The 230,564-nt window shown below is 40.2% G+C and overlaps 7 protein-coding genes across 31 annotated transcripts in view; 3 read left to right on the top strand and 4 right to left on the bottom strand.

Moving 5' to 3' along the window:
- The first annotated feature begins 23,169 nt into the window (after window positions 1-23,169).
- On the top strand, window positions 23,170-29,080 carry zgc:63972 (protein CutA homolog). Of its 2 annotated transcripts, XM_067485069.1 has the most exons (6): window positions 23,176-23,645; window positions 25,132-25,280; window positions 25,939-25,998; window positions 26,781-26,826; window positions 26,919-26,968; window positions 27,612-29,080. In XM_067485069.1, the coding sequence occupies exons 1-6, from the start codon at window positions 23,604-23,606 to the stop codon at window positions 27,712-27,714; spliced, it is 450 nt and encodes a 149-aa protein (XP_067341170.1). In that variant the 5' UTR covers window positions 23,176-23,603; the 3' UTR covers window positions 27,715-29,080. The 2 variants fall into 2 exon arrangements, with proteins under 2 accessions (XP_067341171.1, XP_067341170.1); XM_067485070.1 differs by lacking the exon at window positions 25,132-25,280 and having other exon boundaries at window positions 23,170-23,645.
- A 3,476-nt stretch (window positions 29,081-32,556) lies between these two features.
- dab2ipb (DAB2 interacting protein b) lies at window positions 32,557-159,978 on the top strand. Of its 17 annotated transcripts, none has more exons than XM_067483611.1 (18): window positions 32,557-32,684; window positions 42,426-42,550; window positions 46,368-46,473; window positions 88,070-88,182; window positions 94,733-94,851; window positions 122,886-123,039; window positions 124,389-124,487; window positions 126,590-127,144; window positions 139,439-139,583; window positions 140,988-141,132; window positions 142,356-142,592; window positions 142,714-142,915; window positions 144,064-144,251; window positions 146,257-147,139; window positions 148,227-148,364; window positions 152,099-152,301; window positions 152,409-152,496; window positions 156,246-159,978. In XM_067483611.1, the coding sequence occupies exons 1-18, from the start codon at window positions 32,645-32,647 to the stop codon at window positions 156,411-156,413; spliced, it is 3,708 nt and encodes a 1,235-aa protein (XP_067339712.1). In that variant the 5' UTR covers window positions 32,557-32,644; the 3' UTR covers window positions 156,414-159,978. The 17 variants fall into 17 exon arrangements, with proteins under 17 accessions (XP_067339712.1, XP_067339711.1, XP_067339713.1 ...); XM_067483610.1 differs by having other exon boundaries at window positions 88,070-88,191; XM_067483612.1 differs by lacking the exon at window positions 148,227-148,364 and having other exon boundaries at window positions 32,562-32,684; window positions 88,070-88,191.
- A 2,823-nt stretch (window positions 159,979-162,801) lies between these two features.
- ttll11 (tubulin tyrosine ligase-like family, member 11) lies at window positions 162,802-181,000 on the bottom strand. 3 transcript variants are annotated; one of them, XM_067483627.1, is made up of 10 exons: window positions 179,520-181,000; window positions 176,034-176,133; window positions 175,460-175,593; window positions 172,656-172,946; window positions 172,233-172,517; window positions 171,722-171,817; window positions 171,521-171,633; window positions 166,535-166,780; window positions 166,010-166,116; window positions 162,802-164,288 (listed from the first exon to the last, which is right to left on the bottom strand). In XM_067483627.1, the coding sequence occupies exons 1-10, from the start codon at window positions 180,054-180,056 to the stop codon at window positions 163,975-163,977; spliced, it is 2,223 nt and encodes a 740-aa protein (XP_067339728.1). In that variant the 5' UTR covers window positions 180,057-181,000; the 3' UTR covers window positions 162,802-163,974. The 3 variants fall into 3 exon arrangements, with proteins under 3 accessions (XP_067339728.1, XP_067339730.1, XP_067339729.1); XM_067483629.1 differs by lacking the exon at window positions 176,034-176,133 and having other exon boundaries at window positions 179,520-179,635; XM_067483628.1 differs by lacking the exon at window positions 166,010-166,116 and having other exon boundaries at window positions 164,025-164,288.
- A 2,630-nt stretch (window positions 181,001-183,630) lies between these two features.
- On the bottom strand, window positions 183,631-188,873 carry dipk1b (divergent protein kinase domain 1B). 2 transcript variants are annotated; one of them, XM_067483630.1, is made up of 5 exons: window positions 188,259-188,873; window positions 187,444-187,578; window positions 185,478-185,585; window positions 185,179-185,355; window positions 183,631-184,906 (listed from the first exon to the last, which is right to left on the bottom strand). In XM_067483630.1, exons 1-5 carry the CDS (start codon window positions 188,322-188,324, stop codon window positions 184,094-184,096), a joined length of 1,299 nt encoding a protein of 432 aa, XP_067339731.1. In that variant the 5' UTR covers window positions 188,325-188,873; the 3' UTR covers window positions 183,631-184,093. The 2 variants fall into 2 exon arrangements, with proteins under 2 accessions (XP_067339731.1, XP_067339732.1); XM_067483631.1 differs by lacking the exon at window positions 188,259-188,873 and adding an exon at window positions 187,722-188,249.
- A 3,105-nt stretch (window positions 188,874-191,978) lies between these two features.
- On the bottom strand, window positions 191,979-194,378 carry mrps2 (mitochondrial ribosomal protein S2). Of its 2 annotated transcripts, none has more exons than XM_067483633.1 (4): window positions 194,242-194,378; window positions 193,885-194,001; window positions 193,665-193,785; window positions 191,979-193,187 (listed from the first exon to the last, which is right to left on the bottom strand). In XM_067483633.1, exons 1-4 carry the CDS (start codon window positions 194,264-194,266, stop codon window positions 192,641-192,643), a joined length of 810 nt encoding a protein of 269 aa, XP_067339734.1. In that variant the 5' UTR covers window positions 194,267-194,378; the 3' UTR covers window positions 191,979-192,640. The 2 variants fall into 2 exon arrangements, with proteins under 2 accessions (XP_067339734.1, XP_067339733.1); XM_067483632.1 differs by having other exon boundaries at window positions 194,228-194,354.
- A 15,261-nt stretch (window positions 194,379-209,639) lies between these two features.
- On the top strand, window positions 209,640-219,223 carry egfl7 (EGF-like-domain, multiple 7). 2 transcript variants are annotated; one of them, XM_067483634.1, is made up of 9 exons: window positions 209,640-209,814; window positions 212,662-212,848; window positions 213,377-213,499; window positions 214,346-214,458; window positions 215,053-215,148; window positions 215,240-215,422; window positions 217,209-217,285; window positions 217,595-217,757; window positions 218,723-219,223. In XM_067483634.1, the coding sequence occupies exons 2-9, from the start codon at window positions 212,751-212,753 to the stop codon at window positions 218,740-218,742; spliced, it is 873 nt and encodes a 290-aa protein (XP_067339735.1). In that variant the 5' UTR covers window positions 209,640-209,814; window positions 212,662-212,750; the 3' UTR covers window positions 218,743-219,223. The 2 variants fall into 2 exon arrangements, with proteins under 2 accessions (XP_067339735.1, XP_067339736.1); XM_067483635.1 differs by lacking the exon at window positions 209,640-209,814 and adding an exon at window positions 210,382-210,873.
- A 591-nt stretch (window positions 219,224-219,814) lies between these two features.
- Window positions 219,815-230,564, bottom strand: part of agpat2 (1-acylglycerol-3-phosphate O-acyltransferase 2 (lysophosphatidic acid acyltransferase, beta)) — a 13,487-nt gene continuing 2,737 nt past the window's right edge. The window contains exons 2-6 of one of the 3 annotated variants that reach the window (XM_067483636.1): window positions 227,570-227,703; window positions 224,355-224,530; window positions 224,093-224,188; window positions 222,646-222,718; window positions 219,815-222,529 (exon numbers count right to left, since the gene is read on the bottom strand). In XM_067483636.1, the coding sequence (XP_067339737.1) occupies window positions 222,372-222,529; window positions 222,646-222,718; window positions 224,093-224,188; window positions 224,355-224,530; window positions 227,570-227,703 (637 nt within the window). In that variant the 3' untranslated portion in view covers window positions 219,815-222,371. Of the gene's footprint in view, window positions 222,530-222,639; window positions 222,719-222,825; window positions 224,189-224,354; window positions 224,531-227,569; window positions 227,704-230,564 lie in introns of those variants that run through there. The other 2 variants (XR_010911475.1, XM_067483637.1) reach the window with 2 other exon arrangements.

Genomic DNA, 230,564 nt, shown 5'->3' with positions numbered 1-230,564 from the left:
CCTATTGTGTTCCCATGACGGGATGTTTCCGTGAGAGATTTAGATGCAGCACTATAAGATATACTTTCCTATTCTGAGACCAATTTGTCATTTTTATCTACAACTTTTATCTAGTAGAAAAGCTGTGAAGAGTATCGGTGTTTGTGTCGCCGTGTTTAGGCATGTCGTGTTTATATTTGTAGGTGGGTGTGCGTCTAGATGAATTACATGTCATTAATCATTCAGGGTTAGGCAGAGAGAGGGAGCAAAGGTAAAATAGAGACAAACTGATTCCTTTGAGGAAAATGTTGCTCCTGATCTGTGCTCCTGATGTTTTTTTTTTTACTCGATTTTTGCTCCACCGAGATCTTAGTCTCAGTTGAAAGTTCGAGCTTCCCCCCCCCCTCATCATTTGCTTAGCCCCTGTCTACCCCATGACCAAAGAACAGAGGGTGAAGGAAGCTTCGCTGGCAAGACACTGCATATCAATTATTTAATAAATGACCACGGATGTGGCTGCTGATGAGATGAGCCCTCCCCGCCTCACAGGACTGGTTATACGCACATGCACTTCTGAGGATAACACCTTCAAAATTGACATGTTTGCTGTGACTGTTGTTAGAATTAGATTATCTCGGGTTGGATCTTAAGACGTTAGCCCGCTAATATTAAAGCCTTGGCCCTGATTCAACATACTTGGGAGGTTTCGAGAGATCGAAGCAATGTGTATCCCCTTTGTACAGGAAAGTGACCCGAGGCGAGAGTGTGGCTGAGGCAGTAAGGCAGAAAATCTAATATGTTGGCATGGACTGTCCCACATGGCCCAGCTCTCTCAAACAGTGAAGGTAGGTGTCTGACTATGTGTGTGTCTTCTCTTCCCCCTCCCACTCTCATACTGTGCTTCCTTCTTATCATACATCAGACACACACACACACACACACACACACGCACGCTAATGCATGCTCATGCACACAGTAAAGCGATAAGCTGTGAGCCCTCTCTTGCTATGACCCTAACCTCATTGCAGAGTTTATTGGGCAGCTTTACAGGAGAAGTAACCTCATTTTGCCTGCAGGAATACAGAGTCAGCTATTTGTTTGGCTGCTCGCACACTTCTAAAACCCTTCTACCCTTTTGCCTTTTTCCCACTGTCCGCCCCCACCCTTGCCCACCCGTTTGTTTTCCCAATATATCAACCTACACTCAAGTATACACACACACTAACAGATGGTTTAGTGGCTTGCTGTGCACAGGCGAATGTGGTTCAATGGCTTTAGGCAAAGGAATAACATTGTCAACTTTCTGCTGAATCGCAGACGTGATGTCCACACACAGCACGGCCGTCGCCACTGATGTTGTGGAATTGGCTGCGGTCGTGAACAGGTAGAGGGTAATTGCAGTAAATCCTCAGAAGGGGATGTGACTATAAGAACAAAAAAGGAGAGGGGGAAAAAAGTAAAAAGCTTCATCATCATCATCATTCTTAAAGAGTGAAAGTAATGAAGGAAGAAAATAACTTTGTCCCTTCCTCCTTATTTCCATTCCTCTGTCCATTTCCATATCACCACAGAGTGTCTGAGGTCTCATCATATATTATTCATGTCCAGTCGTGAGCAGACTTCGCTACAGATGGAGAATTACATGATTATTTCCATCCTTCTTTACATCAGTCCCCCTCTCTCCACAGACTTCCTCATCCGGCACAGCTGACTGCACAGTGAACCCTCTGTCCTCTGGGGGCACATGTCCACCACCTCAGCCTGTCCACTCTGGTACTGAGCTGCCCTGCCCACACTGTAATAACGTGACCTCCGCTGTAATATATAGTTCAAAAGAAGCCGCCGTACATACATGCATTATACATCAGCTGCTGCCAGTGATTTGTTTGATTTGTTCCTCATCTCTGTCTCTGCATTTGTCTGCTTTTGTTTGTGGCTGTGTCTTTGTCTGCCTGACAAAACTATTCTCTTCCAGTTGGTCATTTGGAAGCCCTTTTGTTTCGAAGGGTGTTTGAACACTTGAAATTGTGTCGGTGATGAATAACTTAGTTTGTTAAGCTTGGAGGATTTGCTGGCTCATCAGTCACATCCTTTGTTTTCCTGTTTTCGTCTCCTTTCATTTGCGTGGCCTTAACTGCTCTTGGAAGAACGGTCATTCTTTTTAAATGGAACCATCAATTCAGGGATTAAACTTGTTTGTGCTTTGCTTTTATTTTTACCAACAGTTCAAGCAGGTGATTTAAAATAAAAAAAATAGTTGAAACAACAATTTTAGTTGCACTAAATTACTCATTATATTATGATCTAGATTTTTGGCAGTGTGGGATATGGTATGAGAGGGACTTTATAAAGTACCTATTGAGGCACACAATGGCATCATCCATCTTCTTTGCTTTCCTTTCAGCTCTGATTAAATGAGTGTGATGGATCTTGCCATCATTAGGGAGACTGAGGGCTGGCGGATTGGAGCCATCACAAATCAGCTTTATGTGGGAAGAGCATGGAGTGGCAGTGACAGTTTTACAGCTCCTGTGATATTAATGGAGTGGACCATTTTACATTGCATGGCCCTGCAGCCCTTTTCACATCAGATGTATGGTAACCAAGGGTCATTATAGATCTCTAGGCTCCACGTTATGACTATTTCCATTGGTGTTCTGTATCTTAGTCAGCACATTATTGGTTGTCCACACGGGTGTTAAAGTTACTATTCAGTATTCTCATCCTGAAGTCACTATGTTAATTCTGACCTAGTGCCTCAAGATGGAAATTATATCTAGTAGTAGTGTGCATAACAAATCTGTGCCCATAATTTGAAAAAGAAATTTACCTACTGTGTGTTTCTTGGAGTTCAAGTTTCCTGCTGCTGAAAGGCACTAATGAGAATATACTGTAGTTCGCTGCTAGTGTGAAATTGCGAGCTGGGGTAAACAGCACAAGAGGAGTCCATGTTTTCTGAAAATACAGTCAACTTACCACAGATGGTGTTCCCTCTATGGGTCTTCCTCACCCCAGTTTGGCACAGTTGGTGTGCGCCTCTTTTCATCATCCAAATTTAGAGGTTGTCTTGTGCTTAACTCGCAGTGGGAAACGTCGTCGTTCCAAAGCACAGGAACGAGGTCAGTCAAGTCGCATTCCTGACAATCACGTATCATCTAATTCAAACATCATTCTCTCTGTGTTTAACTAATGCAGCAGGCAGAGCAGGATGCGACGGCTGTGACAAATGTAAAGTGTACGTTCGCAGTGATGTGGTTTGCTGTAGGGGGAAGAAATATTTACAAAACACTTGTACTCAGCATAAAAAATTACATTTCCAAATGTGTTGTCAGGATCGTTTATTTCCCGGCTTTGTCATGACTCCACAGCGTTTGATCTGTAGTGTTATACACACTTCCAGCTATTATCTTGTCTAATTTTGGTAACTGTCGCATTAAAAGTGCAGGTTTATTTTTATTCTACTGTCTACTTCATATTGCTCCTGTGCGCGATGTACACTTTTTGTTTGTGCCATCAACGTTTTTCCCTGTGATCAAAAGAACACACAGTCAGCTTAAATTGTTCCTTTGGTCAAAAAGCGTGAAGATTCACAACAGCAAACAACACAGTCGTCATTAGCAGCAGGGACGGTAACGGCAGCAAAGGTATGACAGATTCACCACACCTGAGGTGGAGGTCACCTTTTCTGAGGAAAATGGCACTGGAGCAGCAGTAAATTCAGGCAGATTGTTCTCAAGTGAGCGAGCAGGGAAAGCAATATTAGAACAGGAGAAAAACAAAAGTATAAGCCAATAGGAGACACAGTGGGGTGTCAGGCTTTTGCTATCAGAAATGAGTTATAGCCAAAACCATAGGCAGCCCCTGAATACAGAGCAGCAGGCACACAGTGCCCCATGTCTGCAGTACGCAACTTCCAGCTATATGAAGTGTTCTCCAAATCTGGGTTTATTTCTCTGTGTGTGTGTGTGTTTCTTTTGGTATGTGTGAATCATAAAACAATGTCTCTGTGTGAAACCTCTCTCTAGCAGAATTTGCCTAGTGTGAAAATCCATCCACCCAACATGAGCTAACATTTTACTCATTAATGTCTTGAGAGGTTTGCACCAATACCAAAGAGCCTGCACGATCTGCCTTTGTATGAAGACGCCAGCTTTTGCAGTGTTGTCTGTGTGCGTGTTTGTTTGTGTGTTTGGTTTTTCCATGTGTTTTTTTTTTTCCATCCTTTTGTGTGTTTTGACATTCCTGCTGCACACACTAAGTTAAGGAACTGACTGTAATCTACAGTGTACTGTCAGTGAGTCATTCTCTTCAGTGCAGCTCCTCATACATATTCAATGGTTTTTCACCAGTCAAATGGTGATTTTAGAAATAGTGAAGCAAGGTCCATGACTGTGTTAGGGTTTGTTAATTGTTTCCAACATTAAATGTAATGTTTGCCTGTGTGTGTAATGTATGTTTGTGATGTGTCTATGTACTGATGATGTCATTAGTGACACCATATAGCTTCGATAGTTTACCTTTAAAGTCTGTTGACAGTGGTCAAGGGAACAATGCAACACTATATTATCATTATGTGATGAATTGCATTTTTCATTGGCCTATTATTCATAAGGAGTTGTTTTTCAGCATTGAACTCTCTATCTGCTTTGATCTCTGTTTTCCAATAAATAGTGTGGACAAGGAAGAGCCCGGTGGAGTTGGCTGAGTTCGGGTGAAGTGTTAAGTCACTAAGACCCCGCCGGGCTCCCCTTGTGCAAGTAAAAGACAAAAGTCGACTACCGTATTTCCAGGTGTAATCAGCGCTGTTGTGGTTGTCAGAACCCAACACATGGTAATGTCCCAGAATGTAATATCCTCTAATAAACACAGCCACACAACACTTGAAATAATCCATGTGTACTCTACTAATTAAACTAAATGGTTTTATACCTAGCAAAGAGGCAAGCATGTGTAGGAGTGCACAAAGAGGCAGGGTTCACCCTGGACAGGTCGCCAGTCCATCTCAGGGCCAACACACAGAGACATACACAGACAGACAACCATTCACACCTACGGGCAATTTAGAGCCACCGATTAAGCTAACATGCATGTCTTTGGACTGTGGGAGGACACCAGAGTACCTGGAGGACGCCAACACAAGCACGGAGAGTGTGTGCAAACTCCACACAGAAAGCTTGGAGCTGGCAGGTGGATTTAAACCGAGGACCTTCGAGCTGTGAGGCAGCAGCACTAACCACTCCATCACAGCGCTGCCCTATAAAATCCCCAACAAATGCAATATATCACCTTCTGACAACCAAAACAAGTCAGGGGGTTTTTCATCTAAATTTTTGGAAAACAACGAGATCTTTAAATCACTAGACACAGGCCAAGTGGAATAAAAAGTGAAGCTCATCCTCGACCACATTACGATTACAAACACACACAGAATAACTTTATATCTGCCCACTGCTTTGGAAATGTGATTAGTTTGTAGGTGTTTGGTCAGAATGAACAAAATAAAATCTTGGCTGAAGATGGCACTAGATGCAATATAAGGGCATAAGACGAGTTATTAAAATAATCGGGGATGAAAATGTCTAAATCGAGTGTCATAGCGACACATTTTTTGATTAAAAATCCCCCTTATGAAAAATAACCCAGCCTAGCTACTTACTAAAGAGAAGGTGAGAGACAGCACAGCCAAACACATGCAGGTCCTGAAGCGTGAGCTCTGTCTGCATCTTATATATCTCCCACGCCCACTGCTCTCTGCTGAGTCCTAATAGAACCTGGAGAAAGACCTGAGCATAAGAGCAGGCAGTCAGGGGTAAATTTCCATTCCCCGCTCATCCCTCCTACGAAGCAGAATGTGGGAGGACAGTAACAGAGCAAAGGCATGTCTAATCATGGCTGCACATATGTCCTCCTCATGTTCCACTAATGTGGCCTGTTGAAACCAACAGAGAAGCTCCTTGTCTGCCAAAATATAAGCTTGACATGCTATTGCAAAGACACCAGGCAGGGCTATGTTTAGACGCACGCTGTCCTCCCCCTGTCCACTGCGGTATTACTGAAGTCAGATGATGGTATGCATTTGAAAGTGCTTAAACCATCAGTGTCTTTGATTGTGTTTTCTTCTCAGAAAACTCTTGAAGGGACCCAAGGACCCAAAGTACTGATACTACTACTAAGGATACTACTACGCTATACTGGCTCTCAATCTGCCAGCCAACGATCTTTCCACTACGAAGCCGAGGCCAACCAGCATTGTCTTTGTTGTCCTCCAGATGGCGGAGTTGGACCGGTGGGACCTTCGCCGGGGCAGAGGGGCAGCACTTGGTGGAGTTGCTATCATGCGGCCTCACTGTCATCAGAGCACAGTACACGACACGAGGTTGCTGGACGTCATCCCACCACTGCTGGAATCCTGCCACGTCCAGACGGCCGGTGCTGTTGTTGATGAGCGAGAAGAAACACTGTCAGTGTGGGTCAACCTTGATGCCGGAGCTTTGACAGGAGGAGCACAAAATGATCCCCACTGGCTCAGCGTGCAAAGAGGAAATTAGCAGCTCATAGATATACAGGGATAATAGGAGCAAATTGGTTGAGCCTTTAGCATTGCATGCCCATCTATTTCCACTACTTTGCCCCTCTGTGTCACAAAAAGGATTTGTATTCACTCCAGCTACAGAGACACTTGGTGGACATTTTACTTACATGCACAGACTACCTCCACCGTAAAGGCACTGTAGCTGTACCTAGAAGCTGTCTCTGCATATCAAAGGTATTCACCCACAGATTTACACGAAAGCAAATCATCAGCTGCTGCTTTGAACGGACTGTCACTTCTTATACGAACCTCTGGCATCTCATTTCAGCTCCGATGCTTTCTTCTGCACTTTGTATGTTCACCTCAATGCAAAACCCGACAAAACGTTTTTTTTCCAATGCACTTGCAGAGCCGCTGTGGCGGGACAACCCTTAGTATTTTGTACTGTTGTGGATTTTGAAGCGAACTAAGATGGAGGCCGTCACCACTAAGGGTATTAGCTGAATGTGATTTGGTATTTTCCGCTTTATGGGCCCCCTGGACTGTGATGTGGGAGTGGAACAGAGGACTTGGGGCTGTCATTTTGCATGGCATCAGCAGAGACACTGAGCCGATAGTGTCAGCGTTTTGAGATCACAGGTAGAAAGAGGCCTTTTCCTCTGGGATTGGGAGCTGGTAATAAGACAGCATTAGAGAAGCAAGAGGAACGCAGGCCGACAGCTCGAACTTATCTGCTCTGTCACCAGCTCGTGGTGCAGCCTGTATGACGTTTAAAAAAGGAGAGGTGTTGTGTAACAGAACTATTTTTCTGTTGCCGAAGCTGCAGCCCATCCTCAAGCAAGTTTCGGCCATGATTTGCACCCATTACACAATGTTCCTAGATCTCATCGAGCTATTATCCTTTCCCGTGAATTACACAACACCTCGACCTTGAATTGCACGAGTGTGAAAGCCATGAGTGTAATTATATTACTCACAAGTGCACAAGACGTTTGAATGGAAAGCAGAGCGAATGCAGCAAAGTAGTAAATATACAAGATCGGATGATGAAACTAAAAGGAACATGAACGTGTAAATAAACATCAGGAGCGAATAAAAAAAACTTCGATCTGCCCCTGGGAATGCGTGTAATACTTCTGATGAAATATTCACTGACACGATCTACCTAAACTTTTTTAATGTACCGTAAATGTTTTAAGTCTGGATTATATTAAGTTCTATTTTCTTGTTTTTTATCCAATCAGATATCTCCACTCGCTGCTCAGTTGCTCTTGACAGACTAGACCTTGTATGTTTGACTGCAGAAATGTCAGACAGAAAACAGCCAAATGTCAATGCCAGACTTTCAGCTAGCAATCTATCTTTCTCTGTCTGTCTGTCTCTGTCATACACACACACACACACACATGCGTATTTCATATTTACACTGAAGTCATCCCAAGACCACTCTCTTGAGAAAAGCAAGCGTGTTTCTTAATCCACCTGCAGAGGCGAAATCAATAGTGTTTTGCTCACCCACGCCGAAAAAGATTGTGAACACGGTCTCATCTGTCCAGTTTACAAAACTAAAACGCTCCATGGTATTAATCCAAATATCACGGCTGATGGCAGACAAGAACCATGGGCTTGGTGGAATAAAGTGGAGCTTAACAAAATTCTAAAGTACTGCAATTACGTATAGATGATTCTCCAGTATTACTGTTTATTTACTATAAAAATGGTTTAGAGTTTAACAAGTCATAAGTAGTACTACACATCCAGTGAAAATGGAAATAATTTTGTATCTTAGATGAAAATATAAATAAACGTATGAATAAAAGATCTGTAAAGCCAAAGGGAAACTTGGTGATAATCATATTTAGGTTCATTACTACAAGATACCGCATTCAGTGTTGTGATGTTCATTTCATAAACAGTAATTGTTGCTGATTACAAACAACCATTGTAGCTATAAGAATTTATTTTTAATTTTTTTATCTGTCTCTCACAGATCCTGCAGTTTAATGGAAGTTTAGTACTAAATTTGGTGTGACCCTTTAAACCAAATGTCATGCTTGACGGCGGACGTTTATCGAGGAATTGATGAAACTATGTGTTAAAGGTTGGATTTGCGCTTCCACAATGAATCTCTCGCTTCTTCATCTCTTTGTTGGAAAAAAAAAAAACACTGTATAATCCCATACATTACTGTGGGGAGCACAGAGGAATTATGAATGTGCTCACGGCAAAATAACTCTGCAAGTACAATATACTGTATCTTTATATCAATGTCAGGAACATGTAGAGATTCATTTTGCCTTTTGGCTCCACGCAGTAACTGTACTTTATTATCCAAGCCACAGTACTCGATCCAGTTTAGTTGCATGATCTCTGCGATTAACTCAGTATTTATTTCACATTACGTCTTTGTCCTGGAGAATATGTTAAATGTGAGCACCATCGTTTCCTTTTTTGTGTCACCGATTGTGTGCATGTTTGTAGATACGTTACACAACTTTAACTTTAAATTCAGTGTCACTGTCCTTCAGAGTCAGCTCCACATACTGTCTGTTACATTGGCTGGCTTTGTAATTAACCGGCCCAACAGGTAACGTAGGGACGTGTGCTGTCATTCTGTGGTGCATTTAGCCCGACAGCTGAGCCACAATGCACATGGTCACACAGATCCCGCATGGTTATAATGTTTTATTTTCTTGTTATTCTGCTCCCCTCCCCATCTTTGAGGCTGCTTGCAGTCTGCACTAGAAACCGTGGCACAAAAACAAGATGAGAACCGTTTTCGAGAGTCTTTCATGATAGTACCACAGTGTTCATTTTCAGCTCATTTTGGCACCGCTCGATTCCCCGCCGTATTGCAACAGAGTCGGGACGTGCTGTTGGCGTGTAGTTGCCTGGTCTCCTCTTCACTAACAGACGCACAAATCCGCTGCCACGGGAGTAGCCCAGCCTCCCAGGGAGTAATATTCATAATGGGCAATTCTGCAGTAAATGACTTTGATCCAGCAACAGCATTCAGTGCCAAAGCTGGGAGTAGTGTGATGTTCTTGGATGAACACAGGTTACTTCCCATTTAGTTTTGATGAACAAGATTTTCTCCTAGAAAGTGGGGGAAGAAAAGATACTGTGCCAAGCAGCACTGCGTGTTTCTACAATATGCAGTGAAAAAGCCATTTCCACAAAAACAGACAGAGTTTTGTGACAGCCCCAACGTAGTTCCTCCTATAGAAACTGACTATCAAATGGTGAGCTTAAATCTGAAATGAACAGAGTAAATTCGACAAGTCACCAGCCTCAAACCCAGAACTACAGTTCTGGCAATAAACGAAAAGTGGTCATAAAAAGGGGGCAGCGTGGTGGTGGAGCGGTTATCACTGATGCCTCACAGCCAGAAGGTTTAGAATCTGGTCGCAGCCGTTCTCTGTGGAATTTGCATGTTCTCCCACTGCTTGAGTGGGTTTCCTCCCACAGTCCCACAGTTAATTGATGCCCCTAAGGTGTGAATGTGAGTGGGAATGCTTGTCTGTCCGTGTATGTCTCTCTGTGTTGGCCCTGAGATGGACTGGTGACCTTTCCAGGATGTACTCCGCCTCTCGCCAATGACAGCTGGGATAAGCTCCAGCCCCCCTGCGATGCTAGAGAGAATAAGTGGGTAACGGATGGACGGTCGTTAAAAGAGGTGACAAAATCCGAAACCTGATCATTTAAAGCAAATAGATAAGAGCGGTTTCAACACAGTGAAAGGTTTAGAATTCAAAAACAGCTTGAAGAAACTTTTCCGAGATGGCTGATGCAACTGTCTCCTTAAACTTCAAAGATGGAGATTTATTAGTATGCTGGTATTTTAAATGTTTGAGTCGTGCTCTGTCTTTTGGAATGAAGGTGAACTTTTGGTAAAGTTGACTTATCTTCCTTAGCTTCGTAGCAGTTGGTGCGGCGCCTTTTTGTCAAACCTGTTTCACCAAACACAGGCATTTGCTGCAGCTGAGGGGGGAAACGTTTATGTGGGGTGGGGGCAGAAGCTGCTACAATGCTCTGTAAAGGGCGAGGGACATAGCTAAATGACTACATGCCATCGCTTTCATAATGTATGATCATGTGACAGTTTAGTGTAGAAGGAACTTAAAACGAATTGATGGATTGGTTCAAAATGGCAAAAGTAAAGTGGATAAATAGCAAGGAAATAGAGAAGACAGTGAATTAACGTTTAGCTATTCACTAGTCTCTTGATACTACAGATACAACATCAGTTGTATTCTTAACGAAACTGATTTCTGCAAGCCTACAAAAAAAAAAAAAATGAGTCAGAGTTTGAAGTGGATGATTGCAGCCTGGACTTAGTTGTAGGGAGAGAACCACAGGGTCTAGAAAGCCATGGATTTATGATCAGACACTCAGACATCAGTTGTTCTAAGTACAGCTGGAGTTACAGGGTGTCAAAAAAAGCTTCTGGTTTTTGTTTTCTGAAAATGTGAACACTGAATTAGAATGATGAGCAAAAGTGAGAGGCAGCTGTCTGCAGACTGTCTGAGACAATCACACTGTAGAAATACAGTAAGAGTTAAGTAATTCATTCAATGCTTATGTATTGCTTGAAACAAAATGTAATAGTCAATCATATAGTTAAGTTCTCTCCATATTCCGCTCTCTAGGACTATGTACTGTGTGAACAGTGATGATGCTTCTAGCATATGGGCCACAACTGACCAAGACTCCCCCAGGATGCCTCATGGAACCACTTTCTGTGTCCTTCTTGTCTTGTTTGATCCATATACAACACCACCACCTGTCCACAAAAGCAGAAGCTCGATGACTATAGCTTGTGTTTCAAGCGTTTCTGAATCGCTGAAATGATCTTTCTCTGCTTCTAACAGGACAGCTAGCTTCACTTGACAACATGTGAGTACAGCAGGACATTAGAAAAAGCCTTTAGCATCCGAAGCTGAACCGAGAATCTTTATTTGCTCAGGAGAACTACTTGTTTCACCCTTGTCTATGTTTTGTGGACATTACTTCTCCAGCAGCTGTCAGAATACTTTGATTTGATTTGACTTTACATTATAATATCCTTTACATTAAAAGACACTCTCGATGTGTGTAATAAATAATAATAAAACAAACTATTTTGTCTTTGTTTTAAAAATGAACTTGCAAATTCAACCCAAACAACCAATTAATTTCTGTATTGCTTTGACTTTCGCTTCTGTTCTGCATTACCAGTTCAAAGATAAACCATGGCGTGAAAGTGGGTGTTAGAATGCAAACTTCTCATCAACTTAAAATTGATTCTCACAATTATTTCTGCCATGGATAAGTGGTATTTTTAATCCTGTGTCCAATTTACATCTATTTTTTATTTATTTTTTGCTTTAAATGACTGACAGTTGACACTTAGTACCACCCACTCTGTCATGTTTTAACACATCATGACGTGATTGGCACGTATAGACAAGCAGAGCTTTGCTGTCAGTCTTGCACAGTTAACTTAGAAGGAGTTGACATGTCTTTACCTTTTATGTTTGTCTGATATTCTTGTGAAACAATACACGCATACAAAGTTGACCACTCAGCATGCAGGCAGAGCTCTCGCCGCTGCAGGGAGCTCCGCATAACAACCTATCTGGGAACTGTGTAACTGAAACTGTGGATTGTGTGCTGTTTGACTTAATACACTGGATATTACATGTGTTCATTTCTTTTCGTGAATAGTAATAAATCAATAATGCAAGTCGATAATTTGCTAAATGAATATGCGTTTGGTTCCGAATACTGCATACTAAGGCAAGCTCTGCTGAAACAGTTGACCTTAACCCGTAACAAATCGTGTCTAAGTTATTTCTGGCTAAAGTTTTTCTCTGCTTCGAAAAATCCAACTACTGAGCCCGTTTTCTCTCTCTCTTCCCCTTTTTTCTGCACCCGCCGGCCATTCTCCTTCTTCTTTACCTGTCCTCCTCATCCCAGGTAGAGCTTACTGACGTAACCGCCGTATCCACAGACTCTGGCAAAGTATGTCTTCAGGCAAGATATCACAAGCCTTCATCATCTCTTAATGCTATACAGTTCAGGGCTGCAAACTTTAACTGTAAACTTTCAAATGCATTTTGAACTTTAGGAAAGTCAAAGAAATCCAATATGCGGCTTACTGTATATGGGACATTTCTGAGCGAGGATGTGCTCCTGAGTATAGATTTTGAGGGTGTGCCTCAGTCTGAACTGAAATTTGATTTTATTTATGTATTTATATATTTAAAGCATTTATAGTAAAGCAGGGATCAATATAGTTGCAGTAGAAGCTGTAGCCATAAGCCAGGTAACAACAAAATGGAAGCACTGATTTTGGAGACCTTGTGGTCATTGGGTCAGTCTGTTGCGTGTCTCAGATAATGTTGCCATGATCGCTAACGTCTCCTTCTTCTTCGTTGAGCTTAGTGTTGCTACGTTTTCCTGCTGCACTCCCAATCCGCCACCCCTTCAAATGTCAGAGAACGCCTGCCGCATGCCGCTGCCTCTTGGGTAGCGTTTGTGTTTTTCATCTAAAACTAATAATAACGAGACAGGCCCTTGGAGGCGCTTTGTAATTTTTCTTCCCTTTTTCACAGATCACTACGTTTCTTTTTTACAGCGCTGCACATAAAAACCCTATTATAGGCCAGTCAGGGAGTACTGCCATCTCTAATTTTCACTTGGATAGTGATTTTATTCCAGTTTTATGTTATGATATTTGCTACAAAGATTTTTCTGTTCAAGAGCCTGTGAAACTTGCTGCTTCACTTGACATGGAAGTTCAAATCTTCAACACTCTTGTTAAGTAGCGAATGTTCCTAGAGCCTTTTTTTTGTTTTTTTTTTAATGAGACCTCACCTAAACTTGGAAAAAAAAAAGCTTCTTAGTTTATTTTTGGAAGCTAATAATTTAGCAAATTGTTTTCATTTAGTTGTTAGTAAATTTGTGTCATTGCCAGTATGTTTCAGTGCTTCAGTGAACAGTGAGGCAGTGGGTTCATCAGTGAGGCAGGTGTCTTGCTCCAATCTAATATACGGTATTTGACGCTGGGCCGGTTGATTTGGTCAGTTCTATACAGAACCCACCAAGGGTGGCAATAGGTTTTCATTATTATAGACATTGATTTTCTATACGTATAAGGAGGGGGTGGCAGGAATTCTCAAGTCCACTTGATATTATTAAGTGCATCACCCCACAGTAGTTATTACCTGGACCACTGCAGTCAGCAAAATGTTTTGACAGAGTGATGAGACTGAGTGGGTGGAATGAGCCAACGATGGACAGACGTGAAAGCTGTGAGGGAAAATGAAACACTGTTGTCCTTACCAGTAATGTTTTACTGATATTTTTCAGGTTTGAATGAAAATCAATTAACCCATTGTATATCAGGAGTCCATATATCTAAAAGGGAGTGAAAATGGAAAAGCAATGTTCGCACTATGTAACAAAGTCTCCTGTGTGATGCAGTTAGCAATGACAACAGAACTAATGGTCCTCTCTAGTCATTCCCAGTGGGTTTGGAGTAGGCCAAACACATGAATCAAATCCTATACTTGGTGCTCAGCTACTTCCTTGGAGTGTGAAGTGCATCCTTACTTCATTAGTCAAAGCCAATGACTTACACTCATTCATTATGTAGCCTACATTACAGGTTGATTATCGGAGGCATTAATAACACATGGACTTTGATCTAGCCATATTATTTTCGACATAAATGCATGTATTAAAATGACAGTTGCTCCTGATTGGACACGTCCTGGCGGCACTGGATAAATGTTTCTACGCAGACCATGTGAGGCTGTTCAGAGGGTACAGAACGTAACACATTTCTTTAATGTAGTCCACGCAGGTGTGCGACAGAAGAAACCCCTGGAGAGAAAAATCGGACGAAACGGAGCACAGAGAGCACATCTAAGAGCAGCTCATCTGTCTTCATTGTGTCGGATCGGGGAAGCAGGCCACCAGGCCAGCAAACAGGGGTCATGTGGACAATGATGGAAAAATGTACAGAACATGATTTACCCAGCCTGGATTTTGCCTACAGTATAACTTACTGCGCTCTTGTTTGTTCGTGCTGCTGTCGTGTCTCTCTCTTGCCTCTGACAAATAAGCCAACTGATGCAATAGGAAAACCTTTTAAGCTTTTTTTCCCCTCTCTGCCGTCCATGCAGTTATACGCTAATGGATCTATTTTCCAGCTAAGAGCATGTATTACCTAATGTCCTATACAGGATTAATAAACAATTTATAGCTATCAGTCTTCAAAAAGACCAGTAGGCCATTTTTTTATTCCGCGGGATGCGAGTCCTGAAATGTCTTTTGAAATGAAATATTAAAAGTCTATCAATGCATATTACTAAAACAAATAAACCTAGTCATGAATAGTAATGCGTACAGTCTCAGCTGTATACGTGTATACTGTATATCTTGTCATGTGGAGGTAAATCACCAGTTGGTGTCAGGTTTACCGATATTTGACCAATTAGCTAAGCAAAAGCTTTCTATTAGAGGATAAGTGTCCTGAAATTGGAGGTGGAATTCCTCCAGAGTGGGAAGAGTTAGCTGTGTTTGCAAATTATAATCAAATGTTCGGTAGCTGCAAAGCAAACAATTCATTAGTGTTAAGGAAAAAAAAAAAGCATATCATTGATGCTCGTTATTGATACACTGAGACCTTGAGTTAACCAAGACCCATCAGGGAAGTCCTGGAAAGGGAGCAGAGATTAAATCTCTGCTGGCAGTCCCTGTGCAACTTTTACACACAATCGGCCGACTGGATCATTGCCAAGACTTTGCAGGGAATTGAGCAGAATTGGAAAGTGCTGAAATGTTTGGTGGCAGCGAGTGTTTGCCTGTGAGTCTCTAGGTGTGTGCAGGCGGTGAATGTGAGCCTCACAATCCTGGAGGATGATTTTGTGTTTGTGACTCCCTGTTTCCCTGGCCATCTGTTGGTCTATTCCCTCTCTCATCTATATGGATAACAAGACATGCATTAGAATAACTAATACAACAGGCCTCATATGGTGCGTGTGCAGTAACAAGCCGGTACAGATTGCAGAGAAATTTCTTTGAGGTTGTGCTCTGCTGAGGGTGAATGCCATGCTGTGGACTGTAGTAATACTGAGGCATGAAGTACTGGTTAATACTGCATGCAGGTTTTTGAAATTTAATGCACGGCATGCTCTAGTCTTTCACCTGAAATGAAATACTGTATCTTACTGTACTGTAAGAAATACTGAGTGCATATGTTTTTATTACTGTCAACCTCAGCAGGTGAACACAGACATCAATCCGCCGGCTTGTCAGGCAAAGCATAACCCATGGGAAAAAGTTAGGGTACCTCTGATCCAACAAAGGAAGAGGTAGAGAAATAAAGGGGTCGGTGTTGAGCCTCCGCTGGCAGAGTAAAATGAGGGGCTGGGCCTGGGCTGAGAGAAGCAATTCCTTAGGATGAGCTTCGTGTTAAAATGAAGTCTGATGTGTTCTTGTCCTGAGGGGAAAGACTGCCCACTGCCAGCCGTTGAATGCATAGCAGAGGATAGCGATCGTAAATGTGTCCATGTGCACGCCCATAATATGCGTTATATGTAGGTGTTAGTCAGGGATTCTCGCTAAATATTTCAAAGGGCCAAGCGAGAAAACAAAGGGAAAATGGAAATCAGAATTTGGAGCAGTAATCCCAGAAGAGGCACCGAAGGAGGCGCCTTTTCCCAGTTACAACAGAAATAAAATCGTTTGATCTCTGCCGCTCCTGCTTCTATTGTTATCTGCCGTAAACCTCCGCCCTCCCAACCGTACTCATTGTAGCACTGTGAAACTGTGGAGGCCAACAAATACGAGCAGATAAATAGGCAGAGCAAATATGTTTACTCATGCAACCTGCAAAGTACTTGATATCACCGGGGACTCGCTGCTAATTTGTAGCATTTTTATACACCGTCCCACCCTTAATTAGCACTTTTGGAAAACAGCACTTCCCCTACCATCACCACCTAGTTGCACACCTGACTTTGCTTGGCTTCTCAAAGCATTTGTAATTACCAACAATAGCCACTTCATACTTCTCAACAGGAATCTTGTTTACCCAAGCAAACCTTCCATTAGTTCAATAAATGTGTTTAGTTTCATTCTGGTCCAGTGGCATCTAGAGATGTTGTAAGAGAGCTGCACCTGGAGGGACCTCCAAATTCTGTTGCACATGACAAAACATAATCAGCAGTTTGAGAAGTGGCGCACACTGTTTTGAAAAGACTTCTGTTTAGCTATACGCAGAGTCCATACTGACTGCACCTTGCTGAGACTGACTCAGAGACTAGAATGGTTTTATGACACTAAAAATAATATTGGCCTCCTTCACTATTGGAAATGTCAAATGTCCAACACGACATTTGTAATGGCTGTATCATCTCCACCAGAGCAAACCAGTCACAGTCGCTTAATCTATACAACATCCTGGATATTGACCAGGTCTTTAGTTGTGACCACTTGCTAATGGGCAAGGACACCTTGTGGTACTTTGCAGAGTGGGTTGTCCATCTTTGATACCAGACATCCTTATCAGTTTCCTGTGACACACACATGCAAACATGCAGACTCAGAGCAGCATCCTCTTAATGGTCATTTTCTTATCACCACGTTGTAGAAACCAGCCCATTCATTAGCATCGATTTCCCTTTGAATGACCATAAATTGCTCCTCTGGCCCTGACTTTTCTCTCTTGTTTGGTCTTTTTGCCTCCTTGCTGTGGCCTTGCTATCTCTCTAAAGAGATCTCTCAGTATTCGACAAATACAATCAATAAAGTCTTATGTTCTCTCGCTCATATAGCAGTAAAGATGTTAGTGTGATGCACCAAAAGAATACTAATTCTATTATTTAAAGAAATTACTGTACACAGCATGCAGCCAGCCAACTCATTAAGGAATGTTAAAATAATTGGGGAATAGTTCTTCCTGCTGCCCAAACAAGGGAGGTCACTTAGGATGCTGATACTATTATTAATCTTGATTATGCTTTTATAGAATTATGCATTTCTTACATGATGCACATTTTTGTTTAAGATGCACAGAATTGTTCCGTTTAAGTGAAAGACACACAAGAAAGAACAAACGCAAAGATCACTTTTATTACAAACTACTTTAATCACACTACAACTAAACAAACACAAAATGGGAGGGAATTGAATTACAAGGCTGTGGAGAGTCATGTACAGTTTATACTATCATTGAAACATGTTTGGAGAAATTTGGAGGAATCTCTGTCCTCGAGAGACAAGGCCAAAAAAAACTCCATTGAAAGGTTGTGATCTTTGAGCCCTCACATGGCACTGGATTAAAAATTCACAAACATAATTCTGTAGTAAAAATCAGTTCATAGGTTCAGGAATATCATATCAGTTTTGACTGAAAAGATATAAGTAAAAACTCATATATAAACAACCATATATAAACAAGATCCATAGACGCCACTTCCTTCTTTGGCCCCGGAGCTTTTTAAGATTGGCTTTCTAAATTCTTTCATACATCATGGATGCAGCCTTACTGCTAAACTTCCAAAACAGGCATCAGGCTGCTGTGAGGCTGCATTAGTACATATGGCATTAGTAACTTGCAAATCTGTGGAGGCATCATTAATGCTGAACGATATGTACAGCAACATATTCTGCCGATAAGACACGTTATTCTGGGAAGACTTTGTTTCTTCCAGCGGGAACATTACTGAACCACATTCTGGAAGAACTACACTGCATTTACAAGGATGTAAAGTCCTGGGGCGGTAAATGGTCTGCTCAAATAGCCTGCTTATATAGCACTTTTATCCAAAGCACTTTACAATGTTGCTTCTCATTCATCCATTCACACACACACACACACACACACACACCTGCAATGGTTAGTTAGTCTTATTTGTAATACATTTGCAAAGATTTCAAACAAACTTCTTTCACATTCTCGTTATGGGGCATTGTTTGTAGAACTTTGTGGAAAATAATAATTTCCATATATATTTGAAATAAGGCTGTAACATAACAAAATGTGGAAAAAGTTAAGTGCTGGGAAATTTTGGCAGCACTGTATGCTGACAGTGTCTAGGGACAAGTAGATATACTGATATAGATTTACAGTAATGATACTACTTAAATGTAAATCAGCCACAACTTTAATACCACCTGGTAGTTTTAATATATATATTTTTTATAAAAAATATTCCGAACTAATAAATACTGATGTATCATTATGGGCTAAACATCGGTCTGCTCATAAAAATGTTAAAATCTGCTCCACCTTTACCAACAGTGATCAAAATTTCAGCAACACTTGCCGATTGTCGAACAAGTAAATTAAACATACATTGGTCCAGTTTGCTTCTCCATGTCCGTGCGCTTTGGCAGCAGGTGAGGTTGTACCAGAAGTTTTTCTTTTACAGTAAGAAAATAAAAAGTGTAACCAAACAGACACCTATGGCAAATATTAAGATAGAATAGTAAATGTCCTTTAGGAGTCCGTCATATGTCCTTTGTTCTACTTTGGCTTGTGTGGAACACCGTGTGCTCTGCGTGCATAGTTTGGAGTGTTCTGGTCTGCTACAAGTCTAGTGTCTCCTTATTGTTGCAGCAGTGATAACTTTCAAGTTCTGTGGTCGGTAATTTACACTGTACAGTCGGTGAACTCTGGTTAATTGCACACAGCAGTTGGAGGTTATCAGCTGACTGTCAGTGAAGTTCTGAATAATAAGCGGAGCTAAACAAGGCCCAGGTGGAAAACAATTTATAGAAGGAAGAAGCTGCTCCTCTCTTTTAAAGGAAGGCGAAGAGATTAGATGAAGTGGCTGCAGGTGTAGGAGTGACTCATAAATAGGGTAAATAGGAGCGAAGGCATTTGGGTGGGCTGATTAGGTGTTGTACATAAAAAGGTTGCTCTGAGCACGCCCCTGGCTGCCCTTTTCATGGTGATTCCTGCATTTCCATTAGGCCACTTTCTCGCAGTTGAGTGTGTTGACGCACACTCACTGGCTCAGACACGCATTCACATCCTAACTATACACCCGGCACAAAGTTTGATTTGCATTGGACAGCACATCAATGAGTATTGATTTTTGCCAGTGCCATGTTTTTTTGTTTTTTGTTTTCCTTCCAATGACCTTACACTCACAGACAGAATGTCAGCAGAAGTGAACCTTTGAAACTTTTGTTTTCTACTTTATTTTGTATCCGGAAACGTTTGCTGTATTTTGTGCACGCGCCACTAGTGCATGCGTGCATACAAGCTACATGCACACGGCTCCGTTTCATCGCACTCATTTGCCTGTATTTTGATTAAATATTTCAAAAATGTACAATCATCAATCACAGCGTCCTTGTGGAAAATATTTTGACTAAATACTTTCAAGTGGGATTGTGATGTTTAAGTAAAGAAGTGATGTAGTCAGGAGCTGTTTTTCTCGCTTTTTTAAAAATGTAAACCCTTCTTTCTAACGCATGTACGCACACACTCTTCTTCCATCAAGTCTCCACTGTTCATCCTCCACCTTATTGCCCGCAGGCACTCTAACTTGGGAGTCTGAACTTATTATGCTTCTCCCTGCTCTGAATTTTGGTGCACTCAGCTTGTGAATGGAGAGGGAATGAGCTCATTTTACCTGCGTCAGCACGAGGAATGGTTTTGCTGCAGACGGCTCGGGTGAGGCGAGTGCAATGAGGAAGCACGGGTTTTTCTGCAGCTGAGGCTGGGGCCCCACATGCTCGGCATCAGACTCTCAACCAATCAGGCGTGACGTGATTTAAGCTTCCCGCCGCTGCAGGTGAACTCCACAAGAACAGATTTATGAAAATGTTGAACTTCTTCCTGTAAGACTGCTGCGGGCTCTGTGTCCTCCCTCAAACCCAGCCAACCAAAACGCTCCATTTTTCCTCTTGTTGTCTCTCCTCTTATCGTCCCTTCTTCTTTATCTCACGCTCTCAGTTCTGTCTTTGCTGCGTCTCACAGTTTTGCACACTCACACCTTTGTCCTCACCTCCAAGAACTAGGGAAATAGGGATGAGAAATCTTTCTTCTCAGCAGGGATTGCTGGAGGGATTTTTTTCATTGATGGAGGCTGATTCTTTCATGCTTTCGTCGGGGAAGGCAACACTCCTATATTCTGCTTTCTCCTCACAGCAAGCATTGAGCTTAAATGCTTACCCATGGTTTGGGGTATGAACAGTGTGCTTATACTCTATAAATACTCCATTTTTGCAGTTCTCTTCTGGAGAGCAGAGAAATAAACAGCATGACAGCTCAGTTTTCTGATAAATGGCCTTGTGTGCTGCAGTAGTTGTGACATGCAGGGCAAAAAAAAGAAGAAGATGAAGGGAGAGAATAGAGGGAAGATGACAAGATATGGTGTTTGTCTGATCCTTTAGAGGGAAGAGGTTTCATTACCTGAGGGACTTCAACAGGGGATGTCTTGGCATTGGTGTGTTGTTTTTTTTTTCCTCTTTGCTTGTCAGAATGGTGGGCTGCTATATACACTTCCGTGTTTTTAGTCACTCAGGGATTTCAGTGGCACCAGCAGGGGCCAGACAGCCCAGAAATCAGCTGTGTGATGAATGGCTTTATCTGTCTGAGAGGATGGAGGGGTCAGTGGAGATCACAGCGGTGATGGAGACACTTCCCTGCTTGGCCCCCATGACTTTTTTAATTAACCTCTTTGGGAGCACCAGTCTCTTCCCTTACAGGCAATCACAACCTGGAAAGTCCCTTCAGTAGGACTTGTCTGACCTCTAAGTGTCCAGCAGTCTCCACTTTCTTTCCCTACATCCTTCACCTCCCATTCAGTGCAGTAACATCACTGCCACACGGGCGGGGAAACAACAGCAACGAGAGGCTACAGGACACTTCCTTCGCATTTCCATTCGTTGTAACCTTTGCTTCCATGTTCACACACACCTCACTCGAGTCTTTGCTTCCTGCTCTCTATAAATCCCTCTAATTTGTTCAGCTGGACTTTGTTGTATCTCACAGTGAAGCAGCTTCATTGATCCCACTGAGAGACAATCACCATTAAATGGAGAATTAGCCGAGGCACCTCTTGCCAGATTCTTTTGCAACTTTCCTCTTCTCATCTGTCTGTTTTTCTTGCTTTTCCTGCTCTTGCTATACGACCTTGTGCCCTCATTATACACAAGGAGACAAGAAGCACAGACAGAAATAAAAACTTATCCTATTTTTCATGTTAAACTTCTAAGAGACAAACAGGCCTCACTACTCCTTAGGGGGAATGAACCCCTCTGAGTGATGCCCCAGTACAAGCTGATCAAACGCCTCTCCTCTGGCTCCTTTGCCTTTCTTCCTATGTCTCTATTTTGGTTGCCTTCTTTCATGTTGGGGAACAGTGGCTTAAGTGGCTCTATTGGAGCTCTCTGATGGGCTCTCAAATGAAGCCTGTGTGAGCTTGGGAAATAAATTGGTTTGTTCTGAGGCTTGGGGCTCCTGTGGCGCCCCCTGCTGCTCATTCTCTGATCTGATGGAGGAGGAGGAGGGAGAAGGCAAAACAAAGTATGCAAAGCTGGCAGGGAAGAGGTCAAGTAAGAAAAAAAAAATAGGGGGAATGGGGTGAGTCATGCAACTTGCTGTGTTGGAGCATTTCATTTTAGTCGATGGGAGTTTTATACATGCTAAATGAACACTCTACATTTTATTTATTCACAATAGAGGAAAGAGAGGGAGGGAAATGCATGGACCCACAACTCCCCCATGTGGACACCCTGTCAGTACATCAAAACCCAAATCATGCATTTTAATCAACAATCAGCAAGCTTAGCTAAAACCCCAATATTTTTGAATGTTTTCCTGTGTCCAGTTTTACTTTATACTGCTTGGCGTATGTATGGCAGTTAAATGCCAGCAGGCTGTGTCAGTTTGGATTGTTCATGCTTCAGAAATCCACCTCTGAATCATGCATTTTCCCCAAGATTCCTGTTTGTGTGTATCTTGTTTTTATTCAAGTGCAGCCCGGCAGGGTCTCTGGCTTTTCTGCACTGTTTATCAGAAAGGACAAACGTCTTTATGCGCTGGGTGTAGTCATGTGAGTGAGTTGTGTGTGCACACAAACCCATTTATCAGTGGGTCTGCATGCACATCTTTTCACCACCAGAGAGGCTCTGCAAATCAGACAGCCTGGTCTGAGTAATGCAGGAGAAGATGGAGTGCTTTTATTTGGTTCTGTAGTTTTTCGTCTGTTTCTATCTCTGCACGTGTTTCCAACTTTCTACAAAATAACCACGACTTTCACTGTGAAACACACAATTTCCAGGTACCTTTGTCTCGAAATTTGATTTGTACTGTGAATTCTGTCTGTTACGACAGAATGGTTAAGAGGAGATAACAACAAAGATGCTGATGAGTAAGCATGTGTGAAGTAATATCTATGGTTTGTTCATTTTGTTTCTACATGTTGTGGCTTTGATAGAGTATTAATAGCAATGTTGCTGATTCCCTATAACTGTATCTGTATGGACCCTTTGCATTGTCATAATAACTGAATCTACTTCAAAACATGAGTCTATTAATTTTTTAAAACATGCATTATCTTGAAGTAAAACATTAGTTCTAAAAGTTTATAGGTGTTGATGTACTTTTGCTTAGTACTTGATGGTGTAATTGAGTAACTTCCTCATTGTTCTTCCTCCTCACACACACACTATTATATATACTACAAAAATCTAACTTTATTTTCTAACTTTAAACATATTTTGTTTTCTTATGGCCTCATTCCCGTTTGATTTGACAAGGATTATGATTTTGGGAGAGTTTTTATAAAGGGCTATATATACAGTATTTACACGGAAGTGTCAGGAAGTGCCGGCAATTGCAATTCAATGACTGAGAGATTTGTATTTGCTTTTGACCATCCGGCCTCTGGTAGCTGTGAACACACACTTTTCCGCTGCCCGGTCCGTTGTCCGTGGATCGTGCGCTATTTATCACAATCGCCAAGTATCCCGGAAGAAAAGCGCAGCGGCTTCAAGAACCAAGTTGCGCGGACTTTGTCGCTATTATCGGCTCCTGTCGGACTCTGGCAGTAACATTTGTTGGCCGGTTGCTTTCATCAGGATGGAGTTTTCTGTCTTTCGGTTGATGATCATGTCATGCGGGGTAAGGACAGATGCGCTTATTTCATAGAAGTGCACCGTACTTTCTTTTGGCGAAACGTTTAACCCTCCTGTTATGTACTTTACTGATGAACAGCCTTGATGTTATAAAAAAGTGTCAGAAACCAAAAACTCCCAGAAAACATTGTTTATGTCTCATCATTAACTCCATTACTAACAATTTGAATCAATATTTAGTTCAACGCTGTTCTTTACTGTTCACAGATCATGGTTCAATGAGCATAGGTCATTTGTTTATTAAAAAAAGATCATGTTAAAACTTTTTTTAATGTACACTGAAAAGACCTACTTATAAATTACAATAGTTTTATATGCAATTGATTTTTAAAAACTTTATTTTATATTTTGAATTTTTGTTGTTGTTGTTTATAGAGTGATGTTGATAAATTAAAATGAGACACCTTTTCTGTTCAGGGTCAAATTGACCCGTTTTAAAGTTAACATCTGTTAAGTTTGTGGATTTGTTTGTTTCATTGCAACTATGAGACATAATACACCCCTGTCTCACACTCACACCACACACACACACACACACACACACACACACACACTCTCTCTCACAAACACACACATACGCTCACACCACACACACTCACACTCACACCACACACAAACACACACACACACTCTCACAAACACACACACACACACACACACACACACACACATGCACCCACACACACTCACACACACACATGTACATCTTTGAAGTGTGAGAATGCAGGTGTTGACTTTTGACAGGAACTCCACCCACACTGAGTGGCCACTCAGATGTGTATTTGGAGATGAAGACCTCTGAATTTCAACATTTTTTGATGTGAATGTCTTCAAAGACAAGGTCAAGAGAATGCGTGTGTGTGTGTGAGTATGAGTGTGTGAGTGTGAGACAGGGGTGTATTATGTCTCATAGTTGCAAAGAAACAAACAGTATTTGATCTTTCTGGCTGTTTTTAGCTTCTATTTTGTCTGCCGGGTCAAATTGACCCGAACAGTACCTTTGTAATATAAACATGCAGGGGGGGGGGGTTACAAACATGTGAACCACCAAGTGAAAAAATACTTTTAAGTATTGTTAAACTTTAAAACGGGTCAATTTGACCCTGAACATAACAGGATGCATAGTCAGATGTTTGGGAACTGGTACCTGTTATTCATTGTGTTGTTGTGTGTCTGACTGTGCTGTGCAGAGAAGTAGGGCAGATTATAAATTGGGCGCTGCGTCCACGCCAGGGCCTGTGCCCGTTTTTCCGAGACAGACAGCGCCAAATGGGAGGATAAATACTGAATCCAATTCCATCCAAACACGGAAACCTTGCAGAATAGGAGATAATTGAATCGAGCTATAACTGACAAAATCACGCAGCACAGTAACACGATGTTACAGAATAAAAATGGTGAACTTTAACTGGTCAGCAACTTACGATGTTCTTGTCCACCAATGCACCCACACCACACCTGATCCTCTCCAGCTCTTGGTCCTATCGATGTCCCTGTATCCCTGGTTCTGGTCCATTGGGATCCATCTTCATTCGGCCTTCACAGGGAGCTATGTACCAGGCCACCACTCTGTCCTTCTCATCAACAGTCCCACCGAACAGGTAGCCAAGGACATTGGCAGGTACAGTAGTGAATGGTCACCACAGTCTTATTCAGGCCGTATGTTGGCATCCTTTTAATCCACGACTCAGTTCAAACACATCCAAAGGAAAATATTTAAGGGGGGAGTTAGGAGATACAGTCCACATACAGCTGGTAAAATCAAACAATGGAAGCCCAAGACATGAAAGCATTACTTGAATCTTTGGGCTATTCATCGCCTTTCCTTTGCTTTGACTTATAGTGTTTAGATGTGACTCAGACGGTTTGAAATTTAATCTTGGTACAATCTTGGCAGTGTGTTGGCATTTTAGCTGCATGCAGATGATTCATTTACCTTGTGTCAGTCACTTACACCCAGGCGCCATACTGTACTTTGAGGAAGGGGCGTGGCTGAGCTGGTTCTATAAACTGTGAAACCAGTCCCAGGCTGCAGCAGAAAGCAAAGTGTTTATTTTTTTTCACAATTTACTTCATAACAGTGTTTTTCTGCGGCCCACTTGGAGAGCACCATAATGAAGGTCTGAATTCCATGCTGTAATTAATAAACAGCTGGTGGCTTGTAAGTGTTTAATCTTTCGTTCCTCTCTTCGCATGTTCACCCCCCCCCCCCCCCCCCCCCCCCCCCCCCCCCCCCTCCATTTCCATCCAAACTCCCTTCTATTCTGTCTTCCTTCCAGGGCCATCATGGAGAGGCGGCTGGCAGCCAGCATTAACATTCTCGCCAGGACCTTCACAATGTAAGTCACGTTTGACCCCTATCTTGACCACCCAGGTGACACGCAACCACAAACACTAGCTTAGAAACAACGTCTCTCACATGTGCAGACACTTACACATTTAAATACATAAATGCGTGTGCTCTTTGTTGCCTCCACTGCATAGCTGGTTGCCAAGGAAACTATGAGGTGAATAGGCTCCATCTGAATGCTTTTATGAGTTTTCCCGTCACTAGAAACTTAGTGGCAGTTCAGGCTTCAGAGCAGTGGCATGTTTTCATGCATGGATTATCATTCCTGTTAATGCATAACCACAAATAAACAAGAAGGGAAAATCTCTCTGAGGTTGTAAAGGACAGAGGCAAAACTGAACAGTAAATAAAGCATTAAACCTGTTCACCAAACAGAGGTTTAGTCTAAAAATAAAGGATGTGGCAGGGTGAGGGTGGGGGGCAGTCGAACTGCTGACCCTCTGCCTCACCAATTAAGCTACAGCCGCCCCATTTGCAGTATTTTGATATTCGTCATGCAATCGCTTATTGCTTAATATTGAGTCATAGTTTGTGTTTCACCATCCACAAAGAGCCCCACGTTTAAACTAACTAGGTTTGCGAGGAACCTTTTGGACAATATCACTGTCAGTCACTGTGGTTGTAATAAATGTTTGGTTGAGGTGTAATTATTGTGTTGTGTTGGTAAATACAGGTAAATACAGAACATGTACTGGTACTTTTAGGCCCTACTTATATACAGTACTTTGTGCATAATGCAGTTCTAATGCCTTGTGTTCTCTGCTTCTGTAGGTACTATTGGAAAGGCAAAATCGAGGATGGAAATGAAATTCTGATGGTAACATTTTTGAGAAAAATTCATAGTCTGCACATAACCAAGAGGCATGTGTTAATGCAAAGCTGTAGTGTAAGATGTCATTGCTGTTGCAGCTGGTGAAAACAAAAACCTCCATGATCAAGCAGGTCGTCGATTATGTGAGGTGAGATTTTGCTTTATGTAATATAATGTATGGTTGTTTCAGATCATTACTGTTAAAACCTCTTTAATTCATAAGCTCTGCACCCCACTGTATACATGCATTAATGTTTAATTGCAGTTACTTTCAATTTGGGCCTCATAGTGCGCTTAAACTTTCATTACTTTACCCTGGGTCTCATTAAATAGGGTCTCCAGTCTCCCATTAACACTGTTCTACAGTTCAGTTACATTTTATGAATGAAAAGTTTCATTATCAGCGAATGTAATAAATAATTCGGTGTATTACAGAATTACATTAAGTTTGTGGATGCACTGCTGTTGATTTGGCAACATCGCTTTCAATACACAGTATCCAGACCTCAGGCCATGTTGTGATGATTTAACATTCACCTGATCTCGGTGTAACAACTGGAGGTGTGTTTGGAAACTCTTGGGTGGGTTCATTTTGTCGAGCCGTAGCTGTTCCGAGAAGCCTCACACTACATGTGTAGAGCTAGTCAGTGATTAACTGTTGAAATCAAACACCACGATGTCAGAAAGGAAGAACAAAGGTCCAGGTTAAGACAGACTGGAATTAGTCCATATGTGGGTTTCTGGTTATCTAAACAGATTTTCTGTGACATGTTTTTGTGGGTTCTTTTAAGGTCTGTGCATCCCTACGCAAACCCAGAAGTCCTCAGCTTCAGGGTGGAGGATGGCAGTCTACCTTACATGAAATGGATGGATGAGGCCATTCAGGATGACTGATGCACCATCAGAATTAAAGACGACGTTGGCATGGATTGTGACCGAACAAGGAAACCGAGCCACGTGTGCGAGCTGCTGTTTAAAGGCTTTCGATCGAAGGGTTAGGAAAACAGTCAGCTGAACAAAAGTTCGACACATGACATTTACACAATTTTGTTGTTCTAACCTTTCCATTCTAAATTCCACAATTGCAGTGTGGGGATCGAAGTTTAGTCTTTTAGAAGAGCCATACACCACGGCATAAAAAAGACTTTTGTTTTGCTGCTGGCTGAGAGATACTGTAAGTTAAACTGACCCAATTTGGTTACATGGACCACAAGTGAACTATTTAAGATTGGTGACACTTTGAACACAGTCTGCAGAGAGTGGTCGTAGTGTAAAGTGACACGTGGTCCTGGCTGAAAACAGACACAGTTGTCTTCATCCTCTGATGGTGCGATGATTAAAATGTGCTTCATCGGTTCCACCTACAGCACTGGGAAAGTCGCAATGCAAGGTGCAAGCGGCCAGTTTAAATAAATCCATTGCATCACAACACGAGACTGTGAACATGCTTTTCTAATTCGTGTGATCACAGCTTATGGAAAGTTGCACACGCAAGTCATCACAGCTGCACTGTTGCATTTTTTTTCCCTGCACTGTTGTTGATATCACTTTCACGAGGATCACGAGGGGCTGCAGCCTACAGTATCCCGGCTGTCATAATTCTAAGAATTTTCTGCGATATTAATCATTAGGAGCAACTCAGGTTCTTATGTGGCTTTTACTAAATTAATTAGACATAAGGCACACGATCAAAAAACATAAGCTCCTTATGAGGAGTATTATTGTATGCCTCTAAATGTTTTGCTATATAGTTAAATACGGTAGCTCTGCTAGTTAGAGAACGGCATATCACTGGTTATAGACAACGTGCCAGCACTGTGTGCTTACCACATTAAACAAAAATTCTCACTAAGCCTGAGTCTGCAGATTGTGTGTCCAGGGTGAAACCCCAACAAAGAAACTGCAGACCTGGTTTAGTTGGGTTATGTACATTGTGGAGCCAGAATAATCCCTCGCCTCAGAGATCGGCCATTTGGGGGCTGTCAATGTTTAAACCAAATGTATGTCATCGACACGTGCGCCCACAGTGATGGGAATGGGGTGTACGACATATGTTCACATATGTGTACAGGTTCTTGTGTGAGTAGTTATGGCTGCCTGGAGCCAGATGAAAAAATAATCGAGCACGCTGCAATTTGATCTCACGTTCACTAGATGGTGGTGTTTTAATATATATGAAACACATTTGCTGTATCACATTGGAATAATCACTTTGTCGGACAATAAAATAAAGACACAACTTGCTAATTTCTCCACAATATACAGTTGTCCTTAGTTGAGGAGCAGCCTATGTTTCGCTATTCCCCCTTTTTTGTCTCTCACAACTCCTCCTGTGAATGAAGTGTTTGAGTGTTTCATTTCTCCATTGTACAATAAGGTCTACAGCCCTGGTAAGTCAGTTAATTCAGGCTGCAGACAGACAGCATTGTGTGTGAGTAGAGGCAAATAACTTTTAGTTTTAGACACAGTGACGATAATAAATGACCGTTGCAAAGGGTCTCAAATGTTTAATAAAGGAGAGATTTAACTTAGTTTCTCGTTAAGGTTTATTGAGTGAAAATTGTGTAAACAAAGAGACATATGGTCCGTTCTTCTTTCTTCTTGTGTGTCATTATAATCTCGGTGGGATGCAGAGCTAGGAATATGATAATTAAGAAACAGACGCCGATAACACGCTCCCACTGAGCAATTCAATAAACGGAGGATAATCACGCACACACAAATCTGATCGAGTGAGGCAAGAACACTGAGCCAGCATTGGATTTTTAATAAATATTGTGTGGGTGTGTGTGTATATGGCACTACATTTTACAAATAAACACTAACATAGAAATATGTGACAGCAGCAGCTAAATTATATATTCTTCATTTTATACTGTGCACATAAATAATGTGCACAATTACGGACAATTTATATCCTTGCTCACTCCCACAAAACTGGCATCAAAGCTTGACGTGATGCTTTATACACACCGTTATAGGCTTTAATTTATTACCGGAAATGTAATTTCTTTTTAGATGTTTTAGGCAAAAAATGTTGGGGTTGCTATGTTGTGGAAAATACCCCTGCAGGATCAAACTTGCGGTTTTGCTCACTCTTTAATTCATTAGGGAGACCGCTCTAATGGACTCTTTGAACACTTATCCTCTGGAATAGGCCTGCAGGGCATGTGGACCCGAATCCATTTGTAACACATGAACATTTATAACTGCAGGCATAAGGGACCACGATAAACCATTTTATTAATGATTTATTTATTCATGAATTGCCCCCAGTTTTACCAACATTGATTGCAACATTACAAATTGCTCTTTCATCTCCCACAACGCACCCTATGAACATCACGTCCATTCAGGAAACCTCGTCGCCTGTTCAGGTTATATTGCTCTGTTTTTATGAAGACATTTGTCTTCATAAATCATCTGACACCAACCAAATTGACCTGGTAATCCTGTCAGTGCAGCACTCTGTCATCCTCACGAGTGGATAAAAATCGGGAGGAGGATTACAATGGATGAACAACAACAACTGTAACAACCCAGAGGTCAACAAGGTGGAGGAAGAGGAGCAGAGAGGAGTCAGACATTTCCCGAGGACCCCTGGGAAAAGCAGCTCGGCTCAAACATACAACATGCTTTTTCAAATTTGCAGTATATTTAGCAATTGTGTGTCATTGATATTGTTACTGACATTTGTGCTTCCACGTCCACTGTATGTGTAAGACGCCTGGATCACAATGTGTGGATCTGAAGTGTTGTTAACATTGTGGCTAACTAGTTTAAGCTACAGCTACAAATGTCATCCTGGCATAGTAAACAATCCACTTTGCTGAAGGGTCCCAACTAGTTCCTCTAGACTAAAAATAGTTTTGTTCAAGCCGAAGTGCAACTTCCAGATCTGCTTCCATTTGCAGGTGATCTACTTCACTTTCTACGTGGCTGAATATTTTTCAATTTTAGGTCACATTTCAAATAGTTGGAGCTTTTTTAAAACCTATGAATGAACTCATAACGAAAGCAGCGACGTTTACTTTGCTCTTTAGATGGAGGAAGATGAGCTTTACAGGAATTGGTTGAGGCGTCTGATGTCCCATCCTCACACTACATTAGAATCCTGATGTATGAAAAATACAGCACCAGGCCCAATAAGAGAGTCGATCAGAGGAACCTTTAGCCAGAGGGGACACAGTGGAGGGTGACCAGACCTTTGAAGATGTAAAGCTTGAAAAACTCACATTGGATAAAGTGACAAAGTTGAAGTGAAACAAACATATGCATATTGACATCCCTGTTATCAGACCAAGATCGTTACAGTCTTTAGAAACAAGGTGCATTCCTGGCATTTTCCTAAATGGCCCCTGTTCCAATACTTCAAAAAACTAATAAAATAACAACACAACTAAGATGAAGGGCACTAAATAATATCTTTTTCATTAATAAGGCAATACTTATAAAAGCTTCAAGTTTGACAGGTGCAAAGTAAATACTATGTTACATTTTTATTCCAATACAACTCAAAAAGAAATCTTGTACAATGTATTCCATTACATTTATTTGACGGCTTTAGTTATTAGAGTTATTAGATGTATGTACTATATATAATTATCAAAAAAGTGCTTTATCGTTATGTATCAGGTACCTCGGTACATAAAGCATTTAAAGTCTGTTCCATCTTTACCAGCTGGTATTTTGTTCTAGACCAAATCTCTTATGTAACTCAGAGTTTTGAACTCTTTTCTTTTTTTTTCTTTCAATAATTTGCCCAGACATTTGTCATAATTTTCACCTTTGGATGTTTTTGGACTAGACTTTACGACATTTATTCCTAAATGTAAAGTTTAGTTTAAACCGGAAAGTTTAAGGAAAAGGCTGAAAGTTTGGATGTAGCAGTTCATGCCCTCACACGTCTCAGTTTCAATGCATTATAGACATGAGCTGAAAAATGAAGAATGTTCCAGCTGTCTCCCTGTTACACCTATAGGTGTCTCCTACTATATACTGTAAGTACAAATGTCTCTCCATCAGCGGGGCCAGAGAGACCCATTCTGCCTACTGATGTATTTGGCATCAGGTTATACAAGTTGTTCACCAGAGGACTAAATATTTTAATCAGCAGCTCCAGGATTGAAGTGAGGATCACATCCGGTGGTAGCTACGGACTGTGGTGGGTTTTGGTAACTTTGCCCGTTGCCATCTAAGGGTTTGAATCGTGTGGAAGAACATTCTTGTTTATCTTAACAAGCATAACGTTAAGAATCAAACTCAGATTTTACTCTTCTTAGTTGCACTTGTTCCACTTTGTGTCATGAAAGCTTTAATAGTGTGCAAGAATTCACTAAGTAAGATTTTAGTTTAATGGAAACTTGCCTTGCTTGTTATTTTGGAGGGCAGGGAAGAGTAATGGCTCACTGGATGACCCTACACTAAAGGTGATTGCTTTTTCCTCTCTTCACCACTTTCTTTTCCTCTTCTTAAACCCTTGTCCCTCAATTGATCCCTCCCCTCCACCTCCTCATGCTCCTCCCATCTCCCTGTACCTCATAAATCCCCAACTGCAGTACATGTGCTTTGTGTAAGTGACATCCCCACACACAGAAAATGAGACAGAAAGAAATTGAAACTGGAGACACTCGTGCTGCTAATAAGCTCATTTCTTCTCTGACACCTTCCTCCCGGCTCTGTTGCACACTCACTTGCTTGCTCGCTCCCTGATCTGCTACGCGGGACTCCGTCATCAAAACACACTGGGAGGCACGCTGGCTGGCTCCCTCTGTAGCTTGTGGACACACATACACACAGTGTTACACTGAAGCCAGCATTCAAGATGCAGCAGCGAGAAAGAATCTCCTCTGATTCCCTGTCAGGTAAATGCAAATGGAAGTGTATCTCTGTCATCGCTCACTTTTTCTGCATCATTATTCATCTTGTTTCCCTTTTTGCTGTCACTGTTATTTTTCTCGTTTCCCTGGCATCTCTTACCCATGTTTCTCTGTCCCTCTCTCTTTATCTCTGTATCCATCTGTCTTTTTTCTTTTTCTCTCATATCTATGCCCTTCAGTACAAGTGTTTTGCAGTAATAGGTGATAGCAATGATGATTGTTAGTGTAGAAAAACAGGAGGCGTACCTTTTTCCATATGCCAGTGCTGGAACAATTAAAGTCGCTCCTTCTAGTCCGACTGCCTTCCATCCAAAGCCCAGCTGTGAAAGTACATATGGGCTAGAGAATATTGCATTCTCATGACCTAGATACAATAAATGGCAGGCACCACTTTAGCTTGGATCTCCTTGTGTTAAGTATTTTATGGTTGATTTTTCGAACAGAGCATTGATTTGAATGGAACTTTTTAAGAGATCCAATCAGTTGCTTGGTTTGTTAAACAGTGCAAAGCCTGTTTACTTGTCCTGTGGACGCTGATCCTGCTGGGGAAAGCACACTATGCACCCTCACCTTTTGTTAGCTTTTAAATTGTTTGATTAGACAAAAGAGAACCACGGGAACCGAATGTTAACCTGGAGCTAAAGTTCCCTTGTTGTTCTGGTATCAATTGATTTACAGTAGCTGAATGTCCGGCTGTCATGAATTACAAAGGAGAACGGTGTTAGGAGCCTTTTCTTCATTGTGCAGCAGAGAACACATTAAGGCCATTCATTCGAGAGTTTGTCACAAGTACAAAAGTTGCAGGGCAACAGAATAATCACATTTTGTGTTTTGTGGATTTTTGCCCTCTTCATTCAAAAGTAAACTGTAAACAAGTAAACTGCTGCCTGATGTGCTACTGATGTCACTATGCATTTCCTTATGTCTTTACAAAGGTGAAAACTGGAGGATCTGAAAAACCATATAACCACTGTACTTGCAAAAGCCATATAATGACACTTTTCTGCAATTAACTTCAATGTGATCATATCATCTTTCGGGTGTCTGTTCACTCCCATCTTCGTAATGTGGTTAGTCTGAAACAGTATCACATTTGCAAACTTATTTTAGTTAATTTGGGCAGGATCTTCTGTATAGACCACAAGTTATTGTTTATTATTGTTTGTTCTGGTGCCATTTTATTGTGAATCTTTTGCCGTTCAGACCAAAATGTCCTGCCCACCCAAACTAAACCACAATGTGTGTTAGATTTTCTTAGCGACAGGTCACTAAAACTGATTTGTGAGCACAAATGCATAAATAGATAATGCTGACGGAGACGCATTTGTATGTCAAATGATTAGTTCAGGTCAGATGCACTTAAATAACAATTAGTTTTCATCCACTGTGTTCCCGAAACATTTTGACTAAGTAATGAGTTTTAAATGTGACTGTACAAGCGCAGCGTCAATTGGAGGAAGACAAAAACCCAACGTTGTTGTGGCTGCCAACAGCTCAATTTATGCTTTACTGACACGTCACGACACCTACACCTGACACTCGTCACCTGTTGGGTTCAGGCTCCCAGGTGAACTTATTATCAGTACATCCTCGGTTTAAATCACGTCATTGTTGCTGCACTAAATCTGTGAGCAAACCACCAGCAAACAAGGCAGCAGCACAGCTCTGATTGTGGATGCACTGCTTGATTCACGAGCCTCTCAGATGGATGCCTGTTCTTAGTAGTGCAACCTCAGCATGGAGGAGAAAAAATAATTTACCCTTAAGTGTGTTGCATTGACCTGCAGCTGGTGGCAAGGAGGATAATAGTGAGGAATCTGAAGCTTCACTAGCAGTTAAATGTGAGAAGGGTGTAAACCATCAATAAAATTATTAATAAAAATTATTATTATTATTATTATTATGTAACACAGTAAAGGTAACAAAATATGCACTCTCAGCTTTTTGATGTTGCATTTCTGCTGCACGTGACTGCGTTTCCTTTCTGATGACAATACATTTTCTTAATGCCTTGGCACAGTTTCTACAACAGTTTGAATGTGCAAACACTTAAAGAGCCAAGCTGCACTGAAGAGGACTGGCAACAATCATTTCCTGAACATGCATTGCATTTTCCTAGAAGAATGACTGACACACACACACATGCTCATTTGTTGTACCTTGTAGTTTTTGTAAGTGGGTCTCAAGGTGAACTTTTACGTTTGGCAAACCCATTTTATTCTGACACATCAAGCCCACATTTCACCAACAGGCAAATTAATAAAAGTGAACTGCTGCAGGGCGGATTTCTATTTTTGTGTGATCTAGTCAGAAATGCTCATTTCATAAAAAACTTGAAATGTGTATCACATTGTTTAGAAAAGCTGTCGGGCATTTTACGCCACAACAATCACAAAACGGTCCATAAAATCCTGGAATGACTTGTCATTGCTTGGCTAAACTTCCGATGAAGAGATGAGTTGAAGAATCTGACGTGTGACAGCTGGTCATAGACTTCCATGCACTATGTTATGAGATATGATCATCTCCTTTCTGACAGCGGGTCAGACAGAGACACTTTCATCAGAGAGCTCGCAGTCTGGGTCGGTTTGTGTGCAACAAAAACTGTGTTGCACTGCCTACATGACCAACACCCATCACCTAAGAGAGACAACTACCCAAAGTAAATGTATTGGGAGTTCACAGCCACAAGCCTACAAATGTGAAATGAAAGCTTTTCGTATCTGATCTGTATTATTATTCAGGCATTATCCTTTTTAATTGTCTCCTGGCTGACAGTTTACATTTTTATAACTCTTTTTGGAGTTGTCCTTGCACCAAGTGCATTTTTAATCAGGCTGTGCATTCACAGCAACACAGAGACACTTGCCGACACTTTTTCACATTTAGTTTTCACAGTCCGGCTGTTCTTCAGAGAGCTTAACAAATTTTTGATACGTCGGTTAGCATTGTTCTTACAAACATTATCTCAGCAACAGTTGAGGAAGTAATCAAAATTCAAAAAATAAAAGCATGGGCACTCATTTGTTCAAAAGTGCAGTCAGCTGTCACTCTCACTCAGTGTGTGAGTGTGTGTGTGTGTGTGTGTGTGTGTGTGTGTGTGTGTGTGTGTGTGTGTGTGTGTGTGTGAGAGAGAGAGGCAGACAATGGGCATGTTAGTGAGCCAATCAACCTGACTCAAAACAAGTGTGGCAGCTGTTACAACAGAAGGATAACTCACCCCCTTTTGTTTCCAGACAGGAAAAATAGAGCAATCACATTTTGATGAGCGATAATTGTAATAATAACTTTTTCACAGTGCAGAACTTTGTCCAAAGGAATATCTTTTGCCAGGTTGGAGGACTTGTTGCTAACTTAGTTAGTTAACTTTGTTGCAATTCAAACAAACAAACAAACAAAAAAATGTACACTCCCTTCTTTAGTTTAGACATTTTAAACTATTTTTCTGCTACTTCTTGCAAAGCTGAATTTGTTATAGACAGACATTCAGACAACATGTGCACACAAATCACAGTTGAGGATAATTCACTGTTATATTTGCCAAACATGGACTTCAGTCTCTGCATTTAAATGTACAATAAAAGCAGTGATGCACGAAAACAAACCTCGTGCTTTACAGAATATCTGATTGACTAGACGGTTCCATAACCAGCCTGCCATATTTATCTTTGATAAGTGTCGGACCTTATATTGATTTTATTTTCAACACGTGTTTCCAAAGTCTCTTTATTTCCTAGTGCAGATTTAATGATATGCTGTTCAAATGCAGACAGATTTGGTGAAGGGTGATGAAGCTTGGCACAGATGTGGTAGGGGATCATTAAAGTCAGTCTTTGACACTCAGTTGTCATTAGGCCATGTTCACTCTGAAATCCCTGAAGTTGTCAGTTGCCTGCGTTTTATTCACACCAGTGTCTCCAAGACAACTTCTGTTCTCTGCAAGTGTTGTGACGCTGATTCAGTAGGAGCCTGAACGTGTTCATATGTAGAACACTGATCTTTGATCATTTCCTCAGCTGACTGACGATTGCAACTGGAGATTAAATTTTAATTGATGACCAGAAGCTACAAAACTGCTCAAGCTTCATGTTTGAGTAGCAGCGACCACAGAGACTTTTTCTCTTCTTCAGCTTGCTTCATTGTGACATTGACTGGTTGGTTGACATGTCTCTTCTGGGTTCGTGCCAGTGGTCTTTTCATCCTCCTAGAGCACTTTTAATACTGGCATCTCTTTGTGTCTGTTACTTGACAGCTGTGATTCAGTGTGACCCTCCAGGCCGCACGTGTGAATGAGTGGCTCTCACTGGCAGTGTTAAATCCTCCAGAGTGATGCTGCTGGTGAAATCACGTCTCAACTCCCGTCTAGATAAAATTGACAAAATCATGTTCATTTGTGTTTATGCGTCATTTTCTGTCTCATACTCCTCAAGCTGTGATTGGTGGCAGTCAACAGCTGAAGGCACCGGGAAAGCTCATGGCATTTATTTGCTCGCATGGCATTTCCGGAAAGCTCTGAGAGGAAGTTCAATCACAGTCCCTGCATGTGGTCTGACCTTGTGGTCTTTTCAGCGCTGCTTTGTATGACTAAAAAACAAAATGAAGCTTCCCATGAGCGGCGCAGCAAATCCAGGGGCTCAGGGCTGCGTCCGAGCCTCCTGGCGGCAGGCAGGATTTCTGATTTTATATTTCAATGCATGCTTGAATGCACATCAAAAAGCTATGTTGTTCTGTCACTTTTTCCCAATCTAGTTGCTATATCTTCGTGGCCCTGTTACTGCCATTGCATGAAATTATTTTTTGAAATAATTACAAAAAAGTGACAGTTGTACTCTGTGTTCAAAGTCATTTAAATTATTATTAAGCATGCCACTTGTGAGCTAGTGAGAATGGGGATTTAGGATTTAAATTTCAGGAGACTGTTTGAATATAGCAGCAAAAAAATTAGGCTTGTTTAGGATTATAACATGCTTATCCTGAGCTTGGCATCAAGTCAGCACTCACTCAGTCTACGAGGTCCACTCAAGCTACTGTTGTATATTTTTCATCGGTGGCAGCAAAATTATTGGGGTAACTAATAAGATGACAGCTGTGCTGTGGCAGGGTGCAAGAACAGACCACCGGGACATAGCTCTGAGATAGCAGGGATGTACCCTCAGCAGAGGCAAACAAAGCTAATTCCTGGGGCCCCACAAAAAATGAAGGGGAGGGATTACTGACAATGTTTGAAAAATGGCCACTCAGATGGGCACAATTTGCAATAATTTCTGTAAACTCTTTTAAACCTCCCATTTTAGACCCCAGCTGCCCCAATAAACCCCTAAGAGGAGCTCTCTCCATCGAATGGGGGGCCTTGATAGGCTTCCGGGGCCCCCGAGGAGCCTGGGAATAAAAGAGTTTACAGTTCCACCAGAAAGACCCGGTTGCTTATGCATAATTCTTCTCAGCAACCTCTATCTTACTGAATTTGTGTGGTACCCAAAATATAACAAATAAAACCTAAAATATCTACAAATGCGTATGTTTTTAACAGTTTTCCTAAGATTACACTTCAACAAGGAAGCCTACATACTGTCTTACAGCTTCTGTGTTTGTGCTTCACTCCAAAATCTATGGTCGATCACATCCTCGCTCCAATTTTTTCTCTCGCTTACTCTACATTGTTACCGGAACAGAAAGGGAGGTTTTAGCCAAAGCATTTGTCAGGCATCTCTGCCAACTTTAAAGTATCGATCTGATACCATTAGTGCCTTTTATATTTATTCTATCAATACCTGACGAAAGGGCTCTAGAGCAGCTGGTGAAATATGAGGCAGGGGGAAAGAAATGCTAATATTGTGCAGTTATTGATCTCAGCCAGCCACTAATATGTAAAACATAGGAAAGAGCAGTACGGCGAGTAAATGCATATATAATGTGTCCATGCTTGTCATCTAGGCTGGAAAATGTTGGTGTTATCTGATTGGAACATTTATTATCTTTAACAAACAGAGTGAAACACTCTCATCCATTACATTGGGCTTTCACAAACACGTCAGTGCACTCATACGCAAATCCAGTAACTGCATATTCCGTTGTCTCGTTTTGCTGCTATTCATTTGAGCGTCAGTAAAATGTCGATTGCTCTTGATTTTGTACCTGCTCGACACTCAAAGGCAACACGTGCAAAGAGGGCAGAATGGCGTGTAACACAGTCATGTCCTCGACCATATAATCTCTTTTCTTTAGGTTTGAATTTAGAGGTACTTTTTTTTAAACTGGTATTTCTCCTGGTCTCTGTTAGAGAAAGATAAAAAACATGAGATGGCCAGACTAACAGAACTATAAGAATGCTGCAGAGATGCACTTCAGTTCTAAAGCTCTAGTGAGGTGTCAGTCACACATCACAACTTTCAGGAGACGTTAGACTTCAAACACCCCACCGTTCTGAATCATCTTCTGCAGCATTGATTTCAGTGTTGGGCTGCCAAATCAGTTTCAGTACGATCCCGCTGATCGACGATAGATGTCAGTAGCCATTTTAAAAAAGGAAATTCGTGGACGCTTTCGTGCAGGAAGAAGCGAGCTAATCATGTCTGAACGGCGCGCGCTGGACTGCTGCCTTCGCAGTGTTCGAGTCTCTTTATGGCCGTGTTAACAGGTGAGAGGGCCAAAAAAATAAAAAAATACCGGCAAATATATGCATTTAAATGTCCCGTTAATGTGCAGCATCAGAAAATACAAAAAATAAAATGAAAGTGGCTCATTTAAGCTAACATGCTAAGTTCTTTGGTTATAAGTTACTGTATAACTTACACAACTGCGTTATTTATTTTTACCTAGACTGTAGTTTTATATTTAAGTGTAAGTGTGATAACGTTTCAAACAAATACTATATGATAACATAAGCTGTTACAAAAATCATGTTTTGGCTTTCTATAAATGCAACTTAAGTTAGCTCTGAAAATAATAGCTAACTAGTTTGTAGGCTACCTCCCTTTTTAAAAATTATTAATATTTTATATTATATAATTTAATTCTGGCATTCCAAATTACAGTATCCGTACAAATGTTTTAAACGAGCTTTTGGTTATTGAAACAGCTGCCAGGAAATTTCGACGCAGATTTCTACTAAATGTTACATACTGTATTTTTATTTAGCTTTTAAGTGAACGGTTACCTGTTACCTAGACGAGACAATGGCGATGCAAAGTACCTACAGTACAGAAAAGCAAATACTGCCAGTACTAGTCCAGGTTAACTGTAGGAATGCTGCTGTGTGCTCTTTAACTTTTTGCTTTGATGAGATGTTGATCGTGTTTGGTACAAAGATGTATTGAGATGAGGTAGAAAATGTGTTGTTAAATGAGAAGCCAGAGTGCAGACACCACACATCCATTCACTGCATACTGTGCCATATTCATATCCGGTTAATGCGACGCTAATTTAGGGATCATGCATATTGTGTGGTTTAGCAGCAAAAACTTTTAAAGTAACAAAATGCTTTCAGGAGTATCTCTAAGGCTCACCTGTGTAAGAAAATAGCACAGTTTCCCTCCTGCCTATTTAATGTCTGGAAAAGATGGCCAAATTATTAATGCTGTTTTTCTTACCTGGCCATCTGGTACCTATCAAACAAATTCCCCAGACTGGCTTCAGCTGCAAGTTCCAAAAGTGAATGCAGACTGTCTACTTTGAGATATTCTGCCCTTTTTTTTTGGCTTCTGAAATACCATACACCGTAGATACTGAGGCTTAAGACTTGGGTGTCTCTAAATAGTTTTACAGACTCAGTTAATCTCGGCTGTGCATGTTTTGCACATAATCTTCCCGCCTATGATCATTTAATCACAAGTGTTGCGCATGCCTAAAGTAATCCTTACCTTTATTGAGCCATAGTATTTCATTTTTAGTATGTATTTAATGCTGTAATGTTGTAACCTTTGGATAATTGCTGAAGAATGCTCCTCAAGGCCTACATGTACCTTTTTGTGAGTTTGTGCATACGAACCTATCCTGCTACCTCAGTTAACAATGTCTGCCAAATATTATTTACCAATAGAATGTACCTGTCTTACACCTGATCAGTAAACCAGCAAGGCCATAAAAATCTGTGTAATTCATATCACATCAGCAAGTGGTCCTTGGGTCTCGAAGTCAAGCAGAGTCATAAGTTCTGTTGGTGACCTGCCTTAGAACTGTATTGCAAAATTCCACTGTAGTTTTTTTTCTGGCATGGTCTTGTCCGTGATTCGTGTTATTTATTTTAAACCCTACTCCGTTGTAGTAGATACCCAAGTGCTATGTTGCCAGAGAGTCTTACCCCTGTTGCGTTATTGATGTAAATTAAGCTGGGCATACTGCACCAAACACTACTGCCTCAGATGAAAAACTTCTTCATTTCTGTGTTACTTGCCATTTTCTCTTATGTCAGCTTCACTTTCAAAGCCTGTGTATAATTTAATCAACACTAGGATTAAATACCTGTCATGAAAGAAGCTCCTCTAACTGAAAAACCATGTGCATGACCTGCTCCTGTCCACACTGTGATGGGAGCAGTGTGTAAGCTGATCAGAGAGATGCAATATGCTGTAGCTGTATCCACGTGTGTGTGTGTTTATGCATTAATGTGTCTGGTGACATAGTCTGTAATGGCACGGTGATGAGGCTGCCTGGGATATGACGCAGTTGCTAAGAGAAAAATGATCAAAGAGACATGGCTGACAACATTGTGACAGCCTTAGAGTTTATGTATGCATTATGGGCTTTTTGACAATCAAGCCCAAAGTGCAGGAGGTCTAATTCCACGATGTTCTAACTGAGATAATTAAAAAATATGTGATAGAAAATGTCAGTGCATTTTATGAATAATAAAGCCCTCAGAGCATTGAAAATTCGTTTGAGAAACTGTGCATGACTGAAGAGTTTTCCATTTTTACATTTCTGAGAACAGAGATGAAAACCTCCTGTTTCAAAGCCACCACAAGCACAAATACTTTGGAATGAACTGTATAAAATAAGCCCGAATGTCTGTCTGACTAATTATATCAGTATACCCCTATATTTCCATGTTTTCCCAGTTACTGTGATTCAGATATAGTAGTGTGGTATGTTTTGTATGAAAAAAGCCACTGCAGCTCCATGTAGGGAATAGGAATATGGGCTACCCTGCTATGCACCATCACAACAGCACACTCTGACCCATATACTTCACTTAGTAGCCTCTAGCCTAACTACACACAAACAATACAGTTCAAAAAAGATGCACCAGCAGGTGATCTAAATCTTCACAGAGACGATGAAGTGGATGTCTAGAGTTTAGCCAGCAGAAATCTCTTTGCTTACTGCATACAGTGTAACCAGAGAATACCTGAGATTCAATGAAGAGCTTGTTTCAAATAACATATTTCTAGTGAATCTCTTCGATTATCATCCATGTTAATTAATGTGGTCACTGTAACATATGTGTGAGAATTGCTAGACTGCATTTCCACTGTGGCAAAAGCTTATGTATTTCTTTTCTGAGATTTGTCACCTCATGTCTCAGTTGTTTTCTTTTTATCCGATCTTTACCTGAATGAAAGCAGAGAGCTTTTTGTAGTCATTACCCTCCACTGGCATTTGTAACTAGGAAAACTTTTTGAACATTGAACGTTGAAAATGGTTCCCTTTTGACTTAAAATCTTTCTATTGGCTTTACAAATCATATATTTTGCTTGTCAATGTGTTTCTTTCCCTTGTCTTCTCTAGATGTACGGTGTCCACCAAGACACTGGATGTCACGTGGTCACTCCTATGAAGAGCAAACTGTGTGGAACCAAAAGTACTGTGTAGTTGCTGACTGCCAGGTGCTGCTTCTGAATGAGGAGGAGGTGGTAAGAGCACAGAGTACATTCTCTTGTCTGTCATGTCCCACTGTGTTACCAGTGTGTTTTCCTTTATCCTCTCATGTTCATTTTTTGCTCTCCTTGACAATTTTATATAATCTTCTCCTATTTTGTAGCTCTATTCCAACCACACTAAAGTATTTCTCTGTATGCAGCATATTTAATGACAGCTCTTACATTCGTGTAAAACATTTTAAATTGTGACATTTTATTTGGGTCATCAGTTGCTGTTATGTGTTTCTTTAAGTGTAAAGTAAGTTTCCCTTTTCAGCCTGTGCCTTGTTTGCTTCACACTGCTAGGGATGGGATGTTGTAGGGCCCCTTATTAATCTGCTGTCTCTACTCTGTAACAGCAACATAGAGCACACTATGGGGAAACCCAAGCTCTTGGCTGAATGATTGGTTGTGTGAAAATTCATTCTATGTATAAATCCATCCCTTAGTGGACACCAACAGGTTATGTAGAGCAAACGGGTATCTCAAACTGGCTCTCTACCTGTCATGTTTCATTTTAATGCCACACTGGTTTATGCACGTTTTTCCTATAAAATTAAAAGCCCTGATGTTAGGAACCTATCAGGAATCACCAGGGTGATTGAAATAACATTGTTCTATTTGCCTTATCCTGTTGTTGATTTGTCTGCACTAACATTTACAGCCTCTACATATCCTACTCTGGTATCCCACTCTCCTACTGGTTAAATGTTTTTTCTTTAGACTCATATATATATATATATATATATATATATATATATATATATATATATATATATATATATATATATATATATATATATATATATATATATATATATATATATATATATATATATATATATATATATATATATATATATATATATATATATATATATATATATATATATATATATATATATATATATATATATATATGGAGAATGTATAACAATGCATACATGTATATTTTGGACACAAGGATAACCTGATTAGGTTTTGGTAATGAAAGGTCGAGTGCAAGGTCACGAATGCCTTGAGAGAATTTTTTTTTCTTGCTGATGGCAACCCTTGAAGTCCCCACCGCAGAGCACAGACTGCTGAAATATCTGAAGAAAAACAGCCTGTCCCTATCTGAAGAGGGCTTCAGTGTTCTGAGTCCAGCCTGGTTTGAATTGATTTGGACCTCACTGTACCTGTTGAAGTCACAGCTCTTCAATTCCACTTTGGTATCATAGTTGGAAAAAGTAAACAGCAAACACAGATGGCAATGCAGTGCTCCCAATTTATATTAATCATATTAAATAATGATTGACTTATTATAGATAACAATTGCAGATTATGTATACTTTAAAGAAAAAGAAGAAAAGACTTGATCGATCACTGTCAGGAGGATAGCTGACTGTTGGTGTGTGGAGCTACCTTAGGTAATACCATGCATGCTTCTTCCAAACTTAAACCTGAGCCAGTGGAAGCTGCTTACAAAGGCTGGTCTATTGCTTCTGCATGCCATCCTTGGTAATATTGGTGCAAATAGCTCATGAAAACTAATTTGTCTGGTGCTCCTCTTAGTTGTTGTAGTATCTTGTACAAGAGCACATGATTAATTAACAGTTAATCTCACTGGTGCTCAAACATAAGGGCACTGTTTCAGAGTCACGAAAACCCTCAGATAAGGCATTGATATTGGCTTGCCAAACCTTTTTACATACCAGCATGACCACTTGAAGTGGAGAGAAAAGTGTGGCGTTATTTTTCCTCTGTCTGCAATTACTGAGGTATGGCATGTTGAAATAGAACCATAATTGTGGGAAAGAATTATTTCAGTCGACCCGCTGGCTGCCATTCCCCTACAGTGCTTTTTGTTTAACCGCGACAATGAACAACAGCTTTTAAATGAATTCATTTGAGACCTAAACTCTGAAAGGGTCATTGCTGGATTCTGTGTTATATCATTAAACTCCAGGTTAAAATGATGATACATTCTTATAATGGCTTGGTCCAGATGAGCGTGGGATGATATGGTGTAGAATATGTGTTGAATGTGTTTTTTTGTTTTTTGTTTTTTTTTAATCTATAGGTTATATATTTAATATTACACTGTATCTTATATAAATAAATAAAAATGTATTTTCCATTTTCCAACACTGTATTGTCCTGTGTACTCAATAAATCTATTAACACCAGAATGAACTAAAATGCAAGAATCTGAGGAAAGAAAAATCAATGTGTATAGCAAGCTGCTAAGAGCCGTTCACAAATGTTTTGATATATTGTTGGCTGGGAAGGAGTTTTGGCTTTAGGGGTTTTGGTAAACTGTCACTTTTCTTCTTATCCCTCTTTTTCATTTGTTCATCTGTATTTATTTTTCACTTGATTCTACCATCATCATGTTTTTTCTGATCAGTAGTGCCTGTCCATCGTTTTCTTCCATACACCAATTATTCCCCTTTACTCTTTAACATTGATATAAATGAAGATAAACTGTGATACAGAGGGAACAACTAATGCTGACTTTAAAGCCAGAATGATGCTTCTCTAATTGTAAGACAGTTTTACACATGGAGAGGGAGCCAGAAAGGAGGAATAGTGACACAGACTGAAAGCAGATGTGTTTGTAGTTCTGCACTTTGACTGTGTCCTTTTTTTTTTCTACTAATATTTATTATATATTTAAAATTTTAGATATATGAATCCAGGTGATGCTTATCTATCTATGCTTATAAATTACCACAACTTAATATTTGCATAAGTGGGATTATCCATTCATCCCTTATCTTAACCACTTCTCTTGTTCAGGGTCACGGGGGGCTTGAACCTGCCCTACCTTTCATTAGGTGAGAGGCGGGGTACATCAGCCTGTCTCAGGTCACCAGCCAATCAAACATGGGGAGAACATTCAAACTCTACACTGAAAAGCCGCATGTTGGCGGGTAGATTTAATTCAGGGACCTACTACCTGTGAGGCAGCCTCGCTAACCCACTTCACCAACATGCTGCCCATATCATTATGAAATAAATTTTACGCAAAAGCCACAGAATGCACAGCAGTCTCGGCTGAACAGTACACTGTTGTTTACAGTATCTCCCAGTCATTGCACATTGTTGCAGCTCATCTTGCTTAGTCATAGCTCAGACCACCAGTCATTACTACGTCAGAGATGGTGTCAGTGAGAACTGTCCCTAAACCCGGGTCTCATGAGACAAGTAAAGCGGCGCCTTGCAGAGGGGATGGGAGAGAAACAGAATGATGAACAGATGGACATGGAAAGAAGGAAGGGAGAAACAAGACAGACAGGGTGCTGCATTGAGTTTAGAGGTGTGAGGATGTTCGATAAGCCATTATCACTCCTCTTGGAGGACATCAAGCCCTTTCCCTTGTTCTTTCACTCACCGCATTCTCACCACAGCCATCCTTCTTCCTTTGTCTGTTTTATCTATTGAAACATTTGCTATGCAAGTTATAGCAAGATATGGGCTGACACAGACTGATGTGCTCCTAATGCCTGTTCTGTTTTGTCTAGTGACTCAAGCTTTATCTGGGCCACTACAGCTTTTGTGTGCTATTGGCCCAACCCAGCATTAGATATGGTAATTAGAATAACCCCAACAATTTAGATAAGGAGCCTCTGTGTTTATTGTGTGTGGATTTGTTACAACCGCAATTATTCTTAGATTTTTTTCTTCTATTCTTTATTGGTGCCTACTTTGCATCTGTGCCGTTTGTTGAATTTTTTTCACCGTGTTATTTGTCTTGAATCTGTAACTCTACATCTCTGTGGGCTCATTTCTTTGCCTTTCTCAGCAGATCCATGCCTTGTTTTTGCAGGAGAGGCGCCCTGCATCATGCAAGACCCATCTTCTGCGACGTACCATCAGCGTACCAGTGGAAACACAGTTTCCAGAGTTCCACAGCCAGCTGTCCACGGAGAGTGGTAAGTAGCTCGAGGACATAACCTCTTTAGTGATCAGGACACATCAGCATCACCATGCACATCTGGAAATAATTGTTTTTTTTTGTTGTTGTTGTTTTTGTGGAGAAAATATATTAAAATAATTAATCATGATCAGAAATGTAACAATTATCAAACAATTAACACTGTAAAAAGATTTTGGTGACTTTTTAAAATTTTGCGTAAATATAGCAAATATATACAGATTAATTTCTATAGGCCATATGGGCAGAAATCCTTTTTTTCTCCCCAGCATAAACCTTGCATTACTCTCATGCATGGAAGAGCCTTTGAACACACTGTTACTTTTATTGTACTTCATGTCCACTAGATGGCGAGCTTGCTGTTTCATAAGGCTTCACTGCATTTCTCATGCAATGTAATGCTTGTATATGCCATTATATGTTCTCTGTCTATGGCCAAGACTGCTCCTCACTAAAAACGTTGGGTGTGTCTATGAGAAAGAAAACAGAAAATGTAGTCAAAATGGGACACTCGGTGGTCAGTAAGGGGTTGAGAGGTTTGACATTCAAGCATTTGTATCCCATGGTTACTGTTGCTAAGATGTTGGCTGGCATGCACCCTAACATGACCCACCTTTAAATGAGTGCATACTAAATGCTTTTTTTGTTGTTGTTTTGTTTGCAATTTTCCACACCTGTCTGTTTGAGGAAGTGAGTCTGAGTTGGTTGCTTGGTACAGTGACATCTGCAGGTTTACAAACCATGGACCATTAGAGGGATCCATTTATTTTAGGGTTAGCAATAATAATATAGCGTTAAAACATATATGTATTTATTCACTGCAAACTTGTTTTAAAGCATCGTAACCATTGATAAAACTTAGTTCTCATTCAAGTGTCTTTTTATTTACATTTGTGTGGTCAGCTCAAATACTTTAAATGCCATTTTTTTATATAATATTGCTTACTCTCTATTTTATTCTTTTGTTATTTGAAAATTCAGTTTTTTTTTCTCATGCCCTTTACATTTCAAGCAAGGTCACATTCTTAGTGGTAGTTACACAGAATTCTTATCATAGCACATATTTGGCATTATTAGTGGCAACTATGTGCTAATCAGTGGGCTGACATGGTGACGCATTGTTATACTGGTTTTGTACAATATGATTACTCCAGGTTGATTTTGTTTATTTGAGAAAAGACAGAAGCTAAAAGAAACAACACAGCTAGTTTACTAATTACAGAACACCTCTTCGGCTTTGGTAGTGAGTAAGCTCCAGCCTACCATGACCCTAAATAGGATAAGCAGTTCACATAGTGGCTGTCGTGTCAACCAAGGTTGCACCTTTTTAGATATTTTGTCTCTTTTTAGGTAATTCATTATTTGTATACAAAAAAAAAGTGTTAACAATGGAACAATAACTATGCTACAGCTGCATTTACGTATCAGATGTAACATTGAATGAACATACTGAATGGCTTCTGTTGCGAAAAATCCCGTGGCGAAAAAGAAAATTTTTATGAACCAGTATTTATAACTTAAAAGGTGATAAAGGTGAAGGTGATGAAGAATATTTAAAGGGTGCTGCAAATTAGCAGTAGAAGCAGTGTTATTATTCACTAATGGAAAATTAATTAATCTTGCGAAATATCAGATATGCGTGTGCATTATTGTAGCATTAGCCCCAGTGTAAGCTTCATTAAAACATACTTAAAATGTTCACATACAAAATCATTTTCACATGAACACAGACAAGTGCCACTCTGCAAATCATATTGACAAAAGGGTTTTTATTGAATGTATCCCTGAAAAACACACGGTAATGGGTTCCAGTCCCCTCTTCATTGCTCCATTGAACACTACACTACACTACAAACACTGACATAGTCTATGTTTTAAAAATTATTAATTGACATAGACCTCACCTGCTCTTGTCCTTGTGTAACACAGTCTCCAAATAAGCAGTGTGATGAACAAAAACTACACTTGGATGAATAGAAATCCACAGTAAATCACAGAGCTCTCTTATCTTGTCTCATCCTCCGACTGAATAGTGAGCGGCCGCCTCCTATGTTCTTTTGAACTAATCTGGGTTTCGGCGAAAACCTACTAGAGATGGAGAGCACTGTTACACTCCCACCAGAAAAACTGAGCTGAATTTTACTAAGGTAAATGTTTAATTTCTGGCTGCAGCTTTAAGGAAGTTTTCAACTTTTGGTTTTTATGTGCCAGATACTGGTACATATGCAGGCCTATTTTCCAATTTGTACTTTATCCATAGATGTTCTCACTGAAGATCTAACGTTTTAGATAAGATGATGATGGAGACCACTGTGCTCACTGGGACCATCAATGCTGCAGAAATGTTTCTGTACCCTTCCACAGATCTGTGTGAATTTTGAGGAAAATAATGAATTTAATCCATTTTGGAATAAGGCTTTAATATAACAAAATGTGGAAAAAGTTCAATATGTTCTGGATGCACTGTATGTAACTGGATAACTCATGTATTTGATGTAACAAAGTCCTGCTTGCCTCCCTCTCATTTCTTAGAGTTTATAACTACAGTTAACCAAACCTTTATTTGACTTTATCAGACTCCAGTCACTCCAATCTGTGTTCTGACCACACCACTAAATCATCGATTGTTTTGCTTTGTCAATATCTTGTCTTACGGTTTTAAAAAGGATAAACTCCTCTGTGGCATTATACCATAATCGAGAATCTTAGTCAGTTAAATTTGGCTGGGCACTGTTCAGCCATTATTTTCTATATGTGGATGATTTGATTCTGCTTTTGATCACTTTGTGTCTGTTTTTAGATGCTTTTTGATTGATTTTTGTTAAGCTGAACCTATTTTATGTAGTTTCAGGCAAAGTTATTTATTTTGGAGTTATTTTGCATCTTTTTGTGCTTGTTGTGCATCTCTTTATGCTTATATTGTGTTTTTAAACTGGACTTGTTTAAACAGGAAATATGAACTATAACTTGGGTAGAAGACTGAATGTTGAATCTGTATCAGCTGGTAATTTAAGTGCAGCAGTGTGTGTAGATGCTGTGGTAACACTTCTTGTTGCTGGACTCAATATAGATACATTCTATAAAGGATAAAGTTGTTGTTTTCATGAAGCAGCTAGAGTAATTCATTTAATGCATGTTAGGTCTTTTGAACTGGAATTCATAACTACAATAGTTTAACAAAGGTTTTTCAAATGTATCTTTACATTTCATATATTACATTTGATAATTAAAATGGGTATTTGCAGCGTTAATGCTAATTTACTGAACAAGCTGACAAAAGTTGTTAGCAAAACCAGCACAGCCCCCGTCCACTTATTGTTAACATCCAGGCTGCGGTACCTTACAATATTAGTCCCTAAGTTCCCTTGGCATGACAATGTTTTCCACACTGATTACTTTCTTAGTAAGTCCCACTTCTGATGAGAAAGAACTCTGCTGAGAGTGTAAAGTTGATCAAAGTGGAATATCTCTCTCTCGCTCTCTCTCGCTCTCTCTCTTTCTCTCTCTCTCTCTCTCTCTCTCTCTCTGCCACCACAGTTTAAAAACTGCCTCTCTCTCTCCTCCCTCCCATTCCCTGTGCTCCATTGTACTCTTTCACTCTCTCCTTCTGTTCCCACTCTCCAGAGAGGGCTTCAGTCAGACAGATGTAACACAGCGGTAGAAGCCTGAGCTCAGCTGGCAGGCTGCAGGGGCCAGACTAGAGCTAGCAGCTCGGACTGGAGAGAACAGCGGCAGCATAGGAAACAAAGCCGTGCTGGTAGTTGTTTCAGTAGTTGTAGTTCAGTTGGCGAGCTGACTTTGCCTTAGGATATGGGTGTGTTGATCTGGACATTCATCCCACTGTGAATGTAGCATGGACCCTGACACCAGCAACCAACCAGAGACAGAGCATGGTAAGTGACATTTGCAGCTTCAGGGTGGGAGGTAAATATGAGAAATGACAAAAGTGACACTGTGGAAAAAGTTGAAGACCATGGTGTTGGAAAGGGATTTAGGTCACATGGTTTTCCTATTAGTTTGCTAATATGACTAGCCTTTCCATTTGGCTCTTAAGCTGTTGACTGGGGCTTCTGTGGTCAGATGAATAGGACTTCAGTCCTTTCTGTTAGGTAGGGGGTGAAGGGGTGTTACATAGTAATGTGATGAAATCAACGGCCTGCTAGATACATTTTGCTCAAATGACCTTTTCGTCATTACTTTAACAGGAATTTAAAGTTCTTGGCTATAAAAGCAAAGAAAGTATGTTGAAGGACATCTCTCTGGGATTTGCCTCATCTTCAATTTTTGGCTGTTTTCTCATGAACTTTCTGGTGCAGGGAAGTCTCTGAATAGAATAATTAACTGTGGCATGCGTGATGGCCGTGGGTGTACCATTGCTGTTCAAAAGCAGCAAGATAATTTGATGTGTATGTGAATCTGTATATTTCTATGTTGTGTAGTGTTTGCAGCATGTGGGTGTTGTATTAGAGACACGGAGAGGCCCAAAAGAATGAAAGTGGGAGAAAGAGAAGGGAAGAGACAGAGAATGAGAGAGTTATGTACACAAATAAATCCAGGGGGATCTAGACTGCACTGTAGGCCGGTGAGAGAGCTCACCCTTTCTCTTCTCCTTTATTTTCCACTGCCTCTTTTTTTCAATTCTCCAAATGTTACAGCCTAAACTAGATAGTTCAAAGGCAGAAAAAATGCTGTATTATTAACTGGACCAGAAAAGACCATGTTTTGTCTTCATGGCCGACGGGAAGGACTCTCCTATGCTGCTGATGAAGAATGTGGTTAGCAGTATGAGTCAACAGAGAACATATTTCCAAGAGACTGTAGTTTCTTTTTGCCAGCGTCTAAACCACATTGCTTTATGCACTGGGCTGTCTGCCATGGCAGAGGAGGAGAGACACGGAAAAGGGAAAGAAAACTGCTAAAAATGAAACTTGTATACATTTTTGTATACATCTACTGAGACATGAAACTTCTGTTATCAATCGAACCTAAATAAGTGAGAACACTGAGTGTTTTCTCGCCTTCACAGTAAATGTTCCCAAAACGAAATGTCATTTTTATGCAGTATTATTCACTCTCTCTCTCTCCTCACACAGCAGAAGGAGGTTAAATTAAGAAAGGAAATAATCTGATATCGTCGGATTATATTCTCACCTCAGCCTTGCAGTTTCCCAGGAAGAGTTTATGCTTCCTAAGACTTGCAAGCATCAATTTTCACTCTTTGTCAGACACAGTGAACACATGCACACGCAGAGACACCATTGCTGCCAAGCAGCAGAGTACCTCGGAGAGCATATGCATATTTTTTAATTGTAAACACTGCTTTGTGTGTATACAGTAGAGGTTGATATGCTACTTACATTATCAGTATGTAGTAACAGACAGCACTGTAACTGCATTGAGGCAAACTAAATTCAAAGTTGTGCGTAGTTACGTCAGAAACAAACTGTGGATTCTACATGAAGTGTTTTGTTTTTTTTCACAGGTAGCCATGTCTAATCCGGGGCTTAAAATGAGCTTTTATAAGCACATAGAGATGAGAGCAAATTTCATTGTGGACAGTGAAAAGCAAGAGAAATAAAGAGTCCTTATTCATGGTCTTCATTGACATGTAAATAGGTCTGCATGTTTTTGTCCTAGTTAAGAAAGGTTGAATGTCTGCTCATGTACTTTTTAAAAATAAATTTCTCATGAGGGCGTGGTTGTGGCAGACAGAACTTTTATTAGGCAATGGGATTGCACTAGTTGAAATTTCTTCTGTTCTTTTTACAAAGATTATTTTTATAAAAAAAATAAAAAAACAACAGTAACAACAGGCTTTCTACTTATTTTCCATTTCTGACTGCACTTTTAAGATTCCTAGATTTTAACCATATGAAACTGTGGTCTGTGGCTAAGCGCTGTAGGGCTTTTTCTTGAACAATGTTCGGCTTTTAATAAAAGATTTCTTTATACTTGTGTTGTCATGTGCTAAAATCTAGCTACACTTTGGAGCTGGATGGTATGCACAATTCAAAAAATAAGGCTGTAAACTTAAAAGTTTTAGTTTAATGCCATCTTGCATCAGGCCATAGGGCCAAGTCAACTTCATTCTTGAGTACAAAAGACATTATGTCACTCAGTGTAATCGAAATGGTTTAGAAACTGTTAAAAACATGGTGGCTTTTAAACGTGTTTTTGTGTTCTTAAAGTGGGGTACTTGTGGCATGCTTCAATTCTTTAAAGACGTATTTCAGCATTTCAGGACACATTATTAAGTTGCTGAGTTAGCAGTTGGAGTGAACCCTTTTAAACGAAACAGTCATTTAATTTGACAGTGTGATGTAAAAATATTGGTCATTGTGAGACTTGGTCATACATTCAAAAATAACAGACAACACTATTTTCTCGGGTCTAATGATGAATGTAAGCTCATTGTCTGCTTTCTGTTTGTTCTAGTTTTGGTCCTGAAAGAAATATGTGGCATTTCACCTCAGAAGGTCTTAGGAGGACAGCAAAGTCAAGTAATTCTGTAGTAACTCTGTAGGGTTATCACCATAAGCATTCCCTTTAACACACACTCTTTAATCACATTATTTCCACATAGTCATTTGGGCTATTGGTGTTATAAAATTATGAATATAATTATTGATTTTAGCTGATTTAAAAAAATGGAACACCATACTCCTTCACAGATATATTTTGGGATCACTGACAGCCGATTTGTTTGCAGGTAATATATTGTTGATGATAAAAGGTTTTGCCTAATACTGTGTTTTAACATTCAACAATTGTGTTATTAATGAAAATCACAAAGACATAATTGAGTTACATACGGGTATTATTCTGTGGTTACTGGTTAAGTCCGGCCAGCGGTGAGTACGGACAAAGCACACTGTAGGTGAAGTAGTTGCCCCCAGTCAACTACCTCATGCCGTAATTTAGGGCAGTTGGTTTGTGTAATGCAGCTTTAAGGTCATGCTCTTAATACACAAGCATTATAAGAGTCACATGAATAAATGGGGGGAAAAAAAGCCATACTGGTTGTCATGTTCCTTAAGGCAAGTCGGGCAGCTACTGGGATGGTAAACAGTGTGAGGAATAGTTTTAAAACTACCTGGAATGTCTTTAGATATGAGGGTTTAATCTCTAAAGGAATAAAAACAAACTCAAAAATTAAGTTTGCATAAACATCTTTGAGATAATGAGTCCGATTCACTTTCATAGGTACTGAGCTATAGGATTATTAAGGCTTGGTATCTTCCACAAAACACCTGATTGGAGTCCACCTGTGGGAAATTCAGTTCATTGGACATGATTTGGAAAAGCACACACCTGTCTCTATAAGGTCCCATAGTTAACAGTGCCATCTTAGAGAACAAACTAAGGCATGTAGTCCAAGGACTTGTCTGTAGACCTCCGAGACAGGATTGTATTGAGGGACAGATCTGGGGAAGGATACAGAAAATTTTCTGCAGCATTGAAGGTCCCAATGATCACACTGGCCTCCATCATCCATAAATGAAAGAAGTTGGGAACCATCAGGACTCTTCCTAGAAAGGGCCGGCTGGCCAAACTGAGTGATCGAGAGAGTAGGGCCTTAGTCAGGGAGGTGTCCAAGAACCAGAAACCAGAACTCTGAAAGAGCAACACGTTTCTCTGTGGAGGTAGGAGAACTTTGCAGAAGAACAGCACTCTGCAACACTCCACCAATCTGTTTGGTAGAGTGGCCAGATGAAAACCAGTCCTCAGTAAAAGGCACATGACAGCCTGCCCAAAGGACTCTCAGACCACTAGAAACCAACATTGAACTCTTTAGCCTCAATGCCAAGTGTCCTGTCTGGAGGAAACCAGCCACCGTTCACCACCTGGACAATACCATCCCTACAGTAAAGCACGGTGGTGGCAGCATCGTGCTGTGGGAATGTTTTTCAGTGGCAGGAACTGGGAGACTAGTCAGGATGGAGGGAAAAATGAATGCAGCAATGTACAGAGACATCCTTGATGAAAACCTGTTCCAGAGCACAGTGGACCTCATACTGGGGCAACGGTTCATCTTTTAACAGGACAACAGCCATAAGCACACAGCCAAGATAACAAAGGAGTGGCTACAGGACAACTCTGTGAATGTCCTTGGTGTGGTCCAGCCAGAGCCCAGGTACTACAAAGAAGAAGAATGGGAGAAACAGCCCCAAAAGAGGTTTGCTAAGCTTGTAGCATCATACTCAAAAAGACTTGAGGTTGTAATTGGTGCTAAAGCTGCTTCAACAAAGTATCAACCAAAGCCGGTGAATACTTATGTATATGTGATTTTTTTATTTTTATTTTTTACTTTTAATACATTTGCAAAGATTTCAAACAAACTTCTTCCACGTTGTCATTATGGGGAATTGTTTGTAGAACTTTGAGGAAAATAGTGAATTTAATTCATTTTGGACTTAGGCTGTAACAACAAAATGAGGAAAAAGCTAAGTGCTGTGAAAACCTTCTGGATGCACTGTACATCCATTTGAGACAGACTGCATTTCCCATTTTGCTTTAAAATGACGTGTTAGATACATTCTGATGGCTGCATGTGACCAGATCCTGTCTTCCTGTTTATATTTTACTTTATCTGTGGAGAAAATGTTTTTGAAGACAGAGAAAGGGGAAAAAAGACACACATCACATTCCTGCTAATCTTTGCAGCCTCACACAAGTGGATTCTTGTGGCTATTTGCATAATGGTTAGTACCACACTGAAAAACCCATGGAAAATGAAAAACATGGAATCAAACGCAAATGAGAATGCAGACCGACAGAGAGAGGGGGGAAGAGAAAAGATGCGAACCCAACTCAGCATCAGTGCGTGTTGGTTAGCTTTGAACTATATTGTGTATTTATATTTCTTCCACAGACTTGACCTGAGGGGTATTTCAAAAAGCAGGTTTAATAAAATCTTATCTTTAATGTGATCTCTGACATGGGAAACTCATTTCAGTTCCAGAAAAACTGATCAGAATCGTATGTTTACTCCAAGTTAATCACATGCATGATGTCTTAAAAAAAAGAGCTCTTAGCAATGAGGCTCAGAAACTATGATTCACCAACATTAAAGAAAATGTAAAGCCACCCCTTTTAGTTTTTCAGTTCTTATTTGCAGCTGCAATGCAACCAACCTCTTAATACATCCATAATGTGTTTTGAATATATATAATCTCCAGCATGATAATGATCAACCAGTGTGACCAGTGTGATACCTCATAGATAAATGTGTCGTGTTTCTGAAGCTTCAAAAATATTTACATATGATTGTTAGATGGGAAAACTATTACAGTAGGCCAATACACAGTAAATGTAAAGGATAACTGACATCCTGACTACATTTTGGTGGGCTTCTACACCTGCATTTAGAATAATCTCTTTAAAAAAATATTTTTGTTGTTGTTGGAACTTTCAAGGAATCCTACCAGCTTGAAATATTTGTGTTGATCTTTATTTGTTATCTTGTGACTAGAAAGTTGCCATGATACAGTTTCTGTCTTTCGTGTAATCTCAATGTTTCGTTTGACCACCCAGTGGTGTTCACATAGTGAAGAAAGTACCTTGATAGTTAGTGGACCACTTCATAAGAGTTAGAGTACCTTAAAGGAAGTACCTGATTTTTAAACTAGCTTCTGCTAGACAAAAGGCGATCACGAGAAAGAATTTGGCATCACAACAGATTGCAAATATCTACAGTTGTAAGTTCTCCACACGAGAACACACGAAAAGTTCATTAAACACTTAAAAACTAGTGTGGTGATGGTGGATATAAATAACACTGTAAGAGCAGAGCTAAGCAATAACCTCACAGAGTTGAATTGCAGCCAGCAGCAACAGTGGCACAACTCCATTTGGCCCCATTTGTCAGAAAGCCTCCCCGATGGGAGATTGTCAATCAACAGCACTGCTGAGGAGGGGAGGAGAGAGTGAAGGACGGGAAAATGAGTAAAGCAGTGCAGAGCATTAGTGTCAATAGAGAGTTAAAGACAGTTGGAATGTGTTCAAGTTTTTATGTAGATGTTAAACAAGTTAGTATAGTTTTGTCTGTGCTAGAGTGTGTATTGACGTGTTGGTGTTTGTCCACAGCATGTTTAGCCGTCAGAGTGTGTGTCTACATTGAAGTGACTGCAAGGGGCAAAAACTGAGCCAAACACAGACGTGAGCTTGTTACATGCTCCCAACAAATTAATGTTGGAAATGTGCTTTTCTCGCCTCTGTTAATCTTATGTAAATGTGTCACACAGTGAGAAAAGCGTGCCAGAGAGGGTGAGCAAAGGAAAGAAAGCTGGAAGATATTGACAATGTGAAAGAAAACCCTGCAGTCATGAATACAACCACCGTGAATGGTTGCATGAACACCAGCAGACTTAAGCTTTCTTCTGACTAAAGTCTAAGTAATATGCTAGAATCCCAACATCAACTCAACTTAATTAGTGTTGTGTTTATCCATCGTTATTGTTTATGTGGTTTACCCAGTAAGACATATGTGATGATCCACGAGGGTATTTATTTCAGTAACCAGTGCTAGTGGGAAAATATTGGACTGTAAGCAACAACATAAACCTTTAGATGTTTAGTTTGGAGGCTTCCTATTCCATTTTTTTGTTTATTTCAGCATCACAGTTATATCACACTTATCTAAAGCTAAAACATTTTTTTCTACAACATGCTACGTCACATGACTATGACTTAACCAACATCTTACTCCATGTGATAGTATTGTATGTGTCTAATTGTCTGTGTTTTATTAATATATAATAATAATAATAAGTAGAAGGTATTCGCATGATAATTTTAATTTACACATTTTTCTTTTTTTTCTCAGATCCAGTATGTGGTACAATAGTATAAGTTCAATTACGTTGAGAGTAATTAAAGTATTCGGTTTTATAGCAAAATGATACTAGGGTTGGCAGAAAAGGGTCAAACAAACTGTGTATAATCATATGGAGGGTTTCTTGGTGGTTAAAGGCTCAGTCATACTTTCCATGTCTGTATATAAAGTGTCTGTGTCTGTATTGTAAATTTTGTCATCCCCCCATTCTGTGAGGGTCTGGATGGACCCACTTAAGACAACTGAGTGCAGGCCATGGCCATGACAGAAAAGTAAACTAAAGGCTCATTTCAAACATGGAAAGTATGTAACTTTAACTTCCTTGACACTGTTCAGCAGTTACACATGCTGTTTGAATTTTGTTACTTTTTCACGTTCAGACGCAGAGTTGAGATCTTCTACTTGCTCTTACTACTTTCTAAATGGGGCCTAATGTTTTTTAGTAGGCATGTGTGGAACGTGTCCTTGTCCATACTCCGAATTGCAGTATGAATAGGTGTGTGTGTGTGTGCCCCATGGCCCTGGTACCGGCTAGTCAGAGGGAAAGTGACTACTATGAACGGGACCTAAGGGTGCATAAGTAGAGCAGCTAACAGATTTACATCAGCATTGTGAGACTTCAGTACTTTACCAAAATGGATATAATCTTCACTCATTTGAATCACTTTTAGTTCAGTCTGGGATTTTGATAGTTAGCAGTAGCATGTGACAACAACATATGAAGAGAGAGGCAGTTATAGTATGTCATAAAGCTCTTAATGAAACAAAGGCAGTTCCGTTGTATACATGCTAGCTAACTGGCCCTCAGGACAACTCCATTATTGCCCTTTTATTTCCACCGAAAGCACTTGTTGGTATGGTTGCAGCCTGACCCTACGTGTCGCCCATAAAGTGTCTTTGTCTTTAAAATAGCAGATACTGGCATTCCAGGCTGTTTTAACTCTTCCTGAAATACGCATTATTTCTTTTCTGCCTCTTTCAATGTAAAACAGACAGTTTATAAACCAGGTACTTTTCAAAGTAGTTTGTTTTATGCATTAATTTTTGGCTGACTTGTCTTCCCAGCAAACCAGTGGCATTCTGTAGATATAAACCTTGAATTTGCTATTTCCCATCGGTGCACAAACTGTGGCATACTTGCCGTTTCTGCAGTCAGATGCCTTAAAAAAATACTGTAGCTTCTATTTGTGAGAACCTGTTGCTCACATAAAAAAAAAACAACCTATGATTACAGTGTAGTACAGGATAGTGTGTGTGTTCTATGTATTTTACATGTTCTTAGACATAAAGACAAACAGAATTAACTCAGGAAAGTAAACGGAGTGAAAGAGATGAGGGATTAGTGGCACAGTAAAAGGAGACCTACAGAAGATGAAAGGACGGGCTTGTTTGTAGTGAGTTGTCTATAGCAGTGCAATGCGTTTTGTCCCTGTGTAATTCTATATCTCACATACCAAAGTACTCACTTGCTATGTCACTTTAGCCTTTGGCTTTTTGGCTTTCTTTTTTCTTACTCTCACTCCCTTTTTTCAGTGTTTGGCCTGTTTTTCCAGATTTCAGCCTGCTCCTTAGCACCTATCTGCTAGACTATCACATGTTAAACCTGAATTAAATGGATTTAGCGGAGGTAATATAAACACACAATTGTAAATGTTAAGAATGGACATGTTTTTTTTAAATAGAATTATTAAGCAATATTTCACATACTCAGTCTCTTAAAAAGGCAGTAATAAGAATGTGTTTGAATAATTCTCATCACTAATCTTTGGGGCACAACAAACAAAGACAAACTCACAACAAGATGTTGAACACGAGAGAGTTTTATAGATTTGTCAAATGTCTCAAAAGCAAGTAACACATGAAAGTAATAGCTCACCATATTTATCCCATTCTTACCCCTGTCACAGACTCCCAGTTTAGCAGACCAATTTGTATCATCTCACATTTACTGCATGTGCGTGGAAACGGGGCTGTTTCCATTTTGGTTTTGGAAGCCAGGACTCACTAAATGTGGAGCACAGGAAATATGGTGATGTCTGTCATCAGTTTATTCTGACCTGTTAGCTTTCTTTATACTCTGCTCTATTAATCATTAGCCTAATTATAGTACAAGTTGGTAAACAGTTATGTCAGATCAATCAGTGGGATTCAAACATTACAGAACCAAAATGTCTGTTAAAGGCTAAATAATTGTACAGTGGCTTCAGAAAGCATTGATTTACTGTGTTGTAGATGTAATTGTAATTTGATAAAATTGCCCATTTGTACCCATTAAAATATAACCAATACCATATGATGACAAAGTCAAAACCTTCTCACCCTCTATAACTTTGGAGGAGGAGGTGTCATGTCTGTGGACAAATGTCTTGCCCAGGACAGCAGCAGAAACATGATAAGATTGTACTTTAGCAGGAAGGAGGTGTGTCTTTGTGGGAAGAGACAGGGAAACATCTCAACACAACCACTTGCCACTGCAGCATACCTGAAAATCTGTATAGATTTGAGCTTGTTTTTAAGTTTTTCACTTGTTCGTACATGCACATGTATTTATTATTCTAAGTTTAAAATCTAACTGGTGACTCAGAGAAAAATACCATTGTAACAAATGTAATATCAAGCAATTCTCCCAGAAACAAATGCTGTAATAATTATCGACAACACCACTCTAGAATGTAGCCTATGTGCACATCAAACTTCTGCTAATGTTTTAAAGCTGGAGAGTGGTAGTGGGGCCCAGCCTGGCCCCGTGGTTTTTGGTCTGCCACAACAAGGCATTTGATTGGTTGGTTGTAAGGTAGGAATTCAGCTCTCTGACTTGCAAACTCCGCCTTCTTTTCCTTGTATTCCCACCTCCGGCTGCTGAGGCAGGGCAGCGTTCCCTGTGCATGAGCGTGTGCACACACGCAAGCGTATTCTCGCCTTCTCATTCACTCTCTCATATTAAATTGGCTGGAGAGCAAGAAGTTAGGGATTTTTCTTTTTTTTTAAACACACAGAGCAAGAAGTGAGTGAAAGCGATAAAAGACAAAGAGGTCACTCTCCTGCCCTCTGTTTGTGTGTGTGGGTGAGCTTTTTTTTCTGTCTGTGTGAGCCTGAGAAGGGGGAGGACCTGAAAACTGCTAGGAGTCAATACCCCTGCAGGAGTCCACAAGACCATACACACACACACACACACACACACACACACACACACACACACACACACACCACATGCATACTTTCTCAGTCCACTGCAGCCTGAATGAGTGCAGAGCAGTGGAAGAAACAGAGCGAGGAAAACCGAGGAGAGGGACAAGACGATATCTCTGGAGCTACTACTGTACTTGTTGCTCTTGGTTTGAGGATTGAGAATGATAGTCCTGTTGCTTACCCTGTGGCGGTGGGACTTTGTCTGAGGTGAGCACTAACATTCCACACTAGTTGTTTTTTTCCCCCCCTTTCACCAGCCAGTAATACTCTGAGAGGAAAAGAGAGAGTTACAAGTTACTATGGGATTGCTGTCTTGGTAGAATGGCAGAGGGGGGGGGGGGGGGGGGGGGGTTGAAGGGGAGGAGGATGTGTGGAGGGAAGATTTTCACATGCCAACGAGCAATGTTATCACACTAATCTGTCAGAGTAGGAGGCAACGTGGAGGGTTGAAAGAGGCACACACTGTATTACAGGGACGAGACGAGGACTAAAGAGGTTGTTGAATCAATCTTCGGCTAATACAACACAAAGAGTGTTAATGTGATTCAGAGCTCTGCTTCTTCAACTAGGACAGCAGAAGATGAGACAAAACCCAGTCCAGTTGTCATCGGATTCTTTAGGGTATGTGTGTGCAGCTTAAGTTTGCATTGCTGACTGGACCATGCAACATAAACGAAACATTTATTCATAACCTATTTAATTTGTAGTCGCATTTCACTCTCATTCTAAAACGCAGTGTGACAAGGCAGTTGTCAGCTAGTGCATGATTACGGTGTCCCCTCTGACTACTGTGCCACAGATACTGGTTCAGTTGAGCGTACAGCCTCATCATCATTCCTCCACCAACGTGTGTTTACATGCTGCAATCTTATTACCCGCTCTTAGAACTACTGAATGTCAACAATTTAGTAAGTTGCTCTTTTGGAGTCGGGCATCACTAAATGTAGCATTAGACATGTATGATAATGACTTTTTTTTTTGTGTTAAAGGTTTTGTCTGTTATAGTTCATTTTTGGAACAAGACTTCAAAAGTTGTTTTTAGGAGTTTTTTTTTATCTGAGTGTGTGCGTTAATGTTAGTTTGTCGTAGTAGTGCGGTGCCGTGTGTTGGGGAGGGCATTGTTGTCCTATTATTAGAGCAAGTCGGGCTGGCCGGCAGCTGTAGGGAAGGAAGTAGACTCAGGACAGCCAGAGAAGAGGGACTACTGAGAACTCTGAGCAGGAGTTATCGACTGACCGCTGGACTGGCATTATTCAGGTGCCAAGTCAGTGAAGGGGAAGATGAGTGAGCCACAGCACCAGAAAGGGGTCAGTGTGGATGATGAGGGTAAGAGGGTAACTTGTGTTTTAACCTAACTTGAATTTTATTGTTTTAACCTGTGATTATTCTTTATTATTCTATACTATTCATTCTTTTAGTGATTTATTAATCAATTCTTAATTCTGTATGTAAGTCAGTAGATGTCAGTGATGGCTTTAAGTCGCACTGCTTAAATCTCAAAATCAATTTGTAATGTTAAAGCATGAAAAAATGCAGCAAATTGTCACTTTCAGGAGGAGAAACTAGCAACTTTTTTGTTGTTGCTGTTTGCTTGATAAATGACTGATTGGATATTTTAATAATTATTATATTTTCCTGAAGACCACCATGCAAGTGTAACAAAGGGCAATTTAAATTTGATAAACGGTCATAAATGAAATCTGTCATGAGTCTGCTCGCTCAGTCTTTGTAACAATTTAATTTCTGACAAAAAGGCAGTGGAAGCTGACTAAATGTTCTTAGGCAGTGAAAGTGGAAAGTGCTCCTTACTAATAGTGATTACTTGGTGATTGACTGCCATGATAAACTGCTTCCACACACGCAAAAGAGATAATAGAATCTCAATGTTACTCACATTTCTCTGTAAATCTCTGCTGTATATTCCAGTAAAATACACATGCTGAGTACTTTTAGATAAATACAGCAATGGGAGGTTTGCTACCTAAACATTTTAACTTAATTTAGTTTTTCAACATGATAAATCTTTGTATGTTTGATCCCTTCGGAGTTTGTACTGTTCGTGTAAACCTTCCTCCTACTCTGTAGAGTTGAATGCAGGTTGTGATCTGTTTAATGAAGTGTCACGTTTTTAGTGAAAAACAGCCAACAGAGCTATTGTGAAACTGTCTTAAACGATGAACAGCACAGCAGAGAAAAGAATCAAGGAGATTTCTTGTCTTGATTGTACTTGTTTCAATATTTTTTTCAAGATTGTGAAATCAAAGCTCACACTCCAGCTGCACTAACATTGTTAATGTGTGTGTGTGTGTGTGTGTGCGCTTGTGGTGGTGACAAAGTTCTCAACTTGTATTTATAATATTGGAAGTATTTACTTTGTTTCTTACAATGTCCAATGCCCTCTAGTTACAAACACCTGTACTGTAGATCACAGACTTTTAGTAGTGCTGGGCCGGCCCACATGTGCCCCACTCTCTTTCTAGCTTTCCTTTACCGTCCTAAACGAGCTCTCTGAAGAAACAGCTATGTAATTAGAGCCATAAATCACAGACGACCGAAGGGATTTTGATATACAGCATTTCTGAAAGCCATATACAGAGGGGTTTCACCATCCATGTGTATTTTGGGTTTGGGGAGTAAAAGGGCAGAGAGGGAGTTTGTCAGCATACTGTTTACTGTAGTCACTGTATCTATGTTTGTTTGGCAGGTTACGTTCTTTGCATCCACACACACGGTGTGTGTGAGATCAAGTGAGAGGTAGACTCTCTCTTTAAAGTTTGTCTCAGCTGCTTTCAAATTTCATGTTTGGGCATGTGGGTGGAGCTGAAATCTGAAAGTTATTTTCATTAACATCCAACTCAATTAGTCATTTCATTGTTTTCTGTCCTGTGGTTCACTAATTATTATTATTATTATCAATAGTCTATATCCTGTCCTTAATGTTGCCGTGGGTATTTTTGCTCCTCTGATGCTGTTTGTCTTTGTCTTAATGTAGATGTGGGTAGAGAAAGAAATTGACTGTTGCACACTTAACATAACAAGATAATACCATAATGAGGGTCAGTATGCCAGCACAATATTATTAATAATCCATTTGGAGACCCTGTATTGTTCGGCCGCCCTTCTCAACAGATGTATGACTTTAACACTGGCCGAGCTTTCTGGCATGCACGGCCTCTGTGGAAGCTGCCAGTTAAACAAATGTATGGGCCCACTGTATGTCTGTTTGCTTAAAATGTGAGTAGGCGCTCTGCCGTGTCAGCATGTATGCTGTGTGGCACCATGCTGCGTGCACATGTAGTTAGATGTAGTGGATGCTACTGTTACGAGTACATTCCGTGGTGCTTCTGTTGTATCACAAGGAAAGTGGGTAAAATCAGATGCAATGTGAACAGCTATGAGAAATGTTACTTTTTGTAGTATGTTGCTAACTTTAGTGGTCTGACTGCACATTACAAATGTATTTTTTTGACAAACTCCATCCAAATTGGTTATATGTAAATGTTCAAGCTTCAACCTTTCTCTCTTCTATGCCAGTACAATTACCTTGACAGCTTTTGATATTTCTTTTGACTGCCTGTTAAATCGTCATTACTATCTGTTTGCCTGCTGTGTCTCATGGAGATAATGATCTATGAGATTGTGTGAATTTATTTGCATATGATATGATACGGTTCATTAGGTCTAGGCATTATATTGACCTTTAAAAGTATATAAATATATATATTTAACAGGGGTATAGGATGAGGCAGTAGCAATATAATTTGATGTGGTTCCAGATGACCAGGTTATAACAGTACATATAAACTCATTCACTATTTTCCCAACAAACGTTATTCCTCAATTTTAAGTTAGCAAAATACTCACTTTTTCACTAATCTTGCAACAGGCCTGTATACACATGTAACCTTGGTAACTGTATAGCCCACAACTTGCTTTATTAGTCTAGTATAATAGTATAAAATAGTAGTATGTGTAGGTAGGTATGACATAGTCTGCGTGTGCTGTCATTTCTGGGTTCAGTATCTAGTTTAACGTTTTGTGTGTAACTTAATTATGATTACAAAAGTCTTTCTCTTTTCCCTCAGAAGCTTGTTTTTAGGTACATTTTTTTCATTATTATCTTTTTGTGTGTGTGTTATTGTGTATGTATTAGAACATGGATCTTATTTTTTTGTTTTGGCCAGTACATCTATCAGTTATGTTATAACTGTATTCTCACCAATTTATTTTGCTGAAATCTGGGAACATGGCAACTGAAACATGGTCTAGATTGTTGTAAACAAGCCACAACTTTAGACTCCTTAAACTGAATGTAAGCTGACTTTTAGATTTGAATATTTGAATAATATTTAATTTCAAAGGAAAACTTTGTTAGTTCACATCCTAATACCCTTGGTCAAAATCAAACCAGGAAGTCCTCGTGTAAACTGTCTGGATGTTCACAGTTTAGACATATTTACAGTTCATCTTTGTTGTCATTTGGAAGTTTGGCTGACTCGTCAAACTGTTTATAGTGTCTGTCCATGTCTCTTGCTTGTTATGTCTCAGTGCATCATTTAATGAATGCAATTTTTCTTGTTTATTCACAACCTGCAATGTTCTTGAAGAAAATGTAACATAGCAATGCAATTTTGAAGTCTTTACAATGGGGGTTCTTGTTCTTGTGCTCTCATATTTGTCTATACCCTTAAATCTGCTTTGACATTGATTTAAAGATAAACAGACTTTCATCACAGGTCCAAACAGACCGATAACCAATAAAATCTGTGGAGACAAAAGCCCTGAACTGAAACAGGCCTCTGGCTGTCACAACAAAAATGAATCACGGATGGCGAAAAGAGCGTACACTGTTAGCATGCACAAATCCATATCTTGCATTCCTGAGAATAACCAATGTTTAAATTGACAACTTGACATGTTGATCCCTGAAAAACACAGCATGGACAATAGATTTACATGGTCTTCAACAAAAATAGAGACTTCTTTCAACTACAGAGCTACAGTTGTATAGCTGCAAAAGTGCACCTTTTGATTGTTTGGTGAGACACCACAGATGAAAAGCTCTTTGAATTTGCCATTAAAGCCATGTTAACTTCTTGTCCCAAAACATTTTCAGCGACCCCGGAAAACTACTAACTTATTCATATTCATCCATTGCTGTTGGAGCAGTGAACATAGCACTGAAGTAACACATTAATTACAAAAAACCAAAAAGCTTTGCACTTCAAGGTATATTTTACATGCAGACTCTGGGGAATGTTGGACGGAAGGAGACAAACCTAAATGTAAATTCAAATGGTCACCTGTACAGGGAAATTTAAACCTGATTTTAGCATCTCTTATACTGGAATTTATTTACACACAAATGTTTCCTCATAGGCAATGCATCACAAGGCTTTTATTGTTTCTATGGTAACCAGCAAGGAGATTAGTAAATGTTCCACAGAGCCTTTATTCAAATCAACAAAAACACACTCGCCACTTCCTGACAACACTGAATATGCCTGCTGTACACATATGTGTACGGTTTGTTTTTCCTAAGTTTGTTTTCTCGTAACTTACTGTATTTCCTTGTGGATGATTTCATTCATGACGGTTATCACTTTCTTTCTCTTTCTCTTAAGCTTAACAGTATTCTCATCAGTTTATCACATACATGCACACACATACTGCGGGAGGGACAGAAACCATATTGATGATGTAAGCAGGTGGCCTAATGCGCTCAGACAACACAGAAAACAGGAAAGAGGAAAATGAACTCCACTCCCAAAGGTTCCCTTTTCCGGGCAAAATACATCACTTCCTGTCACAGAACTCCCCACCTTCCACTTCAGTCCTTCGCATACACACATACTCAAAGTTTTGTAAGCAAATTCTTACTCAACATTATCCAAAACATTGTTTAAAAGGAGGTTGAGGTTATAATAACGTGATTTAAAGTACAACAATAAGTTACTGCTGTATTGCTTGTCAGTGTCTCTTTAGAACCAAATAGGAGACTGCACTGTCCTAGATAGCTGTACTCCTCCTGCGTCCTGTCCTCGATCTCTCTCTGAATAGCTGCACACATAAAGACACACTGCATATACATGCAATGCACTCTGTACATATCCTTGCAGAAGTGGCACCTTTTGTCATTCAGGCTGTACAACTTTGAGAAAAAGACACACAGTCCCTGAGTTAAGTGAATAAAACTAGCAATAAACAGGACTCTAAATCTGCTGGTTCCCTCCCCTCAGACCTATTGACAAGTACAATTTCATATGTAGAAGGACACTGACATGAACACAAACACACCCACAATGTGTCTGTGCATGTTAGAGAGAGAGAGATTCAGATTTCTGTTTATACCTTGGATCCCCGCACTGTATAACACTTAGAGGTCATAGTTATCTTTGCTTATGTTTGAGTACATATGTGTGTAGACTTGTTAACAGATTTACACTGGCTAAGTTACCTGTCATTGGTTGTGCTTAAAGCAGCTAAAAGCAGAGGGCTTCTTTCCAACTCTTTTCCCAGGGAAAGGCGCAGCTCACATTAAAGCTTTTGGGTTTCTCACCATCTTAGAGCTTGCTGTCACTTTTACTTTACCTGATAGATATAATGTAGCACTGCAGTTTTCTGAGCTGGTCTTTCACATTGATACAAACAAGAAGCTAAAAATACTGTGAGAACAACCTTTGTGGTGTAAGAAATTAATGAATTCTTGGTAGCCAGGAGTGATATCAAATCAACACTTATTTCTTCTACTTGGTTGTAAATTAGTCCTGCAGTTCAGGGAATATAATGCATTCTCTTATCCAAAAAATTTTGGAGTCTTTACTGGTGCCAACTTTGATTTCCTCTGTACACTACAGGACCAAAAAGAAGAGAGATTGTAAAATATAGGTCAAATCTAAATCAGTAAATGTCCTTGGTAGTATGTTATTGTAAAGCTGCTGCAAAAAATGATATTAAGCAGATAAAGTATTGACACACTATACACACACAAAATCCTGCTAAGAATGATTTGAATATCTTTAGTTTTGAGAGTCTCATTTAAAGCCATCTGGAATGTTCCTCTTCTAACTGAATGTTAATTCAGAAAATACCTACCAATCAAGGTTATATCAATCATGAAAGACATTGTATAAATGTGCTATGTTCATAAAGATAGCTTATCAAAAAACATGTGTTTAAATAAGTAATAAATATCCCAGACCTAATGTCACTGCTCTGCATTGTAAACATTACATGGAATAGGTTTCAGTGTAAGTCAGTGTACATACAGCTGAGACCTGTTACATCTACATTTAGTCATTTGGGAGACGCTTAAAGTATAAGGCAAGCAAACAATGTAACTGAGAAAACAAGCAGAGTGCTAAGAAAAGAAATGATTCCTTTTAGATTAATAAAAAAGACTTTTTCTAATAAAAAGTGTAGAAGTAGAAGAGTTTCCTTTTTGAACGTTTTAAATATTGGGAGTGATGCTGCACATGCTCGGGCCAGTGGAATATGGATTGGGAAGGTTTACGTTCACAATAATTGCCTGCCTCAGTATTAACTATATTACTGCTAAATCCCCTTGTTTAGTGTCACTTTGGAGGCACACATGGCCATCTGACAAATTAGGGCCATTGTTTCGTATGACAATGGATTCTTTGACTGAAGGAAACTAGTGACCCTTTATATGGACTGCGAATGAATTCCACAAATTCCACCATAAGGGACACAAAGAATTGAAGCATTAAATAGGGAAATGGGACTGGATATTATATTTATTTAAATGTGATCATTTTAGCATTTTGTAACATATTTTGTCCCACATTTGTTTTGACTTTTGTGTTTGAATGGGGACTGGAAAGTAAGCAATTAAAGGAAAGACTGAGCAAAGGCAATTCATCCTTACATCTGCAAAAAGAGTTAAGTAACTAAAGCATCGTTTCCGCTTGTCTTCTCAGAGCAACAGATGCCTTACAGCAAAGAATTTGGATTTATTATGGTCACAATATTGCACCACTTTGTATAAACTCTTAATTGCCTCACTTGGGATGGGGTGTCCAAAAAAAATCCTGTGGGTTAATATTCCTAAAACTGGGACACTAACAAATGCAATGCTCACAGTTGTATTACGTTTTCAGAGTTAAGCCGAAATTGTGACATTGTTAATTATAACAGGCACAAGGTTTGTTTTGTTTCATCACAGTACGACATTCATTTTACAGTTGGTTCTCGCATCCCGTTCCCATAACGTTGCCTTCTGACCCGGAATTTAAAGTCACCAAGTAGATTAAATAAGTACAGGATTACTAAGAGGAGATGGACAATGAAAACCTGTGGAGGAGCTTACACAGGATTGCATGTGTGGTTCTGCACACATGAACATGTGCAAGGGCTCATGCCCCCCAGTGGGATCAATGAACTACTATTCTATCTGCCTTAGAGGTGATGTGATGCAAATGCGTGCAGTCAGTGTGTCTTGCAGTCTATGAACGTTTCTCGTGTGTGTTGTTTTGCTGGTCCCACTGCATTTGGGTGCTTATTTTTCTCATATACAGAGGACTGATTGGAAGAGATTTCCTTCGTAAGCATTCGCTTAAATGTCAACAACACAATGTGGGCTATTCACACTGTAATCCTGACATTGTCTCTTTGTTTTGCGTCACATGGTTTCACTGTGTTTGTGTGTACTGTCACCTACTGTGTATTCAAATTAGGAAAAACGGCAAAAGGGAAATTATATATTGATAAGTACATCAAAGGGCCAACACTTTTTATAATCATGCCATGTTTAAAGCAAAGTACTGAACCGATTATACCTTCTGAACGTTGTCGAACTTCTAATCTATAGCTATAGGGTGGAAAATGTAAAATGCAAGAATAATTGATTTTAAGAATTTGAACTTTAGCAGTTTTACTGCCTCACAGCTAAAAGGTCCCTGGTTCCAATCCCTGGCTTGCTGCACCTATTCTGTGTGGTGTTTGCATGTTCTCAGACATACAAATTCCAGAGACATGAGTTTCCTCTGGGTACTCCCACTTGGTTTCCTCCCACAGCCGAAGAGATGCATGTTAGGTTAATTGGTGACTTTGCATTGCCCGTGGGGGTGTGTGTGTGTGTGTGTGTGTGTGTGAGAGAGAGCGTGAATGGTTGTCTGTCTGTGTATGTCTCTCAAAACTTAACAAGAGTAATTGCTGCAAAAGTGTTAGAGCTACTCACTTGAACTATTCTTGTTCTTCTCTGTTCACTACTTTTTTATTATAAGTGGCTTATAATAAAACATATGCAGATTTACTGTACGTTTTCTGTATGAAGGCATTTTAATTTCTGTAAACAAGTAACATCAAAATCTTTATTTTAATATAGAAAAGGTGTGGGAGAGAATGAGTGATTGACTAATAGTGTTTTGTTTTTTGTCAGGTCACTTGTAGAAATGGATGAGAACATGAACATTAGCCCCTATGTTATTGAACATTTTCTACAATGTATAATTATAACACATAATAAAAAGTGAATTGGTTGCTAATGAAATTACTGTACATACACATAATACATTTGAAAACTGCATTGCCAGAGGTCTTTCTGTGCCCATCTCAAGTGGTCTCTTCATTTTTTTTTAAATTTTCTTTATTCATGACGCAAAAGAATTCACTCCTTCTCCTCTTCCTCATTCTCCTCCATCTTGCTTATCTCTTTGTCTCTGACCAGCAGTGTCACACAGTCTCTTTCTGTCTCTAGTTTTGGATAATGAGTTTACTGAAGAATTTGGTTTGTTTGGCAAATTTGAAAAGCAACTCACAATAATGACAAACACATTTTCAAATGAAAATCTAATTACAAATCTGTTTCAGTCCAGTACTCCACTGTCGTTTGCTCCTGGTTGAATATGTAGTTCTATGCAGTTTAACAGTTAAATGGATTGTATTATGGCGTAGTACAATTTATATTTTTTATTTACAAAAAGATTGCATTTTGTGAATGATTGTTAATGTTTCAATGGAGAGAAATGGCAAGTTTACAGTGAAGTGAGTCATCTTGGACTCCTTAAATCTCCTTTATACTGTCAAGTATTAGACCATAAGTCAAAGTCTAAGTAATAAGTCTTTTTTCTTGGCTTAGTTTTACCATGATAGGGGTGATTTCAAGATTGGATGGGCATTTTCCAAGTGTTGATCTTGCGTCTATGTTTTGATTCTGTATATGTGGAATCACTGGTATTACTCAAAACACTATCAACATTCCACTAATTTACTCAAATGCCGCACTTAGTGATGGAAACATTTGCTTTAGCGTTGTTTAGCTTCTCTGTCCATTGCTTATTCTGTTCTCTGTGAAGTTTGTATTTGATCAAATTACAAACTGAGTGGACAGTACTGACGGACTCTACTGTCAAACTGGGAAGTTATTCATTTTGGTCAAGGTGGATCACAGGTAAAACATATCAGCGCTAACATCATGTGATTATTTCTTTCTATTTTCAAACCTCCCGTATTGCTGTATAACCAATGTCCAACCACAAGAAAGATGTGTATTGATGCATTTCCCAATCTACATTTTGTATTTGATGAACCCACCCAGGAATATTAAGAGTTTTAAAGGACGTACAGTAACTAAGACCAGTGGCCATCAGTTGTACATTACTGTTTTTTCCACATGGGGTCAGTGTTGACACAGTTGTGAGACATGTGTGTCTCATAATTAAAGTCTGCTCTTAAAATAAAAGATAATGACTCTCTGTGAACAGTCTGCAACTAGAGCCAAAACAATTTGTGGAGTAAATCAATAGTTGGACTAGAAATCTGTAACATGTTTTACCTATTTTCTGACTGGACATACATACATTGAATGATGATTGACTGAGTAATTGATAATAAAAAAATTATCATTAGTTTTATTCTTGTGTAATTTACCATTTTCAGCTGAAGGGACCCTGAAAGAAGGGGGTAAAAACTGCTCACGTCCTTCTGTCTGACATCTATAAGAGTTTCTCACCATTTATCACAAAACAACAATGACTTTACTGTCTATAATAAAGCTGTCTTTTACATGGTAAACTATTCCCTGCCCAAGGAGATTCTTGCAGCGGTATCTATCAATTTTGGCTTATCTACTTCACATGATCCATATTAATATCTTTTGTCATTTTGTGACAAACAGGTTTGCCCAGACTCTCAATCTTTGCATCTCTATTATCTTTCCTTTCACATGCTGGTCTGTTTTGTTATTTCAGAGACGTCTAATCCCCATGAGTCCCTCTGAGGTGTTTTGCTCTAATGGATGACTCTATTTCAGGTGTAATAGCCAGTATGTGCCACATTCTGTGTGAAACCCACCATCCATGTGGAGACAATAGAGTGACCTGTGTTAACAATCGATACATCTCTCTTTGTCTTTTTGTTTGTTCTGAAAGTGGAATTAGTTCCATTTTCCCCTCAGCTGGATACTTCCCCAGCATTTCTAAGCAGGGTTTTAGATCTTAGCAGGTTCAGTGACTTCCAAGGTTCTTGCACATTTTCATTCACAACCATGAATCCTTTTTTTGCCTAGTCATCTCAGTCACCACCGTTCATCACATTTTGATTCGATGGTTTGTGTCGATGTTTCGATAGTTTGTGGATCACACTACATTAACTGAGCATGTATGTGAGGAATATAGAGGTAATTAGGTAATTGCTTTGCTATTAAGAAAACATGCTATTCAAGGTAGAGGAAAATGATATTTGTTTTTAAACCGCAATCATAGAACGTGTATTATTGCGTTAAAATTACTAAACATGCACTCAACTAAAGCTGCACACATTTTCTAAGAAATGAGGAAAAAAAAACATATAGAAGTGCCAGCTCATCTGTGTAGCACTTCTCTCTCTCTGTCTCTGTCTCTATCTCTCTCTCTTTATTCTTGTTTGCTGGCATTTGGATCTGATTCTTCTCTCTTATGTTCTCATCATTGGGTAAGATAAATTTACTTACCTGTGACTCTCCATTTTCTGTCAAACGACATGATTTCTACCAGTCTTGAGGGTTTTATTGTGTTTGAGTAACAAAGAATTATTTAGCCCCTTCGGGCCTTTGTTGTTTTGATCATAAAGAGGAGCAGGACGGCTCCTGCCTGATGATTTTGCACTCAGTGTTTCGAATGGCTTATGTTGATCACTATAGTCAGCTGAATGCATTCATCATGATACATTTATATTCAGGTCATTATTGCATCTGTATCTGGCTGCCAGCTTTTGGTCCGTTCACTGTGTTCCTAGGCATTTTGAGTTCATTGTGGTGATTGACTGGAAAGTCTACGATTAAAGACCTAGTGGAAATGCATTATATTAGGTTATGTCATAAATGTGTGAAACAAAAGTTGGAAATCTGTATTATGGCTTTTACAACCCATTAGGCCACACTACATACATAGAACAGAGCTGCTGAGAATCAATATCTATCTATAAATGTGTTAGACCTTGAAAACAGGCTACAGCCATACTACAGGTATTGAGTTTTAAACTGCATGGATTGGTTGACAGCGGATTAATACACATGCAGTACTTATGCTAATATTTATGAAAGTAGTTAGAAAGACTGACCACAGATCTAATATTCCTGGTAATGAATGTAGGATGAATAGCTGCTTGGGGCGACTGTGGAGCAGGAGTCAGAGCGGTCGTCCATCAATCCCCACAGTTGTGGGTTCGATCCCTAGCTCCTCTGGTCCTCTGTTAAAACACAACACATTTTTTTTTTGTTTGGTTTTTTCTGCTCAGTATTTGGCTTCTTCAAATGTCAGTGATGCACCTTTGGGGTCTGTCCAACACTACAGAGGTTCACCATTGGCATTCACATTAAAAAAGCCAGTGCTTTATGTTTTTTCCTCTTGGCTTTCTGTTGTCTTTTTCACTCCTCGCTGGTCTTTTTGTCACTGAGCAATGGGAGGCCAGCAGCAGAACACGAACTCTGCATGACCCTGATTCTCTGGCTTGCCTGTCTATGGACTTATGGCCTGTTTAACAAGAACTCATTGTAGGTAGCCATTCCCACAGTGCCAATTATGGAGGGGAGACAAATCAGTCTCCTTTGTAATTTCAAAAGTTCTGTGGCCTCACACGTGCCCCCTTTGTGTATGAGTAACTCACTAGTGGCTATATGTTCAGCTGTAATCCTAATTTGCGTGTATTTATGCAACATTGCAGGTTAGCCCTTTAAACCTAGACACATGGTGTGTATATTAAAAGTACGTGAGTGTGAAAGAAGTTAAGAGTGCCGTCAGGATATTTCATGAGCCCCCCCCTCCCCCGGTAGTCTGCACAAGGCAGTGGCTTGCTGCAGAATGATGTATAGCTGCAAATGGTCTGACTAAATACTCTCTGTGGGACCGGGAAAACAGTCAACCCTATGTTTGAGACATACAGTCATGTACACACTGCTGCATTCAGTCGTTGGGAGTTTATGGGCTGCGATAATGACAAACTCCACATAGCGTGGAGCGTTATGGCCCCCACTGCTCTCGCTAGCAACAAGCGACAACACAGTGAACAATTGAGCAGCCATAGTGGGAAGGAAATGTAGTGCTGAAGGGGAGTATGAGAGGGCAGGAGAGGGAAACTTTGATTAGGTACAATAACCAGATATATTCATTTCATTCATCTTTTGTACTGGGGGAGATTGTGATTACAAATAGGCTCAAATGTGCACTTTTATTCGCAGGCTTTTGTTTGTGGCAATGCATATGTGTGACAATTTGTCTTGGTTCATTTCTTACTTCTTAAATGTTTGCCGTCATCGTTACTTTATTTCTGAGTCAAAAGTCAAAGCTTGTAGCCATATCGCAGAGAATTCATTGTGATTTAGTCATTTATTTATTCATATTATTTTTAATTAAGTTATGGTTTTGAAGTATTGACATATGCCATCATTACTATAGCTGGTCCCTGGATGGACTAATACATTATGGAATTAGAGATAGTGTCTAACAGGAAAACTAAGACTTGGTGAAGGAAATATTTAATGCAGTTACCACCTTAAATTACAATTTTGGATTATTAGTTAAATATTACATTAATCCCCGTAAAATCTTAGACTGCTTGCTCAGTCTGGTTTAAACTTGTATTGTATTATATATTTTCGCCTTTTAACTACATCACTGTTTTCCTTTAGGGGTTAATAAAGTACTAATCATCTAGCTGCAGAAGATCATTTCATGAGTTTTTGTAAGGTCAACATTACAATGTGATCCATCTGACAATATTCCTCTTCCATCATGCATCTGTTTAATTTTGTCTGGTCCCTTTGTGGTCACTATGCTGGACCCTCGCCTATTTACATCTGCTTCTGGTAGGCTGTCACTCCCCGCTGTGTCTTTCTTGCTGAGGGAGGCAAGTTAAAGCGGTTAAGCAGTAAAACCTGGAGTATACCTGAGACTGGATCAGGAGCATCTAAAAGTGGAGGGATGTGACATTTGTATAAGTCCGATTTATTTACTGCAACAGATGTTGTCTTATCTGTGAGTCTGTTGCAAATTAGTTTTTATACAGGGAAGTAAAAGATTGTGATTGCTCGTTAATCCTGTCAGCTCCATTCCACTGTAGACCTTATCAGTGCATGTTTTCTGTGCAGCTCAAACTTTTCTTCTGTTGTTCAGAACTGCATTGCATAGGCAACTCTCTTTCTCTGCGTCTGTGTGTTACACACATTCTTAGAGTCACAGGAGTTGAACATAGGGGTTTTGGATGTGTGTAACCGTGCTATAAGGGACTCCATTACTAGTATATGAAAGAGACGGTCTCACTTTTTAAATTATCAGTAACATTCCTTTGGTGCACTTTGGCACTGGGAACAACACCAGCTTTCCTGTCATTCAGGATACACACTCACAGTATTCCGGACATCATGCCTCTGGGATTTTGCTCTGGGAAACTTGTTGGGGGAGTGTTTAAAGGTGGAGCAAAAGTTTGAGCTTGTGGGACAGGACACAGAAGTATTGAACGGAGGTGGATGTTTTATTGTTTAATCTTCTTTCTTCAGTTAAAGATGGCTTCACAGTGGAGTGGGTTTTCATCCTGACAATCCATTAGGACTTTTAAGTTGGTGTGAGGGTCTGAGGACTGTTAAGTGAACTTTGCAATAAACAGTTTCACTGCCTTTGCCAGGAGTTTATTTGCACAAGATAAACAAGATTCTAAAAGACTTGTTTTCAGCGGTGACAAGACATTTTGTTGTTGGTGGGATCTAGAGTGGAATGTAACATCATGGCTGGGGTCAGTAGAAAAGGATCCGGGAGACCCTCATATTACTACAGATTCCTGGGCAAGTCTCGACTGCAGCGTCAGCGGAGCCGGTCCCGCAGCCGCACCAGACCGTCTGCCAGTAAGGGTAATACATACTGCTACTGTTAGAAAAAGTTCACCTTGCAGCAGTTTTAGCCTTGTAGTAACATTTGGCAGATGGGGAGAGATTCTACTAATTTCTAACAGACCAATAATGATTTACATGCTGTTTCTTATTTTGATTAGCAACTGCATATTTGCGATGATTTGCACATGTTTACCACATTTTGTAAAAGTAACAAAACATTGAGATGAGGCACTTCCTCTTTCTAAAATATGTGGTTGTTAAATATTCATATAAGAACTACTTATACATAGAGGCGATATTTTTAGAATCCATTTGTCACCCACTGCTGTGCGCTGTGTTTTTGCTCATGTGCTTTGTAAGAAACCGAGCTCAATGACAGTTTGGCGTCACTTTTCACAACGTGATGCTGCTTTCAAATTGCACCATCAACACTAGACAGCTCTGCCAGAGTTCCACATTGTTCTGGTTCTGTGCCTGTTAATAATTTTGTCTTTAGCCTTAAGACACTGAGCTGTTAGTTTTTCACATTGCATAACTTGTACTCTTTCTGTTGGTCCATATCCTCAAGCAGTCTGTTCACCTTTCTGCATTTTTCCTTCTCTGAAGAAATACTTCCTAATGGAAGCAGTGTTTGAACTGGAAGGTTATAGCGATAAGTCGGCCTCCAAGGCTTAGCTCAAGTTACTTGATTTGAGAGTAAGGAACTTGCTCTGAAATCTTAAGCCTATTGATTTTTTTCCAAGTGAACTGCTGTGACTTGCCGAGCAAGATATTAAGAAGAATTTGATGTTGCTCATATGTTGCTCTCCTGCAAAAATATGTAAACTTTCTAGAGAAAAATTTGAGGCGCAGACGACACGTCACGCTCGCTTTCTCTGAAATTGAACCTTGCTTGCATTATTTTTTGTAAGTATCATACATTGAGGGTTAGTGTCGCTAGTTTTTGTAGCAAGAGGCTTTCATGAAGTGCTTCATAAGTGTAGAGGTGCGTGGTTTCTATGTCTTCTCTTTGCTTCTTTACCTGATGAAAGAGGTACTTTGAAGTCTCCCCCTCTGTATCATTCCATTTTCCAAAGAATACACACTTACCCATGCACACACAAACACACACACGTATACTAATGTACAAAGACATTCACACAAAAACACTTTGCCTTGATCCTTGTAGCTAAGCTCCCCTCACAAAACTTTTACACACTACAAATAAATGCAGTGACGCACAGACAGGAACAGAAAGGTTGTTTGTAGCTGTGTTTAAAAAAAATAAAAAATCTCCAGAGTAACATACAGCTTAATTATTGCACTTATTGAAATTATTGTAGGTTTACCTTTGTCATGCATATATTGCATATATATTAAGGTAAATAGAAAACCTGTCACACATATGTAGTTGCGTGACTGATAAAGTCAGATTCCTTTGGAAAAGGAACAATAACTTCATTAGGGAAATTATTTAAATGCAATGTTGAAAAGCGGGCAGATCTGCTTAATGGCTATTGTTATCTTTATAGCACAATTGCAACAATATGTAACACTACTTGTTTGTCAGGTATTTCATAAGAGTAGCCAAAAACAGTAATTCTGATTGACTCTCCCGTCCCTCTTTGTGTGTGTGTTTTCTCTAGTTTTTGAAATGAGGCTTTTAAAGAGAAAAGGGAAAACTTTAGTTCATCAACAGCTCCGTGTGCCTGGAGCTACAATGATGTGTGATAGTGTGATATTGTGTCTCATTCAAGAGGCCCAGTAATGTAAAAAAGAATATATTTTTATATATATTCAAACCACAACGATCTTATCTCGAGGAAGTTACTGTAACCCCCCGCGTGTATGCTGTCACTGGGACAGATCAGGTGGCAGTTGCATGAGCTCATGTGTTATTGTTCTGTCAGCATGTGTGTGTCTTTGTGTGAGTGGAATCTGTGAGTGGAAAACCTCATAACAGATCAGTTCACCCTCACATCACTCTGGATGTGTTTCCTCTTTTTTTTCCAGGGTTACTGACATTTACATACAAAATTATATCTTATCTCAAAGAGAAAGGGAAAGACGGGCAGAGAAAGAGGTGACTTGTTATGCGGCTGTGTTTGAAACTTCTGATGGAATCATTCACTTTGTTCTGAATTGTCCTGTGACTGAATACTGTCGTTTTTCAGAACAAAATTAATACATTTTCTCTCCTCAGCTATGTGGCGGAGCCTTTAAGATGTAAAAGATTTTCGGTGGAAAGTTGTCTTCACTCTGCAGTTGTAAACTTTTCTAACGCCGTGGGAAGAAAAATTAGGTCTCTGAAAAAGTGTATGGTTTTATGAAAGTGAAGTTTCATATTTTTTGTCTTATTTTGGATAGGTTACATACTCAGATAAGGTGAGCTGTCATTGCTTGCCATCCTTTATTTTTTCATTGTATCAGATAGACTGCTCTCAGGAGTGTTTGTGCAACCCACTGCTTATTCCCAGACAGCAGTAACTTGCCAGTCTTCTTTTGTTCCCTTGATCTCAGTCTTGTCCTAAGACACTGGCAAACATTACCTAAACTTTAGCTAGTTTAAAAAGTTTAAACACACACACACACACACACTGTGCTTTTTGATTTTTCTCACTACCTCTAGTTTGTATGAGGAGCTAAGCTAACTGGTGGCTGCTGACAGTGACTGGTGACACTTTGTGAAATGTGTAAAATCAAATTTCACAAAGTGTCAAGCTAAACTAACCTAAAATTAAATGTTGGAAGAGGCAGCTAGCAGTGACCATTGGTAAGACTAGTCAGGACAAGTCTTTGTGTCACAGTATCACATCCAGTGTCTTAAAGGGCTAAAGTGTAGGTCCACATCACCAGCGGTTACATCCTGTTAAAACAAGGAAGAAGAAAAATGAAGACAAGGAAGGAAAACTGGTAGAAACTTTTTTGTGGCGGTAGGAACCAAAGACAAATACAGAACCAAAAAAAAAACAAGACCAGTATGAAAGTTTATGAAAATATGTCCAAAGGGTGCACTTGAGAAAGTAAGTTCTTGGAAGATGAAAAAGAAGGGTGATCCAAAAAGTTCTTTATTATATATGCAGTCACTGTCAAATGTAGGTCCTGACTGTTCTGAGACTCACCAGAGCACCAGCCACATTCAGCACACAAAGTAATATCTGCAGGAGACCATGAAATATCATAACGGCAAAGAAAGAGTTAGTGCCAGCAGCTTGCAAGAAAGTGTTGAACTACTCAATAACAACTCAATAATGCATTAGCACTGACAGTTATTGCACATAATCATATTCTCAGTGGGTCGTTACCAAGAAGCACTTGATCTATGCGACTGTGTCCTGCTTTGTTTCTGTCAGGCTGTTTATGATCTAGTATGATTTTTGGCTGGCTGCGTGTCTGCTGCGAATTCAGGCCAAAAGATGGGGAGAAATGGACAGAACAACAATAGAAAATAAAAATGAAAGAGTTTCAATTGGCTAGGTCACGAGAACTTTTTTTGCATTATTAACATTTGGGTCATCAAGTGTGTTGATCAGCGCTAAATATGAACAGGACAGAAAGAAATAGTGACATTTAAATCATGACAAGTTTAGACCATAACTTCACTTCTCCTTTTTTATTTCAGGTTTGAACAGGCTGCCTTATCATTGTCATCAATGTCATTTTTTACCACATTGCATATACAATCAGGCCAAGAACTGGCTAAGATTTCAAAGATAAAAGTAATAATATAAGGCCTTCTCTGACCATGAGGTTGGAGGAGTTTTTATCTTTGTTTTTTATCATGGCGGAACTTTTTCTGCTTACACAATTTCCCTATGGGATCAATAAAGTTGTTTGAATCTTGAATCAAAAAACAAATAAGACAACAGGGGAAAAGCGTTTCCCCATTAGTTTGTCTGAAATAAAATCAATTTGCCTTGACATCATACTTAATAATGGGAAGTACAGACATAAGGCAGAAGGAAGAGAGAATTAAAATTAAAACAAATGTGTGAAGTGAAACCTCCAGAACCCTCCACATTATCTCAGTGTTTAACCCCAGGATTACTTTTATCATCTTAGTCACATTTCTGGAAGCTTTGTCTTTGTCTGCCCCTTTTTCTCTCAGCCTTATGAATCGTGGAGATGGGCCAGGTGATGCAGTGCTTCTGAGCACCAAAAAAGGGTCCAATAAGAGGGGAACAGGTGCTGGCTAATCTCCTTTAATCCATCGATATCCACTCAGCTTACAAGCCATAGCCTGAGAGAAATAGCTGTGGAACTATAGAAGATTACTGCCATAGCTCACTGTGAAAACAGCTTGTCAGCATCCAGCAGACAGTATGTGGAAGTAAGCATAGTAATTTTCACATACACTGAAAGGTGCACATAGCTGATTACAAGGTTAGAAAATGAATTGCGTCGATACTATGTTTCCCTCTCTTGTTAGCCTTGTCTAGCCTGAGAGAATATTGAGAGAAAAAATTATTACTTTCAGAGCCTTACAGAATCATTTAAAAGCTGTCCAGCTTACACTGTGGTTAAAATGTTTAGGGTGTGGATATAATGCAACCACATTATGCAATTCAATAAACACAAGGAATGAGAACACAGTGCTGAACCATTTTAATAAATGCATCCTCCAGAGATCTATAGATCAGTTCTATACTACCAGATCTCAACAAATATGCAGATATGATAAATAAATGCAGCTTTGCCAATAAAATGGGGCCGGTCAGTCCAGGTACACCTTGTGCAATTGGTGTTTTCAGAGGTGTCATGTTATTTGCCCACAATATTAACTGACATCACGCCTGCACAGGGGCGTTTGCTTTATATCTGCGTAGCTACAAGTGGATATTATTGAACTTAGCATGATCTCAGTAGGCAGTGGCAGAAAAGCTGCTTCTGCACAAATGCAAGCTTGCTTTTTCTGCACCACGCTCTTCTTCTCCTCCACCCTTTTCCTTTGCCACCCCTTAATACATTGCAGCTATCAACATGTATGTGCCAAACTAAACAAGACGCAGAGCTCCTTTCCCCGGAAGTAATTTGAACATGAGTGTGTTTGGGGAACGGTCCAGCTTGAATCAGCTGATGGTTGTAGTGCTGAATTGTTCTTCCTGTATCTGTACTTTTACACTTTGGGTGATTTAGTTTCACAGATTGTTAGGTTTTCAGATGAACTCATATCATAAAGCCAGCTTGCTGTGATCATTTTCTTTTTTTTAATTGATGCAATGTGGGGACTGTTGACTGCATCTACACTAGAGGTTGTTGTCGGTGGAAATTATTTCGCTTTACTCTCTTGTGTCCACACTCGCTCCAAACAGACGGAGCAGCACCTCTTTATCACCTCTTCATCTGTGCACTCTGAGTAATTACCACATCTCGGGGGTCAAAAGTACAACAGTGTGTTCACAGTTTAACATTAACACATTGTAGTTAGTGTATATACACAAGGGAACACTCTCACCCCCTTTTCTTTGCTTTTTTCTCAGTTTCTATGCATCACCAAAAGGTGTTTTAGACTCGGGGATAAAACTTAATAATTCAAAGCTGTGCTTCTGGGTGGGCCTCTACTGTGACCTACATGGATCACTGTCCAGCTGGTATTCAGCTAATGAGACTGTCTTCTGCCAAATAATTAAATAAGTAAACAAAAATTGTCTTTCTGGCATATTACTCTTTGACTGACATTAATTCACAGTTTATATTCCAGAGAGAAACTGGGCTTTTTGCACCACTTCCAGCCAGTCAAAGCAAGTTTTAGTTGTCTTGTTGAGGAGAAAAACAAAAAAGTGATGTTTTTGTGAAGGAGGGAGGATGAGAGGTGGGGTGGACCAAGAGAGGATAGTACTTCAGGTAGAAAGAACACAGTAAACACAGCCTGGCAGCCTGTGATTCTCTTTTTTCTTTTTCTTTTTTTTGCTTCTTTATCGGCCTGCTGTGTGTGTGTGTGTGTGTGTGTGTGTGTGTGTGTGTGTGTGTGTGTGTGTGTGTGTTTGAATTTTCCTCCACCTTTCCCTCATCATGTCAAACACGAGAACCCAGCATTCTCTCTTTTTTTCTCTGTGGGTATAGACTTCTTGAAATACAGACATGTACTGCTATTGATAGCAGGATCCTGACTCAGACTCTGTTCATTAGCTCAGCGAGGCCTTGATGGATTATTTTTAAAATGTGTTCAAATACACACTTGAAAGCGATTGTAATTCTTCAGTCAGTCAAATGATTGCTGTACTGTATGTATGTGAAAATCGTGATGAACACACTGCAGTTTGCCTCAAATCTACTGAGTTTCGTAGCCCCGTTCACCTCATTGTTTGGGTTTTACCTTCCACAGTGTACACTGCCTCAGCTTGTCCTGTTGTGTTGTATTCTGCCACAATTAATCCGTGTTGTTAGTCAGAATGCTCAACTCTTTGGACTATAGTCGGTACCACTGAACAGCACGATTAGTGGTGGAACACTGGAGTAATGAACAATTTAGCAGCCAGGTATCTCTTTCAGGTCTGATTTACAATAGATTATAACTAGCTAGTGAATACTAGGTTTGCGAAGTAGCCATAAACGGCAGTCCAGGGAGATGTGTGAAATGTAGCATGCTTCAGAGAAGCCATTGAACCATTGAGACCAGTGGAACATGATGAATGTGCATTTGATACTAACATTGATTTTAGACAGCAAAGAAAGTGCTTTAAGGTACTTTTAAATATTGTATTCTGTGTTATTTCTTGTCTATTGTGATTGAACAAATCTTTATCACAGATGTAGCCAAAAGATGTTTCTGCCTGTCTTATAGCTTGTTACCTTGAAAGACCTTGTTGCAGCCGTACTGTAAGTAGCTGTTTTCCGGCCCATGAATCAAAGCAAAAGAAAATTTAGATGGACAGCATATTTAATTGCACATATTGTGGATGAAGACGCTTTTTTTAGTTGTTTAGTGTTAAAATACAAAAATCAACCATTTGCCTTCAGCAGAATGATTACTAATGCAACACCAGCAGCACAGAGTGTAGCTACTGAATGTTCTTTCAAGTCATTTGTGGGTACATTAAATACTGTGTGCAGCAACAGCTTGCTTACAACAACCTCTGTGAATTTCCTCTTTCATCACAGGGCCACTTAGCACAGCTAGCTCCTCCAGCAATAAAAGATTATAAAACACCTCACTCCAGGCAAAATAACAATGTGTGTTTAGAAAGTCATTATTATGTCTGCACAGCACTTTGGCATAACCACACGAAGTATAAGTTGCTGTGCAAAATGTTCATCGCGTTTTCCCGTTAGATAATACATTTGATAATAACAGTTGTTTGACTGGCTTTTAACGGGTTTCGCGGCGCATTTCCACCTGCCTGCCCGGCCTTGTGTTGCTCTGCTCACCTCATGCATGAATCAGTTATGTTATATTTATCCTTCTTGTCCCCTCTTAACAGCAACGGGCAAAATTTTCAGTATCACAGTTTTCGGACATAGGCGAAGCTTTGAACTTTTCCTCCCCCACCCACATCTAGAGTGATCTTGTATGCTGGAATATCCTGTGTTGGTGAAGTCTGAAAGGAAGGGAAGTTTAGCTGGCACTGGTCACTGGACAGAGCGCGCCTTCGCCTGGTTGGTAACATTAGGAAAATGTGCATTCTGACCTATATTAGTGAATGTTAATAGAAGGAAGGAAAGAAGAAAGGAAGGAAGACAGCTTGAGATATGTATCAGCAACAGTTTGAAAGCATGGCTTAGTTGTTTAGGATATATGCAAACTCATTTTAAATGAGAAGGCTATTGTCACAGTTTTGTCTATGCTTCCCCCAACCCACCCCCCAAACAAACACACACTGTTGTTTAAAATTACAAAGACACGAGACATTACCTCACTTGCAGGCTGCACCATTCCTATCTCTGTTGGCCAGACTAGCACACACATTCACTCCTGTAGGCCCTTAAAAATGCAAGTTTCTATCCTTTAGCCTACAGGGTTTGGTCCCCCCCCAGTGCTCTCACTGGCACAGGGTCCCATTAACCAACTGCCAAAGGAGAGTGGAATCAAGATAGAAATGGCTCTATTTGTGGGTAGATGGTGATGGTGCGTGGAGAGGTGGCAGTATTGAGTTTTTAGGGAATGTGTATCGCGAATGAGTATGAGAATGAAAGAGAGATGAAATGAAGAGGCAACGGCATGTGAGAATTCGATTCTCTTGAAGTACTTTAGGAGGTGAAGATGTTATGATACAGGAAGCAAACTTAGAGATAGGTTTAGGTTTCAAGAGAACATTAGGCTGAGGGGGGCGAGAAAATGAAGAACATTATCATGTAAAATAAGGAAAATTCAAAATGTATGTAAAGGACAAAATTAGAGTGAAGGTAAAAATAAAAACAGTACCCAACCCTAAGGCAGTCCAGCTGTTGTTGTATGACCCCTGACCCTTTTCATGACCTTACAAATAGGTCTTTGCATGCTAAAACACACACATACACGTTCATTAAGCATTAGTGTCTGTTGTAATCTATGTTTCATCAGGGTTGGTGTCCAATAATGCTGCTGGTTAAAAGATTGGAAGCAGACATACTGTGCTGGTTGAGGCGTATTTGTCCATGCATTTGCTCAGATACATTACTTGCAGATGGTGAGAACATGTTGAAACACGCACTGCAGTTTTATACAGCAGTTACTTTGCAAATAAATGATGTGTGTTTGTGTGAGGTTTCCTCTGAGCTGCTGTAGCAGCCAACTGTGTATAAGTGAGGAGATTTCCATTGAGAAATTAATAAGGGGTAAATCGAGTGACATGAAACACAGAACTCATTTTTGACAAGAGAGCAGTAATTAGCCCAACTGACCTAAATTGCCCGAAATTCATGATCATATCAACGCTGTTTCCTCATGAATGATTTTTTAATTTAACAGGAAATACACTTCTAATTGCACCAAATATTTCAGTGCCACCGTGCTTGTTTGTTCCAATAACACGTAATGCTACTGTTATTCGGCCTGGTAGCATTATAGTAGGTTGAGAAGATTTTTTTTTTTTTTAAGAATCACATGTCTTTGAAGCATATGTATATGGTCCTTTTTATGAACATTTTATGAGAGTTACCAGTCAACAAAGCAGCTGAAGTTACACAAATGAAGTTTCAGATGCTGTAAAACCTTTACAAGACAATTGTGAAAGAGTGTTGCCAATTCTATGCATAAAACAGCTTCCAGGATGAGCCTGAAATAGCTCTGTAAAGGCAAAAACTGCTGCTAACACTTTGCACATGTTGTCAAAGCCTTATGGACTTAAAGTTAGAGCTGTGTGCAAGATACTTGGGCTTGATGTGAATTTGACTGGTGTGAGCTCTAAAGTGAAAACATTTTTATCTTTTTTAGTTAAGTAAGGTTTAGGTTTTAAATGACAAATTCGAGAAGCAAAGATTAAACTGAAATACCTCCATGGCCACATACCTGCATAGAAATTACTGTATCTACTTAACAAAGCTTTGAACTGTAAAATTTAAAATGTTTTAACGTTAAATGGCAAAGATCAGGGATCTTAATAGCCTTTTTCCTAACGCTTGACTTGAAATAAAACTTCACAGCTTCACATTGACCACATATACAGTACATGGCTTTAGGTAATCGGGCTACTGACTGAAACCGTTTCTAATATAATGTAATGTGTGTGTTGGACTGACACAATGAAGCACCTACACAGTGTAAACTGTCTAAATTTAAAAAAAAATAAAAAATTGCCACAATGGAAAGCAACGTATTTAGACTTCTCCAGACCGCTTTTGGCTTATCAAAATGTTTGGGGTGGACTTGGATTTTAAAATGAGGCGGGATCCCTCCGTGTGTAATGTTGTCTCCTTTTATTCAGCCTTTTACTCTGCTGCCCTGCAGCCATTTGTCCTACACATGCATTGTTGTAGAAAACTGGTTATGCATATATGTGGTTAACGTATCAGTGTCCTCTACCCTAGAAATCTACTAGGATAAATAAGGTTTCTTTAATTCCGTACCCTGATTAAGGAAACTGGGTTTTACTTGAGACTGGCAGTTAAGAACCAGCTTCCTTGAGGAAGCTTGTTACTGAAGTGCTTGTAATTGACCGATAGAGTCCTAAAGGACCTGAGACTAAGAGACAAAATGCAGATATCACCTTGTCACCTCGCTCTAATGTCTCACCTATGTTTGAAATACAAAAACCAAGAAAGGTTTGATATGTCCACGTGACACTGATTTTTAAAGTTAATTTGAAAGTCATATCTTCCTCACCTTCACAGAGAAGTGGATTGCTGCTCTGGGGATCCTGGTGGTTCTCAAATATATAGATTTGCTTTTGCAACCGTGGATTTCTGCTCCATGTCAGAGCATGTTGTGTTTGTGCTGTTATTCGCCGTGTTTGTGTTTATGTCAAGGCTGTGAATTGTGTGGGTTGGTATGCGAGCCAGTGCTTTGCGCAGCAGGAAGTGCCATTCCTCCATCCATTCTTCAATTACAGTGCGCAATAATTCAGTCAAGCAGCCTGTTAAACAGCAGACAGCCAATTTAGCACAGCTCAGCTTGACAGGCTAATAGAAAGGACTGCACTGACAAACACAGCATCTTCCAAGTGCGTGTTCTTGTGTTTGTTGCTTATTAAGAAATGCTCATATGCAAATATCATATTAGGCACAAATACTTTTGGCACAATATTTTGTCCATCCAATTTTTTATAAATATCATTGCAGTATTAGATTGCCACAGTCACAGAGAAAACATAATTTCTCATTTTGTATTGCTGATGCTAATATTTATACCACAATGTGTTGAGAGATGTATACTGTATATGCTCACGCATAGTTTTGAGGAGGATTTGCTTCATAATGTATTTTCTTTCTAATCACACTCATTATGCTACATACACTTCTAACTAGTACTCATTTCTTTATTTTATAATGATGCAGAGAGTTATATCTTAGGTAAAAATTCAAACAGCCTTAGTGATGTGACCCAACATGTCGTGAAGGCCTGATGGTGTTAAGATTAGATCACAACAACATCTTTCATACCTAAAGTTGCAGCTCATGTACACAACACAGTGCCCTAAAACACTTTTCATTTCCGTTATGTGTCATTTGGGGTTGTTGTAGACATGTTAATAATCTGCTCTGTAACACTGAGCTAGCAGTTAGCAGTGATGGCTATCTTTAATCTGTGGAGACTTGGATACTCAACATCACACACATTCCTTTTGGACATGTCCATATTTGCTGTTACCACACACATTCAAAGTCTTTGACTTTAGAGCTCTTTTGCTACAGTGTGTGTACAGGTTCACAAGGGAAAAAAAGGATACACAGACAAGATCAATAGATAAGAAATACTGTACAGATAGGAATAGCAAATAGAGGATGGAAAAATCAGGAATGGAAGGCAAAGAGCTTTTTACACTGTGAATGAGCTTATAACAGTATACAGTACTAATGTCTTTATATCAAATGCAATTGCGAAATCTGAAATGAGATGTGAAACTAAAACTCAAAAAAAGTGATTAGCTAGCATTTTCTATTTTTCAATATGTTTTAATGAAACGGTTTGATCTATGGTCCGCAAACCAGCCAAGGTTTATGTTTGTTATGTTGGTCACTTGTCAGTATCAGCAGTTGTGTTTCCACGACGCCATGTCTATGGTCGGCCTCTTACTCAGTGTTGTAGCTCAATTTTAATCACAGTCTAGGTTGTTTATGTTTTGAATTTGTCTGTTGTCCCATGGGTTCATGTGAGTTTCCTTTGGGTGGTCTTGATCGTTCAGACTTGGTAAACTTATGTAGGTCAGAAATTGTCAGTGTGATAACACACTAATAGCGAATCACACCAGAAGTGTGCGATCGTTGTGACACTATGCATAATTATTTCACTAGGTAAAAGAATAGTTCATAGTTAACATACAGAAAAATTAGCTCTATCCATCATCCATCCATCCATTATCTTTCCACTCTTATTCTATTTGGGTCGCAAGCGGGGGGCTGTTATTGGGTGAGACACCCTAGACAGGTTGCCAGTCTAATTACAGAGAGACATACACAGACGCACTCACATTCACATCTACGGGCAATTTTAGATCCACCAATTATCCTAACATGCATGTTTTTTGGAATGTGGGAAGAAAGCGAGGTACCTGGAGGAAACCCACTCCAGCACGGGGACAGCATTCAAACTCTACACAGAGAGTGCACAGCCTTTTACTGTGAGGCTGCAGCACTGTCTAACAATAGTTTTGTTCAAAAGATTAATTTGACATTAAGGTGTTTCTGTTTTTGCAGAGTCTCCCCCAGACAGGACAGGTCGCCGACGCAGCATGCCAGGCAGCTCCTCAGACAAGACCACACCCACGATGGAGGCTACGTCTGCCACTGCCACACCTTTCAGAGTCACCGTGAGTACTGTGAGTTTGTTTTTAAGTATTGTCAGTTTGTTTTCCTTCTCTGTTTGTCTTACTCCCTGACTCCATCTTTAGTTTGCCTCAGCAGGATGTTGGTTTTAGATCAATGTCTGCAGAAGCCTGGTCTGGTGTCCAGATGGACCCATGCCAATCTGAAACACATTTACTTCAAATGTTGAAATGGGGCCTTTGATGTTTGGTGTCTGCACATCACACATCTACACATCTGGGGTTTATGTTCAGCACATAATCCTCCATTGCCTTTTGACATCCTGAAGGTGGGATAATGCTCTCATCCCGCAACTAAGCAAACGCATGTCCACACCTGTGCACACGCAACACCATCACTCATTCTTTGTCAAACATAAATATACTGTAGAGCGGTTCTTTGTCTTTAAACTTGCTCTAATCCATATCCAGTATGCTTTCTACCATGTTTAATTAAATAGCTAAACAACCAGGTAATGAAGCAAGAAATTCCACCGTAAGTCATCACTTTAAACCTAATTAGCAGCGCATATTTCTGTTAATACATACTGTGGGGAGATGACAACCTGGAGGTGTGAACAAAGATGTTAGGCCAGCTGGGCAGTGTCTCATAAACAATCTTCCAACTACGTTTCACCCTGTGTGGAGACGTAGCAAGTGCGCTAAGATACGGTGTTAAGGCTAAAACACATTTTACAATATTTTCTCTTATCCTATTTAATTTATTTTGTATCACCATGAGCTTTTTGCCAGTATACAAAGTTCTGCTGAAAGGTAGAGTTCAATCTTTACAAAAACAAAAGGGAAAAGCCTGTAATGATTAGATTAAAAAAAGCTAATAGACCCGCTGGTGTTGGGCTTCCTGCCGAGTGAGAATAAAGTCTAAAATCTAAAAGATTTTAAACTTTATTTTTGGACATGCACATGTAAAAATTATCACAGCTTAAGGAGCTAGAGATTGTGTTTTAAATTATTTTTTTATGGAAGTGTGAATTGATTTACACTTTACACTTTTTAATATGACGAGGAACGAATGAATGATACATTGAGATATAACAAGAATTTAAAAAAATGATGCAGACAAGAAGGTTCATATTGAATGTTAAAATATTGATTAAGTGTTTGTTAAGCAGCTCCCTGCACTCTACTGGGAAGAGGGAGAAGAGGAGCGCCGCAGCAGAATAAAACTGCAAAAAGGATACTTCCCTAGTCCTGCACTTTTCTCCATGCTGCCCCCTTCTGGTCACTTATAGTAGTTTAGCAAATTAAGTTCCCCATTCCAACTTGTGTTGAATGCAAAATAGCAAAGGAATACAAAGGTTGGATGTTATTTACATAAATCGAAAAATAATAAATAAATACAAAATGTTATAGATATTAAGTTCGGCTTGATGCATACGCTGTACAGATGCAGTCAAGCGCTAGTATTATCCTCCTCCTCTCCTCCATTTCAGAATTTTAGCAATGACAAATCACCGCTCACCATTCTCTCTCCAGTGAAAGTTGTGGTGACATCTAAAGTACCCCTCCTAGGCCTTGAGCTGAATCTGTCAAAATGTTTTTTCTCATGTTCTTAGCAGAGATTGAATTCAGTAGATGGGACTCCTGTACACACAAACACAAAATACCATCCTTGAACACTTGTCACAATTTCTCACCAGTCATGGACAAAAACTAATATCTGTCTAAAGCTTAATCATCTACAACCCTTCCAAATATAGTGAAGGACTGCATACATTAAATCTCAAAGTTCCAACTTAGTAATGTCTCTCATTCTCTGCTGTTTTCTTTAAAAAGCTGACTAACAAACATTGTCTAACTCAGTCACATTCATGCCTTGCTGATTGCATTAGCTGACTGGCATAATTCTTATTTGTGACTAGGCTCTTTATTCAATCTCTTCAGACCCCATTTTCCCTAGCTCAGATAATAGCAGGGGTCTAATTGGACAGGTATGCCTCTTGTTTTCATCAGGTTGTGCTAGAGGACGACAAGAGAGGTTGATATGGAAGCAGGAAACACCCTGCTGATTGTCCAGGCGCTGATTCTATCAGCCACCATTAGGGAGGCCTTGAATTGCCAAGCCAAGGGAGTAGAATTAACTTGTTTGCTTTAATTTCATGAAAAAAGAAAACTAAAAAAGCACAGTGATAACATTAAGTTGTCCTCTTGGTGCCCATTTAATGAGTTGGACAAGCTAAGATTATAATCAACTGTGCAAGCCTGTTATGCTCTCTCTCTCTCCCATCTTACACACACACACACTCTCACACATGCTTATACACTCACACACAGGCACAGAGGTAACATGCTTTTGCACTGTAAACAAGGTAACAGTGAGTATGGACCCACTGTTTCTGCATCATCATGGTACAATAATACAATAACCCAGGACAATTTGGACAACCCTGGCCCTTCTCCATTTTTGAGATGCTTGTTAAATCCGATTATTCCAATCTCTCCTTCCCTTAATTAGCTGTCAAATGTGGAATAATTAAAGAGCTCATGGAAATACAAGCTAACAGGTGACACTGTAATGCCCCCTGTCAGGTCTCTCTGGCTTTAATAGCCATATCATGTTTCTTGTGTGAGTAGGTGATGCAAAACATAATAACCAGACATTACAGAAATTAAACACAGCAATGATTAATTGGAAGGGTCTCAGTAGTATTTACATCCCGTGAACATATCATTAATGCACTGGTATTTATTTATATTATTCAACCAAGCACACTGGGAGTTGTATTGTTGTGAGACACCTTCACTGCACAATGGAATGGGATGATGTATGTCGTCTCATTAAATGCCGGTTACTAGCCACAGTGCTTTTAACTGGTCACATACATGGCAGGAGAGGTCATGCTTTGTACATCAAGGTGTTTTGCAGTTGTCAGGAACCCTTACCCATCACTCTCTTGATATGTAATAATAGGTAGGTGAAACAAATGCTATAGACAGGCTTGATCCGAATATAATCCACAGGGAGGGAGAAATGGTTGCTCTCTGTTTCAGTGCTAGCTTGATTCTCTGTTCTGCTAGTGCTGAGCCCTGATCTGCCACTGACCTTGTCACTCATTTGCTGTGCTTTTCTCCTCACTTTCTCCCTCATTTAGTTTCATTTCATTGCTTTTTCTATCAACTCATGCACTGCCACCTCCGCATTGTGCTCTACTTTTTCCATTTATCCTACTCGTATAGCTCATTCCTCCCTGGCAGACATTTACTGTCATTTTCTCAAATTTTCGACTGGTCTCACCTCTTTTTCTGTTCTCTCTATTTTTGTCTTTTCTTTTCATGTCGTGCATACTTCTTTTTCCTTTTTCTCTATTGTTCTTCTTGAATGAGGGCGTTTTGATTAAAATGCTAAACATTTTAAACGGTTTAATCCGATGTTCAGATCATCAGTCACTTATAAAGATGAAGAAGAACTGGTTGTTCATATCTGCTGACCTACACCCTGTCCAGTAGCTCTGCAAGAGCTTTGAAAGGTAGCCTCAGTTGGAAAGTGTTGTGTGAATGTCACAATGCTGTTTACATGTATTTGACAGGATGAAAGGGAGGAAAAACAATAGAAAACAATCTGATAAATTATAGGCTTTTTCTTCATTTCCTTCTGGTTTTGTATCTCTTTCTACCTCTTCTTTTCCAAACCTATTCATCAGGGAAAAGAAAGAAATAAAAACCGAACAAGCAACCACTAATCAATCCACATCGCCTACAGGGTTCTATTTGCTGACTTATTTCTGCGGATGGGGAAAAGGAGAAGCCGTTTAATTTGTTAGCTGGGAATATGCCAACAGCAGCAGGCACACACATTCCGGGGTCTATGAGAAAGAGGCATGGAATTAGAAAGAATTTGGAGAGAATAGTGGATCGTGATCTGCAGAAATGAGGGGATGCGCGTCAGTGTGTGTATTTTTCCTGCTGCACTTCCATTCTTTGCCACCAAAAAGTCAAAATGTTGTGGGTCTCCTCAAGTGCTCACGTCTTGCAATGGTGTGTTGAATGTGGTAATCTGACCCCATGCCCACACCCTCACATATAGAGTAAGTTGTGTATTTATATGGCCTTAATTTTGAGTTCAGGATTGTTGATTTGGCAGTTTTTACGCTGGATGCCCTTGCTGACGCAACCCTCCCATATTTCTACCGGGTTTGGACCGGCACTGCACAGCTGGGGAGGGGAATGGGCTGTTGGGGGTTCAGTGTCTTGCCCAGAGACACTTCGACATATAGCCTTAATAAGGTGACCCTATCCTATCAAGAGCCTCATGTGTCTCGCTCACTGACAGCTGTAATTCAGCCCAGTTAATTTAGCTAATAACCTCTGAACAGAGTTCACTGGTGGCAGGTACCAGTATTAAGCCATTTGCTGCCCGCTTACTTATATTATGTCATTAAGTCAGCTAAATAAAGAGCCACTAACATAACTACAAAGTCACTCTTGTAGTGAAGATGGAACTAAAAAGCTAAAGGTCCTACCATGATTTCCGACACTCATTTTAAGTATATTTGCATTGCATACATTATATAGCATATGCCAAAACGAACAAACTGCTGTCAACATCATAAAGGGAACACAAAATGTGTTTTAAAAGGGGTATCGCAGTTTAGCGGTGGGCTTCTATAAAGTTTGGATGATAACAAGAGCCTTGGTAAACACCAAAGCAGCCAAATCAAGGATATCCTGACTTTTAATCAGGCTCCAAATATGCTGCATTCAACAATACCTGGACTGCAATACAGTCGATTTTCCTTGGCTTGGAAAGTCTCACATTCTTTCCAAATTTCATGTTTTACTGTAGTTTGTAACCCATGCTTTCTGTTATAAATGTGTTTTCTCCAAGCCCAAACTGAGATGTTCTGTGACACTTAAAAAAAAGAAAGAAAAAAACTCCTTCCAGGGCCAGAGATGAGCTTTTACTACTGTTTTCAAAGCCTGGGTAGTATTCTCCCTGACAAGTAAACTGAACTCCTTGTGTAAAATGAAGTGAGCCTTTATTTTTTTGGACTTGTTTTTCAAGATAGCAGCTTGTTTTGGTTTTAGTTTTCTGTTGTGAGCCTGCTCTAGTGCACATAAAGCGCACATTCCAAAATCAGCCCTTTCTTCTGGTAATACTGTCTTTAGTACATTTAAGTAAATATTTCAGTGTGAAACCAGAAAAGTTGTGCTTAACATTAGAATACAGTGTGGGTTTGGGATCCTGCTGCTGATTTTAGTCACATACTGTACTCACAGCAACCAATCATGCACGTTTGTGATTGGCATGAGCTTAAATGCACTGACATTAACAAGACTTTGTTCCTAGCCCAGAGTGCTTCCTAATGGCAGGTGTTGTTCATCAGCATACTGTGTCTGCTCTGTGATCAGCTGGCAGACTGTCTGGAAGTCCCTCTCTAATTGTCCCCATTTCATTGTTGCCCTGGGCGACCTATTCGCACTGTAGGTGGTAATTATACAGGTGTGTTAATGGACCGACGGGGGTGAACCGATGGTCTACTTGTTGTGTGTCACCATTGTGTGAAACGTGTACACGGATGGGAATCACATAATAATAATGAACTGTAGTTATATATTATATCTTATATCTTTGAGTTTATTTGCTGAAGGTGTTCAGTCTACTATTCAGCTTAGAAATCAGCTGACTGTAATGAAAAGCTACACGCGAGCACTGAACACTACCTATTTTAGTACTTTCTCCAAGCTCCATAAAGGCTTGTTTTCTGTTCTGTCTGTCTTCTTTGTGCTGCCCTTCGAAGTTGCTCTATCAACTCCCCTATGTACCCTTTTTGCCCAGCGTCCTCCTTTTTCATCCTCTTCTTCTTCTTCTTCTTCTTGTCCTTCTTGATCTTCTTTCCTGCAGCAAAATCGAAAAGGAAAAAAAAATCTGTTTTTTTGTCTCTGTAAACTTGCAACATCCTTCCATTTCTGCACCACATCACCATTTGTTCATATTCTCTCGCTCTTAAAGCCAGCCAACAGTTGCCATGGAGATGGAGAGATGCTTGGGGGAGTGTGATTGCAGATGTTAGAAGAAGTAAACACACAGACAAAGAGAAGAATGAGAAAACTAATAAAGGGTTTTATTCATTGAATTAGTATATGAAAAAACACTGTGTTTGCAAGTTGCAAAATTTGTCACAGCCGACCATAATTAGCACAGCAGGAAGCAACCTATAATTTTCCTAGAAAGATAGCCTATCAGCTTGTTATGTCTGGGCTTTATGTGAATCCTTTTTGGTTTTTTGTCAGGCTCCTGTCTGTGAATATTTTAGATTTTGCTGGTAATTTTATGTTGCTTTGTATTCCAGATGTATTTAGTGTCTGACCTGAATTTTCTGATTAACATCACGCTCACTGTGATATAAAGATCTATAATCATTTATTAGCCTTTACCTATTCATGACATCGAGCCTTGCCAAATTTCATTCATTTCATTTTTGATAGGACTGCATTCTGTACCGCTGCCAGGTTGAGCTTGAATGATTGACATCTCTGAGACTTCATAACTTGGGGTGACATTGTCTTATTCACTCTCTCTTTCTTTCTCTGTCAGGGCTTTCTGAGTCGACGGCTGAAGGGCTCGATAAAACGCACTAAGAGTCAACCCAAACTTGACCGCAACTCCAGCTTCAGACACGTCCTCCCTGGCTTCAGGAGTGTAGACAATGACAGGTAAATGTTTGTTTATTGTAGAGATGCTGGTGTGTGTACATATATGTGTCTTTCCTATTCCACTTGATGGCTGGATATTCGGGTCATTGTTGACATTTTTCAGTTGTCTTGTCAGTGCATTGTGAAACGAAGTGTTTTCTGACTCTCCAGTCTGCCACTTCTAATAATTCCGCCTCTTTCTCAATAAAATACACAAAGAATCTTCTCTCCCCTATTTTGTATCGGCAAAGCATGTGTGGTTTTGGGTAGAGATGTGGAATTTCACTCTTGTCTCTGCACTATGCTGAAATATGATTTGTATCATTATTATTGCCATTATTTCTTTTGTCTGGGCATTAAGGCAGTAGATACATTTTGAAAAATCCTTGATTAGAGATTATTAGTATACTCTTAAACTGCACTGTTTGACAGTTTACTGATGACTAATCGGATCACAATGACAATGGGGGAGGGGCTCAGAGATGGGAACGAGATGCGAAAGAGCTCTCTCTGCCTAAGAAATGCGAAATAGGAAAAGCAATTACTTGAAACGTTACTTTTATTAGATTATGATTGTTGTTTATTTGTTTTAATTGACTTTCTGTTGGCAGCTCACACAATATTGGCAAGTTTTTCAGGTTCTTTATCTAATATTATGTAGGGAAAGGCCATGATTCAAATATAGTCAATCTGTAACTACTTGTTCTACCTCTATGATGAACATTGAATATAAATTGCGACCTAATTATTTTTAAGCTTCTAGCCTGACGCATGCTTTGGTGCTTTGTTTTTGAGAGTGTGTGAGGCAAACAGATGAGACGTGTGTTGAGGAGGAAACATGAAAAAAAAACCTGGCAGTGTTTCCACTATATGTAAGAAACAGTGACACCCGCTACTGAAATTTCACATTGCTTATCAATATTTACGACACAATGTAACCTTATGGAGATCATATTTATCTTCCTCCACCGCAAAGCACTTTACATACTATAGTGCTGTTTGAACCGTTGAGTTTGTCACGCTGCTGTTGCTTTAAGATTTAGTTTGCCTTCACATTAACGCCACAGCTCCTAACATTTATCCACACTGCACGTTAGAGTGCAGCCTGATGCACTTTTGGATTTTTAAAATTGAGGCATTTTTCTATTCCAGAGAGACGGACCAAAATGGGGGGATAAGGTCAGGCTACTACAGGGGGCTTTCAACCAGTGGTCCGCAGTCATCTGGTGGACATCTGAAGGCATTGCAAGTGGTCCCTGTATTCAATAATGCAGTTTCAATGTGGGGAACACTATATTTTTATTTTATCTTTTCAAACACACTGATAGTTATCGCTTCTGAATAATCAAAAGTTTGTGAATATAAAACATTTTGAAAAGCCCAGGCTGCACGCTTAATGTAATGCCCACCCAGTATATCCTTGGTGATGTGTGCCTCACATCCTAAAACTGTGGTCCTCCTTTAAATTATTCATTTTTAAAAAATGATATTCTAAATCCAACGTGATTGGAACCTGCCCTAAAATAAAGAGGTGAATAGAGGTGATTTCGTAATATCAAGATTTATATCCTCTATTGACAGAGCCCCACAAATATTGCACTTTTATCTAAAGACTAAACCCCCCAGCTCCACTACTATGTATAGTAAGTTTAAGAAAAATTTAAGGTTTTTGTTAGTTTTTTGATTTTTTTGTGGAAATAAAAAATGTCAACCCTTCACAGAAAGCTGCCCTACTTAAATTTTTATCAGCCCCTGTCTAAACTGTACTGATCTATTTTTAGTCTTCTGCTCACAGCACTACTGCTGTGATGATGCTTCACTTTTGACTGTAATAATTGCCAGTTTCTGATAACTCCTCTCAACATTCTCCAGAGTTAAACACCTTGAAAAACATTTGCCTTGGCCTAATGATGTCGGATTTCCTGACCAGCTTGACGTTGAACTGTACTCTTACTGCCTGCCCACTCTGGAATTTTGATGGTCATGGATGAGTCACAGCTATCAGTCGTAGCACCTTCCTTTGCCACATATGGAAAGAAGCCAAGGTGTCCATCTGTGGGGTTTAATTAATGAAGGGGCTCTGTTTGAAGAGATGTTCTGTGGCTTTCAGTTTCAAAACCTGGAGCCCAGTTGCTGCCTGGTTTCCTACTTTTAATGAGGCATTAACATCACTGTCAAACTATCACAGGGGAACTCTACCATTTGTTCAGTGCGGAACATAGCGAAATGTTCCTCTGGTGCAGTTGGACAAAATGAGCTCATGCCACCTTTTCTATATCCCACTGTCTTTTCTCATTCTCCTCCACTGTCTTTTCTCATTCTCCTTCCCACTTTTACTTATTTTTATAACGTCCATCCAGCCTATTCCTGTCCATTTCAAACTCATCACGCTTCAATTTCACCCTCATCGTTCCCCCTTCTTTTCTCAATTTTTCACACAATAGTAAGGTTTCCTAACCTATCAGCATTTGTGTTTCCCTCTGATACCGTAGTCAGCAAAGAAGGCAAATATTGGACAGGAAATTGGAATGTCTTATCTCACCTGGTTTAACTCAGGAACACACACCTCACTTACAAATGCACACAATGACTCCTATATAATGAGAGATCTCCACAAATGTATCCTCATGTAGTAAAAGAAGAGAAGAAATGCCACTCTGGTGCTTTCACTCTGTGATATTCTAGTACATGCGCAAGAGATGGATATAGCTCACTGTGTGTGTGTGTGTGTGTGTGTGTGTGTGTGTGTGTGTGTGTGTGTGTGTGTGTGTGTGTGTGTAAGGAAGCATAAAAATGATGCAGAATGAGAGAGTAATGTGCTGTAAGAAGAGTCAGTGACACTCCCTGTCAGCCACAGGGCAGAAAACTCTGCAGAAGACAGGCTTGGGAACAGGCAGAAGAGACAAGAGTGATGATGAAATGAATGAGATATACAGGGAGCGGAGGCAGGAGATCCTATACCCTGAAATCCCCCTAGTGTGGAGATGTACGGCCCTGTGTGGTTCTTTGTGTACAGAGATGATATCGAGATTTAACATTTACATTTATTTAAGGTTCATCTCAAACACTGACCACTGAAATGGCAAAAATCATAATCACAATTCTTTTCTTCAGCATTGCGATCATGATTATTTGACTCCATTACTTAATGGCTCCAGAAACATTATGACTTTTTTCTTTTCCAAAGCTTTTAACGAGAATAATTTAACTGGAAAACAAACACCAATAAATATGAGAGCATAAAGGAGCCTGTGTAGGAGTCTTTCGTGTTGTAGATCTTTCTGAAGTACCTGTCGGGGAGAGATATGCAGAGATTTTAATGTGGCCCGGCGAGTGTATATTTTTAATACATTTTAATAACCACTTTTTTGTTCTTTTTAATTCTAATTATGGTATGAAACAGATAAACAGGCAGTTACCTGGGAACACATACTTTCATAGTGTGCTTTAGCTGTGATGACCTTGTTAGGCCTTGCAGCCTCAGGCAGTCTCAGGGGAGAAACCTGCAGATGAGGAGCAGCTGGACTTCTAAAATGAGAATTGTATCTGTCTTAATCAGAGGCTGGACACTTGGCGAACACTATCTTTACCAAATCACAAATCTGGCAGTGTGTGGCCTCACATGCTGTCACTAAGTAAATATCAAATAAAAACTAACACTTTAAACATCTTTAAAATTTGGTAAGTTTATTTTCCCAGGGTATCAACTGGTGTGGAGGACTAAAGTAAATTTAGTCAGAAGACACCAAGATCCATGTTTTCTTCTCCATGCCAGCATGTATTAAACTGAGATGGTTAATCACAACTTCACTATAATGTAAGCATGAATTTAGGGTGCACCAGTTTTCACTCTAGGATTCACAATGGCTGCCAAAGTAGTTATCATCTCTCTAGTTCTTATCTAGCGACTGGGGAGGAGGTCAAGGCAACAGAATGGGGAAACCTGGTCTACGGTCAGTGGTTAGTCAAATTATAGGAGCTTCACTACTCAAAAGCCAGTGATGAAGAATGTTCTGATTAAATGAGGAAGCAATTAGGAACTTTAATACAATTGAATTAAATGGAGAAAAAGTGATGACACTTCTGTTCTTCGAATACATCGAATACTTTTTTTGTATTATGTCACTAGGTCAACTTTATAAGTGCCCTTTATTTATACCTGCTAAAATATTTAGCAGTTGCAAAAGATTAAATTTTTAGACACTGGGCAAATGGAGGTTACTGTGCATTTGTGTCACTATCATCTCGCTCGCCTGTGCAATTCTCTGTCATTGTTATGTCCGCAGCTTTTACGAAGCCCTTTGTGTTTATCAAAAATGAGCTGAACCATACTAGACTCTGCTCACTCATCTTATTTACACTGACCTTGTCAGGACATGTTGATCATTTATACAGAGGTTTCAATGTGTAGGCTTTAGATTCCTCAGCCATGGCTGAGCTTCATTGTTGGACAATGCTGTATAGGTGGGGTTGAAGTAATCCCAATCATATGCTGTGTTCAGATTTGTGTAGAGGACAGGATCTAGTTTTTAACGTGGGTTTCTGGAAAGGCACTTGGCTGCTGTTATAGGTCAGAGAGTGCCAACAAAAGATGGTCAACTTTTAAGCTTGTCTCAAAGTTGTCCTTTTTTTTCTGGAAGTTTCTCTGTAGAATGTTCTGGAACCTTAACCATTAGATCACATCCACCTTCATTCATATTCTGCAAAAATTAACAACGTATAAGTAATATCTCCTACTATATTTCCAGTCAGCAACAGTAGTCCGCCATCTTTGTCTGCAACAATTTTCTCCAGGGTTTGTGACCTTTGTAGGCCTAAGGAGCTATGTTTTTTATGAGTGGATGCATGTTTGGTCTGGACTGTGCATTTTAGACTACTGGGTTTATAACATCTTTAAACAATTGTAACTACATGCTTAGATACACACACATATGGACTGTAGAGGCTCTCTACAGCGTCCCTGAATGCACCCAAATCATTTATGACATCATTGCTGTCAAATATACCAAAGCCTAAATTTCTGTCAATGCAGCTCCTCACTATTTAATGGCAATACTTGTTATGCTGGATTTTTGGTCACAGTGGTGGCTGAATGTACCTGACTGATTGTGATTATGTGGTGTGATTCTGTCTGTAATTGTATGCATATCTGTGTGTGTGTGTGTGTGTGTGAGAGAGAGAGAGAGAGAGAGAGAGAGAGAGAGAGAGAGAGAGAGACTGCAGTTCTCATCGCTGTGGGCACCAATGAATCATGCTTTTTTAGGGAAAGATTGCCTCTATAACACAGCAGGAAAACCTTTTTTGCTGTCACTCAAAGGCCTCTGCTCTGAATATTAACAAATGGATAAAACGGCTGAACAGATTTATTCCATTTGTATTTTTCTTCCTGTTTCTGTCCCATCTCAGATAATCTTCTCAACTTAGATTTTCATTATATCCGCATTGCATTGTAACATTTGTATTGCATACTTATACTGTGTGCACATGCTGTATTCTAACACATTAGAATACACAAATCCTCTAAATCCAACTAAGACACGACAAATAACAGTAAGCAAAATTAGTAGAAGGAAAGTAGGTAAATTAGTCCCTTCGAAGGATTTGGAAAGATGTGATCGCAACAGAGTTGACAGTTATTTCCTCCAAGACTTTTCCATGAACATCCAGTGACAAATATTATTTAAAAGCTGACGTGAAAGGCATTTAGGACACACAAAAAACTTGTGTTTTCTTGCCATTCTTACTGTAACAGGAGCTTCTTCTGGTTTTTCAAAAGTGAAACTTGTCAATCACCAAAAAAAAAAGACGCTCCCACTCTTTAGGGTCTAACACAGATACTGATTGTATCCCTTTGGGTTGACAGAGATCAGTTATATATTTAGTGACCAAATAAAGTAGTACAGTGGTGGCAGAGTATCAGCATATGTGTTGTAAGAAGCTTTTCTTCTGAATTGCTGGCTGTAACAGGATTTAAGGGCCCTTGATATAAACTCTCTGACATCTTTCCATAAAGCTACATCAATGGGTACCATGGTAATTGCTGCAGGTGGGAGTGTTAAGAGTGCGTATACAGTATGTGTGTGTGTGAAAAAGATGGAATGGGAGCAGCATAGTGATGGAGACAGAGACATCTATCCATAAATCCAATAAAGTGATGACATTTAGAGTTATTAAATTCTGTAAACATTCCCCAGGTGGTCCAACTGTAATATCTAACCTTTTCTATTGCTCGCTCCCTTCTTCCCTACTTTCTATCTCCCTCCACATCTCACTCACATGCTGACATTCACTTTTTGCTCTCCAAGCATACAACATCTATTAACCTGTCATATTATAAGCCCTGCTTTTTCTCCTCCTGCTCTAGTGTTTATTTCATCTTTCTCTCTGGTGCATAAATCCTCCGCTATCATTTATCACTCTGGTCCACTGTTATCAGCTCCTTTCATGCTAATAGTAAATGTTAGAAGCTGTTGTTAAGAGCTGCAGTTCACTGGTGGATTTCTGCTACATTAAACCCAATCCACTACTCACAGACTTGTCCCTAGATCCTCTTCTGTTCTCTCTCTCTGCCCTGTCTAGTGGGTTTTGTGCCACTGCACCAAAATTCTCCTCTTCGCCTCTCATCTTGTGTACATTTGTCATAATTTGCTTATTCACAAGCCTGTCATCATCTTTGGGGAAATGTGTCCTTGTCCTGCCAACTCTTCATCTTTCCAGTCATTCCTACAGTCCTGTTCCTCTGACGTTTAAGATCACATGCCTGCTGAGCACACATACTCTTTGTGTTTCATATTTTTGGGAGAGAAGTGATGATTTTATTATCAGTTCACTCTGGCATCCTCTAATGCATGCGCTGACTTATTTATTTACTGACTATGCGGCCCTCTCAAATGTTGATTCAGTGTTTATCAGTGATGATTACTCACGCTGTACACACAAACAGCATGGATATGGGCCTGGACACTGTCCAGAGAAGTATTGCTTTTGCTAGTGACAAAAATCAAATGGCCACTTACTGATCTTTTTTTTCCCCTCATTTTTATTCACTTTTTATTTATTTATCTTTGGTCAATCTGAAGAAAAACAGCAGTGCTTTCATTATGGTGAATGCACCAGTATAATTAGGCAGAGGAAGAGTGAATCTTTCTCATTTTCTTTTTGGCATCCTTCCCCTATCCTATCCTCATCTCATTTGCAATGCATCAGCATGATTTGGTGTAGTTAAAACAGACTTTTCAGGGTAATAATGTGTTGTACAGGGTAGTTTTCACCTAATTCTGTGCACTGTTAAGCTACATCCCATACAGAGTAGGATCAATTCAATGGACACATCAGCAGCATCTCAAAACGTAAAGCCTTTTATTTCTACTTGGGTTTATAATGAGGATGTTATTCTTTTAAGACTAATGCAGTGTTGTTTAGGTGCTTAGGATGGTTATTTAGTCTTGAAAATCCAGGACCTAGTATCAGACAATGAAATTCCAGAAAAATATGAAACTACTTAATTTAACCTCGGGAAATATTCATTCCATGCTTTAAAATTGGACAACTATTACAGCCAGGGGGCCAGCAGGTGATACACCTGCAGCTTATTAGGATTATTATATACCGTAAATAAGGTTTGCAAGCTGAACAAAATAGATGCACACACTGTACCCTCCAGAAAACCTGCTTATCTTCTCAGATTTGGCTAGCAGGTCTAAGCACAGTCTCTCAAACAAATTCAGGTATGGTTTGAACTTGAAGCTTTCATTACAATATGGTAATGTGCAATTAGATTTCATATGGCCTTGGTACCACTTTCCAGCTCAGCACTGTTTGAAAACTCTTCTGATTTATCTTTCGTAAGAAAGCTACACATCTTTCATCAAATTGTATCAGATTTACATTGTAATGCATTAGTGTAATTATTGGCATTATTTTTATGATATTCCTGTACATTGCTACTCTAATCTTTTACTATCTGTGTAATTACTTACTATCTGTATAATTTATAGCAGAATCCTCCCCAGAGCAAGCTGAGTGCTATTGACACCTGCCCAGCTGGTTGGATCTGGTAGCTCAGTTGATGTTTAACCCTGCTGGGACTGTGAGCTTGGGCAAGCATGGCAAAGGGTCGCCTCTCTTTCATTCTCTCCCTGGGTAATGTGCCTTAATGGATAGGGCGTTGGGCGTGACAGGAATACTGAGGGGCCCATCAAACACCCCCCTGCGCATCCCTTTAGGCAGCTGCTCAGTACGCATGCAAACATTCATTTACTCACTCATTCCTCTGTTTATTCCTCTGTGGTCACACGCCTTTTAGTTATTCATCATGCACTAATATTATAAATATTATAACTTTTGTTGACTTGTTTAATAATTGGCAGCCATTTAAACATTTTAGGAATACTGCATTTGTCCTCATGACAACTATAGGAATAAATATAGTGATGTTATACCGTAGAAACATTGAGAGTATGCGCGTGGTTAATTCCTAATAAGGGTCATATGCTGGCCATGTTTGTAATCTGTTTGGCACAGTACACATGATATTAATATGCAGTTTCAGCTAGAATAACCTATGTATACTTTCAACTGTTTTAAGTTTTTAAGAGTTACATCATATATTCTATACATTGACTGCACACACACTCACTCAAAAAAGAGTTTAGTGGCCCTGACTGTCCAGATTTAACTGAGTGACTCTAACAGGCCCACAAAATTACCACGGCAATGGCTCTAGATGCTTTTTCACCACTTTTACTTTGCTAACAAGCTTCTCTGCCACTTTACTGCTCATTCTCTTTATTTTTACTTGTTTTTATTTTTTCCTGTGTGCAGACTTGTGTTTGTGGTGTGTAATGTTTATGATGCGAGTCTGCTAGAGTTCTTATTAAGCTACAGACTAATAAAAGCCTGGGGTGGGTTTCAATTTATATACTATGCTGAGAACAACTTTAATCAAACTGATCCAGAGAGGCATAAATGTAGTTCAAATTACACAGCTCGGTTTACCACCATTTTGAGGTATCAAGTATTAATGTGAGCCATTGTGCTTTAACAGACTTGCAGAGAATCCAGAGTATGAGCTACAGAGGGTGTTGTTTCTGTTTTTTTCAATGACCACAGATTAAAGTGTGGGAGCAAGGAGCAAGATCATCCTAACTATATGCTAACTTTCCAAAGTCCTACAATTGGAGGAGAGACATTTTAAAAATACACGAAAAAAAAAATTTTAGTTTTAAAGATCACCAATTACCATCTGCCTATTCGGTATGTTCAGAAAATATGCAAACGGATACTTGTTTCCAAATGTCAGCAGTTTGATCAGCATCATCCTCACTTCTGCTTCTTGGGATACAAGCCAGGAGTGACTTAGATTGCTGCAAATTGCAGCAATTGGATCCCCAGCAACTAAACTTACTATGATGGTTGTTCCTTGTAATAAAAACAGGTCGGCCTTTAAAAGGGTCTGGTTGTACAGGGTACTCAAATGCATGTACACACTGGCTTGCAAAAAAATAAGGCATCACCTGACTGCCTGTCAGACTGTATTACCTCAAACGAGCCAGTGCAGTGCTTTATTCACAAGACTCCAATTACTAATCTATCCCCAATTTAGAAAACTGTGTCACTCTTTTGGGATGACCTTTCTGTGTGTGCTAGGTGTTAACACTACTGCATCATTGGAAACATCTAAGGCATAAAATCCATGGCTCTCCATTGTTTGATGGCCTGGCTTCTTACATCCTTTGGCTGGATCAGTAATTTTGTGTTTTTGACTTGCTGTTGCAAATTTCCACTGTACTGCCATTTGTTGTTAGGTTTTTTTTTTTTTTCCTTTCTTTTAAATTGCTATAGATTAAAATGTTAGAATCCCATAAATGTTTTATCTTATAAAGCATGTTAAGAACCAGTGGGGCGAGCACTTTAGACTGATTCAGCGCTGATAAAGCTTGATGGGCTCCTGGTGTGTTTCATTATCCACCACTTACTGTGCTTGCTCTAGACGCTGCCTCATCAAGGTCAGACTGTCATGGTGTATGGGTGTGTCTGTACTGAAGCTTGACCATACTGACTGATGTGTTTATCCAGGAAATGCATTGACAGAAAGGAAGCAGGGGCCACAGTAAACTCTCCTAAAACCCCCTGCCCTTGTTTATCTGTATTTATTATCCTCACAGTTTTACTATTCCGTATTCCTAAATTAATTTTTACAGCCGTTTGTTTTCTTTTTAATTGCTAAGTTAATATTTCAGCCTCGACTTCCCCTTCTTCACAAACATTACATCAGACGTTATGCAGTAGAGCTACTACAGTAAGATGGCTAGTGTCACTGTCATTAATCATTCTTTTTGATAAATGCCGCTCTTATGCTCTGTTAATAAAATACTGTTGCTGTAATATTTATCTCATCAAACTGAATCAAAGAGAAGAGAGACACTGGCATATATGGTGTAACCACTGGAAAGCTCCACTGGTGCTGCCTGACCTAGTTGGAAGTAAACATTACCAAAGTGCCAAGATGAGTGTTTATCTCTGCCTACTTAAAGCTCTTCCTCTGAGGATGAGACACCACCAAAGTCAAAAGTTACATTTCAGATCACATCACCTTTTTTAAAATAGTATTTTCCAGACTAACTACAATGGTTCACAATCAACACTACTAGACTGATTTCTGCAAGAGTTGCATGCTTTGCTGATGCTGCATTGCACTGTGTTGCATCCTTGCTAGTGTACATGGAGAATAGCACTCTAAATGTTGGAACAAATGCTTAAGTGAAGGAGAGATGAGAGGAGATGATGTCACAAAGATCTCATTTATCTTTGAAAAATTCTTTGCTCTAGGTGCTGTCACTGTGAACTGGATTGTGTCCAGGTCAGAGATTTTATTTATTTATTTATTTTTTCATGTGAAAACCCATCTAGATGACATCACCCGGAGGAGTATTTTATCATTGGGAGTTCAGATGATGTCATCTGGGGGAGTACTGGAAAAGCAGGTTGACTATGATCACAAACTTCATAGTATTAGCAACAAGATGACATAATCTGAACTGAAGGTTTCTCCAAATGTTGTCATCATGTGGCATTTTTCAGCTAGAAGTACAGAGATAGTTTAATATAGGGGAGTCAAAGGGAAGTTTATGTACGTGTACCACCCAAACTAGAACCAAAAGAAACAAGTTCAAAATCAGTAAAGCTGTGCTTTAATATATAAAATTAGAGTCTTGGTGAAACTCAAAAAATATGCCACAGAGTTATGACATCAAATCTGTTGCACCTTGCAAATTGTTTGCATATAAGTGCATATAAATGTGTTTAGAAAATAATGTATGAAGTGGTGTATCAGGAGGCTTACATATTTACATATTAAAGCCATTAAGCCATTAAGCCAAACCATATTTAAATAAGTTCACGGATACAAAGCCGTGTGGGTAAAACTTGAGATTTCTAGCTATTGATGAGCATCACAACTGGTCAGCAATAAAAACCCGCAGAATATTTTCCATCTGCTCGTAGATGGAGATTTGATGTTGAGGGTGATGGTGGGGAAAGTGGTGATTGAATCTTGGCATCAGATGCGGGAGCTGGAAGAAGCACGTTACAGGTGCAGCTAATTGGACTGATAAAAGGGAGGGTGATTAGTGGTTGGCTCATGTGTGGGAAGTGAGAGGAGTGGTGCTTTAGTGATTTAGGCTTACATAATTGGATTAAGTGAACCAAAAAAAAAAGGGATTTCTTAGATTTTAAACTGATAAGAGAGGGAAAATGTAAATTTTATGAATGGACAGAAGCCTGGAGTTATTGCTAAGATCATTATAAGAAGCATTCCTGAAAAGACCCTCATTTAAGCATTAGAAATGGTTGATCCTCAAAAGGCCACGCATAGCATACTATCTCTTCAGTCTGGGCCATGCTTTAAATAATGGTGAGAACAGTGAGTACGATTTGTATCTGAATAAGAAGCCATCCAGTGATGAGAATGATTCATCTGCTGCTGCATGAAAACACCCAAACTTTTATCCACAGTAAGGGATTTTGTTGTTGTTGTTGGTTGACACTTTTAAATCACATCATAATGCAAGAATTCAGAGTGTATGTTCCGTCAATCTTACGTGCTTGATTCAATCTACTTCTTCCTCACTGCACACTGCAGAGTGATAACAGATGTCTTCGCAAGATAATGTACTTCCAATGTAGAATACTTGTCCTTTGTGTCTAAACTGATCAAACTTAATAGAGCTGTTCCACACCACTGTTTCAAATGCTTGATTCTTAAGTAAACTTGGAAATTGTACTATATATGTACTGTATTGCAGTGCACAAAGAAATTGTCTGAAAAAATGGTCGGAAAAGTTTCACCCACTCCTTCGATTGCAAAGCAGTAAAAATGGATTGAACCTGACATAAGTCACTGGAATAAATCAGTTCATGTATGATTTACTTTAGCCCATGGTAAGAATAAATTAAGGTTATTGCTTTGAAGCTTTTAAGTTGATGTACAATTAGTTCACAGTTTGTAACAAACCTGTGACCATTGTTTAAAGTTGTATTAGTTCATATACTTAAATATATCTCACCACGGACATGTATGCACCTATCTGCTGTACATAGACACTGTATCAGTGTTGTAAATGACATCTCGGTAATTAAAACCTGACATATTTAAATGTAAAAGTAAAATTAAAAATTGTTGTCACTAGGAATAGCTAGTGCAGAATATCTATTTTTCAGCTGCCATGAAGAAACAGGTGGCCAGCAGGAAGCTGCTGAGATTATTTTATGATTTGGTCATTTTACATGTAACAATGTGCCTGTGACCTGCATTCTTGTTTAGACTGGGTGTGAATTCCATGTGCGCTCAGTATTTATACCCTCCTCCACACCCTGTTGCGTGGTCATTTGGTTTACACAGAAACTAGTGTGGGTGTGTGCATGTGTCTGTCATGTGTCTGGGACAAAAAGGGGGTATGGGTGATGTCATATTTCATTACATCATTGCAGACGTGCGGGCAGTGCAGATTAGTAGCTGTGGCTCTTCTAAACCAGCTCTCCACAGCTGCCCTGCCTTATCGGTGTGTCCCGTTCAGTGCTTTATCCCCTCGTGCCAGCTCTGGCAGTGTGTAAGCTCTGGAAATAGCCATAAACTCATCCCTGTGTGCTCTGCCAATCTACCAATCTAGGCTCAAAATGAGCATGGTAAAACCCTTGCATCCACATTCTGGTCTCATTACCCTTTGGCTGGCCCCCTCTGTACACTTTTTTTCCCCCATGTTTGTACCCCAGCAAGTGTCCTAACCTCCTGGCTGAACCCAGTCTACACTTTTGGTTGGTAGGTGTCATATGCATTACCAACAAAAGTGGGGGCAACCAAAGAAGCAGTAGTGGCTGACAGAGAAAGCAACAGAGTTGACAGGACAAAGAGCAGAGTCACACACACACACACACACACTCCCGCGGGAGCCAGGCAGGGGGGCAGGGCCATAGTAGTCTGCACCCAACACACACACGCCATATGCAAACTCCTCCCTGCTCAATGAAACGATGGGTGCAGTCAATCACTGACAGTAAAAGGGAGTTTAGTTTAAAAAAAAAGACCACAAAGGTAATAATGGAGCAAATCGGCATCATTCCAAAATCCAAGCCAAGTTTTGCGGTGCCCTTAGGTTTATTCATGTGGAGTGCGATGGAATAAACAGAAGAGAGAAGAAAGTGTGTCCCATTTCAGAGATAACACAGGAAATAGGGCATGCTCTGTACAGGGTGAGCAAAAGAGGAGGGTGGGAGAAAAAGGGAGGAGAGGGAGCAGCAAAAGAGGAAAAGCATTGTAGCGCTTATTCTCCACCCCTTGCCTTAAAGCAGCAGCAGGAGGGAAGAGAATGAGTCAGGGAGAGAAGGAGGAAGAGAACCACAAGTAAGGAAGAGAAGAGGCAAGCAGCAGCCTGTGTCGGCAGCAAGGGGCAAAAATGGAGCTTTGAAATCGCCCCTGCCCTCATCCATCCCTGTCTTTCTTTCTTTTTTTTTTCCTCCCCTCTTTTTTCTGGCTCAGTCTCGGTTTCTCTCTCCAGCTGCCTTCAGTTATTCTGTGGAATTCTGACAATGCCTGGTGAGTGTTACCCTGCTTTTAACATGTCATTCACCATCCTTTATATGTTGCTTTGATTGGGTTCACACAATGGGAAATAATATTTTGTGCGAATGTATGGTCACAAACGGAAAGGCAGACTGCGTGTAGAGGATACTTCATTAAGTCTGTTTCTGTTCGTCTGCCTCTGTAAGCTGTTTATACTCCAGCTGCGCTGTCCTATTCTGCCTTTGCTTCTCTCTATCAGTGACAATGCATGGGAGGTTGCTCTCCTGAGCACACTTCACTACGTCCTGTGTGTGTTAAGCATGCTCGATCATTATTATATAATTGCATATAACTCCCAAAGGGTTTTCATTTATAGTACGGTGCAACACCAGAGATGAAAATGCAGAAATGGGGTTTTGATGGTGAGTGTTAGCCACATCCTACATGTCACAAAGCTGGCCTATGTGACAGAGGGCAGCCAGCTAACACAAATCAGATGACTGGGCCACACTGCGAGGTCAGCTGCTGAGTTTGCCTCAAAATCTCAGTCCAAGTTATATGTTGAAGGCAATTAGTTTAAGGCATGTGGCCCATGGACACAGAGTTTAGGAGATCAGAGATCAACAGCTCTTTTCATTGCAGATAGATGTGAGCACAAAAAAGGAGAGGATGAGTGTAAAAGCTGCTTTTGTTTAGCCATCGCTACTATACATCCAAGACACAGGCAATAATCATATGTAATCTGTTGCATTTATATGCTTTTATTAGATTGTAATGTTTCTTGTCAGATGGATTGAGTCACTCAGTTCAAACAATGTCAGCCATCTTTACATTTCAATGATTTTTTTTTTTTTAGTGTATGTCTTGATTCTTATTTTATGATTTCACAAACATCCACCATCCTGTTAATATGCCTTACACATCTTTACATACTCAATATTTACATAAATGGAATTAATCAGCTATCCACACTTCAAGTGAGCTATTTCAGTAGTTGTGTTATTCCATTTTAACATCTCAGGAGATTGATATGACACTAAGGCTGTCAGTAACTGTTCGACACACACATACTTCCCTGCCAGATGATGGAGGATGGAGGTTTTTGCTGGAGAACAGCATTCAATCAAACATTTATCTTTCCCAGAATTGGCTTCACGGCAGAAAGCCATTTTGGGTTTAGTAAACACAGTAGTTGATGATAGTTGGTGATGATTTTGTCTAGTTTATTGCACTGTGCGGATACGTTTCAGTGTGACTGCGCAGCTGGTGGTCCTCTTGATTGTAGCCTGCTGTTGAGCCTGTCAGAGCAAAACCAAGCTACAAGCAATTGTGTCAGTCTGTGTTTGTATGCAGTAACATACCCCCCTCCAGCCTGGGGTACTGTATCTCTTTGACTGCATGAGCAAATGTATCTACACACACTAATATAGTATACTTACATGTTCTGTGGGTGTGTGTTTGTATGTTCTGTCAGTCCGGTTTTAGGTCAGAGCTCAGTGACCAGCCGCCTTGACGAGATGGTGGAGCATGAATTATAAATGTTAGTCATTTTCACAGCCTTCGCATGCTGTTGGAGCAAGAGGGTTAAAATGAATGTGAGATGGGGACAAAAGAAACAGTGTGAAAAAAGGGGAAGCAAGTTAGATGACCGACATGACAAAGCATAAGAGAGGCGACAGTCTGCACTTGTTTATGCTCAAGTATTATGTGCACTCGTTTATTTCGGGTGACTAAACCTCTTATGCAATGTTCATTCACCTTCTGCATTGTCGATTCTAATTCCTTGTCTTAGACCGAATTTTTTTAAATCTATTTTATGAAAAACACTTGCAGTATGTAATGTTCATATTCTAATCACTTTCCAAATACATCTGTTTCAGTGACGGAAACGAATAAATGTAGAGCTTAGCTTTATAACGTATCTATCTGCTATTTTGTCCCATCTCTTGGTGTCATTCTGAGTCCTCTGTCTCTGTGTAATTACTCTGTCAAAGATCAGCTCTGTGGTGTCCATTGATTTACTGAGAGCTGATGAAGTGGAGCAGAGCATTTGATCAGACACATGTACAGGGAGAGAGGAGAGAGCCATGCAGTAACACACCCAGGGGCTATTCCACTGGAGGGGGGTCAAGAGGTCTGAACCACTGGCGGTTAAGAAAGGTGGAGACAGAAACAGACATAATCTGGAACAGTTTAACACGTGAACAATATTAATCACACAAACAAAAACATTCTAGGAAGCACGTGTGGTGACTGAGCACAACTGTGTGATTTTAAGGGAATTTTATCTATCTATCTATCTATCTATCTATCTATCTATCTATCTATCTATCTATCTATCTATCTATCTATCTATCTATCTATCTATCTATCTATCTATCTATCTATCTATCTATCTATCTATCTATCTATCTATCTATCTATCTATCTATCTATCTATCTATCTATCTATCTATCTATCTATCTATCTATCTATCTATCTATCTATCTATCTATCTATCTATCTATCTATCTATCTATCTATCTATCTATCTATCTATCTATCTATCTATCTATCTATCTATCTATCTATCTAATCTATCTATCCCCCCGTTGTTTCATATTGGCAACTTTACATTGCATGGTTTCTGTTTGTGCTTTTTGTTTTGCATTTTACATGTCCTTACTCCTTTTTTGACTTAAATTATTTTAGTAGGGGAGGTTGGAACTGACATCAAGCTCTGATCCAACAATTACTTTCACCTATACAGAAGTCCAACATTTATAGAAAATAGTGAATGTTCTTTGACACACATACAGCAAAGCCATATGCACTTATGAAAGAAAGAGAATAACAGGATTTTTACAAAAATGTCTAATTTCCTAGGACTTGGAAATGTTTGATGGGTTTAAGCAAACTGCAGGTCAGAATATCAGCTTCAATCTGTTCTGACATTGTGAATGAAAGATGATTGAACTAGGCTGTGTTGAAGGCATTAAACAACATTTTTCTGCATCTCCTCAACCTGACTTGCCTGGGAGGGGAGGAAAGAGGAGCATATGCCCATGATGGGGCAGCATTGTGCGTTGTCAATAATTGAATCACTCATTCTCTCTCTCATGCCCTTAAGGCCGTAGCACATAGTAGGAGCAAAACAGGAGGGGACAGCTTTCAGGCATCAGTCCTACAGGTCTCTTTAGGTCCTTCTCCTCTCGTACTCTTTGTCTCTGTCTTTATGTTTCTCTTACAAAAACACACACTGGAGAGCTGATGTCACTTCCTTCGTCTCTGTTTTATTTGTCTGCTAGTCGCTCTGCAGTAAGCTGCTTTTCAAAAATGAAATGCAGGGCAGGCGATAGAGGGATGAATCTTTTAACAGCACTTTAGCTGATATTGACCGACTGTGCAGTTGCACTGAATCCCATTGATCAAGCTCTTCCCTGACTATATTTGGAAGCTGACATTAGAATGATTATATTCCAACGGTGATTTGGAACCCAGACAAGATGGACAGAAGAAGGCAGTGAGTCAATATTGTGTGCACTTATATGTAACTGAATATGGAATCCAATCTTAAAATATAAATGTTTATCTCGTATAAATAAAGTCAATGTAAAGGTACGTTTTTTTTTAACGTTATTTTTATTGTTAATTATTTCGGTGAAAACACTAAAGAGCAGCACTGTTCCAATTTGTTCAGTTGGAACAAATGGGCACAAGTGTGAGAGCCACCAACAGGCTAGTGAGGTCCGAAGGTACTAAGAGAACAGGTTGTTGAATTTCTTACAAATGATAAATGCACAGTAAACTTAAAACTTAAAATCTAACTATCTCACTAAAACTAATATTAGTGTAAAGAAGTCATGTTTGTTGCTTTTGCACACACACACGCACACACACACTTGGAGCCATATTTCAGTGCAGTAACATGAATACTTCTTGGTCGTGCAGTCTTCGCTTTTGCAGTGAGATTCATATTTTATTCTATGAGTCATTGGAGTGTTGATGTGAGCTCAGTTTGCTCCTCTCTTGGTCCCTATCATCTTTCTCTCCCTCTACCTTTTTCTTCCCTGCCCTCCATCAACATCTACTTGTCCAACATGTCTCACCCTCTCCATCCACCACCCACCTCGGTGTGATGTGTACTTGTGGAAGCTTGCCTGGAATGTACTGTATCCACTGATTATTCTTCTCAGTTTCTCTCTTTGCCTTTTTCCTTTTCCTTATGTCTGTGCAGGCAGGTGCTGCTCTCCTAAGCAGGTTAATAGTTAGCAGGGGAATTACTTCTCAGAGTCGAGGCCTCTCAGGGACTGCCTACATACATTTAGCTAAGAGAGCCCAGTGCGTCCCACCCTCTCTCATGACCCCTTCCTGTTGCAGACTGCTGCTGTGCATTTGGCTCCTGACCCCACATACCCACCCACACACTGCTTGGCATGATTTGACATGGATTTTTCTCACAAAATCTCATTGAATACAATTACATTTTCTGTTTTTAGATGTGTGGTCGTACACGGAGAGCTTCTCTGCGCAAACGAATGCAGATGAAAAAGTAAAAGTCGTGCAACCACACAACCAATAAATACAGAGGGTCATTGTTCAAAATGCATTTTCCTGTGAATAATGAAGAGTTTGAAAGCGGTTTGTGCATTACTTTTCTGCTACAGTGATTGCTAGTAAAAACTTTCATAGACAGCATAGCCTTGCCCCGTCTTGGGGTATATTTAGAAACAGTCACACTCCAAACAAGCCTGTGAGGTATGGTATTATCATGACCCAGACCAGAGGAATGAGGAAATCCCCCTGGGTGTTGAGTCTCTGAGCTTTGCCTTGGCTTTGTAGTTAACCTTTGCCCAGCCATTCTCTAAAACAGCAAGGCATGCAGGTCTGTGTACTTTTGATAAGAACAAGTAGCACTGGTTGATTGGATCGGGGGCAACAAGTACATTAAGCCTCCTCCAGTTTCACCTCCCGAATGATACTTAAATTGTGTGGGACTTGGAGAACCAGTCCACGAATAATAGAGGTGAAACAACTTTCTCCTGTACAGCTCACAATGAATTGCGTTGTTGAAGTAGATGACTGCTACCAGGAACTGGAACTGAACATTAGTTTGAATTGGATTGTCTCTTGACAGCACGTCTCAATAGTGACATCAGTGTTTCCTCACTGGGTCGCCGGCTATGTGAATACAACCGTACGATACATCTGCCAGGGCTTTGTGTTCTCCCTAAACCTGGTTGGCCTCATTTTTCATCCTCTCTCTAGCTCCTTCTTTTCTTTTTTGTGACTTCCGCCGCTCTCTTTTCTTTTTTTCTCCTTTTTCCTGGGTTCTCTCATTACGGCCAAGGACCCAGCATTTTCCCACAGAGCGTGGTGCTGAAGGCTGAGCCATTGTTTCCTGCTACAAGGAAACTGGGTGGGAGGAGGAGGCAGGCTGACTTCCTGGCTGCAAACTGTGGGTCTATGTCAGCGTGAGAAAAAACAAGGGAGACTGATCTGATCATGACAGAGCAACTGTGTCTTCTATAGACTGACTTTGGTGAGGACGGCATATAGATTTTTGCAGTATTTAACAAAAATGAGCATCTAAATAACTTCAAAACAAGCTGATATCTTATTTCTTTTTTGCACCCTGATTTTTTTATTTTTTTATTTTTTCAATTTGCTGATTCACGGGAATAAAGAATTGTCCTTTACAATATCTTGGATGCATAGTGAGAATTTATTTTGGCAATGTTTTTATCCAAAATTAAGTCATGTTATGAAATTACTACAGCAAATCTACCCACTAAACATGTAAACATGAGGTAATAGCACAGTGATAATTTTGGATAAAAAAAAAAAAAAAGTGAAAAATGTCAGCTAAATCATTGAAGCACCACATCGAACCTTTCAAATCTTACCTGTAATGGGTCCAAGTCACAATTTGCTTCATAAAGTTGCACTGGAGTATGGGCAGTCTTGTCCCAAATAACAGCACTGTCTTTTTAAATGGGATGTGGAGAGGGGTGTGTTAGTAGGAACAGACATCCGTTGGGAGCGGTGTGGTGTAAGTTAGAGGGCAGAGGCTCCAGCCACGTTCCCAGAGACTCAAAAATAGTTGGGAAAACACTGAGACCAGCCGCTACTGAGGAATGCGACCCAAAGTAAAGCTGTGGGTTTGGGGTATCCAGTTCGGACAGGTACTGCTGGACCATGTTTCACATATTCAGTATATCGTAAGTGTCATTTTGTTTTAATACTTTTTTTCTTGGGTTTCCTTGTTGCTGTAGATGGTTACAGCACAGCTGCATGCTGTGGTTTATGGAAACCTCTATCTCTGCATCCACCCACGGTTCACTCCGGACTGCACATTGGTGGCTTTATCTGACTATTTTCCCTATGAAAATGTCCTAATGTACTTTCTATGTGGATTGTGAATGTAAAGAAATGTCTAGATTGTACATTTAAAAATGTAAAAAGTGCAGTAAAGCTGAATAGTTGGAGAGGAAAGGTGGTGAGAGAAACAACAAGAGCATGTTGAGACTTGAACATGAAAAGTATTCACTGCCAAGGGCAAATCTTTAGCTTTAGAGTGCAAATAAGATCTTGGTATTGACAGTGTGCTCTACAATTTAGAGCCAATTATGTACTAAAGTTACTTCTCCTGTCTAAATCTAGTATTAATAAAATTCTACTCTGAAAGAACGAACCAAGTGGGAAAAGTTGTGTTTGCAAAGATCATAAGCTAGATAGTATGAGTTTTGCCATTTTCCTCTCTCCTTGTGAATTTGAATGTTTGACTGTTTCTTTGTCTAATGCCACAGGGGTGTTTGAATATTAAGGTCAAGATGTGAAAAACACACTTCCTCATCTTCTCTGCTCCTTTGCACATTATCAGTTCCCCAAACACTTATCAGTTATGCAAGAGTTTAAATGAAAAAAAAAAACAAAAAAACTCTTGCTTATAAGTTTTTTCCATTTGTGCTAATAAAATAGAATGAAAACACAGAATTATGTAAATTTGCTTTACATACATCATTTTGTGGTTTTATGTTCAAACACTTGCACATGCACAGAAGCACAGATCGAGACACCATTTTTATGACTTTGGCATGCCTTACTATACATATTGTCAGACTCATAATTATGAACAACTGTTTGCCTGTAACAGTCCATTATTGTTATTGTGAAGGTTTGCGGTTAAGGCGTACAGCACTTGTATTTCCACGGTTTAAGTGATCAATAAAAGGCAAAATAATAATAACATATGAAAAATGTTTAAAATCAGATTGGATAATGCGTGCGTGTGTGTGTGTGTATAATTTTCCATACATACATATATATATTTTCCATACTCTTCTCTAGGAAAGTCAGATTCTAATATGGTAGGACAGTTTGTCAAACCACTGACATCTCACCAGCCTCCAGGATTTAACAGGAAGCAGTGCTGGATGGCCAAAAGCCAACTAATAAAGCAGTTAATTGGACCAACTTTAGGCCAGAGAACTCACTATTTCTGGTCTTTCTGTTTTGCCTCCATCTTCTACCCCTACTCTTTTTTTCCCCCCCTCTGCTGTGGTGTTTTGGTGCAGGATAAATGAATAGAAATGGTAGTCATAGGTACAACACATACCCCCTGGGCACTATTTTTAAAATGTTGAGTAAATCTAAGTCTTATCAATGCGATACAATATTTTTTTTGCAAGGTCTAAGAAGAAACAGGTCAACAAATTAAAAAAAAAAAACTGTCACAAGTGCAATAATTTTTGTTGCAGTGATCACAGGTGAACTGAATGTTGTGTTTACGATGTACTTTAGAGACACATTCACAGTCCATTCAATTTGTTTGGTTTTAATTATACCTAAAGATCAAATATTCACTTATTTAAATAATACAATTTCAAATTGATGGTAGTGGTAAAACATTAACATTTTAGTACACAGTGATTTACCCAGTTTTGCCTATTATGTGTTAATTTCGCATTGATGCCATTAGTGATTAATGACATTTGCCCTTTGGTCTCTGACGTTTGCTCCTACTTAAAGAGTCACTCATTATGGCGACCTTTGACCTTAATATAAATTAACTGTCATTGCAGCATTTAAGCTTTTTGCCTCACCATTGATGTAATTACTGTGAAGCACTAGAAAAAAACACCCCCACATTTTCTCACACAGTGTACTGTCCAGCTAAAGCTTCATAATGTGCTTCAGCAATCCTCAACTCTTGGCCCTTACACCTCATCTGGGAAAAGAAATGAAATCATAAAAATTAATCTACCTCACTTTTTTTGTCCTTTGGGCTTATCCCTTGAGTTCAGGGTATATTAAAAAAAACAAAACTAAGCAATCCCCACAGTTATATTGTACATAACTGTACATGTTGTGTTTTGCAGCTGCTATTGTGATCATCTATGTCCAGTGGTTGTACTCGCAGCCAGCTGTTCTGTTCTTATTCACTCACCACATGACCTCAGAGCCAAACCCCAGCCAGTCTGCTTCAAAGCAGCTCTGTATTGGTCCCCTGCAGTGAGTGTCCTAGCAGATGTTACCCTGAATTACCTCCCAGGATAGTAGGGAGCCTATGCTCTCACTGTAATAAAGCTGTGTGTGTGTGTGTGTGTGTGTGTGTGTGTGTGTGTGTTCGTTCCCATACAGCCAGGCTCTTTTGCTGCATTAGCTCTCCCAGCAGTTCACTGGTACTATCCAGCTTTTCCCACAATTAAGTGTCTGCTAGTGATCTGATCAGGCATTGTTGCGGACTACTAGAAAAGGGCTTGTTGTAGCTGATCATTTAGAAGATACTAAATTCTAGAGCTAATTGCCTTCTTCCCTGAGTGTTTGTGCGTGTGTCTGGATGTGTGTCTCATTCTTGCCTTTAACAGCTTCCTTCCGTCCTGTAAACGAAAGACAGTCTTCTTTCCAAGCTTTTTCTTCGTTACTTTGAGCTAATGTGTGCTCCCTCTTTAGCTTTAATTTCCTTTAGAAAGTGGTAGCACCATAGGTTCAGTTTGTCTGGTTCAACAATGGCTGGGGCCATGTCTCTCGCTTCCTTCTCCAAAGTGTAATTTCTATGTTGTCTTGTTGTCCATTAAAGCCCTAGAAGTGAAAAAGCCTAAGGAGTAGATGCCATCAGCCGTCAAACAGGTCCATTAATGCACTGAATGTGGACTGACACAGACTTGACATCTCACATTTTCAATTTTCCCTTTTGCTTTCATTGTTATCACGTTTATTGCTAAGCGGCACACACTCAGGACTCACTGAGGTCATGGATGAGTGAGCAGAAAGCGGGCTTTTGATGAAGAGTGTCAGTCTGGAGTTGATGTGTGGAAATTTTTCTCACATCACATGGGGAAAGGGAGTGGTAGTCATCACATAAGTTGTCGCAACTCCAGCTAACTCCAACCTCTGTCTTTGTCCCCAGAGATTATTCTTTCACTGCAGTGTGTTTGCTCTGCTGTTCTGTTGAGTGGATCTTCTAGCCACCCTGATTGGTGTTAGGGCTCCCAGGCTTGCAGCCACATGTCAGTGGTTCAGCTCACATACGCACTGTTCTGCACCAGCAGCATCTGACAGAAGCCTCCTCTCTTCCCCTCGTCTTTCATACACTCTGGGTCAGACAGTTTTTGTTGTCTATGTTCTGTTATCCATCACCCACCTGTTCACTCTAGTGCAGTTGACAGTCAACACTGTATGATGCACTAAAAAGAAATTCTTGTGGGTTTACTCAAAATACTAATTCCATTTTGTTGCTGTATACGATAGGGAACAATCTTAAATAAGGCATGAATCTGCAAAACACTTTATCTATGTTGATTGCACCTCATTCATCATTCCAAGTACTGAGAAAGACGAACCACATCTGCTTGGATCAGATCAGCGATCAGGCCCATGACAAAGTGCTCTGCAGTGTGACAGACGCTTAGTTGTTCTATCACGGCCCGTGGTCCTTTCCACTGAGTCAGCGCCAGAGCAGTGGGAATAATGGACACTTTATTGTGTGAGGCTTGAAGCATGAATAATGACTTATTTGTCTGGTTGCGTGTCTCTGCAGTGCATGTGTTTTATAATCAGCATTGTACAATTGTGATTGTGTGTGCAGTACACGTTTTGTTTTTAACTGTGATTTTTTTCCGCATAGATGTCGGAGTTGGGGCGCAGGTGCTTGCAGAGTGGTTGATGTTGCTGTTTTGTGCACCATCTATTAACCTAGCCTTTGGTGTGGAAAAGGCTTAAAGAATAAAGACGATAAAAACACAACAGCAAAACCTCATGTACATTATTACAAAATACTTATCTAAAAACTGTTTCATCAGGTTTCATGTAAATAGGTTTACGTTTACGGGTTTCCAAGCTCATTTCAAACAGGCAACATTCTGCACTTTCTCCCTCCCTACTGTTTTTTTAAATTTGTTATCTGACACATGATGCTGAATTTGTCACATGAGGCTGTATTCATGTCTGCACTTTGGCTTCTATCATTGGTAAGAGATGAGTTACAAATTATAGGGAAATCTAACATAAATATCTTGGTAAAATTTCCAACTAAGCATTTTCTAGATAATAATTACCTTCTTACCCCCTACGTTTAGTGAATCTGATGCATGATGCAGAATATTTTTTTCACTTTTCTATCAGTGTAAGAGATTATGATATAAAACATGTATAAAACGTTTTTTTTAGTTTTTTTTTGGTAGCTTTTGGGCAATAATTCACATTACAATAATACACATCATCAGTGGGCCCTCTTTAGGGCATTGCCTGGCTTTGCTTGTTGATATGCATGCCTGCTCATGCACAGGTCTTGTGTGTTTGTTTGGAAGAGCACATTATTAACAAGTAATTGCTGTGCCAGTCTGCGAGTGGAAAGCATATTGATTGTTGTAAAGGCTGGTCTAACGGGAAAGCAAACTGCTGTGTAAACACTGTGCAGGGCGGTATCCACAGTAAACACCATTAGCAAGAGGACTTAACATCAGGCCGCTCAACTCTAACATTAACCCTACGCCTCTCTTGAGAAAAGTATTTGTTGTTTTATGTTTTGCCATTAGGGTTATTTTTCTTGTTGCTTATTTCTGTCTAGTAACATGAATTTCCATTCAAAGTATATAAGCCATACACTTCACATGTGCTAAAACATGCTGTTGTCCTACATGTGAGATGTAGTGAAGCAATGCATACTTTTGTAGCCCCCCAGTAACTTTTTAAAGCCATGCTATTTGCAGTAGCACTACATTAGTTCAGCCTATCTTGAACTATCAGTTCAAATGTGGTCCCTTGTGGTGCAGTCAGCCAGCCAGCGAGTCAGTGTGTTAGAAGTCTAAGTGCTCTGACGCCTATATGAGTCCGTAGCTTCAGACTATATCAGATCCCAGACAGGCTATCAGATGAATTCTTTTGCAGGATGGAAAGAAACATCACACTTGGTGGAGCCTAGACGCACTCAGAATCCATTACTCTGCCCTGCTCTCCCCAGTACTTAGTCCTAACTGGGTTTCTATTGAACCTTAGCAGGGTACAGTGCATCTAGTTCTCAGACTGTGCTGATAGGATTTGGCCTGATGCAGGGGCATCAATTCATAAATAGTTAGTGTACTTCTACATCACAGGCCAACTAGTTCTTCAGATGATGAAAATGTTGCAAAGGGAAGCGTGCAATAAATGCAGAGAGAAACATATACTTTAAATACATCTTCATGTTGTGGTGCCTGCTCCTTTTCATTTCATTAGCATCAAAGAGAAGGCCAAATAAAATGAAATGAACATTGGTGTATAGAAGCACAACATTCCTAGTTTAAAACCATAGCCCCTTATGAAAACACTCTAAATATCAGAAGAGATCATTTGATGGGTTTTCTCTACGTATCTGAATAGTCTTGACTTTATTATTAAGATAATAAAGTTGAGATAAACAGAACAGTAAAAGAAGATTGGAATAGAAATATGTGGACCACAGAATGCACCTATAATAAATGACTCCACACACCCCAGGTGAACACTGAGTAAAGAGTAAACACTAGCAGAGAAATACAGAGAGCATTGGAGGCCTGTCAAGGACAAGAAGGACATGTGCTGGGAGTAGAGGGTGTTGGGGGAAGGGAACCATGGAGTAGCAACATGAGGCAGGAAACACAGGGGGGGCTCCCTTGTATGGCTGGCTGTTTTTTTCTGAGGCTGACATGAACAGTGTCAGACTCTGTAATGAAAACGTTAAAAGCAGACTGACATGACAGACAATCTTTCAAAGTCATTATTAGTGGCCCACAATAGGCTGTAAATCACATGTTACAGTACAATTAATACAGTGCAATGCAGATGACAAGCAGCATTCATCCATTTATTCTTTCACAGTATCCTACTGACTGTTCTGAGATAAAACATAATCATAATCCAAGAATAACATGTATTCTTTTCTCTGTAGCACTTTCTCTTCACACCAAAGCAAAATATTACCCCAGATGATTGTTGCTTTTAGAAACCCACACTGGCTCCGTTCTGACAGTAAAAAGGTTCCAAGGGTTCCCACTGTTTGGAGCGATCAGTTTGTTCCCCGTAAGTTACCCTGTTTGTGAAACATAAAAACATCATTAAAGCAGATTTTGTGTCTATGGACATAAAGTTCCCATCTCTTCCTCTCTTTTACTGTACAGAACATCCCACTAAGAATCCCCTGCCCCCCGCTCTCCTGAGTCACTCCCTGTCCAGCTCAGTACCCAGTCAGCCAATCGCAAAGCAGAGTTGGGCGAAAACCCACCTCCCTCTTTAAAAAAGGCTACAAACACTATATTGCTTAGTATGACCCCAGTATAATGTTTGTATTTCAGAGGGTAAATTTACGTGTGTGTGTGTGTGTGTGTGTGTTAGAAAATGGAGCTAGAGAGAGACCAGATTATTATCCACTTTACACCGGACAGTGGATTTGACAACAAAGCTGGCTCAGTGTACAAAGGTCTTCATGCAGTTGCCAATCTGTCATTACAGCTGCTGCATTTTTTCTGGAATGCTCTTTTTCTAGTGCACAAAAGAGATACACTCACAGGCTCACACACGTACATGGGATTAGTTTGTAAGCCATCCATAGAGGGCACTGTTAAAAGAATGTTCTCACTCATTAAACTAGCGATTTGACCCTCTGGCTTCCTCATCCCGTCAGTGTCTGAATGTCAGCAGCTAATATTTATGTAACTTGCCGGCCACTGCTTACGTCCCCCACCAGCACACCATGGATGGCCTTGATGGCGGGCTGAGGTCGGACAATGTATATGTGTCTAAAGGCAACAGTTCCTCGTGGTCATTTCCCCACACGTGCGACAATAAACAGTCGGTTGCTGAATTTAAAGTGGGAGCTAAATAATAAGCTGAATAATGTGGAGCACTAACACATATACTCTTTATGGAGAGGATTTTCCCTTTGCTGGTGATAGTCTATCTTTTCTGAAAATACAGAAGGTAGGTTGGCATCAAAAACAATAATCTCTGGAAAAAATGGCAGAGATTTGTGAGAATATTGAAGACTTTCTAAAGTCCACATTTGGACTCTTGTGCATTCTGTTATTGGAACACTATTTGTATATATTTGTGATGTATTAATTAAATGGATTTTGGGAAATCAGTGAGTTCTGTCACTTTGAAGCATTTTCACACCTTATAGTAGACATTGTCTGAGTCTGACCAATGATGATAATCAAATACATGAATCGTTTCCCTATTTATAGTGGTTTCAGTGCATTATTTCAAGCTTTATTTTTTTCATTCATTGATGTTTAACTGTACATGGGAAGTCACAGAGCATCCATTAGCAAGTTGAGTGCATGAGCATCTGTTGATTATACAGTACTCTCTACGCTTGTCATGTTGAGAACTCGTTGACTTTGAGGCAAGTGGAGCACCCTGTCTTCGTCATCTTGACACTCACAGTCACCACTGTCTTCACAGTCACCATGAACGTATGCTTCCCCTTCTCTGTCTTACTTTTCCTCCATTCAAACTGAGTGACTCAGTTCTATTGCATTTCTTGTTCACTCCTAGATCTCATCTGATGCCAAGGCTGAAGGAGTCTCGCTCCCATGAGTCATTGCTCAGCCCCAGTAACGCTGTGGAAGCCCTGGACCTAAGTATGGAGGACGAGGTTATTATCAAGCCGGTTCACAGCAGCATCCTAGGGCAGGACTACTGCTTTGAGGTATGGAGGCACCAGCAAATATAGCACATGGTATTTTGGGCACCAAGAGTAAAAGTACGTGTTTTAACACACAATGTTAGTGGCATTGGTATATTTGCAATACTTGGATGAATATAGGACTCACCTTGTTTAGTTATTGGTGCAAAAATAAGCAAACGTGTGGTTCTTCAAGAAAAAGACAGCATTCAAATGTGCACTCAAATTACATTTTGAGATTTAATGTTTATTAGGTGTGTCAAATGACTAGATGTAATGTGAAAGGGATAACTCGTAATGGCACAGCTCTAGAGGAAAATGAGACACCTGTTGTAATATCTTCTTTAATATCAGCTCCTTTTTCTGTTTTACTGCCTTTTAAGTAAATGTTGAAACCAGTGGAAAAGCTTTAAGTGGAGCATTTAGCTCCTAATGAAAAAGGTGTCGAAAAGACAGAAATGAATGCTAATGTCGGTGCATATATGCTGGATGTGTAGAAAAAAAAAAAAAAAAAAATGAAATCCCTAGATCAGTTTTTCTGCTGATTATTGTTCCCCAGTGATGTTGTCGTAGGCCCTCAAAAGATTATTTTTTGCTTAAATAAGAGAAATAAAACTAGGCAATGATTAGCAATTTTGTTGACAAGTGACTGAAATAATTAACAGTTGGCAATTCATTTTCTGTTGATCGAGTAATTGTTTCAGCTCTGCTCCAACTCAAGTTCATGGACATTGCAGTGTTCACAGCCTGACAGAACTGACAGAACCAATATAATTCCTCACACATAGAAAGACTTAAGTTGTGCAAATTGGAACTGATGTAGTAAATTATGACTTCATTGTTGCTATTTTGACTGTTTACACTTTGCAATTTGAATTAACAATCGGAAGTAAGGCTTTCAGAAGAAGCAGCGCTTCTTACATATCTCTCGTGACTCTAGTCTTTGATTAGATTCTGATGGCTAATTAGAGTCAAAAATTCAAAAACAGTCAACTTTTCTTTATTAAAAACCACAGAATTGACAGCACTAGGCTGCTGCTGACATTTCGATTGTAGAAAATAAATGGAAGCACACAAAGTAATTTGTTGAGTCGCTGGCTTTGTGGACACCGATGTATCCTCATAATCATCAGTGGACTGGGGTAATTTCCAGTAAATTATAAAGGTATTATAATTCTAATTACTGTAAAAATGTACATGTGCATGATACATGTGCACATGTTTACAGCTGTAGTCTATGGAGGCTTTGGTAGCATAAAGGAGAAAGAAATGAAAACCTATGTTTAGTAAAACCATTTCTTCGATGCCACTGTTACGCATAAGCATCGATCATTAAAGCATTCGTTTTCCTTCTCTCTGGGTCGTGGCGGTAGGTCACCACCTCCACGGGAACCAAATGTTTTTCCTGCCGTTCATCAGCCGAGAGAGACAAATGGATGGAGAATCTGAGGAGAGCAGTACACCCCAACAAGGTAAGTAAATACACAATAGGTGGAACCTGGCTATGTTAAGTAATAAACACTAAGCTCATTTCCACACAAACCACACTTTGCAACATTAATAAAGTCTGGGTTAACATGGTGTCATAACTCGTATAACAACACAATCTGATATGGCAACATGCAGCTGTACACAGAGGTTGCAGAGAAGAATGATGCTAAAAATGTTTTCCTCTTTTTGGCTTTTAAACCATCTGCAACCTTGACAAACAGCTGCTGCAGAAGGAGTGTGGCAAACATTTCAAAACAAGAAAAGAGTCCTAATCTCGCAGAGCCATCGCTTCTTCATCTACTATTATTTAGCAAATCGCTCTCTAATTAGAACTTTGGGAAAAGTTCCCTAATACCATTAGACCCTCCTTCTCCTCAGTTCTCTTGGCAAGGATCTGTTATTTCTCTCTTTGTCTTTCCTTTGCATTTTAGCTATGGATTTTAATAGCTTGGATGTAGCACAGTTTTGGGGGGCAGATATAGAACTGGAAAAAGATATTGAGGATGTAATTAGGGAACAGCTGATTAGATTACTTGTATTAGAACAACAACTACATTTATCCCACATAGGGAAAATAGGCAAAGGCATTAAGATAAATGTTATTGAATTTACATTAAATTTTTACATTTTATTACAAGTTACATATGGCATGAGGAAGATCAATACCTACAGATTACATATTGGTCAACAAAAGGCATGTTTCATTCAGCACAAGAATCAACCTGTTTGACTTTGTGGTTTACATTTCAGTTTTCGTTACCACGACCTCACCCTAAAATCTCCTTTTCTGTTGCTGGTAAAAGTAAGGACATGTTTTTGTGGTTAAAAATATGCAATAACTAATTAAATACAAATACATTTTCAGTGTCACTGCCTATCTGCCCAAGATATAATGAGTGTAAATGAAACAAGGCGTTCTAAAAGCTGAACCTGCACAATTCAGATCGTGTAAAAGAGGGTAATTATGGGTAATTATGATAATTGGCATATGAGGTATCATTCTTGTGGGCCACTTTGATAGCAAATACTGTACCATGTGAATGAAAAGATACACATAGTTAAGTTTAATGTCTAATTGAGAATATAATGCACCGTTGTTTAATTGTGTCAACACATTGTAAATTAGAAACATTTAGAGAATTGCTAAATGCTAAAAAGGGAAAAACTCTGAACAAACCCCAAGGCTACAATATAACTTTTAGGTTGGTATACAGATGAGCAAAGGGGCACTGCATTGAAAGACTATATATGTAGAGAAGTCAGAGGGTCATTTAAGGATATAAAATACAGTATAAATTAAATATTGTAGATTCCCTATCTAGCTGCATCAAAAAGAGCTGTCTTATCTTTTTAGATATGCTGGCTGGCTCAGCACAAGTCATGGTTTCTGGCATCTTTAGAGGAGATAAACTAGGGAGAGAAGTGAGGGATTATCACAATTGTTTAGATTTGTGGAGAATGGACCTGGAAACGAGAGCTCTTCAGTAACTAGACACCGATTAGTGACAAACTGTGACCATTTGAGGCAAAAGTGTCCAGGTCTGATGGAAATAAATTTCTTTTCACAGCAGATGGAACCCTGACCTGTTATTCTAAGGGCTATGAAAAATGCCACTGACTTGGTGGTGTGGTCAGTAAAAGAGCTCTGACATTTGCTGGTTAAAAAAAAAAACAAAGTTAAAAAGCAAAACCCATAAGTATTCTGTTAGAAGGTGATAGTAAGAAAAGAGCCTCTTAACCAATCCATATTCTAATGTTTTAATATAGTTTTTTAATGCCTAAACCTTTAGCTCCCACTAAATACCAAGACATACGAAGACATAAAAAGAAGTGGTTTTAAATTTCTTCTATAGGATTTCTTATTTAATCTATAAATTTTTTATTTTTTATTTAGAATGGACACTCAGACTGTCAGAGACTAGAAATCAGTGGTAGTTGATGGAAACTGTATGTGTGAACTGTCCAGTCTTTGGCAGCTTTTCTAGTCTTCAGGTGTGTCCCTAGCTTTAGAGTTTCCAGCAGTTGTATTCTTTGCCAAAATTTGACTTTAGTAAACTCCTCATACCACCTTCTCTGTCTGTAGGACAACAGTCGTCGGGTGGAGAACCTGCTGAGGCTGTGGATCATCGAAGCCAAGGACCTACCAGCCAAAAAGAAATACTTCTGTGAGCTTTGTCTGGATGACTCACTCTACGCTCGCACCACCTGTAAGCTTAAGACCGACAATGTTTTTTGGGGAGAGCACTTTGAATTCAACAACCTGCCCGCTGTCAAGAGCATCACAGCCCACCTCTATAAAGACTCTGACAAGAAGAAAAAGAAAGATAAAAACAATTACATTGGACTTGTCAGTATTTCCGTCGCAGCTGTTACGGGACGACAGTTTGTGGAGAAGTGGTATCCAGTCAGCACACCCAACCCCCCCAAGGGCAAAACATCTGGGCCTATGATTAGGATCAAGGCACGCTATCAAAGTATGAACATCCTTCCCATGGAGCTGTATAAGGAGTTTGCAGAGTACACCACCAATAACTACATGCTCCTATGCTCAGTGCTTGAGCCTGGGATTAGCGTCAAGAACAAGGAGGAGATGGCATGTGCACTTGTCCACATTCTGCAGAGCACAGGCAAGGCAAAGGTTAGTACCAATGATTTATTTTTATTTTTTCCACTTTAGTTCTCTCCACAGAAAAATAATGGATAGCAAAACCAGAATATTAGACCATTATGTTGCCGTGAGGTACTGATAAGACACTATAAAAGCACTCGGAGTTTAACTGTTCCTTCACTGCGTCCTCATACTCTGAACTACTGACCTCCACAGCTGTAATATAGAACACACAATGACCAGACAGTCAGGTGGTTTCCTCCTGCTGCACCAGGCTATATTACATTTTTAACTCGAGCTAATCCCTTACACACTTCCCCTGCAGTGCTTCATGGCATACCAATGCAGGACAGAAGCAGAAAATAAACGGCGCCGCCTGTAGCACTGCAAGCACGCGGAGATTAGTCTACCACTGTAGGAGCCAAGTCTCTCATGACATCAGGCCCTTTGGATTCAGATAATCTTCCATTCATTCAAAATAGCTGCATTTTACTTTACTTTGACATGACAGCATTTGTATTTTTAGTGCAGTAAAGCAAACGCTGCTATCTTTGTTGACATTTGATTGCTGCATATACAAATGTACATTGAGTTTGAAACATAAGAAGTAAAGTGGTCAAATTAGGTGCTGATAAAAACAAAATGTTTATACAGGAAAATAGGGCTAAATTGTTTAGTCGATTTAATCAAAACAAAACCACAATTACAGTAATTCATTGGTTGCTTAAGGCCAGTGTTGACCAGTGCCGTAACCCATTAATAATGGTAGTAAGTAATTAGTAATAATATACATTTCCCAGTAAGAAGCTTAAAGTTTGACTATATTAGTTTCAGTAATAATATTGCAGGTCCTTTTTTTGATTACAATTCATTATGTTACTTCTGTTGTCACCAAATCAAATGTTGATTTGATATCTGACATTTAATATTTGGACTTGTCACGATTGCATACAATGCCATTAGCAGCACCTTAAGCAGTAAGAAGGCGAGGAAGATAGAAGTGCCTACATTCAGCAGCTGGAAATATTCAAATTACTTTTTGTGAACATGAGCAGAGATAAGAACATTATTGTATGATTTTCATTGTGTGGGTAGTGATAAGACTCTTTCCACTGTGAAAAACATTTAAACATAAACATTTAATTGTTAACAGCAGCAACAATAAGCAAGAAAGAACGATTATTAGTAAGAAATATTATTAGCTATGAACAGAATAACATGTAATGGGTAATATATTACATTTTTCAAATAATAAGCCGATCACCACTTAAGACGTGGAGAAAGAAAGAGGATCTTAAATGTTAAGATATGCTGCTTTGACTTTTAGGTTTGGGAAATATAATAATGAGGGATAATGTTTTTGAGCAATCAGAAAATTTCCATAATTTAGTAGATAGTAGGTATTGGAGCCTTCTCATTTATTGTTATTTCACAGTGATAACTACCTGAAGGACTGAGAGACTGAAACAGAGAAGGAAAAGGGAAATCTGGGCGAAGCAGAGTAAATAGATTGTCAAACTCACACTAGCGGTATCTTAAGTTGCATATCATAGCCTTAAATAACAGATTATTTAATACAATTTTTAATCTGTAGTTTAATCAATTATAAAAATAATTAGCTGAAATGTTTAATATCACTAATGGATTTCACTAATTCCCCATTGTTGTCCCTATAATGTAAGTCTGCTTTTAATGGAAGATGTTTTCGGGGTACTTCTTCTTCATCTTCTCTGCCTCTTCAGCTCATCAGTCTCAATTTACTTTTCTTAAAACTATCTCATCAGCAGCGCTTTAAAACTTTCTTTGACTTTATCATGGCTCAGGAGAATGATGAAGAATTAGGGCTTAAAAAGTGATGTCTATCCACACTGCACTGCCATTCTTCCCGTTTAGGCAAGGCACTGATAGCTGCTGATTGATGGGGGAGAAGGTCTCTACTGGTCCCCTGAGAGATGGCCATCGCCTTAATTACTTTCAATTAATCCCCACATCCTGAGCAAAGCACTAAAACTTTACTTTTGTCTCACTTTCCAGTCTTCTTTCCTTGCTGGATTTCTGTTAGCCAGCAAAATGCTGCTTGTAAAACCTTACTGACATCAATGATGGTGTCAAGGTGGCTGTGTCTAGGCTGCCAATCATGAACGTGAGACCCTAAAATAATACCCTCACTGCTGCATGTCTGTGTCTAAGAAACACTTCTTCTACATTTAACATTACTTTTAGTAGATGTTTATTTGGGGCTATAAATACAGAGAAAAGCTGCAGTTTGCATCAGAAAAATAGACAAACCGAGGCTTTTGGACTGATGTAAACAGGAAGAATGAAAGCGCCTGTCAAAATACGTCTACTGCAGACTTGACACTGTGAAGTGGTCTGACACATTTAGGCTATATGCACTCACTCTTGAGGACATGTTTTTTCTTTTAGCCTTGATGGATAAAGCAGTCATGTCATGCCAAATACAGCAAAAGCCCCAGCAACAAACCACTTATTCTAAAATATTCTCTGTCCTAATTAGGATATCCTCTGCTGCTGCGTAAATGCTTTATATATCCACATCTTAGCCAATGTTGCATGGTTTGTTCGTGCACAATGAGATAATGATCTTTTTGGATCTCTTGCCAATTTTTGGGTGCAGTCTTTCCTAACATTGGTGAGTTATATTTAGGAATACAACTATTTCCCTTAGCAACACGAGCAAACTATTTTCTTGTTCAATAGAGTATGTGGGTACTTCCCCCACATTTTGGTATTGTTCAGTAGTCTTCTAACTATCCAGTCTCATTTTAAATTCAGTCAGTGTCTTATTCTGTCCCCCTACCACAATGGGACTCGGTCGTTGCAGTTGCATTTGGTTTGCAGGAGTTACATTTTGGAGATGCAGTGACGCTTTGTAGATCCCAAGTTCTGCTCATGTACAACGTATTTAATCAGTTGGGTACAGGTGGTAAAGAGCTTCTAATTGTGGCTGGCTCTGGTTATAAGATGCAGATATTAGGCTGTGGCGTCTATTAGTATGCAACACTTCTTGATTTCTGTTTACTCCTGTGTCATTTTATCACCTGTCAGCAAATAATTACACCCCGGATATTCTGCTCTGTTGCACACCCCCTGCATTTCTATTGTTTTGTTCCCACTTTCTATCTTTCTTTTCTTTCATCTCTAATTCGTTCTTCATTGCTTCTTGAGACCAAAGCTTTCTCAGAAGATGTCATTACTGGTGCATCATTAATGTCTGGATGCGTTGGTGGGCATGACAGGCACACCGTCCGTTGCTGCCCGAAAGCACAGCATCAGTTCAGAAGTTGGACGCCGTGGCTGAATTTGTTTCATTTTAAATAATAAATCAGACTCAAAACTCAAACATTTTTTTCTGATCTCAGTGCTGTAAGATAACAACACCAGGCCACCTCTACCATGCTGTTATGTCCATAGACTCAGACAGTGCTATTGAAGCTCCCCGGTGAATGGTCAGCTTATAGTGTTTTGATCCAAAGGGCTTTGCAGTGTTCCTTTTCATTCACACACACACCCACACACCAATAGCGCTGGCTGCCATGCAAGGTGACTTCAACGCATAGCCAGTAGGGACTGGGAGTCGAACCACTGACCCTGGCCTTACCCATTGAGCTACAGCCGCCCCCAGTATTGATATGTTCTGTGCTACGTTGACAATTGCCTGAAGACGTTCACCTTCATTTGATCTCAAAATATCCACTCCCAGTTTGAAATTTTGCATTATTGATCCAGTCTTTTGACTCCTCAGCCCTTGGGAAGATTATGTTCTAATTTTGTTGCTCCTGCACTCAGCCACGCCCAGCCGCTGGAAGTGACGAGAAGGAGGATTTATTCTTATGATAACTGGCCAGAGGAGGATGGTGTTCTGCTTATTATGCCATTGCATTTTTATGTTAGTGCTCCTCAAGGTAAACTAACAGCCCTGCTTAAAAGGGGAAAATGTCTGAGTCTCTCCTCTCTACCTCTTCTGTGGTAAATTGCTGTCGGTCTGCAGTAAAGCTCCAGTTATGTTAAATGCTTATTAATTTATTCAGTGCTGTCATCAGTGGGCAGTGATGCTCAACGCCACAGCTGTGGCACACAGGCACAGTTTGTTGTATGTATATAATATAGTGTGACAAATGATTTATTAACATGACATGAAGGCTGCTGATAGTTCTGTACTTCTAAGGGCTTTTTTAAACGTCACTTTGAATCAATTAGTTGTCCCCTGAGACAGCCATTCATAATATGTGACTGTGGCGCAGCAGGGAAAGTGGCCGTCCACCAATCCAACGGTTGTTTGATCGATCCCCGGCTCTTTTGGTCACATGTCGAAGTGTCCCTGAGCGAGACACTGAACTCCAACGTAGTTGCTCCCGGTGAGTGTTGGCCCGTTGCGTACGAGCTTCCCCATCGGTGTGTGAGTGTGTTTAATTGTGAGTATGAATGGGTGAATGAGAAGCAGTGTAAAGGGCTTTGACTACCAATAGGCAGAAACGGGCTATAGAAGTGCAGACAATTTACCATTTATCAATACTCTCCCCGTTAACAGGGCAGTTATTAGTATCATCTGGAATGTTGACAATAGCCAAACCTATCTTATTATGTAGTAGGTGGATTTTATTTCTGTATCTGGCACAGCTACGTCTGAGTCACACATCAGACTCTTGTAGTTGTTATTTTAGCATTTACCACATATAACCTCTTGTGAATTCCCTTTGAGTATAGTAGGCTTGTCATTTATCATATAGGTTCTAAAGTTCACCGATGCACTCACTCTCCTCATAGTGTCTTCTGAGCTAGTTGCAATATTGAGAATATCCTCAAGCTATTTTAATAATTTCAACATGATTTCTATGGACCATCCACTGATGGCATCAAGTGGCGAAGGAGAGGAGAAAACAGCCAAATAGAAAGAGGTGATGAAAAAAGCACTAACAATGAGGTGAAAAAAGAAGGAAAGGAGGGAGATCAGGTTTATAGAATTTTAGTTTTAGTTGCAGTACACCGTGTCTGGATGAGGAGACAAACAGGAGCAGGCTGCAGAGAAAGCCATTCAACGTCACAATAATGCTCAACTCATTGATCTCTTGCCATCTCAGCTGAAATTAGATGCGCTGTCTCCCCCCTCTCCATCCCTGTTTACCTTGTGTCAGTTCACCTTTATATGGTAAATGTACAGTATGTTAGACATATGTTAGTATGAGACTAATTAAAATAAATACATCTTGACAGCAAAGTATATAATAGCCTCACAGAGCGAATAGCACGATTGTGCTCTTGTTCTTAAAATGGGCTTTAGAATATACTTTGGTTGGCAATTTAGAAGAGATGATCTCACTTAAGGCACCTTATTCTATCTTGTTTCACAAAGTTAAAAACCATGCAAAAATTAAATTGATGAATTTCATAATAAAGGAAACTTGCATTACGGTGCTTTTGTGACTCATAGGGAATATGCACACTGAGTCAGCAAACACGATGTTTAGAAGCTGATGACACATGCTGTAAGGTCCCCTCTAGTCGTAGACATATCTACATAATGATCATGTGCAGTAGCAGTCAGTGCACAAGAGTGAGAGCTTCTCCTGTTTCCTTGTTGAATTACAAGCTTCGGAGCCTACAGGAGGAGTGCTTCCATTTCCACTCAGCCTCCATCCTTCTCCGTCAACCCAATGTGACCCTCACAGGAAGAGAGCTGTGGGCTATAATGCTGTAACACTAGCCACCAGTCTCCAGGGAGTGAGTCCAGGGGAGTCAGAAAGATGGAAAGACGAGGAAAGGCTAGAGTGGTTCCTGTTTCATCCCCTTGAGTCTCCTCAGCCCTTGCCCCAGGCTGGAAAACCAGGCTTATTGATCAGTTGAATTGTTAATGTTCAGGGTTTCTATTTTTCTCTGTCATTTCCTTGTTCTTACCTGTGCCTCCAATTATCAAGTGCAAAGTTTGTCATTTGAAATTATCTACAAATATACTTGAACACTGAAATATAACAAGGCATCAACAGGTAATTTCCATTTTACTTGTTTTCAAATGAATTTCATCAGCTCAGCTTGACTTGAAAATCCTTGTTCATGCTCTGTTGGACATTATTGCAATATAACACACAATACATTTTCTTATCTTGAAGTGGTGATAGGAATACATTTCAGTATTTTCTTTGACATTGCATATCATGATCATCATTTAGCCAATGTATTTTCCATGTGTATTGACTCACATGCACAATGACAAGCAATGGAAAAGGGATTTCTCCTTTGAGACACCCATATACTCTCCAGTACTCCAATAGAAAAACAGACACACGCGAAACAAATCTTTAATTGTTCTTTTCTCTGACTTGTGTCCAAGCTTCTCAAGGCATCACAATTCCAAAAACCTGTGTTTTTAAAACGCTAGTGTCTCCTGTTCTGTGTTAAATGTTGTCTGAATTAGTGTGTAATACACTTACAGTGAGAGTCCTGATCATAATCTTGCACATTAAGTTGTCTCTTTAGACTTCAGTAGAGGCCTGTGCCTTTTTTGGCTGCACACTGTGCAGTGGAATATTGCAGGATAGAGATGTAAACACTGTCCACACTTGGGGGCTGTGTGTAGTGGTGATTAGTGTGTGTGTGTGTGTGTGTGTGTGTGTTTGTGTGTGTGTGTGTAGAAGTGCAATGGGCAGGACTTTATGAGTTTTTACTGGTAAGTAAGCCCATCTATGGGGAACTTCATCTTTTTCAACAGGACTCTTGGTTTCCTGCTATTTATTAGATCTGATCAGTGCTGCACCATCTACCCTCCTCCCTGACCCCATCTTCATATTTCCCTCCTGTCTATGTGCACTGTGTTGGGGTTTTTTGAGGCATAGTTTGGCTGATGAGACGTGGCAGCGATACAGAGAGCGTTCTATTTCTCCTTATTAGCACTGAAGCAGAGGGGAGGTGCGGGGCAGGCTGCAGCATCGAAAGCCATCAGAGAAAACGCTGAAGGATGATGGGAGGGAAAAGGAAGACACTGTGGTCGCTCCTTGGGACCTGTGTGCTCATAATTCATGATACTGGTGGGGTCTTCATTAAGCCTAGCACGGCAACCAAAACATTTTATAGCTTTTGAACAAAACTTTCAGACCTTCCTAGAAGTCACTGATTTTGGTATATTTTCGTATAGAATGAGAGTAGACAGAGGTAAGCCATTCCAATCAATATGTTTTCAGCTTTAGTTTAGAGTTGTGGCATGATAAGGCACTCTAGCAGCACCTAACAACATGGATTTGTGGCTGTGTGTGAACCTGGCATTGTGCCCAGTGTCGATCTGTCTCTCAGTCTACCTTTTCAGTTGGACTCAAAAATGTTGACTATCTAAATCTAATCGAAATGATTTTGATGAGGTTATGATTTTACTGTTCAAAACGTTGGACTACAACACAATAAACGTCTCCTACAAGATAAGCGACATTTTCATCAGGCCATTCAAGTCTGTTCTACTTGATTTTGATTGGGCTGTTATGTTGAAAACCTACATATATATTTATGAAATTCAGCAAGGAGATGCTTATAATGGTAAATACACAGTACAGTATACCTGCTACATAGCCCATTAGCACCGCTATGATGAAAACTTTAAAACAAAGCCCTTTGTATCTTGCTGCCAGCATCCCTGCTGACTTTCGGCATTAGGACCTTGATTAGATTGCTGTCACTGTGGCTTGGAACCGCATTTACTTTCTTTAGAACACAACTTTGAGGAAAATAATAAATACTGAACGGTCAGGTTGCTGTACAGTCTAAGAACACTGAAACGAGAAGCATCAAAACAGTTGCCACCTGGAAGGTGAGAAATTAGTCTTAGAAACATATGGTGCACGGTAAAATATGGTTGACATAATGTATGCAGTTTGTACTTCAGGCGGTGATGAAATATGCAAATCTGTCATTATCATCCCTCAAATTTCCTGTTATCCATGTGTTGTAATTAAGCTCCCAGCTTATTTGAGTGAACATTCGAACTGAAATTCTCAGGTGCAAACACACACAAGGACTGAACCTCCACCTATATGTAGCCATGTTTACCATGTCACTCTAAGAGAAACGTTTTGTTAGAGGTTGGTTGAATTGAATTTTGTTTAGGCTGCCAGCAGAAATGATTAGGTTATTATTCTGTCTCTCTTTTGATGGCTCTCTCTGTTTCCGTCTCCGTCTCTGTCCTCCTCCATTTCATCTGACCGCCCTCTCTAATCAGGCCTCGCCTCAGTGGCCACATAAGGAGAGCAGAGCAGGGGAGGAATGGAGGGACCCACAGATGTTAGGAGGTTTTAGGACAGCTCATAATTGGAATGACATTTTCTTTCAATGATGAAAAAAACAGAAACAAGACCTGTGGTCTACTAACGGGATGGGTGTCCATACACCAGAAGAGGTCAGGTTTCCCTAAGCGTAGTTGTGTTATGTATGCTGCTTTTTGCTTGCATGCATTATTTATATTAACCATGGACATTGAGTGAGTTCCTGACAAAATAACTTTAAGATATCAAAATCACCAGTAACCTAAACCATATAATGAGAAACAAAGTGTTTTCCTGTTTGTTGTCTTAAAAACAATAGATTTATTATAGCTTTTTTCAAACGCATTAACAACATGATGCATCAATGTAAGAGTAACAAACAGACCACTGCAAATAAAGGTAAATGCATTGCAGATAAATGGTTGTTTGCAAGTAGTTACTCAGTAAAAGCCAGTGTTTAGTAGCTGCACCTTTGACAGCAATTACAGCCTCGAATCTGTGTCTGTCCTAACCTATGTCTCTCTCAGTTTTACACTTCTGAGCACTGTTATTTTCCCCCCATTCTTCTTTGAAAAACCACTCAAGCTCCCTCAGTTTGCATGGGGATTCTGAGTAAATACAGTATTCAAGTCCAGCCACAAACTCAATTGGCTTGAGATTTGGACTCAGTCGCTGCAGGACATCAACATCTTTCTGTTCAAAAACTGTCCCTGTGTAGCTTTGTTTGTACCTTGGGCTTTACTGTATTGTCTTGCTTGAGAAAGCACTGCAGACTGCATGGGGATTTTCTCCAGGATTGTCCTGTATAATTCTGCATTTATTTTGCTCTGTCCTCAGAAGTCTTTAGGGACCTGCTGTAGAGATACATGCCTGTAGCGTTATAATCTGGCGTTTAGTCTGATGGCCAAACAAGCTCAGCTATAGTCCCATAGAAACATCTTAAAGCTGTATGAAGTATGAGCTTAAAGCCACATACTCGTCCATAAGGCTGCAATTGAAGCACCCAGCAGCTGCTATATATCTGTTCAGTCTAAGTCTTGAGCTTGTAACTCCCTTTGAGTTATCATACCAGTCTTATTGTAAAACCAACCTAACTGTACTCCAGGGGGTGTTCATGGACTTGGAACTTTCTGATATCCACACCTGGCATTTGTTCATTCGTTAATTCTTTTTTTTCCCCTTTCCTTCATTCATCTGTCACCTTGACGAAAAAATTAATTTTCTTCATTGTGGAGGTTTTGTCATATTATTAACTCACCAAAAGTTGGAGTTGAAGTGTTTGTTTTACATAAACCTAAAACCCTTCTACTGATCTCCATTTAACAAATTACGAGACCTCTAAAACCACTTGGCCGTACCATTCATATTTGTTATTAATTTATTTCACTTTTTAGAGATAACCTGGGGGGACAGGTTTTCATTTTGATCAGTGTCAAAAACTTTGATTCCCATTTGAGTCCCTGTTGTATAACAGCAGCAAATGAACATTACTTGTCTAGTCTAAAGAGCAAGTCAGCTACACACTCACGCACAAAAAGACACCAGTGATTCCATTGTCTGGATTTAATTTAAATGTTTATTGATATTGGACGTTTTTTTCTGTGTGTTTATACTGTATTTATGTGTGGCAGGTATGTGTGTGTTTTGAATGTAACAATGTGTTAACCAAAAAGGCTCCTTTCGCTACACAGATGGATGATTGGCTCCCTGTGGTGTATCTTTGATTAGCCGGTTAACAGGCGTCTGCAGCAGCTATAGAAACCCTCTGAGAGGCTTTGTCATTCTTTTCCCACCCTCCTCCTCTTTTCTTTAAGGACCGCCACCCTGTCTGTTCTTTCTCTTCTTCTCTATTTCTCTCCATATATCTGTCACTTGCTTTTCTTCTCCCTCACTGCAATGCTGGTTCCCCTAGTTTAACAAGCTGCCAGGGGACTTAGATGAGAGTACACCCAGAAATTTGTTGAAGGGATCTAAACAAGGGATGATTCATCTCCAGATGGCTCAATTTCCATCTCTTCATTTTAGACTTTGAATTTTTGGAACTTTAATGCCTTCGTCCACCTGTTATTTTCATGCACCGGATGAATACCACACTTTACAGTATCGCTCCTGTGGATATTAGTTTTAAACATGACACTTAGTTAAGACTTGACAAATTAGTTATAAATAAAAAACTAATTCACACTATTAATAACGAAGACAGAATGTCTGTGTGTTGTTTTAAAGGGGTAGAAGAAAGGTTTTAGAGCTCCATTAACTGCCTGCTATAATGTACCTTAACATACAGTATTGTCAGTACCTTTATTATTTTCTGCTCCTTATTTGTAGGGAACAACACTAGAATTGTTGGCCTAATTTACTACTTTTATAGCAAAATATGTATTATAGTCACTGAACTCTTGAAAGAAAGTGTTGAAAATGTTGTCACTACTTTGTGTTTGCTCAGTTGCAATCAAAATGTTCACTGTCACACAGTTTCAGAACTGGGATAAGTCATGTTCAAAGGATGATACGAATAGAGCTATTTTGTTGTCCTCGATTTCATTGTAATGACAGAAGTATGCTTTGTAAGTGTTCACCAGTCATAAAAATGAGTTTTGAGGACCTGTCACAGCGCAGCAGGATGGTGAGTTAGGAGGAAATCCTTTTTCCTGTTTCACACAAAGCACAGGTGCAACTAATAAAGGTGATTAACTGTAATGTACTTAAAATGGCGACCTGCCTCATGGCTCAATGAAAGTGCTTCCCTAAGCATGTGAGGTTATGAGCCATACTTTTACAGAGACGGTCAGTAAAATAATATTTTCTGAAAATGAATCAACCAACAATGTATATGCAAAGAGTGTTTTGTAGTGACATCCTTCATCATGTAGCATGACCTACTGATTCTGCAGTTTCAGCATGATTTCTTTCAGCTCATGGTTTTGCTTCTTCAGCCTGCAACTAGGGTTTGTGTTTACCCTTCCAGGCACAGGCATGGAAATGCTCATAATACACTACCCACCACACTGTTGACAAAAGCTCCTAATAATGAGAATATGGTTGCATTTATCAGATATGAATTGGATAACTTTCCTGGATGTTGGTGAAGAGCAAAGCAGAGCTAAAAGGAGGTAGAAACAAACTAGAGTAATCGTCCACTGGTCATGGTGTCAGCAGTTAAATGCCCGGTTCTTCCTCTACATATGTCAAAGTGAACCCCAAGTTGCTCCTGGGGGGTTAGGAAAACAACTTGTGTGGCAGCTGTCGTCCTCTGTGTAAGTTTGTGTATGTGTGAATGGCTGAATTAGAATCAGCTTTAAATACTTTGGGTACTGATAAAGTAGAAAGGCGTAATACATATAAGTACAGGCGATTGACCATATAGTTTTAGCAGGTAGCTAGAAACGACTGCAGATTTAATGAGAATTTTTTTACTTACTATATCAGCATAAAAGGTGACAATGCCACTCCTACTTTTTTATTTTTTTGGTTTGTTTGTTTCTGGCACCCCCAGAAGCATATGAATTGAATGCAGGTTTAAAATCATATGCCAAATTTTTGGGGGGCTTAGTTATGTATTATTTAGACTTAGATTGAATTATAATTAAAGTTTTTTGAAGTATTAGGCTCAGGGAAAGTTAAACAGTCTTTGCTTGATTGACATACTGGCCAGAAGTCATAAACAAAAGGACAGGCAGAACCAGTGAACATGCTGGTCAGGTGACTGGTTTAGGCAGGAAGCACATACTCATGTGGTTCACTGCTGTACATGTTGGGAATAACAAATGTTAGTAATGTGAAACACCACAGGCTCTAAAAATAGAAGAGGATGAATAAGATTAAACCTTATCAAAGACTAATCTGGTTCCATTATAACACACACTTTTTTTTTTTTAGTTCTTAGGCCCGCCACAACCAGTGCTCATCAGAGAATAAATTTCAATTTCACGGTCATCAAATGCAACAATCAGTACTACTCACCATCAACAGACAGCTCATTATTCAATCTGGATAATTAACTATGACTGTAAGACTTGTTGTTAACCCTGTGCTTATCTTGTTTTATATTTTTCTAAAGGACTTCCTCACAGACTTGATGATGTCAGAGGTGGACCGCTGCGGCGAGAATGAGCACCTCATCTTCAGAGAAAACACTCTCGCCACAAAGGCCATAGAGGAATACCTCAAACTTGTGGGACAGAAGTACCTGCAGGACGCCCTCGGTGAGTGGAACCCAAACAGCCCAATGGAGGGTTTTTTTTGGACCTCTGCACACAATTTAACTTGCTCTTTTCATGCCTTCTGTGCAGTATCTCCCCTGTGCATGTGTCTGTTGCTCTTATGCTTTCTGTAAGGTGATCCAAGGACATCCTTTTACTGCAATGTCTTGTCTTTACATTTACTCCAGGCTTGGAGTACTCATCACTCACTCATGGAGAATATTTAGTTAACGGCAGCACCAATATATCAGTCAATAAAATTTAGGGGCTACAGCAATTTTAAGCAAACACCAGTTGCATTAGGAGGAGTCATCTCCCCATAAGTATAATTTTCTAAGCGTTACAACAGCAGCCGCTATTTGTCCGCTTAGTTTTTGTTTTGAAGGCATATCAATGACAATATAATTTAAATTATGACACTCTGATGAACCTCATTCTTCATCTCAAATTGAACTCCATCGATCAGTTGGATAAAATGAAGCTAAATTAATGAAATTCACATTCTCTTCTACATCAGCAGCTGTACTTTAAATGTAGAGCCACATGCAAGAGACAAGGCGAAGAAAACATCTGGTTTGTTAGATACTCTAAACGCTTATTATGAAGTGATTGTTTGACCCCCCCCCCTCCCCCTTATCCTCCCACGTCTACACTGTTTAGCTGTCTGCAGTCCTAACAATAAGCACTCTGTATGCACTGTATGCTTTTCTACCTCACTGACTCCAAAATGTACACTGCGGGTAGTTTAATCTACAAAGGCACACATCCTGTTGGCACTCATCGCCTGTATGTCACTAATAATAATGCTCAAGCCTTGTTTATGCCTTTCTCTTTGTGTTCATGTCTCCTTTTAGCTTTCTTAGCAGCTACAGATGCTGCCTGTTTTCTATGCTTGTTTCTCTCATAGTTGATTCAGAGAAATATTGAGCAGTGGTGAATTATGCATCACTTTTTTTTTTTGGTGCAGTTTCTGTTGTTTGACATCTGGTTAAACTATTGAAAATCACTAAAACTGCAACTGGGGCAGCACAAGGACAGCCAAGCCTTTCTTCACACCACCAGGGAAAAAGATACTCCTGTTCCCATTTTCACAATGCTGATTAGAGTGTTATAGCAATCTCAGACCACAGCCAAACCGAAGATTGGCTCCCTTAACAGGCTCGCTGAGATCATAGCGCTAATGGACTTTTATCCAAATAGTGACAACAAAAAGAACGTAGGTATTTTTGTCACCATCTTTTTTGGCCTAACAACAATCTCGATGACAAATTCAAACTCTGTTCCCTGTTGTTTTGACTATCACAGTTCCCCTTTGCCTGCTGACGGATAAAGGAAACAGATATATAAAAAAAAAAATGGATGTTGCTTAATTTCTTATTTCTTGTTTGATTTGTTTCCTTCTTTCAGGGGAGTTCATCAAGGCACTGTATGAGTCAGATGAGAACTGTGAGGTGGATCCATCCAAATGTTCATCAGGTGACCTACCAGAACACCAGAGTAACCTGAAGATGTGCTGTGAGTTGGCCTTCTGCAAAATCATCAACTCATACTGGTAAATATCTGATCAAAATTTTGAGCTGTTTTATTTTCTACATGAAACTGCACACAGCAAGTGATGGGTTCATGATTGTTTGCTGTGCTTTAACCCACACAGTGCCTCGTAGCCTCTTATCCAGACTTCACCATAATGACCATTTATGTGTTACAGTGCAAGCAAAAAAGAATTTATAGCATCAGGCTTAATTGTATTGTCCTTTGCAATTAGACAATTTTTATGAAAGATCTTAATCACAATTAGCGCACTGCTGTGGAGGGAGCTTTTAATTAGGTTGCATGGCATTTGTCAGCAGTTGTCAGTTTTAAAAGGCATCTGTTGTTAACAACTTTCAGAAATAAATGTAATTAATCAGTTGAATCTGTTAGAAAATGAAGTCTCTAAAGAGCCAAGTTATGAATAAAGCTTTCACGAATAAGACACATCTTTTGAGAATCGTCGTCCTAAAAAAACAGTGACAATTAGCAGTAGCCCAAGCAAGAATGACCAGTCAGACAAAGATTTAATTTCAAGAAGCTAATTCTGAGATTCTTTTCTTCAGTAGCAATTAGAATGTCAAATTAGCAACAATGTAAAGTATTTTATATATATAAATAGGTTTTAATACTTTGGCATACTTTGAAAGAAATAAGTACTTATAAATAATAATAATTATTACTATTACATTATTGTATAGAAGAATGTAAAGATTTAAATAAAACCAAGCTGGAGTTTAGTAAGAACAGATAACAATGAAAATTTAGAGCCACTTTGACAAGTGTGGACAACAAAAATATATAGAAAGCGATTGCAATCAAGTCCATACCAACTCTATTCTTGTTGTTTCCACCCCTGATGAAGGCAAATAATAGGCCAAGTACCATGTGAATAATACAGCCGCTTCAACTAATCTGTTATTATTCATCATGACCAGTTTTTCAGTCCAGCCTTCCAAAGTGGCCTCAAAATATTCCTGGGGTTATATCAAGTAGAACATGAAATATGTCAAATGCACACAAAATTCTCTGGCAAGAGGTACTGTGCATACGTTGGAACTGACAGCTAACACTAGCCACATTTCTCTAGCTTGTAAACTATAAATTTGAGTATTAAAGAATATAAATGTGTCAACAATTTTGTTCCGACTCTTCTCCACAGTCCCATTCATGTTGTGTGCAGTAAAGATAATATGTGGTCTTCTCTTACAAAACTATCTCTGCCCTGTCTCTTATTCTCAACAGTGTCTTTCCACGAGAACTAAAAGAAGTCTTTGCATCATGGCGGCAAGAATGCAGCAACCGGGGCCGACCAGACATCAGTGAGCGTTTGATCAGCGCGTCCTTGTTCCTGCGGTTTCTCTGTCCCGCCATTATGTCCCCTTCACTTTTCAATTTGATGCAGGAGTATCCAGATGATCGCACAGCACGTACCCTCACGCTTATTGCCAAAGTCACCCAGAACCTGGCCAACTTCACAAAGTGAGTGTCTTTAGTCAGATCGAGGAAAAACGCATTACTATTTTTAGCAGAGAATGGTGGAATTTATAAAAGTGTTTAACTTTTTCTCTCTGTTTCATTTCACGTCCCTGTATGTCATCAGATTTGGTAACAAAGAAGAGTACATGTCCTTCATGAACCAGTTCCTTGAGCACGAGTGGACCAATATGCAGCGCTTCCTGCTTGAAATTTCAAATCCAGAGACAATCTCCAACACAGCAGGATTTGAGGGGTATATTGACCTTGGCAGGGAACTCTCCACCCTGCACTCCCTGCTCTCTGAGGTGGTGTCCCAGATGGACCAGGTAGGAAAGATGAGACACATCATTTATTATCTGACATTTTTCTCACTCAGCATTAAGGTCAGCTTGTTTCACAGTGTTGTGTGTGCAGTGCTTTGTATTAAACCAAATTAATAAATATAAATGTCTCCAGACATGAAGCTAAAATCTGTTTAGAATATGAATATTTGTTCTCTAGAAACTTAATAATAAACTTTGTTGTCTAGAAACTTAATAATAAACTTTGTTGTCTAGAAACTTAATAATATTCCATAAGTGCTGGTTTAGATTTGATGAGACAATAGTTCAGGGCATTTATGTTTTATAAAGATATTAACGTCCCAAGAACTATGGTAGCTAAAGCTTAATATTACTGCATAGCAAAGCCAGTGTCTTGCTTTGCAGAAAACAATATTCTACATTTCTCACAACAAAAACAGGGGAGTATACTTTTGTAATTTATAATAAACTACCATTCAATTCAAATGTGTTATTATTTCTACCGAATATGTTTTTTCAAAGGTTATTTTGTGTTGCAGCTGCTTGACACTGCTTCACATAATAGGTTCATTAAAATACAGTTAATGAATGTAAAATGTTTTAAAGATTAACTTGTATGCATACATTAATTACTGATCTCCAACTGTATCTATATAAATATTATACAATTTGTATTTGGAATAAAGGCTCCTTTCAGATTGTTTATTATGCATCAGTCAGTAACTTCTTATCGCATTATGTAAAAAGTGCACAAGGGGAGAACACTGTGAAGCCTCAGAGCCTGGATGAGTCATAATAATGGACTTACAATGACATTTGCATTAGCTTTTGTAGCAGATGGGAAGATGGTAATAAATCAATAAAGGGCACTATTTTTATTATGTATTTATTTGTTTATTTGTTTTTGTAGAGCATCCAACACTCTGAAACCTTGTATTTTGAAAATTCAGAAATCACAGTGAGTCTGGCTGAGTTTCAGCAAGCATCATTTTGTGTCTTTTGTAAATAAGATAGGAATTATCTTGGTCTAAAAAAAAATAAAAATTAAATTAAAACATGAAATTCAACCAAACAATACTCTCAATTAAATGGTAGTCAAATGAAGACCCCAGCTGGAGTAGTTTAGAATAATGCTTAAGTTGGCTTCAACGTAATTGTTTCTCTATCTTTAGACTGCAGCCTCTAAGCTGGGTCCTCTGCCCAGGATCCTACGGGAGGTGAACACAGCACTGTCTAACCCATCCAGTGTCCAGATGACACCTGGACAGTCGTCAGAGCATATGGGCTCACCTCCTGCTGAGGCAGGCTGCAGCATCTCAACAGGCCTGCAGAAGATGGTCATAGACAGTGACCTTTCAGGGTGAGAAATATTGTTCTTATCTCGTCTGCTATCTGACTATAGATTTGAATTAGATGCAGAGCAAATTACTCTGCATCATGGGACCCTAGATTTTTGGGAGCGTCATGAAAATTCAGCTTCCTGTGGCCCCAAGGTTTATTTTCATGTGGAAATGTTAAAATGAGCAGAAAACTAAAGTGACAGTGAGCAGCCGATGTACACTGGTGCTGCAGCTGCTGAAATACATAAAGTGTTAATTGAACTTTACAAATGAAAACACTGAATGCATCTGACCTCTGCATTTATTTTCCTAAAGAACTAACGTTAAGATCTTTGTACTGAGTATCAGCTAATACCTGTGATCCCTTGATTATTAACCATTCTTTTCTAAATGGTTCAAACTATGTACAGTTTGTAAAATCTGTACACAAACCTGTTCTTTTACTGTGTTCTTGTCATTTGCTTGTGTTACTTGAGTACTTGTATTCCAAGCTTTTGATTTTACGGCCTTCACCAGCAGCCAATACTTTATATATTGTATTACTGGTCAGGTTTGGTAATGATTTAGTGACAGGCTAATTCAGAAAAGATGTCAACACAAACACGGAAGCCCTAGTTATAAAGCCAACCCCAATACTATAGAACTGTTGTTCTCCTAATTCAGCCAGGGTGTGTTTTCACACTAGCATTTCTGTAAAGTGTTAATGCTTGTCGGACAAGGCCGTGACACAGTGGAAGTGTCACCCTCGTTTGTTTACATCAGCCAGATGAAACCTCATTCACTCTCCCCTGGAATGAATACACACTCAGACAGCACCTTATCTCGCTTATCTCCCTTCCTTCCCAGATGAACAATTGCAAGGTGACATTTAAAAAGATTAACATGGAGGCCCAGGGCCCAACCGAGATATACGAATAACAGAAACCAACCCTAGTGAACATGAAATCAGAAAATGGCAGACAGATAAGAACATATACATAACAGGAAGACCAGACAACAGGAGCACGAGGAAGAGAGACAGACATCTGGTATCATCATACTCATCAAGAGGATCAGGATCAATAAAACTAATTAAGTGATATCCTTTTGTGACCTGATGTCGGAGCCTTGCCTCTTTGTTTTATCACACTAACTGCTTGCTCATGTAATGACATGTGTGTCTGTGTGTGGTGTATTTTCATCAGCATGCTGTGACACAGAAATGGCATTTGAATGAGCTCTCCATTCTCACCTAATGGCTTCTCATCCACTAACCAGTGACATGAAAAGTAGGAGAAAGAAAAGGAGACAGTGCCAAGACTGAGACAGAGAAGAAATTGAGCAGTATAAACAGGAGAAAAAAGTCAACGGAGGGAAGGGTAAGGGAGCAGAGGGAGAAGGACAAAGAAAGAGGGAGGAGATGAGCGTGATGTGAATGACAGAGATTATTGGAAGATAAATCACTTCTGTCAAGGTAATCGTCTTCTAGCAATAAAGCCTCCATCTGCTGGCTGAAGGGAAGCAAGCGAGGGACAAAGCTAAAGAGCGCAGAGGCCACATGTCCTCAAAAATCATTCAATATAGGATTTGATTGTTTTAGGTTGCCATATCTACGATTGGTCTTATTTGATTTATTGACAATTCTTAGACCTATGGCTTGGAGATATAAATCGAATGTTAATTCCGTAAGAAATAAAACATTTTGCTGCTGCAGCCTTTCTTCATCTGCATTGGCTGCCAGCTGATGGTGGCTAATGTTAATACATTTAAGAGAATATCCACTAGTGCTACTGTCACTGTTGCAAGAGCTTTACATATTTCGTAAATCTAATCCAAACAAACTAATCTAGTTTAGTTCAGACAGATCCACATCTGTAGCTATACTTCTAGTATCAAAGCTGTATTTATATTATATACTTTCTCTATTTTTAGCTTTTTTATGAATACACTGCTCACTATTATCAGTTAATTTCGGATCAGTCTGCGGTTCATTTAAGATTAAAGTGGATACCAGATTTATTTTTTATTTATGTCTCCTTCTTTTAGTTTGGTTGACTTCACCAGGTTACCCTCCCCCACACCAGAAAACAAGGACCTATTTTTTGTGACAAGAGGCTCAGGGATCCAGCCTTCCCCAGCACGCAGTTCAAGCTACTCTGAGACCAATGAGCCTGACCTGGTCATGGCCAATGGCAGCAAGAGTCTGTCCATGGTGGACCTCCAAGACCCTCGCAGTCTTGAAGGCAACCCAGGTGCCAGTACCTCAGATGCTTTGGGTGAAGGCCCAGTTTCTGGTGTGAGCTGGTCAGCCAGAGTCCCACAGAGCAACGTCCCTGGAGGCCCCACTCTGAGGAGGCCAGGCCAAACCCCCACCACCCCGGGCACAGAAAGCACCCCAGGCCGGCCTGCCCAGCTGCTAGCCCCCCTTTCCTTCCAGAACCCAGTCTACCAGATGGCAGCCTGCTTGCCTGTTTCCCCACGTGGCATGACTGACTCAGGCTCAGAGTGCCACAGTTCAGTCAGTTCCCATAGCAACAATGAGGATGGACCAGCAGGAGGGAAACACACCTTCCTGAACCACGGTGGAGGAGGAGGAGGTGGAGGAAGCAGCGGGGACGAGTACACCAGACGTTCAGGAGACTTCAACCGCCGACAGCTATCTCTCACGGAAACACAGCACCAGCCTTCCGTCCCTAGACAGAACAGTGCCGGTCCACAGCGGAGGATAGACCAACCACCACCTCAGAGCATTACTCGGGGTCGCACACCCCCAAATCTGCTGAACAGCGGACCCTACGCCCGTCCCTCCTCAGGCAGCATGATGACGTCATCCCCCGATTGGCCTGGCAGTGGGGCTTGGTTACGACAGCAGTCCTCATCCTCCAAAGGTGACAGTCCTGAGACCAAACAAAGGGCTCAGCACAAACAGGTATGAGACTCACACAGAACCTCAATTGTAACATATAAATGAAGGATATTGATTGGGGTAGGACAGCAAGCTGTCTCACTCTATACTAGCACCTGACAGACAAGTTTCTACAGCTCACCAATTTGTCTCATAGCATGCAGAGAAAGGCTGAATGGCTGACATTGAACTATAGTCATTGTCCATGTAGTAAAAGTAATTTGCATACAGGCAGCTCATCACCTCACTACTATTTTACTGGTCAAATTTAAAGAGCGTGAAAAGTGTGACGATGGCACAAGTAGCATCATTTTAACTTGCGAAATACATCACATGCTCAAAAGTCAACAGAACACAGACCTCATGGATACAAACATTCTGGTTTAGTGTACTGATAGTTTGTAGCCAAGACTATGGGCTGAAAGCTTGATACCTGCAGCGACCGACTGTGACCGACTGTATTTTAATGGCTTATAGTTTACAAAAGATAGAATTACCCCCATAGAAAATGCTAGATCTGGTTGGCTGATTATGAATTCATATGGATTTATGTCTTAATTCCATCTATCTGGAGAAAAATAATTTATTCTTACTGCACTTTCAAAAGCCCTTAAGTACTAAATGTGTTGGACTTTAAAACATCTTAGGTTTTCTCTAATGTAATGTAATAGCCCACAGCCACCGTCTCCTCTTACACGTCCATCAGAGAAAGGGAACACACACACACCTTACCTATTAATATCTGTCTTCAGGCTGATTTGAGTCACACTGATTTAAATTTCACTAATTTAATCTTTTGTATTTACCTTACTTACTACTAGTATCGCACTGTAGGTGTGCACACTCGTGTTGAGACCTCAGTGTGTGCTACAGTCTGTGTCTTTGTGAGTGTGTGTGTGGGCTTCAAGACAGGAGTGTGTATCCATTCCACCTGCTGCTTTCAGTGAGTTGGTGCATTTCAAGTTTATTTTGTTGTTTCTGTGCTGTTGTTGCTTCCTGCCCTCGTTCCCCTTCCCATCACTTGCACTCAGCTCATGTATGTCTGTGTGTGTGTGTGTGTGGGTGTGCGCGTGCTTGTGTGGGTGTGTGTGTGTTGTGTTGGTTTCAATAGGCCCCCTCCCCAGTGAACCCCAGTGCGCTGGACCGCACAGCAGCCTGGCTATTGAATATGAATGTGCAGTTTTTAGACCATGAAGGGATGGAGCCCGAGTCACTGAGAAACAGAGACGATCTGACTGAGGTGGAGAAGGTAACCTGCCTTGTCATCCAACCTTTGACCTTTAATCCCTCCTTTCACAAATCACCTCAACCTTCAGACCTAATACTCCCACTCAGCTGTCCCTCCTTTCTGTACTGTTCCTTTCATTAGTTACCTCATATACCACTCTCCTTAAAATATGCATAATTATCTGCACTTGCATTTTTTCTTTAGATATACGTGAATTATTACATGAAGCTATACAATACAACTATAAAAAAAAATAAATTTGAGTTAAATAGGATATCTTGTGCATCAGTCTGGCTCTGCATGTCTCCCATTTTCCTTAAATCGTCTTTTCAGTGGTGGCCAGGCTGTTTATTATTAACAGCTTTCTCCCATTTTCCCAGGCTATAGTGAACTTGGTTGTAGCTATCAACCGCTGCAAAGCCATGGCAACAGCAGTATTAGAGCAAAGTTGCTATTACAAGCACAAACATTGTTTGGCTAAATTAAGACTAGCAAGCATAGCAGTGTGGTTTCTGTCCTAATTTCAACAGTCCAACAACCACATATTAAGATTTCTTGTTTTATTACGTACATACAGAACATGAAAAGCATCATTCTCAAATTTTAAAAGTGTTTTTGTTTGGGTTTTGAATGGCTAAAAGCAGTTAGTTGGTGAGACTTCTTAAGCATTATCAGAAGATTATGAAAAATTATGAAAAGTTGCATTTTGAGGACTTAACTGACTTTTCACTGCTCCTGTGTTGGGTGTTGTGGGAACAGTCTCAAGATTCTTACTTAATAAAAATGTCCCTCCACATACCCTCACAACTTCTCCCCTCTCCTTTTTGGGAATAAATGTAGTGGCCCAAAGCAGGTGTGTGTGTATGTGTGTATCTGTGTATGCACATGCAGTACATCCACACAGACATATTTGAGCTTGTGTGTGCTTGCATCTATGTGAGAGACGGAGACCGAATAGGCTTTTTGCTGCTTCTTCTACCTACGTTCCCTGCTTCTCTTCACAGCGGCTTTTACCACCATTCACCCTCAGATTTGCTTCCATGCTTTGATTGGCTGCCACCTGCTCTACCCCCCCCCCCCCCTTTTTTTTTTTTTCTATCCATAATGAATACAAACCTGTCATCCTAACATAGCTCATACTTTATGGAAGCCAGCAGCCAAGGCAGTGAGAGCAACCAAAGAAGGCAATAACTTCAGTCTTAACAAAGAAGCCAGAGCCACCTTAAAATAGCAGAGCAGCAACAAGGGAAGGACTCGAAAGCAGCACAGTGGCTTAGACACAGGCTCCAGCTAATGGTCCATAGTCTCAAAAACACAGCCCTAGTGTAGAACTATTTCTGATTTTGAAGAACCAATGGAGAAATAAGATACAATAAACATGTTTTAGTTTACTTTGCAGCATGTGCTTCATACCTAATATACATTTTTTAGCTGAATACCACCACCGGATTTGTAAGCATGTATTTTTCCACAGTGTATGTCAAAACACAGGTGGGCAAATCAGGGATGCACCTTATTTATCTCTTTTCAAATTCTTTATTTCCAGTTTAGCATAGGTTCAATGTTATGGTTTCCAGTGCTTTACTATAAATTAGCACAACACATGTATAAAATATATTCACAAGAAATGAGATTTTTAAAAAAAGGTTCAACTTTGAGCTCATTGATCATGCGTGTATGTTATACCTATAGTGGCCCAAATCTATTTTGATATCTCTTTTTATCATTCAGTTGTGAGCCTCATAAAGTATTTAAAATTTCAAGATTCTGTGAACTTTATTAATCCCAGAGGGAGCTGCTCTCTGCTCAAAGAGAAAATAATATACAAACACAGACACAAAAACTTCAACCTCCTTCGACAGGAATAAAGGAACAAAACAAAAAAAATCAAAGTTCTTTAAGCCTAGTTCAGGTCGTCTTCCAGCTAACACAGCTGATACAGTTAGCTTTTGTTATCAGGCAAAAAAAGGTTTATTACCATAAAAACACATGATTTTGATTTTTATACAGTATCTCAGTTAACTTTTATCATGCTAAATATTCAAGACCATATTAAGGTTATGCTAAAATAAGCTTTTCAGGTTTTAAGATATCTCGATGTCTTACATCATAATGCAGCAGAATGAAACTTAATTCATGTAGATCTATTATTTATTTGTACATTTCAAACCGTGGATGAGAGAAACACACTGACTGGTTGGTAGTTATTTCCTTTGAGTTGGTTTGCTATGTTTCAGGTGATAGTAGAGGACACAGGCAAAGATGTCAAGGCTACGGTGCAGAGTCGACGTGTTGCACATTCGAGGGAGACCGGTACAGGGACTGGGGGACAGTACAAAGGCAGTTACAGCCACAGTAGATGTCATTTGTTCTCAGGGGATCTGCTGACGAGAACATGAGGATATTTGAGACATAGAGAGAGGAGCGGAGAAAGGGCAGAGCAGCTGATAAGATAAATCTATAGGTCAGCATTCCTCCTGGGAAGAGGGTGGGGGTGATGGAGAAAATGCCCCAGTGGTAGACAGGAGAGCGATGGGGGGAAATAAGCAGAAGGTGACTACGAAAGGCAAATGATTCCAGCAGCATCCCCATCATGCGTAATTGAATCTCATCGTTCAGGGGGCTTGCTGAATAATGAGCTAGTTTGTGCTTGGATATAATACCTAGACAAACTGGTCATTTGCTGTGTTGTTTAGTCTATTGTTCAAATAAAAAATGTTTTACATTCAGCCATGATGAGGGACTGATCTCACTGGTTGACAGTTAGCCAGAAAGAACAAGAGAATAATCATAATTTAGGATTAGCCTTCCCAGGATATGGCAGTTTGTCTACATTTTGCAAAGACTGATTTATTCAAGCAAAGCAAATTTAATATACGGAAGATTGGCAAATTGGGTGACATTTATTTTTTATTAAAATTTTAGTTGTAGTTGGTTTCTGTAAAATGGCCTATATACAGTACAGTATTCATTTAGTGCAAAGCACAATTATGCTTAAGTAGCTCTTAGTGTTACTCTCAATAATCTTTCAGTAACACACTGACTGAACACAATATCCTTAAATGTTACAGAAAACGTTATGATAGCGTTCTGGCTTTTTTAGCCTGAAGGGATTTAATTTCTCCATTGGTTTCTCCCTTCATCTTGAAAAAAAAAAAAAAAAGTCTTTCAAAAGTCTCTCTAAGGTCCAATGAGAGGTCAGGGAGAAATTTATTTCTATTTCGTCTATTTCACAGACGAGACTCTTATTCCACTGGTTGAATCCATCCTTTCTCACCTCCTCCTCGTCTTTTCGCATTCCTTTCTTTTTCTTTTTAGTTTTTGCCCGTTTAACCTCTTAACAGGTCGTTTGTGTCATTTTCCCAAAATCTGATTCAGGAAATGGTTGAATTTGACACTTTTTTTTTAGTAATAATTTCTAACTCCTCGATGCAAGTAGAAATACTGGTTCATTAGAAAGACAAAGGTTTATTGGAATAAGCGTTAAAAGATTTTATGATGATGAAGTTTTGTTGTACAGCTGTACAGTTCTAGTTTAAAGTGCCATTAACCATGTAATTCTCTGAGACCGAAATTACAATCGCTCTCAGAAACAAAAGGACATATTCCCAGGTTAGATTAAACTTTTTTTTCTTCTTACTTGTCAACAATGGTAGAAGAGGAGAGGGCTCCCGCTGATTTAGTTGTTGTTGATGATGATGACGATAACGACGGTGATGATGAGAATCAGCTCATTCCCGCGCTGCTTTGTTTAGTACCAGCAGGAGATCGCAGTGCTGCAGGAGAAGCTGCGGGCGTCCGTGCAGAAGCTAGAAGAGTATGAGGCGCGCCTGAAGGGTCAGGACGAACAGGCTCAGAAGGTACTGATGGAATACCAGGCCAGACTGGAGGAGTCGGAGGAGCGCCTGCGCAGACAGCAGGACGACAAGGACCTCCAGATGAAGGGTATTATCAGCAGGTAGGGAGAAGAAGAAGCTGACGAATCGCTTGGTACATCACGTCTGTTACTGAGATTCAATTAAAATTTCCCCCATTAACACAGCCTGCTCTTGTTTCCATTTTCAGGTTAATGTCAGTGGAAGAGGAACTAAAGAAGGATCATTCAGACATGCAGGCGGTTGTAGACTCTAAACAGAAGATCATCGATGCACAGGTCAGTTTGGTTCTTACACATACTGATTACTAAAATACAGAGAAATGTTTAATTCATAGCTGTCTCTCCTCTAGTATTGACAAGCTTCAATGGCTGAGCAGAATTTCTCAGCTCCCTCCTATTCTTTCTTATAAAACATACATCTACAAAGTTCTTGACTTTTGTTAACATCTAGCTCGAATGTAAACGGTTGTGGGTCTTATTCATATAAACCCGAGTTAAAGTCCTTGCTAAAAAAAACAATATGTTGCTTTAGAGGAAATTGCTGCAAATGAATACTTAATGTTGATTTCTTGTAAGGTTAAATTAAGTAGATTACGCAGTGTTAAATGTTTAAGTTTGCAATTTAGACATTTATTTTTCACCGCCGTATCCTATTAGCTGTGTGTCTTCTCTCTCTCGTGGTTGTGCTTCTCCCTCTCTGTCCCCCTTTCTCTGTCCCTTTCTGCTGCTGTCCCCGGCTTTGGAGCTGTGTGTTTTCCAGTGTGCAGCTACTGGTCCTACCAACCCACACAATGTTTTGTTGTTGCTTTTTGTTGCTCTGTTTTTTCTCTCTTTACTTTCCACTCACCCCAACCGATCAAGGCAGATGGCCGCCCACCCTGAGCCTGGTTCTGCTGGAGGTTTCTCCCGTTAAAGGGACTTTTTCCTCTCCACTGTTGCCTAGGGCTTGCTCAAGGGGGAATTGTTGGCTTGCCTATACATACTTGTATATTCTGGACTTTGTTATGTAAAGTGCAAAATGAGATGACTTTGCTGTGGATTGGCACTATTTAAATAAAGTTGAATTGAATTGAAATATATACATTTAGACACACTATTAAGCATATATATGCATCTGTGGGGATTAGTGTCAGTGTCTTTACAACAAAACAAGGGGCTAAAACAGCTATAGTGCAACCTACCACTTACACAAGCCCAGGCAGGTGTAGATGATTCTTTTCCTTGACACTTGCAGAAATGAGACACTGCATCTGCAAACACACCACAGTGGGGCAATGGCTTGTCTCCCTCAGTAAACAGAGAGAATGAAAATAAAAAAAGCTCATTATAAAGAGAGGGAGATAAGCTCACTTCGGCGTTCGAGCCGTCCCTTCTACAATTTACACGAGAGAACTTATAAAAACAGATGCAGTGCCAACACATGCAGTGCCAATTTATGGAGAAACTCGGTTTACTTGTGGGCCAGATACGTCAGATACTTTGTTGATTGTATAATAGAAATTATAATCCCTTTATCCAAGTTCATTTTTGCTGGTTTTATTATTGTAAAACATTTTCTACTGCACCAATTAACATCACATTTGTGTTATTCTGTACATGAGCTTGGCTGCCTGACATTTTAGAGTCCTAAAAGAGGTGACTGGTGTGAAGCAGGAAGTAGCAAAGATTAGTAAGAGTGTAGTGAGGAGGAAGTTGAAGAGGATGAAGAGTGGAGAGGCAGATGGTCCTGATGAAAGACCTGTGTAGGTATGGAAGTGTCTAGGAGAGGTGGCAGTAGAGTTTCTGACTAGTTTGTTTAACAAGATCTTGGAGAGCGAGAGGATGCCAGAGGACTGGAGGAGAAGTGTACTGGTGCCTTTTTAAGAACAAGGGAGATGTGCAGAGCTGTGGCAACTACAGAGGAATAAAACTGATGAACCACACAATGAAGTTGTGGGAAAGAGTAGTGGAAGCTCAGCTAAGGGCAGAGGTGAACATTTGTGAGCAGCAATATGGTTTCATGCCTAGAAAGAGTCCAACAGATGCAGTATTTGCTTTGTGGCTGCTGATGGAGAAGTACAGAGAGGGTCAGAGGGAGTTGCATTGTGTCTTCAAAGATTTAGAGAAAGTGTATGAGGAGCTGTGGTATTGTATGAGTACGTCTGGAGTGGCAGAGAAGTATGTTAGAGTGGTGCAGGACATGTATGAGAGCTGTAAGAGCGTGGTGAGGTGCTGTAGGTGTGACAGAGGAGTTCAAGGTGGAGGTGGGTCTGCATCAAGGATCAGCTCTGAGCCCCTTCTTGTTTGCTCTGGTGATGGACAGGTTGACAGATGAGGTAAGACAGGAATCTCCATGGACTATGATGTTTGCAGATGACATTGTAATCTGTAGCGACAGCAGGGAGCAGGTGGAGGAAAATCTAGAGAGATGGAGGTCTGCTCTGGAAAACAGAGGAATGAAGCTTAGCCGCAGCAAGACACAATACATGTGTGTGAATGAGAGGGACCCAGGTGGAACAGTGAGGTTACAGGAAGCAGAGGTGAAGAAGGTGCAGGACTTTAAGCACTTAGGGTCAACGGTTCAGAGCAACGGAGAGTGTGGAAAAGAGGTGAAGAGGCGAGTGCACGCAGGTTGGAACGGGTGGAGAAAAGTGTCAGGTGTGTTGTGTGATAAGAGTATCAGCGAGAATGAAAGGAAAGGTGTTCAAGACGGTGGTGAGACCAGAGATGTTGTTCGGCTTAGAGACAGTGGCACTGAAGAAAAGACAGGAGGCAGAGCTGGAGGTAGCAGAGCTTGAGATGTTGAGGTTCTCTTTGGGAGTGACGAGGATGGACAGGATCAGGAATGAGGACATCAGAGGGACAGATCATGTTAGATGTGTTTGATATAAAGTCAGAGGCCAGATTGAGGCGGTTTGGACATGTTCAGAGGAGAAACTGTGAATATATTGGTAGAAGGATGCTGCCAGGCAGGAGGTCTAGAGGAAGATCAAAGAGGAGATTTATGGATGAAGTGAGAGAGGACATGAAGTTAGTTGGTGTGAGAGAAAGGATGCGGAGGACAAGGTTAGATGGAGCCACATGATTCACTGTGGCGACACCTGAAAGGGAACAGCCGAAAGGAAAAGGCTCTTCAAAAAAAATCTTTTTTACAACCTCCCCAACATCAAACTCTTTTTAAAGTTTGCTAATTATTTCTAGTCTTGATTTACCAATACTGATGAATGTTTTATGCTGAGTCTTTGCTCTCGACATTTTTGTGACATACCACCACAAGCAGAGCAGAATATGTAGCCTTACGGTATGTTCACACTGCTTTTTTCCTTTGGGCTGTTCCCTTCAGGGGTCACCATAGCGAATCATCTCCTTCCATCTAACCCTGTCCTCTGCATCGTCTTCTCTCACACTACCAATAACAAATATCTTGGCCGTGGCCAAGCTGCAAGTCTGTGGTTGCGTTGTGGACGCTTATTTACATACAGTGTTATAAATGGACGGTTGTTTTGCCATTTGTCCACCATCCGCAGACACACCAGTAAACACATCAGCGACATCTGCAATCTGTTTTTCCGTCCTGGGAAACATGCTTACTATGGCATGTAAATATTATTATTATTTTCCTTTTTTTGTTGACAATCCTTTCAGGATGGGTCGGTTAACTCAGTCTCTGCTAGAAACAAAACGGATTGGCTGATTGGCGGATTGGCTCCTGTCGCTGAACTCCACCGGCAGTGACGGTGTCACTGGGCTCCTTTTGTCTCTGTCTCGCAGAGCAGTTTGCACCGAGCAACACTGGGTTCCACTGACAATTAATGGCAGCTGTCGCTGGCGGTGTGAACGCACAGACAGCATTAGTTATCCAATCCTGCCCCCCGTTTCATTGGGTTTAAAGGAACATGTTTGACATATTTTTGTGACTTTAAACGCTCAACTGAGACACAGACAAATAAGAGTTGAAGAAAAAAACGTGTGAGTCTCCCCCATAGCCTCTGTCTGTCCTTCCTTGAGGCCCTTCAGTAATTTTCACTAACTGTGTTTGTTTGCAGGAGAAGCGCATAGTATCGTTGGATGCAGCCAACGCCCGCCTGATGAGCGCTTTGACCCAGCTGAAGGAACGCTACAGCATGCAGACACGCAACGGTATCTCCCCCACTAACCCCACCAAACTGCAGATTACTGAGAACGGAGAGTTCAGGAACAGCAGCAACTGTTAAGCCTGACGTGTGTACAGTTAATAAAAGAGAGGACGTTTACGTGCATGCCTGGATGCGTGCCTGTTCGAAGAGACCGTGAGGGTGTATGTGTTTTTACAAGCAGACCGTACATTTTGGAGGACAAATCTACTTACTGGACGCGGCGTAGGAGGGAGGACGTCGCTCTGAGGCACCAGCCAGAAAAGGCAGGTCATCAGAGTGATGGACAAATCGCCGGACAGCCTTCATCATGAAGGTGACGGCCATAGGAGGCGGTTCAGAGCTTGTACATATGAAACTCATAGCTTTCCATCAATCAAAGACTTTCCCCAGTGGAAGTATGCAGTTGCTGGGACATTTCAAGACCCTCCCTATGCCTGGGACAAACCACTATATAACTACACACAGTGACAGCTGCCAGACACTGTCACCCTAGCAACCCTCCTCTCCTCCTCTCTCTCTCTCTTTGTCCTTCTTCCTCTTGACAGCCAAGGGGACCCAGTTAAAAACAATAAGACACATTGAAGATGATCACTCTAGTTGTCCTGAGAGGACTGCGTTCTGATGCTTTATTTGAAGGTCATTGTTTATAAAGAACCAAATAGGAGCTTATGAAAAAGATGTTTTCAGTCCGAAACAATCTTTATTTTGCTCTTCTCTGGTTGGGTGTGTTCCTGAGCTTCCCTCATCCATCCCAGTGTAGTGCACTTTGTGAAAAATCTATTGGAACATGAAACGCCTTAAGTAAGGAACACACCTCAACTTTACCCCACAGCTCCCCTATTACTGCAAAAAAGGCACATCTTATACTGTGGATTTGTAAAGGATTTAAAAAAAAAACGTACACACCTAAATGCATTATGAACATTAAAGTAAATAAATTCTATGTGATACTATATTGATGAAATTTAATATAGATGTATGCATTTCTTTTCTTCTTCTAGAGAGTATACACATACACATAAACCTATATTTGATAATCTCAAATATTAGAGCAGCCCTTTATTTAGGAGTGAGATCTAGTTTTATTTTTCTTCTCTAACGATGAACGACTGTAGTGTGTAGCTTGCTTTCGAGCCCTGGAGGAGGAAATCACGCCGAGCAGTGATAAGCACCGTCACCTCTGTCATACTTCGAATCCCCCACGATGCTTAACCCTTTACACGCAGTGCGCGCAGCACAGCAGTGCCAACAACCCCAGCGTAGCTTGCACACGGTCAAGTGATCGGTTCTTCTTCTTCTGGTGCTTATCACTGGTCCTGGAGACGCAAATGAACCAAAAGCCCAGAATTGGGAGTGTGGTTCTGTCATACAGTGTGCATTTTCCTCTTTCTCTAGTAGCACAAGAGCTTTTGAGAGACGTGTTTAAACACGGTCTCTCATACTATACACTGGACTGGTGAGCCATTGTTATAATGGCCTCCTTGGTTACAGCATTTTCTCTCTTCACTGCTTTGTTTGTCCATGGTAATGAGGTATGCTGCATCCAAACTGTGACTATCTTAGTGACACCCTCTCTTTCCTGCTTTTTCCTTGTCCGGTCTCCTGAATGCGGAGATGCTAAGTCACAGTTGGGTCTTAACAGTCTCCCCTGTCATTGCTGTCATTGCTACGGCCCATCTCATCTGTGTTTGATCTATTTTGCTGTTCATTTTTCTTACCTGCAACAGAATATATCCATCAAGTGTGAGGCTCTGCATGCTTCATCCTCGCTCTTGAGCCAATGGTAGCGTCGGTATAATTTTTTTTTTTTTCTATTTTTTTGGTGCCAATTGAAAGGTGATGATGAATTGAATGGCTTGCTGCACATAAATGCAGTGAATATATGATTATTGAGTGTATCGAGGGTGGAAAGCCTGGGAAAGTGTAAATAATCGCTATTTTTACCTATCGTTAACAGAGCTTTTTGTAAATGTATCTTGTGCTCAAACTCTGCTGTATCATTATGGATATTGTAAATACAAATTAGCTCAGTCATCTGTTCTCATCGGGTAGAACTATTCCATTAAATTAACTTTTCAGTGTTCTCCCTGTTCAAGCTATCGTTTTTTTGTATTTAGAGTGTAATATCACTAGCCAAAAAAAATTATATTAGGTAGGAGTTCGACTCGTGGGAAGTCAGGGAGATGCCTTGTTGGTTTCAGGCCAATCTGAGTCCAGGCTCGATGAGATTCACAAGCACGATCCTGTATTTCTCATTAGTCCAGCTCTATGCACTTTTACGTTCAGTGGCTGGTGTTTATAAGTTGCATTGTTTTTGTAGCACAGCGCTTCCTTAGTTGTCTAAACTGCAGCGAAGTTAAAAGCTGAAGGAAGGGATGGGTCTTTTTGGGTATAGGTCATTTCCAAACGTAGATCAGATAAACATTTGAGCCTCAGAATAAAGAAGCCTCTGATAGCAAAACAGTAAGAATCTAAATCATCCCTTTTCTCCTCCTCATATACCAGGAATCTGGACCTGCAATAGTTATTGTACAATACAGAGAAGGGAGTCTGTCGCTTTTCATAAAACAAAACACACAGAGTAATTTTACACTTTTTTTGTTTTTTTTCTTTTAAGGCATCACTTGATCTGACTGGTTGCCGAAAAAAGGACTCGTGTATTGAGTTTAGTGACTTTATGACTCCAGGTGTGCTACCGTTACAATAGCTTGGCATTTTAGCTCAAATTCTATTTAGAATTTTGCTTAGAAATGTTGCAAAGTGCTAAACCACTGTTTATTTCAAATGTAAACTACTAATGCACTTTGCTGAACATTCAGAGCTTATGCCAGCAGTTTGTGGCGGGAGGCAAATTACAGCTAATAAACTCATATTACTTTAATTTTGTTGCCAAATTTGTGCAATTGTTGTCGTAGCTCGACGTTATTATTTCAGCTCATTTCAGTTTCCAACACAATTTAACCATTCAGCTAAATGCTACTGTGTTTTCGGTAGTGCTGATGCTAACAGTACAGCTTTAACAGCTTGTCCTATTAGGACCAATTGCTTTGGTGGAAAATATGCAGAATTTGATAATGCACATTAATTCATTCACTTTATGATTTAAATTGGTTGCTGCTACAACTACCAGAGCATTTCAGCTGAATTCTTTAGGGCCCTGTGTTAAGCATTGAACTGAGCCAGTCGTTTGGAATTGGCCTTTAGCAAAAGTCTGGCTTTAATCTGTAGTGTACAATAACAAGTAAATCAATCAGGCTGTCATTTCTGCCAATCTGTAGCGTAGATCTACACTTCAAGTAGAAGTTTCTTTTTTCGGTTTCCAGTTTACCTTAGCAGTTCATTGACTCCATCCATTTCCCCACCTCACAAAACCCTCATTTCACGTCACAGAGTTAAGCCAGTCTAACTAAAGAGCCGTCAAAATATAAAGCTATAAATAAAAGTGAAAGATGTTGTATGTTTTCTATGATCTTGTAGAAAATACTTTTGTATGTTGAAAGTATAAAGTATTTGCTGGATTTTGCTTCCTTTGACGAGTGACAAAACAATAATGTACAGAGGAATTTGTGTTGACAAAATGTGGCTGTGCAATTTATGTACATTTGCAACTAGACCTATTAAAGTTTTATTTAGCTATTTTAAATTGTCGTCCCTTTGTATCATTGCCATGCTCACAGTGTCATCATGAAGAATTTCAGTGATGAATCACATGTTCATTAATACTCAGTCAGCTCTAGATAGATAAGCAGCTATCAAAGAAGCCATGTTGTGGCCTTATTTCTCGGTTTCTCACTCTTCGGCCGAACCGGAAATTGTTTCCTATCTGCCATATTTAAGGACATGTTGATTGAGGAGAAACAGGGCCGAGAAACAGGACCCTCCATTGTGGAAGTCTTTCACTGGCACATCACACCCCTTTATCGGTGATGCGTTAGTGATTAGATGCTGTAGCTCATTGCTCTGATCTGATAGCACACGTTTGCCGTGACAAATCCCATATTCATCTCAGCTGTAATATCATGTTGTGGTTTACTGTTAGATCTGTTTTAATCTAAGGTCTGATTAAAAATTATCTTCATCAGAATTTTTTATTTTTTTTTCTCTCTGTTTCATTTTCTCATTTTAACCTGCATCATGACTTAGAGTCCGTTGCTGCGTTTTATTGGAGCGTCACCAAAAAAAACTTGAGCTTTCAGTAATAACATCTTGAGTTTGGGAGGCCTCACAAACTGATAACCATCAGTTTCTAAAGTTGCTCTAGGCAGGGCAGCAGTAGCGTGTCAAACCCATGTGTCCTGAATAATAAATTGACGGATTATCGAAAAAGGTCGGACCTAACATACATTGATCAGCCACATTACCACTGGTGGTCTTCATAATATCATGGTCAAGGGTCAGCATGGCCACTCTGAGCAGACTGCAGCTAAACAGCAAAATGTGATGCACTGTGTGCAAAGGAGGTAGAAGTACACAAACTCAAGTAGAAGTGTAAAAGTGTTGGCCTCTATTACCAAGTACCACTTCAAATCAAGTAAAAGTACGAGGCAGATTATCTACATTTTACTTAAGAGTACATTTACTTTTGTACTTTACTTAAGAAAACCATGTATTTTAAATAATTGTGATTATGGTAATTATGCCAAAACATGTACAGTAACAATTTACGAGCTGACAGGTGGTTAACCCCTAATGATGCATCACTTATTTGATCATATTTTAAATTTAGAAATTATACTTTTATATTAAAACAACCAGTTGGTGTCAATTCTGTGGCACATCTGTGTGTAATAACGAAGCCTCGGTGGCAGAGGATATCATCATGAGCCTGAGCAGAGACTTTACAAGCTTTGGTTTGAAGGGTCACACAATATTAATCTTAAATCCCTTTACTTTTGAGAAGCGTTTCTTCCATTCCTCTCTCCTCACGTTGTTTCGTTGCATCTTGGATGGGGGGGGGGGGGACAAGCCTAAGACACAAACATGAGGACAGGAGACTATCATGGGAAGGGCCCTGTTTGTAGCAGCACCTACTCTGAGAGCAGCTGACCTACATACTGCCTGATTGTTATTCCCCACAGCAGCTAGGAGAAAGCCAGAATGGCCTTAGCAACAAAATGGAGGGGATTTTGTAGCAAAATCTCTCTCTCAAAGTCAGGCCAAATGCATTATGAAAGTACAGTACACAATGTGCTCTAACGGGGAAAGAAGTCCTCATTAACAGTAGGTCCTTGTGTATTTCAAAGCAAAGCTCTTGTACTGTTAATTGCGCCCTGTGAGGCTCACTTAACTCTCCGGCCAAGTGGAACAGGCTCCCCGGGGCAGAGACAGGCATTTAGGACATCAGAGTAAGAAAACAGGCTACTAGTCTTAACACTACCCAATACTTTGGCTTTAAAGTATCACAGGCAAAAAAAAAAGCCACTTGTTGACGGCATGGTGACTTCATGCCCAGAGCAAAATGACAGCCACAGAGAACATTCTTACTTCCACTCTCCAAATGTAAAGGTCACAGGTGATTGTGTGTTTTGAGAATCTATTTTATGCAAAAACAAAACCTAATGGGTAAAATATCCAAACCTGCACACAAGGTAGGTTTCCAATAAGTAAACACAGGCCTGTCATTACATCGTATGGAACAGTGCTGGAATGTCATTCAACGCTATAGTAAACACTATAGTATTTTGAAACAGTTAGTTTTAAAATATTGCACTCGAACTAACACAAGCACAGATATTAAACTGAACCTAAAAAGGTAGTTGCCCACCTCGACAGGAGGGCGTTTATTTCTTCAGAAAATAGACCCTGAAAGGAAGATGGCTGGAATCAGGGATCTAGATCGCATGGCGAAAGTCAACACGAACTCCAGGAAGACCAAATTCTACAAATGATCCGACCATCTTGATGGAACTATGGTATTTGTCTGCAACCGTTTACCTCTCAAGTTTTCTTTTAACGGACTGACACATCAGCTTGGCCAACAACAACAAAAAAAAAAAAAAAAAAAAAAAAAAAGAGAGATTAGACAAACTTCAACATCCACTAGCACTGCCAGAATCTGCAGCAGAAGGCTGAAGAAACGTTGGCAGATGGTTGTGCTGTGAAACACTATGGTCTTAAAACATAAAAAGTAAAAAAGTAGTTATTTCAGGCTCAGCCGTCAGCCTCGTCGAAGACGGAGAGGAATTGTAAATAGCACAAAGTGCCAACAGTGCTAGCATCACATTACTTATCACCCACTAATGATGTGACAAACGGTGCCCTGTGATGAGCCCATAGGGGACATGACTCCATGGCAGGACAGTAAGGACGCACTGTAAACACAAGCTGTACTAACATGCACATCCAGCCTGTGTAAGATGTGCTAATACAAACTAAGGGCATAAGTAACCTCTGTATTGATAACACAACGTGCTCTGGATTTTATTTAAATGTCTGGTCAGTGTCAGAGCAGCAGTGGTCACACGTCTTCAATTTAAAGAGGCTTTTATTACATATAATGTATATGAATGATCACTGTTAATAACCTTAAAAATGTACTTCATGTTATCAGATACATAATGCAGTAAATATACTAGTCCTACGGTATTTATAGCACAAATTTTTTAAATGTGTAGTTCGCTGTTATTAGAAAAAAACAAACAAACATACAGTTCAAACGTTGTGTAGTAACTACTGGAAATTTCCAACGATGTCCTCTGTAGTTGTCATTCTGTGTGTAACTGACACCCACAAACTGGATAAGATGTTATTGCAAGAGATATGTCTCAATCACATGTGTTTAGATCCTGTGCCACGCAATTATTTCTATTAAACTCATCATGGCAGTTGTGTGTAATCATCCTAAAAACATGTTTTCTGAGGCTGACTGACTGGAGCAGCTGCAGAAGTGAAAGAGGATAAGTGGCAGCGTGGCCTTTTCCCTTACAATCCTCATTCACTTAACTAATCACTAATGGGCTCGTGGAACTCGGACACACAGCTGAGCCTCTGGCTGTAAATAGGCTTCCAATATTGAGCTAAACACAAATAAATACGGTACAGTACACACAAACACACACACACACACACAAATGATCAGTCACCCTCACAACTATGTCTATATGTCTGTGCAAATGTAATAGTTCAAAGGTTTGTGCAAATTCAGGAATATAACGCACATACAAGTGTAAAGACACAGCTTCAAACCCATTCATTTGTGTGTTGAGCATGTCAGTCTATTCAAGTGGAGAATCTAAAATGATCCCTGAAAAGAAAGTTTGTTTCAGCAGACAGAAGTAAAGGGAAGCAAAGAGCTGCCCTATAGAATCAGTGAATATAAAAGCAGCCACATCCTCCTCCTGACTGGACCACATGGTTTTTCTATGATCACAGCAGCAGGGGAGCAAGAAATGCACCAATCTTGTTCTATTTCCACTCCAACGCAGACATCTTCCTCGTCCAAAGAAAAAGCAATCAGCCTTAGAACATTTCTCCTTCAAGTCAACCAGCAGGGGTCAAGCTAGTCCTCTCGGCTCCCCCCAGCCCCCCCTCCTCTACTTGCAGGAGCTTCAGAGGATAGATAGGAACCTAAGTTCCCTGCTCCTGTAGAGAAGGCTAAAGGCAGTTTGGGAGCTGGACGACTAGTTGAAGACTTCTCTCGTCAGTTCTCCACGTTTGCCCTGAGAGTGCGAGGCTTGAGTCTATGATGCAGTCGGTAGTCCTGGCTGGCCGCCCTCCGCAGGGGAGCCGGGGAGCCGAGCAGGGGGTTGGAGAGACCCAGTGTCTGAGTTTTGATGGCTCGTGGCAGCGCCCTGCTGCAGCTCGCAGAGCGTCTGTCTTCCACACCCGACTGCAACTCAAGCTGGGATTCGCACAGCTCCAGCAGCGACAGTACCTGGTCCCTCAGCAACAGGGATTTGAACCTGCGACCCGCCAGGTAGAAAAAGGCTTCTACAAATGCTTGGAGTCCCATACCTGAAAGCAAAAAGTGCAGACGAACATGGGAGAAGATAGGAAATAACTTTAAATGCCAAATGAAAAATAGGGATTTAAAAATAATTCAGCATACTAGACAATAACACATTGTCTTTACTTGTTTTTAAGATTGTCGTACTGCCGTTTGTTGAACGGTACTTTTGGGTGCAAAAGTTCACATCCCCTTATTTTGAAATGGCAAAAAGTAAAACAAAGATTTTTTTTTTCATCAACGTAATGTTTAATGCACATTCAGCTCATTCATCCAGAAATTAAAGTCGATTATTTATCAAGGGGGGATGCAAATGTTTGTATTAGTATCATTTTAATTTTACTAACTATGTATTTTTTTTTTTAATTATGTGCATTTCTTTTCACTGAAACTGCACGTAGGCGGGCCGCAAACTTAACCCTTAACCTCGCATGACAACAATGCACATTCAGCAAGTACAAATGTTCTTTTATCATCAGCGAAAATGGTCAATTAGTGTATTAAAAACAGTTATATAATGAAAATTTTATTAGAGCATAAGTTTGCATAAATAATTCAATGAAGGTACATTTGTATTAGCGGATACGTTAATGGAAACAATAGTTTTACTTTTCTTATGCCATTTCAAAGTAAAGGGATGTTAACATTCGTGAACAAACAAGTGTTTAAATCCAAACCAGGTTTGGGAAGCAGGATGTCATAGGCTACTGTTTGCATCCCAAACTTTTGTCAATGTAAACATTCAACTGCACACATTCCGTGGAGCATAGCATCATATGCAGTTCTGCAGATGACACAAGCATCGGGGGATTCAGCAACAATGCAGGCAGCCGACGGAGAACACGCCCATCTACCGAGGTCAGAGTGACATGGTGCTGAGCACAGGGAAAAACAGCTCAATCTTGACTTCCACATCTTACTCTGCAGATTGACAGTTTTGAGTTCACCTGCACCGGTCTAGCCAGGACATGCCTACGTATGAGCAATTTAGTAAGTGGTCAATTAATTTCTCATTCAGTGTGTGTCAAATATAAGCACACGCTATAGCAACGTCTTTTCTCCTCCACCATTGAAGTGCATTATTGAAGCCTTTTAAAAAGTGCTGTTTTAAAAAGAGACTGAGCATCAGGCGAGATGAGATAAACATGGTGAATCTCAGTAGGTCATTTGATATTTACCTATTAATATTGTTACAGACCACAGGAAGACGACTGTGGTGCAAGAACACGACTGCATCATTTCCTGCGTGCGCCCTTTCGTAACCTGTTGCACATTAATAAACAAATAAAACAAGTCTTATGCCTCCTCATGGTTCCCCACAAATCTTCCAAAGTGCATAAAGAGTCATAACAGACCCTGACTTCAGTCTCCTTGAATTGATAGGAGCTCATTCTACATTCAGCTCCACCAATCTCCTCTGTACAGACACTTCCATTTTGGTCCATGTGATCACCATCCACCCGCCCCGCCTCAAACATTCCTTGCAAGGTGCAATGTCTGAATAATTCATGGCGGATAGTCTCTTCGCTGCCACATTGTGATCTCAGCTCATTTCAATTACAGGAGCACAGTGTCAGAGAGGATCTGACAACGAATGACAAGCAATTATCTCCAAGCACATCATTTGCTCCGATACTCGGCTTCGTGTCTTCTACATGTTGTGCCTTTGTGAGGGTTTAGTTTCAGCGTGTATATACACCCTGTGTGTGTGTGTGTGTGTGTGTGTTACCTGCTTCCCTAGAATCAGGCATCGCTCCTGACCAACGACGTGTGATGTCTATGTACAGGATGTCCACTGAAGCCATGGTAAAGTTACTGTTGCTCAGTTTACATGTCCTAAAAAGGGAATCAGGAAGTCTCATGTCTGGCCGTGTGTTTTAAGTCCAACTCAAATCTCATTTTTTTGCATTTATTTTTGCAGTGAATAAACATGGTTTAGCATGTTTTCAACATGTTTTAACATGTTTTCCTAAAAGGAAAGATAAGTGTGCCGTGTCACATGCCACAGTTTGGAAGCTAAATAAGAGTGTTAGCCTGCAAATATTGTGAGATTGTTCAGCCGTTTGTTCAACGAGCTTTGTTACAATACTGACTGTTTGTATATCAGATAAAGAGAGATTTGTTCATCCCATACCCAACAATAACAGCTGTAACTGCTTTATCCGAACATTTAATTCAGTTATTTGGAATAGAGTGTAACTGAAATCATTTCTTGGCGTTTTAAAGAATAAAAATAAAAAAGGAAGATTTTTACCTGATAAAAGTTCGGAAGGCAGTGGGGCCCAGACGCATGTTGCCCTTGACCCCCAGGAAGCGGATGAACAGAACCGCAATTCGCTCCAGCAGCCGCAGGTAGTTGAACTGTTTGGTGTATTTTGGATAGACCTGCTTCAGACACAGTGAAGGCAGAGCTCCTCCTTCATCTGAACTCCTCTCCTGTGTCTCGGCCTCCATAGGAATCTCCCCTCCATGCTCAAAGCCACCAGCTCTCATTTGGAAACTTTTGTGAGAAAACAGAAAACACTTTTAAAAGAAATCATACATTTTATAGATATACAGTACGTTTAAAAAGAAAATCACTCAGTTTAAATAAAGTCTCTTTTTTTATATATATAATTAGCAAGATGACCAAGCATTTAACCAGCAGATTTAAAGACTCTAAATAAGTCCACACATCGACTGCATTATATATGTTGTCCAGGGCTGAGTATTCACTGACACATAAGATCATAAGGACAACCCCGAGAGCTTTTGTCAGCCGAGCTACAGATATCCAACCACCTGAGGTAGATAAATGCATTGAGCTTTTCACTTGAGTCCGCACTTACTGTCAGACTTACCAGAGAAAAGAGAAGAATAATTTTGTAGGAGGAATAAATATCTCTCTTTCACTGCCTCATCCCACAGCCTCTGTGCAGCTTTTTTACTGTATTAAAGTGCAAGAATAGCAAGATACATCTGCATGACAGAGGTACACAATTTAACATTTAGCTATCACTTGTGAATTCTCACGAGGGCAAAGTTAATGGTACTAATAAGCATCATTACAAACAAATTAAACAAAGCAGAGAAAAGCAGGAGATTTCTGATGGGAAAGCCACAATACGTCTCTCCAGTTACTTATTCTGCGCCTGCACCTGCTAAGTCTTATCACCAATTATGCTGCGACTAGTAGGGGTGATGGACAAATTTTGCTTTGAGAGATTAATTATTGTTAAGATCTTTTGAGGGGCTCTCGCTCAGGGCCCTTTATTCATCTTATTTTATTTGCCATAAAATGATGAATTGCAAAATTATTCGGCAAGTATATTAAGTACTGATTAACAGCACGAGTCATTTAACTTTTTTAACCACTACCAAAAAAAAAAAGATTTATAAAAAGTATGTTTCCATTATAATTAGTGCAAAAAAAGTTAAACTTCTTAATTTGAGCAGAACACCTCACTCTCCTGTTTGGCAATACTCATTACACCTTTATGAATCCTACAAGTAGAAGGAGTTAGGGGCCTTCAGATGAAACCCCTCATAACAACCTGAGCAATCTCATCTCATCAAACACAAAAACGGAAAAACTGAGGATAGTTCCTGTGCTTGAAACATGCGTGTGAATGTGTGTGTGTGTGACCAACACATCAAAGTCAAACCCACAAATGTGCATTCACATCAAGGGGCTTCAGCGAACTTTTATGAGGCAGATTCTTTCTCCATGAATTAGTAAGCAGTGTGAATGGCGCTGAGAGAGCACTACTGAATGTTTAATAGAATCAATCATCCTTCAGCAGCCAGAAGGACACCACCCACATCTATTTAGACAGGACAGGCTTGGCTAAAAATGGACACGTCTTCAACCGAAGCCGACGCCAAGACTGACAATGAAGAGAATGTCTATAAACATTCACAGCAGACGGGGAGAAGAAAATGATGGAGGCAAAGTAACGGCAAGAAGTGAAGATTGGCAGGTTATTAAAAAAAGAAATACCGAGGCCTGGTGCCAAATGTTAGTTGAGTGTATGTGAGGAGGACTAACACTAATTCAGATGTCATTAACCTGCATAAAAGCTTTTCCCGGTCTCCTGGTGAATAAACCCTTTAAAGCTGTTGCACACGGTCAAAAGTCTTAAAGGTGCCAGATGTGTCAATGAAGAGAAACCCGTGTCTGTGCAGTAACGTCCATTTTGGAACTCAGATTGAAATGGCTTCACGCTTTTCCCAGAGCATGAGTGACACCAAACACGCAAAGAACAAACAGAGTGTGTGTAAGGACATGATTTAACCCAACTTTTCTCGCTTCTTTTTTTCATGCAAGTGCACACGCTAATAAGAAAACCTACTTGGTATTTAGGAACATCTTATTCAAAACGTGCCCTCGGGTCAGAAACACCAAAATGTTCACCACTCGTTGCCTGTGGTCTGCACTCAGTCCATTGTTCTGTTCAGAGATGAGGCTTTTGTAATAGAGTCTCTTGCACCTCATTCTAAAGTGTGTGTGGATTTTTTATTTTTTATTTTTTGTTCTCAACCACACTCACCTCCCATAGTGGCTCATAAATCACCCCGAGAAACTTCCAACCCAGATTAATGAGCGGAGTGCAATAAGTACATGTCTACGAGTCACTGACACCGTCACAACCTCCTCCTCATAAATTCCCATTAGTCTGCTCTTTCTTTTCTCCAAAATGCCAGTCTTTCCTCCTTTGTCATGGCATTATTTACTTTTTTTGCTTATGTAAGCTCTCACTCCATCTCCTTTAAATAGCACAATTTTAGCACTTTTTTTTTTTTTTTTTTAACTCAGCTGTATTTTTTCATTGTCTATCTGGACAGTTCTCTCATCTTTTTCCACTTCAGCTTGGCAAGTGAAATTCATGCAGAGCTGAATTCAGCCTCAACTCTGCATTTCGAACGACCGAAGCTCATCCATCCCACTGCAAAACAGCTGTCAGTAAGCACAACACGGGTATATTTACTCACTAGCGGACCATCTGTGCAGTAAACAAATTACTTAACCTCCTGAAAGGATGTTGGGAACATTTTATTTCTGCTCTGAAAGACATGGTTCTGAAAGTTTGTAGAAAAAAGAAAACCAATCTCTGCCTTCATTAAAAATAACTAAACTAAATGTAAGTGTACGCATGGAAATCGGTTTAAATGATATTTTAATACAATTTAATAATTATTATGATTTTATTTTGTGATAGTGTGGCATCAAAACTCTTAACAATGATTTTAAAAGAAGTTGGAAACCCACTACTTCTATCTCTTGCCCATTTTCCCTAATCAGCCAAGCTTGTCACCTTAATCAGCACTGGCATTTTCAGAAACACTTGCATCAGTTGCGCACGTTGGATGTTGGAGATTTTAGCCCCCGTATCCACGTCTAGTGCCACATTCCCACACACACGGGGGCCATTGCCACCAGACAAACATGCATGTAGCACTCGCACGCCTGGATTCCCATACAAGACACAAAGAATAACTTTGGAACTGAATGATTAATGAGTTCTTCACTGCAGTGATGGTTACATTTTAGAGCACAGCCAATCTATTGGCTAATTTAATAAATGTTAATACAAGGTAGTTATAATTAGCATATCTCCTCCTCCACCACAAGATTCTGTCACTATCTGCAAAGCGAACATCCCACTTCACAGCAATCATAATCACTTAACCCATGTGTTTGTCCTAAACAACAACTGTATCATTACTGCAGTTTAATCTTCTGTATACAAAACCTCTTAAGCTTTAATTCCAGTCATTCATCCTTTGTTTGTGAACACAGACACACAGACACACAGTACAGCTCACCCTTAGTTTGGGTCCTATTTCACTTACAAGAAAGGACATTTACCTGCCAGCTTATTACTAATCAATTCCATTATTATTTACTGGCCAAGTATTGACAGTCTAATCACTGGCTTCCCTTCCTACATCCTCCATAATCTGATTTTAGTGGTTTATTTATTCTCATTATTGTCAAGTAGCATTCGTATTGTCCTACTACCACTATTCTACCCTTTAAAATACCATCTCTTAAGAGTTGCCGCCATCATCTTAAAGTGTACAACTTATTTCAGGCCCTTGCACATCGTTTACCGTCGGAGTATCTTTCCACAAATGACTTTAAGACAGTGAATCTAGTCAGGATCATTTCCTTCTCATTATAAACCCTGTTCTTGTCAGTGTCTGCCTTCCTGCTAGAGCTTCTTTTATAAAGGCATTCAATTATATCATATTCAAGAGCTTTCAAATGCACCTTGCCTGAGTCTGGGCATTAGACCCTTTTGAAGACACGACTGCAGATTGTATAAACTCTGTCACAGCGAGATACTGTCTAAAGATATTATGTATTGCATCTTCTCACTACTTATCATAGAAAAAGCAGTATAAAAATATCAAACCGTCAACTAAATTATAAAACACTGCAACTTCGCTCTAAGCACATAAAGAGGCATTAAGTATGTAAATGTACAGTACTGCCAACAATTATTAATTCCCACTAACTGAGGGTAAGTTTTGTAAGTCTACAAAAAGAGAATAAGTGAGAATCCGAATAAAAGAATTAGGGATATCGAAAAGCATGGTACTGTAGATAGAATTATTTGAAGGAAGCAGAATTTTAATATGTCTACCCGGCTAAACCACAGGGCATTTCTTTTCTTGACAAGTACAAAATGTGATTCTGCAGATTCTTGCTCGATGGAAGTACAGCATTGCAAGAGGAACAGGGATTAAACATAATATAGGCGGATAATATCAGTATATTACTGGTCATGAATAAAACAGCAAAGTGGGTATTATGCCAGAGAAGATGTCCTTCTCACTGGCATAACAAAGCAGATCAAATATCTGATAATCTGGGGAGGAGGCCTGAAAGGAAAGACAGAATGAGGAGAAAGGGAGGGAAAGAGAGAGAAAAGCAAGAAATAGAGATGGCAGTAAATAGAAAGTGAAGTTGTTGTCACAGAGAGAAAGGGGGGAAAAAAAAGAGAGAGAGATGAAATGTTTCCCAAGCAGCACACAGGGCCAGTCAGGCAGAGACACTGAGCCACCAGACTTGTTAGGTAATGTGTGAATTTCTACCCCAGCTCAGCTGAATTTAATTTTTCCATTTAACAGGCTTACGGAGAGCTGTGGAGAGGTGCAGAGTAAGGTGTGGTGTCCAAAAAAGTGGACGCTTAAGACAAGCAGACAAAGAGTGGAAGATGTAAGAACTGCAACTTCTAACTGTGGGTTTACATACACTGAAGGTTTCTTGTGACCAGGGTCCATAAGGCGCAGAGTGTCTCTGATCACACCTACTTTGACTTCTTCATCCACTGGACTGGGAACATATTCAAAGACCCCCGGTGCCACCTGGACATGCAAATATATACGAAAGCAAAGTAAAAAATAAAGATAATAACTGTATAATAATAATAATGAGGCTGACATTCACTCTCACCTCCTGTTCATGTTCTATCCTCATGCTGGGATTGGAGTTGACTTCTAGTAATACTGGCTTCAGGTTCTTCATCAGCAGAATGTCAAAACCTAGTATCTGGAACACAAACACATATAAAAAACAACATGCAATTAAGAATATTTTTTGGAAATCACAGTAAGCGGAATGTAAACAAGGGGTGCACAAAGCTATTATCTGTGCCAGTTCACTGTATGTCACATACACACACACCGAATCTTAATTTATACTAAAAGTGGGGCAAGGCACATCCAAGTCTTTTATTTTCAATAAAGTTAGTGCACCTCTGTTTTCTCCTATTGCCTTTTAGTTTACATTTTTGCACATTTGTATCATAAAGGTCTTGCTGCTTTGACTACTAGCAGCCCACATTTGTACTGTGCAGACATCACCCACCTCAATTACAATGGATACAGAAGAAAAAGCCAGAACTATTGTTAATTATAAAGAGCAACTTCATATACGTCTTAAATTCAAATCCTTCAATATTCACCTGGAAGCATGTGGGTCCCGGTTTGCCAGGTGGTATGTCAGCCTGATAGAAGACTTTAAGTTCAGGCACCACGGCGATTACAGTCTTGATGACAAGAGAGATGATGTCCGACCACACCTTCTTGATGTCTACACCTTTAGCTGCCAGCCTGTACAGGACACTAGAGAGAGTGCGCTTGCTGCCTGTGTTCTGGCTGTCTGAATGGACAAAGTTGCTGCTGTGGACATTGAGGGAGTAATTTGTCAGGTGCATAAAAACATGGCTCAGATTCTTCTGGCTTGGCTCCTACATTAAAAAAAAATAAATAAATAAAGAGTGATCTTAATTATATGCATTCTATCAAAGAACAAGTGCATACGTCACTGCATCAAAGCAAATTAACACCTAAGTAAGCCTGCTGGCATCAGCCACAGTCACTGCTACCTGATAGGGCTCGGTGCAAAAACGTGTCAGGCCTTCCTTGGCTATGTAGATCTCCAATGGCTCCATGGACTTAATCAGCACATAGAGGCGGATATCAAACTTAAGCTTGTCAATGAGTAATGGCTTTTGGATGTACTCCTGGACTACAGCCTGTTTGGCCTGTGAGCCTGCCATAGGCTTTAAGTCACCGGGGTCACGGATGAGGTAAATGCCATCTCCCTGAGAGCCCCCGTCTGGCTTAACAATGAAGGTGGAATTCACTGTAGCATCGTTCTTCTTCACCATTCGAATCTACAGCGGAGTTAGTGATAAAAGATGAGCTTTACATGACCGTTAAAAACCAAGAGCTCTGTGTTTAAGTGACAACAGCTTACAGATGCTTAACACACATGCATAGGTTTCCAAAGTGGGTCGTGGATGTGATGCTTTGAACAGGCTTGGATCTAACACTCCAAGACTAAGCTGCACACACTCCAATTTACAACAACTTTAACACAAGCATTAACTGCATTTCAAAGAAAATATATAATTCAATGATAAAATGAAATGACTGCACACATAGTGAACTTATACATTTGTGAGATACTATTAGTCATAGCTGAGCTTTTACTTGGGTGAAAGAAACAAAACGGCCAGCTGGAATGTATAAAGTCTTTTTTTCACTGACATTACAGCAAAGCATTCTCATAATGTGTTTTTATAGAGTTGTCTTATTGTAACGATTTTCGGGGAGAAGCCGAGTTCTTCCTGTAGAAAACCCAACTGGAAGTAGGATAGTGATACTTTAGTGCCACTTGCTGGTCAAAATATGTACTTGCAATATGATACTTTTAAAAATCAGCACTACAGTACTGACAACTTGCCCATGCATTGCATCATTCAGCAAATAGAACTGAATCAACCTCAGGGATTTTATTACTGATGACAGAACTGAAATGTAACTTCTATCTGCCGACATCAGTTAAACTGCTGCCTGTCTGAGTTGTTAGCACTACTGACTCACAGCTAGAAAGGCTCGGGTCAAATCTCAGCCGGCTGGGTTCTCCTTGCCCGGGTGTGCAGTTTCCTCCCACATGCACGCTAGGTTAATTGGTTAATTAGTGTCTCTGAAACTAAACTGCCTGTAGGTGTGAGTGTGTGTGTCCCTGTCAGCCCAGAGATACAATTGCAACTTGTCCAAGGTTTACCCCCACTGTTTAATCTCGACCCCCCAAAGGATAAGCATTAAGATCATGGATGGATGCTGGCTGTATTAAAAAAAAGAGTTAAATATTGTATACATTTCAACACAAAGTGCCATCCATCCATCCATCTATCATCTTATCTTACCTCTTACCCTTTTCTCTGGGTCATAGGGGGCTGGAGCTATCCCAGCTGTTATTAGGCAAGAGGCGGGTGTACACCCTGGACAGGCTGCAAGTCCATCTCGGGGTCAACACAGAGAGACACACGTAGACACACAAACATTCAAAGATAGAGGCGATTTAGATTCACCATTCAATCTAACGTGCATGTCTTTGGTTTGTGGGGGGAGACGGGAAACCCCCCACAAGCACAAGGAGAACATGCATCACCACACGGAAAGGCTGACGCCAGCAGGTAGATTCAAACCAGGGACCTACTGTCCTGCTTTCAATCTTTCCAGGTCCTAAATACTGCTGATTACTGGGTCAGGTGTGTTTAGACCATCAGAAGCTGGGAGACTGATCCGGATAATCAGCAGGGGGCAGGGCAAGGACAGCTGGAAATCTGAGTACCCCTGCTTTCAAATTATTCTTTCTTTGTTGGATTTTTTTTTTCCCCTTCAGCATTTTGGTTGTCAAAGACTTCTTACACCTTATTTCTGATATTTTAGTTCTGGATCAATGCTTTTGGTGTCGGTTCAGAGTGACACTGTGAACAGTATACTTCTCTAATGTCTTGTGTGTTTACACTCAATAATGCATTTCCTTCCTAGGACATTACTACAGTAGCTATAATAAAGCGTGGGTAAAGACTCTTGTCTGTTCCTGACAAGAAAGTGGTGACATGAAAGAAATTAAAACAGAATTCATATCCTATGATTTTACTTTCCAGAGCTGTCTGCCATTTCTGTCCACACCCTGACTGAATAAATGCTATAGTTTTATTTCTGAAGTCCTTCTGGGAGTTCAGTTAGCAATACACAACTGTTATGTGTTGCCCGTCTAGTGTAAGGACAGGAAGGCCACAAAAGCCGCAAAAATATTCTTGCTTGATTAGCCTTGCAGGCAACATAACAGGCACCACCCAGTCGTCACTATCTGATCTGTATCGTGGGTAGATGTAAAGCAACCCCTCATTAAAGAGCGCCATCTCCTCCTCAAAGTCCTTTGATCAGACTGCTGTTATTTAAACCTCTGGTCAGGACAAATGCAAACTCCTTCATAGCAACACACACAAAGCTGTAAAATTGTGTGAGTAGATTTTGCTACGTGTACAGTTTTTTTCTTGTGTGAGCCATGTAAAGACACATGTCCAACACTGTACAAAAGTGATTCGGAGAGAGGACATTAGGCCATCGAGATTACAGCTCTAGCTACTCTAGATGATAGCAGTCTGCAGAAGAAGAGAATCAGTTTCATAGGTATTTGAAAATATGTTAAGACGAGTGGCTGCATTTTAGGTCCTATGTTCAAATTTAAGGAAAAAAAAACAAATAATAATTCTGGCCTAAAATTATTGTAAATGTTTTACAAATTACAATTTGTAAACATGACATTCATGTCATGGTGAAATTGTAATAACTAGTAGTTGAGTGTTGTGATAAAGTTATGCAACTATACCTGTGTGAAAAACTGCTGGTACTCCTCAGGGAGAATCCAGGACCGGGGATAGAAGTCATACTCTTCAGGGAACAGCTCCTGCATGGTCCGCATTGCCCGACTCAGGTTGATCTTTCTTAGCATTTCAATCATTCCTGTGATGGACAAGGCACAGCTTCAGATAAAATTGAAAATTGAACTTGCTTATTTCTGTTGTGTTGTTACCAATTGTAAATGTAAAATGTAAAACTGATCTTGTGAATAGATACACAGTAGCTCCTATAGTGGAAGCATCCTACAGTGGAGGATAAATACAAGCCAGAAAAAACAAATTTAAATTTAGATTTCTCTACAATAATCTCTCGGGTTTCTACAGTAATGCTTTTTTACCAGGATGTAAAGACAGTAGCATTGCAGCAGTCAGGATCAGTAATTTGAATTACTATTAACATTATTCATTTTAATGTAATCCCTCCTGAGTTGACCACAGATATAGGACACATGCCAGCTCTCTACTAACAGTCCAACAAAGTAGGAAGGTGTGTTTTAACAGTAAGTAGTAGGAGGAGGAGAATGGAAAAAAACAGCAAAACACCTGGGAACTTGTTGACCTGCCCTGAGGCGATATGTTCATTGTCATGGAAGGAAACGCCATGCCAGTAGATGTCACAGGCTGTTCGTCTTCCCAGAGGAAACTGAAGAAACGGACAGTGGCAGGGTCAAACACAGAGAACGTTTTGAACAACTGACCCAGAAAAAAAAAAGAAAGCACACGTATTTTTTTGCATCTGTAAACAAGACAAGGCTTAATCTGATAGTATGACTCAGGAAGTTCAAAGGGCACATGTTCTTCAGTGATCTCAGAGTGCAGGAATAATCTTGCCTAAAGATGGTAAGCAGTGCGTGTTCAGTTGTAATGAGTGAGGAAAGAGCAAAGGAGGTGATACTATAAAAGGATTCAGAGAGCCAGGAAATCCTACTGGCACACGGCACAGCCCCTCTATTCCTGCTCTCACTGACACACTTCACAAAGACACAATATTTCACTGAGTATCCATCAGTAAAGAGACTGCAAAGAATTTTGTGTTTAATTACAACAATTTAAAAAAAAGGGGGGGTGACATGGAAAAACCTAAATTAAAAACAGAATGCACTGATTTTCTCATCAACCCATCAACTCTTTCCAGAGGTGTAAACTGCCCAAGACATAGGCACTAATGCACCACCATACCATCAGAGACGCAGGCTTTTGAACTGTCCGCTGATAACAAGCTGGCTGGTCCCTCTCCTCTTTAGTATACCAGACACAGTGTCCATGGTTTCCCAAAAAAATTCAAATTTCAAAAGTCTTTGCAATTTTACGCTGAGGAACATTTTTCTGACAGTGTTAGTTAGATGCCGTTTGTCACAGATTGGTCAACCTCTGCCCAGCTTTAGACTGCAGAGGCTCTGCCTCTCTGAAATGCTCCTTTACAGCCTTTCGTTGCCCCTGTTCCAACTTTTTTGAGATGTGTTGCTGCTATCAAATGCAAAATGAGCTCATATGTTCCATGAAGTGGTAAAATGTCTCAGTTTCAACCCAACTTTTTTGAATTGGGGTTGTATAAAGGCATTTTAAACATCAGCAGCCATGAGCCCCTGTTCAGCGCATGAACATTTATTAAGAGACAGCTTATAGAATAGATGATGTTTCACTGCTGGATCCCAGCTTTTCATGACTTAAAACATTCTCCACAAATGTCATCAACTGGTGGGGTCTGTTCTCTGTCAAACCATTCAACATGTAGAGCTTTTTAACAAAGTGGGTTGATGCTCTGTTCACACAGGTTTCAATTTAGTTCTCATTGATATAAAACAGGCGTGCTTTTATTAGGAGGGTCACGAATACTCATCCAACTAACTTAAGTTGTTGTGAAAAAGCTCTTTACGAATATCAACGTTTAGCCCTGTTGTGTTTTGGCAGCTTTCTGTCAAACTACCATACCAAATCACACAAAAGTCATCTGTGTGCATCGTGAAGACGCCTACCAAACAGGACAAAGCTTACATGTCATATCATAATATTTGATGCAGTTTTATTGCTTTTTACTGTCTTTCTGATTCCTGCTATTGATTTTAATAGTCCATTGGGACACTCCTCATTCTCAAAGTGGGGTGACACTGATCTGAATATTTGACCTTGACGCATGAGAATTAGGAGTTCGTGTCTTCCTTTCACGCAAGACATGATAACACAACAAAGCCTAATTTTCATCGACACTGGAGCATCAAATCATCGACACTAAGCTCGGGAGAATCACGTCGTGGAGTCTATCTTTAACTTTACTCTAACACGATGCTATATCAAGTTTCAATACAAGGTTAGCTTCCAATTCACCAGTCCTAAATGCTACGATGATTTAACCCACCCCCGCTGCCCAGCAACAAGATAGACCTGTGACAGAGAACTGTGCATCTCATTAATGAGTTAGCATGAGAGCGTGTGAAACAGGGAACACCCTGGTTGAAAGGCAAGACCTGCTATAAATACTAGCAGAGAGATGCCAGCGTATAATTGTCTAATCACATAAGGGAAGGAGGTCAAATTATCTTGAGTAGTTTCTAGAGAAGGCCGGGCCAAAAAAAGTAACCTTATCGGGGATCTACTGCATGCAGAGACTGATGTTCAAAGAACAAGTTTGTTTTCCGAGCCACTGTTTTAATAAAAAAATACTTTTGATAAAAATACGTTTCGTTATGCCTCAGCTTATTTTTTTACCTGCTTGAGGAAGACCTTTAGGTGGCAGGGCTTTAATGTTTTCATGTGGGTTCATTCAAAATGTCAAAATGTCAGTGGGATTAAATTCAAAATACCAAGCCTATGATTAAACACATGAATTCTAGTTTGATTATCTGATGTCTTTTCTCAGACCCCCGGGCCTGCTATTCTCTTACAGCCTCAAAGAAGACTAGAGGTCTATTGGATTAGAGAAGCTTAAAGGAGTTAATCATTTCCCTCTGTTAGCAAGAATGTCATATGCTTTAAGTTAGTTGCCAGGTGTCTCCACGTTCACAGAACACTGCAGATGTAGTGACATAGTCATTTGGATGTAAATGGCGCTAAGGGACAAGTTCGACACTCAGTCAGTCACTAAAATGTACATAAACCTTCCAAAAATGTCTCAGGCATCCCATGGTGTAAACCCACTATAGAATAAGGAGTTTAAATTGACAGGTACTTGACTATGACACATGATCTGTTGCGCTCTTGATTTTGTTGGGGGTGGACCATATGAGGACAAAGCGTGGTAATGTATAAGCCTTCTGTCTATCATTTCTGATAGCTGACCTGGATGGGTATAAGTGTCACTGCAGGGTCATTGCTGATAGGACAAGTCTTTACTTCAGCTATCTTGTCACATTGCACGTCCTTGATTCTCATGCATAATGGAGGCCGTGTTAATAAAGGCTGATAGCAAGGATTAAATGCTTCACATTCAAACTGACCAGATGGCGTTTGTGATCAGAGTAACTGGATCAATTAGCTTTCTCATGCATCTTTTAATTTATTTATTTATTTTTTTTGAACGTCATCCAAAAGCATCCAGGATAACTGGAAACTGACAACAGGTTGGGTTAAGGGGGATATTATCACCCAAATATTGACATGCTGCATACATCTCTCTATGATTTCTTCGATACAAACTTTGGTAGAGACACTTGACCTGTCCATCTTATGGCGGATCAGTTTGGCCTCTTTCAGTTCTGTGTAAAAACATATACTGTATAACCTGATTTGATTTTTTTTTAAACCAAGCACAGAAAATAAACAATCATTCTCCATCACATATGCAAATCGTCCGTACAAACTCTCTCACATCTCCATCACAGTATTGTTTAAGGGCTGCAGCTGTTAATATCTATTCCAGTGCCTTTTTACTGACTGTTATCTCAGACTGTAGTATTGAAGTGCTCTGGGAATTTAAAATCCTTCAACAAGGTTAACTTTTTTCTTTTCGTGGATCAAACCCTGGCAATGAAACCTGCAAAGCACGTGTGTTAAAAGCATTTCTCACATGACATAAACTCTCACATAACGCACCTCTTTCCACTTTAGCTGCTTGATGCTCAACTTCAGAGCCTCCAAGGAGGTTTTGGCTTTGGAGGTGTCCACGGTCACAGGTCTTCTTTTCCTCGCAATCTTGAGTGTGTCCTCGCAGCGTGTGTCTTGGATGTGTTTGGATGGATGGATGGTGACATAGTTCCCATTAGTCTCCGACTGCAGTATCCTCCCAGTCCCTTTGATGTGAAGTGTCCCCTCGTGTCCTAGTCTATTCAAGTTTCTCCCTACATGAGCGGAAACTACAGTCCCGTGTAATGGCAGATCTGAAACACGTTTGCCACCGGAGTTCGTGTCATCTTTACCTGGCTTACCACGGCTTTTGCCTCTACCCTGTTTACAAGTGTTGGATGCATCCGTTCCAGCTATAGCGCTGCTGGAAGGCTCGGGGGAGACAGAAGCAGGAGGCGAAGATGCTGGCATCTGCTCATCGGTGTCCACATCCACCTTCTCTGCATCCTCGCCGAACGATTTCATTCGCTCCAGGTGAACCGTGGACTTTCCATAAAGATCGCTCATTCTGCGAAATGCTACAAGTGTCGCTGCTGGGCAGGGCACAGCTGTGCCACGGGGCGCAGTTATATGGTAAGCTGACCTCCTTCGGAAACAATGTAGCACGCATCGCTTGCTTAAATGGCCAATTAAATAGTGATTTGTTCAACTTGTCGTTGTTCAAACAAAGTAAGCAGACCGCGGAGGTGAAGTTCACGGCTTTAGCTAGATGCCACTTGACATCTCGGGCGAACGAAGCAGCTACCGCCGTTGGGCAGATGGTTAAAATAGTTCAATGAGCCAATAGGAAAAGGCTGCAGCGCCTCTCACAGGCTGGCACTGAGCTAAGCTAGCTGCTAACGACCCAGCAGCACGGGAGCTAGCTAACGTTACTCATTCTACATGGCGTTAGCATGTCACGCTTCATTTAGCTAACATACCGTTGACGTGGCTAAAACTACACCCTAAACTCACGACAGTTGTTAAACTACGGGTACTATCTCCTTTTTTTTGCAGTGACCAGCGGCATGATGTTGCCCACATCCCTCTGCGCTGAGTCTGCTTTTGCGTGTGTCAGTGTTGTTAAGCAGCAGGAGCCCGGTGTTTCAAATTTACCCGTGGCCGCGTTAGCCAGGGATAGACTTCCGAATGCGTCGGTGGTTGCTCGTAGTTACCAAGAAGACAACACGTTAGTGGTCCGCGTCCATGACCGTTTGTCTGCTGTTCATTTCATTGTCGAAATACTTGTATGTTGTTGTTGTTTTTTCAGTAAAAGTTACAATCGACTCCAGGACGCAGTTTGCATCGTGCACGTAAATATGGAAGCTGTTGGAATAAAGGAATGAGCAGTGGGGGGCTTTACTCGTATGTTGTTTGAACGTGTGTGAGCGTTGATAATGCAGCGGGTTGGTTTCTTGATTTCGGCTCATTTTCTCAGTAACACAGACGGTATCGAATCCGCTGACTTAACTACGACCAACCACCGGCGCATTCGGAAGTCGATCCCCTGCTAACGTGGTCACGGGTAAATTTGAAACACCAGCCTCCATCCGGTTTTATCCCAGCTCATGCTGCCTTTGGGCCGTTCGTAAACTCCTATTTTCAGGTTGGCGTATTGGCTCTTTGACTGTTCCCCAGTGAGCTTTAAATAGCCGGAGGGCTCGGTTCGTGCTTATCGGATGCACACATAAATAGGTATTTGATTTTTGTTTTTTACGCTATTGTGTTTGCTATTGCATACTTTCATCGCAGAGGCCAAAAAACACTGCTGTCATGGAGAAGAGACCAAAACAGTAACGTTACCACAAAAAAGCCGACACGGGTAGTGTTTATTTATTGATCTCTTGGTTTTAAAAGTGGATTTTTGGCATTTAACTTATGTTACTGCATTTTTTTTTACTTTTTTTTTTTAAATTGCTGTGGCCTAAAATAATATTAATTTTCGACAGCACCTGAAGGCAATGTGGGGATGCCATGTTTTCCTAGTTGTGTCACCCTTTTACAGTAAACATTTATTCCGTGCCTTACCATCGGTTGCCTTGCTGAAAAATAAATCTGGTCCCCAACGAGTTTTGAGTAATTATTCAATTTGTCTAAATTATTTTTCAGTAGGTTGAATTTAATAGCAAATACTAATTCAAAACAGTGCTTTTTCAATACAGGGAAAAAAGACACACAAAAAGAAGAAAGTAACATTTAACTTTATTTAGATAGCTTTTATTATACATTATATGTATTTTAGGATGTACAAACAAACGAAACTCTTGGTCCTAACGTCGTTGATATATCTTTTAACATTCTACTGTCTTGTCATGCAATAGATGGGAGGATGATTAAGATCATGACAAGAGGCCAAAAATGCATTTATGTATTGTAGTGTCATGTTACTGGGGCGGCTGTGTCTTAGGTGGTAAAGGCAGTCATGGACTACAGGGTTAGTGGTTCAATCCCCGGCCCTGGCTATATGTCAAAGTGTCTCTGGGCAAGACACTAAACCCCTAACAGCCCATTCCCGTCCCCAGCTGTGCAGTGTCGGTCCAACCCCGGTAGAAATTGGGGAAGGTTGCATCAGGAAGGGCATCCGGTGTAAAAACTGTGCCAAATCAACATGCGGACAATGATCCACTGTGTCGACCCTGAACAGACAGGATAAGCCGAAAGGACAAAGAAAATAAATAAATAAAGTGTCGTGTTACTGTTGTTTAGAGGAAATGTGGCATATCAATTGTAATATTTTTACCTGACCTTGTTTTACATTTACAGACCGAAAACAGCCCCAGGCCTTTGGCATCCCTCACAATGACATCTGCCTCTGAGACAAGTGTATGCAGAGTGACTTCACTTAGGACCTGTGGTAGAGATACTGGTAGCTAAAACCAGTACCAGAACAACATGGAAAAACAGGCATCAGGTATCACCAGTCGTGATTCCTTGTCAAAAGGAACCACGGGAACCACCACCACCAAATTCATTGCAGGTGCTGCCATCTACACAGATGTTTCCCTCAGAACTTTCAAAACAGGTGCATGGCAGAATCACCGATGTACCCGTTTTCTAAGCGATTATCCTTAACCTAATAAATGTAAAGAAGAGTACTAGGGCCATTAAGAACCAGCACAAGGAACTAACTATAAATCAAGAGCCAGGGCCTACATCACTTCAATCACATGTTCCCTACACCGACTAAACAGGGAGCCAATTGTAGATTCAGAATTACGGAGATAAACTAAACAACTAGTGCAGAGAGCATCTTACAGCAGAAAGACGATAGCAGTAGGAAACAAAGTGCTGCTCCATCGGGCACAAGCAATACAAATGCTTCACAATAGTCTTAAATGTCGTCTAGGTGTATCTGCTCTCATTTTAAATCTATTCTTTGTAGCATTAAATACAGATCCAGTGATGTTGAGCTTGACACCTGATTTGGAGGGCCAGCAGATAGCAAGAAACAGCCAGCTTAGTGGTGCTGCAACACCTACTGGAATCAAATTCTTTGAAAACTTTTGTTTCCCACTTGGCAGGGAGTTGCCCCTCCCCAAGTTGTGTTTCAGATTCACCAGTTTAAGGTATTATGGTTGTTCTAGCATTGTTCAACTTTGATAGGATTCCTACAATGAGTGTTTACGGCATGTGAAATACAATGTATGTATAGTTAAGAATAACAATAAAGATCTGTTCTTCATTTACAACTTTTTTTACATTTAAAATTTAAAATGCATTTCCAACATTAAAATAGATGAATGCTTCTGATGATTATGTTTTCTCAGTTCTCCATCTATGCATATTCCTACAGTATCTATGTAGATCTGTATCTCTCTATCTGAGCTCAAACAAGAAAGGACTATTAAATGAAATATTAAAGCTGATTTGGTTATGAGACTTTTGATTACAACAACAGCGTGCATGCAATTTAAAACACAATGTATTGAAAATAAACTGTTGGAACCCAGTTGACTTTATTGATGGATAAGGAAATCATTCAAGTTTAATCATGTCTGATTGTCCTCTACAACTCCAGTCTGTTCATTTAGTTTTAAATTATCCATTACTATCATCATCAGATTAGTTCAAGGAGGGGCATTGCAGTGATACTGTTTATCCATTATTCAGTACATTTTATTTGCATTTTATGTCTTCACTCCAGGAGCAGATTAATTTATACACAGGAAAGAACAATCTCCACTAATATCTACAGTTGTACAAAAAGTAACATTCTGTAAAAATTTGGCAATTGTCTCTACCAGGGACTATTCTACCAAACCCCAAAATATACAGTATGTTGGCTACTTTACTTAAAAAAAAAAACTATTATTTCCATACAGAATTTTACAAACAAAGTTATAGGCAGCGCCCTGAGGATATAATGTTTAAACAGATGAACACACTTTTCAAAACAACGTATATTGGGTTTGTATGAGGTTTGAAGAGAATATGCCTGTTTCACCTGTTGTCATTAGTTCACAGTATCCTGTTACTCACAGTCAATGTAGAGCGATATATTAATAATCATAACCCTCTAAAACATTTGGCAAAATGTTGTAAGCAAGAATTCATTGTGTTCACGTTCAAGAGTACTGAGTGTTAGAAATTTTCTTCCATAGTAATGTCTTCAGGTTGTTAAGTACTAGCGAGTGGTGCACCTCCATCTGACTGGCCAGACCGCTGAGTGTCACACATGTGCGCAGCTGCTTTTCCAGATCCCCACGGAGGTCTGAGGGAGCTCCAAAAAGCAGAAAATCTTGCAACAGCATGCACACTTTTGCAAGATTGGGCTGGACGACCTCAGTATTGCACTGTTTCACTAGCCGATCGCAGGTAGCAGTGCAGTCCCTGCCGTAAGTACAGTCTGCGTTGGTCTCGCATCGCCGTCCCTTTAAAAATCCCCGCACAACGGCCTCAGGCGTCACGCTGCGCAGGTTGGCCATCTTGCAGTCATATTTTGAGTTGTAGCCCACATGGTAAGGACTGGCATCGCATATTAAGAAACTCCCATAGGATCCGTGGAAGACCTCTTCCACAAACTCTAGCAGGCCGATGGTGATGCGAGCCCTGCGGGGCCAGGCTGGTGCAAGCCAGTGGTTCAGGTTGGAGCTCAATGCCTCTGGGACAAGAGCCTGCAGGTAATGAGGCATCTCTAGTCTGTAGAGAGATCTGTGGCCCACACGTTCTGTCACATACAAGTCTCCACAGAAGCCTAGCAGCTTAGGGGTGTGCTCCTTCTCCTGCAGTGCCACCATCAGGAGGAACTCATTGATCTGGAGAAGAGCCCAGATAGACTTGGCCTCTGCGAGAGACACTTTGCCATCTTGGTTGACATCCGCCAGAGTAATGACCCTGTCCACCAGTGAGCTTAAAGATGGCTGTTCACCAAGGTTAGCCTGCAAGTAGGGGGTTGACTTGATTTGGTTTAATAAGTAGTAGACAGACATAAAAAGTAATTTAAACAGTCTGCATGCATATCACACAACACAGAAAGCTATTTGCCTTTCTACATCCAAAATGTATGAAACACAATGCTGTGTGCCTCATGCACAGACAAACCTTAAAGCAGAATTCAGAGTAGAGTATTCTGCTTTCTAGTGGTAATTGTTTTAGATAATTCCATTTCATATGATGCTAAGGTGAGAGATTGTAAAAAAAAAAAAAATACCTTCAGAAAACTCTGTAGCATCTCTTTAAATTCATCCATAGAGGTTCCACGAGTTGGTTTATCGAATAAGGTCATTTCCTGTCGCAGTACAGAGTCTGGAGCCCCATCAGACTTCACTGGATCCTCAATTCCACACTGGATCACAACAGGTTTCTCCTTCCACAGTCCACTGTACACCTACAAGGATAAAAATATGATTTATGGTTATTCTACAGGTGCGTCTACAGTGTGTGTGTGTGTGTGTGTGTGTGTGTGTGTGTGTGTGTGTGTGTGTGTTTGTGTGTGTGTGTGTGTGTTACCTGATGTGTAGATGAGGTGGACATGCAGCGCTGCAGGGTAAGAGTTCTCTGATCACACAAAGCTTTGCACGATGAGCCTGATATTATGCCTCTTCTGTAGTGATCACACTGCAGAAGGAAACAGGAAATGCACTGCGTATACTGCGAGTATCAGTCAGCAAGAGTCAATATTAATATGGTATTTTAAGATCTTTGTTTATTTCTACTTCCAAGTACTGCAAACATTCACCCAAATACCTTTGCAGGTTGTTTGCTTACAGCCAGCAGGAAGGAATCAACAACTACCTGAACAGTAGTTTCCTTCTTATTCTCCCCATGTGATACTTTCAGCTTCCTGCCGAGCTGTTCTAAATGGTGCTTAGCTTGAGTTACAGTGGTTGTTGGTAACTAGTGACACGTGCAGCAGCACTGATTGATGCAGAAATAAGGGAGGCATCAATGTTCTCATGCGACTCAAAAGCAAACAAGCACAATTTTCAAAATGATCCTTTGTGGTCTTTCATAGTGATGTTACCAATGCATGTCTGCCATCACTGTTCGTGCACATTTGCTTTGTACTATAAAGCCTTCACACTGCTCCAGTAATGTACTACGAGACTACTTAAGCCCCAACACACACAATGGGACTCTCCTCGTCCCCAGTTGTGACAAAGCATGTTCATGACAAGTCACTAAAAAAACAAAGCTGCGAGAGGCAAATCAATAACCTTTGTGGAGCCAAAAAAGTCCCACTTCATCAGCACAGAGACTAATCTAAGTAGCATAAATTGTTTTCCTCTAATCATATTGGGCTTTGTTTATGACTGCGCTACAGCGCTATTTAACAATTCCTAAAACGGAAGCACACACACACAGATGTTGCTAAATGTCTACATCCATTTGAACGCTGATACACACACTGATTGTTATAATGAGGACACGTTATTGATCTTCCAATCACTCTGATTTGTTACCCCATTAATCACCGTCCTGTTTCTCTGTGTGTTATTAAATGTCAGTGCCTGTTCTCTTCTCTACGGCCGAAAGCGCTGGAAACAGCTGGAAACAGCTGGAAACAGCTGGGCACAGCAGGGCACAGCAGGAAGCTATAGGCTGTATCTTTACCCAGCAAGCAAAGGCCAGGTACCAGATGAAAGGGGAGGCCGACACGGGCAACAACCAGCCGTCCCTCCTCTTACTTGACAGTCTTGTCCACTCGTCCCTTTATTTTGAAACTTTGCACCTAATTAAAAATGTCATTTTATTTCATGCCAGTTGAATGTAGCCCGTTATTTTATTGAAACATTGAAAATATTTTAAAATATGCCAAATAGGTAACAATCAGTCAGGTGGCAGTTTATTGGGGACTAATAAAACAGGCCTTTAATAAATCCTCACTTCATGAGGAGATATGTCAGATTTTGTAGTAGATATAGTTTCTGTTGCTGTTGAATTATTTGTGTTTCCATTATTTTGTCAAGTCTAAACTAAACATTGGAAATGTCCTGTATGATGCAGTACAGTTAAACAACAGTAGATACTACAGGCCAATAAACCCAATAAACTGAGTGTATGATTTTGTTTTCAACCTATAACTGTTCAGAATAAATCCACACTGTATTGATTTGTAGGTGTATGCATCTACGGCTTTGCCCCATTTTGAATTGGATGCGAAGCACATTGTCGTTACATGTTAATGCTGTTATATAAGATTTAGGAGTAAAATGTTTATCTGCGGAAGAGACCAGCACTACAAGCTGGGTCACACAGTATGTAAACTGAAACCTGAATCCTAACATTCATTTAGCCTTTTAACTCATTAACTTACAGGCACAGGTTTTGAAGCAGAGTGTTTCTCCATAACACAGTAAACTGAATCTCTGATACCTGGGTCTGCTGTAGCCTTCTGATATGGTCAGTGCTTTATCACCATTTTGCTGATAAAATTATGAAATAGATTTTCAGAGAATTGAGAGACTTTACTTACAATGACCATATGGCAGACATGCCCCCGGCAGATTTCTGAGTAAGACGCGTACTGCATATAGATGACCCAGCTGCCAATGAGGATGCCCAGCCACGCAAGGAGCAGGTACTTCACTTTGATGGCTGGGAGACGACTCTTCAGGTGGTGGGAGGAATGAGATGGAAGGAAGGCAGATGAGAAAAACCCAGTAAACCAAGATGATATATATCTGATTTTAATTTGAAGAAAATGGCCTTTCTTTAAAAATAAAAAATAAAAATGACTGTGACTTTACATACAATTTGTTTGGAGGAGGTGGAAGAAGTTTCCAGATCATTTACTCAAAATGTACGTTCTGAATTAAGTAAAAGTGACACTGAAATGCAATCTAACATCAAAAACAAACGTTCTACTTACGAATACCCGCTTTCATGCACAAATATTATGCAATATTTCGCTGCCAGCTAAACTGTCGCCTACGTTTATAAATGAACACATTTACCATTATTTACACTATAATTATTTAGTCGGTCTGAATAAAATAAAGCTTTCGTGATTAATTGTACTGACGTTATAGATTATAAATAAGTATATTCTTTAAATGTCCTAACTGACATCAAAATCTGTTTTGCGTAAGTGTCCATGTAAAGCAGGACCTGATGATGATAAGTGCATTGAATTGAAGCTGAATACTTGAGTTAATAGGGGTTTTTTTGCAGAGCATATCCCCATACAGCAATAGCTTGACTGAACCGAAGACAGGATAGTGGCCACCGGCGCAGATTTTGCACACATTGACATGCAGGCAGCGTGGATCCGGTCAGAGCTGCGCGTACCTGCAGGCCTTTGGACAGAGGGCAGAACAGCACCAGATAGAGCAGTTTCCTCAAAGCCCTGGGCATCGTGAGCGACTGTGTTGGGAGGCAGCGGGGTGTGAAACCAGGGGAGCGTTGTCTGATCACATCCTCACAGCAAGCTACGCCATACCTCGCAAAATAACCAAGAGCAGCATCTAATTATGAGGCGCACCGTGCCACGATAATGCCCCGTCTTTACAACCGTGCACACAGCACTGGGGGTCTCTACCGTGTGCTTTGGTGATCCGGTGTTTAACACCAATCATTAGCCTGAAAAAAAACGAGAAAGAAAAAAAAAAAGATCGTTCTCGAAGAGCATTTTCAGATTTCGGCTCCACATGGGCCGAAAAATCGGCGTTACAGCCCAGAACGGAAGACGTCGTCGTCAACGTCCAGCTGTGACACGTGTGAATGTCAATAGGCTGCGTCTTTATTTTCCCATCACATAAAATGTGGCTTCACTGCCTCAGAAATCGCCCGTTTCTGCCAATGAGCACAAGCCCTCTGCCACAGCGCCTCATCACTCCGCTGCTTTAAAGGGAAAGATCTCAGCTGAGAGATGTTTTTGTTTGGCCGACACAAATCTCTTGAGAGTGTGTGTGTGTGCGTGTGCTTCCTTTGCTTCTGACGATGATTTAAAAAAAAAAAAAAGAACTGCAACACACCCTATACGTTACCTGGATTTAGCCACTGTTATAATTGACATAGGCTTACAAACTAAAATATATCAGGACTTTATTTTTACATCATGTAGTGAAATAACATTACACAAGCATTTGGCAATATTATAATTATAAAACAAGAATAATGAAAGAGGCTTTTTCAAATCTGTATAAAATATGAACTACAGTATGTTATGTTAGAGTTATATTTTTCATTTACAATTCATTACATTAATCAAAATAAATTTAAACCAAATAATTGAGTCTTCATTTAAAAACATTTACACCTTTTTAACTCTTTAACTTGTTTTTCAAGCAATGAGGACAGTGTGAGCTGCTAACTCATCGGCCAGTGCCTGTAAAGCTTAGCACCCTGATACTGTCCTGAATATTACTGTAGCCTCACTGTCAACACAGCACAACAGCTTTAGTTTAGCTCAATTTAATTGACAATGCTAAACAAGACATTACATCTCAGAAATACAAAATGTGTTAACTCAGACTAATAAGTCAGTCCAGAAATAAATCCTCTGTTCATGAAGGCGATGATCTGACAGGTTTAAGTGTCTACATAACTGTGTATTGTTACAGTGATAGGTGTTGCAAATGCAAACATATTTAGACACGATCCTGTTTGACACGGAACAACTTGCAGGTGTGAGCCACGTGACAGCCTCTCCACTGTGAAGACAAAAGACAAAATCATTACCTGCAAAAAGTAAAAGCCTATTAAGAATGTAAATCACATTAATAAATAAATGTGTCCATCCTAGAGCAGGTTAAATCATACACAGTTAAACTATATACTTAGCATAGGTTCAGCATGTCACACAGATAATGACAAATCTGTTTTGATGAAAGGTTAACGTGAGCATTCTCGCCTTCCTCGGTAACTGCGATGGCATTCTGCCGATTTACCTGCTCCATCGCAGATGAACGCTGAGCTTTCACTTGATTGAGACGTTCAGACGAAGGAAAGATACGAGGCAAAATGTCTGAATTCAAGTAACAGAGAAATCTGTTTCCCTTCGAAGTCAGGACGTGTTGTTTGTCTTGTTTTCAGGTCAAAGTAGACACACGGCACAGCTTCACCAGAGTTACAACTTTTTGAAAACAAAGATGTATTGGGTGTGGATAATTGACAGTATGATTTTATGAAGTCACACATACTGAACAGAACTGTGAGCAGTGCAGCGCTATTTGCTTCTAAATTGTTGGAATGAGGCTTGTACTTCTAACTCATAAGAGAATTTCTATGATATCTTCTTTTACTGTAGCTTGATGCTGACTAATACCTGAAGGCCCCTGCAGAGTGTGCTGGAGGGTAGCAGACTGTAGAAGAGCATAGCAGAGTGTGGGAAAGCTGGGATTGCTTGGCTCGCCATAGCAACACACAAGGAGAGGTGTTCGCTCCTTAGGACCAGGATTATGGCTTTGTTGGCTGACAGGGAAACAGACAAACCCTAACCTGTTAAGCAGTCACCGTATTAACTCACTGCCGTCAGATTAATGCAACTGATCAGCCTTTCTGCAAACTGAGTGTATATATCTGGCCCGGTTCCATACTCAAAGCCCACTAAACAGTGGAAATTGAGCTATCGTGAGCCACTTACTTTCTGCCAATTAATGCGCAACAGAGACACTGCAGTCAGGGTTGCGTCTCAATGGGCAATTTTAATGCGAATAAATCTAGTTTTTATATATATATATATATATATATGTATGTTTTTGTTGTTTTTTTTACAAGTATTCCAATATTAAACCACAGTCATTTAAATGATTTTACAAAACAATCAGGCTTCATCAGTCCTTAAACATTTGGTAACATTCGTTCGTTATAAATCCTTCAACAAAGCTATGGGTGATATCTGTGGTCACAGGTCCATGGTATGGATCAGTCCAACCTGTAACTTATATCACGAAATAATAACAGCTTATAATGATATTATTAAGTGGGTTGGTTCATTTATTTTTATCTATTGTTTGGCACAAGGTACCACTGGAATCACTTAACTAATAACTCAAGGGTTTGCATTTTAAACTTTACTTATGTGGAACCTGAAACTTTTTTATTTTTATTGGGAGCCTCAAAGTTTAGTCTTTCTGTTTAAATTAACAGGTTGCATGTAATATAATAATTTAAATCAAAATATTACAAATATTTACTTGTCCTTATTTCTGCATTGTTGTTTTCTGGTAGTTAATTTTTTGAACTGTTTGGACAAAACAAATTTTAATCAGTCAAAACAGACATTTTATTGTACTGTCTGTTTTAACGTATTATCCTCCCTCACTAGTAAGTTCGTGGGTTTTTGTTTGTTTATTTTTTTGTGTTTCTCACATTTTGAGATTTCTTTAAACTTTCCACTCATCCGAAATTGGTAACAGTGACACATCAGGGACAAAAGGTGACGCCTCGTCTTTTTAACAGGTCGCCAACTGCTCGATGCACCGCTCCGCCCACTGTCACACGCCACCGACACAAATATGCTCGAATTAACGCCGCGTCTTAGGCTTTATCTCGTCTTTCGACTTCAAATGGAAATAGTCAAAGTCCAGCTCTTAGTTATGCGGTGCCTTCTTCAACGTGAGCATGAAAACCTATAAATAGGCTGTTGTTTACCGCTGAGCTGCAGCGGACTTGGTAGAAAAACATCGACGTACTAATAAAACGTACCGCTTAGTCAGAGGGACATTAACATAACGTAACTTATGCAACGCGTGAAACGTATGTGTGTCTTACAAGCGTTGCACGGCCAAATATATGAAGGTTTCGCTGTCTTGTACATGTATAGTTTTTTAAAAGTTGCAATACGTCTACTCACCAGCTCGCGCTCGCGGCACACTTTTCCCCAAGTGATCCGAGGTCGAAACCCGATAACTTGTTGTGTAACTACAGGTGCCGCGAGCAGCCAAACTCTTACTTCGCGAACCCATCATAACAAATGTACGTGAATGTGGAAGACAAGTGTTTTATTGTGGGTTTTTTTTCTGTCTTGTAGGATTATAATAAAAACACAAACTTATTAATGTTAAATACAGATCTACACACTTTGGGCCATTTTAATGTAATGTATAATGTTGAATTATGCCTGATGTGGTGTGTTCATTTTATTTCATTTTACTATACACTGCTGTGTAGCCTTTTACTTTGTTAAAAATGGCTGCATGCTATTACAATTTAAAAACAGGAATAATAAAGCAAAACGTTTTACTCGTTGCTAAACTGTGCTAAATCGACATGCGGGACCACCAACAAAGTTGTTGGCAGCTGTATCACACTGGCTCCACATCGTATCTCCACAGCTTGTATCATAAAAAACTATTTCTAAGCCCTTTATTTGTACAATATGTTACAGTTAAATGTGAGGTGCATTGTAATAAGACTGGACAATACACAAGTTTAATTTCTTATCTTAATAATGAGCCTATCAAATAGCTTAGCTGCAAAACAACTGAAGCATCGGCCACATCCTCATCGTTCATATTTTTTCTTTTTTGAGCCGATAAAAACAGGAGATAACACTGTGCTCCTCACAGGAATGAAGCCAGCTTTCAGTGCTTCATTATCATTGTCCCATCTTTAATTTTAAAACAAGAAAGAACTGTGGCTATGTTCATTCAGTAGAGATTTATGATGATAGGGAGCCAGAGAAAGTCTAACAATTTTTTATGTCTCTTATTTAGGAGTGTACATTATCAGGAATTTTGTGTGGAAGGTGCTGACAGGCCATGAAGTAGCTCCATCTGTTTCCTTTTGTCTTTTGCACGGTTGATTGTCATCTTGAATAAGCGACAGTACAGCTCCATCGCAGCTGGAGTGTCATCGTTCCCAGGCACAGGGTACGTCACAAGGCTGGGGTTGCAGTTTGAGTCCACCACCCCCACTGTAGGAATGTTCATCTTGGCTGCATCTCTGATTCCCACGTGCTGTTGAAACACATTGTTTAGAGTGGACAGGAAGATGATGAGGTCCGGTAAGCGGACTCCTGCACTATACTGGACGGGGGCATTGGTAAGAAGGCCACCCTGCCAGTACCGTGTATGGGCATACTCCCCACAGTCCTTAGCTGTGCACTCCACCAGGTGGTTGTATTGACGCCGGCGGCTAACAAACAGTATGATGCCACCACGGTAGGCTACATGGGCAGTGAAATTCAGGGCCTGCTGAAGGTGTTCCATGGTCTGGTCAAGATCAATTATATCCTGGTCCAAACGGCAGCCATAGAGGTAAGGCTCCATTAGCCTAAAATGAGAGTAAACATTTAAAATGGTATCAGGTAGTTATAAATGGCTTGTTGGCTACTTAATATTCTGCTCATTTAGAGTACTACAGTGTGCATATAGGTTGTCATTTTTTAAAATTGCAAATAGATTGACACTGATAATTATTGGGGAAGCTGTAACTCTGTTGGTAAGGCAGTTGTCCACAAATCACAGGGTCAGTGTTTCGACTCGCAGTCCCTCCGGCTACATGTCTGTGTCCTTGATGGGCCACTGCCATCGGTGTTTGTGTGTGTGAGAATGAGAAGCAACATTGTAAAGCAAATTTAGCTACATGTGCAGAACATTTAATTAACTAACTGATAATACATTATATTACAATTTCTGTCTTTTCTCATTGTAATTTAAATATAATCGGAATTTTACATATTGGTTAGACAAAACCAAATATTTTACCATTTTCAACCTTTTAAGAAACAACGCGAAAATTCATACCAACCTGTGTCTGCAACCTTTTTTATGACCAAGATGAACTCTTGCGTCGAACAAGTCCTTTAACGAGAAGAGCTCAGACACAAGGAAATAATCCGGCTTCTCAAGTGGCTTGCTTAGTATTTTTTCTGTAGAGAAAGAAATCATATTCCAGAAAGTCTGTATAAAAACGTTTCATTTGTGACTAACGACATAATACAAACACCAGTAATACAATGTTAGCTCACCTGCAACATCATCGATCTCGGGTTGGGGGGATTTGACGGACGCTGCAGTCGCATACTGTTGTCCCCCACAGGAGTATCCAAGTGTAACAGCCCGTGAGTGTCTTAATCCCAGAAGTCCTAAACAGCAGAGACACATTTCGGTTAAAACACTACACAGTGAATTACAGCAAGCGACAACGTTATGGGTAGCTAGCGATGTCCAGCTAGCTACAAAGCTGCGTTGCTAATTCGGTTAGCATTACACTTATGAAACATAACTGTGCAATACGGGAGGGTACAATTTTAGGACATACACTAAACATAATCTGTCACTACAGTTACACTTTTACAAAATTTTGAATACTTATGTGCACATGCCTCTCGTCAGCGCCCTGGCCGCCATGTCTGCTTAGATACGAAAGGTCAGTAAACTGCGGCTGCGCGTTGGTTGTTCTTCTTCTGGTACAGATATACATGCAGCCAAAGCGTTATTCTGCCCTCCACTGGTCATCTGCTAAATTTAACACAATTCTAGTGGTGAGAAGAAAGTTTACAAGCGCTTTTTGAATTCCAGTCCTGACCTTTGAGATTCTGTGTCTGCCCCTTTGTCCATAATTTGGTTGAGTTCATGACCATGATTATATCATAAGTTAAAATGCTTATTCTTTAAACGTCTGCCTCTTCGTTTTACGTGCTGCACATGCTTCCTTAATTATTAATAATATTATGTTTTATTTTGGGGTTTTTTTGTCCTTTCGGTTTATCCCGTGAGTTCAGGGTCGCCACAGTGGTTCATTGTCTGCATGTTGATTTGGCACAGTTTTTACGCCGGATGCCCTTCCTAACGCAACCCTCCCCAATTTCTACCGGGCTTGGACTGGCACTGCACAGCTGGGGAGGGAAATGGGCTGTTAGGGGTTCAGTGTCTTGCCCAGGGACACTAAATCTGTAACATGCCATAATCCTGCCATTTAAGAGTTGGTGTCATTTAGGTAATTTATTTTATTTATTATAGTAATTTTGTTCAAATATGTATACACACACACATTTTTTATATATATATATATATATATATATATATATATATATATATATATATATATAACATTTTTGGCCCAAATGTCTAACAGGAAAAAGGGGCCGGGCTGTTCTGTAGAAGAATTAGACCCTCCTGATGGTGGTGCTACAGGAGAAGAAGCACACTGCCCAGCTGCTAGGGTTCTGTGAAGACTTGTACTGTATTTAACAGAGCATGTGAGTTACAGTTCCCAGAAGCCTTGAGCTCGAGGCTGAAATACTGACTCGGATCAGCCTGACCCTGTGGAGGAAGTCTTCCATAGGAAATGTCCATCCTGGTATTGATCTGACATGGATAGTTTTCAAACCAAGTTGAACACGTAGTTTTTTACCTTTAAATAGATGAGTTGTTTTTAAATATCTAATCCCTTACATATTGTGTTAACCTAAACTGAGTGGGTGATATCAATGAAAAAAACTTGCTGTTTGTTTTTATGGTCTGCAGAACCACTTCCAGGTCAGTTAGTGTTGTTTAATTTTTTTTTTGGGAGGGGGGGGGGGATCAGGATGATTGAATACAGTTATGTTGCCTATTTTTAAAATAAAAGGGGGGGGGGGGGGTCACATAGGGGTTTTGTTTACCAGTGGATGCTCACAATAGGGTAAACCCTATCATCAGTCACTTGGAGAAAATCCTTTTCGCTAAAACAATTCAATGTCTTTGTGTTTTGTGTTCAGCTTGGCAGACAGAGAGGAGAGCAGAAAGTCAAACTGGCCAAGTCATGGTTCAGAGAGGAAGGAAGAGTCCATTTGACACAGATAACCTGAAACACCTGCTGCAAAGTAATTCCAAAAGAGCATGTTCAAAATATGCGATTCCATTTCGCCTGCTCCATGCAGGAGTGGGTTGTGTTGCTGTTGCTGCCAAATAAGTGTCTGAGGAGTGATGATGATGTGTTGCACTTGAGCTTTTGTTCCAGTTACACATGTGACAATATGACAAAGGCAAAGCTTGTCCTCCAAGTGGTTTCCTGTGGCACCCTGCAGAAAGCCAAATGTTCCCAAGCACAATAGGAACACAGATATCCGAGCATGCAACAGGACAATACAGAGCAACAAACCTGAGGTCTACTTTGAGACACACACACCCACACTCACACACACACGCACACAGCAGGAGAAAATACATTTCTGCAGTACAATGCTTGCCGTCATCCAACAAACATGCTCTGAGCTGTCCCTATTGTGTCAGGAGCCCCTGTAGTCCAGTCTGTAAACATCCCCTCTATGCCCCATCATGACTATATTCAGACTGTGAGCAGGAAGTGATTTCATATCTAACATCCGCCTCTCTCAGGTGGTGAACGCTCCCTCCAACCAACCTCCCAGACCAAGGGAGAAGGTTTCTTGAGAGAGGTCGGCAGAGCCCAGTATAACCTGAAAACGTGTAGCCTGACACAATAATGAGTGACAGCATTTGTTTTCATTTCTATTGTGTAGTTTTCCACTTTTACTTCAGCTTAAATATAGCTTCATCCAGCTACAGTTTACTAGTTAAAGCTAATATATGCACTATATACATTTTAAAAAAGATTTGAAAGTTTTGTGCTTCTCAACTGATTACAATCGAAAATATGAGCTTTGTTTATTACAAGCATTACTGGTTACAAAAAAAAAATAGTAATTGGGATAATAATAGTCATATAAATATAGTAATAAGAAAGTTACCAAGAATTTCGGTTTGAAATTTAGTGGCAGGAAATTAGCTTTTACAGACATTTGCATTATTAACACTTATGTTATTACTAACGTTAAAGTTAAAAGTCAAAGTAGCCATTATTCAATCTACGTAAGTAAAGTAGAGATACATGAAAAATGTTCTTAAGTACAGTAACTGTTATTGTGGTTGTATGACATTAAATCAGAAGGTAATTAAAGTATGTAAAATAAGGCGGCAATTAGCCCAAAGTAATTTTTTTCGATGATTTCTGTTAGACTTAACTAATTTCATTTATTGTTAACTCAGTTAACTGATACTCTAGAAAACTTCACTCACTTTAAAAACTAACCTATGAGATCCACTGTGGACCTCAGGCTGGCAAGCACATTCAAATTCACTGATTTACATGTAACTGGAGTATGAATTGCCTACGAGCGAGGAACCAGCATGTAGCCAAAGATGCTGAGAAAACGGATCAGCGAGTTTGCCATACAGTCATTACACATTGTGAGAGAGCTATAAATTTGAAGTTATAAATACATGACACACACACACACAACCATAATCCATGTATGGTAATGATAAAGAAAAAGTAGCAGAGAGTAATAAGTAGTAAGATGTTAAAGAGATAAATGAACTTAAGGGGCATTAAAGTTCAGTATAACTTTAATTATATTTTTAAAAATATAAACACCCACTGTATATTAAAATTAATTTTGGATATGATGTTGCTTGTGGTGGCAAGTTTCTCAGTTTCCCTGGTTTTACATGAATACACAGAAAAACACGGTTAATTGGTTTTATGGTTAAAACATAAAAATAATGTATTTGGTTTATTTAAATGACATTAATCTGCAAGGAGCCAACTTCACAAACCAAACAAAGGCTGCTGAGTGGTTCAAGGTGACAGCTGAGACAAAATAACTGCTGGTCAAGAGGGGAAACAGGGAAAGGACAAGAACAGATAAACACACCTTTGGTGACCTTAAAGGTAAGTGGGCCGTTCAGTCTTGTTGTCTTGGGTGAGTGCATGTGAGCGAGAGCACTTCTGGACTAAAAGCTAAATAAACACGCACTGAATTGGGGTCAGGGATTCCTCCAACAGGTGTCTTGACGTAACCTGAGTTGAAAACTGATTCTCCTGTCAAAAGTTTGCCCCCAAAATGAAAGCAGCGCAAATTACAATCAATTCAAAGCAGTCAATATGAGATTATACTGTTTGTAGAAATGTGACCATGCACGACTCAGCTATAACTGATCTATGAGCATTAGTGGAAGCAATGAGCTATTAGGCTGCCATCTGTGAACCCCTGCTGTGAGAGGGGCTTGGGAACAACCTGCCACAGACAGGGGAGTGGAGGATGAAATGAGGAAACCCCAAATAAATGCACGGAGGGGGACACAGCAGGTGATGGTGAGAAACAAACAAACGCATGGCTAGTTTTACCCCCACCTGGCTCCATCGATTCTTCTTATCCGGCCGCTGAAAGTCCAACAGAGTCCTGCTGCTTGGTAAAAAGCCAGAGGTGACCAAAACAGAGCCAAAAGGAAGTGTCAGGAAAATTAACTCCAAATGAATCTTCATCTTCAGCATCTTCATAACATAATTACCCGGACCCTGTAATGGCTTCACTAATGGTTCAGGGATCACGTAATGATTTATAGATCAAGTATAAGTTATTTACAAGAACCTTTGTGTGGCCAGCTTGTCCTCCTTTGTGCTTGTCTTTGAATCACTTAAATTATAAATGATTATTAGAGTATATTATTTAACAATTATCATTTAAATTATAATTAGTTTCTCTAGTGAAGCGTTTGACCTCTAATCCTCTTTAAAAAGTGGACTGCAAGATGGCTGGATATTTATAAAGTGGGTTTGAGAAGGTGATGACCTGTGTGCAGCACAAAATACAACAGATATGACCTAATTTTGATAATGGTATAAATTCCCATTCTGTCGGCATTAAGACTATTTTGCCGTTTAAATTAAACGGATTTGCAATAGCATAGCTGAGTTTCATTAAGAACAAATGCAGTTACAAATGTTCATGATTAAGTCACGAGAAGTAACTATGAGTTAGAATTGTTAGTGAGGCATTCGTAAAAAGAAGGTGGGTTTACTGATTTCCAGTGAGACATTAGCAAAGCCACATTGTAAATGTTGTACAATCCACCTGCAGTTTTGAATTTCTATGCGCTGTTTTTAAAAATGACATAAAATAATTCAACTCAACTTTACTTATAAAGTGCCAATTCACAACACGATTTCCATGTTTAGATAATGAAATACAGCATGTAAACCTGTTTTTAAAAAACTTGTCAGAAAGCTGTACACACATTTATTTTCCCTTTCATCAATCGGTGATAATCAATTTACATTCCTTACTTTGAGGTTGGCAAAAATTAAATGCTGCATTACATCAAGAACTAAAAACAGGGAGGCTTTTTATGTCGTCCGCTGAGTTGGAGGAACTGTCCGAAGAGATAAGGAGTCTCAGCACACACACACACACACACACACACACACAGTGCATCACACTCCCACTAAAGGCAGAGATGTGACAATGAGGGATTTAGTAGACAGTACCAATGGCTCAACTGTGAGATAAGAGTTAATTGCTTTAAGTTTCTTGATGAAGAGCCAGGGGTCGATGAAGTCATCTGCAACCTTTATACCTCACAACTCCGGGGATAGTTTTAATTTTTTTACATCTCCCTCCTTTGCTCTTTCACCCCACCTTTGCCTGTGCGTACACACACGCGCACACACACACACACAAGGAAAGATAAACGCTGTTACAGAACGAAGGAGTCACAAACACAAGAGTGCTGATTGAACTGCGAAAGTAACTCGGTGCAGACGGCCGATGGGCCGAGACACTGATAAGAACTGCCGGCGAGGCCTGTGATCAATGGTCAGACACCATCTGTATGTGTCTGGGGGTTTGTGCTCCTGTTTAAACTCACCTCCCGCCTCAGTGCCAGGAATAACTGTTACCCACACTGTGTCCACAGGAATACAGACAAAATTAAAAATTCTGTGTCGAAACTTTGGCTTCACACTGTCTTTTTTAACGCTTGATTGCACTTGACTGGATCTGAATCTGAATTGGTTAAAAACAACTATTTCACATCTTCACCTTACTGTTGTTATTTATAGAAAATTGAAATGGCAGATTTGTTTTAATGGGGCCAGAATTATGCGAAAATCTGGCTGTATTTGGTGCATACGACACTTTCAAATTAATGACTTGAAGCATAAGACAGAATCACACTTTCCAACAACATCTGGATTTCTACCCGTCCCCTGCCATTCTCCATGCAGCCACCAGATGCTCATGGGCTTTCCCTTTCTTCCCAGGACCCTGAACCTCCTGGCCCATGTCTCACACGCTCACTCTTACCACTTTCTTTGTTAATTGTATTTTGCTGCCATCATCTCTTGTTCTATTAAAGTTCCTTCCCTTGCCTGCCAGCCTGTGCATCTGCATTTGCACCCTTGCCAGCCTATGCTCCAAACTCAGCATGTACCTCAGGTCCACCATCCACCACAAACTATTATTCTATTAAAAGGTTGTCACACACCTGCTGAATCATAATACTTATTTGATGTAGATAATAAGGGCAACAGTAACAGATTTTTATGCTTTTGTGTGAACAGTGTATGGTTTGGATCAATGGAAACAGACTTAAATGACAGCTGAGCAGCAGATCTTGCTCGTGGGCCCCTTTGTACACAGTAGCCTCTGGTGGCCCCTTTTAATGTGAATGCAGGTTCATTTTTCAACCTGATAAATCCCTGTGCACAGACTGACAGGCTCTCTGGAAAGACGGATGGGCCTGCGGAGACTTGTTAAAAGGGGGATTCTTGCCGCACTCTTTTGGCCAAGAGGAGGAGGAGGGAGCCGCTCTGGGGTCATCATCCCCCCACATTAATGACCTTTAACCTTAACCAGTGGTCACAAAGCACAACATGCATTCATATAGTTTCTGAGGGGAAAACCAAAACTCATTTTACTGTGAAATCATGTGCAAACCTGATTAAACCAATGGGGTTTTTCCTGAAAGAGATGTCAGCACTTCATTACTTTTTTGGTTTGGTTTTTTTTTTTTATGTGTATACATGACCCGCTGCAAAATGTTTTACATGGTGGCAATAACAGACATGCAACAGGATGATTAAGAGGTGGAAGGACAGAAACGTGAATATCTGCCTCCGTGGAGCAGGAAACCGAGCCATCAGGCTTGTTCGGTGCCCTGGAGTGCAACTCAATCCAGGCACAGCGTGTTCGAGAAGAACCAAAATGTATTTTTCTTAAGTTTCTTTCAAAAATAAACTATAGCAGCAAGGTTGACCACCATGTCCATGTACCTCCTGCTGTAGTTGACCTATCATCTCTTGTTGGCCCGCTATGAGGCCTTTGGGTTGCATTCTACATTCACATTCCTATGAGCAAACGTTTCCCCCCCTGCAGAAATCACAACATAAACTATCTGTGGTTAGTAGAACAGCTAGGAAGCCATACTCTTTGTCTATCTGCTCCTGTACACCATAGATTTCTACTTCCATTAGTGCTCGACACGATGGTCTTGTGTGGCTTTTATCCCCTTCTCAATCCGCCCTTCCCTCCTGTTCATCTCCTCGTCTGCAAGCCTGTGTTGTTACTCACATATTATTGTACTGTTAACGCAGGGAAGCACCCGTTGACCGGAAGATCTGCTTCTGGAGATTGAGCTAGTAACTAAATGATGCTTCCTGTCTCCCACCCTTCATTCCCCTTCTAATGTTGCCTATACAGAACCATTACATCAACGTTAAAAGCCACTTGATAAATGCTAAATGATTCCTACCCATTTGAACGCCGGACTAGAGCTGAAAACAACCACATCATTCATAAAGAGAAATATATTATATAGCCAGGGTTTGCATATTTTACTAAAAAACTTTGGGTGCATGATAAACATTTGTCACATTCAAAGGAATTGTGACAAAGCAAACAGTTGACAGGAAAATCCAGCCCTTCAGGTGCACAACAAATATTAGAAACCTCCCTTTTTAGCTTACTGCCATTAACCACAACCAACAGCAGAATGCTATTAGAATCAGAGGTCGCAGGTCACAGCAGGTTTGCATTAAATCAAGCTCAAAATACACCTTGACATATGTTACAGATGTATCCTCCACTTCTCACCACTAATACATCTACATTTACGTCAAAGGGATTGAGGAGGCATTTATGTTTGGGTCAAACGGGCCAGATAATCGGCAGCAGGCAGGTTTAGCCCGAAAGAACGAGTGAAGGCTAAGACAATGAGGATCAAAGAAGTGAAAGAATTGGAAGATGTTGCCTTGCTTGAAGTTAAATGGCGGTACGGTTAAGTGAACTGACTGAACTGATAAAAGGGCAGGAGCGGCAAACCTGCTGGTTTTTCTTAGCGCTCCTCTGGGAGGGGCCGAGCGGGAGGCTCGGGTGAGCAAGTCTGCAGGACTGAGATAAATTCAGAGGGGAGCTGATGGGAAGTGCTCTCACATCACTTCCTCTCTTTGTTTTAGACGCTATTTTCAAGGCTTGGAATGTAGTTCCTGTCAAGAGGTGAAGGAATTCAAAACAACTTCATTAACCTCTGTGTAGTGGACCACTGAGGTGGGGACGGACTGTGAATGAATGAGTCTGAGGAGACGTTCGAATCGAGAATGCATGTGCTTTTACTGTATCTGTTGCAATTATGTTTTTCTGTGGAAAGTATGACAATTACATGCAATGGTTTTCTCCACACTCTGTGTGTGTTGTGTGTGTGTGTCTGTGTGTGCGTCCCATGGTCTGTGGGAGAATGAGAAAACAGCAGCACCACACCCTCTTCACATCCTGCGACAGGCTTGTCCTTGAGTGTGTCATGAGCCGTGTCCATACCAAAGCCCTGCAGTCCCAGCACACTGACCCAGAAGAAGTAATAATTGTGTTTGTGTATTTGTAACAGTACTTTGTAACAGTTTTGCATAGCTCTGTAAAGTGCAGTAAACTACTCTGGGTTCATGTTTGTCACCTTGTTTTACCATCAAACTGAACCTCATTTGGCTCCAAGAAAATTGCACAGCTGCAGACACCTAGCATTTCTATTGTGTTGGACTGGTGGAGACAGGATGAAAGTCATGCTGTGTTCACCATCAGTCTCACTATAACTTTATTAAAAGGTGGAGATAGCTCTTGCTCATCAGTAGTCAACGGGTCATAGTTTATATTTTCGTGCTCTGTCATTAAAATGAGGGAAAAGATCATGGGTTCTGCTTTTTAGCATTTCCACTCTTTACAAGTGAACTAGTATCTGTTGCTTCTTGTGTGTTGGCACATTTCTAGAAACGTGGAACAAACTGTCAGCTTGGATTTGCCTCGACTTCTTCTCACAACCACAGTGAATAATCACATTGATACGGAATGGATGTCAAGGACAGGGGAGCTTTGGCTCTCATGTAAAACGGGAGACAGACAGGAGATCAAATAGCTGTAACGTGGAGAGTGGTGCAGGGTTCCTCGGGTTCAACTGTGGTTTGACATAAATCTCCTTCAGACTTTCTGTCGGATTTACCAAAACTGCTTCTTGGCCATCTGTGCTCAGTTAGTGAGCTAGATACCTTTTTAATGAACCCATCATTAAAGGCTTTGGGAGAAAGTAACAGCAGTGGGCTGAGATTTACTCACGGCTCCCCCGAATACGACAATTCAAATAGTACTGTAATTCATTGTGGAGCTGCATAGCAAGACAACCCTCTCCACGCAAGTTGTGATAATCAGTGCTCAAGCAACAAAATTAAAAATCGATATGCCCTGACAGAAAGAGCAGGGTGGGGTCTTATATACACACAGAGCTCGATTCTCATAAACCTCTCATCAGCACAAGGAGTCATGCTGATCCATCTTTGACGGCACTTTCAAATTGCCCCCAATTTCAAGTCCTATTAAATGTTCTCTCATTTTTTCGCTCACTGTGGGAACACCTAAGAAGAAACGGAGTAAGATCTGCTGTCTGGTACTGGGCAAATAGCAACAGGACTCAGCGAGAATATCCTTTCATTCCCCCCAAAACTAAAAAATACATTTAAATGCAATCATGTTTATAGAGACACAGATGCAGGAATACCGTGAGACAAGAGTTCACAGAAACAAAGGAACTTAGAAGTTTGTAATCCTATGACCATTTTGAAAATATTTATTCTATAGCTATAACAAAAAGGTTTGTCTTGTAAACCACATTTTTTAAATTACTAACACGATGAAGCAACACATGGAATTTGGCTGTGATGCCGTGACGCAATATCTGTGATGCCATACCGAGTCCACCCCGCGAAACACACACACACACACACAAATGCACGCACACAATGGCTACAAACAACACAGCATCTTCAGTGGTCAGTGTGTGTGTCTTTGTAGGCGTTTTGTTTGTCTTTGTGGTCATTTTTAATGTCTTCTCAGTTATTCTGCATTTCTTTGTGATCCTTTGGTCTTTTTGAAGTTGTTTAGTGTGACGTTGTGGTTCACTCTCACCGCTCTTGCCAGGATTATAATTTTCAGTGCAGGCAGCTGCTTTCGAAAATGCTCGAAAAACCCACTGCACACTTCTCAACGCAATGGGGATGGAGCCCTAATTCATGCTTACAAAAGAAAACAAGTCTAAAATAAGTCAGTAAGTGCTTGCATACTGTGAAGAAGCAGTTGTATTGGGTGGTCTTGACCTTAATGGACCAATACTGTCTCTGAGGACTCTTGTAAGACAGATGGCGGCCCGTCTGAGCAGAAACTCCACCCTGATGCCACTCACTCCCCTCTGTTTTTGTATCCCTCCATTCAGCACTGTGGACTTCATGTATGTTGCTGTCAACAGAGCTTCTCCAGACTGGCAATCTCTAAAACTGGAGGGATGTTTGGAGGGATTAGGAATGGGCAGATGAAGTAACGATGAACACATCTTTAGAAAAGTCATGTAGGCATCTGAGCTGAGACGCGTAAGCTCATCATAATCCCTTTTTGTTGTTGTTTTTTTTTTTTTTTTTTACCTTCGTCTATTGCAAGAAAAGAGCAGACGAAAACTGGAGAGACTTGATACCATCGGAATAGGATAAGACCAGTGCTCGAAATGGGCTGCTATTCACCAGTAGGGCTAGAAGTAGTGCTAAGATCTGCATTCACTGTGCAGAAATGCAACATTAAAAAACGAAGTTAAACAAAATTATAATGCGCGCAGATGGCGCACTGGCACTAGGGATAAACCGTGTGGACACAAACGTTTGGGTTCTGTCATGGATGTATCATGAGGGCTGGATACCGGAAATATGGCGCCTGGTCATCTGAGAATTGCTTGTCTTGAGCATGAGCCAAAAAAAGGTCTTCTGGGTTTATTTCCACATTGTGTAATTAGCCTTTCCACACCAGCCTCAGTCTACACACTTTTATGCCGTCGCAAACACAAATGTTGCTTTCCTGGGCTGTGGGAAGGTTTACGATATGAAACCTTCTATGGATTCAAAAAAAATCTTTCGGCTTGTCCCTGAAGGGGTCACCACAGCGGAGCGTGTTCTGAGTTTTTACACCGCATGCCCTTCCTTGCCCCAACCCACCCACTTTATCTGGGCTCAGGACTGGCACCAAGGTGGCCCTTGGTAGCTGGGCGGGGCCACACCTGGGGTAGGATTCAAGCCCACAGCCTTCTGCATCCCAACCCATGGATTGAAAATTCATAATAGGAAATCAGTAAAAACTGATTTCAAGTGTTCTGGGAACAGTTTTACAGATGTACGTTTTGTCAGTATAGAGAAAATACTGGGGTTTTTTTGTTGCAGTACCACAAGTGGCCACACATGGAAACCCATCGGGAGTCAGACCCCGGCCTTCAGACTAAAGAAGTGAGGAGCTGATGGCAGACACAGTAGAAGATACATAGAAAGTGTGAACTGGGCCTCAGTCAATGCCCTGACTTTCTCCCTTTCAAATAGAAGCTTGCAGAAATCTTGAGCACAGCTCTTTTATATTAAACATATTGGATTAGATGTGTTATTATGCATAAAATGTACACACTTCATGTCTTTGAAACTAGTTTTTAAATAAATACAATTCTCGTGCCAGCGTCACTTCCCTATTTAGTCTATTTCTGCACCATTTGGACAGTAATCTACAGGGTGAACCCACAAATACGCCTCATGGAAACCCACAAAGAGGAGAATGCCTGAAAACTGCTACTGAGAAGTCGTCATAAAAGTTGGCAACAATGTGGTGATTTTTACAGCCAAGACATATTATATTTCTCCTTATGTGCTGCTCCGATGTGTAACACCTCAGAGCGAAGGAAATAAATATCCGTGGGGCTACATAACATTCAATCATAGCGGAACAGACGAGAGAAAATGTTTCAACATTTAACACTGCTTCAAAAGTCCACACTGGACCACAGGCGACTCGACACTTGTTCAGAGCGTCAGACTCAGGGCACTAGATTTTGATTAGTATGGTTATTAAGCCAAACAGATTCACATGTGGTTCAGAGATGCAGAGTTTGATAGAATGTGTTTAAACTTTCTAATCTCGCCACACTATTAATGACAGACTGACAAGGAAAACTAGCAGAGAGGCAATTAAAAGGGAGATTACAACACATACCTGCAACCTAAATGTGCACATAGGGCTACATTAGTTAGGGATGTTTTTGGGGTTTGGTTAAGTCTAAGAATTCCACAGCACCGGTTTTGAATTATGTGTTTTGAAACTACGTCTGGCTGTGGATGTTAGTGCACAGGAAGTAGTGGGACCACCAGCAAACAGTGTTTTCATTTCCAGCGGGGCTTAGGGTGAGCGAACGCCTCGGCTTTGTCTAAATGCTGAAAGTGATGAGGGGAGTGATAGTATGGTGGCAGGCCTTGGACAGCAGGATGTCCTGTTTGACTGCTCAGCATGGAAATCCTACCCAGCAGCAGAGACACATGCAGCAGTCTCGCTCCCGGGGTCACTTGTGAATCAGCGAAGTCGATAAAATCTGACAAAATGGCTGTTTGCTATATCAACAATTATGTGACAAGATCTAACACATGACAGTTGAAGTTAAAATGTAGGAAATATAGGAATGTTGCAGCACAACTGCAGTGACTCTGCATATCTTCACATCCATCTCTGCCTACGCTACAGATAAAGACCAAATGAAATCACACAACATTGAGTCTGGCTCCACTTCTCTAGACAGCAATGCACGTTATACCCACATGAAAGTATCCGCTCTCTAAAAGCTGGAGTTATGTAAAACATTGTTCCTTCTGTTGACTTTTATTCCTCCATTAGTGGGGATGACTAAAACGTGAGTGACTCATACTACACAGCAGGCTGGAGAATTCGCCTGTATTAATGCCACAGCTGCCGCGCATATTGATTTCACCTTTCAAAACTAGATCAAACCGTTTTCTATATTGTGTGAACAGCATACAAGCTCTGAGCCCCTGGGCGGGCATTTTCCCACGTCAGCGGTTGAGTCACATCTTAAAGCCGCCATTGCTGGGAGACATCGTCAATGTCCTTTTCCTTTTTTTGGACAAGCTCACAGGAAGTTAGCCGTGTAAATGTTAAAACAACAATAACAATTTGCCAACTGAGTGCTACAGCAAATAAATGGGGAAAAAAAGGCTTTAAAATTAAGGCATATTTATATTGTGAAGCCCTGAATATTTTTTTGCAGTCACAGTATGTCAGTGCACACAGAGAATCGTTATGCACCGTTACACAAACAACATACTAACAGACTAAACCCGGCAGCAAAAATCAAACATGCAGACAAAAACAATACAAAAACATGGACGCTTGTCATCCAATATATTTTTATCCAATCAGTATGTCTTCTACCTTGTCCCCTCACTTTTCTGGAAGCGACCCTAATGTTTTCTCAACCACTGCAGAAACCTTTAGTGTTTGTAGGGTGCAGACCCAACTCCCGTTCTTATCATACAGATGCATCCCCTGCACACAAAGCTACTCCATGACTGACTTAAAATCAACATTGTTTGTTAAATTGTACTCTATGAACTTACTGATTTCTACTTTTTTAAGTGTTATTGTTGGGCACAGCTGCCCTCCTATTCATGCCCCATCCAGGGTCACTGCTACTGCCCTTTAGCAAAATCTGTCAGGCCCTCTTTGACGCAGATCCGTTTCCTGTCAAAGTGAGATTTTTATTGTTTCAAGGGAGCAGGCTCCACAATCGCACTCCCTCAGCCTTTTCCTGTTTCCTCTGAAAGAGGAAGTGCTGCTACACTTCGTTTTTTTTTTTTCCCCCTTCCCGCGTCTTCTCTGGGACAAATCTGGAACACTGACTGCAAAACGCTCCTTGTGTGGGCCAAGTTTTGATTTCAAAGAATGAAAATAGTTTCTTAAAAAGAGATACCCTCCCACTTTGGTCTCTCCTACTCAAGCTTACACACAAACACATTGGCAAACAAGCGCAGATTGATTTTGAATCCTATATTCTAATACTTCCCCCTCTGAACGATCAGCCTTGAAGGTGTGTGTTGGTGTGTGCTCACCTGCGACCTCAAAGTGAAGTGTTCCCATGGTGCCTCAGCACGTAGGTTCTTTGTTATCACAAAAAAATACTTTTGTATGCAGGGAGGGTCAGATCATAGATTTGAGCAGCAACGAACACTTAAAAACAGAACAAATGCAGTAATGAAGACAAACGTAAGCTTGAAAGTATTAAATATATTAAATTCATTAACAACTTTCCAATGCTTGTTTGCATGCAAGTCTGGGAGTTTGTGGTCACACTGCACATATTTGGAATGACGGATGAGTCCTAGCTCTCAGACTAATCTAAGTCAAGCTCAACATCAAGGCAGGAGGAGCAAAGCTTTCTGTCTTTTGCACATGATGACGGAGACGGATACTGGAAGCTTTTTAGGCTCAAGTTAGTCACACACCACATCTGAACCCAGATGGCATGACCCGATCCAGACTAACCCCAGAACTCTTACAAGACTGGGCACATTGGATCGCCTGACTGTTTCTTTTACTACTGAATCACCTAAACGTTCCCATTCTGCATAGTAGTCACTGGGGGCCAAGGAATGTCAGCGAGGGAAATAACTTTCTATTTGTTGCGCGTTGTTCACTTATAACCTTGGAAACAGCACTTGTGAAAACAGTGTCACTACAAGGTTCATTTAGCAGCTGTCATCCAGCTCCAGAAACACTACTAAATGGACCTCACTGTAAAACTATGCTCTCACACTTAAAATTGAATAATTAAAAACAAAATGTATAACTGCCAAAAACTACATTAGCATGCTTTGGGAGAGTTCTTTTAGGAAACAGATAAAATCACAAGCTAAGACTTTTACAAGTCACTGCGTATTAGGTGAACACTTTTATGTATTTATTTTTTTAGAGTTGTGTGCCAGATTTACCAATCCTCCCCAGGATCTTCACTGAACTACAACACAAGGAGAAGGAGGAAGGGGGGGAAAGGAAACTTCTTCCTTATCATGCAACTGTTTGGCCTTAACGAGCTGCAATTTAGCAGATTGGATCTGACAGTGACCTGAACCGCTGCAAACATTGGCCTGCACGGCCTGTCATTAGCCATCAGCTAAAGCAATTCATATACCAGCCATCAGTGTTATATTAAACTAATGTTCATTAAATGCAAATAACCTTCCAGTTTGGTGATTCCTGCGTTTCCCTCTAGACTGCAAACGCAGCAGATGACCATGGGGTGAGAAGGCTCGATAAGGCCCCTCGTCGCCCCCTTCAAGATCTCTGCACCACAATGGGGAAAGAAAACGCTTCAAAAAAAAAATAAATTAAAAAAAAAAATCAGACTCGCCAAGCGGTTTGAGCAGGATGGGGGGTGTTTGTGCAGGCTACGGGTTTTATCAGCGGCAAACACTCACAGGAATTCCGGTTTGGGATTGTCCGTCCAATTCCTGCGTTCCACAGGAAGCGCAGCATAAAAAGCAAGTGAAAAACGCCCAAAGACATTTCATTTGTCGCCAGTCGCTTCGCAGGCAGCACCTCGAACTCACGGCGAGGTTTTTTTTTATAATTATTTCAATTTAGCAAACCGAGTTTTAAAAGAAAAACAGGCACCATGGAAGAGGTCTGTAAGCCTCTGGGCCGGCGGCTCGTGCCCATGGCCGCCTCCGGACGTGCGTGCGCACACGCACCTGATGTTCCCATACTGAGAGGGTGAGAGTCTGACACGTTTTTAAGCTTCGTCTTCGTCCTTTACATCTGCATGTGTGTGTGTTTGCAATTTTGTTTTACGTTTAAATTTAAATCAGCCCAGGACAGAATAAACTTTATTGATTTACTTGATTTCTTGATTCTATTTTATTGAGAGTTTAAGAAAATGGAGGAATCGTCGTTTGCAATTTGTGCTATAAAACCCAAAGAACACTGAAACGCGTTCCTTTACCTGTAAACCTGGATTTTGTTTTTTCCCCATAAATCATTGCAAAATATCATTTAATTTCGATTTTCAACATGTGTAGCTTGATAATAGTAGATAGACAGTAATAACTTCTACATGGGAATATAGTCCATGTAGTCTTGAAGACAAAAGCACAATATAAAGATGGGCTTTACATACTTACTTATTTTTTTTTCCGAGGAATTGATTTCTAATTAATATTCGCATTTACAATATGTCTAATTATTTATTTGAATTCTACTAAACCTTTATTTATTTAAGGAAAAGAGACGGTTCTCCTTCAGTTTGAATGTTGATTGAAGAATTCTTTGACGCACAGTGAAATTATTTTTGCCTGTTGATGGAGCTCATAATGCCACACTGGCCCCATTAATGCGATTACTAAAGTTTATATCCTGCGTGAGGCGCCTGAACCCTGAGTAAATTGATAACAACCTTGACTTGACTAACTCGTTGCTGCAGCCTCAGATTGTGTTCCCCCCGACCTAAACAGGAAACATGTTCGAAAGTGATATGTAAAAGTTCAGTAGCCCAAATGATCACAGCCTGTCATGAATGAAAAACTGAACCCTAAATAGGCTGCGCCGTGACGTCACACACGGGTCCCCCCGGTGCAGGCAGTCTGAGCTGCGGGACACCCAGATGCAGGAGTGGGAGGAGGTCCTACCATCACCCCCCCATGCTCTCTGACAGTCTGAGCGCCAGGACAAACCTGACTAGTAGCGGAGTTTTTATCCCTGGACTTTAGGCTCCACCAGCGGAATATACCGGGACTATCTTTGCTCAAGCCGCGGCTGTTCCTCCACGTCTTGCAGGTTAGAGCCGTGTTTTGTGGAGTTTAACCTTAGTCAAGATTACATTTCATTGCACGGTTTGGAATTACATTTGTATCCATGCCAGCGCCCCGGAGTTTGGCTTGTGCGTCCGCGCCCAGCGCCCTTACTTGTTGTTCTGTGTAGGAAAGTGATCTGTTTCTTTATTATTGAAGTCATTCGTTGAATGTGTGTGTGTGAGTGTGAGTGTGTGTATGAGTGTGTGTGTGTGAGAGAGAGAGCATTACAGAAATGGTGTGTTGGGTGAAAGATGTCATCTGTAATCTTTAGACATGTGCAGCGCGCCCTCTCATGGCGGATGAAAGAAATTGGTCTGTTTAGGTTTGTGTCAGTAGGCCAGAAAGTGATGTCCAAATTACAGACCACACATGTCCTATGATCTCAGATGTTCCTCTGGGTTACATGCATTCTTGTATGAAATGTATATGAATCAAAATAACTTGTATATAGAAAAACAAATGGAAGATTGCTTCCATAAGTGAGTGTATGGCTAGTTTGTTGGCTTATGTAGAAATGTATGTCGTACTTTATCCACCTCAAAGGAAAATGAGTTTCTGATATTGTATTAGCCTTCCATGGCGTCATAACCTTATCCAATACATCAGAATTATTTGTAGGCACGCGGCTATACCGCAGTCAACAAATAGAAATGCTTTGCCAACAGCACTGTTCTTGTTGCCAATAAGATTATGTGGGCATCAGACAGACATGCAAGCTTGTCAACCGAGGTTCGGCAATCGCACCTGCCTGCCAGAGCTTTTCCTCAGAGTTTGCTCTGTTAAAATGTGTCTGTGGGATTCTCATCAGAGCAGATCCAAGGTGACTGAACTCTGGAACTGCTGCATCACGACCATCCTTCCTTACAACGGGGAGGCTTGGTCCTTCTTTTAATCTGTTAGACTACATGATAATTCAGTATCGCTCTCTTATGGTGTGATGGGATGAGTTAACATTTTAGTGAAAGGGAAGTTCTTTGTATGTTTGCCCCACCAGCTGCACGTAGGAGAGACTTCAGCGTTATGGCTTAAACATACAGCCGTCCACACACTATACATGTTTGTGCATTACATAGATGCTAAATTTACTTTAGCATCAAACCAATAATAAATAAAACCGATCCACTGTAATGTTCCTACCAGTTTTCAGGTGTTTGCCTAGTGCCAGTTATCTACTGTCGGAGTCCACTGCTTCTTCCTGTGGCTGAGGAACAACCATAGATTAAAAGCGTTCATGTTTATTTTTGTCCTCTCAATGGATCCAGACTGTGTTGCTCACTTTCATTCCTGGCACGTAAATGTGACAACTTTGCAGTCTCTCAGTGTGATTTTAAGGATGTCTGCCTGTATCATTTCCATGAGAAGTCCATTGTTTCTCACTCTCTTAGCTAAACTGCCCTTGTCAGCCACTAATGGGGAATGACAGAGGTTTTATAGATGGTTTGTGGTCCAAGATTTCCACCCATAGGTCATGTGCACAAATGTGTTTGAGAAGGGATGTCTGCTTCAGTCCACTCTCACAGACAACACACAGCTGACGCTGACAGTGCTGGCTACAGAGCCAGAGTCCATCCCTGCAGTGGTCCATCTCTTCAAAGGAAATGTGTTTTGACCTGTGGCTGCAGAGGAATGAGCTGTATTCCATTCATGTTTCTGTCAAAACTCTGTGGTATTCATCCCCTTGATCACCCCATTTCTTAGCTGAAGTGGGCGTGTGAAAAAAAAATGTGTGCTGAATTTTGCTTCAATTAACTTACATTTCCTTTCTTTACAGGTAGCAAGAGTTGTCCTCCTGGAGGAAAAGGCCCTAGCGTGAGGAGACGTTGAGAGAAGAGAAGAGTGTGAGAGACCGAGCAAAGGAACATGGGAAATGGGAAGACAATGTTCCAAATGCTGCTTCTTTCCTCATCTCTCTTCATCCTTCATGTGATGAGCACTCCCCAGTTCATCGCTCACCACGGGTAACAGCCCACTTAATGCTCTTCCTGTGTTTATTTATGGCCTGACTCTTCGCTTCAGCTGTCAGTAAAACTTGTTTGTTTTAGCAACTTCTTTGCAGGATTTGGCATTCCCACCCATTGTGAATGTATACAAACTGGTCAAATGACATTTAAACACTCTCTCAGAGCTCGGCCCCTGTGTCCCACACTGTTAGATGCACACAAACGTGGGAGCAGGGTCAACTTGTAATTATCAGTTGACTTGCACCGAGAACAAAATAAACTGTGGAAAAGTCAAAGATCAGCTCTCAACTGTGACACATCCAGGAGTCACGGGTCACTCAGGAGCAATTAGGCTGCACTGCAACATTTGACAGAAACATTAAGGGTCTAATCTGGAAGATTTAAGGTGCAAGCTCAGGCCTAAACTGGAAACTTACTTACAGTATGATACAGTTAAAAGGAAGTTCAGCATCTCATGCTATTTGAAGCCAAATGTCTGCAATTTGAGTCACTTTTAATGTTCAGTCTCATGTGTTCTTTCTGTAGGAGGAGGGTGTGTGGCCGAGACCTCCGTCACAGTGTTGCCATGGCTACAGAGTCCTACATCCAGCCGGTGCACAAGCCCTACATCACCATGTGTCAGGGGCATCGCATCTGCAGCACATACAAGTAAAGCACTCTCTTAGCCTACCAGCACGCAATGACACACACTGAACACACACAAGTAATAACAGCTGTTATTGGTTAAGCGCTATTTCAACTTCAAAGTCACACATTGACTGTACATGGGACGAGGACGGGGGTCATAACAGTGTCGATGAAGACATGCTGACAATGTTAATTCAATGCCCGATATGTGTAGAAATGGTACGGTTTGCAGAGGAGCCCTAAATAGATTTAGATTCTCTCCCACACACACACACAAATACGCGTTTTGCACAGAACTGGGTCATGGTGGCACATATTTGTGAGGAATCTAAATATCAACTACTTTGTCTAAGTACGGGAAATGAACTGCCTGCCCGCTGAGACCGCGGTCATGTTTATTTTGGACGGCGTTTGCCTTCATACTTATGCACCCTCGATGCCTTTCCAGCTCCGATGCTTTTCAGTCCCCCCTTAACATTCCCTCTGTTTTAATCTTCTCTTAACCCTTCCCGCACCACAAAGTCAGGTTCACTTTTGAATTTTTCTCATTCTTTGGCTCATTACAGGGGCAGGCATCAGACAAATACAGGCCTCAAATCCTTTTATATGATTATCTGATACTTTTGTTTTCAGAAAATAGATTTTTGTCCCTTTCATTTTATTGTATAATTCTGGTTCTTTTGTCATTGATTTCTCAGCCTGACAGAATATTAAAAGCACTCGACTGGCTCAACCACACACGCGCACACACACACACACACACACACACACACACACACACACACACACACACACACACACACACAGGAGTGCAATGACAGCATTATGAAAACCAACAACTCTAACTGCTGTGTTTTCTCTCCTCAGAACTGTGTACGCAGTGGCGTATCGACAGGTGAGCAAACTGGCTTCTTCCTCACATTTCTACCCAGAGTGCTGCCCGGGCTGGCGGAGATTTCACTCTTACAACTGCAATCAAGGTAACCTCATAGACGGATTGTGAGAACATGAGCACAAACAGTGAAAAAGGCCCCACTTTTTCTAAGTAGCTCCTATGCGGAGACATGTTTTGTTTTGTTTTTTTATCATATTGTAGTCTCATTTTGATGATTTTGCCCTGTAGGTACATTCAGTAATCTACTTATGGGTAACAGGGACATGTGATTGTTGTATTTACTGTGCCTGTAAGTGGAGAAGGTTGTTGAGTGTTAAAGTAATATTAAATTAATACCGCTGTCATGCCTGTGCATTAAAGATGAAGCTGCAGCCAGTCACTTAGCTTATCATAAAAGCAAGAGCAATTTGCTGATATAGCTTTTTTCAAGGCTAAAAAAGACAATGTTAAAATGTTGGTTCTCATTCATCCATTCAGACACACACTCACACAGGCAAGGTGCTCACCTGACCCACCTGACCCTGCGGCTGCCTTACCAACTGAGCTAGAGCCCCCCATCATATAATGCCTCCTGGCGTTATATGATTGGTGCTGATGTTCTCATTTAACTCTTTCAAAGAAGGCAAATTAAGTGCATCCATCAAAATGTCCAACTGCTTCTTTTAAATGTCTCTTACAGCTGTATGTGGACAAAGCTGTTTGAATGGAGGTACCTGTTTAAGACCCAACCAGTGTGCCTGTCCGCCGGGCTGGACGGGGCACCAGTGCCAAACAGGTAGACACACACAAACACACATTTACTTGCACAACCTCTCATGATTTCTGTGTGCATAGTCAAAGACAAAACTGTCTTTCTTGTCTGTTAGACGTGGATGAGTGCAGCAAGCAGCCGCCGTGTGACCATGAGTGCGTGAACACAGCAGGCAGCTACCGATGTGCGTGTAGAAACGGCTTCACGCTCACCAGAGACGGACGCTCCTGTCAAAGCCTTCCCGCTCCTTCACCTCCCCCTCCCTCTCAGACAACAATGGGTGGTCACGCTAATACGGGTAAATGAGCGACACAAATGTGTGCACGTGCATTCCCATAGCATAATTGTGTGTCTTGCAGCAGCAAGGTGTCTGGCGCACAGAAGAAAAGAACATAGCCAGCTTCGCGGTCCATTATTACTTTTGGTACGCGCTATGCCGCTCTCAACTCGTACCGTGAGTAATAATGCACTGCGACTGGTGCCAACTCCAAATGGATGTCTTGCGGTCTGGCCCCGTGAAGTCAGACTGGGACCAGTTGGACAGTGACTTGGGACAGCCAACATCTGACTCTAATAGAGCCCCTGTGATAACAACATATTTTTGTCCGGCACATTCCATCGGTTCCCTTAAAATGCTGTCTCTTACCATGGAAAAGTCCATTTTAGCTTGTGCGTGCATCCTGTTCCTTAGCAACAAAGTCCTCCAACTCCCCTCCGTGTCTATATAAATGTTAGTTGAACCCAGAATATTCCTTGTAATTCTTGTTCTGTGTCAGCATTATTGCTCCTTTGGGAATTCGAGCAACATGAAACCTTAAAGACCTTTCCCTCATTCCCCAGTCTTTCCACCTTTGGGGATTTTTGAAAGTCACCATGATGTAAATGTAAAGGGGTTATTGTTTCATGTAGTGAGAAAGAAATAAACATTTCCAATTTAATGTGAGAGTCACAAAAAGAATCTCAGAATCGGCTCCGAACTTCCTCCTATTTATTAGCATTTCTGATAGGAAGAAAGGAAGAAACTCCTCAGCTGATACCGTTCACCCCTGTGACTCTACACGATATGGATTGATGAGAGTCTTGGGAGTGTTGCTGAGTCATCAGAAAGACTGAAAAACACAGGAAGAATGAATAATTCCGAAAAAATCCAAATGTGATAGATCTTTCTACTTCAGGAAAGCGACGGAGGGTTATTTGTGTTTCACAGCTCAGCTCTCAGATGCAAAAAATGCAAAGCCAGCAGACGTAAGGCTGCGATCCATTACCCGTTCACATGCGCACGTCAGTGGGATGTTGATGGAGATCACAAACACCGGTTTAAAAAAAAAAATCTGACTCTCGCTCTAAATTGGCCAAGCTGCTGTGGAGGAGTGTTGGCCTACATTTATGTCTCTTCATCTTCCTCTTTTTTTTTTTTTTTCTTACATCCCCCTTATTCACTCTGCTCTTGGCCAACACTTTTGTGTTCTCATTCCAGCTTCACCAACCCTGTCTGCTGGGGGTCATCGCCAGCTCCCCACCCCCTTCTCCCCCATTTTCCTCCTCCCTCCTCCTTAGCCTGTTTCTCAACTCATTCTTGTCTCAGTAATGGACCCCATCTGGGAGAGATTGAGTCGTTCTCAGTCTCTGCCCAAGCACGGCCAGAGAGCAGATCTGGATTCCGCTTATTGCAGGGACATTCCCCCCCCCCCGTTGGAGGCAGGCAGAGACTTCTCCATAATCGATGCGACGGATTCATGAGTGATCATCTATTTCTGGTGACCCCTCTCTTAGCCCGGTTATGAGCTTTTTCAGACGTTCCCATATTCATAATTCTCCCCTCTGCCCTAAATTCCCCAGACTTCTCTGCAACCCTGTGGTTTTGTACATTACAGTGGCCATGAATCATTCTAGGAGAGGGATTGATGAGGGCAGGATGCTCAAAGCACTCTTCTGAGATATAAACTTAAGCTCTGGGAAGGACGGTTAAATAAAAACCTAGCCCTAACCCTTCTCGCCACCCCTCTACACTTGGTTTCCACAAATTTGAAAGCTGAACTTGCCGTACTCTGATGCATATGCCTGCATTTGTGTGGTGTCTTCAGGTGGAAGGCTCAGCCCGGTGGAGAACGTGACAGAAGAGGTACAGAGCCTGAGGGACAGAGTAGATCTCCTTGAAAAGGTAGACACGAACACATAAAAGCCACCTACTCTGATACCACCCTGCTTCACTCAGCAGGAACATGTCTGGCTCTTGTATGATGAAATGACATAAAATCCAAGTTGCTATTTATTGCCTAAACCAGACCTGCTCTTTAAATATACTATGGCTTTTATTAGATTCCTGCTTGTGGCTAGTGAAAAAAAACATAGTCAATGAAGAATAATTGTATAACTATAATCAGTTGTGTTTACGATGTAAGTAACAGTTGTTTCCTGAAGCGGTTTTTACTTTTCCCTGATTTCCCGTCCTCTTCCTCACTCATTACAGAAGTTGCAACTTGTGTTGGCCCCCTTTAGCACCCTCTTCCCTCTGTCACTGGATGAGGGCATGTCAGAGAAAACCACCTTACTGTCTCACTCCTTCCAGCAACTAGACCGCATCGATTCCCTCAGCGAGCAGATTGGCTTTCTGGAGGAGCGCCTCGGCACGTGTGAGTGACCACACGCTTTTATTGCTTTTATTGCTCATAGCTGAGAGCATAGCATTTGAAGTAGGGAGGACCTGTGTTTAGTTGAACTAAAGTTATACTTTGTATCGTAGAAAAGCAAGAATTGAAGGTTTGAACTTAATTAAAAAAGAGCAGGGACCATGTAGGTCAAGTCTATATTAATTTAGTCTAGCAATGTGATAAATGTAATGCCATTTATACTATTATTGGCTATGACATAAGTTAAATGATACAAAGTATCTTGGACTAAAAGTGAATGATTTGCTCTTAAACTAAATCTAATATAAAGACATTAAATATTGAAGAAATATAGGGCTACAGCAAGGTCGCTGTTCTGTTCTGGTATGTTAAATTTTATTATATTAAATATGTTTCTAATACTCTTTATCTTAGTTCATATGTAAAATGAATGTTATTGGAATCACAGCCTCTGAAACCAATCAGTCTATAATATCTCTGGAGATAAAGGACATGGTATTAAATTTCAAAGCATTACATACACTAGTAGTTTTTGAAAAATGTACTAAAGGTTACAAATGTGAATTTCATGGTTGCAGAGGATCACTAAAAGTTATTATGACCCACCATGAGAAAAGTGAAAATTGAATCATTATGTCAGATTTCCATATCAGATTTCCCCATGCAGAATCCTGGGCCTGAGCTTTTATTAACTTATATTTTTATGAAATTGTAAGCACTATTGAATTTGGTTTTTATTAAATAATGGTCAGCTATTACAATTTGAGACTTGAGATCATGAAGCTCTGACTAACAAATTGCAAGGCCAATGACCTTTAATTCCTTTCAGTATTCAAGTGGGTATGAAAAGTAGTTTCAGCATAACCTATTTCAAGCCATTTTACAACAAGTATGCAATTAATTCAAAAGCTGTGTACGGTAGGTAATACATTGTTAATACACTGAACTATTTTCACTCTTCTCTTTAGGTTCTTGCCAAGAGAATTAACCACAGAACATCAACCATCACTGTGTTGCAAACTTGCCAAAGATTGCAAGCACCGAGGCAGCTGGCGATTGCCAAAAAGCTCAGTAAGAAAGCAGCAGCCTTAGTCCTATTGTGATGCAATCACGGCACTAATCAAGTGTGATTTTCACAACTCCCAACAGGTGTATTTACATTTCTTGCTGAATCACTGTCAAAATTGTGAATTTGTAAGAGACCGCGACAGGCAGTTTCACCATTACATCATCCCTGTAGAACGTAAAAACCAACCCGCTGAAGGTCAAGGGTCAAACTGGCCACTTTGTTTCTGTGTTTCTTGTGCAGCTGTGTCCTCGGTCTGAGCCCTAAACTGCCCCGGGGCCAGAGATTGAGGTCTGTATTTATATATTTAACTTATGATTACATTTAGGTATTTCTCAGTGCTGCAGTGACATTTCTACCTAGTTTTGTACCATTTTATAATAAAATGTTTTAATAAAAACAATATTGTGCTCACTAATATGAAAGGATTGCTGTATAATGCAAATACATATACTCATCTACACTGCTGATACAAGGAAGAACAAACTCTCAAATAAGAAAAGAACAGAGGATGTCTCCCGTTGAACCACACAAACTATTGTACCACAGCAGAGGGTGAAGTATTCAAAATTACTTATGTGATATCTGCTTCAGAATGGAAATAACAGTCTGCTTGTTTTAAGGGCTTGTTTAGAAAATTACATGAATTCTCTGAAATGTTAGCACAATATGAAATGTTTAATTATACCCTAAAATGGGATACTTAAAAATCTTACATCACTAATTTAATATAATATCACAACAGAATGCAAAGCAGCCATGTCAGAGCACAAAACTTAAAATTGTAAAATGTATTCTTGTGAAAGTAATTTATGAAAATCCAGAACACTACAGATACTACAATGGGCATCTACACCATATGTGCATGTTCACATACACACAGAGACCAGACTTAACAGACAAGGCTCTGAGATGTCAGCTCCGTTTCTCACATCCATCCAAAGCTATCAACACTAATAGCGTTAGTGAAAAATCTGAGGAAAAAAAACTCGTCTTAGTTTTTCACCCAAGTTCAGCATCAAAAGTGCTTTATTAAGGTTGAAGAATACTTGAATCTTTTCCAGTATCTTACATATTGGTTTATAAACAAATCAAGAAAAAAAAAAAAAAAGTTAAAAAAGAGGGGGGAAAAAAAATAAAAAAAACCTTGTTCACGACAAGGTTTACAAATCACATTTTTTTATACACATTATTACAAAAGCAAAAAAATTAACCAGACGTAAATAAAAATAAAAATGTATAGTTCATATTCTTTTGGAAGAAGCCAGTACTGCTAAAGTACTTATTAACATTCAAACCTCTTGCTTCAAAGGTTGTTGCAGAAAAGTTCCAATAAATATATTCAAACTTTAAAATAAAATTGTTATAAAAGGGGCATATATTCCATACTGGCCTTAAACACAGATGAAACCTTGAGTGTATTGTGTGTTTAAAAGTTGTGAGCCCAGTTGATTATCATAAAAACTACTCCTGCACCCAACTAAGTACAGCAGTGTACAGGGGCTTATTACTAAAGTACTGATACATCCATTCATGTGGATGATTTCAGAAGGTGTGTGCACAAGTCACACAAAATTTAAAATGTAATGCTCAAATGAATAATATTCAAGATCTGGCACCTTGCATGTGTACAATATTTCATATTATTTAACACGAAAATCCTGAATGCTGAAATACATTCTCAGATGCGCCAAAGCGGCAAAAAAAAAAAAAAAAAAGGGATTTTGCAAAGCTCGAAAAGGCATTAAGCAATGTGAAATTTAAGGACTGGATGTAAACTAAAACAGATCAGTCAGTTTCTCATTAGAAGTCAGTCAGTACAGACCACAGAACATATGCTGTCTGAATAATACAAACTGCAAAAACAATAACTAATCAAATGTAAAGCCAAAATTTACACTTTAAATAATTCTAATACTCTCCTATGAGGTTCTTAATAAGTGAATTAGAACACCACTACTACAATGCTATTTATCACCATGTCACTCATACTAATAAATGAAAAGGAGACAAGCATTCACATTTTACCAGTTAACAAAACATTAATTAGTTATACCCTTCTGAAATGTGGACCTAAGTATATCTGGATTATCATTAATTGTTTATATGAACAAATAAATTTATCAATTCAGTGTTTCATCTTTAAAAATCCCACAAGTTAAAACTCTTCATAACAGCAAGAATGACCTTTCATCCATTGGTTAGTGAAAATTATCACTAGTAAAAGGGCAAAATCAGTCAAAGCATAATACAGCAGGTCATAGTGAATTAATAAGGAATTTACATGGGAAATCTCAGGAAAAATACTTTGTCATGGCACATCAGGTAGCTTGTACTTTGGAAGAGTTATTCTAAAAACAGTTGGACATTGCACTTTATAAAATTCCTCTTTTGACACATCTTAAATACATTTGGGAATTTCTTCTTTGAAGGGAACAAAACAACGCCAAAAAAAAAAAAAAAAAAAAAAAAACACTACTTTTTAAAAAGGGGGAAAAAAATAAAAATAAGACTATTCAACGTGGAAATAAATAGAAAGCAAAAGTACAGAATACAGCCAGAAGACACTTGCTGTTTAAAGCTGCAAACAGCTCGTTTCTAATCTTTTGGAAAATAAACTAAATGAATGCATTATGTTACACCAACAGTGCACAACTGTGAAAATAGATAAGTCCACTTAAGTCCATTAATTCAGTACAGATGGGTGCTATTGTTACAGTTTCTTGTAACCTTGAATTCCTTGCTTCCATACATCATAAAGTATGTCATGAAGCTATTGGTCACAGAGTTGAGGAACCAATGTGGATACACAGTTGAATTCATAGCAACAGAACTAAAGAAGTTCATGGTCGGCCCATGTTGACCTCTTACCTCCACACACACTCCATCACTTGTGGAAACCCTGCTCCGTTTGACTTTAGGCAAGAGAATGGAATGCAGAAAGAGGGGAACACACTAAAAAGCAAAGGAAGGAGATCGGATACTTGAACGTCTGTATGCGCACGCATCTGTTTGCATTAGCATCCAAAGATAACTGAAACTAAGGCAGCATGAGATGCACATAAATATCCACTGACATTTATGAACAGAACGGTGATGATGTCAAAGTTAATCTGCTAAAATGAAAGCAGAAAGAAGGGGGCGGGGGACAAACCCAAAAAAATTACAAAATGCTGATAGAGTTAAGACAATAACAAAGCCAGGCGTCCAGAGAACAAAGCAAGGATCAAAGCGGACAGAGCCATCTCAAATGCATGCATGAAGAACAACACACATCCGTACTGTTCAGCTTTCCGTCCGTCACTCCGCTCACGACACTGCTGCTGCTGCAGACACAGTGAGGGTCAGGACTAACTGTGCTGTATAGTCAGGCCAGAGGTGGACTGGACCAGGCCTCAATTAGACAAGAAGTGACTTCATGACATGAGACCTATGTCATGTTGTTTCCTGGCCAGGTTATAGGACATCCTGGGGGCAGCGAAGAGATCTATGGGAGTAATGTGTCTCAGATGGGGTCATAGGAAATAGAGAGGTGCGAGTATGGTAAAGGTTCAGTGCCTCAGTGGCCCGTTGCTCTGGGTTATGGAGTTGGAGATTTTCAGGAAGGCGGAGCGCATCAGGTCAAAGGATTTGTCAGAGAGGGATGACACATCCTCTGGTGTCATCCCCTTTGTTTCAATCTTTGGAAGGATCTTCAATCGGATGGTCCCTATGGTGGCATAACACATCACTGTCAGAAGTCTCACACAACATCAGTACCTGTCTCAGTCACATCCAAGGGAAAGAACCTGCAGGTAGATAATTGGATACATGGAGGAATGTTACCTGATTTGAACAGCTTTTCTTTCCGTAGATAGAAGTTGCTGTAGGAGGAGAAAACGACAGGTATGATGGGTACCTGGGGAGAGAAAAGAGGTTTCAACGAGAGTTTACACCATACTAAAATATTTTTGGATAAATATTTCTTATTGTCCATAAGAATTTGAATAGGTCTTCTAAACTTGCCTTTTTTTCCCCCCTTTGTCCTATCTGAGGCAAAAAATGAGAAACCAATCGACAGCAATGTTTGACTTAACCAATACTGGGTCACACACAAACACACACACGGCTTGACAAGTGGCCCTTCGAAGGACTGGCTGAGCCGAATGTGGCTCCCCTGGGGGCTGTCCTGCTTACACTTAATCTGACCAACTGGGTACAAATGGAAAGGCTGCGCTATAGCGCAGCAAATACAAAGAGATAGAAATAGTGTACGTTCACACAGAAAAAGTCTCAAGTGCAAAGCAAAGCCAAAAGGGAAAACCACAACACAGCCTGTAGTCTCCACACCTCAAATGAAGTTATTCACCAACTCGTGCCAACACACACACACACACACCTAATATCAGGTTCTGCTGTTAACATCCCAAACAGACATATGCAGGCTGAAGAGCCAACAGAGCCCCTATAGAAAATGTTAATGCGTTTACTAATGAGGAGCAGCATGGCTTTAGCCCCAGAAAATATCTGAAGCAAACTGATATTAATCTTTACCAGCACGTAAAACTGAGCTCAAACATACAGACACTACGACATTATTGCTTAGGGTGAACCTAGCTGCGGTTTTGGGTCAGATCTTATACAACAATGTTTTTTTAATTAATTCCAACTGTTCAACGCTGGGTGTGTGCTACAAAACATCAACTCAAGAACAGAGACCTCCCACCTGCATGCATGCAGAGACTCAAATGCACACAGCTGGGCTGTCAGTCCCTCTGGAGTCTTTCTATGTCAGGAGCTATGTCAGTGTCTGCCTTCTCTCTAATAATTTTGTGTGAGGAGTCTGGGGAGAAGCTACATCATAGAGATCAGACTATTTCAGAACACAATAAAGCTGGAATGTCAGAATAAATCTGTGTGAACTGCCAAAACTCCTCTGATCATCTCAAAGTCACTTGCTAAATATGTCTGCCTGTTTCAAGGGTGTGTATGCATGCCATCATTTGTAGTAATACGGTTCAGTAATACACACAAGTTGCCTTGTGTGGGGCTGCTAGCTCCCCCATGTGTTAAGAATCGGCACAATGCTGGCAACATTCATATTCTTTCACAAAGAACAGCCAGTGTCATCGCAGCTATTCTGCCAGCTGGGTTACAGGATGCGAATTCACAGGGTGAGATTATGCCTAAACGTACATGCTTAACTCACTTAAAAGACTGGATGTAGATATGATTTATGCCTGTTCTCCTTAGTATACTCAGAGAACTGAACAGAAATCTGAGAAATGATTACTTGAGCCTGCACTGCTAGGTGGAAAGCTCCTTTTTTGAAGGGCAGCAGGTCACCCTTCTGGTTTCTTGTTCCCTCTGGGAATACCCACAGACGGATCTGTGGAGTAAAAAAGAAGAATGCACATTCATTGATTTCACATCATCTTTAGTCAAAATCTAAATCTTGATCATTTTCAGGTAAAAAAAAAAAAGAGCAACAGGTTAAATGAATAAAAACTGAACCATTTATCACAGATTTCATTTTATTCTGTGGGGAAAATTACCTGGTCGTCCAACATGGTTTTGGCAGCATCGGACATGACGCCCTTGGCATCACTTGTTTTCTTGCGGTTGATGAAGACGATGCCACCCAGCCAGCAAATGAGGCCTACTGTGCCAGCGTAGATCAACTCCTTCTTTGCAATCATGGTGCAGCGGTCTGGTAAGATCTCCATCAAGCCTTAGAAACAGAAGATAAGAAGCTCATTTCAGAATTATCAATTATGTAAAAGTCGAACCGTATAAAAGGTAGATCCAATTTAAAACATGTTTGAAATAAAGTCGTTACTCATTTCAAGTCAAAATTCTGCCCCAGTGAGATTCCAAACATTGCTAATAACTAAAAACCCCTTGAAACTCAGGCTAACAGTATGTTGTGTATCTTATTGGTGTATTTAGGTAGGTATGGTTGGTTTTTGAAAAATAAACTAATGTTTTTGTGAGATTACATTTTGTAAAGGGCCTTTGATGAACAGTTTCTCATGAGCCATAAGCAATCGGGGCATGACATGACAGAAGAGGCAAGCTGAAGCGCAACTTAAGGGTTCACACAAGTTCAGAAATGTTTGGAATAACAGCAGGAGAGAGAAGAATGCATGAATGAAGAGAACTCAACCTGGGTCAAACTTTAGTATTCAGTCATAATTATCTATGGCCTCATCAAACCGTGGATTACAGCAGGTATAAAGTCTGCTATAGTACATGTGTGGTGGGGAAAAATAGGACTTACATTACGAAATCAGACATAAGACCAATCTTTACATAAAGGCAGCTTGTGTGTAAAATAATCAAATAATATCAGAAAATCTATGAAATAAAGCATTAAAAGCAGCAGTAAATAGATACGTCTGTACTGGGCTGAGTAAAACTGAGCAGTCAGAGCTAAAATTACATTACAAGTGATTTAGGTGTGGAGGTGATTTTACTTTCTAGCAGTCTCATCAGCCTCAGCTCACGGATGAGCAACTATTAATGGCCAGGCGTAGCAGTTGGCATGGCAACTTGGACGCAACATCAGACTCGCACGGAGTTTTATTAACACTAATTAGATGTCTAGCTCTCCCCTTGCTGTCATCACCCTGGCCTGGTGCCTGCCCTCGTCACTCAGCATCACTAAAACTATCTCTCCGAGGCACTGATGGAGAAAACAAAGAAACATAGCCCTGCAAAATGAGGGTCCACAACAATGAAATTTAGGTTTGAGAAGAATGAAAGTTTACTAAAGAGCGAGACAAAAATAGAGAATCACAGCATGTGTACAATGTGCTCTTACTTAATTCAACTAATTTATAACCAGTGCTTAACTCTGGGTTTGTGAGATCAGTCATATTAAGTATGTAATTTACTCTGGTGTGTGCGCTGATAAATAAGTTCTACGATATTCGCTGCCAAAAACAAACAAACAAACAAACAAAAAAACGACCAAACATGTCACCATTTATTTCTGGCGTTGCTGAGCACAAATGTTGGCCAGCACGAAGCTGTTAAAATCTTATACTTGTCCCAGTTTTGGCAGATTACTAACAAACATACACTGCGATTTAGTAACCAAAATCCAAATGCTGGTTCTTCCTAGAAAGACTTCCTAAAAAAAGTCTCAATGGGATACTCCAGACAGGTTAGATTCAAATTTACTTCAAATAAGTTGAGAGTGGTTTGCCGTGTCCTTTCCTCACTGAAGAGAGGAAGGTTTAAGCCCTGAAACGTGAGCAATACTATAGATAATGAATACTTAACAAGCTCCTGAGCTGGAAACATGATCGCAGCATCAGCTAAACTTTCAAAAACCTAAGGTTTTCATATTCAATATACTGTAGCCAAAAGGCTACTACATACAACTTCTTGTTTGATACTACCTGCATTTCATTAGCTCTGAACCTGTGCCCCGAACAGTGATCACAAAGCTGAATCTAACCCGCATGAGATGCAAATGTGCATCTGCTGATCAAATATGACAGCAAAACAGGGAAAAATCTGAATCAGAAAACTGTTTATTGCCAGAGACAGTTCAGACCTCTTAACAGTAGTAGGAATTTGTCTTCGTGAAAAACAGCTGTAAACTACACTATAAATGAGGCTGCTGCAGAAGATACACATTTTTCAAAACAGAATTTAAAGGCAGAGCACACATGAAGAGCACAGCCTCATACATTTGGTGTAACATACACAGAACAGATTGAAGGTTGAAACCTTGGTGCTGCAGGAAGTATATTTTGCTACACTTGATTTGATATGGGACTATGTTGATAGAATCCAGAAACCTGAAGGTTATGCTGGCTTTACACAATAAAGAAAAGCGTACAAAATGTGAACATCATTTCTGAATTAGCCTCTGCGAGGATGTACTGAGTTAGGTAAGTAGTGTGCATCCGGGCCCACTAATGCCACAGTAAAATAAACCCTCAGGTCCTGAGGGGATCGTTTTTTTGCAACAAAGTGCCAGTGAGCTCATCCGGGTCAGCAGTGAGTGCACCGACCTCAGAATTCCTGAGGTGATCAGTTTTTAAATCATCCACTTCGTAAAATCCAACACAACAAAATTCATTTTCCGTGAAAGCTGCCATATGCGCACCATCCTAGAAAAAGCCATCTAACCATCTTTTATAAATCATAGCGCAGCGGAGCAAATAGCACTTATTAGTACCATTAAATGGTAGTTAGTCCATTTTTGTGGTGGGAGAGAGAAAACTCACCACATGTACAGTCAGTTGCAGTAAATCCCAGCACAACACTGAACTTTTTTTTCAATTTGTGACTTCTGCATCAACTGCAGAGGTTGCTGCTACTTCAACTAAAAGGCCTTTAAAAGTGAGTAGGTCAATGTACTACATGAACTGCTGAATGTACAACACCTCTTCCCATTTAGTCTGTTAAGTCTGGAGATTTGAGTAGCTGGAGATGTGAGAGACACAAAAACAAACTACTCCCATATCCACAGTAATCTTGTATTTTTCTTCATCCATCCAGAGACAAAAAGATTCATTATTAATGGCCATAAGATAATTTGATAACAACACTATTTTACTTAATAATTTTAGTAGCACAGCAGGACAATGAGCACTTAATTCACAGAATGTGTGTATAAATGTGATACAAAGCAGCAAAATGAGCAGTGCAGCCTTAAGGTTACGGTCTCGTTTAAGATCCTATTTGCTAAAGCACATGCACACACAGAACCAAAGAATACAGAGACAACACATGAAAAATTTAAAAAACCCACCTAAAACATCCAGGGAGCTCTGGTGGTTAGAGATGATGACATAGGGCCCCTCTGTTTGCAGATGCTCCCACCCGGTCACTTCAAATCGAAGCCCCAGAAAATATTTCACGTGACGAACCATGAAGCGGATTATCCTGAGGGGGGGAAAAGGTTAATTACTATAGTGAGTAAGTATATATTACTTTTCACAGCCACATTGGTGCAGTACCCTTCATGTTTTTAATGAAGAGCCCTGTTTAGAGGTAACAACTGCTGTCAAACGCTACGGCTTTTAAAACGCCAGTCAAATTAGGTGTTACTCAGACAAAATCTTCACAATCTAAAAAGTATAATAATTCTGGTAGATCATGTGCAACATCATTTTTGCTTTGTTTGTGGGTTGGTTAAATCATTTCTTGTAGTAAGTACACGGCTTTATTAGACTTTAAGAGGCAACCATCTGCCTGCCCTGATGCTGAACACAAATAAACTGAAGTTAAAGTTTATATTTCATAGCATTGGTAAAGTGAAACATTCAATGTAGGGCAGAGATAACTTCAGTCTAATCAATAGTTACAATTTTTAAAAAGACATTGAATGGTAAATGGCAGAATTTGTGTTTAACAACACAATATCCACACAGATGTATCATATTGTATATACACCATTTCTGATCAGTGTTTACTGGGACTTGTTCAACCCTGCCCTTTGTAGTGACAAATAGTTTAACAGTCATGAAGTGTTAATCCAAACGGCATCTGCTCTTACTTGGAAAAATGTCACTCTGATTCAAAACAACCAGCTGCAAAAACACGTTAGAAACTGATCATGAAGGTTAAAATGCTCTCAACCTTTTTTAAACAACAACTGACGCCTTCAAGGTTCATCATTTAATCCATTCCTATGTTAACACTTCCCCTATGGTATTTTCTCCTTAGCCTCAATGACCCTTTTAAAAGCTTAACTGGTTCTTAAATCAACTCATTTCCTCATGTCAAGCAGACAAAGTACAGCTTCCAATTTCAATTCCGGTGTTATGGTGCAAGTACGGCTGAAAAGACAGTCTTGAAAATGTATATCAAGGTCGCTTTGCTCTCTATTATTAGTTATAATCTGATCATTACTTGACTGTGGGTGTACTCTGTGCTCTCTTGCAGTCAAAGGCAGTTTTTTTTTCTCTTGCCGTCAAAGACATTGTTTTACTTATTTAATGACCATCAGAACTCTGAAAAAGAGGAAAAAACACCATAAATAAAAGAGTGCACAGCAGATCTGTGCAAAGCTTTTCATTCAAGAATTTCAAATTGCAATTATTCCCAGTTACTTGATCACACATTACACACCTATGACTCCCTTTTAAGTGCATTCTACAAAGTACAGCAACAGTGTAGAAATCAGAGACATATCATAGAATTAAGACAATTTAGGAAGGACAGAGGAAACATTACATCATGACAGCATAAATGAAGAGTACATTGAAAACCAATCGTGTAAAAGCACAGCTTTGCAATCTCCATTTACAATATTTATGAAGGAACCAATATTTACAATATCTACATGGCACAATTTGCAAGATGGAGCCACAAACTCTGGATGTCAAACTGGTCGTTTTTCCTTGCTCAATACACCAAAACTAGATTCTATTACACCATCAACTTGAATGACCTTCCTTCTCAGGGAAAACAGCAGTCACTCTCCATCTTCTGCATCAGCTGGAGATATAATCACTAAAACAATACCCCACGGCCCTTCCTCATCAGTGAATCATATATCCCCTCTCAAATTTTGTCCTCCTTTTGCTCTCTGAATTTGCCCTTTTTTTTCTTTTTCTTTTTTTTTTTAAAAAAGCTTTCTACTGTTATCTTAATAATTTAGGGTGCTTTTATGTACTGCAAGCGTCTATAAGGGGATAACACCTAATTTAAGTTTACAACACAGACATTGAGGCCAGAAAAGACAGATAACTTTCTTAATGGTGACTTAAATGCGACAGTGGCACAGGAAGGTGGAGCGGTTGTCCACCAATCTCAGTTGTTGGTTCAATCCCCGGCTCCTTGAGCAGACACTGAACCCAAACTTAGTTGCTGCCGGTGAGCATTGGTGGGTAAGAAGCAATGTAAAGCGCTTTGAGTGCCAATAGGAAGAAAAGCACTATATAAGTGCAGACCATTTAATTTTTTTTCCCTCAATTAAGTGGTTTAGAATAAGCCGTTTTCTCCAGTGGTTGATTTTAAAGCTGTACTGACCTGCAGGGCCAACAACTTCATGTCCTTCACATCAGTTTCATCAGCTTTGATAGTCACACAGTAGGCTCAATAAGCAATGGACGAGGTCTGTAATCACCAGCATTGTATTCAGAGATGGCAAACTGAGTAACTAAGGCAAGGAGGGCCTTGATGACTTATGTGATAGCCTTGGAGTTGGCAAAAAAACAATAAATAAACAAATTAAAAGTTGAGTAATAGATTCTCAGGTCTTATGAGGCGATTTAGGCAGAACTCCAAGCAGTATGTCTTGTGAACATCTGGTACAACTCATTACCTGGTTAATAAAATCCCTACAGTGAAGTAGTGTACTGACAGCACCATAGTATAACGGTGCAGACTTGTAGGTACAATGAATGCAGTGAAAAACTAAAGTCTTGACCTTCTACTGGTTGGCCAGTACACTTTTCGCATGATCCTTTGAGTACACAATGACCTAAAGCATACAGCCAAATCAATGCTAAAGTGGCTTTGGCACAAGTCTGACTCTCCTTGCGTGGAAGAGTATCTGTGGAAAGATCTGAAGACGGCATTTCACAAACACTTTCCATGCAGTCTAATAGAGCTTGAGGAGAGAATGGAATGAACTGCCCAAATCCAGATGTTTAGGCTTTATAGGACCCTTTATAGGGTTTCTTAAATGTGCTGAATTAAAGGTCTGAAAACTACTGTAAGCAGTGGATTGTAGTTTTATATTTAATAAATTAGTAAAAAAAAAAAATGTAAAAGCATAATTTTACTTTCATTATGGG

Source organism: Channa argus, chromosome 18, assembly GCF_033026475.1.
Source record: "Channa argus isolate prfri chromosome 18, Channa argus male v1.0, whole genome shotgun sequence".
In the NCBI taxonomy this organism is placed as follows: Eukaryota; Metazoa; Chordata; class Actinopteri; order Anabantiformes; family Channidae; genus Channa; species Channa argus.
This window is presented reverse-complemented; position numbering and strand designations above follow the sequence as displayed.

Coding starts and splice junctions, on each gene's coding strand:
- zgc:63972 (XM_067485069.1), top strand. CDS start 23,604: ATGGAGTTTTCTGTCTTTCGGTTGATGATCATGTCATGCGGG. Junction 25,281..25,938: donor GTAGCCAAGGACATTGGCAG/GTACAGTAGTGA, acceptor TCTTCCTTCCAG/GGCCATCATGGAGAGGCGGC. Junction 26,969..27,611: donor CAGGTCGTCGATTATGTGAG/GTGAGATTTTGC, acceptor GGTTCTTTTAAG/GTCTGTGCATCCCTACGCAA.
- dab2ipb (XM_067483610.1), top strand. CDS start 32,645: ATGCAGCAGCGAGAAAGAATCTCCTCTGATTCCCTGTCAG. Junction 123,040..124,388: donor GGCAGGACTACTGCTTTGAG/GTATGGAGGCAC, acceptor TCGTGGCGGTAG/GTCACCACCTCCACGGGAAC. Junction 124,488..126,589: donor GAGCAGTACACCCCAACAAG/GTAAGTAAATAC, acceptor CTCTGTCTGTAG/GACAACAGTCGTCGGGTGGA.
- ttll11 (XM_067483627.1), bottom strand. CDS start 180,056: ATGAGCGATCTTTATGGAAAGTCCACGGTTCACCTGGAGCGAATGAAA. Junction 175,594..176,033: donor GCAGGTCAACAAGTTCCCAG/GTGTTTTGCTGT, acceptor TGTCCATCACAG/GAATGATTGAAATGCTAAGA. Junction 166,117..166,534: donor GCCTTCCGAACTTTTATCAG/GTAAAAATCTTC, acceptor TTCCCTTTTTAG/GACATGTAAACTGAGCAACA.
- dipk1b (XM_067483630.1), bottom strand. CDS start 188,324: ATGCCCAGGGCTTTGAGGAAACTGCTCTATCTGGTGCTGTTCTGCCCT. Junction 187,579..188,258: donor CTCTGTCCAAAGGCCTGCAG/GTACGCGCAGCT, acceptor CACCACCTGAAG/AGTCGTCTCCCAGCCATCAA. Junction 185,586..187,443: donor ATGTCTGCCATATGGTCATT/GTAAGTAAAGTC, acceptor TTCCTTCTGCAG/TGTGATCACTACAGAAGAGG.
- mrps2 (XM_067483632.1), bottom strand. CDS start 194,339: ATGTATATCTGTACCAGAAGAAGAACAACCAACGCGCAGCCGCAGTTT. Junction 193,786..193,884: donor CGAGATCGATGATGTTGCAG/GTGAGCTAACAT, acceptor CTTTCTCTACAG/AAAAAATACTAAGCAAGCCA. Junction 193,188..193,664: donor AAAAAAGGTTGCAGACACAG/GTTGGTATGAAT, acceptor CTCTCATTTTAG/GCTAATGGAGCCTTACCTCT.
- egfl7 (XM_067483634.1), top strand. CDS start 212,751: ATGGGAAATGGGAAGACAATGTTCCAAATGCTGCTTCTTTCCTCATCT. Junction 214,459..215,052: donor CTCTTACAACTGCAATCAAG/GTAACCTCATAG, acceptor TGTCTCTTACAG/CTGTATGTGGACAAAGCTGT. Junction 217,758..218,722: donor GGAGGAGCGCCTCGGCACGT/GTGAGTGACCAC, acceptor TCTTCTCTTTAG/GTTCTTGCCAAGAGAATTAA.